This window comes from Sinohyriopsis cumingii, chromosome 15, assembly GCF_028554795.1.
Source record: "Sinohyriopsis cumingii isolate HCF-2022 chromosome 15, ASM2855479v2, whole genome shotgun sequence".
NCBI classification, from domain to species: Eukaryota; Metazoa; Mollusca; class Bivalvia; order Unionida; family Unionidae; genus Sinohyriopsis; species Sinohyriopsis cumingii.
In genome coordinates this window covers 46,974,461-47,210,099 of record NC_142975.1, presented here as the reverse complement: position 1 = coordinate 47,210,099, position 235,639 = coordinate 46,974,461, and the positions used below count along the sequence as shown (strand labels likewise).

Here is a 235,639-nt window from a genome sequence, read left to right as displayed (position 1 = left end):
TCTTGTTTGTTTTACTTATTACACCTTTCAAATGGCATAGACTCAGATCCACAAGCGCATTATGTGACAGCAGATCTGGGTCTATATAGTTTGCTATTGGATCAGACTCATACATCATCTTAAATGATATAGAGTTGAGTGTATCTGGCATAGAGTTTACGGTTGAATCGGACTTGTACATGACTATAGGGTTGAGTGTATATGGTATAGAATTAAGTGTATCTGGTATAGAGTTTATGGTAGGATCGGACTTGTACATGGCTATAGAGTTGAGTGTATATGGTGTAGAGTTGAGTGTATATAGTATAGAATGTATAGTTGGATCTGACTTGTACATGGCTATAGAGTTGAGTGTATATGGTGTAGAGTTGAGTGTATATAGTATAGAATGTATAGTTTTGGATCTGACTTGTACATGGCTATAGAGTTGAGTGTATATGGTGTAGAGTTGAGTGTATATAGTATAGAATGTATAGTTGGATCTGACTTGTATATGGTCTTAAATGATATTCACTTGAGTGTATATAGTTTTGAGTTGAGTGTATACGGTATAGAGTTGAGTGTACATGTTACAGAGTTTACGGTTTGAGTGTGATATGGATTTTTAACGTAGCATTAACAATTTTTCGGTCATATCGCTATGGTGTCTGCAGTGTGGCAGTTTATTGTGATGTCTAGCACTGGGGCATCATGTTGCAGACATGTATCATGGTGATCCACCTAGTCACATTATCCTTGAGCACCAAGCGAGGCAGCTGTTAGTACCGTTTTTGTAAGTCTTTGGTATGACTCGGCCAGGTATTGAACCCACAACCTCCTGCATCTGAGGCAGATGCTTTAACCACTAGGTCACCGGAGTGGTCCAGTTTACGGTTTGATCTGACTTATACATAAGAATAAATGGTATACAAAGAATTATGAACATAGTGGTGTAACTTGTGTCCAAGTACACACAGTCGAAGTTTACATTCAATTCATTATGCCAAACATTTGCACTATGGCAAGAATGGTTTACGACATAAAATCAAGTCTAAATTGTGAATGAGAGAGAAAAAATAGAAAAAGAACATTAATGGAAGAGAGTTCATGGGATATATTGAAAATAATCCTTTCTTGTGAGATGTAAAAGCATGGTTACCATGGTCACCTATTTTTGTAAACATAATAGTGTTTTAAAAATCAAGCATAAACATGGATGCAAATGTGACTTTTTTTAGAAAAGTCATTGGGCAAATTATTTTTTTTGTACATCTTGCCATGAATATTATGTTATGATGTTGTCCAGTCATCAATATGCTTGTTTCCAATTTAGTTTTGCACAATGACTCAGGTTGTCCAGCATTTTCTGTTACCAGCCTTTGTACATGTCTAGCACATGGGTAAGGAATAAGTCCATTGATTTTGGGGTCAAAAGTTCATGATCATTGCGACTGAAACAAAAACAATTGCACATTTAACACGAGTTCTGTATCAAAGGTTTGGTCTGGATTTTGTGCATGTCTTGCATTTGTTGTAAGGAAGATATACCTGTTGATGTTGGTGTTGGGATGAAAATGTCAAAAGGTTAACAACACTGTATCTTTATGAAGAATAATTCCTGCACAAAATTTCCTGTATCATAGGGGTCTATTAACATGGTGTGGGCATAAAATGTGGTGTTATCTGTGTTCTAGGTTTTCAATAAATTTATGTATGGTATCAAAAATCTGTGTGTGTAGGTGTGTGTGTAGGTGTGATTTTTAATGTCCTTTAAGAATTTTCCAGTGATATTGCTATGATATCTGTAGTGTGGCAGTGTATAGTGGTATCTTGCACTGGGGCCTCATGTTGCAGACATGTAGCATCGTGTCACACTGAGTCACATTATCCTGACACTAGGCTGACCATTCCTAACACTTACTTCTTAATGCTGAGTGCAAGCGATGCATCTGCAAGTACCATTTTCTATAAGTCTTTGGTATGACTCGGCAGGGGTTCGAACCTGTAACCTCATGCATCTGAGGCAGATGCTCTACCCACTTAGGCCACTGGAGTGGTCAAAAATATGAATATTAAGTTCATGTGATAACAAACAAACAGTCCCCAAAAAAGACAATATCTAGGTTTACTTCAGTTTTAGGGTTTGTAGCATCTCAAGATGTTGGCAGTAGTACACACAAGAGAAGAAAAAGTGTTTGTGTTTTTCTAAAAGACCACATCTACATAATGGTGAATCAATTACATTCATTTTAAATAACTCTTTTTTATGTTAGGTACAACTTCTCTGAAGTTTAGAGTGGAATATCCAGAGTTTTCTTATGCACCAGGGTTTAAGACCATATTGTTGTTATTCAGTAGTGCATTTTTTTTAAAAAGTTGTTAATGGTGTCGGTTTAATAAAGTTCAGCAGGTAGTAGTGTGTTCCATTCTGGAATAACTGAGAAGTTAATTGAAACAAAGGCTAGTTTTTGCATGTATTGTTGGGACATTGTTTGCCTTACATAAACTAGATAACACAATGTTACCTACGGCTGGAGGAATCATTGATAAAAGTTAGGAAGACTTATTTGTAGTTTTGTAAATGAAGGTATGTTTGTTCTTCCTTCACCTGGATTTAGGGGTTTCTTTTGAAATAGCACATACCTGGATTTAGGGATTTCTTTTAAAATAGCACATAGGTAGATACTAGTTTGGTTACTGGTTACAATTCTGACTGATTCATTTTATATTTTTGGGGGTATTTCCATAATGTGGACAGTTATCCTGAACCACATCTCTATATTTTGATTGCAAAATGGGCAAGATAAAAATAGATATTTTCAAGAGATCTAGATAAAATTTGAGTTTGTACATTTAAGTGTGATAACACATTTTTTCATGTAATCAGTACACTATATATAGTGTGCACATTGTAATATGTTTGATATTACAACATGTTAACATATCACTTTATCAATTTTTCTAACCTAGCCTTCTAGGATTTTTTTGTTAAACTATTCTTATTAACATTTTGGCAGCCATTTTTTGAATTGATTCCACGAAGGGAATTGGGAAACAAAAATGGTAATGTCTGTCTGAATATGGTTGTTTTACTCTACAGAGGCTTGGTATGCCATGTAAACATATCATGCACATAAAACCCCAAGACAAGAAGAACAACAAATAAAACTAAGGGTATTGGCCAATTGTTAGCAGACATGTGGGAGGGGTGGGCAGTATACCTTTAATATGGAATCCATTCTATATACAAGGATGGTTTAAATTTTAACTTATAGGAGTAAACAATTTTGCCCCTGTTCACCGAAGAGTGTGGACTGGTCTCCCAAATGACAAAAGTTATCCAACCACATGATTTTATGTGGTGAAATAGGTCATGTTTTTTTTTTATTATGTGATGGAATTCTGACTATATAAAATTTGTCTATGTCTACTATAGTGTATGGTTCCAAATCAAATAATGCAAATATCTGGTCATGAATTCATTACATTAAATCTGGAATTTCTGTATTTAGTAATCATCCCTTCACATAAATATCCAACAAATGAAATGTTTATGTACTCAGACTGACACAGTTTTTATTGTATGTCAAAGTTGTCAAGTAGGTGCATTTACTCATCTTACATGAAATATAAATTGTTGTTTCAAAATTTAATGCTAATTTTGTTAAGCTAAATCCATTAAATCCTGATTATTAAATGCTCTACACCTTAACTGTCATCAAAAAACTTCTAGACAAAAATTATTGATCACTATGGACTTTTACAATGGTGGCCATGTACTAAACTGGGTCAAGAAAAGAGTATGCCTAAAGTTTTCATCACAATATAGGACAGTATGAATTCGTTTATTAACATAATTTTTATTGTGAAATCACAGTGTGCAACATTCATTCTGGATGGTTCTGGATCACACCTTTAAGTTGATCTCATCCAAAAATGTCCATGTACTTTAACATTGATTTTGCCATATGTACTTCACAGGGCATGTAAAAAATGACTTTCCAAAAGAATATGGATGTATAAGGATCCAAATAAAGTGAGTACTTGCCATTTAAAAGTATATAGAATCAATTTCTAAAAAATTGCACCCATTACTGAAATAATGTCTTGAATGACTATATGACATGCATGACTTTTACTTTAGGAGTAATCAGTAGAACAAACAACATAGACCTTGTCTGCCATGGCACATTATTCGATGTTAGATATGAGTTTCTGTTGCTTGCTGTTAGACTTATACATGATTATATGTAGTAATTGCCCTAACTGGGAGTAGAAACAAAGTAGTAGCCATCATGAAGAGTTGTCGATGTGAATAGGTTTTGATAGGCAGTACCCGGAGTGTGATTTTGAAAATGAAGATCGAAGAAAGTGAGCATAGTACATGAAAATTTTTCAAGGCTGGAAATGGATGATCAGAATAAGAATTGCGATGTCATGATTAGAAAAAGTCTTTGAATGCTTGTTCAAAATTGTATATGGTGATGTTTCCTAGTTTTCATTGAAGGCAAGTCCATGTAGTGTATTTTGTTTTTGTCGAGCCTACTCTAGTGGGAAGTAAGACAGTGTTGGCAGAATCAACAGTATATTAGGGTTTTAGTTATATTTTTGATTTGCATAGATTTCCTGAATCCTGAGATAAATTTTCATAACTGTTACACTGTCCCCTTTTACCATGTGATCAAGGTCACATAGAAAATTGTAAAAAAATTGTTATAGTAAACTCCTTGATAGATTCTCATCACTGTTATGACTGTGGTCTTAAACTATTTAACAGAGAAGAGAGAGAACTAATCAGTTTTGTAAAATTCAAAAATAATTTATTTCCCTAGAATATAAAGTGAAAATTTAAAAAGTTCTTACAGTATTGTGAATTGTGAATTAAATCCCAAATAGTCCTAAACGTCTATCACAAATTCAAATGTACAAGTTCCAACTAAATTTTAGTGACTTTCTAAATATATTCCCAATATTGACTGTGTTGATGTACCTGTATAATCTTGAACATGCTAATGTGCCAGTGCCCTGGAATGTGGTGATGTATTATTTGTCTTTTGACGTATCACAATAATATAATCCAAAGTGTCCTTGACTGAATTTATTATAATTCCAAATTAATGTTTTAGTCCATTGAGAACTTTGTGATTCCAGCAAATAAGAATTTGATGTATTATCCACCCAAATTAAAAACTGAACACAACAATAAGACTGATTCTGCTTCAGATGTTATGGCAAGAATGAATTATCTTTAAGCAAACAAGTTTATATACCCCTCCACATGACTTAAGCCACATTTACCATTTTCTGGAAATACTTTATGAACTTAATTTACTTTCTTACTTACTTCATAAGGTTAGAATCAAGACTGTTCCTTTAACTCAAACTGAACTAAACATGTTTGCATTTATCAATAATCTGTATATTTAATCTCAACTCGCAGAGAAATACTAGCTTTGTGTTTTGTTTACAAAGATAAATGTCACTGGTCAGGTACACCCTTAACTTGATTTTGGATAAAGGTTATGGACACAGTTTGGATATACATAACATATATTCATGGAGAAAGCCAACAAATAATACATATTAAATATACATAACATCATACTTGGCATTGTTTGTAATGAAGCTAAGATAATTTCCTGTACATCATGCATACTTGTCCATATGTCATTGAGATGAAGATTACAATCATAGAAAAGTTACATTAAGATTTTGAGTTAAGTTTTTTCAATTGCTTACAGTTCCTAAACCACATTTTTAGATTTTTTCATCTTGAGAGAAATCATTGTCAAGTAAAGACAATTCATTTAGTGACATTTATAATCTCCCTTTTAACCTTGGTTCAAAAACAGTCATAGGATATTTGTGGGTTTATGTTCAAGTGTTTTTATTTGCTTATATTTCCATGACAAGTAGGTGGCATTTCTTCATACTTAAGACTAGTCATTATAAAGATAATACAATGCATGTTTAACATGCACTCTTGCCCCTTTGATATTTGGGTCAAGGTCACAGTTGTACAAGCTAGCAAAGTGTCATTTTAACATTTTTGGTCAAAATTTAACTGAGTTATTACCCCAGTTCACCCATACTTCATTAAGATAAGCTCTACACAAAACACAACATATATATAATTAAATTAAATTCGGGGGGGAGGGCATGATTTTCCCAGGCTTGACTGAAAGGTTTGCCATTACATCTCAAACCAAAGTTTTATTACTCTGTTGGAAGGGTCATATTTTTTAATGGATGTATTTCTAATTTGATGTTGTGATCTTCAGATGTATAGTTTATTCAGCACCATCAATCATTATTTTGCACATCATGATCATGAAAAAGACTAGTTGCAACAACATTAAAGCTGTAGCTATTTTTTCCCCATAAATCCAGGTCTTTGTAATTATCTACTTCAAGTTTGTTGTTGCTATTTCTCCTAATCTATTTGAATAACTACCATGAAACTTTACACACACATTCATTCAGTGGTCTAGTTTGTTCTAAATGCTGATGCAGCTGGTTGGCCATCTAAAATCTAAATTTTATTGCTACTCCTCTTGAATGGATGGTCTTATAAACATGGATTTACATGAAAAACTTATGATGTCCAATTGCTCACAGTGAATACTGTGTCAATCTGACATCCAGTGTTGCAAGCCTCCACAGCAGTCGACATATAAATCTTGTTATCACCACTCATCCTACATGAATCGTTAATGAAAATGGTGCCGATCTGATGTCCAATATGGCCATTAGAGCAGTAGTGTTGAAAATCATGATATTGCTATTCCTGAATGGAAAGTCCTATCTTGAAAGCATTGTTATGTCTACTTCTCTCCTAATTGATGACTATATCAAGATGTGGTTTGCACCAATAGACTTGTTATTATACCTAGTTGGTTCTGAATGAAACCGGTGCCAGTTTTACATTAAATGTGGCTGCCATGATGACTGTCTTAAAAATTTTGTTGTCACTAATCCCCCAGAATGGGAAGATCTTTATGATATGGGACTTTTACTTAGCAACTTTTAACAATGTCTGTATTGTCCTAAATGAAAATGATGCAAAGCAGATATCCAATATGTGGACCATATCGCTAAAGCAGTATCAGAGATGGATTCAGCATTCATCAGTTAAAAAGGAAGAAATGGTCTTATATTCAATTCATGCAAATTCTTTTCACCCAGTAGAGCATTCATCTCTTCAAATAACTCTTGTTCGAAAATGGGGGATATTAAATTAGGTCTGACAATCCATCTCTCCTTCCATCATTCCATCAGTTCTTGAATCCATCCAGCTATTTGACTCTTGTTTCTGTGCAGTTACTGGACTTCACTATAAAAATAACCTATAGGTAGCTTGATATTGATGAAGACCCGGCCCTAAGGCAAGATGAACGAATCGGCTGCCTTGGGCCCCGTGCTTTCAGTAAATCAATTCCGCAATGCAATTTTTTTGCTTGGGGCCCCATTCTCATCGCTTGTTGCCTTGGGCCCCACATGCTGCCTTGGGCCCTGCCACATCCTAGAGCTGGGCCTGCTCAACTGTGTTTGAATGTCAGTGTTCTACATCCTTATTTAGTGGAGTTCTGTTCCACACAACAACTACTTTATTTTTATGATTGGATTTCTATCAAATTGGTTGACAGCTTGATATTGTTAGGATTTTGGCCAAGTTTGATTATCAGTACTCTCTGTCATTATTTATTGGAATTTTAGCTGCTGGTTGTCTGAAGATTCTTTTCCATTTTTGCACAATAATTCAGTTAATCTGAATTTGATTTTAACTAAATTTATATGCAGCTTGGTGCAGTTGTGATAATAGAGTTCATTTGTCAGTATTTTACAGTATGTAACATACCTATGGCCCTTAATTTTTAGATCCACTTACTTTCATTTTTGCACAATGACTCCAGCTTATTGTTAACGAGACTTCAGCTTAATTTGATTGTCAGTGTTGCTTAGGTACATAGTCAGCGTGTAACATCTTTTATCATGGTTTTGGCCCTTGATTGTTGGACTTATTTTTAAACAATAATTATATTTTTAGTCAGTTTTGTCTTTTTGACACCTAGACTTGGTTTGATTTTTCAACAGCTGATCTGCATCTTCATTTAGCATAGTTGTGGCCCCTGATTGCTGGACCCTCTTTTATTTCCACATAATAATTCCCTTAAATATTCTTGGATTTGCAGTTCTATATTGGTACAAATTCAGTGTAATTTGTTTATCAGATTTCTGTGTCATTGTGTAGTGGACTTGTGTCTGCCGAATGTTCCACTAATATTTTTGACAGAAGCTTTATGTTGTGTTCTTTGTCGTTAATAATGTCTCCCTTTACAAATGAACCGTAATTCATTTACTATGTCACCAGTCCATTTCCTCTACAAAAGTAAACTCCAAATGAAAAGTGAAGGACATCACTTCCATGAATTTGCTTGCTATGAAAAGATTCATTGTCTTTTTCTAAGCAATCATTAATTCTGTTAGAATTTGGCCTCTATTGATTTATCACATGGATGAATATATTTCAAAAGTTGTTTAAATTTTAAAACTGCAGTGAAGTACACATCTGCCTGCTTATAGAAAGGATGTTTGTATTGCATTTCCATCATTTAAAGTATTTTTAGGGATACTTTTCAAAGTTACATACTAAATATGTGTACAGTAGTTAGCAATATTTATTATTTAATTTACAGTATTTAATATAGAGTTTCTTTGGCTGAAATACATGTTTGAAAGCCCCAGAACACTTAGTTAGAATGCAATCTAAATTGTTAAACTTGATGCAACAACAGTTGACATGGCAATTTGATAGATGTTGCCATGGAGACCCTAAAGCCCTCATTAAGCAGCTCAAAGGCAATCGTTGAATTCATGGACTCAAATACAGGCTGATGTAGATAATATCACAATTAGAACCTATGAGATTATGATGAAGAGAATTGATGAGAATTTTCTAGTGCAGCTGATTATGGGGTATTGGGCTTCTGGCTTGTATTAGTTGTAATAGACATAAAAGCATGAGTCTTCTTGTACACTGAATGGCTGATGAGAAATTATACCATACTGTTTGTTTTCTATGATGGCAATTAATAGATGTATTTTGGCAACTGAATTTTCCCACAAAAACTTACAAGTAATTTTCATATGATGTAAGAAGCCATTATATAAATGTCCCTTAAAACGAAGTATGATGTAAATCAGTCTTTCATGAAGTGCAGAGGAAAAACTGAATTTTGTGAAACACATACTGTATATACTCGCGTATAAGCCTGTTCACATATAAGCCGATCCCCCCCAAACTGAATTGGTAAAACTGTTATAAAGTGCATGACCCGCGCATAAGCCGACCCATAATTTCTAGACTACCAGTACATCACAAGATGCACAAAGTGAGTTCTGAATATGTTTATTTAGGCAAATCACATTATTAAATAAAATGAAAGTAAGAAAGCTAATTTATATGTTGAAATAAAAACAATTCTAAAGTGTTAAGTCTTAATGGAAATTTAATTAATCCTCATTCTAAAATCATGAATTATAAAAGTTCTATCACTTTTAGAATCCTTCAAAATCTGGCTCAGTATCAGACTCGCCAAACAGTTCATGAAACTCGGCTTCTATTACGGGCGTGCTTTCATCATATACGTCGTCATTGTCATCATGGTCATCTGATAGTGTGATTCAATTGATCAAAATATGATTGGTTTCAGCGTGGACATTATTCAAGTAATGTGACAGTTTATAACTTTGAGCAGAAACCATGTCCACTACCATATCTCATTAAACAATACATCTGAGAGTCCGCATGTATTAGTAAAGTCATTGGCATTGTGCAACAAAACAAACCTATTATCCCCGAGGCATTTACCACAGATTAAGCATATGGTAGCTATTGTACAACACTCAACCGCTAACAATTTGCTTTACAAACAACTAAACAATAGTAGTATATAAACTGTGGCTGCCGATTACTTCTAAAACACCTGTCAAAGAAATCCCACAAATTATATTGTTTTACAATTATTCACGCTGACTCGTATGTTGCCCTGTTATTTACCCTTCCTAAGCATGCGCGCAACAAACCCCTATGGAGCCTCTTGCTATTGTTCCTTTAAGACTATCGTACATGTATTTCTACTCTCGATCAAAATGTTTGTCGTATATACCTTCAGTATCATAATTTTATTTTTTTACGTAGATTCTTTTCATATTTACACTGAAATAAGCTAGCATGCATTTGTATGATACTGTAGAGTTTAATGATTACTGATTAGCTGAGGTTAAATACTTGACTGGAGATTACTAATATGGCGGTTTTTTTGGAAAATACACGTACCACTGTGGCTCAAATAACATGTATGGCTGCATTTTCTGGTGGATGGACATCTGTCAAATAGATGTCAAGTACGTTAAAACATGTTTTTCATTCATTATCCTACCACTTAAGTTAGAAAAAAAAAAATTTGTTTCACTTCACGACAGCACAAATCTTATGAGCCATGTGGCATCATTAGGCATGTGATCTCATCTTCAGCAATCAACAGAAACAATATATATTGGAAATTGAGGGAAAAAAGCATTAAAAACTAAAGACTTGGACCTTGGCCCACAGATAAGCCGACCCCCCTTCTTCCAGGCCTTATTTTTTTCCTAAATTTTTCGGCTTATACGCGAGTATATACGGTAATAATTTACAGCAAAACCACATGGATATGTCTGAAAAACAGAGAATAATGATTAAAAGTGAGCAACCATCTTTCCGTGTCTGACAAAGATAATATGTAGTTTATTGGAAGTGAATATTATTGATAACAGATCATACACTTTGCTTAGAGACCAGGTATATTATTGGAAGTGAATATTATTGATAACAGATGATACACTTTACTCAGAGACCATGTATATTATTGGAAGTGAATATTATTGATAACAGATCGTACACTTTGCTTAGAGACCAGGTATATTATTGGAAGTGAATATTATTGATAACAGATGATACACTTGACTCAGAGACCAGGTATATTATTGGAAGTGAATATTATTGATAACAGATTAAACACTTTACTCAGAGATCAGGTATATTATTGGAAGTGAATATTATTGATAACAGATCATGCACTTTGCAGGGGCCCCGAGTGGCCGAGTGGTCTAAAGCGCTCTTCGTTAAGGATCACTGCCATCTCACCTCTGTCTGCGGCGGTTCGAGTCGAAGATTCAGCCAATGTGGGTATGTGAGAAAGCTTGCCAGTAGCTTCTCGTGGGTTGGTGGTTCTTTCCAGGGTTTTCCCGGGTTCTTCCTCCACCATTAATACTGGCCGCCATATATAGTCTATCGTGTGCTGAATAAATGGCGTTAAACCCAACAACAACAACAACATGCACTTTGCTCAGAGACCAGGTATATTATTGGAAGTGAATATTATTGATAACAGATGATACGCTTTACTCAGAGACCATGTATATTATTGGAAGTGAATATTATTGATAACAGATGATACACTTTACTCAGAGACCATGTATATTATTGGAAGTGAATATTATTGATAGCAGATGATACACTTTACTCAGAGACCATGTATATTATTGGAAGTGAATATTATTGATGACAGATGATAAACTTTACTCAGAGACCAGGTAAATTATTGGAAGTGAATATTATTGATAACAGATGATACACTTTGCTCAGAGACCAGGTATATTATTGGAAGTGAATATTATTGATAACAGATGATATGCTTTACTCAGAGACCATGTATATTATTGGAAGTGAATATTATTGATAACAGATGATAAACTTTACTCAGAGACCAGGTAAATTATTGGAAGTGAATATTATTGATAACAGATGATACTTTGCTCAGAGACCAGGTAAATTATTGGAAGTGAATATTATTTATAACAGATGATACACTTTGCTCAGCGACCAGGTATATTATTGGAAGTGAATATTATTGATAACAGATGATACACTTTGCTCAGAGACCAGGTATATTATTGGAAGTGAATATTATTGATAACAGATCGTACACTTTGCTCAGGGACCAGGCATATTTCCTGAGCTGCTTCTTGTTGTAAAGGCAGTTGCTGTGCACACCTGAGAGCACACAGTATACCTATTTATATTCCAAAATGGACTTGTCTAATCTGTTTATTTGCATAATTTTAACCTTGTAGACCTGCATTCCATATGTGTGTTATGTACAATAGTCCCTGAGTAGAAGCCCACTAGACATAATGTCTCTTTGTTACATTGGTATGGTGTTGGAACACAGACACGTTCTGTCATTATAATGACAGTGTTGTGTAAAACAGACTTTTTATCACAAAAGCTTTTGATACACTCCTTGTTTACAGCAACCTCAAATGTTAGATTATGGCTCCCATAATGTTTGATTATGAAGAACAACATTTTGTATACAATATATTCATTTATCCTAATCAAAAGTTGATTTTTTTTTCTTCTTCTTTATTTTAAAGTATTATACAAAGGTTTTCCCTTAACCTAGCAGACAATTTTATGAATTTAGATAAAGCTAAATGAAAATAGAAACATCATTGGTTAAGTATGTTGCCACGGAAAATGTATTCTTTTTTTCTATAGTTTGTTTGGATGATCTCCCCTTATTAAAGTGAATCCATAACCATGGTCAGAGCTTATTAAATAGTTAACAAAAGATATTCTGTGTTAAAAAGATGCATGTTTATTTCAATCAAACTAGAGATTCTGTGTTAGAAAGATACATGTCTATTTCAGTCAAACAAGAGATTATATGTGTTAAAAACATGCATGTCTGTTTCAGTCAAACAAGAGATTCTATGTGTTAAAAACATGCATGTCAATTTTAGTCAAACAAGAGATTCTGTGTGTTAAAAAGATACATGTCTGTTTCAGTCAAACAAGAGATTCTGTGTTAAAAACATGCATGTCTGTTTCAGTGAAACAAGAGATTCTGTGTGTTAAAAACATGCATGTCTATTTCAGTCAAACAAGAGATTATACATATATATATATATATATATATATATATATATATATATATATATATATATATATATATATATATATATATATATATTTATTTAACACCCCAAAAGAGCTATCATATAATTTGCAGTATTATAGCCAGAAGTAATATGTCCAGACATTTAGGGATCTATTCAGTCATATTTGTCTGCCTAAGTCAGATATTTTAATCAGTAAATGGATCAGTTAAAAGTCATGTGAAAGGGTTCAATCTCGCAGTTAGGTTTGATAACTCAAGCATGTCTTTGAATGATGAATACATTTTTTTTAATGATGCTACTTTAGAGAATGTGGGTGTTTAAAGGTATTCAGCTAATGTTAAAAGGGCTATTAGCATTCATGCTGATAAACTCTTGAAGATAGGGCAGTTTATCAAGTCAATTTGCCTGCCGTCGTCAAAGGCAAGCTGCACATCAAGGCCTAATACATCAACAGAGTGGGAGATCAAACTGTAAAAATTTTTTTATATGGTGTGCAAGAAGGTGTGAAATCAAGTCTACTTAAAGAATGCAGGTTGACATTTGTAGAAGGCTTTCTGAGTAGATTATAAGTCTGATGCATAGGTGAAGAAACAAAAGTACGCAAGGATTAGAACCAAATCTTGCCAGCATCCATCAGAAGATGTGGTCCCCCACCTCGTTATCATTATCTAGGAGACATTCAACCACCATGTTGTTGCCCAGATTGAATGTGAAAACAAAGGATGGAATAACAGAGATCTGAGCAAAAGATATAGAATAGAACAATGTGAACCCTGTATGTAACGTATAGCAATTTAATTTGTTACATAAACAAATTGAAATTGAATATGACATTTGAATGATTAAAATTCTCTATAAAATAGGATTCCAAAATTTATGTGAAATGCAATTAGCCGTTCTGTGATACTGATAAAACAAATTCCGTCATAGAAATGAGTGATCAAACTCAAATTGCCAGCATCTCAGCAACCTGATTGTTTTGGTCCTTTTCAAATCACTGTTGGTGACAGGTCATCATTGCCATGTTTATTTTCCTTCTCTCTCTCTCTCTGCCCAACCTCCTCGTTGTCTTTTCCCACTATGTGGTACACATATGGAGCTTTTTTTTTTGTCTTTAAATAAATAAAATAAAACCCAAATATTTGTCAGGTTTTTCTTTTCTGGTGTTGAACAATATTCACGCTTTTGTTGTGTCAGATATCATAACTCAATAGACTAAGGCTAGGGTCAGTTTGCAACCTGATAGTGATACACAATCCTATTAACATAAATTAATGTATTTTCTTGCAGCTCCTCGCATTCCTAACTGGAACCACGATATAACTAGACTTCTTAGATCAACTATTACATCCTACTGTGCACTATAAATTACTAATTATGATGCAGTTGACAAACACCGATTTTCCTTGGCTAAGAGAATTTACAACTTAATTAATGGACTTCATGTCTTTTCATAACTACATTGCTTGCTAACTAGTGATTCATTGACATAGACATAGCAAAATCAATTCTTGGCACACAAGCTAGATATCCTGTAATACAGATAAATTAATTCTCACAACTTGTATCAGAGTAAAGCAAAAAATTCCTACAATGTTTGATTTCTGTTGCAACTGAATGAGGTAATTCAGAAAAATGTAATACATGAGTCATATAACATTTAAGACAAATACATGCAAACCTTTTGCTTTCAAGCTCATGGAAAATTGATATATAAATTTAAAATGAATAAATTCAACAAATAATTACAAACCTATGCCCAGGAACATATTGTATGTATTTGAGACATACCTTGTGCTTTCCTGAGACTTGTGCCCATTTGTATGAATCAGAATCTCTCTGTCCATGTCCCTCAACTTTCCAGATTCCTCTTGCTTTGATGATTTATTTAACAAGAAAAATTACCTGGTAATCTCCTTGGGGTTCCTCAGACTATCCCTCTGGAAGAAAAACTTGGACTGCCAAATTTCATATGGGAATTACTTAAAAACCCTTAAATTTCATCGGGGAAACACACCCTATCGTTTAGCTTAGTCAGTCAGGATTAACTTTCTCAAACCACCAAAATTCTAACATGCCCATCAGAGTCAGAATAATTCTCTCTAGTCTGCCTCTATTAATAACTATTGTGGAAAAAAACATTTTATTACCCATATTTCAAATTACCCAAGATTTACCCTAAATTTGTATCTGACTTGTCTCTATTTTGTCATTTCTTCTACATATCCCTACACTGACGTATCCATTGGACCATTATCCTAGCAGGTTCTAATAAAAATCCAATCATGCATGCCTCCAACAAGTGAGATTTATCATTGCAATCTACGAATTTATAGTGAGCCTAACCTATATGTCAATCTTATATTTTACATGTCACTCAGACCATGACAAAATGTGCTGTGACAGAACGTCTACACAAATTTTGCACAATTACACATATCAGGTCTATTTCAAATCTGTTTTACATACCTTAGTAAACACATCAGGTCTGTTTTACATCCCAAAGCAAATGCATAAGGTCTATTTTACATACATAAGTAAGCATATTAGGTCTGTTTTTCATCCTTAAGCAAGCAGATCAGGTCTGTTTTACATCTGTAAGCAAACACATCAGTTCTATTTTACATTGTGTCTGAATTACATCCCCATGCAAACATATCAGGTCTATATTACATCCCTAAGCAAACACATCAGGTCTTTTTTACATATGTAAGCAAACACATCAAGTCTATATTACATCCCTAAGCAAACACATCAGTTCTATTTTACATTGTGAGGAAGCACATCAGTTCTGTTTTACATCTGTAAGGAAAAACATCAGTTCTATTTTACATTTTGTCTGAATTACATCCCCATGCAAACATATCAGGTCTATATTACATCCCTAAGCAAGCACATCAGGTCTTTTTTACATTTGTAAGCAAACACATCAAGTCTGAATTACATCCCTATGCAAACACATCAGGTCTATATTACATCCCTAAGCAAGCACATCAGATCTATTTTACATCTGTAAGCAAGCATGTCAGGTTTATTTTACATCCCTAAGCAAACACATCAGTTCTATTTTAAATTGTGACCAAGCACATCAGTTCTATTTTTCATCTGTAAGCAAACACATCAAGTCTATATTACATCCCTAAGCAAACACATCAGTTCTATTTTACATTGTGAGGAAGCACATCAGTTCTGTTTTAGATCTGTAAGGAAAAACATCAGTTCTATTTTACATTTTGTCTGAATTACATCCCCATGCAAACATATCAGGTCTATATTACATCCCTAAGCAAGCACATCAGGTCTTTTTTACATTTGTAAGCAAACACATCAAGTCTATATTACATCCCTAAGCAAGCACATCAGTTCTGTGTTTCATCTGTAAGCAAACACATCAAGTCTGAATTACATCCCTATGCAAACACATCAGGTCTATTTTATATCTGTAAGCAAGCACATCAGTTTATTTTACATCTGTAAGCAAGCACATCAGGTTTATTTTACATTTGTAAGTATGCACATCGGGTCTATTTTACATCTGTAAGCAAGCACATCAGGTCTATTTTACATCTGTAAGCAAGCACATCAGGTCTATTTTACACCTGTAAGCATGCACATCAGGTCTATTTTATATCCCTAAGCAAACATAACAGGTCTATTTTACATCTGTAAGCAAGCACATCAGGTCTATTTTACATCTGTAAGCAAGCACATCAGTTTATTTTACATCTGTAAGCAAGCACATCAGGCCTATTTTACATCTGTAAGCAAGCACATCAGGTCTATTTTACATCTGTAAGCAAGCACATCAGGTCTATTTTATATCCCTAAGCAAACATATCAGGTCTATTTTACATCTGTAAGCAAGCATATCAGTTTATTTTACATCTGTAAGCAAGCACATCAGGTCTATTTTACATCTGTAAGCAAGCATGTCAGGTTTATTTTACATCCCTAAGCAAACACATCAGTTCTATTTTAAATTGTGACCAAGCACATCAGTTCTATTTTTCATCTGTAAGCAAACACATCAAGTCTGTATTGCATCCCTAAGCAAACACATCAGTTCTATTTTACATTGTTAGGAAGCACATCAGTTCTATTTTACATCTGCAAGCAAACACATCAGGTCTGTTTTACATCTGTAAGGAAACACATCAGTTCTATTTTACATTGTGTCTGAATTACATCCCCATGCAAACATATCAGGTCTATATTACATCCCTAAGCAAGCACATCAGGTCTTTTTTACATTTGTAAGCAAACACATCAAGTCTATATTACATCCCTAAGCAAGCACATCAGGTCTGTGTTTCATCTGTAAGCAAACACATCAAGTCTGAATTACATCCCTAAGCAAACACATCAGGTCTATTTTACATCTGTAAGCAAGCACATCAGGTGTATTTTACATCTGTAAGCAAGCACATCGGGTTTATTTTACATCTGTAAGCAAGCACATCAGTTTATTTTACATCTGTAAGCAAGCACATCAGGTCTATTTTACATCTCTAAGGAAACACATCAGGCCTATTTTACATCTGTAAGCAAGCACATCAGGTCTATTTTACATCTGTAAGCAAGCACATCAGGTCTATTTTACATCTGTAAGCAAGCACATCAGGTCTATTTTACACCTGTAAGCAAGCACATCAGGTCTATTTTATATCCCTAAGCAAACATATCAGGTCTATTTTACATCTGTAAGCAAGCACGTCAGGTCTATTTTACATCTGTAAGCAAGCACATCAGTTTATTTTACATCTGTAAGCAAGCACATCAGGTCTATTTTACATCTCTAAGGAAACACATCAGGCCTATTTTACATCTGTAAGCAAGCACATCAGGTCTATTTTACATCTGTAAGCAAGCACATCAGGTCCATTTTATATCCCTAAGCAAACACATCAGGTCTATTTTACATCTATAAGCAAGCACATCAGGTCTATTTTACATCTGTAAGCAAGCACATCAGGTCTATTTTATATCCCTAAGCAAACATATCAGGTCTATTTTACATCTGTAAGCAAGCACATCAGTTTATTTTACATCTGTAAGCAAGCACATCAGGTCTATTTTACATCTGTAAGCAAGCATGTCAGGTTTATTTTACATCTCTAAGCGAACACATCAGTTCTATTTTAAATTGTGACCAAGCACATCAGTTCTATTTTTCATCTGTAAGCAAACACATCAAGTCTGTATTGCATCCCTAAGCAAACACATCAGTTCTATTTTACATTGTTAGGAAGCACATCAGTTCTATATTACATATGTAAGCAAACACATCAGGTATGTTTTACATCTGTAAGGAAACATATCAGTTCTATTTGACATTGTGTCTGAATTACATCCCCATGCAAACATATCAGGTCTATATTACATCCCTAAGTAAGCACATCAGGTCTTTTTTACATTTGTAAGCAAACACATCAAGTCTATATTACATCCCTAAGCAAACACATCAGTTCTATTTTACATTGTGAGGAAGCACATCAGTTCTGTTTTACATCTGTAAGCAAACACATCAAGTCTGAATTACATCCATATGCAAACACATCAGGTCTATTTTATATCTGTAAGCAAGCATGTCAGGTTTGTTTTACATCCCTAAGCAAACGCATCAGGTCTGTTTTACATCTGTAAGCAAGCACATCAGGTTTATTTTACATTTGTAAGCATGCACATCAGGTCTATTTTACATCTGTAAGCAAGCACATCAGGTCTATTTTACATCTGTAAGCAAGCACATCAGGTCTATTTTATATCCCTAAGCAAGCACATCAGGTCTATTTTACATCTGTAAGCAAGCACATCAGGTCTATTTTACATCTGTAAGCAAGCACATCAGTTTATTTTACATCTGTAAGCAAGCACATCAGGTCTATTTTTCATCTGTAACCAAGCACATCAGGTCAATTTTAATCTGTAAGCAAGCACATCAGGTCTATTTTTCATCTGTAACCAAGCACATCAGGTCAATTTTAATCTGTAAGCAAACACATCAGGTCTATTTTACAGCTGTAAGCAAGCACATCAGGTCTATTTTATATCCCTAAGCCAGCACATCAGGTCTATTTTACATCTGTAAGCAAGCACATCAGGTCTATTTTACATCTGTAAGCAAGCACATCAGGTCTATTTTTCATCTGTAACCAAGCACATCAGGTCAATTGTAATCTGTAAGCAAGCACATCAGTTTATTTTACATCTGTAAGCAAGCACATCAGGTCTATTTTTCATCTGTAAGCAAACACATCAGGTCTATTTTACAGCTGTAAGCAAGCACATCAGGTCTGTTTTATATCCCTAAGCAAGCACATCAGGTCTATTTTTCATCTGTAAGCAAGCACATCAGGTCTATTTTACATCTGTAAGCAAGCACATCAGTTTATTTTACATCTGTAAGCAAGCACATCAGGTCTATTTTTCATCTGTAACCAAGCACATCAGGTCAATTTTAATCTGTAGGCAAGCACATCAGTTTATTTTACATCTGTAAGCAAGCACATCAGGTCTATTTTTCATCTGTAAGCAAACACATCAGGTCTATTTTACAGCTGTAAGCAAGCACATCAGGTCTATTTTACATCTGTAAGCAAGCACATCAGGTCTATTTTACATCTGTAAGCAAGCACATCAGGTCTATTTTACATCTGTAAGCAAGCACATCAGGTCTATTTTTCATCTGTAAGCAAGCACATCAGGTCTATTTTACATCTGTAAGCAAGCACATCAGGTCTATTTTACATCTGTAAGCAAGCACATCAGGTCTATTTTACATCTGTAAGCAAGCACATCAGGTCTATTTTTCATCTGTAAGCAAGCACAGCAGGTCTATTTTACATCTGTAAGCAAGCACATCAGGTCTATTTTACATCTGTAAGCAAGTACATCAGGTCTATTTTACATCTGTAAGCAAGCACAGCAGGTCTATTTTATATCCCTAAGCAAGCACATCAGGTCTATTTTACATCCGTAAGCAAGCACATCAGGTCTATTTTACATCTGTAAGCAAGCACATCAGGTCTATTTTTCATTTGTAAGCAAGCACATCAGGTCTATTTTACATCTGTAAGCAAGCACATCAGGTCTGTTTTACATCTGTAAGCAAGCACATCAGGTCTATTTTATATCCCTAAGCAAGTACATCAGGTCTATTTTACATTTGTAAGCAAGCATATCAGGTCTATTTTACATCTCAAAGGAAACACATCAGGCCTATTTTACATCAGTTAGTTAGCACATCAGGTTGATTTTACATTGTAAGCAAGCACATCAGGTCTATTTTACATCCCTAAGCAAGCACCTCAGGTTTATTTTAAATACCTACTGTGTATACTTGCTTATTAAACAAGTTTAACTGCAATCCAGATCTGTCACATAATATGATGGCAGATCTGGGTCTGTGAAGTTTGTTAGGAGTAATCAGTAGAACAAACAACATAGACCCTGATCTGCAGGCACATTATTCTGTAGCAAATTTGGATTTTTATTGTTTGCAGTTTGACTCAACTTCGGAGTGGGTATATATGGTAAGCAAGCAGTGAAGCAGGGCAATTTATGGGTCTTCTGGAAAATTCAATAACTTCAGAATGATTTTAACATATTAAGTGATTTATTAATTTTTTAAACTTGCTAATGGTTGCTGGTTATCATATACCTATGAGCAGCGTAAACATTTATATGTCTGCACATTTGTAAAGATACAGGCTAAATCATATGTTCGCATTATGTGATGGCAGATCTAGGTCCACACATTTTACATTGAATGCTTTTAGTACAAGGATAGATTGAAATATGGTACCTTTCAGGTAATCATAATTGTCAAACTGCTTCAATTAACTATACTATGAAAGATGATACCATATCTACTCACTTAAAAGTGTAGTCCAAATGCATATACACAGATGAATAAGGTTGGCACATTGAGATCAATGCATTTTGTTAGGTATAATCAATAGAACAAACAAGATAGACCCTGATCTGCTGACACAGTGTGCAGCATCAGGTCAGAGCCGATATTGTTTGATGTTGGACCCAACTTATATTGAGTGTATGGTTATCAGTTCTAGTTGTCTGATGGGCAAAGTGATCTCTCCCCTCCTAAAGTGAGGGACAGGCAGGAGTTCTAGGCATGTACATGTACAGCTGAACACCCCAGTGGACAAAACAGTCAGTTGGATTAATTCACAAGTGGACAGGATCCTCAGTTACTGAGTAATTTTAGTCCACACAACCAGGACTTGTATCTTAAGCAAGTTTAATTGTAGTTTGTTCTATTTTCATTTGGTTACTCTTGTGGACTTTAAGTTGAGCTTGTTTATTATTTACTGGTTTATTTTTGCATAAAACACATCCATATGGATACTACTACTACTACTATTACTACTACTACTACTACTAATAATAATAGTAATAATAATAATAGTAGTAGTAGTAGTAATAATAATAATAATAATAGTAGTAGCAATTATAATAATAATAATCATAATAATAGTAGTAGTAGTAGTAATAATAATAATAGTAATAATAATAATAGTTATAATAATAATAGTAGTAGCAATTATAATAATAATAATCATAATAATAGTAGTAGTAGTAGTAATAATAATAATAATAATAGTAGTAGCAATTATAATAATAATAATCATAATAATAGTAGTAGTAGTAGTAATAGTAATAATAATAATAGTAGTAGCAATTATAATAATAATAATCATAATAATAGTAGTAGTAGTAGTAATAATAATAATAGTAATAATAATAATAGTAATAATAATAATAGTAGTAGCAATTATAATAATAATAATCATAATAATAGTAGTAGTAGTAGTAATAATAATAATAGTAATAATAATAATAGTAATAATAATAATAGTAGTAGCAATTATAATAATAATAATCATAATAATAGTAGTAGTAGTAGTAATAATAATAATAGTAATAATAATAATAGTAGTAATAATAATAATAATAATAATAATAATAATAATAATAACAGTACTAATAATGTGACTCAATTTATTGATGGTGTGACAGTTAGTTTTGTGGAATTAATCTACCTTGTGGGCCTCAATTATTTACTTAGTGATGTACTGTCATATGCTCAGTTTCTAGTTTTAGAATGTTTAATAACCTTGTTTATTTTTACTCTTTTAGTTGCCTGTTAGAATAGTAGCAAATGTAACTTTTATTGTACAGATTATTGAAAGTAAAATGTAATAAATATCTTTGGTACTAGTTCCTACTCCCATCCCGCCACTATAATAATGACAGACATGAACTAATTAAGAACACTTAATTTTGTTTCATTATCCAGGATAGAATATCATGCAATAAATAATTATCAATTTTATCATATATCATCAAGCTGGTTTTAATTTAATGCAAAATCTAACTAAATTGTTTGCTGAACATGTAGGTCTCAGATGTGCTAAGTCTGCCTGCAGTTCAGAAGAAATACTACTCAGGGAAAACCCATTTTTAATTATCTTCTGACTTACCAGTAACCTGGGGGAACAGTTGTTTTATTCCAAATCTTAATAAATCCATTATTTATGAACTGTCTGTGGGGTCCAAGAACAAGAACAGTTTGCATTTCTGCATATCATTAGTCAGCTAATGGAGGCAACCATTTTGCCCTGGGATGCATTCTGTCTTGATGTTTCAGCTGATGAAGTCTTTGTAGATTTTAAAGAGTGTAGTTTATATACTGTATTTAGAAAATAACTGACAGTGTATTTTAAGTAATTTACCCTTTTATGCTTTATTATTCTTCTGCAAGCCATTTTTACAATACCCAAACTTACTTGGCACTGTATAGCCATGATATTGTTGATGAGTTGTTAATCCATACACACACATACACAGTAACTGTGAATTTCATGAGCATTGGGAAAGTCACGTTTATAATAAGAGTCGATTTGAATCATCAGGCCAGTAATGACACGGCTGAGAGGTAAAATGCCGATCTGGAAAAGGACAGTATTGGAAAAAAGGCAGTGCACCAGTTTGGTGAATGAAATAAAAACTTATATGATTCATTAATTATTCAGATTTTTCCTTATGTTACCTTTTTGACTCTTGATTAATTAATGAACATTGCCCATCAATACTGACAGGAATACATACCTCTGCATTGTTAGTGCAGGAACAGTATGTTACCAAGGACACGTTTGAGCCGATCAATAGATTGGATTATATTGACGAATGAACAAAACAAATTATTGAATACAGGATTAACACATTAAATGGAGCTTGAAAATAACTCTTCAAACTGGGTGGTAGCTGAGGACATCTTGACTCCAACAATTGTCTGGAATACACACCAGTATGTAGAACGAGAAAGTAAGCATAATGGAACTATGTTAGAGTTGGATGAAGTCATGCATGAACCATACGTAAACCCCATTGATAACCTCAAGATTCCGCAAGGATTTTTAATCAATAACCAATTCAACACTCCAACAGACTTCACTTCTACTGATGATTTATACAATAACATGGCAGTTCTATGTTTTGCTTTGCAGAAATTAACTTTGTGGCATTATAAAGAGAACAAAGTTTATGTAGATCAAAATAAATATTCTTAGAGTTTGCTAGTTGTTTCTTCTTGCTTTTTAATAGCCCCTCTTTAACTCATATATCTCAATGTATCCAAAACTTGGCAAGAAGACAATGGTTTATTTCGGAACCTGTATGCTGCAGTTATAAGTTGTGACAATAATAGTAACATTACCTTACAAGTAGCTATATCAGCTGCACCGGTGTCTCCGGCAACACCAGCAACAATAGGGTATATAAACCACACACTGACATGATACAGTGAACAGTTGAACAAACAAATCAATCATATTATTCCATTTGATGAGTTACAGTAGTAACGAAACCGATCAGGGACAGGGCGTGACTAGGACACCCCAGTAGATGGGAGGGTTTGCTTCCACATCCAAAGAGTTATCCTTTAGTCTTTGGCATGGGGCTATCCAGTTTGTTGTTGTTGTTGTTGTTGTTGTGGGGTTTAACGCCATTTTTCAGCACGATAGGCTATACATGGCGGCCAGTATTAATGGTGGAGGAAGAACCCGGAAAACCCCGGGAAGAACCACCGACCCACGAGAAGCTACTGGCAAGCTTTCTCACATGCTATCCAGTTTGTACAGCTTGTGGTAGTAGATGGCAGTACATATTATGAGTAATATTACTACATAATCATTTCTTGCTGATAACAGTTCTACAAATAATATAATCTTTTTTTGTGTGGAAAAAAATTCATTATTATTGAAAAAGCTGTGTGACGGATACTGGCTGCAGTAATGATGTACAGTACCATCAGGTTGCTAATATAAGTCCAAATGCAAACTTCACAGATTCAGATTTGCCAGAATGTAATGTTCTGGCAGATCAGGATTTCTGCAGAATCTTAGGATTCTTGAGTAGATCAAACAACATAGACTCTGATCTGCCAGTGCATTATGTGATGGTAGATTTGGATGCGTGTTGTTTGGAGTTGGACTGAACTTATAAGCAAGTATATATGGTAGGTCATCATCAGGTTCCAATATTGGATGGTTTGTGAATTTCATCCTTCTTAATAGCTTTAACCATACCATGCTCAATTAATTGAATAGGCACATATATTTCTTTCAGTAGCAGAGCTGGACATTAAAACTTGCTTGGTTACTGGGTTTAAATGAAGCTTCATTTCAGACAAGTAAGCTTTTCAAACTTTACAAATGTCTGATTAGATGGTTGGCTTGAAGGAGTAAGCTATACATGTTTAATGGGACAGTTGGCTTGAAGGAGTAAACTATACATGTTTGATGGGACAGTTGGCTTGAATGAGTAAACTATACATGTTTGATGGGACAGTTGGCTTGAAGGAGTAAACTATACATGTCTGATGGGACAGTTGGCTTGAAGGAGTAAACTATACATGTCTGATGGGACAGTTGGCTTGAAGAAGTAAACTATACATGTCTGATCGGAAAGTTGGCTTGAAGGAGTAAGCTATACATGTCTGATTGGACAGTTGGCTTGAAGTAGTAAGCTATACATGTTTAATTGGACAGTTGGCTTGAAGTAGTAAACTATACATGTCTGATTGGACAGTTGGCTTGAAGTAGTAAACTATACATGCTTGATTGGACAGTTGGTTTGAAGGAGTAAGTTAATCATGTATGGGCAGTTGGCTTGAAGGAGTAAGCTATTTATGATTGATTGGGTAACTGGCTTGAAGGAGTAAGCTATTTATGATTGATTGGGTAACTGGCTTGAAGGAGTAAGCTATTTATGATTGATTGGGTAATTGGCTTGAAGGAGTAGGCTATTTATGATTGATTGGGTGATTGGCATGAAGGAGTAAGCTATTTATGTCTGATGGGGCATTTGTATTGAAGAAGTAATCTGTACGTGTCTGACTGGGCAATTGGCTTGAAAGAATAAGCTTTACATTTATTTAATGTTTTCAAAACTTTTAAGTATCAAGAGGTGAACTACTATTTTACTGTTTTAGCACTAAGTATATATTAGAGCTTATCTTTACAGTTTTGTTGGAAAAGTGATAGTGACTTTTGTGGATGTGAATTACATTTTTTCAGACAAGTGCCAGTAACCGATGGGAAATTGTATTATATAGTGACAGCAATATTTGGGGAAGTGAGTTATGTATTGACAGTTTCTCTGGAGAAGTAACAGCAACTTTTGTCAGTGTAAATTTCACTATCCACATGCTCATAATGACAGGTCATGGTAAAAGTTCAAGTCCAGTCCCAAATAATGGTAAAAGTTCAAGTCCAGTCCCAAATAATGATAAAAGTTCAAATCCAGTCCCAAATAATGGTAAAAGTTAAGGTTCAGTCCCAAATAATGGTAAAAGTTCAAGACCAGTCCCAAATAATGGTAAAAGTTCAAGTCTAGTCCCAAATAATGGTAAAAGTTAAGGTCCAGTCCCAAATAATGGTAAAAGTTAAGGTTCAGTCCCAGATAATGGTAAAAGTTCAAGTCCAGTCCCAAATAATGGTAAAAGTTAAGGCTTAGTCCCAGCTGATGGTTAAAGTTAAGGTCCAGCCCTTTGTGGTTGTCTAGAGATATTTGGGATTCTCTGTATGGTATCATTTTTGTCCATATTATTATTATTATTATTATTATCTGGAGCAAATAAATGCTGCCCCAAAAAATTAGGATAACTTAATGATTTTCCATTGCAGATTTTCATGTTTTATTTATATAATACTGGTAAACCAATTCCCGTGATCTAGGGGTTACCAAACAAATTTATGACATATTGACTTGTTATGGTAAGGGGCCAAATCATACTCCATTCGCAGATAGGTTACCATATGGGAAACATGTTTATGAAGTTTGGTGAATTTCCAGTGAGTGGTTTTCCTGGAAATATTTATGGACAGGCAGTATGCTGTAAACAGCCCCAGATGATTTAACAGTCCCCCATGTATACAATATCTCTGATGAGTTAACAGTTCCCAAGTATACAGTATCCCTAATAAGTTAACAGTTCCCAAGGATACAATATCTCTAATAATAATAATAATAATGACCTTATTTAAAGAGGGTAACACAATTAGCTAAAAACTAATCTACCTTGAGGCCCTCATACAAAGGAATTTGTTTATTTAAGCTGCATCTCTGAAGCCACTGGATATATTGGGTTTGGAAGAAGGAAATAGAGTGGGCATTTCTAATCTCAACTGGAATACTATTCCAGAGCAGAGTTCCAGAGTATTGGAAACTTTTTTTAAATAACTCCTTATTTGGTTTGGGAATTTTATACTGTTTGGTAGACATGGATCGCAGGTGGGGAGTATTACCAGGTAGCCTATACTGGAATAGTGATTGTAAATATTCAGGAGCACTATTCTGAGATATCCTGTACATTAATTTGGCTTTTCTCAAACAGATTCGGTCTTTAATAGGTAATATTTTTAACCTACCAGCTAAACTTTCCTTGCTTTCTTTCTGGATTGATATTAGCCCAAATGCTCTTTTTTGAAGATGTGCCAGCTTTGCTATGTTTTTATCATTTGAATTACCCCATACTGTACTACAGTAGTCCAAATAGGGTTGTATGTAACTGTTATAAAATAGTTTCCTGTGCCTTTCAGGGAGAAAATGTCTTATCCTACTGAGAAGCCATAAACTTGAATTGACTTTTTTACTGGTATGTTTGATATGTTCAGTCCATGATAGGTTATTATCTACCAGAACACCAGGTAGCCTATCATGACAGACTATTTGCAGATTTGTATCCTTCCATGTCAGACATAGTTCATCACTATCAAGATTTGTCCTTCTTTGCCGTGTTGAGATAAGTAATATTTTAGTTTTACCAGTATTTACCATCATGCCATTACATGTGCACCAGTTTTCCAGTTTGTTTAGTGCATTCTGTAAAGAAATTTCGAGCTCATGCTTTGTGTTTTGGATGTCTGACAATGTTGTGTCATCTGCATAGAGATCTGTAGATGATATTGAGTCTCTTAGTAAAAGTGGTAGGTCATTAATAAATAAAACGAATAGTAGTGGACCTAGAATTGAGCCTTGTGGTACTCCATATCTAATTGTTTCAGGTTCAGACAGAACATTATTTATGTAAACATGTTGTGTTCTCTCATTTAAGTATGAAGTAAACCATCTAATTGTTCTTTCATCACACTGGTAGATTTTCAGTTTCTTCAAAAGGATTTCATGATCCACCATGTCAAAAGCTTTCCTGAAATCTACAAATACAGTTCCTATTATTCTACCTTGGTCAAGTGCTTGAAGCCATTTATCAGTTAGGGAGATCAAGGCAGTCTCACAGGAATGGTTCTGTCTAAAGCCTGATTGATTAGGGTGTAACAGCAAGTGTTTGGTTAAATATGACATGAATGAGTCATGGACATGTTTTTCAATCAATTTTGACAAGTTTGGTAGTATTAAAATTGGTCGGTAGTTATCAGCATCATCCTTAGAACCAGATTTGTGAATAGGAGTTACTTTTGCAGTTTTCCATATTTTGGGGACAGATGAGGTTGCAATACTTAAATTAATTATGAATGTTATGCTATCTACAATAGCAAAGGCAGAAGATTTAATGAGTCATGGACCAATCTGATCAAGTCCTGTAGCTTTCTTGGTATCAAGTTCACTGAGACATTTTTTAACAAAGTTTTTTGACACTGGTGGGATAGAGAAACATACCTCCTTTGAGATTTTACTGCTGCAGAACTTTTTCAGTTCATTAAAGTTGTTTTCTGTCACTGGCTCTTTTAACTTTGTGGTAATGTTGATGAAAAAATCATTGAAAACATTTGCAATGTCAGTTTCATCAGTGACTATGGTGTCATTTACCAGAAGTGAGGGAATTTTATTTGTCTGTTTTTTGTGCGTTCCTCCAGTGAGTTCATTGAAGACTTTCCAAATGGAGTTTGTGTTGCTCTTTTTGTTTTCAAGCAATGATTGATAATAAGTTTTTTTAGCTTTTTTGATCATACTTGTTATTTTATTTCTCCATACTTTATATTGTGCATGGTTTTCCATAGCCTTGAATTTGTCTCGTGTTTTCATAGCGTCTAGGATTTCAGTAGTAAGCCAATTAGGTTGAATATCAGTCTTTACTCGATGTACTTTCAGTGGTGCATGCTTAGATACTACATCCATAAATAAGTCAGTCCACACCCTTATGGCTTCATCTATGTCATCCAAATTTTGGATCATACTCCATGGAACTTTATAGAGGTCATTGAGAAATTGTTCTTCATTAAAAGTTTTGAACGATCTGTAAGTGATCGTTTTATGTGTATTTTTCTTATTTTTCTTGCATTTAACCTTTCGTGTCAAAAAAGTAGGATAGTGGTCACTAAGACAAAACATTTGGTACATTAACACAAGCCACATTGTCTGGTAGGTTAGTATAAATGTGATCAATAAGAGTGCTTGATTTTTCTGTTACCCTTGTAGGCTCATTTACCAGCTGGTCTAGCCTAATGATTCAATAAATTCCATCCAGTTGTTCCTTATTTGAGTATTGAGAAGGTCCTTATTTATATCTCCGAGTATATATGTTTCTTTCTCCTGTGCTAGAGCATTTTCTATTTGTTTCAAAAAGTTATCATTCCAAAATGCTTTGGAGGAAGGTGGTCTATAAATGAAACCAGCTAGGAAAGATTTTGCATTATTTTGAAAAATTTCCACCCAGATACTCTCAATTCTGGGTGGAAATTTTTCAAAATAATGCAAAATCTTTCCTAGCTGGTTTCATTTATAGACTGATGAGTTAACAGTTCCCATGTATACAATATCTCTGATGATTTAACAGTCCCCCATGTATACAATATCTCTGATGATTTAACAGTCCCCCATGTATACAATATCTCTGATGAGTTAACAGTTCCCATGTATACAATATCTCTGATGAGTTAACAGTCCCCCATGTATACAATATGTGTGTGATCCTAAAATATACATTTTGTGATACCATGTGGATTATTGTGTACTATTATTTGTGATATCATGTGTATTATTGTGTACTATTATTTGTGATATCATGTGGATTGTTGTGTACTATTATTTGTGATAACATGTGGATTATTGTGTACTATTATTTGTGATGTCATGTGGATTATTGTGTACTATTATTTGTGATAGCATGTGGATTATTGTGTACTATTATTTGTGATATCATGTGGATTATTGTGTACTATTATTTGTGATATCATGTGGACTATTGTGTACTATTATTTATGACTGGTGATGAAAGTCTCCAGATATGCTAGGAAGTCAGAATAGTTTTCTTTTTCCACCTGGAGTATGTGCATATCTATTTAGGAATGTAATTCTGTCTGTCTGTCTGTCTGTCTGTCTGTCTCTGTCTCTCTCTCTCTCTCTCTCTCTCTCTATATATATATATATATATATATATATATATATATATATATATATATATATATATATATATATATACATACATACATACATACATACAAGTGTTTGAAATACCAGAATAATGACTTTAAGATGGTATAATACGTTAGATTTGAGATTGTTTTACAAAAGTCAGCTAACCTATTGAGGTTACAAATATTTAGGAGTTATTTAGTACTAATAATTTGGAACATTTTTTTGTTGTTTCTAAAGGTTGAAATTGACCTGTAAATTCTTGCTTTAAGTATTGCTCTAAATTGTACCCTCACTCATACTGATAAAAAGATATTGTATGCAATGAGTGATCTAGTGAAAATTTAATGAACGTCTTAAATTGAACACTTCAAATTTAAAGTGAGAAAAAGCAAGCCACTTTGCATCAATTACCTCAACACTATAACTCCCATGTCTTGCATTTTTTTTCTTCTATTTTGCATAGCTTTTGTACCCATAGCAGTTTACCAAGATAATCAAAACAAACCAAGATTTGGTTTCTGGTGTTTTATGTGACAGCAAGACATGAAGCTTGTTAATGGCAACCAGATTAATGTGCCTTGTCCAGAAACAAACTACAGTAGTTTATTTAATGGTCTGGCAGTTGGAGTAGAATGACTTGTCCAGGAACAATCTGTAGTAGGTGAAACAGACTTGTCCTATGGTAGGAGCTGAACCCACATTCTTTTGTTACATGTCTGGCATGGTAACTACTATTCCACTGGCAATACGCAAGGATGAAATTAGTTCTCAATAAAATTTTTATCATTGAAGTGCTTTGACACTATGGCCTTAAACTAAGTTAAAGAACAGAGCAAAAATGAACAAGTTTTGTAAAATTCAACAAATAATTTATTTCCCTAGAATACAAAGTGAGAATCTTTTAAAAAGTTACAGTATTTTGAATTAATTCCCAAATAGTCTTCGAAGTTCTTTCACAAGTCCAGATGTATGAAATTCTAATCGAATTCCAGTGGCATTCCAAGTATATTTTTATATTGAATGTGTTGATGTACCTGTAGCCTTGAATATGCTAATGTGCCAGTGGCCTGGATTGTGATACTGTACTAACATTCTTTTGATGTATCACAATAATATAATCCAAAAAATAGCATTGTCTGAATTCACTATAATTCCAATACAATGTTTTCGCCCAAGAATATTATTGAGCACTTTGTAATTCAAGCGAATAGTAACTGAGCAAAGTAATCAACCCAAGTGAAAAACTGAACACAACATTAAGACTGATTCAGCTTCAGAATGTTAAGGCACACTTATTTTTTTAGATGAACAAGATTATATACTCCTGTTTGACCTAGGTCATAAAATAACATTTTTGAAAATACTCTGTTACTTAATGGAAACTTCCATTCTAGAAGTTTCAAGGGTCAGAATCAAGATTATGTTCAAATTCATGATCTAATTATTTAATCCACATTCATAGAGAAATATTAGCTATTTATTATGTTTACAAAATGAATGTCCCTGTTCATTTACACTGAACTTGATTTTGGACAAGGTCAAGTATTAGATACAAACATATATAATCATTAAGAACCTCAACAAATAATACGAATTAAATATACATGTACATAACATAAACAACTGCCATTTATCTGACAATTGGAAAGATTCAGTCAGATAGTTCATTGTCAGGAGTATGGTAATTCACAAAAGTTTCAGTTTTCATTGAAAATGAAAGTTTGTGGATTAAATGAAGCTAAATTGTTTTTTTCTCTTTCTAATGACACATCTTGTTCTTTAAGCTCTTATATTTCTGTTACATGAAGTTTAGCCACACTGCTACTTCTTTGCATGTGTTGCATTATGTAAGTCCATCAGTACTGGTAAATGACACATGTAAGTTTCTATTATTTGTACTAAATGATTAATTAATAAATTGATAAACAGGACTGTTTATAAAAATAACCTTTCATTTATGTTATAATCATCCCATAACTTAAATTGTGTGGCAGTGGAAAAGGTTTAAAGATTTTGTTTTTCGTTCCAAAGCATAACAAATTTGGAGCTGAAGAATATTGATCAACCTTGGAAAAATCATTAATTTAGGAATTAAATTTAAGGTAAACAGCCAATAATATCAATCTTCTGTACAATAAAACCTAAATAGAATGACCACTGTTTTGAGACACCTCTTTTAAATTGAGACCACTTGCCTGGAAACTTTTTTTATTCCAAAGGGTATGATCATTCATGGAAGATTCAGTTAAAGTATCCTTGGATGGGGGTCCATCTTCCATTCTAAGGAAAAATTAAGTCTGACTGACCAGAGTTATGACCACTCCAGTGGTCTAGTGGTTAGAGCGTTTGCCTCGGAAGTGGGAGGTCGCAGGTTTGAACCCTGGCCAAGTCATACCAAAGACTTATAAAAATGGTACTAACAGTTGCCTTGCTAGGTGCTCAGCATTGAGAGATTAGTGTTAGGACTGGTTGGCCTGGTGTCAGGATAATATGATTGGGTGGGACATCATGCTACATATATGTGGCATGATGCCCCAGTGCTAGACATTACTATAAACTGCCACACTGCAGACATCGTAGTGACATGATTGAAGAATTGTTAAAGCTTCGTTAAAAATCCAAATCACACTCACACAGAGTCTGACTCTAAAGGAAACCTGGATCCAGTAACAGTACATCATCTCCCAAATGTTAAGCTCAGCAGTGATGAGGACTGCACTAAAATAATGAAGTAATGATCCTGTAAAACATGCTTGTGGTAAATGTAACAACAGAATGAATATCAACATGTTACTATGAAAGGGCTGATTTGTTGAGATCATGTGCATATTTTGATATAAAAAAGTAAATTTGTTCAATAGATATAATTTTGATGAAAATCCTCCCTCTTATGAACTCCTGACCAAATCTTGGAAATTTCCTGATCTCTCCTGACTTGACCTGTTGGTAGAAAATGAAGTCCTTAAAGTTTGGTTTTGTTGACAGCATGATAAGAGAACTGTTAAGAAAGAGTTTTCAGTATGTCATTGGCATAAGTGCAATCCAGAAGTTTTAGGTGTTGTAAATTTGATCTCATTTTGATCGGACTAATTTTGAATTCTCTATCTGTAGTTGACAACCAAATGTATGCATACTCTTTAGTCCATAGGAGATAAAAAGTCATCAATGTGTAATAAGAGAGAGAAAGAGAGAGCTGCAGACAATTATGCACAAAACATTATTCATGTTAACATTGCTGAATACCATTCAACCCATTTAGATGCCAGTGTGATCTGTGAATAATTCTAATCATAAGGCACTGTAGAATCCTTTCACCTTACAGTGACACCGCACTACATTATCAATAGTTCAGTACAATCCAATCACATACATGTACGTTTCCCTATTAGATACCATGGCGATAAATGTCCATAAGCCATGGATTTAATACAAGCTTGTGGCAAACACATTGGGGAGCAGAATGAATGGTCTTACTCTGGTTATACAAGACTTTAGTTAGATTTAAACTTCAATAGGACTCGACTGATTGTGGATCACTTTGCAAATTTAACCCACCAATGCATTCAAGGACTTAGGCTGTGTCTGGTTACATAGTGTATCTGGGTACAAGTCTCTATATTGAGTCAAGTGAACCATCATTTTATCAGAGATGAATAAAACTGGATTTTCAGTATACTTTTAAACTGTCTTCTAATCCGTCTTGTCTTCAGTGTACTGCTAAACTGTCTTCTAATCCATCTTGTCTTCAGTAAACTGCTAAACTGTCTTCTAATCCATCTTGTCTTCAGTAAACTGCTAAACTGTCTTCAATCCATCTTGTCTTCAGTATACTGCTAAACTGTCTTCTAATCCATCTTGTCTTCAGTATACTGCTAAACTCTCTTCTAATCCATCTTGTCTTCAGTGAACTGCTAAACTGTCTTCTAATCCATCTTGTCTTCAGTAAACTGCTAAACTGTCTTCTAATCCATCTTGTCTTCAGCATACTGCTAAACTGTCTTCTAATCCATCTTGTCTTCAGTGAACTGCTAAACTGTCTTCTAATCCATCTTGTCTTCAGTATACTGCTAAACTGTCTTCTAATCCATCTTGTCTTCAGTATACTGCTGAATTGTTTTCTAATCCATCTCGTCTTCAGTATACTGCTGAATTGTTTTCTAATCCATCTTGTCTTCAGTATGCTGCTAATCTGTTTTCTAATTCATATTGTCTTCATTATACTACTGAACTATAATCCAGCTTGTCTTCAGTATACTGCTAAACTGTCTTCTAATCCATCTTGTCTTCAGTATACTGCTAAACTGTCTTCTAATCCATCTTGTCTTCAGTTTACTGCTAAACTGTCTTCCAATCCATCTTGTCTTCAGTATACTGCTGAATTGTTTTCTAATCCATCTTGTCTTCAGTATACTGCTGAATTGTTTTCTAATCCATCTTGTCTTCAGCATACTGCTAAACTGTCTTCTAATCCATCTTGTCTTCAGTAAACTGCTAAACTGTTTTCTAATCCATCTTGTCTTCAGTAAACGGCTAAACTGTCTTCTAATCCATCTTGCCTTCAGTAAACTGCTAAACTGTCTTCAAATCATCTTGTCTTCAGTATACTGCTAAACTGTCTTCTAATCCATCTTGTATTCAGTATACTGCTAAACTGTCTTCAAATCCATCATGTCTTCAGTATACTGCTGAATTGTTTTCTAATCCATCTTGTCTTCAGTATACTGCTAATCTGTTTTCTAATTCATATTGTCTTCATTATACTACTGAACTATCATCTAATCCAGCTTGTCTTCAGTATACTGCTAAACTGTCTTCTAATCCATCTTGTGTTCAGTATACTGCTAAACTGTCTTCTAATCCATCTTGTGTTCAGTATACTGCTGAATTGTTTTCTAATCCATCTTGTCTTCAGTATACTGCTGAATTGTTTTCTAATCCATCTTGTATTCACTATACTGCTGAATTGTTTTCTAATCCATCTTGTCTTCAGTAAACTGCTAAACTGTCTTCTAATCCATTTTGTCTTCAGTAAACTGCTAAACTGTCTTCTAATCCATCTCGTCTTCAGTAAACTGCTAAACTGTCTTCTAATCCATCTTGTCTTCAGTATACTGCTAAACTGTCTTCTAATCCATCTTGTCTTCATTATACTGCTAAACTGTCTTTTAATCCATCTTGTATTCAGTAAACTGCTAAACTGTCTTCTAATCCATCTTGTCTTCAGTGAACTGCTAAACTGTCTTCTAATCCATCATGTCTTCAGTATACTGCTGAATTGTTTTCTAATCCATCTTGTCTTCAGTATGCTGCTAATCTGTCTTCTAATTCATATTGTCTTCATTATACTACTGAACTATCATCTAATCCAGCTTGTCTTCAGTATACTGCTAAACTGTCTTCTAATCCATCTTGTCTTCAGTATACTGCTAAACTGTCTTCTAATCCATCTTGTCTTCAGTATACTGCTGAATTGTTTTCTAATCTATCTTGTCTTCAGTAAACTGCTAAACTGTCTTCAATCCATCTTGTCTTCAGTGTCCTGCTAAACTGTCTTCTAATCCATCTTGTATTCAGTATACTGCTAAACTGTCTTCTAATCCATCTTGTCTTCAGTATACTGCTGAATTGTTTTCTAATCCATCTTGTCTTCAGTATACTGCTAAACTGTCTTCTAATCCATCTTGTCTTCAGTATACTGCTAATCTGTTTTCTAATCCATATTGTCTTCAGTATGCTGCTAAACTGTCTTCAATCCATCTTGTCTTCAGTGTACTGCTAAACTGTCTTCTAATCCATCTTGTCTTCAGTATACTGCTAATCTGTCTCCTAATCCATATTGTCTTCAGTATACTGCTGAATTGTTTTCTAATCCATCTTGTCTTCAGTATAATGCTAAACTGTCTTCTAATCCATCTTGTCTTCAGTAAACTTCTAAACTGTCTTCTAATCCATCTTGTATTCACTATACTTCTGAATTGTTTTCTAATCCATCTTGTATTCACTATACTGCTGAATTGTTTTCTAATCCATCATGTCTTCATTATACAGCTAAATTGTCTTTTAATCCATCTTGTCTTCAGTATACTGCTAATCTGTCTTCTAATTCATATTGTCTTCAGTGAACTGCTAAACTGTCTTCTAATCCATCTTGTATTCAATATACTGCTGAATTGTCTTCTAATCCATCTTGTCTTCAGTATACTGCTAATCTGTCTTCTAATTCATATTGTCTTCATTATACCCCTGAACTGTTTTCTAATCCAGCTACTAATCTGTCTTCTACTCCATCTTATCATGCATATAATGTAGTCTTTAAGCCAAATATACAACCTTGTTAACTCACAAATCAAATCAAATTCCATATTTTGACATATGAAATCATCCTTCTTTAGAATCAGCAAAAATCAGTCCTGCCAGTAGTGCAAAATCCCATGTTCCCAAAGCCTTGGATATCGACTTCCCCCAAGTACTTTATCCTTGACAATTCAAAGGTGTAAAGAAAGTCCTCTAGTTTTTGCAAGTGAATTCAGCCAAATCAGAGCCTTCTTCTATGACCATGTATCCCTGTATACAGATGGTTTGAAAGTTGGAGACAAGGTTGAGCTGCTACGACAACATCTCTTGACACCATCTTGAGCCAATTACTGGATAAAGCCTCCATTTGCCACAGAAATGAAAGCCATACACAGATATTTGAACTTTCACATTGAAAGCTGCATGGAACTTTAAATTTGACAAGCCATCATTGTCACTGAGCTTACAAAAATATGAACTGCTTATACAGTTTGCCTTAAAGTACCATGTACTATTGGCTGCCTTGACACAATGGTATTTCGAGTAATAAAAGGCAGTTAATCCAGCCAAATTATGTGTAACTTTTCGGGATTAACCATCTTTAAATTAAGAATCATGACACAGCTTGCAGTAACCAGATTCCAGTGATTTTCAGCATTTAATTAAAAAATAGTTCTGCATATCCATTTTATAGATTTAAACTTTCTCTTTTGCTAAAGTTTTGCTTTATTTCCAGTAAGACTATTAATTTCAACATAGTTTCTTTCCACGATCAATACAAATGTCTCTTTTTCTATTGACTGATGTATTATTTTGAGAATAATAGCAATGTATGATAAAACTTCAACAGTAATAAATCTTGACCACAAGGATATGTAAAACAATGGTTGATAATCGCAAAAGGCAGCTCTTGACAGTCTGTCATTGTTGACATCCATCAAATACAGGACATTGTATTAATTCAGATTACCATGTTGCTTCTTCGTGCAAAATTTAACTGGTCTTATTATGTGTGTCTGAAAATTAGGATAAAAATAAAATTACCGACTGTGACTGTCTGAAAACTTGGAATAGATTAAATTTAGAGAATTTTTTTTAAGGTGGCCAAAAACTTCATATGTCTGAAGACTTTGGGTAAAGACATAATATGCATGTATGTATGTACTTGTGTATGTGTTTTATAAAGACATAATATGCATGTATGTATGTATGTATGTATGTACTTGTGTATGTGTTTTGTAAAGACTTAATATGCATGTATGTATGCACTTATGTATGTGTTTTGTAAAGATATAATATGCATGTATGTATATACTTGTGTATGTGTTTTGTAAAGAAATAATATGCATGTTTGTATGCACTTGTGTTTGTGTTTTGCAGACATAATATGCATCTATGTATGTACTTGTGTTTTGTATGTATGTATATATGTACTTGTGTATGTGTTTTGTATGTATGTTCTTGTGTATTTTGTGTATGTATATACATGTATATGTGTTTTGCAAAGACATACTATACATGTATGTACTTGTGTATGTGTTTTGTAAAGACATAATATGCATGTATGTACTTGTGTATGTGTTTTGTAAAGACATATGCATGTATGTATGTACTTGTGTGTTTTGTATGTATCTATGTATAAAAGTATGTACTTGTGTATGTTTTGTATGTATGTATTTGTGTATGTGTTTTGTATGTATCTACTTGTGTATGTTTTGTATGTATGTATTTACATGTGTATGTGTATGTATGTACTTCTGTATGTGTTTTGTAAAGCTAAAAGAATTATGCTTTAATTTGATGATGAAAACATGCACGTTTAAGTGACTGAAAATTTGATTTGTTTTTTAAAAAAGTGGTCATCTAAGATAGCTTGGAAAATATCTGCTCAGATTTGTCAAGAAAAAGAACTAATTCTTTCCATTAAATTTGCTGCTTAAAAACTGTCTTTAGATAAAAGAAAATAATTCCAAGAAAGAAAATCCTAGCTCCATTTCCCCTCCCTCACCACTGAAAATTACATGGCTGTTCTCAAATATAAGCAGCTTCAGGATATTGGATGAATTTAGATACTTCATTGCCAGGATTTCTGACTTGATCTGCCTCAAATATTGTAGCATAAGGCTTTATGGACAATAATACCAAAAGCCACATTTTAATATTTCATCATAGGCCTGGTGAACCTCAATTTTCCTGTAAGTGTTTGAACATTTTTACATTTCCAGGGCTATATATACTTTTAATTGCATGTTTTATAAAATGGTAGTACACAAAATTAGTCTTTTGGTATTAACTCTGTGATGTGATGCCTGCTGGCATTTATTATGCTGCTGACAACAGTACTAGTTATCTAAAACCATCATTAAAGCCATTTTTTTTTCAATGGATTTCTCTGAATAATTTGAATAAATATTTCAGTAAATTTGTATGTTGCAAGATACCATCAGAGGGATGTACATGTAATTGCATTCATTTTTTAATGCATGACTTATGAAGCCCTTTTTAGTTCCATGGTATATTTAAAACTTTCTCTGAAGTGATGATCAAACCAGACACTTATTGCTCAGCGACAGTGATAGCAGATGAGTGTTTCATAATCATACTGTACTCATTTTATTTCGATTACACAGAAATATAAAAAGCTCTGCCAAGGATTGAGGCCAGATGGAATTGGATGTTGTTGAAACACGAAACACAATTACGTGAAAGAGAGGTTTGTTTATAATGCATATGAGTAAGTGAATGACTCATATACCTTAAACATGTGCATAAATTCCATCAGTGGCTGTAACAAAATGATGCACATGAAGTTCAACAATTGATACAATAAATAATATTGTTCCTGAATAGAACTGATTAGGGTATGGAAGTTAAACAAATAAATTCAAATCCAATATTTGAATGGATATGATCAATGTTTGGAACTATCAACAAATATGGTTAATGTATGGAATTATAAATGAACATGGTTGATGTTTGGATTTATCAACAGGATATGTTCAGTTTGTGAAATTCATGTACAAGTGTGGTTTACCAACAAATATGATAGTTGTATAATTGCTTTTCACTGATGTAGTGACATTGAATTTGATTTTCACACATAGAGACACTGAACTAAATTATCACACATCTGGTTTTATTGAATTATAATTAAATTATTGCACATTTAGTAATACTGAATGTGATACTAAACTTAATTATCACATCTAGTGATATTGAATTATCACACATCTGGTGATATTGAATTATAATTAAATTATCGCACATTTAGTAATACTGAATGTGATACTAAACTTAATTATCACATCTAGTGATATTGAATTATCACACATCTGCTGATATTGAATTATAATTAAATTATCACACATTTTGTAATACTGAATGTGATACTAAACCTAATTATCACATCTAGTGATATTGAATTATCACACATCTGGTGATATTGAATTATAATTAAAATATCACACATTTAGTAATACTGAATGTGATACTAAACTTAATTATCACATCTAGTGATATTGAATTATCACACATCTGGTGATATTGAATTATAATTAAATTATCGCACATTTAGTAATACTGAATGTGATACTAAACTTAATTATCTCATCTAGTGATATTGAATTATCACACATCTGGTGATGTTGAATTATAATTAAATTATCACACATTTTGTAATACTGAATGTGATACTAAACTTAATTATCACATCTAGTGATATTGAATTATCACACATCTGGTGATATTGAATTATAATTAAAATATCACACATTTAGTAATACTAAATGTGATACTAAATTGAATTATCACATCTAGTGATATTGAATTATCACACATCTAGTGATATTGAAATAAAACTTCACCCTAGTGAAATTGAATGAAATTTTCACACATCTAGTAATACATGTATTGAATTAAATTTTTACTCATATAGCAATGTCGAATTAGATTAATTAAGAAATGGAACATAAGATGTTGTTCATCTTGAGGCATCCAGTCGACCATCATGAGAGATTTCTGATTCTGCAGTTTCCAAAGGTCAAAGATTAACCATATGTGGTTTACTCCTCCTGTGCTGCTAAAAGATCCCTCAAGAATCTCCTTATCTCAAACATCCTTTGGTCCATCACACAGAAAAAAAACAAGAACATCCTTTGAACCAACATCACCATTGATTGAAGCATCTAGTTTGTACAAAAACCCTCGAGTTGAGTGACTATCCGTGAACAGCTAAAAGTATATTGTCTGAGCCACATATTACATGAAACTTGGTTAACTCCGAATACAGTGATATACATTATGCATACACACACATTATGCATTAAATTATTTAAAAACAACTGTGTGTGTGTGTGTGTGTGATCTGGATTTTTAAGATAGCTTTAACAATTTTTCAGTCATATCGCTATGATGTCTGCAGTGTGACAGTTTATAGTGATGTCTAGCACTGGGGCATCATGCCACAGACATGTAGCATGAAGTCCCACCCAGTCACATTATCCTGACACCTGGCTGACCCAGTCCTAACACTGACCTCTTAATGCTGTATGCCAAGCAAGGCAGCTGTTAGTACCATTTTTGTAAGTCTTTGGTATGACTCGGCCAGGGATCAAACCCACAACCTACCACATCCAAGGTGGATGCTCTAACCACTAGGCCACCGGAGCAGTCTAAAAACAATTGTATAAAAGTATTATTATAATAACCATGTATGTATATGAATCTGTTTCTGGCAAGAATAATTGCATCAGACTTGAGAACTATTCATCACTGAATGCATGCAACATAAAATTGAATTCAACTTTTCTGTTCAGCTGTAATAAAAGGGCTAATGTGAAACAGACTAGATTCTACTCAGTAACATGGCATTATGTGACATGGGTCTGACATTTAGAGGTATACAATCGGGTTTCTCACTTCTGGCAGTTTTTACATGTGCCAGTGGGTGAATCGAACTTGGTGTTTTGAAGTAGCTACATCTGAATCTGTACACCCTGAAATTCATGTACATGTACATTTTCATTTATATATTATACAAAAGGTATTTTAGTAGTCCAAATTTCGTGACAGAATGTAGTGTGGTACCCTGATGTTTATGACTTGGAATTGAGCTACAAGTAGAATAAAGTTAAGGGTATCAGACTAGAAGTATTCTGAAAGGTATGTTGTCTTATGGAATATTGGGAAACTTGGTGTTCAGAAGAAAATGACTGAATGATATGAGTCTTCAAGGTTGTTAGGAGACTTGATCACCAGAAGAAAATGACTGAGGTGGCGCTCTACAGTTTTGTATTTTGCACAAGATTTTAAAGAAAAGGAATTTCCCTGGCTTTCCTCACTGGTTATACTGGCTATTTAAAAAAGACCTTGTATATCTTAGGTATAATTCAAAGAACCTTTAATTCCCTTTATTTTAGTATATGATTTGATGGATGTAATATGGGTTATAGAGTATACAGCTTGGCCTTACTACAGATGTGCACCTTTCAAAAAAGTGCTAGCTCCACTTGGTCATTTTCACTTCCTGAACTTCATAGGTAAATTGTATAAAAAAGAACCGATAACTTTTTTTTATATTTTATATATTTTGTAATTTATTCATTGCACTTTCAGAAGCTGGAAAAATTCAGTAAAAATGAAAAAATATGAACTTACGGTTTTATTGAATCAAATCCAAAAATAATCCATGAATAAAATTTTAGTAGTCCTAATAACAAAATGTTCTACTGATTTCAAGTTTGAATGCTGATGAAGAATCCAGGATGGAAGACGATGTATGCTATAATCTGTACTTTTTAAGTCTATAGTTCCTTGTAAAAACAAGAATTATCACTCTGGTTTTGGAAAGCTAAATAAATTTCTTACAAGAATTGTCTTTGATTAAGAATATCACATGGGCACATGTATTTTCCAGGAAAAAAGAAGTAATCCTTTTGAATCCAAGTAATTTGAAATAACTCTAATCCAAGTATTCTGAAATAACTCCAAACAGCACAACATACAACTTCCAGTGTAACAACCCACAACTTCTCCTGAGAATGATTTTCCAAAACAGAGGTTATATCATCTTCTAAATGTAAACAGGGGTCACATGATCATGTTCTGGAAGCTTGTAGAAATTAGGTGCTTGTTAAAGGTCATGTACACCCAGTGAGACCCTGATGAAAACCAATCATTTTACACTAAGAAATAAATGTAAAAAAGTTTTTTGCATCTTAAACACATAGTCCCATCATGACCTTGACAACAACCAATCATTTTAAAAACAAAAAAAGAACTTGTTTATGTGGTTGCTACAGATTTTGAATTAAGGTCAGGATCTTGATCAACACCTGGTTCTTTATAAAACAAACAGTCAGGGTCAAACTATTTTCTGAAAAAAAGTATCATCTCTAGAGAATACATTTACATTGCAATAGCATGTAATAATTTAAAAAAAAAATTAAACTGACAAACAATTGAATTGAAATATATATTAAATCAGATATAATTAAATCAAATATACATAACACTAAAACATGATATGTGTTGTTTTTGGTTTATTTTTCCTTGTTTTTTTTTTAAATCTGAAATTGTTCAAAAAATTGGATTTGGCCCAAGTATGTTTCACAACATTCCGTTTGGCCACCATGATGTCATATGTGATATGTGTCAAACATGTTATTAAAAGATCATAAATATATTTCTGTTTGTAATATTCGCCTTTAATTTGTGACAGATGAAACTGTTTTGTAAAAAGAAGATAATTTTTTGAAATATTGTCATAAATAATGCAAACATAATGTTAATCTCATGAAAGCCATAATAAGATTCCTCAGGAATTTTCACACATTCCTTTCTGATGGAAACTACCAATGTAACGGTACAGAGAAAAAGTATTGTGGTATGCACCACAGGAAAAAAAATGATATTTTTTAATTAGTATACTGGTAAAATATCATGTACCTCTACTACCCATCAATTTGGCACTAATTGCATAATGCATGTACACTGACAATAGACTTTCATGTGTATGAATAAGTGTTGGGGGTTATGGTGAAAAGATGTGAATATATTGTATATATATACTGTTATGTATATGTATGAATATGTGTTGTATGTAAATAAGTTCCCTTGTATGATGGCCTCATGGTAGATTGGTTTTTCAGCTATATGTGTTACCCTCTTTTAGAAGGTCATTATTATTCATTTTAGAAAATGGGTGGTATTAATATTATTTCTTTCATTTGAAAAACAATTGGAATAAGGATTGATAAGTGAAAACTCATCACTGATCTAGAAACCATAGAAAGCAAGAGTCAACTGTTGAACCATAAGTACCAGTGGTATATCAAATTGCTTTATTCCAACTACATGTATATCTGTCTATCACTGTCTTTCTCTTTCTCTGTCTGTCTGTCTCTGTCTGTCTGTCCCTCTCTCTTTATATATATATATATATATATATATATATATATGTATGTTTGTGTGTGTCAGTGTGTGTATGTTTACAGTTTTCCCTTTTAAGTAATTTTAATTTTCCCCTAAAGATCATGCTGTTAGACCCCCCACCTCCATCCCACTTTTCAACCTGAAATAGTTTTATAACTTACACTTGACCATTATGGGTCCCACCTGACAATATTTAGCAGGCAGAGGGGTAAATATGGGATGTTTGACTGAGTAGTTTATGTCTTTTGATCAGTGGTCTCTTTCATCCCTTGTCAAAAATCTCCCAGATTTATAGATAAACAAGTACCTGAGGAGTAAATTAAACAGTAACACTTGAATACATTAGATGAGATGTGGGGGGGGGGGGTAAATTTAGCTGCATCATAGGTAGCAAAGGCTCCTTTGGGATGTTAATGTCACTGGGATCTTAGATAAGTTATTTGGAATAAATGGTTTTAATTTTTGTACTTGTAAAAGAATGTAATTAATGTCTTGTAATGAATTCAGTGCAGAAATGCATTCTACTTGAAATTTGAAATCCAACCTGTCAGATAGTAAAGAAATATTTTTGAAAGATAAGTTGAGGTTTCCTATAGGGTGAATTGTGTTTTACAACATTATTGTTTTATTGCAGCACTATTTTATTTGGTACAAGTGCATTGCAAATAGAGTTGTCTGAACAGTATTAACATCATGCAATATGACTTGACTTAACAGGATTTGTGTGAGTGCTTTTGTACAGGGCTCAAGAGTAGTAGCATATTTGTACATGTTACGTAAACAAATTTATTAAAAAACACTTGATATTTTTAATGTGTTGAAAGCATGTAAATGAGTTTAAAACACTTGATATGTTTAATGTATTGAAAGCATGCAAAATAGTTTTAAATACTTGATAATTTTAGTAATTGCACATTTTTTGATATAAAAATCTTTATGTTCAGGACAAGTTGCCCATGTTCAAGGCACGTTTTAATGATAGTACTTAATCCCAGTGAATACTCTTGTTGAAATAAAGCAGTATAATTGAGCACACCTCAGGTGAGTTTTGGTAAAATGTGTTTCATGCTTTCTTAAAGGCATTTTTGGCACAGGCCCATTTTGCCCACAAATCAGTTTGCCCCTATTTGTTTCAACTGAGGCATTTCACTCCCAATCCATTGTGTAAACAGAGAGGTTAGGCATGTTTTCGATTTTCATCTTGTTGCCAGGTCTTGTTTACTGAGCGAATGATCATTTACACATACATGTAAAAACCGTTTAATTCTTGAATTATGTTGCTGGAGATGGTCGAGAACACACCAGAATTAAATCAAAATATGGATGTTTGTCTCTATTTAAACCAAAGTCCATAATAGAAGAAAATAATTGCAAAACAAAACCACAGGTAAAATTAATAGATAGAATGTACAAATCCTATGATGTATCTATTACATGTATTTACATTTGTAATTATTTAAAATTGATTTAAAATACAAATTTCAGACATTGGATTAGGGGGCACAAAAAGACTAGAGGATAGATGACTTAAGGGCAAAACAAGTTGGGTTTAAATGGGGCTGTGGGAAAATGTCATGGTTATTATTACATTTCAGTCATGGTTATTATTACATTTCAGTCTGGAATCGTAAGTTTATTTTATATTATGTTCATAATGCACCCTTTCAAAATTTAAAAAACAACACAACCAGAGAACAGAATATCCAGTTGATTAAATTCGTTTAAAAGAAGTGCAGCTGTGGTGGTACTCTACAGATATTATGTACTTCTGACAGAATGACAGGTGTAAGATGAAGTTGTTTGCATTTGCAAAATGCACAATGGAAAGAGTGTTGGCATATGTCTGTACTCCTATGTACTGTGGCTGAAATTTCTTCACGTGTTGTAGTTGTGGAAATCTTGCATGATCTAAGCACACAATCTTATCAAAATGGTTGTCCCATGTTCTCGAATAATCAGCATGAACTAGTCCAAAGTCCATTAACTTTAGCAGGTATTAAAATATGTAAAACAAATTTTGAAAGGGTTGTCATTATAACAGCTTCTGAAAGTGCAGTCAGAGAATTACATAATATATAAAAAGTGCAAAAATGTTGTAAAATGTAGTTTTACACTGAAGCCCAGAAAGTGAAAATGACCAAGGGGTTCTTGCATTAGATTTGATAGGTGCACATCTGAAGTAAGGCTGCATACTCTATAACCCAAAATACACCATTTAATTGTGCACTAGAATAGTGGGAGTTAAATAAAAACTTATGTTACAATATGTAAGGTCCTTTTCAAAAGCCAGTATTACCAGTGAGGAGAACTTGGGACATTCTTTTTCTTGAAAAATCAAACCCTATGCAAATTATGACAATGTAGAACATCATCCATGGGATTCATGCTAATGTTGTGCTGAAAACCTCCATTCTAGATTGCAAATATATATATATGTATATATATTTGCAGTGCCTACCTTTTTTTTACTTCACAAAATCTCCCATGTATTTAAACAATTCTGTTTCATTTTCTTATAATGGAACAGGGTCTGTTATATAATGTGCTATTGCAGAGTTCTTCCTACATATTTCAGCAAGTAGAAACGGTGTTTCTGCAACATTTCCACCCCTGGCATTTCAACAAAAAAATGGGTTAATTGCCAGTCCTAACATGAATGAAAAAAGCATTAAAAGAATTGGGATGAGTAAGCTTAAATTATAGCTTGAAGATAAAAATACAAAAAAGCTTAAAAAATTTGGGATGCCACCCCGAGTTAGGAACTTGCAACATCTTACTTGACAGCTCATGCTACATTGTTGCTAACTAACAATTTGTTGGCATAAAGCATCACATAAACCTACTAATCAATTTATAGCATGCATGCATCACGTATCATTTAAGACAAATAAATTGAAACAATCATCTTAAGATCATATTTAAGAAAACTTATATATGAAATTAAGACACAGTACCTTGCTTTGAGATTTGCTCTTTTCCCATTAGTGGATCCATCTCCTTACACCCCTGGTTACACGTCTCATGAAACTCTCAATTGCATGTCCCTTGGCCAAACTTTACAAGGGTTTTTCACTTCTCTCTGGATTCAAGACCTTTCACCTCACGCAGAAACTTAGACTGCCTAATTTTGTGGTGTAAGATATTTATAAAATACTTTGCATGAGAACACAACACAAACCTTTAACTTACCCAATCAGAATTCAGGTTACTAGCATAATTACATATGCCGCTACAGAGTTGGAGATTTTACTTCCTGCTTTCCTTAATATCCTGATCTCTGCAAAGTTTCAACTCATGACAAATATTTCAGCAAGTAGGAACAGTGTTCCTGAAACATTTGCACCCTTGGCATTTCAATAAACCAAACCCAGTCTACACCCTTGTCCAGTTTTGCCTGACATAGTTATCAAATGGAACCTAATTAGAATCTATCAGGACCCTAAGATATGTATTCCAATGACAGCAAAATTTAGTTATGTAACTCAGATCTTGTGTGTGGGGTACTTAAACATGAATACTAGGGGTCATACAAGGAAAGTATGAAGGTATAAAAATACTTGACAATTCTCTTAGATTCTGTTTGAAATTGTTGGACAGTGTTTAATGTCTTCCTATCCGTCTTGAGTGATTGCAAGGAGTGACCCATTACTAACAAAGATAAACTGTATTTTGAGATGCTGTACCTATTGTATGGTTCCTGCATTTTCTCATTCACGGCATGAACAATTTTTATTTATTGACGAATGATTTCTGAATAGACCATCATTTAGTAAGCCCCAATTTAGACAAAGTCTTAAATATAAAATTTGTGCTAATCTCTCACCCTAATAGGTTGGGATTTTAGCGTTAAGCGTTACTGGAATACAATGAAGGAATGGTCCTATGCTCCAAAGGGAGAAGATTCCAGTCAATAATAGACTTTGGTAACAATGAATTTTGATATTGATATAAGTTAGTAATGGCAAAAGGAATGTGGAGGTTAGATTTATGACAAAGTCATCTATTGCCTGCAAGATGATGTTATTTAATAGTTATCGTTACACATTTTTGTTGCTGATCTGTTTGATTCAAACAGTTGGGATGGTAGGAGGTATTCTACTCATCTTCAACACACACACACACACACACACACACACACACACACACACTTTGGTATAAGATGTATATGTTGGAGCTTATTATCAGTGTGTGTGTGTGCATATGTGTGTGTGTGTGTGTGTACATGTGTGTGTGTGAATATGCACTTAACTGAGGGCTTCAAGGAGGATTAATTCCATGCACTTGTGTCATCTTCTTTAAATAGTTATTATTAACAGTCACTATTGCAAACATGAGATATCCTGGATTTTATGGGAACTTTCCAGAAAATAGGTTAAACTTTGGTCTTTTTGTGAATTTGTACAAAGTAAAAGAAGAATTGCTGGTGAAAAGTTCTTCCAAATGCTGAATACACATTGGATTTATTAATGCATTGTTTGTTTCACCACTGTTTACCCAACTGTCAGCTCAAGCTGAAGAACAGCAAACAATGTCCACAATTGTCTACTCATTGATCAATATATCGATATACTAGGTATTCAATTTGGCATATAGTCATTGGCAAAGCAAATTCTATTTTGAAACTTGCCTTCAACTGTGTACTTCAAGTGCCAGAGGGAATCATATTATATCTCATATTTGGTTTCATCTCCAGATATATTTAGGGCAAAATACACAGGGTAGTGACACCCACAGTTGCTTGAGAACCCAAAACTATGAAGTAGACAAGTATTATTTGTTTGATATCACTGAACTAGTTATAGAGGTCACCTGCCAAACAGGTGGAGCAAGAGAGGTACTGTTTAAAATTAAATGTGTTAGATAAATATAATGTAGGTGTTGTGTGTAATAATCTACAACTTGTAGATTCATCATAGTTTTGTACATTATAAATCTCACTATATGATCTGAACAGTTTTCATGTACAGGTTACCTTATCTAAAATTTCATCTTTTATTGGGCATGCTGATGCAGTACCATGATTAAAATACAATGAAGTTTAGTTGCATGTATTTTAGAGCTAAATCGAATACAAAATTTTCCTATTCATATATTCAATTAATGTATTCAGTTTGAATATTTGTTGATGTTAATACATGTAAAGCTATTAAATCTATGGTCTACGGTTCAGTTTTGTTGACTTCCCAATCTAAATATTCACTATAGGTAAATAAGGGCAGTAACCCATGAGTTCTTGTTTAGTTAAATATTGGGACTCTCTTGAAACATTATGTGAAACATTTTTGTCAACAAGGAAAATCACATGGACATATGATAACTGTAATTTAATGTAATTCAATTTGGTATGTTACATACGTTCTTTGTTGAGTTTAATATGTATGATCTGGGTTTTTTTTACCATGTTCTTCATCAGCTTGCTGGAGACCATTACATGTTATCTTATCAAGAGCAAATTGAATGATAGCAAGTATAAATAGCAGTGTTGTGGGCAAGGTGACTATTCAGTTTTATGACATTATGATTACTTGTGAGTAGGAGTTTTTTATAATTTAGTAGGTGTGAAGTTGTTCCCATGTGAATTAATTAAGCTTTGCTTAGAAAATGCTACCAAATGCACTATGTAAACAAATGAATATTCTATACCAATTTTCTGTTATAATATTTGCTAAAATTATTCTGTGATGATTGTTTGATTATTTGGAAGTATATTGCCTTCAAAGATATCCATGGGAAATTTTTATCATTATAAGTTCAATGTAGTCTAACATGTAGTCATGTGTTAAATCAAGTGAAGACTTAACTGAATACTTTGTACACTGGGGACTAGACAAGGTTATGTTTTGAGCCCACTATTGTTTTCTTTGTTTATTAATGATTTGATTCGATTAATGAGAGAAAATTGTGACAGGAATCTTTATTTCAGATAATGTCCCTGGTCTTTTTGCATTCTTAATTTGGATGATGGCTAAAGGAATATTAATAACTCACAGTATCAAATCTGTTATGGCTATCTTTAATTCCAAAAGGAATTTGAGGAATTTGGTTGTGTAGATGCCTTTGAAATATTTACAACTCTTATTTTATTACAGCTTTGAAATTTGGAGAAACATGAATTTAAAATGTATTGAAAGTGTTTGAAGCTTTTATTGTAAACAATATACGTCTCATGTAATAAGAATAATTATGTTGCTCTTGGAGAACGTTGCAGACTACCATATTTACTGTTTGTTTTTGGACACATTAACTTTTTTTGAAAAATATTTAAATTCTTTGCAACTTTTGGATGTTTCTCAAACATAATTTATTTCTCAAAGGTATGTTTTCAGACACAATCTAATAAGATCCATCACAATTATTTTCATTACTAACAATATTAGGTTTCAAAATGATAGTTATCCAGTATATAACTTTGAATAACTTATGATAGTGATAGGTATCCTATTTATACTTTATTGTAGTTTTTCCAGGGGTGGTTGGTTGTCAAAATGTGCTATACTGGATAATTATTTATCATTGTTTTTCTTTACTTGCTTCATGCTATTAACAAAAATATGATTGGTTGTCCGTTTAGACATCATTAAACATAAAACCACTTCAAGCAGGTGTGACATTAATGGCAAACCATGAACCCTGTATTTTCTCATTAACCCTTAATTTTCTCATTAAACATACCAAAGATTGTTTTGAATCGGCATGTTCTGCTTGGCATGTTTTGGAGCTACCTATGGCTAGTTTAAGAAAGAGAAGAGAAAGAACCACAACAAATAGATCACCTTTATTTGCGAATATAAACTACCAAATTTGTCATATTTATATTGATGTGAAGGTAAAAAATAAATCTACATGTCAACAGAAGCCATAGATCCCAAATTGAAGAGATCCTATAGTTTTTAATCATTTATGTCTACAAGCCACCATTTCTGACCCAGACTTTGTTCTACAATTATTTGATTTTGCTGCCGCAATAACAAATGGGTATTTGTTTAATCCTCCAGAGTTGGTGTTTTGCAACTTCAATAAAACATGCACCCATCATCAAACCAAGCCAACTGCAATCTTCAATAAAAACAATGCACTCTTCATCAAAGGAAGTCAGCACCAGACATGAATAAAAGCAATAGCATCTGATTGATTGTTACATTTTCTAAAGTGAATGGAACATGTTTATTGTGACATGAAAGTTTTCATTTTGTTGTAAAAAAGTAACTTTGTGCATTTTAATGGACTACTAACAGCAGCATAAAATGCAGATTTAATTAATAATCCTTTGAATCTCGATATATGGCTGTGGCATGATGGATTTTTATGCTGTCACTGTGGTAGCTGTGGGGTGGGGTGCTTCCAATTTAAAAAGAATTTATTATAAAAGTCCTACACAGGCTCGATTTTGGTTGGAAGTTAATTAGTGAAAGATATATGTAAAACTCCAAGCCCCCAGTCAGCATTGCCAATGGTTAAATGATTGAATATACAAAAATGTGAAATTCCACTAATAACAATTTAATGACAATTCAGTAATCAAATAATTAAAATTTCCCAAGTACTCTCCATCCGCTTGACCCTTTGATAGTCTGTTGCATCATTTGATTTGTAGTGTGAGATAGATTTAATCTGTCCTTGTATTCTACTCATCTGTGTATTCTTCTCTCCTATTCCTCCAATTCCTTCTTCTCTTCCTCCCGACTTTCTCCAAATTCCTTCTCTTCACTGACTCCTTGATACTCCTCCTCCTCCACTTTCTCCTCCTTGACTCCTTTTCCTCTTCCTCCTCGACTCTGTACTGACTAGACTTGTCGACTCCAACTGCTCTGCTAGTCTTACTTCTGTCTCCCCACTTAGAGACTCTGGACTTAACTGAACCAGAAGTTCTGTCTCCCAAAACGCTTCCAGTGAAAACACAAAGACGGTACAATATTTTCCTAAGCCCTTTCATCTCACACTACACCCAGCCTACCATCAGATAACAGCTATTAAATTTCTTTGGTCATGCATTCATTCACATATAAATAATCATACATCCTTGTATGGTAAAACAATGTCATAGTAAAACAACGTCATAATAAAAGCATGGTATCATTTAATTCTCATACATACATCATACAAAGTACACAAATATTCAAATATCCATGCTCTGATATAACCATACATCCATATTAACTAATCTTACACACTTCAACCATTTTCCAAATTCACAATTCAAGCATGTGCAAAATCTAATATATCACATGAATAAATGCACTAGTTTACTACGAAGTAATCTAATAGTGAATTACAAAATTAATTCTGACCACAAGCTAACAATCTACATAATTCTCTACATAATACTCAAGCTCATTTCTCAAATACATAAATTTAACCATACAGAGGTAATTCTATGTACTAAAAGATCCTATTAATTAAGTATACATACTACACATATTTAAGATTACAGTCCTGTAATATTCTGCAAAATGGAGCAAATAACTTAGTGACCTTTACGAAGCAATGTCTTTCCTTAGAATCTCCTCTCTAAGTTTTACTGCCAGATTACAAGTGGCTGTCTCAGAGTAACCCTATATTGTTCATCAATCTTCCTAGGCGAGACTACATTTTTGCTTGCTAGTTAGAAGCTATAATTCAAATCAAAATTTTCATCACACCCACAGTCTGAATTCCGATTGGATGTATCTTTGATTTGATCCAATCAAACTTAGCAGACAATGTCCTTCTTGCTGTCTGTCCACGTGGGGACAGATTTAGAACATGTCCTGGTCCTTTGCGGTTCCTCTGATCTTAGGACAAAGCTGTAACACCTAGGTGGGAAGTTGCGCTATCTAACGCCCGTGCCAATTCAAAATGCCGGATCTTCTCTATGGTCATGGTAACCTTGCGTAAGAGATTAACTCTAGCATGCGGCAATGTTTAGACAGCAATCATGGCTTGTACTAATACCTTAGTTTACACACGACTTATGAACTGGGCTGAGCAGACGTGACAATGGCCATCAAGTTAATTGAAGGTGGGATATCTTACAAAGATGTTTGTGAAATTTTTTGTTTTGTTTATTATGTTTACATGTTTTCATTTCACTATGGTAGCCTCAGCAATACAATAGTTTTCTCACACAGACCAAAATCTTGGCCATTTTAAGTATATGTACATGTAGCATGTAAACAACAACTATACATCCTTATGCTACTGGTGACAATGAATATTGTAGTGAATTATTTAGTGACAAGTGTTTGTTGACAGTTGGATATAGATTAAATGAGGATTACTAAAAAAAATTATGTGCATTATTTGTTTTTTAATAGTAAGTGACTTATTCATGAATTTTCCAACATGTGACCTATACTCGAATTCATGGATTTTTCATATACATGTAAAGTATTCAAAGCATTATGGATTGTACTACAGAAATGTAAGTTGTTAATATACGAGTATATGTCAGACTAGTTTTAAACTTTTGTCTTGATTTAATGAAAATTTCCCATAGTGTTAGAACAATTTACTTGTTTTACTTCATGGCAGCACATCATCATATGAGCTAATGGCAACCTCATTGTAATTGGGCTGGGTGGGACAGCAGGTACATTTTTCTTCCCCTGTTTGTTTTCAGATACCAAACTAAGGAATTTAATATGTTTTTGGACAACAAAAAAGTAACTGATTTTTGCCAGCTAAAAGTATACCATAAATATGGTACTGTTGTAAATATTTTTCTAGGTGTTTTAGATTTAAGTCAGGAAAAGTTGTGCAGTGTTGCCCTCACTCTCTTGTCGAAGCCTGTCACAATCCAGTGACACAACAGTGCAGAGATATGTAGAGATATATCTGGATGCAGTGGACAGCTACTGATTCCTACTGCATCTGAGCTGATACCCTGTGCTGTTCACACAGCTCTTACTATCTGCCTTCGTAGCCAGGGGATCAGCATATCTGTACATATGCCAGTGTACATATGCCATGCGAAGAAACTGAATCACGTTCACATGGGCTGCCTGAGGAAACTGATGAGGATAAGATGACAGGTCAGGGTCACACACAGCTGATGTTCTCACATAGGTATTCATTCCAAGAATCCAGACTCTGCTGATGACATCATAGTTGAGATGGGCAGGTCACATCATCAGGAATGGAGAATAAGTACCAACAAAGATCTTTTTTGGTACTGATGGAGGGAAAGTGATCTCAGGGTGGTCAGAAAAAACACTTGAAAGATTTCCCTCAAGTCATCTCTGAAACACTTCATCATTTACCCCGAGTATTGGGAAAATAATAATTGCACACAGTATCCTTCCACCTGGCAGATTATCATCCATACTGGAGCCATAGACTTGATAAGAAAGTACAAACAATGTTAAAAAACCCACTATGTGTGTGTGGGTTGGTGTGTGATTCAGGTGACAGATTTTTTCTTTGTAATATATATTACTGTATTATGGGTCAGTGGACTAGGCTACCAGTTAAAAAATCTGGAATCTTGAAAATTTATTCATTTATTATTTTTCCATATAAGCTGAAAGAAATCTTTTTTTTATTTTTTTATTCACTGGGACTAACATACTGAGGGGATTAAAAACACCAATGCACTTCAATATATCATCTGTTTCCATTTGAGATGTTAATGATGTTGCCTGTGGTCTGATCATCCCTTGGCTATCAATTCCAGGTGTACTTATTATCAAGGTTAGAGGTTAGCTGTAACACTGTCCTAAGGAAATAAACCTATTCCTTTTCCCGTTCTAAATCAAAGCCCTATGTTTTAATTAAATTTGTACAATGATACATGATTCTAAATCAAAGCCTTATATTTCTTTTCTTTCTGGTATATTTTGGTGTAATTTATGAATGATAGAAACTGAGATTTCATCACTGAAAGATTTATTATCATGTAAATAAATAATATACTTAATATTTTGAAGATAAAAGATTGCAGCATTGTATTTTAAGGCTGGGAATATGTTGAATTATTTTATCATTGATACAGATGTTGTAAATTGGTGTATCAAAAATTCATATCTAGAACAGAGTTTGTAATATATATATATATATATATATATATATATATATATATATATATATATATATATATATATATATATACACACACAGATTCCATGTCTACCTATCACTGTTTTTTTAAGTTACTCAAAAGATTAAATCAGTTTACAGTAAATCATTACTGTCTTTTTTGCAAATACAGTTGTGCATTTATCTTCTCAGTCACTCATGAAATAGTAAAGCAGTGTTGCTTACAAAACATGTACCATCAAACAAGTCTGTAATTTGCCTCTGAAAGCACTGAAATTCCTGTGGTTCCTTTGATCTCAGATGCTAAGTGTCCTCATTTGCATGTCAGAATTAAAACTGATGGTATTGGGTGGGCTAGATAAGAAATTCCGGTGGTTTCTTTGATCTCAGATGCTGAGTGTCCACATTTGCATATCAGAATTAAAACTGATGGTATTGGGTGGGCTAGATAAGGAGTTTGCATTCAGTGTGAATGTTAGTACCAGGTTAGTATTCAGTTGTAAACTGGTTTAGAAGTTTTGTTAAAAATGTTGTTGTTTTGAGCATTGGACAAGAATTTTTGATAAAATGATGTTTTTTGGGTATTGAACAACAGTTGACAAATCCCCACACTGCACTCCACCCACCACCCACCTTCAGCTGTGTCACTCAGCTATTTGTTTATTCAGCATTCTGGTAAGACTACAGAGCTGGTTGTTTGTGAAATGTTGTGTAATTATGCCTGAGGCGATAATGCATGAGCCCTGCTGCCACATGTTAAATTGATGGTGGGCAACCAAAGAATTTGTTTTAAATAACTTACATAGATTCCAATCAGTATATATGTATTTTTTTTGTGTCCTCTTTTCATGAGAATTTTACAATAAACTGAAAATGACATTTTTATAAAATGATACCATGTTAGGAGGAATATAATTGATTTTTAAGTTATTAATATGCAAATGAGTTGGAGTGGATCTCGTTTTCGTGGATTCAAAATTTTCTCAACATTGCACTGCCCTTTGGACTTGCTACATGCATACTGTTTGACTTGTCAGAGTGAATGGTGGTCCTTGTACTATGGTGGCAGGGGACAGTTTTCCTGGCAAATTTGTTAACTTAATGGTATGATGTGAGTCTTTTTGAGCTATTTTTGTGTAATAATTAAATATATGGATATATTTGTGACTTTGGTCTTTTCTGCTTGTGTTGTTCTTGACACAGATGTGAGGCATGTACACCTCATGTAAGTCAATGCACATTATGAAGCCAGTGAAATACCAATAGTCAGCTAGGAAGTGGAGTTAGTTACTTACAGTATTAGACATGTTGATTCAAGGCAAGTAAAAACTGATTGGATGGCAACTACTTTGAATATCATTAAGCTATTAAGTACATAATGTTTTTCAAAATTATCACCCAAGGAAAGGGCTTGTCTTTGCACTGTGAGCATCACATGTTCTCAACAGTGGCCTTCAGACATGAAAAATGCATGTAAAGATTTGGAGGTGGGGTGTATCAGCTTTTTATTTTATGAAGTTCCACTAACTTATCTGATCAAGTGAATGATATCTTATGTGTTGCTTTATTATACCTATCCAAAAATATGTGTCTTTTGGACCTCACTCATATGTTTTATTTTTTATGAATATTTATATTAGGCAGGTGTATGGACAATTAAATGTGTGCATAAAAACTTTACCTTGCACCCTAAACTGTTCAGGCTTGCTTATTTGTAACCAAAGCTTGTAGAAGATTCATATAGGGGATGCAAGTCTTGTTCTTTTGAAATCGTCTGTAGAAAATATGGTCTAGCACTTTAATTGTGTCTTTTAGTTTGATTTCTAAACATATAAAACTTAAATTAAATGACTTGAAAATATACAAATATTTGGAATATTTAAAATAAACATTTCTCAAATTTTTGAGGAAGAAAGAAGAAGAAAAGAAGAAAAATACTTTAAAAAATTATCCTCAATTGTTGCATTATGGAGTATATATAAGTTTGCGAAGAGAAGTTTAAATTTCTTTTACTTATGTGTTAAAAATATCTGGATTTCTTAACAAAAACCATGTAAACCAGTGTCTCTTCAATGCTATATAAATTTATATTATCACATTTTCGGAAGAAAAGTTGGGTATTTTATTGCACAGCTCTTCCTGTACCATTTAAAATAGACTAGATTGAGTGTGGTCTCTACATACATGCATGCATGTGTATATAAGTATGTATTTATGTACATATGTACATACATGCATACATCCATTGACATATCCATCCCAGCATGCATGCATGCATACATAGATAAATACATACATGGTACATATATACATAGATACATACATACATCGATACATACATACATACATACATACATGCATATGTACGTACATACATATTTACATCGAGAGAGAGAGATACACTAAGCAAAGCAACAAGTGCTATCCCTGAAGGATGCTTGATAATATTAATAGAATTTTTAAATACGAATAAATTAAAATATCATATAGGTTAGAGAATTTTTAATTCATACTCTAAGGAGATTCAAACTGAAGTCTGCTGGTCATGGCACCCATTGCCTTGCCAGCATGCAACACTCCTCTATACCATCTTAACCAAGCACGCATCATCATAACATATATATATATATATATATATATATATATATATATATATATGTGTGTGTGTATATATATATATATATGTGTGTGTGTGTGTATATATATATATATATATATATATATATATATATATATATATATATATATATATATATATATTCACCTTCATTGGGGGGATAGTGATATTGGAGGAAAGGATCGGGATAATTCTGCTTTGCTTTAAACTTTATATATATGTGCAGATGTATTATATGATATTAATGATAGCCAGGTTTGGAAAGCCTGTGGGGATTTAAAATACTGATAATTTGATTGAACACATTCTAACCTGTATAAGGCATTAACATTTAAATATTTTACACTTCCTAGTCCATAATAATTTACCACGATCAAAATTTTAGACTTCAGGTGTGCATGGTTTGAACAAACAGTTACCCATTTAGTCAATACCTGTAAAGGCATGCCTGTGTGTATGATAAGACTAACTTATTGGCACGAAAGAAGGGTGATAATCCCAGGGAAACTAAAATTCAAATATTCAGCCATCAGATAGTTGGTATTATAAGAAGGTAGGATGAAACGGTTTAAATTTGAGCACTTATAAAGTTTTCTATAGTTGAGGTTTTATAAATTGCATTTTTGGAAAATTTGGTGATCAAATTTTTAATTGATTGCAAAATGACTACAGCAAAATCACCCAAAAAAATCACCCCCACCCCCCCAGCTTAGAAACGTTTGAAATCAAATTTTCATGAAACTTTGTAAGTAGGCTAATATCAAGTTGGTGGAGGAGTTTTTGTTTTGAGTGAGACTTTTAATAGGCTTTTATCATCATGGTCTTAGACTGGTTCTGTAATAATCAAGATCTATGCACATTAATTATGTGATTATTTTTATCTGATTGACTGAGGTTTTTTTTCTGTCTTCATTATATTTTTCACCTGAGTTTGATAAAGCTTGGTAGGCAAATAGGTTTTTATCAGCAAGAACCTGGACGAGTTTGATTATGAGCAACATTTGTGTAGATTAATTATTCCAGTATGTGTGGAATTCATTTTATCAGACTATATTGAAGTAACTGAAATTGACATGATATACAAGTTTGAATATAAGTTATGAATGGTTGTGTTTGTATAATGCTACAAAAACATGCATAGTGAAATGGTCAAGTTATGGGAACCATGTGAGTGATATTAAGTCCACTTGGGTCACTTGTTTTAGAAGTTTCTGACCTGCTTATTAATAAAAATTTTTTTGCTTTCCCTGCCTAAGTCTTTTAAGTAAATGGCATAGCATACTTTGTGTTTGTTAAGATTTAAATAGTTATTTCATCTGCAAATCTATTTGCAGTGTCAAATTTGAGAAGTTATAGTAGATACCGGGTAGGTACATTCCCAACAGGTAATCTGTATCCAGGTATTTTCTTGCCATTGTAAAAATTTGTCCACAGGGAATATGGGAAATGTTACAATCCCAATGATAGAGAGATAAAATAAGAAGGGGTTAACCAAATAAATGAGAAGAAAAAAAGGTACAGTTAAGTGACCTGTACAGTGTAATTACTCTGTACAGATAATAACCAAAGAGCATGATAAACGTTTGCCACAATTGGACAATACAAATACACTTAAAAGAGAAGGTTTTGAGGTTTGGTATTGGGGTATACATGTATGCAAATAAATATGTATGTGAAGATTATTACTTCTTTTAACCGTCTTTGAATGATGTGTGGGAATGTTTGAGCAGATGCTAGAAAAGAGAGAATGAACCTCCCAGAGGAAAGGGAACTAACACCTATTACATGTAATGAAACACTGGTAAGGACATTGTCACTGTGCTCTAATTATAATTAAATAATATTTCGTTATGCACACAGTGCAAATATTATGTTGAGTACAGGACATAATAATCAGCAAGCTTTTGCATATTATGTCTTTTTGCATCTCTCAGTAGTTTAAATGACATACAAATAAAGAAGATAAATATTTCACTATATACTCAGAACATTAGCTTGTACTGTCTTTAGTCAGCTAGTACATAATTAGACATGTACCACAATACTTATATTTATTTTCCAAATAAATTTGCAAAGGAAAACAAAATACAGAAAACTTTGTGGAATTGGGAGTATTAGAAAGAAAAAGAAAGAAAAAAAAAAGAAAAAAAAATTAAACTTGACTAAAGGGAGCTAACTCTACTATAAAGACAGTACCTTATCAATTTGTATGGTTAGTCAAAGGGAGATAAATCTCATCCATTTTTTAAAAAATATTATTTGTATAAAACCATTTTTTAAATAACAAAATAAAGATTTAAAGAATTTGGAAGAGTATTTTTAATGAGTCAAAATGATAACAGTTATGAAGTCTAACTCAGTTTGAGGTTGCATGATTTTGCATGTAAAACCAATCAAGTGGGTAAATGTTTTGTAAGATAACTTTATGATTGTAATTTAATACCAGAATATGTCTTTACTGTGAAAAGGGTTGATATGCTTCATCCATTTGAAACTAAGATTCAGCAGGTGGAGGAATTGTGCCATTTATTCAATAATTTGTAGCAGATTAATGTAAAAATTATTATAAATATCAGCAACACCAACATTAAATTCACACAATCAGTAAGAAAACTTAGGTGTTACTCTGGACAGTACTCTCACATTGCACCAACATGTCATGAACATATGCAAGGCTGCATATCTTCAGCTGAGACACATCAGCTCAATTTGCAAATATCTTTCAATTGATGCCACTGAAACACTTGTGTGTTCACTAGTACTTTCAAGACTGGACTATTGTAACTCAATTCTGTCTGGTTCATCTCAATATCTGCTCCAGAAACTTCAAAAAGTTCAAAACACAGCTGCTTGGATTATACTTAGAGTACCACGATCAGAGCACACCTCCCCACTGCTCTGTACCCTACACTGGCTATCCATTCAATCCAGAATCAAACACAAAATTTGTTCTCTGTGCTATGTTTCGCTGTCAGACTCTAGTCCAACATACCTATCTGACCTCACCCATGTGTGCACACCAGCAAGATACTTATGCTCCTCTTCTGACAATCATATATTCATTATTCCCACTATGAAAACAAAGTCATATGGACAGCGTTCTTTTGCATACCAGGGCCCAGCAACGTGGAATGAATTGCCTACTGAACTTAGACACAAAGACACAGTGATCACATTCAAGAGTGCTCTCAAGACTCACTTATTTCGACTACAAGAACAAACTTAGAGGCCTAATAATGTTTCTTACCATAAATATTCTCAGCATATTTTTTTAATGTTTTCTAATTTAATCATGTTTGTTTTTGTAATCATATCATTATATGTTTTTTATCTTATAGGTATTGTCTAATGTTTTAAAGCGCTTAGAGCTTCTAAAGATTAGGTGCTATACAAAGTCCTCATTATTATTATTATTATTATTATTATTATTATTATTATTAACTAAATCAAGATAATGACTGCATTTTAGAGGAGAATTCTCAACTAGTAGAAAGCATTGAGCTTGAAATAATGTTCTTAGATCTTTTCAATTGACCACTGTAGAAAAAAAGAATGGGCCAAGTGGTCTAAGCCACTTGTCTTTACAAATCAATGAGGTCTCACCTTTGTTCAAGTCTTGACTAGGCCAGTGTGATATGTAAGAAAGCTTGTCAGTAAATTCCCATGGTTAGTGATTTTTAACAGGGTCTTCCAAGTTCTTTCTCTGCAAAATATACTGGCTGGCATCATTTGTTGAAAATGGCATTAAACCCATGCAGCTGACCAGCAGTCCCCAAAATCCCAGTTAATGTTCCTCCTGTTGATAAAGGTGTTTTTTTTTTTTTTAACACCATGTTTATATCTTTGGAAATATTTATCTCACTGACAGTGAGCTTCTGAGTAGTCTGTGAGAAATTTTTCAAAGCTAGATGGAAAATGTTGAAGTCATAAATATTTGAAACTATAATATAAAGTAAATTCTTGGTTGGGCAGCCAGTTCTTATTCGATCACCACAATTATGAAGTGACTGTCAGGTCATATTTCATTACAAAATGATTCACAGTATCTATACTTATGTATAGTAGGTTAGAGAATTTTTAATTCATACTCTAAGGAGATTCAAGCTGAAGTCTGCTGGACCCTGCTATAGCACACTCCGTTATAACACCGATTCGGATATAACACGGTTCAGGCGTGGCTCCCAAAATTTCACATACATGTATTTTCTTGTACACAAAAAAAGAAAATTATTATCGTTTTGGAGAAGAGGTCGCATATGAATAATACAAGATGATCATGGCATGGCTTCTGAAATTTTATATGCATTTTTCTTGTTCACAAAAAAGAAAGTAAGAAAAAAAACATGTAAAAAGTTTATTCAGAGATCGTGCAGGGCTTTGCCAATATTGCATATTGTTTTTTTTCCCTTATTGGTGGCAAAATATACCATCTGGCATATCTTTTTTTTGCGACATTGTTGTCTGTTTAAATTTGTATATACAACAATTGGTTTGGAGGGGAGAAATTCACAGGACCCATGAAAGGAAGCTGCAAACTTGATATAAAATGCACTGAAATTTATTTGTTGTTACATGGACAAATTCTTTGTCCATATTGACAAACCATCTTAACAGTGCAGTGTTATATCATAATTCACTGATGTTGGCATCTATCAAGAGTACTGTATGCTGTGAGATATCTGCTTTTTTTTGTTGTTGTTGATATTTTTGGTAGCAGAGATCAACTGGACGAGGCATTATCTCACAATCTATCTTTTGTTGGATTTTTGGCCACTCGCTAGTAATTAATATATTTACATAGACTGACATTTATATGTGGATGGTAAGTAAAATTCCTCTTCTTTTCAGTCAGAATTAAATCCTTCAGAACACCGACATTTTCTGTAGTAATCCCACTCATCAGACCAGAACACCTGTGCCTCTATCTACCGTTGGCTTTTTTTAAAACTTCTGACACATGTGAGGAAGGTAGCATCACTCCACTACCACAAATTTAGAAAACAAAACAAAAAAATAAAAAGATCTTCCTTGTTGGTCTATTTTATCGGCAGGGAGGAATAGTAACTACAGTTGACCAAACAATGGCCAATTCTTCTTTTTTAAAATGTACCCAGAGAAAATAGTTTGCTGAAATTTCAAAGAAAACAGATTACCTTTGAAGCACCAAATGTTATGAAAACTTAGTAGGCAAATGGGAAAAACAATCAGTCTCAGTCATGCAATACATTTATTTGATGTTGCTGCCACAATAAGAAATGGTCATTTGTTTGGTTCTCCAAAGCTGTCCTTTAGTGGTAACTTCAATAACGCATGCACCCTTCATCCAAGAAAGCCAACTACAGTCTTCAATAAAAACAAAGAACATTTCTTAAAGGAAGTCAATACCAAACTTTATAAAAAAAACAATGGAATCTGATGGATTGTTTCATTTTCCAACATGACTGGAACACATTTACTGTGCAGTGAAAGTTTCTTTTTTGCAGGAAAAATGTTTATGCTTACAAATGCTATTAACGGTGGCTTAAAATGCAAACTAACTTTTATCGACTTGGGATGTACTGAAAAGTAAATGTACTTCATCATTCGTTACATGGTTGTGCTTTTTTTCCACTGAATTCAGACCTATATGACCTGTGACAAAATTATTGAATATTTTAAATCTGTGTGTGCATATTTTTGATTGAATTACTTCTTATGTGGATTTATTGTATGTGACGAGATTTGCGGGTGAGAACATGGTGTTGATACTCTATTCATGCTACATGTTAGACATGTATACATGTATATAAACAGTATACATGTATATGTACCAATGCGTGGTTTTCTGAATAAAGTAAATTATTATATATTCCTGGTCTGTTTTCACTACAGGTGTATTTCTCATTTAATATGCATCGATTTAAGATGGTAACTGTGGCAATGAAGCTCGTACTTTTGTGCCCACATTTATTATCTCCTCTCCCCCCCCCAATAGAATTTTTTTTTGGGTACATGCATCATTTTCTTAAGCTAACTAGTCTGGTTGCTTATAACATGGTTCATTCTAAAACATGGTCCAGTTCTATGGCTCCCAACCACCATGTTACAGCAGGGTCACACTGTATGTATGTGTGTGTGTGTGTGTGTGTGTGTATATATATATATATATATATATATATATATATATATATATATATATATATATATATATATATATATAATTGAAAGAAGGAATGAAAACAATATGTATTCCCCAGAAGAACTAATTTGGAATAAATATTTTATTTAGTAAATAGTGGTGCATGCCTTTTGAGATGACCCTAAGGAAATAAGGTGGGATATAAAATGTGGGAACAACAGTTGCCACATGTATGTTAACTTGTGACTGCAGATTTGAACTACTAAATTAAGTCATCAGCATCATAAGTTACAACAAAAAAGGACATTGTTTATAAGGCATCGTTTATTTGCTAATCAATTGATGGTACTTACATATACACACACTGTTTGTTTGAAGTATGTCCGGGGGGGGGGGGGGGGGCAGTCCTTTTCACTAGATCAATGCAATGACAAGGATTAAGTGCTAATTAGTCACACTGGCTTCATTGCTTGTGTACTTAAGTCTAACCGTAACTATTGTGCAGTTCAGCCACATGAGCTAGGCAACATCCTTAAATTTAATGTCTGACCACTACATGTTTGCCCCCTCCCACTCAAAGTTTCTGCAGGTGTTCCTGGCACCTCCTTTGAGAATTTCATGCATATTGGACCTGGGAAGTACAGTCAATATTTATAGAAACTGTTGCTTAAAAATGCTGCATAAAAACCTTCCAACTTTAGGCCCCAATCTCCCTATTGTTTTATTCAATCTCTCTACTTGGCTTTTGAAAATGTATATACATGTATAAGGCAAAGTCAATAATTTTCATGTTTTGCATTACAGGCTGCTGAAATTTCCTTTGATGATGAGACCGCTTTCAATTGCTTAATTTAACTTAGTATCTGGAGTCTAAAATCTGTACTTTAACTTCTTCAGTTTGGAAGTAAGAGTACAGTTGTAATCTCCACCTTTTCCAGATGTCTGATAGAGTGCAAATAATTCATATCTTAATGAAAAGAAAATAATCCTAATTCTAACATCACCTATATAATAATTGATTCAAATGAGTACACTTAAACATTGAGAGCAAGAGACAGAGGGAGATACAGATGTATTAGACAAGACATTGATGAGGGAATACATATGATGGATATCTTTTCATATAATAAAAAAAATTTCTCAACTTTTAACATCCATTTGAAAATTACAGTCTGTGAATTTGAATACCAAAATGAGTGAAGAATTGGAACAAATAAAAGGAGTACCTGACAGCTTAATAAAAGGAATACCTGACAGATTAATGAAAGTAATACCTGACAGCCTAATGAAAGTAATACCTGACAGCCTAATGAAAGTAATACCTGACAGCCTAATGAAAGTAATACCTGACACTGCATTACACTGAATCATCCACTTATAAATATTTATATAAGACTGAGCTGCAAATAGCTAAATTGCTGATAAAGCTTCTTTATTTATGTTTACCAGGAGGAATAAAATGTAAATATCCAGACACCCTAAAAAAATCACACTAAATTGATAGCAGAAACTAGTACATCAAAAATGAATCCACTGAGTCTAGAACAACAAATGCTTGCATGTCTGTTCCGTCATCCCCTTAGGAATTCATGTACATATTCTATTGTTCCTTTAATTTATTGTGTATAAGTTTCTTCCTTCAGTCCTTTCCTTCTGTCCAAATACATGAGTTCTGTAATTCCATTGCTCCCTTTACTTTTGTCCATGGTGACATTGTTATGTTCTGCTGTTCTGTACTTTAGTAATATATTATACCCAACCTGACTTGTAATCTGGGTGACCAAATGGTCTAAATTGCTTGCCTTTATTGACACTACCATCTCACTTCTGTCCATGTGCGTTCGAGTCTCAGGCTTGGCCAAGGTGAGAAGCTTGCCAGTAACTTCCTGTGCGTTGGTAGTTCTTGCTGGGCTTTTCCCAGGTTTTTTGTCTTCCAATATTGCTTGCCGTTGTGTTTAGCCTATCATATGATGAAAAGGGGCGTTAAACTCCAAAACAACAACAGTTTATATAATTATTTCTTTTGTCAAACTCTCCTCTTAAACTGCTAGTTACTTGATGAGACAAGTCAAGTTTTGACATTGTATGATACACTGTAAGTATAAATAACATGAATATGTCTTCCTGGGAATTGGGTCAATGATTCTTTGAGTATCAGAGAAACAGTGCATATGTTGTACCAAAAGGTCAGCAGATTGGTATGCTGGATTACCATGTAGACATGTAGAAAAAGGTGGCAAAATTTTAAGCATAACATGGTTTTTTTATCTTAAAAACAAGAGCTCACTGGTAGAAAAATCATTGTAGAGATTCTACAGTTTTTGCTGATTGCAGACTTTAAATGAGAGTGTTCTTATGTATATGTTATGTTCTTTTTTTCAGTTATCTTTGGGGTATCTAATTTTTGTGATCTGTATTTAAAAAAGACATTTTTGTGGGTACTTAAATTCATGGTTTGCCTCCTCCAAAGTTTGCTTGAGTCAGTGTAGCTCATTTGGTAAAATGTTTAATTCATAATCCAAGAGTTGCAGTTCTGTGAATCCCACAGAGTCTATTTTTAAGGAGATTTTTAAGGAGTTTATTAAAGGGACTTCCAAAACCTTTCAAGGAGTATAGTTCTTATGGAAAATGGACTTTTTCAAAGTTACTTTATCACCGAATAAATATGCCCAAAACATAAAAGGAAAAAGAGAACTAACTGCACCACAACTGCAGGGGGATGCTACACCGTCTGGTAACTATCATGTTGTGTCATTTGATCCAATCAGTTTTATCCCATTTTATTTATTGATTTATTTTTTTCTTTATTCCATTTATTTGGGAAAATATGTAAATAACAAATATCCTGAATTAAGAAAGTTCTGTACTTCATTCATTTTTAATGTTCCATAAGATATATTCAAGGAATTTGGGAAATTTGAAGTACCGGTAGTTCTTAAAAAATTCATGGACTTGTAAAGGATAAAACCAAATTTGTAATTTCAATGAGTTTTCAAGGTAACCCTTCAAAAGTCAAAGAATTTTCAAGATTATATGAACCATGGAAACCAGTGTATACTGCATATTTACATCCTGAATTTACAGTAATGCAGTTGACTTGTCAAATGGATCAGCCTAGTTACTGCTAAGATTTTATCAGGAAGAAAATAAGGGGTGCGGGGGGAGGGTGCTTTCTGAGGCTAATTTTTCATTGGCATATTTAAATCTTGGTTTGGAGACACCGCACATTTAAAAACAAATGGTACCACACAAATGAGTTAAACCACAGTAACAAACACTTGTCTGACATTTCAAGAAAACTAACTTTTCTTTTCATTTTTCAAATTACAATTGGAGGACATCAAATTGTGACCATGGTAACTGTAAACTTTACTAAAGAGATTCTTACTCACTTGTGTACTTTTTCATTTCTATGCTTACATTACTGAAAGGTTTGTTTATGTATGTTTTGGCATACAAAAATAGGTTTGACCAAAATAATGAATAATTTAACAATGTGAACACATTTTTAATAGATCACTCTTTTATAATTTGTCTGGATTATTTTGTCTGTTTACTTTGACTTTGTTTGCAAAAGAAAAAATGTTGTTTTTGAGATTCAGTTGTCATCTGATTTCTGTTTATGTGCAGTATGAAATATGTACTGCACATAAATCAGTAAAGTATGCCACATATATGTCATACTGATGACATACATTAGTAAAGTATGCCACATATATGTCATACTGATCATAAAATAAATATGCTTATTACTGTATTCTCCCTAACTTCATAAGAAATTGATCCAAGTTATGACCAGGTAAACAGATTCTCATATGAAGAAAACACAATTTTTTAAAATAGATTTTAGTTCCCTTGTCTGATTTTGCACTCCTTTTCTTCTCCAATTTGACACCCCTCTGAAAATGGCTCCCTGTGGAAGTACATTGCTTGCACTGGCCCTGATGATAAACGAGATGTGGTAGTTCAGTTGGTGCAGCATTGCACTCATAATCTAAACATTGCAGCTTGTGATACCCATCCAGGCCAATCCAAGTAAGTTACACTGCAACCATTCTCTTGACACGATAATGCCAACAATTTGTTAAAAGTGCCATAAAACACCTCAAACCCCACTGATCAAAAACAACCATACTCAAAAGTAAGCCAGCCATCATGTTTTTAGAAACTTCTTGCAGCTGGATTCCACAAAAAGTAAGGCCACCTGTACTTTTGGTTATGAGTAAACAAAGATTTTGCCAAGATGGCTAACTTAGTGTGGTACTCAGACTTAAGTAAAATTACCTTCCTTGCATTTTTTGTGTGTGTAGTCCACATGAAATTGCGAAATACATGTATCATAAATTTCATCAGTCATTGAAACACTTTTATTGAAACAAAAAAAATATTTATGTAAAATAGATTAGATTATATACAAAGCACATAGAGGAACCAGATTTTATAGATGTTTTGTTTCTATATCAAGGAAGGTAGACAGACTGTGAAAATTTCAAAGGTCACTGTCAGTGTCACATCAATGCGCAGAAGGAAATAATGGTTTCAAGAAAACTTATCCTACACAGCATCTGTTTTCACAAAGTTCATGAATGGTTTGCCTTAAAAAAATGAAGAGAGACACCGTATTGCTTTTGAGATTAGAGGGTCAAGATTTGAGTGACCTATCAGTTCTGTCTGGAATTCAGGGAACCACAGTAGTTCAGTTGGTAGAGATTGGACTTGTAATCCAAGGGTTGTGGGTTTGATACCTGGCCAGGTTAGCTTCCTCAGTGTATTTTTAGAAAAGGCAGTCTAATCCCATTTCCTCAATACAATATTGTCATTAAATGATGAGTGCCAGTGAAACCCTGACAACCAACCAACCACCCAGTTGGAGTTGGGCATGCATGCCCAGCAGGTGCCTATATTCAGTACAATTAAAGACAAGGCAGGTATATAATGTAACTAAAACAGGTAAGAATATTTTTGTCACCAAGTATGGTCTGCAGGAATTTCTCAAGAATATGAGAGATGGTTGCAATACACAGCAGTTGAAAAGAAGAAACTGTCTTATCTTGGACCCCTGGTAAATGTATTTGGCCTGAGAGCATTATTCCCTTCAAGGATTTCTTGTTGCTGGATTGCTATGAAACTTGGTAATGTTATAATCATCCCCTAAATATGCACATATTAACAAGTTATGTTGGTCTCGCAGTTTTTATTGGTTTTATTCCCAGTGTTGTGTTTGTGCATTGAATGACACAGTCTCATTAGTGTATATATTCTTGCAGCTCTTGATGGGTTTGCAGAAAACTTAGTAAATGTTAAGATCATTACTTGAAGATGCACTTTATCAGTGAATCACTTTCCTGTTGCTTTTTTTGTAGAGTTATTGCCTTTTCTTTCCAGAGACTTAATGCATTGAAAGACATAATCTTATGAATACAACTTGCTATGGTCATCATATAAAAATGGACATATTAACTTAGATTGCTGTGAAACTTGGTACATGTTATGGTCATCATTTTAAAATGGACATATTGACTTGGATCCCTCTGAAACTTGGTACATGTTATGGTCACCATTTTAAAATGGACATATTGACTTGGATCGCTCTGAAACTTGGTACATGTTATGGTCTCCATTTTGAAATCAACATATTGACTTGGATTGCTCTGAAACTTGCACCATATTATGGTCATCATTTTAAAATGTGCAAATATATATCGCAAGGCTTTGATTTTTGTAAGAGTGCAATGTCTGGCAGAATTTTGTGAATGGAAACTTACTCTTGCATTTCTTAGTTGCCTGCTTAGAAATTTAGTATGTAATTAATAATGATGATCAGAATAATTATTCACATTGACCAGTCATTGTTTGCACACTATTTTCACACAAGCTTGACCCATTGTTTAAAATTAGAGACTCATCTTTATGATTTGTACTGGATTTCTTGCTACAAACCTGGAGTCACAGTCCAGTGGGTGGATCAGTTTATTGGGCAGGGAAAGCAGACGGTAAAATGGTTGCATTTATTTGGATGGATCATTTTCCTAAATTTTGTGCAGTTCAGTTTGACATTTTGATAACTTTACTTTTTGATTGGTACCATATTTTCTTGTTTTGCACTCGTGTGTCTTAAAAGTCTACTACCTAAACATGCATAATAGAATAATCAAGCAGTGTGTAAAAGGCATCGTGAATTGTTTAAATGGTGAGCCATCAGATATACTCTAGTGATTATTTTGAATAAATATGGTAATAAATGTCTGGTATTTCATGAATTAAATGGAGCACAATTTCACAAGCGATGCATCCCCTATTTTCCAAATAATTTTAATATTTGGGAGATTGCATCAAATTGGAGCACAGTTTAGTGACATAGCTCTTTTTCAATATACTTGTTATTCATATGAGATTGCTTGGGTTTTTAAAAAGACTAGCATATCATGTGCCAGTACTGGTAGTTATAGCTGCATATTGTACCTTGGATAGGTTCACTTGATGTACAACAGCAGCACTAATTTTGACACAGCTCAGTGGTTAAGGAATTTTTCATCATTCCCAACAGACTGCATAAGTACAAACGTTGAGTGTGCTATAGTTTTTACTGTGTTTAACTGAATTTGTCTCAGTGCATACATGCCAAAAGGATGAAGTTGTCACTTATTTCACTTGGTTTATTTTTCACTCAAGTTAATATTGGAGAGTTGATGGGAAAACCTATTAAAAAAACATATGCAAGCCTTTATAGCACTGGCTCAGGCAAAAGTGTTCAAACTTCAAGAAGTCTTCTTGACTGTCTACTTAGCAAGAATTTTCTGTGCAGTAAGGAGAATAAAAATGAAGAAATCAGAGTTCTTCGTAAACTCGCTCACCAGGAGACCATGGAACATTTGAATAAGGAATCAGGCGATGCTAAAAACAATGAATTGCTGCGAAAAACTACAAAGAGGAAAATATATGCAAATGCAAATATCTATACTGTGGATGTTGACAATGACGTGAACTGGAATTCTAATCCAAAGGAAGCCATGGTGGTGGAAGGTAAGCTGATTCAGTATGTTGGCACCAATGCAGAAGCTGAAAAATACTACAGGGAAGGTGTGGATGAATGGGTTGACGTTAAGGGTTATACAGTCATCCCTGGTATTCATGATGTCCATGCACATCCCTTGGAGGCAAGCTCATCGGTTGGTGGAACATGCCGTCTGAGTGGAGATGATGACTTGGAAACCATTGGTCGGAAAATTAAAAGCAGTGGATGTGCAGTTAAGCAAGTTGGTACAGACTGGGTCCTAGGTCATGGTCATTCTATTACCCAAGTATTACATTATATGAATGACTCAAGTAACAGATCTCCAAAAGCAATTCTTGATGAAGTCATTCCAAACAAACCTGCCATTATGATGGAGCAGACGTCGCATTCAGTCTGGGTAAACTCTAAAGCACTGCAACTAGCAGGGATCAATAGGGATACCCTAAATGAACCTGGAGGGATCATTTGGAAAGATTCAAATGGAGAACCTAATGGAATTCTCTTGGAAAATGCTGGAATTTCCATCATGGAACTAGCCATGGAACCAAATGCAGAACTGGATCATTACAATTATGAAGGGTTGAAGAAAGGAATGGCGGCATTGAGCATGAATGGCATAACATCAGTTTGTGATGCCAGATCTTTCTGGAAATGGGGACATGACAAAATCTGGGAAACGTTGTTGCAAGAGGAACCTGATAAGTTCAATGTGAGAGCCATTCTTAGTCTGTGGGCTTCCCCTGAAGAACTGGATGATCAGAAGCAAATTAGAGAGTTGAAAAAACTGTATACAAATAATCATAACAGCAGACTAAGGAAGTGCCAAATCAAGTTTTACTCAGATGGTCTACTGCAAACTACAACTGCTGCTGTTTTAGGAAAATACAAGGTTAATTTCCATTTACAGGGGCTGGAAGCCAATATTGGGATGAATTACTTCACTCAAGATCGTCTGGCTAAGTACATCAGCCAACTCCAGAATTTTGACATTGACAAGGGTTTTGATTTTCACATCCACACTATTGGGGATCGTGGTGTTCGAGAAACACTTAATGCTATTGAGCAGAATTATGATGCTCAGAACCCTTTGAGACATCCCCGTCACAGGCTTACCCATGTTGAGCTGGTTAGCAAAAATGACATCCCAAGATTTCGGGACCTAGATGTGATTGCTGATTTTCAAGTTGCTGGTGACTTCACTCTTCCGGACTCAAAATCTGAAATTGCTGAACTGGTTGGCTGGGAGAAGGCTGACCAAAATATTCCTGTCAAAAGCCTTGTGGAATCTGGAGCCACTGTGACTCTCAGTAGCGACTGGGATGTCAGCGAGCTCAACCCATTCATTGGAATCCAGCATGCCCTTATGCGACGGGACAGATGGAGTGATCAGTCTATTAGTGTAAAGACTGCTCTTGAGCTTTACACCATCAATCCAGCTTATGTCATGCGACAGGAGGACAAGGTTGGATCCCTGGTTGCAGGCAAGGAGGCTGACTTTGTTGTCATCAGTATGGATATTTTAGATCCACAAATGGAGCACAATATTACTGACACTAAAGTTTTTGAAACGGTTTTTCAGGGTCGCACAGTGTACAGAAACTATAATTAGCATGCCTAAGTATTATGTATGGTCTATACCTACTATTGGAATATAACCTTATACATGTGTACTTCTCCATGAACCAAAGACAGTTTAATGTCTGAATGTTTTCAAAAGTAATGATGATAATTATGCTGTGCCACTTCAAATCCTAATTATAACTGTACTTGCATTATTTAAAATTAAAAGTTTGTACTGTTATACCATGCAAAAACTTCAGTTGAAGTGCCAAAATGAGAGAAACTTTAATTTAAGTGAAACTTCAGTTGAAGTGCCAAAGGTGATAGAAACTTCAATTACGGTAGAGCTAAAATTATAGAAACTTAAGTTGAAGTGCCAAAGATGATAGAAACTTAAGTTGAAGAGCTAAAATTATAGAAAATTCAATTTAAGTGCCAAAATGATTTTTCTCCAAAGTGACATTTTTACCTTATTTAAATTGACATTTAAATTGCTGTTTTACCTTTTCAGTGTGAGTAATTATTTGTCTTCAATCCAATGCATCAAATTGGAGTTTTCAGGCTAAATCATGCAAGCATCATCAAATATTTTGAACTTAAAAAGTTCTTTAACAAGCTGTATTTGTAGAGAGTTGAAGTGTAAAAGTTCTATAATAATACTTAAGATTGAATTTTATGTTAAGTTTTATTAGAAAAGAAAATATCCCTCCAAAACAAGATTATTCATTTATGTTTCTTTATTGCTTACAGTTCCTTATAATGATACTTGTAAAAATAACGTAATTGGTATTTCTTTGAATTTTTATAATTAACATTGTTTAAAAATTAAAATTGACAAAATATGTATGTCTCTTCTGTCTATCTTTTGATTAATGTGTTCTTATTTACAAAACAAATATGTCCAGATTCTAGTTGTTTTTTATCACTTTATTCCTGCTTTATGCAGTGGTATAACCTTGGCAGTTTTCCATGTTTGTGGAAATTTAATCAACCTAATACTTTCATTGTAAATGAAATCTATACTCTCTACAATTGCAAGTGCAGCTACCTTTAGTAGCTTGGTCCAATCATATCAAGTCCTGTAGCTTTACAATCATCCATTTTTAAAATATATTTCAACACAAATTCTGGACTCATTTCGGGAATTTCACTTTATATTGTTTGGTAGTTTCTTAGCACAAATATGTTGGAGTTCCAGATGATCAGATAAGTTCTGGGTTCTTTAAGTTTTTCAGCAATTTGAACGAAAAAGTCATTAAAAATGAACCTTAATCCATCATCTCTACACATCAGTACATGAGCACACTGGCTGTATCCTACCTTTCTTCTCCAATCATAGATTAAAATTAAATTAAAACAAAGGATAAAAAAGCATACTATAAATGGTTGCTCAGGTATATTGTGATATGTGAGGCATGATACATTGTAACGTCTTCATCCCCATGCCCCATCTCTGCAATTAATGAATTCATGTTTTTTCTTTTTTTTTCCTAACAATTATTAGGTAAAATCTTAACATTCTGTACTAATTCCAGCATATTGGAAAGATTGCAGAAGATGTAATAAGAATTGAGTGTGATGCCATTATTAACACATAGTTTTCTCCAGGTGGAATTTTATCACTAAGTTCAGAATGTATTTCCTTCCAAAGGTCGATAGCCCACTGTGAGGAGTATAGCAATGCCCCAAAATAAAAGCCAAACAAGAAGAAACTTTTTCAGTATGCTGGTATTATCTCCCTTTAAAACTGTGCTGGAGGACAGAAGTAAATTTGTCAGCCAATATTAACAGTCGCTAAATTTTCTAACCAGAAAATTAACCAAAGAGATTAATTCATCTGATATTTGTGATTTTTGTGGTGTAGCTTTTATTATGATTTCAACTTGAAATTACTCTAACTCATAAATAAGACAAATTCTGCCAATTAGCAAGGCTTTGAAATAAGGCAGCACAAAATGAAGTCAGCAGACATCTTTTTTTTAAAGGTCAAGGTCTTGAACACTTTAGGCAAGGAAACCAACTCTTACCTTAAATTACCAGTCAGGCAAAAGATATATAGTATAAGATACAATGTATTAGTTTTTATATTTCCTCTGAAAGAAGACGTGCATAAAAATAAAGGTTTCTGGCATTCAAAGGGGTAAATCTACTACGGTAGATATTACAAACTGTATAACGGTTAATTGGTCATTTGTTTCAAGTTGATATATTGTAGTTTAAATGGTACTAATTTAGAGTAATAACTTATATGTTAATGTTCAATTATTACACATTAAATTAGGTGGCATATAAATTTTTAATTAGCTTAAAATAAGAATATGAAAGCCAAGATGAACATCGTTTTAAATCAACACAAATCTTTATACACCTTGCAGTAATTTTCAGTGCAATCTGATAGGAGGTTTTGATCCTTAAAAACACACTAATGTAAACTTTAATGCAAGTACATGTAATGTATTTAATACCCTTTAGGTTCACAAAAGTCTGTTTAATTTTAATACATTTAATGAGTTCTAATTTGATTTAATTGCCCTTAATATTGATTTATTAAATAAAATATTTTTTTGTCTAACTTCTCAATTGAATCTCATTCAGTTTCATTTGGTTAGTTTATCATATGTAATTTAATTTCTCTGTCTATATATTGTTGTAGACTGTATAATTAGAATCATTACAGTATCAGAATTGTACTATAGTTATTTTATCTGCCCTTTGACAGTTTGATTCAATACACTGGAAATAACTTTAGTCTCCAAGGGTAAGGTAGACGATATAATAGATCGGCTTGAGACCAATGTATGCCAAGCTGATAGCTGTGTACTAATATCAGGCAGGAGCTCTTCACGGCCTGTGAACACAATTGTCAAGCATTTACTGCTGTTAGATCTACCTGTTGGGAGTCACATCGGATATTAGCCTCGTTGCCAGTTATGCTCAATGTAGACATTATCAGCAATGAAAAGCAACAGTTATGAAGGTAAGGGGACAGTTTTTGGTACTTTTTGCCTTATATTAATTTATTAAGTGTTTGCAGGAGGGTGTTTACAGGATTATGATTCTTAACAGGTAGCTGCATAAGGATGTATTAATTTACATGTATGGTTGCGCACAGGTTATTCAGTGTTGCTTAGGAGGCCATTTGTAAACAACCATTATACGGCTCACCTTGACTGGTGTCATTTACACTTGTTTGCTTTCAATAAAGAAGTGTTAATAGGATTAATTACACATCTTAACTTAGATATTTACACAGAACATTAAAATACTGTCAGTTCCTTAATCATTTTTTTGAAATATTTTTTTTTTGTTCTCCAATTCGAAAGCCTTTACCATTAAGATATTGTACACTTACAATATCAGGATTAAGGAGGGGGTAGGTGGAGAAGAAATGGGAAGTTATACAGGTGTGTATACCTGCATTATTTAACCTGCCAGAATCACCACAAATAAGCTATTTAATGACTAGCTGTAAACGCCAGGTAAAAATATAAACTGGCATATTTATTGCAGGGAAACATTGCCAAAAGTAAATAATCCAGCAGTTGATATGGATCTATGATCATTTGTCAAGACCCTGATTGTATCAACACAGTCTAGATCAATACTTTAGAACCTTGCTATTTTCTCTTTCAATCACACCTGATGTGTGTTTCATTTACAATATTCAAGATAGTAGATCTCTCTCTCTCTCTCTGTCTCTTTCTGTCTCTGTCTCTCTCTCTCTCTCTCTCTCTCACACACACACACACGCACACTGACACTCTTCACTAAAACCTGTCTGATCCAGACACTGTTGGGACCAAACTATTTTGGCAGTTTTATAGACATAGCCATTATAAAAATGGTTAATGTTTTTAGAATATGCCCAGTTACCAATTAGCTGAGGAAGCCAGGTTATAAAGAAGCCGGTTTGGTAAAGTTTCACTCTGTTGATAATGAGATTTTTTTTCTTAGGTGATCAGGTGTAGACATGAGCCAGTTATTTTAAGAAAATTTTGATCTTTGATTCCACTAAATTGGGGCAATTTTATTGCTAAGGTACTGTATATACTTGCTTACATTAGTTGAGTCCAACTGCTAACTTCATAGACCAACACATGTTGTTGCACCATATCCTGGCAGATCTGTGTTTATGCAGTTTGTTAGGAGTAATCAGTACAACAAACAATATAGACTCTGACCTGCCAACCCATTATGCACTGACTGATTAAGGTCTATATTGTTTGCAATTTGACCTGACTTACCAGTGGGTATATATTGTATATTGTATTTGATTTATTTCAATTAAATTTAGTCCAGTAATGATTATGCAAAGTTTGTTTCCTTTGATGTGCATGCCTTTGCTTGGTAGATGTTGAACAGTGTGTCCTTAACAAATTAATATCAGTTACTTCCAATATGCTTACTTCCTTTAATGCTGACTGGATGTGGTGACTCTGCCATACTTAATGATAGAAAAGCTATACATTTTAACTCCCTCCCAAACACACATACAAATTCTACTGTCAGTTATTGTTTATGCAAATGTATTCCTTCCCTTGAAATTTTTTCATAAATTCAATATGGGGAATTTGTTTTGGCAGGACATAAACGTCTTTGCGGATTTGGCAGTCTGACCTTGAGTTTTGTGTCTCTTATTCTGTGACATGGCAGGTATGTAAAGTATTACTAATATGCTGTAAATCATATATCATCTTTAATTTTAATGAATCGTTAATTTTAGTGAATTGCTAATTTCAGCACATTAGTTACTTAAGGTTTTAGTGAAATGTCACTAAGCAAATATATAAAGTGTTGGTGTTCGTCTTAACCTATTTAAAGAAAACCAATTTGTGCTGTTATGTGCAAAGTCATGACCAGTATCTCTATTATGTACATGTACAAGCAAGAAGAGTTAGCTCTCTTTATGTATTTTCTTAGCTCTCCACTGAGGAGGTTCATTTTCTCTCCCAATATTAAGTCCTGGTGCTTAAGGTGGCGCTCACCAGATAATATGTACTTTTGAGAGAGTGACATATGTAAGTTGAAGTAGTTCGCTTTTAAAACATGCACAGTGGAGAGAATGTTGGCATATCTCTATGCTACATTAATGTAATGTGGATGATATTTCTTTTGGATATTGTACTTTTGGAAATTTTACATGATTTAAGTACACTGCTAACTAAAATGACTGCTCCCTTGTGTTAAAAAATCAGTCTGAATTAGTCTAAAGTGCACTATACATAGCAGCTATTAAAATAGGGAAAATGAATTTTGCCAGACTAGACAATACCAGCTTCTGAAAGCGCAATGAATGAATTACCAAATATATAAAATGTAAAAAAAGTTATTGGCTCTTTTTTATACAATTGACCTCTGAAGTTCAGGAAGTGAAAATGACCAAGTAGAGCTAGCACTTTTTTCAAAGGTGCACATTTGAAGTAAGGCCAAGCTGTATACTCTATAACCCATAGTACACCCATCAATCATACACCAAAATAAAGGGAATTAAAGGTTCTTTGCATTATACCTAAGATATACAAGGTCTTTTTTAAATAGCCAGTATAACCAGTGAGGAGAGCTGGGGAAATTCTTTTTCTTTAAAATCCTAACCCTATGCAAAATGCGAAACTGTATAGCGCCACCTAAAACATATGCAATACAGAATTATGAGAGTGGTTAAACCAGCAAAGTTAAGTGGTACTAGAGACATTACAAATATATGATGGCAAGTTTCATGAATAAAATGATGTTCTAGGTAGGTTTTAGTTGACATTTTCCTCCCACACTTTAGACATGTTGAGATCAAGATGTGTGGTTGGCGCTAGATATATTTTTGCAAGTTTTGTCAAAAAAGAAGAGTGTACACTTACTTATTAAGGCATGTTTGTGTATTATATCAAATATGGTGGCACTAAGTTATGGTAGAGGAATATTTTTCAATACAGTATTGTAGTAAATCATGGATAAACCATATTGTCATTTGTTTACTTTACTACAGATTCGTATTATGCATAAATGGCATTAATTATTAAAGGCCTGTGAAATATAAATTATTCTATCAGAAACTTAATTTCACAATGTTTGTCATTTGCATAACAATATAACTTATGGAACCATGATGAAAAATCATTTTTTGACATGCATTTGAATCCTTAGGTTAATGGAGTTTGATTTACAATGTAGATTTGAATAATAAACACAGTGTCTTTCAACAATGTTGGTATCAGGAAATGTATCTCATTATTTCATCTGTTCTCAAGTAACACATGTCTTTTAGCTTTTGAATGGATCTATTTTGGCACCAGTATATCAGTTTTATTTTTTATTATATTTACTATGCATGAACAGGGCTCTAAGTGGTCGATTGGTCTAAAGCGCTCACTGTTAATGGATCACTGCCATCTCACCTCTGTCTGCATGGGTTCAAGTCTCTGGCTCGGCCAATGTGGGTACATGAGAAAGCTTGCCAGTAGCTTCTCATGGGTCGGTGGTTCTTTCTGTGGTTTTTCCGGGTTCTTCCTCCACCATTGATGCTGGCTGCCATGTATAGCCTATCATATGCTGAAAAGTAGCATTAAACCCTGCAACAAAAAACAACAACAACTGTGCATGAACATGTAATGCACTGGTGATGATAGAATTGTATGACTTAGATCGTGGCTTCTGTACTGTATTTCTTTAAATAACAAATGGTACACCTCATGAATTACATTAAGGAAGGCTTCATGCTGTCTACAGGGAATATAACTCATGAATGTTATTTAGAAAGACTCAAGGCTGTCTACAGGGATTATAACTTCTACTTCTAGGATTTCTAATTTTTTTTATGTTCTAGAACACAACAATTTGCTTTCATTCAAATAGATAAAAACTGCTTTGGTTACCAATCAATTATTGATTGCAGTTCATTGGTTCATTATTATTGACCTGACATTGATGTAAAAGAAGGAGTAAGTTTATAATGTTGTCAGTGGCATCAGGATGGTTAATAGCAGCATCTATACTCACTTGTAAGTTGGTTCCAAGTGCAGACAACATAGACCCAGATCTGCCAGTACACTAATGTTATGGCAGGTCTTGGTCTGGCAGTTTACACTTGTATCCAACTTATGACATACATACATACATGCATATATATATATATATATATATATATATATATATATATATATATATATATATATATACATACATACATGCATGTTGTATAACATTGTTACTGACATTGAGAATACATATGATACTGTAAATCATTATGGTGGTACACATGCATTTTGATGTAATACTCAAGGAACCATAAAGGTGTTGTGGCACTAAGGATGGTATTGTATGCTTCAATGTGTTTTATGATGTCATCATGGTAATTATTAATGAGAAAAGATTTTATGAAGGGGGGGTTATTGGTGAAAATAGTTTAAAATCAATGCAGAATCTTGAGAAAGTTAATGAAACTAGTCAACTTTATTGATAGATTTTGAACATTTTTCACTGTTGAATTTTTGGAAAATGATTTAAAATATTTTAGTTTACAAGACTCCTTGTGTCAGTGGTTTAGAGTATTTTTCAACAAATCCAAGAGCAGAGTAATGATCATCATTCTTCTTGTTGTTAAATGTAGAGAGAGTATATTGATCAGGAGACCCTTTTGTTTTGTGTTTATTTATAATAGGCATTGAACATCTTGCCATGGATCTGAAAAGATTGAAAATATTGTGTGTATTGTTTAAAAAATGAAATGGAATTTAGTTTTAGTTCAGTATGCCTTTCTGTTATTGAATTGTTTGCTACAGTCATTTAGGTTCACAAGTGCCACAGTCTAAGGTTAACAGTGTAAGGTCTTGAAATAAATTTAAAAAATCATGTGGTTAGAAGATACAGAATTATCAAATGATATAAAATATGTTCAGGAATTATTATATCTTGGTCAGTCTTTGCATTATGATTACTTGGAATGCACACATTTGAATTGTACTTATTCTATCTTGGTCAGCATCTACATTATTAATACTAGGGATACGCACATTTAAATTGTACTCAGTATATCTTGGTCAGTCTTTACATTATGATTACTAGGGATACACACATTCAAATTGTACTCAGTACATCTTGGTTGGTATCTACATTATGATTATTAGGGATACGCACATTTAAATTGTACTCAGTGTATCTTGGTCAGCATCTACATTATGAATACTAGGGATACACACATTTAAATTGTACTCAGTGTATCTTGGTCAGTCATTACATTATGATTACTAGGGATACGCACATTTAAATTGTACTCAGTACATCTTGGTTGGTATCTACATTATGATTATTAGGGATACGCACATTTAAATTGTACTCAGTGTATCTTGGTCAGCATCTACATTATGAATACTAGGGATACACACATTCAAATTGTACTCAGTGTATCTTGGTCAGTCTTTACATTATGATTACTAGGGATACGCACATTTAAATTGTACTCAGTACATCTTGGTTGGTATCTACATTATGATTATTAGGGATACGCACATTTAAATTGTACTCAGTGTATCTTGGTTGGCATCTACATTATGAATACTAGGGATACACACATTTAAATTGTACTCAGTGTATCTTGGTCAGTCTTTACATTATGATTACTAGGGATACACATTCAAATTGTACTCAGTATATCTTGGTTGGTATCTACATTATGATTATTAGGGATACACACATTCAAATTGTACTCATTATATCTTGGTTGGTATCTACATTATGATTATTAGGGATACACACATTCGAATTGTACTCATTGTATCTTGGTCAGTATCTACATTATGAATACTAGGGATACACACATTTAAATTGTACTCAGTGTATCTTGGTCAGTCTTTACATTATGATTACTAGGGATACACATTCAAATTGTACTCAGTATATCTTGGTTGGTATCTACATTATGATTATTAGGGATACACACATTCAAATTGTACTCAGTATATCTTGGTTGGTATCTACATTATGATTATTAGGGATACACACATTCGAATTGTACTCATTGTATCTTGGTCAGTATCTACATTATGAATACTAGGGATACACACATTTAAATTGTACTCAGTGTATCTTGGTCAGTCTTTACATTATGATTACTAGGGATACACACATTCAAATTGTACTCAGTATATCTTGGTTGGTATCTACATTATGATTATTAGGGATATTTGGGGTCGTAACTAAACTGATAGAGATAGAGGCCTAAATATGATTAATTTACAATCATTTATTCATTATATACAAATTTTCTTCCAAAATAAGAAATGTGTTCTTTTGCCCTAATTCATCTTATTCACTCAGAGTGATAGAATTAATGAATGCAAACCAGTGTACATAGAATCTTCTCTGCTTTTCAATCAAAATACAGTTTGGGATCAATGTATTTTAATGTAATTACTTACCAACCAGAATAGTTGCATTTTTCTCAGAAATAACAGGTATGATATGAAAGATTTTATACAAGTTGTTGTTTCGTAATAGAAATTCCTTTAAGCTAGCTCTCTTCTGAGTTTGTATACATTAACTGTTTTGAATCAGGAACAAGCACCACCTGCAGAAAATGAATGAATAAAGCAAATGTACCAGATTGGCATGATCAGTAGGGAAAAGTTAAATTGTATTTTAAATTTCAACGTTTTAGTTTAATTTGTATGTAAGAATAGCAACATACATGTATGTTCTGGTATTGGCGTCGGCTAGATCTCTCAGGTTTTGTTAGTTTGGGCTTACCCCCACCCCTTTCGGAAAAATGTGTATGTTTCTTGTATTATTGGGGTATACATTTCTTAACCCTTAAACATATGGGTAGAATAGTGACATTAGATGTACTTTTTGAGTTGCTTAGATATAGTAAAATTTGTGGATACAGGAAGAATTATAAATTTTAAAAAGGTACTTTGTGAGTACTTTTTGAAGAGAGAAGATTTGCAGGTATACAAAAGGTATTGCAAATGTAGAAAAAAAATTATGTGAGGGCCACATTTAATTTCTTCTGTGCTTACTGAAAGCAGATTCCAACTGAAATCTATAGTTTTGCTAATTTGCTACATGTTTATGAGGCTAGTGTACTACAGTGAAAGATATGCTACCCTGTTATGTGGTTAATTTGCTACTATTGAAGATTTGCTACCTTGTTACATAACTAATGTGCTACATTGAAATGCAGCTGATGTGCTATAGTGAAAATTTGCTACCTTTTTATGCAGTTAATATACTTTAGGGAAAGATTTGATACCTTGTTATGTAACTAAAGTGCTACGTTGAAAGATTTTGCTACCTTTTTATGCAACTAATATGCTACAGTGAATGATTTGCTTCCTTTTCATACAGCTAATATGCTATAGTGAATGATTTGCTACCTTTTCATACAGCTAATGTGCTACAGTGAATGATTTGCTACCTTTTTTATGCAGCTAATGTGCTATAGTGAATGATTTGCTGCTTTCTTATTTGGTTAATGTACTACAGCGAAAGATTTGCTACATTTTTATGTGGCAAATGTGCTATAATTAAAAATATGCTAAAACTGAAGGAAGCTAAATTACATGTACCTATCTGTGCATTCTGTCAAACAAGAAGTGAACAACTGATAGAATAAATTCTGAAAACTGTCATAATTTTAGAATGAACCCCTTTTATCAATGAATATTTAATAGATAGTGTCAAATGCAAAGGTGTTTACCTGAATCGAGAATATGAATAGTTTTCTCATATTGGTGCTGCTCAATTACAGCAATAGTATACAATGTAGAATATTTACTCATCAGACCCAGTATTGAATACGTCAAACACTTATCAATTCAGTTCTGAAGGTCATATCATTGCTGCTTTAAGAATGGATAATTGCCATAAGGGTTTGACAATAGTTACAGGTTGTTTGGTGGTATTCACTAAGTACACACTGGCTCAAAACAGAGATCAATAATGTATTGCCTGGGCCCATATCCATGGAAGCAATGATTTCTTAATCAGGTATCATATCTTTTTAGTTCACATGGTTAAAGAATGTGGAAGATATAGATTAGTTGTTTGGTGTTCTAAAAAATTGAATGCAGTATATTGTTCCCCACCTTTTCAAAAATACAAACGGATGGGACAGAGTCTTCACATTTCCATCCATCCATTACATTTCCATCCATCCATCACATTTCCATCCATCCATTACATTTCCATCCATCCATCACATTTCCATCCATCCATTACACTTTCATTTCCACTTTACAATTTGATAGTCATTTGAGGTCAAGTGATGAACCCTAGTATAAATATACAACATCACAAGAAGTGTGTTGCTTGCCACATTTGGGGCCCTATCTTTAAGGTCCAGATCATGACTCAGCATACATGTGACAGAACAGGATCTCACACCAGTAAATTTAAAAATTTTAATCAGTCAATTGGCTTCTAAACTAGTAGATTTTTTTTATAGCCATACATTTTACATTCTTCAAGGGCATACATGCCATATATCGCCATGTAACATGAAAAACACAATTTTTGACACCCAACCCCTCCAGTCTCATGTGAGTGTGAAGATGAACACTAATGACATTTGCATTTACCATCAGACCCGCTATTTAGATATTTAATCCAGCAAAGACTGAATCACATTAAGCATATATTTTGCCATCCAATGAATTGTAAGATAGAAACTTGATGTATATTTTTATTTAATATCAGTTGTGATTTTTATGTGTATGATGTTAATATTCAACAAGCTACCAACTTTATCTTCCTTGTAAGTGTATTAAATGCTTTAAGTTAATTTTTTTAATTCAGATTTGACGGTCCAATAATTTTCTAAAGGATTATATGAAAGATAGGTTATTCTCAATTGGACAACATAATTTGTTGTTTTGTTTGCATGTACTGACCCCGTCTTGGGACCTGAAAACACTTTTTGAGTTTCAAAAAGCCCCCAGCACTGTCTGTGAATATGGCAGGTATGCAAGTAAAAAAGTGCCTTGAATTGTTCCTATAATATGTATTCTCTTCATAGTATAATAAAATAAGAATTGGATTTAAATTCTGATGTTACAGTGATTAATGAGTTAGTACCTATATGGTCAATTAATGAAAAAAGAATACTTCTTTATTTTATAGTTTACTGCAAAGACTGTTTAATGGCATCCAACAGAACTTTTAGTTTCCATCACAAGACTGATGACCTGTGATCACTGACTTTGTGATCACAAGAATGATGACTTGTGATCACTGACTTGTGATCACAAGAATGATGACTTGTGATCATTGACTTGTGATCACAAGAATGATGACTTGTGATCACTGATGACATTTGCTGTAATTATTAATATTAAGCTACTCATTTATCAGGCTTTTTATAATTTTATGGTCCAGATTTTCCAAGAATCACTTTGCTAAGAATGGATAATGTCTTTTCTGTATCAGCTTTATAATGTAATGACAAGAAAACTATGCTCAACATGACAAGTTCTTAGAACTTCAGTTTCCTGTTGCTGGGTTTTTAAGGTTGCTGACAGATATCCAATATTTGTAACTCCAAGTTATGTTCATTCCACAGAGGAAGTCCCTGATTTGGACTTAAGATGTATTCCTGTCTCATCCTCAAGGAGTTATTTTCCTTGATGACTCAGATCCAAAAATCTGTTGGCAGGTTTTAACACTGTATTATTTTAAAAAATAAACTTTTAAACTTTAAATAAACAATGAAAAAGGTATGATGTATTTATACTTTTATGAATAATTTATGCCAACTTTAAAATTAATTATCTTGTAATATACTGTGAAATGATGTATGTTATCTTGGGATTCAACTGAATTTATGTTGATGAAATATAGAAGATGAATACCTTTTGAAACACACAATGCTTGCACATGCCTAAAACTCATAAATATATGCGCGGTTGAATTTGTAATATTTCTTAGTGGCTTCTCAGCATTCAGAGGAAGCACACATTTAAGTAGTTTGCCATGAATAAACAAAAAATGCAAGAGCTGCTATAAAACATTCCTCTTAAAACATCTTGACAGTTGTTTAAGATAAATGGATAATGCTTGTTATATATTTATATTGTCACTAGAAGATGTGTTGCATTGCCTGTTTGAAGCCTTTTCCACAGAATCAAAGTTATAGGTTATTATTTTATGGATTTGTTTGTTCCAGTTTTATATGTAAAAGCTGCTTTGAGGTTCAGGCATGGACCATTGTACACTTATACCTAACAGTTTAATGGCATATTTTATATCATAGTCAAGTTTTTGTTTCCCTATTCAAAGTTGATTATCCATGCCCCCCACCCATTTCTGCTCTTCTTGTGTAATGCCCTTTAAGGGTGGCTACTTTCTGCCCAGTAACTTTAAAGCTCAGTCATAAAAGTCTTTTTTAAATTTCATTTTTTTGTTAACTTTTGTGATCTCACCATTACTGAATTTGCTCGTGGTAGCAATTTTTCGGGTCATCAGTCCAGCTCAGTTTAAAATGACAAGCATAAAATTACATTAATTACACATGCTGTCTCTGAAGGAAGAATATAACTTGACATGAAAAGTTTTACTATTCTTGAGTGCAAAAGTTAACCTGCTAAAATTGTCCTGCATGGTACACAGTGTCACCGATATATGTTTAACCTAGTTACATATGTAATTACAAACCTAAGGTGAATTCCATTTTCCACCTTGGTTTGTTTTTGCAACCTGTTGGTTTCCAGGATAAGGTCAACAATAAAAAAGGTATGATAAGAACCAAGATACTGTGTATATCAATGACAGCCAATGATGTTAAAAATTGACTGCTTCTCAGAGGTCAACAATAAAAAAAGGTATGATAGTAACCAAGATACTGTGTATATCAATGACAGCCAATGATGTTAAAAATTGACTGATTCTCATTGAAAATGACAGTAAACTTGCAAATTATTACCGTATATACCCATAGGTAAGTCTGGTCCAACTGCAAGCTACATAGACCCTGATCTGACATCACAGAGTGTGTTAACAGATCAGGGTCAGTGTTATTTATTCTATTTATTAATTTTAACAAACCATATAAACCCTAATCTTCTGGCACATTATGCAACAGCAGATCTGGATTGATGCAGGTGGATCTGATTTGTGAGTATCTATGGTAAGCAGAATGTATTACCTGATTTTTTTTATCCACAAGCTTTTTTAATACATGTTGGTGATATTGTTACAGCCTCCATCTGTCCATTTCCACAAAAATAAAAAATCCTAAACCACTGGATAGAATTTTGCAAAACTTTGTAGTTAATGTTTCCCCTGTGGTCACCATTGCCAACAGAGTTGGCATTTTTCAGTTCCTACTCCTGGAGTCCCAGAAAGGTTGTCAAAAGCGAGATGTATGTAATTGTCAAATAGTTTTTTACCAAACATTATATATGAGGGTCACAGCCTGATATATTAGATGGATTTTGCATTATCATCCTGGGGCGGCCGAGTGGTCTAAAGCGCACTCCTTTACGGATCACTGCCATCTCACCTGTCTGCATGGGTTCGAGTCACAGATTCGGACAATGTGGGTATGTGAGAAAGCCTGCCAGTAGCTTCTCGTGGGTCAGTGGTTCTTTCCGGGGGTTTTCCTGGGTTCTTCCTCCACCATCAATACTGGCCGCCATGTATAGCCTATCTTGTGCTGAAAAATGGCGTTAAACCCTACAACAACAACAACAACAACATTATCATCCTAGGTTCACTGGGAGTAGGTGGGTGGGTGGGTGGTGAAATAAGCAATGGAAAGCATAGGTATTTGTGAATGTAAGTCATTATCCAGTTGATCTTTACTTTTTAATTAATTTAAATTTCAAAAGCATGCATAGTTAAAAGTCTCAAAGCAAGAAAGCCAATTTTTTAAAATTTACTCAGTAAAGCTGAGACATGCCACTGCGAGAACCCACTTAATCATAGATCTATAAACACCTAGCCTTTTGATGTTTTTGTCATCTTGATTTATCTAAAAATGTTCATAGTGGCATTGGTATTAGTAAGAAGTAGATGTGATTTAAGGTCAATCCAGACCATTGTACCATAAGTGGGTTTCACCATACTTGAAGACTACCTGAATTAAAACAAATCAGGTAAAGGTATTAAATTTCAGAATTTAATAACCACTCCCTACTCTGAGGTAGGCAGTGCAGTTTAAAATCAGTCTTTTTTAGTTCAAAGTTCTCCTGGGCAAGTTAAGTTGTTATATATATTTAATTTGTATTATTTGTTGGCTTTTTCTTAATTGTTTTATGTTATATACATTTGTATTTTGTACTTGACCATGTCCAAAATCAAGTTCACTGTGTATCTGAGAGGGCCTTTGATTTTATAAAGGACATAATACATAGCTAATATTTCTCTTTGAGAATAGATTTAATATTAGAATCATTATTAATGGAAATTAACATGTTTATCTTAACCTGAGTCTAGGACATTGCTATTCCCCCATGGAAATACCTGGTTTACCTGATGTTTCCCATGTTCTTTATTTTAATTTTATTAATAGATCTTGTCTTGTTGACAGCTTAAAATTGTATAAAAATTAACTTTTGGCCCTCATTCTGGTTCTACTATTGTGTCTTACTTTTTATATAATGGTGTTTACTTGAGACATTACTCATTCTTGCATTGACACCTTTAGCAGAATCATGAGTTTTATTGTTGTGTTTGGTATTTCAGTTTGGATGGAATTATTTGTTCAAATAAGGGGTCCCTTAGTGGCCGAGTAGTCTGAAGCGCTCACTGTTCTGGATCAGCACCTTCCCACCTCTGTCTGCATTGGTTCGAATCTCAGGCTCAGCTAACGTGGGTACTTGAGAAAGCTTGTCAATAGCTTTTTGTGGGTCAGTGGTTAATTTAGGGGTTTTCCAGGGTTCTTCCTCCACCAATTATACTGGCCCCCATGTATAGCCCATCATGTGCTGAAAAATGGCATTAAAACCTACAACAACAACATTTATTCAAATTATTATTCACTGAAAATGCAAAGTGCTCATCAATAATATTTTTGGACTAGAACATTAATTTGAATTATAGTGATTTCAGAAAAGATCATTTTTGTATTATATTACTATGATATATCAAAAGACTGTTAGCACATCATACTTCAGGCCATTGTCACATTACCATGTTTGAGAGTACAGGCACATCAACACAATCAAGATTGGAATATATTTGGAATAGCACTGAAGTTAATTTGGAACTATACATTTGTTTTTGTGATAAAACTTTTTTTGACTATTTGGGATTGATTCACAATAGTTCTTTTTCAATTTTCACTTTGTATTCATGGAAATAAATTATTTGTTGAATTTTACAAAATCTTTTGGTTTTTGCTGTTTTCTGTTACTTAGTTTAAGCCCATATAGTCATAACAAAGTTTTTTGCCACTTGTTTTTCAGAATTTAATTTGAAATGTTAAGGAATATCTGTGCATTTTCTTATAAATCTCCTAGATGATCATTGCCCAAAAAGGCATTTTAGGATTTCTCAGCTCTAAGAATGCCACAGAAATGTAATTGAGTAGGAAGACTTGTAGCTTGAGGGTCTAATTTTCAGTCCAAGTGATTTTTGTCATTAGGAATCCCAGACAAAAACTATTGGCACATTCTTGCCACATCTACAGTGAAATGCAGATTCTCATCAAAATTACACAGCACTCTTTATACCCTTATTACATTATATTCAGATAAGTGGGCCAGGTCATAAAGTCGAAGTTGAAATGGTATTGAACCATCAGTGCCTGATGCAGTCACAATACTTAATCAAGCTGGGAAATTAAAAAAACATCACCAGCTGTTCACATACTACAGTTAAAACTCAGTGCCATCCCAACACTGCAAACATCTGATTAATGGACATCATTTGCCTCCTAGCACTTCTGTATTTTGACTGCATTAGACATTGATTGTTTATTTACTTTGCCTGTACTATTTACTGTATTGTTATAGTTTTTCACCTCAGTACTTTGTCTTTACTTTTTTCTTTCATTCTAAATGGAAAAAGATAAAATATTTTAAGATCAATGATATTCAAACAATGTCATTTAAATTTTGACTTTGTAATACCCAAGATCAAGACACTGCATTGACATGGGAAAGATTGTATCTGTTCTTTTTCTTTCGAATTGGGATTCAAATAGTCTCTTAATGTGAAACAGTCTGAAAATCACAAATGCCCACAAGCATGAATTTGAGGGAAAAAAATCCATAAATAATGTTGTTTGCTTAATTATCTGACAGTACCTCTGTTGACATTATTGAAATTTTGTCTTTAGCAGTGCTACCTCCCAATTTTATATTGCTTAAAATTGGCTGTTAAATATATTGAAAAGAATAAATGATCAATGATATGAAACTGTTTTGATTTTATCTCACTTTTTCTCTTCATTTTTGACAACAAACATAACAAATGATCAGTACATATCTTCAGTTCCCCATGTGTGTTTGTGTGTGTGATTTGGATTTTTAATGTAGCTTTAACAATTTATCAGTCATGTCGCTACGATGTCTGCAGTGTGGTAGTTTATAGTGATGTCTAGCACTGGGACATTATACATGCCGCAGACATGTGCCATGATGTCCCACCCAGTCACATTATCCAGACACCAGGCTGACTAGTCGCTGACTAGCACTGGAGCATCATGCCACGGACTTGTAGCATGATGTCCCACCCAATCACATTATCCTGACACCAGGCCGACCAGTCCTAACACTAACCTTTTAATGCTGAGCGCCAAGCGAGGCAGCTGTTAGTACCATTTTTGTAGGTTTTCGGTATGACACGGTTGGGGTTCGAACCCATGACCTCCTGCATCTGAGGCGGACACTCTAACCACTAGGCCACCAGAGCATTTCAGCTCCCCAGTATCACCCTCAAGCATTTCTCAGTTTTTCATTTCTGCCCTTGTGGCCTTTCTTTTTCACTTTCAACCCTTTCTCGATCCCATTATTCCAACCTGCTTGCTTAGCCCCTTGGAGAAGTGTCCAGAAGAGCCACTTGGGGAAGTTTCCAGATTTCTAAACGTTGACTGTTATGCACATGCACAAACCATCAAAGATCACAGTGTATAGTGCATTTATTTGCTGTGGTTTTATTTTCTCTATCTTTGAGTAAAAATAATCTGTCACCAAACTTAAAGGCTGCTGCCACAGTATTAAATAATTTGCTAAAAAGTTATTTTAATTAAGTTCTACTTGTCATAGATTGGAAGAGCTTATTGGGCAGCCTGTTGTCCATCATCTCTCCAACATTCATCCATCCATCGATTAGTAGACAGTTGTGTTGTCACCTGTCCTCATATTGTAGTGAAACTTTACAAACATTTTATAACAAAGTCTAGTTGGTCCTAAATGATAAATAGTGTTGCAGAGACATAAAGTATGGCTGCCACAGCACCATCTTAAAATCTTGTGATGTCTATGACAATGTTGCCAATCTGATGTCTAATATGGCCACCAGGGTAACCCTCTTGAAAATATACTCCTTAAGGTGTCTGAGTGGTCTTAAATAAAAAAACTGTGGCAACCTCCCATCCACTATGGCCATCACAGTTGCCATCTTGAAAATCTGATTGCTACTCCTCCAGAAAGAAAGTCACATTGACATTGGTTTTCTCCAGAAGACTTCTTATGACATCTGATTGGTACCGAATGAAAATGTTTCACTCTGACAGCCAGTATGGCCACCTGGCAACCATCTTGAAAATCTTGTTATTGCTACATGGGCTTCTAAATGAAAGTCATGTCTGCATGGGATTAACATGAGAAGACAAGTATTGATATCTAAATCCTGAATGAAAACAGTGCTGACATGACCACAAATGGATGTCACAATGAACATATTGAAAATCTTGTATCTAATTCTCCTGAAAGCATGATCATATCAACATTGCATTTCACCAAAAAATTTCAAATGCTGCCTTGTTTGCCCTTAAATGAAAATGGTGCTGATTTTACATGCAATATAGTTGTCATAAAATGGCTAATTTGAAAATCATATTGAACTCAAGAACATCAGAGGTGGTCTCAAAACACAGGTTTTAAATATAAAAAAAATGGTAGAAATTTTCAGGACAGTGGAGCATTAATCCTATCAGCATGGGACTCTTCTTCATTATTAAACCAAAAATGTGTTAAAAATAATCTCTATAAATGATTCCATTTTAGAAAAGTGCAACATTTTACTTTTATGCTCATAATATGTTCTGCTGCAGTGATTTCAGTAGGATTTTCACAGAGGGAAGAAAATTTGCCCTCTGGCATTGTTGTAAGTAGTGTGGGTCAGGAAATGAGTGAGTTTGGGTTCCTATTTATATGAACAGTATCTATGAATGAATAGTATGTTTCAACAAATGTGTGATAAATAACTTGTGGTCAAATAATGATTAATCAGCAGTTTATCTTCATTATCAGCACAGTCATGCAGTGATCATGTGTTACGACAATCCCATTGTACCATCTGCATTAGAACTGCACATAGCAGCAGAGACATTCCCACCAATTACAGAAAATAGCATGTTTGCCATTGTACATTCTTACCAAGTTCAGTTGGTAAAATGTGTTTAAAATTAGATATTCAGTGTAAGCATCTGAATGCACGGTTGCCAAAAGTCAACACTTTTTATGGCAATTGATCTAGAAGTCAGATGTTAATATTAATAAGTGTTACATGTGTGATTGGACTCAAGTCAACTGTGTGATTTTCATATGCTCACTTACTGATATACGGGTGGGATTCACAGTAGCTGCAGTTTACTTTTTATCTGGTTCATCTCAGTATCTACTACAGAAACTTCAAAACATTCAAACACATCTGTTTGGATCATCCTTAGAGCATGAAGAACTGAGCACACCTTCCCCCTGCTATGTAACCTTTACTGGCTTCCCATTCAAAACAGAATCAAATACAATCAGTGACACACTAAAATATCTCTCTCTCTCTATCTGATCAGTTTGACTTTAAACTCGCTCTCCTTCTCTCACTCTCTCTCATCCTTTGTTTGGTTTGACTCAACTTTTACCATCATTCAAAAGTCCAGAGATATCATGGAATGACACAAACAAAAATACGCAATGTTCATCATTTAATAGATTTGAGTCCATCTCTTGCTACAATGGGAGAGAGAGAGGCCTTTGGACATTTTCATATTTAATTAATAATAATCGATTGTTAGAACATTATATTATGTTTAAGAAACAACAGCAAAAACAAAACATTAAATACATCCAAGTATGTGTACCACATAACCGAGGAATTTTGCTTATAATGTCAACATGGTTTGCATCTTTGTATCATTTGTAAACACTATAGATAAATCCCAAGGAAAGTGCACACGTATCGTTACTATGAACCATATTCTTGTAGGTTACTTTTTGTAATTTCCATTTCAAGGTTTTAATCCAGCCTAAATTCCTTTTCTCTCTCACTCCTCATTTGTTTGTAGTTTGTCCTTTGTGCATGAGAAGGGAGGAGGGAACAGAAATTAGAAAGGATTGTGATGAAAATGTGTACCATATTAAATTAATTTAGAAAATGAGGATTATTGGTACTTTTTATTGTTATTTTCATACGTCACTAATGATTAATGTGTGGGAATTCATCATTGGTCTTGAATCAACTGCAGATGAATGTTTATATATGCATATTATTGCACCATGGGCGAATCACAATTTGATATACCAGTAGTACTGGTATATCAAATTGCTTTATACCAACATGTTAAATGCCATGTTATTTTTAATGTATGTGGCATATATATATCTATATATATATATATATATATATATATATATATATATATATATATATATATATATATATATATATATAGATAGATAGATGACTTGCCCACCCTAGTTTTACTATTAGCGCAATAGGAAATACATTTTTTTTAGGTTGACTTAAAGAACTTGAAAAAATAATTTGCAAAGTCAGTTTTAAAATTTCACAAAAGACAGCAAAGTAAAATATGATAGACATCTGGGAGCAGCAGTTTGTTAAAATTCTATTCCTTCAGTTAAAATGTAATGATCAATACTTGCTACCTGTTTATGATTTACTTGTAATCTATCAACATTGTGAAGGTCAATAATTAATTTTTTCAAGATTTGACACTTTCATTTTGGTAGGAAGCACAGAGTCTATGAGTTGACATTATCATTTTCAAAGAAAGCACAGTGTCTATGATTAAACATTATCAGTTTCATAGAAAGCACAGAGTCTGATTTGATATTATCATTTTCTTAGAAAGCATATATTCTGTGATTTGACATTATCATTTTCACAGAAAGCATATAGACTGTGATTTGACATTATCATTTTCACAGAAAGCATATAGTCTGTGATTTGACATTATCATTTTCACAGAAAGCATATAGTCTGTGATTTGACATTATCATTTTCTTAGAAAGCATATAATCTGTGATTTGACATTATCATTTTCACAGAAAGCATATAGTCTGTGATTTGACATTATCATTTTCACAGAAAGCATATAGTCTGTGATTTGACATTATCATTTTCTTAGAAAGCATATAGTCTGTGATTTGACATTATCATTTTCACAGAAAGCATATAGTCTGTGATTTGACATTATCATTTTCACAGAAAGCATATAGTCTGTGATTTGACATTATCATTTTCACAGAAAGCATATAGTCTGTGATTTGACATTATCATTTTCTTAGAAAGCATAGTCTGTGATTTGACATTATCATTTTCACAGAAAGCATATAGTCTGTGATTTGACATTATCATTAGAAATACAGAAAGCATATAGTCTGTGATTTGACATTATCATTAGAAATACAGAAAAATGAGAATATCAGCTCTCTAGTTTGCATATTTATGTTTACAATGCTGTATGCCAACAGAACATGTCACTTACTTCGACTGCAAGAACAAACTTAAAGCCTAATAATGTTTCCTACCTTAAATATTTTCAGCATGTTTTTTTATGTTTTCTAATTTAATGGTGCTTTTTTTGTAATCATATCATTATATATGTTTTTTATCTTATATGTGTTGTCTAATGATGTAAAGCGCTTAGAGCTTCTAAAGATTAGGCGCTATACAAAGTTCTCATTATTATTATTATTACTTATATTGGACATTGATGCACTCCTTATGACAGCTGTTAATAACATGGTCATCACTTTGAATTAAATGCACAGTAAAGACTGTTGCTCGTGTATTAGATTTATTTGGAAAGAAAATATTAAAATCTAATTTAGGCCTAATTTTAGTCAAGAGTATTCCTAGTCCTTTGTAGTTGTGGCTACACTGTCACTGTATGTAGTTCACATATTGTCTTGAAAAACTGATGACAGTGGTAACAAATTATAGATGAATAATGGAAATAATGACTATTACCCCCCCCCCCAATTTTTATCTTCAGAAGCTGAGCTAGAAAATCCTTCTAATACTGGTGATGACAGTGGAGAGGATACTCCTGTCAAGAGTGGAAAGAAGGGCAACGGCAAGAAATCTCCAGGAGGCAAGACAGCTAAACCTCCCAGCTACAGTCTCCCAACCAACATGATACCAACTTTCTATGTGGGTGGAGGAAATGGTACTGCACTGTAAGTATTTAATGGACTTAAAATCAGATTCTTTTCTGAATAAAATGCAATAGCTAGCTTAACAGTGAAGGAGAGTTAATCATCATGCCAGTTACAGTGTGCAACTTTGTACATATAGTACATAGTCATTATGATGAGGTCCATTGAGTTTTGTATCCTATACTGACATCAGTCTGATTTAAATCAGATCTCTACAGCCATATGTGGAGATCTGACAGATACCAATAAAAGTTCATGTTCTGGTGATCTTCACTATTTCCAGTCCACTTATTTTTTTGTATCCTTTCATATAAAGTTTTGGAAATTGTGTCAGGGAGATTTATTTTAATGATGTTCTGAATGATATGTGTCATTTGAAGAAATTTGAAAGTTATGATTTGATTGGTGAACCACAAGGTCAGCAGAATATGACCTCCTTTTATTGGTGCCCATCAGATTACCATCTAGGACTGTGCAAATCAGATTTTAATCAGATTGATAGTGAGATGGTCTTATAATGAAATACATAATTTTTACTGCCACATAATGAAGTGGGATCCATGACCATACTTGCTTTGCCACAGGACCCATGTCATATGGAAGGGCCTTGCCACAGGACCCATGTCATATGGAAGGGCCTTGCCACAGGACCCATATCATATGGAAGGGCCTTGTCACAGGACCCATGTCATATGGAAGGGCCTTGTGACAGGAAACCATGTCATAATAAAGGGCCTTGTGACAGGACCCATGTCATAATGAAGGGCCTTGTGACAGGACCCATGTCATAATGAAGGGCCTTGTGACAGGACCCATGTCATAATGAAGGGCCTTGTGACAGCACCCATGTCATAATGAAGGGCCTTGTGACAGCACCCATGTCATAATGAAGGGCTTTGTAACAGGACCCATGTCATAATAAAGGGCCATGTAACAGGACCTATGTCATAATGAAGGGCCATGTAACAGGACCCATGTCATAATGAAGGGCCATGTAACAGGACTCATGCCTTAGTCAAGGGCCTTGTAACAGGACTCATGTCATAATGAAGGGCCATGTAACAGGACCAATATCATAATGAAGGGCCTTGTAACAGGACCCATGTCATAATGGAGGGCCTCAGAACAGGACCCATGTAATAATGAAGGGCATTGTAACAGAACCCATGTCATATTGAAAGGTCTTATAACAGAATCCATGTCATAATGAACTGCCTTAGAACAGGACCAATGTCATAATTTAGGGCCTTATAACATAACTCATGTCATAATGAAAGGCCTTGAAATTGTCATAATGAAGGGCCTTGTAACAGGACCCATGTCATAATGAAGCACCTTGTAACAGGATCCATGTCATAATGAAAGGTCTTATAACCGGATCTATGTCATGATGAAGGGCCTTGCAACATGAACCATATCATAATGAAGGGTCCTCATAACAGGACCCATGTCATAATGAAAGGCCTTGTAACACGAACCATGTCATAGTGAAGGGTCTTGGAACAGGACCCATGTTATAATGAAGGGCATTATAAAAGGAACTGTGTTATAATGAAGGACTTTTTAACAGAAATCTTCTTATAGTAAAGGGCTTTCTGGTGAGGGAGTCATGTATTGGGATTGCGGAAAAACTAAAGCAAGAAAATAGGCATCAAATATGACCAACCTTTATGAAGCCTGTTACTCTTTAAGATCACTGGATACATGAAGTTTGAGAACCATTGAAATTATTTTGGCAGACCAACATTGATTTTTTTTTTTATTGGAAGTGTAAAGTAAAAATTCAAATGGGATGTAAGGCCAAAAGTATGGAATTGTTTCATACTTTTCCAAACAGATGTTGACCTCCATAATTACATTTAAATCAGACTAATATTTGCAGCCTTTCTTTGCTTTTTCAGCACAAAATTTTCATGTAAAAAATTCATGTCTGTCTGGAAAAACTACTGGAATGACCGGTAATCATGTAGGATGATAGGTTAAGTTTGGTCATATTTATTGCTCAATATCTTGTAAATTTTTTATTGCAGTCCTAAAATCAATACAAATCTATAATGAATCAGTACATATCTATAATGAAATACATATCTATAATGATACAATACATATATATAAAGAAACATTTGGGCTATATACAGAGATGCTAACCTTCTTGACTTTGGCAGAATTATTCCTGTTTGAAGCCATGATCACATCTATCAGATTCTGATTGTCTGGTCAGATAAGATTTTATCAAACTGCCATTTAGACACAAGTGTGTGTGTGTATATATATATATATATGAAAGAAACCTTTATAATGTTTGATTTTAATTAATTAGTGAAAGTGTACATTAAATGCTTGTATCACAAAAGCAATGTTTCAACTAAAAATCACTTTAAATTATTAGGGTTTAATACTTAAAATAGATTATTGGATAAAAATGTGAAGTATTTGTATATTTTGTATGTACAGATTTCAATTTTTTGATATGCCTTAACTCCTATTTAACATTGTTAGAGGTTGTCATCTGTGTACATGCATTAATTAGTGATCATCACATCTTTGACAGTAATATATGAACACTGAACAACTCCCAATTACGCACACCATTTAGACTGCGGTAAGGTTGTCTTAATTCAGAAGTGGTCTGATTCCAAGGATAAAGCTAAGTTACATATATGCTTGGTAGCGTGGTTGTACTTAGGGAATTAGCGTTATTTCAAGGGTGTTGATAAGGAGGTGTATTGCCATATTTAAGGTATTGACTTTGGTATCTATCATTGTGTGGGTCATTTCTTTTCATCATGCTTTACAGGGTTTAGTCTGGAAATTAGTGATATGAGGACAATGCAGTGCCAGTGTTGCTGTCGTTCCAAATCAAAATACTTGTACATGCAGATTGAAATAGTCATATATAATTCATTCAGTTTTATCATCAACAATTAATGTTTTCTGGTGCCCTAAGCATGTGCTTATTGTGTTGAAATCCAGCACTAGGTTAATGGCCCTGTGATACTGTATTTATAAAAAGCCAGGTCGGATTGAGCTAATTTTTAGTGTGATTTTTACATTCAAAATCTGATTGAATATCAGTAATTGATTTTGCTTTTTTTATTCTGGCAGAGTTGAAGGCCCACTCGTTGCCCTTGGCTGGAGAAGAACTGTAGATAAATTTGATGAGAGGTACCGTCTAAAGTGGGTTGAGTGTAAAAGTAAAATCAACTACACCACATTCAAGGAAGGTAAGCTCACCATATTGATAAACTTTTTGTGTGATACAGGGTTCATGAATTTTAGTTTGCCTTGTCAAAATCGAGAAGAGCTAGCTAATGTGTTGCCTCCAGTGACAGCATTATTGCTGTCACCAGTGCATGTAAGTCCATATACATATGTGTACAGCCTCACTGCATATCAGTCATGCATTCTTCCTAGATTCTGTGAAAAAAGTGGTTTGGAGTGGATTTCATGGCACCCACCCCCAGGAGAAGAGGCCAAGTGGCAAACTTTGTACATGTACATTATGATTGCATTGTTGGTCAAGTTTTTGTGTTTGACCACACATGTTTTTACATCCCGTGTACAAACTATTATGCCAGGAATTATGAAAATTTGTTAGGGAAAGCATCTTAATATGTACACCACTCCCTCGATAACTCGTCCCCTGATAACTCGTGAACCCACTTATAACGCTGTGTCAGGCATGGATCCCATTTTTTTAACCCAAAAATATCCCAAAAATGTATCCCTATTTGTTGAACTTGAAAAAAATTGTGATCAAAATTGGTAACGGGAAACTTTGATGTATCGCTCGTTTTATCGTTGAAAATGGTAGATAGGACCTGGAAATTTTAATCAGCACTATGAAATATCAAATTTAAAAATAGCTCATACAATTTTTTACATTTTCTTTCCAAATGACGTTCCTAGTACACCGCAATTAACGATATGTAAGGAAATTTCAATCAATGAAAATGTCACTTACGCCAAGTGGAAGCAGTACTTAATAAATAAATACAAATTAAATCATTTTTTTATCAGTTGAAATTTGTGCTCTAGTTCCATCTTTCAGTTCCTTTTAAGTGTAATCGTCATAAATGCAATGTGTCCTTTTGTAATTAAACGTAAAATGCGTCAATCTACCTTAACAGCTATGTCTGCGAGCATTTCTCTGAGAACCTAATTAAGTGCCGACCGTGTTTTGTTAACTGAATTGCGAAAGTATTTGTGGTATTGTTGCACTGAATTAAAAGCTGGCCTCCTTTGTATTATCACGTTAATTATGTCTTTTGAATTGAAAAAAAGGAGGTGGAATAAAAGAAAAGCTAAAAGGCACAAAAATCAGACTAACTTAAAATCTAGCGGCCTCGGTCGCATGTCGGGTGAACTCACTTCATTTGATCAGTCGGACACTGTAATAAACGTTATTGTGTATGTAACAGAAATTACCTTAAATTAACCGACTCTTTCATAACTATGATCAAAGATAACAAGGCAGCCAAGTGAAATGAATACTTCATAAAATAGAGAGCTTGATTTCATAGATACGGACCATTGTGGGCAAGCGAGGTTCAGAGAATTCTTGAACTGGCATTTAGAGATATCCTCAGGGATGATAAGTAATTTCATTATTACTTCCATTGAAATCACGACATTAACATTGTACTAATTGAACAATAAAAAAATTGAGTTTCGACGTAGACGTGTCACGAAATAAATGTTGCGTGTTTTTGAAAAAAAGGAATCTTGTTTGGTGGTGTATCAACAGTTAGTCTAGTTCCCAAATAATGGATTACCAATTTGGCAAGATACTATTAAACACCACTACGGGAACCAGACTCATCAAGAAAACAAAAAGCAGTGACATAATACACAGATTTTTCGCATACACATGATGGTTGTTCAAACCAGTTGGAACGATCTTTCTTATGTTGGTTGTTTTGAAAAAAATGTTATTTAAACAGAATAACGAACAACTTCATTAGAAAAAGCGCATTATTAAAAATTATTATCGATGTGATTGTAAAATGAGGATTCAGTCATTAAACAGCCCAGTTCCCTAACGCCACTCCCCCAACTGTTTTCTCGATGTCAAAGTGATTTTTTTTTCAATTTTTGGAGGTCCCTCGGTAACTCAAGCCTCTCATAGTGCAGTCTATGTTTGTGGACCCCGTTGTGCGCAAGTTATCGATGGAGAGGCGTACACTGTACTATACCCTTATCACAAAAATAGATCACTTTGACAAACATTTCATCCTTCATTGACTTTGTTTTAATTTTACGTTATTTTCCAAGCACTGTTTATGCTAGAATCAGTAAACTAAATGATTGTATGTATCTCTGTAAGTACCACACCCTTATGACAAATGAAGGTCACTGTGACTTATATTTCATGCTATTTTGCATGAGGTAAAGCATTTTGATGAGTAATACATTCACATTGCATAAATTTATCACTGTGGTCCATAATTAATACTTCACTATCTGTGAGAAATTGATGATCTGTTGGTACCATGTTAATTACAACAAAAGAAACCCATTGTAACCTATATTTTAATATCATTAAATAATACGTAACCTGTTACTATCTCAAAGATGGTACTTTTCTGGGTGGAAAGTATCGTGACCATCTCACGACAATTTTTACTCACATTAGGGTGAACCAGAAGATTCTAAATCACAAAATTGCACCTACTCCACCCTGCGGATACCTTGCCCATGTGCCCATGTCCATCATTCTTTATCAGGTTGCAGCCATTATGAGACGGTTAAGTTTGATGTAAGAGAGCAATTGCCACCATTGCGTTTTTTTGTCACAGTTTTCTCATTATGTGTATCATTCTTTATTGTGTGGAATTACCTCTGATCAATAATTTATTATGTTTGAATTGAGCTCTCTTTAGTTATTTGCATTGTTTCTGGTTATGTTTGGTATAACCTTTAATTTAGGTTTTTATATCACAGGTGTATGAGTGTAACCATTATTCTTGAGAATTTATTTCCTGCTTGGGAAGGTATTTAGTAAATGTTCCTATCCTTGCTGAATTTGGTCTGTGGACTTGTATTGATTCTTTTTTTGTTTTATTACAGTAACGAATCTTCATATTTCACATTTTCATTTAATGCATCTTGTGTTATTGAACACAAATTCATTTTTCTTGAATACTTTAATTTGCAGTCACACCAGTAATGAATTTTGCTAATTTAGTTGTTACATGTTTTTGAAAATAGCTATTAGGCTTCATTTTTTTAATTATCTTAAATATTATTTGGTTGTTGTTATTGCCTTATCATAAGTAAATTTTGTTTTTGAACTTGTATTAATTTTGTTTATTGCTTTATTACTGTAACAGTAATAATTTATCACATTTCATATTTTCATCTAATTTGACTTTTGCTACTTTAATCTCAGAAAGGCAGGTCACACACTAGTTTTCAATTTTTGTTGTGTGTTTAGTTGTTGAAATTCAATTCAATATTTATCATGGTATACCAATTATCATGGATTTTGTTATGCTACACATCACAGATTTAGCACCTCAACAAAGACAGTTCCAGCTTTGGAAACAATCAGACCCTCTCCCAGTCTTGTAACTTAAGTACTATCATCTATACTTGCTTATTATAAGTTGAATCCAACTGCAGATTTCACAGACCCAGATCTGCCAGTAGATCTGCATCTGTGTGGTTTGTTAGAACTAATCTGTGGAACAAACAAACATTGAACCTAATCTGCCAGCACATTATGTGAGGCAGATCAGGTTCTGTGTTGTTTGCCTTTAGATTCAACTTATAAGCAAGTAGATACAGTAGCAACAAAAATGTCATTTTATATTTGTTGCCAAATCGTAAAAATATACATGAAGTCATGTTTGTTAATTTATCACAGCATACCTTGTACCTCTTTTCTATTTCAGGTGAACAACTAGTTAACCATGTGCCAAATGCCCATCTGCTGACCAACAAGCTGGGTCTTCTCAACAGTCTACAGGAATATGAACGGGTGACCATTAGCACCAAGGGTAGACCACCCAGGTTGAAAATGTCAGAATTCATTCCAGAAACATACAAACTGGATGAGAAAAATGACAGGGAAACATTTTTGGAGCTCTATAAAGGTGAGATTATTAATAAATGACAACTGTTAACCATTCTGCTCTTTTGTTTTGTCAGAATTATCGATGATCAGCACCATTCTTAAAGTAACTTTTGAAAGAAGGAAAGAAAGATAGAAGCTTAGGAATTGGCTACTTGTGGCACATTTCTGCAAATAACTTTTTATTTTTAGATTTCCAAATGTGTCAGCTAATCTGAAAATAAAGTAGAGATATTGGAGACTTTGGTACACATTAAACAACAATAATACAATTCTCCATTTCATAGGAAAAGTAAGAAACAAATTACAAAGAGTGTGACTGTATGTTATGGCAAAATGTTGAAAACTAAGAATGATATTTTCTCAGTCAGTGAGAAAATACATTACATTCACAACTGTATTAGAATGACATATTCTGAGTTGGTGAGAAAGTGCATTACATTCACAACTGTATTAGAATGACATATTCTGAGTTAGCATATGTTTAAGAAGAATATCAGTATTGATAAAGAATTCAGTCTTGTTTCTTTTATTTATGTCCCTTTAGACAATGAGGTTTGGATATGCAAGCCAACAGGGATGAACCAAGGGAAAGGAATCTTCCTGATTCGATCGAGAGAAGAGATTTTGAAACTTATAGAAGAGAGGGACCAGAAGAAACAGCAGCCGCAAAAACCAGGAAAGCCTCTGATGACAAGAATAGTGCAGAGGTATGGCACCAAGTTCTTTTTAGTATTGTAAATCAACATTTTTTCACAAACCTACAATTTAGGGCAAATTTAAGAAGACAATAAGATATGTAAAAATATATTTTCATGTAAGCATCCACATGACTATTATATGAACACTGCAGGTGAGCTGTCAAATGTTTTTTTTTATATGATTAGATGCTGACTACTGCATTGATGAAAACTTAATGTAAAAATGTTAGGATCTGCAGTATCATCAAAAATGGTCTTTTTAAAAGCAGTAATACATTACTTGCTATTATAATTTTGTTGTCTCCTTTCCTGGTGTCAGTCATACTGAGTATTCCCCCTTTAAAGTCTTACAGCAAAAAAGAAGATCACAGTTAGTTACTTTTTGTCATTATTGTCCTTCTTTTCCTTGAACTTTGTGTGGTTCTCGTTGGTCTTTGGGTGCTCAATGCTTTTCGTCATTCACATTGTTTTTTTGGGCACAATTGGTGTCATTTGTTTATAATTATTTATTTTGAATGTTAGATTTTCTCCCCAGTTGTTTTCCTGTATCTATTTCACTTTTGTTAATTTTGTGGGTTTTGTACACATGCTACAGCTGTTCTTCTTTGTTACTCATCCATTCATCAATAACTGTTCGGGTGATTAGCACTTACCCAAAAATGTATTCCTGTTTTTTGCTTGTTTGTATTTTTATAGCTTTTTAGCATCCCACAATGAGTTTGCAAATGCAGCCATTAACTATTTACCATCTGCAAGTACTAAGTGCTCTCCCAACAAAGCTTGCTAAGCTGCCCGCCTTCTAGCAGCTGTTTGTAGGATAAACCCCAGAACATCATAATGGCTACCTGAGTGAAAGCTACTTCAGTTAGCACACATATTGTCCACATTTTTTATATCAGGCTTGTCCCATCCAAACTAAGTAATTTAATGAGAAATAACATTTTAAACATTCACCAAAGTTTATTCAGGAATATGCATTATAATGAAGATGACATGTATGCCATGAAATGCCATCATTTATGCAACCAAAGCACGCGGCCACTTTGGATCAGGCTCCTGACTACTTTGTTTTTCAGCATATCTGTTTGTTTCAGCTACCAATGACTGGAATATTTCTTGGGAAAAAATCTAAAATGAAATCTGTCAACCTTGCATTTTTGTTGAAGTGAAATTTTGTCCCTGAATCTGCTGTAAAGTCATCACCATTTACTGACCCCACATATACCGACGAAACAATATCGTCATGTGTTTCATCCATAGATTCAGATAAATTGGAAATGTCTGGTGTCGAAACAGGACTTATACCAATGTCTGATCCTTTGTCTTGAATCTGATTGTTAAGTATAATTTGCAATGTCATCACTTTCAAATCCTTCAAAACTTTTGTTGGAATTGTCTGAATACATGAATGTTGCCATTTTCTTTCACTTTCACAACTGACCTTGTTTTCATTGGAAATTCCTTCTTACAGGCTGTAAAACTACTAATTGAACACTTTCATCATTTTATGTAAGAACTTTTTTCATTGGCTAAATATTGTTAACAAGACTGGATGTTTGCAATTTAACCCAATGCAAAGCTTTGATATGAAATGTTTATTTGAATCTCTGGGGTTTCCCAGCCCTTGGCCAGAAATGCATGTACAAGTCAACAGGGAAAGAGAGTATTTGTTAGCATCTTGTTTATGCATTTCGGGGGATACAGGGCTATTTTTAGCATCACATATATCCATTAGCAGAAGGTAAAGAGTTAAACAGCTGCTTTGTACACTCACGCCACCTACTTTGCATGCTGCCTGTATGCTCTCATGCACAGATGTCCTTTCTGTGCCATATGGTCAGATGAACTACCATACCTACATAAGCAGGAAGAATTCTTTATCTTATTACAGGAAGCTACTCTATATCCCAATATAGAGTGGGCATGGGCACTTTCTAGGCTAGTGAAGTTGCCAGCCCCCATAAACAATGGATCCATGGCACATTCCGATGCCCTGACACTTCCTGATCGTAGGAAGTCATCAGCTTCCATTAGGGAGGAATCAGTGGCACTAGTATGGAGAAGTTGCCAACACATGAGTGTGAGTCCTGCCTTCCAGGTGCAAGGGAATTTTAGTCTTCTTGCTAAGGAAGACCTATGTTCAAACTGAGATCTCATCATTTGGTTTCAAGTTGAAGACACCTTGATCAGGATGTGCAATTTCCAGATCACAGTCTTTGGCTTATATAGTTACCAATCACTGGGTGCTGGGTACCAGGTAAGGCAGTAAGTACAAGTCACCATGTAAAACATTAAATACCAATCACCTGGTATCAATCAGTGGGCACTGAGGTTCACTCACCAGTGTAGGGACAGGGATCAGGTTAAAAATATGCCTTTAATTTATATTTCTGGTCAATCCCTTTGCTGATTGGACACTGGATTTGATCTTTCATCTTAGGAAATGGATTTGTTTGACCCCCTCCCCTTTTTCTCACATGTTCTCATTGTACCTCTATGGGACATGGTTACTCCCACCACCCAATGGTGGATCTGCACTGTCTTCCATTGCTACCATGACATTAAAATGATGTGAGCTAACTATTTTCCTTGTGCATCAAGAAGGGATTGTCAGTCCAATTTGCCAAGGAGAGTGAGAGAATATGATGGATCTGTTTCTCCCTATGTATGGAATCAAGACAATTGAACTCACAAAATCCATTTCTACAAGAAGGAAGTTTAGAAGGGATAGTCCTACTTCGCCTCAAGAGTGAAGATGTGACAGTTTTAGTGGACCCAGCCCTGGATAAATTAGAGAACTTACTGGAGCAGAGTGAAAACCTTTTGAGGGCAGCACTTCTTGATGTAAGATGCTATTCAATGGTGTTATAAACCTCACAGTGGCCTTGCAGGATCTGAGGTATCAACAGCACTGGTCCATGGCCTGGCCAAACACAGAAAAAAGTTCCCATCTTGAGAGTTTTGTATGGGCTTGAAGTTTTGTATGGGCCTGGAGATATTTCAGTTTTAGGCTCATCTCTTCAGCCAAGTTTCTCCATCTGGAGCTTTACCCAGGTATTGGGTGTTATAGCAAATCAACAGCACTTCAAAGGTACACAAGACCATCAGATATGCCCTTTTGAAGGACCTATCACACTGTTGGGAGACACTAACTTGTCTAAGCCTAATTAACAACTAGTAGAAGCAAATATTCTGGCAGACAGCCTGTCTTTACAGGGATCAGCAGTCCTCATGGAATGATCATCTGCATTAATCAGTAGCAGAGACACTTTTTCAGCTGTGGGGAATGTCACTGGTAGATTTCTTTATAATGAACTTGAAAAATACATGTTAACTTTATATCTCTCCAGTTCCAGAGAGGAAATCACGTGTAAATATCTTCAGTCTAGAATGGAATCAACTACCATCCTGCACCTTCCCACCTTTCAGAATAATCCGTCAGATTTTTCACTGACTTAGGTTCACTAAATCATGGTCTTCCTGATAGCCCCCACCCCCACCTACCATTGCCCCAACAGTTACGATTTAGCAGCCTGCTGGTGGATACCCAAAGGTTTTACTACTGGGATTCAGGGATCTGACATTGTAGCACCGAGGGTTCCTCTTGTACAACAATCCACAAATTGTCCACCTTCATGCCTGACCAATATCAAATGATTAATCTGGCAAGAACAGTTTCCTAGGTTTATGATGCCAGGTGAGAATATTTTGTAGATGGTGCTAAACGAAATGCATTGATTGTATCTGCCCCCTTTTCTTCTTTTTCTCTTTGAGGAAGAAGACTGTTCACTATGCACTATCAAATGCCAAAGAACAGCCCTTTCCAGCACCCTTTAGTTCTGTATGGGCCCCAGCACAGGATTGGACATCCATCTTTCAGAACTGATCAGCATACTTTGAGCTTCAGAGGCTGGTCTCATGTTTAGTGCTTAGGTAGAACCTTTCATATTTGGTCATTATCCAGACATGGTGTGGTCTTTTTCTCAAACTTCATGTGTAGCTTATCCATGGATAAAGGCAGCAGCATATCATTGTTGGTGCTGCTATAACCAAGGTCAAGTTTAGTCAAGTTTTATATCCAAAGTCAGGTTTAGTCAAGTTTGTATCCAATATCAAGTTCAGTCATTTTTTATATCCATTATCAAGTTCGCTCAAGTTTTATATCCAAGATCAAGTTTAGTCAAGTTTTATATCCAAGGTCAAATTTAGTCCAGTTTTATATCCATTATCAAGTTCAGTCAAGTTTTATATCCAAGATCAAATTTAGTCAAGTTTTATATCCAAGATCAAATTCAGTTAAGTTTTTTTTTATCCACGGTCAAGTTCAGTCAAGTTTTATATATTCCAAGGTCAAATTTAGTCAAGTTTCATATCCAGTATCAAGTTCAGTCAACTTTTATATCCAATATCAAGTTCGTCAACTTTTATCTCCAAGATCAAGTTCAGTCAAGGTTTTTTTATCCAAGGTCAAGTTAAGTCGAGTTTTATATCTAAGGTCAAATTTAGTCAAGTTTTATGTCCAATATCAAGTTTAGTCAATATTTATATCCAGTATCAAGTTCACTCAGGTTTTATATCCAAGGTCAAGTTCAGTAAACTTTTATATCCAAGATCAAGTACATCACGTTTTCTTCACCTAATGTTCATCAAACTTCACAGGCAGGCTATACTTGGGCAGGGACAATGCCATATTGAGTCCTTGTTTGAGATAAAGGTCAAGGGTACCAGAGCCAACATGCTAATGCTTTTAGGGTTTCCATTGGATGTCAAGATTCTTGGTTTTGTTTTCATTAATCTTCAACTGCTCCAGTGGCCTAGTGGTTAGAGTGTCTGCCTTGGATCAGGAAGGTCGTAGGTTCAATCCTCGACTGAGTCATACCAAAGACTTACAAAAATGGTACCTACAGCTGTCTCGCTTGGCACTCAGCGTTAAGAGGTTAGTGTTAGGACTGGTCAGCCTGGTGTCAGGATAATGTGACTGGGTGGGACATCATGCTACATGTCTGGCATGATACTCCAGTGCTAGACATCACTGTAAACTGCCTCATTGCAAACATCATAGCGATATGACTGAAAAATTGTTAAAACTATGTTAAAAATCCAAATCACACACACACTCATCAATCTTGGTAAGAAGTCTGTACTTGGGCAAAGGAACCTCCCTATTGACTGTTAGCTCAAAGGTACACCTCCGCCCAAGTACAGACTTCCTATGAAGATTGTTGAAAAGCAACCAGGTCATGGTTACAGGAGGTAATCTTGTTGTTTTGAGTTCTGCATGACACGTCTGTTGACTTCATGGTTGCATTACATTGAGATCCTTGCTGAGTCTGTGCTCAGCAGAACAAAGCTCAATGGCACTGGATATAAACTTGCAAAATGATTTTAATTTACGTTTGTAATAGCTATGGTCAGGTTGCAGTGCCAGGAGTCATCCAGTCTTCTCATGACTTTCTTTTTACTTTCTTTAAAAAAAATGATATTTGTGTGCTATAAATCGGCTTATTTTCTTGGGTGATTGGGAAACAAGTGTGTGCCCATTATTGTGGTGGCATAATTTGATCAAATAAGAATAAAAATGTCGTGGGTAAATTACAAGAATTTGGAATTCTGCATGATTCTGAAATGCAATACATTAGAGATCAGGCCTATTTTTAGCACATTATAAACCTTTACAATGTTTTTTTTTTTGTTTTTTTTGACATTGTGAGAAATAATTGGCAGAATTGTTGACAGCTGAGAGTTGTATATATTGTTAATATTTTTTTTGCCACAACCCTCCACACTATTTTATGGTTAGACAAACAGAAATTAAAATGAGCTTATCGTTTTAGCTTGATTAGATGGAGTAAAAATGTAGCTGCTTGTAAACTTTTGCTAATTTACTTTTCCTTCACACACGGTACCAATTTTTGCAGATTCCATGGTTGCTGCTAACCATGATTGTCAGAATTAAATGTTAATGTCACAATTTTGTTACTGGTTAGGATCCATAAATTTAGGCCCTGATATTATTATATTTTTTTTTTAAATCAGGAAAAACGATGTTCACCCATTTATATTGAAGACTTTTTGAGTAGATATAAGGAAGTATTTCATGAATGAAATGGAAGGGGCCCTGAATGGCCGAGTGGTCTAAGGTGCTCACCATTATGGATCACTGCCATCTCACCTCTGTCTGCGTTGGTTCGAGTCTCAGATTCAGCTAATGTGGGTATGTGAGAAAGCTTGACAGTAGCTTCTCGTGGGTCGGTGGTTCTTTCCAGGGTTTTCCCGGGTTCTTCCTCCACCATTTATACTGGCCACCATGTATAGCCTATCTTGTGCTGAAAAATGGCGTTAAACTCTACAGCAACAACAGCAATGAAGTGGAAACATTGTATTTTCAAGAGTAGCAAAGCCATGAATGATAATACAAAATGTTTCCTCTTGAGGAGGTTTTACGGAATCAAAAAACTTTATATTCATCTCAACTAAGGTCTATAATTGTTCTACTGTGAAAGCTGATTTGACATTCGATGACTTAATTTCATATAGTTTTAGATAAGCCATAATATCACATGTTCATGATGTCAGTGATATGTGCATGACAGTCATAATTGACATTAAGTTTGTGACATGATGGATCCGAGGTACATATTTGTGCTTCTATACAACAAATTAAACTGCCATTTGTATACTATACATGAGGTAATAAAACTATATATTGAGGTTTGTTGGTCAGAATGAGGTTTACAGGTTCATAATACTCATCTTGACAGAGGTCTATTATTGAACATCACCTGTAATTCTTTGTGTATTTTTAATGTTTTCAGATGTACTAATAATTGTTGGTTAAATATTTACTATAACATTCGGCTCAGATTTATGTCAGATTATTGCACATTTTGGCTTAAGAAAAGACTTTTGCGAAAAATTGAAGATCATAAGATAATAATTTATTTGATGGTTTATTAATTACAGACAACATGATATAGTTTTCTAATTGTATGTCAGCAAATGTTTTCTAATTTTTATGAATATCATTTAATAATACATTTTTCCTTCTTTTTGATCTAGGTATATTTCCAATCCACTTTTGCTGGATTCAAGGAAGTTTGATATTCGTGCCTACATGCTTATTGCCAGCACTGTGCCATATTTAATCCTGTACCATAAGGGTTATATTCGCCTTTCCTGTCAGAAGTATGATGCACATGACCTTAATCTTACCACACATTTGACAAATCAGGTAAGTTTGGTAATAAGTAATAAGTTTCAAGTATAGAACATAAATACATTTTCCTAGAATAGATTTGAGTTACAGTCCTTTATAAATGGTTGAGGAAGAACCCAGGAAAACCCCAAAAATAACCACCAACCCACGAGAAGCTACTGGTAAGCTTTCTCACATACCCACATTGGCTGAATGCAAGACTCAAACCGACATAGATAGAGGTGAGATGGCAGTGATCTGTAATCATGAGCGCATGAATTTGGTCTCAACATCTGATGTATTCTGCCTAATAGTTGACCGCTCTGGTGGTCTAGTGGTTAGTGCATCTGTCTTGGATGCAGGAGGTCGTGGGTTCGATCCCTGGCTGAGTCATACCAAAGACTTATAAAAATGGTACTAATGGCTGCCTTGCTAGGCTGTCAACATTAAGAGGTTAGTGTTAGGACTGGTCAGCTCTCAGCATTAAGAGGTTAGTGTTAGGACTGGTCAGCTCTCAGCATTAAGAGGTTAGTGTCAGGATAATGTGACTGGGTGGGACATCATGCTACATGTCTTCAACATGATCCCCCAGTGCTAGACATCACTATAAACTGCCACTTCACAGACATCATAGCGATATGACTGAAAAATTGTTAAAGCTACATTAAAAATTCTAATCACACACACACACTGCCTAGTAGTTGCATTGTCTTCTAGAAAGACCGCTGACATGAAGTTTTTCATTGTGTGAAAAACAAAATGAAGGTGAATTGCCTTTGAACTGATAGACTTAAAGGTTGAAGGTCATTCTGTTTTTTAGCAAGATTATTTTTCACTTCATGCAAGATTCTGATTTTATTTCAGATTTTGTTTCTAGCTACTTTCATAAAAATCAATGATCATTTTCAAGACAGGTTATTTTTATTATTTAATGAAATCAATTTTTGCAGCACAGTTAACTTGTTTCAAGAGAATTATTGTTAAGAGTGTGTATTGTTCAGAGGAAGCATCTGTTGTACAAGGATGTATAACTGACTAGTCTACATTATGCTGATGTGTTATTTGATTTGAAGTTCATTCAGTTCAGTCTCTTTACAGTATATTCAGAAGAAAGATCCATCGTACAAGGATGTGAAAGAAGACACTGCCTGGTCCATGGACAAATTTAATGAGTACATCAATGAACACTACATGCAGGAGAAGGGCTTGGAAAAGGACTGGGCCTACAACACACTAACTGTTAGTATACACAACCATGCTAAGGCTCAGCATTTGTAATCACCAGCAATCTAGTGGAATATCAGCATTTACTTGAGTATGTTAGTCATTATCAAGCCTGCAGGATCCAAATTTTCTATTTGATTTCAACCATATTTTCTGTAAAGTTTCACCTCTGGAACGATCATGACTAGATCAATGGGCATTCTAAATTCTGCTTGCAGATTGCATAACTTTGTTAATTTTGAATTTATTCTTATACTGTTTTGCAGTCATTTTTCCCAGGCCCAGATTGGCTAGTGCATTATTGCCTTATTGAGTGGCAGGCCAAACTTGGCTTGTGACCCTTCGGAAATTATTGGATTTCACATCAACAGTTTTGTCATCTTCAAGCTTATTAGCAACTATATGAGGATCAGAAAAAGTTTTATAAAATATCTAATGTTGCTTAGAGCTGAAACATTAGACATGTACAATCTATACTTACTTATAAGTTGAGTCTAGCTGCAAACTACAAAGAACAGATCTCCACTGCATAATCTGCTTGCAGATCTTTATCAATGCTAGGACTAATTGGTAGAAAAAACAACAAAGACCCTGATCTGCTCATGCATTAGGTGACGACAGATCAGGGTCTGTGTTATTTGCAGTTGGACTATGTGAAAATGTATAGTACCTAATGAGGAACATTGGCCAGTTGTCTTCCCCCTCAGAATTTGTAGATTGTATTGCAGGCAGTTAGGTCCATCGGCCAGAATGAGTTTTGATTATATCTCATATCATGGGTCTGCTGTTGTGCAGTAAGCATTTGACATTTGAATAACAAAAGTATTCATTCCTGAAATGACATGTGTTGTGCCAAACCATTCATAGAAGGGTGGGCATATCTTTCCTAAAAATGAGGAACATTGGATTGCGTGGATACACGCCATAAGGCATGGCAGGGCAGGATTTAAAAAGTGGTCACCACCAAGCAAATGTAGCTACTTTTGCAAGCAACAGTTTACTGAAGACAACTACAAAACTGTAACCTATCATGGTAGTTTTATTCATTTCTATTTTAATGTTAAATTTTTTTATCATGGTATTTGCATTCTAACAGCAGTTATCATCATGAACATAAAGTGGTGACCGTAAATAATAATAATAATAATAATAGCAACAACAAGCATAAAAAAAGCAAAAACAAACATTAACACGGGAAGTTGTGACAAATATACCTATATTATTTGTGATAATAATAATAATAATAATATTATTATTATTATTATTATTATTATTATTATTATTATACCATCCTTTTAACTTGCATAATTCAAGAACCATTCACTCCTTTCTGCTGTACAGGGTTATGCCCATTATCAAATTAATTTTATCTCCTGGCAACATGGAATGTTGCTTGTAGTCTTAACTCCAGAACCATTTAACATACAATGATGCAAATTGTTAGGAACAGTGTCTTTTACACCCAGGTGTACCCTTATGGGTTTTGCCAGTTTATATAGAGTTATGGCCCTTATCAATCAGTTTCATATCTCTGCTTGGGGAAAGTGTTTGTAATCAGCATAGCTGAAGCACCATTTAACATATTTTTATGCAGTTTTGATGTAAATATTGTTTCATAGATCCTAATGTCTCTTTTATGGAATTTTTCCTCATCCATTTCATTTTGGACAGAGTTATTGCCCTTGCAATCAACTTCATGTACTTGAAAGAGTTGGATTTGAAGTATTTCACATCATTTAGGGGAGTTATTTCCCCTGATCTCTGCTGACTTTTGGTTTTCCTACTGTTTGTACATTTTAGCAATCCATTAATTACTACAAGCTCAAATTTTGCCTGAAAAGCTCTTTATTTTTATTTTACAGAAAACAATGCAGAAAATAATGATCCATTGTTTCAACAGTGTCAAACACAAGCTTCAGTGTAAGATTGGCTTCTTTGACCTTTTTGGACTGGACTTTATGGTGGACAATGATATGAAGGTATGTTAATCTAGCAGTCTGACTGTAACTACCTACCTGTCTTTTGAGATATGTATATATCTAATATCCAGTTGAATAGCCAATATCACTATGTTTGAATAACTTGCTGGGAGCAGCATTATGGTAGAACAACAGTTATTTACAACTGACCTGATAATATGAAGAAAAGCCATTATTTGTATGTGGCAAAGATAAATTATAGCATGTCTTATGTATTTATTAGAAAAGCAAATTGGTACTTCAAAAAGAACTCCAATATATTGTCAACTGGTTAGTTTTATTCAAAATAAAGACCAGATTTTTATTTTTGCAACTTACATGTCTGTTGAGGAGGGTATATAGTTGTTATGCATTTATAAATTTAAACATTTATATCTATTGGTCACTTTTTCTGTTTCAGTTAGCAACTTAACTTATACATGATGGATGTTAATTGAACTTTTCATACGTAGTTTCAATTACAAACAGAAGAACAAACTGAGCCAGTATAAAGGTTATTACATTTTGGCTGTCTAGGTAAATGATTGGATGATGCATTCATTTTATCAGTGTGCAGAGTTTGCATTTTTGTTTTAGTATTTTAATCAGGTTTTTTGCACCCTATATATAACAAGGTTCAGTGTTCTAAGAAAGAATTTTGTAAAATGTCCAACAAAACCACATAGATGACATGACTGAAGATTTAAGGTTGACTTTGACACTTCGAACATCAAAATCGGCCATGACAACATAAATAACCTGTTCACAGATATGTGGTATTGTGAATGTATGTATTATGAGGTAGAATTCCACTAGAAAGAGTGAGCTTAAACTTTGAATGCTTATAAAATGTATTAATTTCATGTATGAAACTGTTTGGCCATCCATTTTTCAGGTGACTTTAATTGAGGTTAATGTGAACCCAGCTCTCCACATCAACTGTGAAGCCTTGAAGGAGGTCATACCAGGAGTAGTTGAAGAGAGTTTGTGTAAGTTTTATTTGGATACCACACATCCATTGCACTTGAGATATTCTTGGCTCAGTCCCAAGAACTCTCATGTGCAAGGATTTATGATGACTCAATCTAAGATTATCCACTTATATCCCACTTGTACACAGTTTTGGCAGGTTTTGATATCTCCAGTGTTTGTTTTCATTCTCACTATCTGTCATTGATCTTTCCATTCTGAAAAGATTTTTAGCATGATTGTGCAAAGATAGACAAATGAAATCTGGTAGGCATAAAAAATGTTATGAGCACAATTAAGTAATAACTACTTTAGGTAGACCGATGAAATTTGGTAGGCATAAAAATGTTATGAGCACAATTAAGTAATAACTACCTTAGGTAGACCGATGAAATTTGGTAGGCATAAAAATGTTATGAGCACAATTAAGGAATAACTACTTTAGATAGACCGATGAAATTTGGTAGGCATAAAAATGTTATGAGCACAATTAAGGAATAACTACTTTAGGTAGACAAATCTGGTAGGCATAAAAAATGTTATGAGCACAATTAAGGAATAACTACTTTAGGTAGACAAATTAAATCTGGTAGGCATAAAAAATGTTATGAGCACTATTAAGTAATAACTACTTTAGGTAGACCAATGATATTTGGTAGGCATAAAAATGTTATGAGCACAATTAAGTAATAACTACTTTAGGTAGACAGTTGAAATCTGGTAGGCATAATAAATGTTATTAGCACAGTTAAGTAATAACTACTTTAGGTAGACCAATGAAATCTGGTAGACATAATAAATGTTATGAGCAGTTAAGTAATAGTATGCATACTTAGATGACCAGTAAGCATGTTTGTATGCATACCTAGATGGTCAGTAAGCATGTTTGTATGCACACCTAGATGACCAGTAAGCATGTTTGTAGCATAAATAGAGGATCAGTAAGGATGTTTGTATGCATACCTAGATGACCAGTAAGGATGTTTGTATGCATACCTAGATGACCAGGAAGGATATTTGTATGCATACATAGATGACCAGTAAGGATTTTTGTTTGTATACCAGTAAGCATGTTTGTATACATACCTAGGTGACCAGTAAGCATGTTTGTATGCATACCTAGATGACCAGTAAGCATGCTTTTATGCATACCTAGATGACCAGGAAGGATATTTGTATGCATAGGTAGATGACCATTAAGGATGTTTGTATGCATACCTAGATGGCCAGTAAGGATGTTTGTATGCACACCTAGATGACCAGTAAGCATGTCTGTAGCATACGTAGATGACCAGTAAGGATGTTTGTATGCATGCCTAGATGGCCGGTAAGCATGTTTGTATACATGCCTAGATGACAAGAAAGCATGTTTGTATGCATACCTAGATGACAAGAAAGCATGTTTGTATGCATACCTAGATGACAAATAAGGATGTTTTTATGCATACCTAGATGACTAGTTAGCATGTTTGTATGCATCCTTAGATGACCAGTAAGCATGTTTGTATGCATACCTAGATGACCAGTAAGCATCTTTGTATGCATACCTAGATGACCAGTAAGGATGTTTGTATGCATACTTAGATGACCAGTAAGCGTGTTTGTAGGCATACCTAGATCACCAGTAAGAATGTTTTTATGCATACCTAGATGACCAGTAAGGATGTTTGTAGCATACCTAGATCACCAGTAAGGATGTTTTTATGCATTCTTAGATGACCAGTAAGGATGTTTGTATGCATACCTAGATGCTGATCCACCATCAGATATGGTAGCTGTTACTAAAAATAAACAAAACTTGAAACAGCTTTTTTTTCAGAAACTGCTGAACAGAATTTAACCAGATTTGACAGAAAGCTTCCTTACACAAAACCTTTTAAGTGTATACAAACAATTCTGATCCACCTTGAAAGATGGTCACCGTTAGTAAAAATTAAAATCCCTTTTACACTTCTCAAAAATCACTCAGAAGAATTTAACCAAATTTGACATAAAGCATCCATGTTTGAAGATAGTTTTTAAAAATGATGCCAATCTGCACTCAGATATGACTGCTGTTACTAAGATAGAGAAACCACAATTTTTTCTCGAAAATTGGTGAAAAGTGTTTGACCAGATTTGACCTAAATCATTCATATTTTTGCTAATATTTCTGATATACCACCAGATATGTCTGCTATTACTAAAAATAGAAACAAACTTTAAAAACTTTTCTCCATAAACTGCTGAATAGCATTTGATCTAGATTTTTATATTTATTATATGAACATGTAACAAATCTTAATCAAATATAAAAGATGTATTTCTAAATATTTTTCAGTGTAAATTCTATATGTTCAAAAAACATCTATATCACAGGAAAAGAAAGATTATCACAAGTTAAAAAAATATATACCATGCTTATTTTGCCACTTTCATAGACTCAAAGTATGAGCGTTACATCAGATATTCATTGAGAATACAGGGACCTAGTGCATTGAGAATACAGGGACCTAGTGCATTTAGAGGCTTTTTCCATTTTAGGTGTAAGAATTATTTATATGAAATCTATATTTCACCATTTACATTTTAAAAATTGAACATTAATTTATTATTAAAAAATGTATTTGTAATTTGCTTCAGGTTTTGCTTTTATGGTTTCAAATTGAATGTTTTAATTGGTTGATTTACACTAAAAGGTTATTTTCATGTGTTTTATGACATAGATATTGTTTGTGGCCTTTTAATGTATTGCATCAAAAAAGATATACAATTATGTATTCTGTTTTTGCATAATTTTAGATTTGACCATTGAGTGTTTTGAAAAAAGCAGACGGAATCAAGCATTGCTGCCATTATCATCCCTAAAATCTTTCACAGTATTGTACTGTGGCAGTCGTCCAAATGTAATAATTTCTCGCCAGACTAGGAGTGTCTCACCGGTGAAAGATATCACTGCAGAAAAAACAAAAATGGCTGCAACAGGGGCTAATGTACGACGAGGCTCACCAACTCGACCCCCACATCATAGATCCTTAACACAAAGCACATCACTTTACACTTCACCAAATGCACAAAGCATAAAGAAAGACAAGACAGAAACTGTACCAGAAGCTCAGGAGAATCATCCAACAAAATACAGTTTCCAAAGAGAGCCAACTCTATCTACACACTCAGCAAATGCATATTCGGTTCCAACCATAACAGCAGCAACATTCACTCAGACAGACAATAGTGTTAAAGACACTGATGAAAACAAAAATTCAAATAATGCCGGGGATGAACTAGGGATCACTACTGCAACTCCTTTGACTTCAATCACCACTTTACCAAGACCAGCAGACACCAGTCAGGCATCACAGAGAAAAACCATGGATCTAAATTTGGTTCATGACAATTCTCCAGCATCTAGGATTTCTCTTACAGATTCATTGCTAGAAGAAGTTAAACTCAAAATGACTCATGCTCGTGGCACACCTTCTGCAAAAAGAGATAGAGACAATCTAGAACGGGGAAATTAGTGCCAGAAAAACCTGCTTTACACTGAAACTGTCACTTAGAGTAGTCTTTAACCGAAATTACTGGCGATAGAATATTCCAAGTGTCAACTGAAGACAAAGACATGTGGAACAATCATTATGGCTATTGCTTGAAATCATCAAAGAAAAGTAGAGGAGAAATAAACCAGTACAGAAAATCAAGAAATTTATAGTTGCATACAATTTGTTTCTGTAGCTTGTTTGCCATTCAGGATGTAAACAGCAAAAATATAACAGAAAGTGGTGGCCAAACAAAGCATTTGTATTCCCATTGTCATATATGATACATCTTTGAGAATAATTTTACTGAGAAAACATCGCCAGTCTGTTAGAAGAGAAGAAAAAAAAACATAGTCTGAACAAATGGTCAGGTGGCCTTATCAAACATTTGCAAAGCATCAGTGGTTAAAAAAATTGGAAGTCAAAGTGAAACCATTTTTGTTTACTCCATTAAGCATTAGGTGATATGTAACTTGAACTATCTGACTTGGTAAAAGTTCCATGTAATACCCTCAGTTGTCAGGCTGATATCTGACTTGGTAAAAGTTCATGTAACACACTCAGTTGTCAGTCTGATATCTGACTTGGTAAAAGTTCCATGTAATAGTACCCTCAGTTGTCAGGCTGATATCTGACTTGGTAAAAGTTCCATGTAACACACTCAGTTGTCAGTCTGATATCTGACTTGGTAAAAGTTCCATGTAATACTCTCAGTTGTCAGGCTGATATCTGACTTAGTAAAGATTCCCTTAACACTTTCAGTTGTCAGGCTGATATCTGACTTGGTAAGGGTTCCCTCTAAAACCCTCATCTGTCAGGTTGATATCTGAGTGGTAAAGGTTTCCTGTAATACCCTCAGTTTTCAGGCTGACATCTGAGTGGTAAAGGTTTCCTGTTATACCCTCAGTTGTCAGGCTGATATCTGAGTGGAAAAGGTTTCCTGTAATACCATCAGTTGTCAGGCTGACATCTGACTGAGTAAAGATTCCCTGTAACACCCTCAGTTGTCAGGCTGACATCTGACCAGGTAGGGGTTCCCTCTAAGACCCTCGGTTGTCAGGCTGACATCAGACCAGGTAAGGGTTCCCTCTAAGACCCTCAGTTGTCACCATATCTGACTTGCTACAGGTTAAGACAAACCTTTTTTTAGAAAAGAAATTGACAATAATAATTTACAAACTGTACAAAAAGGAATTTTACAGAGGAAAAAATTTTATGAAACACCTAATCTTATATAGCAATCAGGTACATTCATTAGGCCTATGTCTAGTAGCTTCAGTAATCTTTATAAGAAATATGTGTTTATGTTGGCACCTACATACACTGTTGCCTGCTTATGTACATGTATGTATGGGAGAAACATTGGGTCAGGCAACAAACTTAATAATAAGCATGATTAAACTTTCCTGTGGAAAGAAATGACTGATTCATACTTCTTCATGTCAGCAGTTCAGTTTAATTATCCATTTTTCATGTTTAGAGATGAATGTAGCTATGCAAACAGAATTCCTCTAAAAACTGCCCTGACACTATAAATTTCTGGTCATTAAACTATAAAGTTTAAAAATTGTTTAATTTAAATTAAAATGGCCACAAAATACAATTTTGGATTGGTTGAACTTTAAGTTCATTATTTTGTGATTTCAAGCCAGAATGTCAATGATCCCTCACCACCTAATGTAAGCTGAATACTTGCCATTGCCTATCTTACTGCACTAATATTGGTATGCTTATCAGATGATTTCTCACCTTGAAACACTGTATATACCTCCATATAAGTTGGGTCCAACTGCAGACAACATAGGCCCTGATCTGCCAATGCATGATGTTTGTTCTACTGAGTAATCATAACAAGCTGAATAGACCAAGATCTGACAGTTTATTATGCAATGGCAAGTCTGGGTTTATGCAGTTTGCAGTTGGACCTGTCTTGTAAGCAAGTACAGATGGTGTCCTTTTTTCCAAAATTTTGGAGAGGAATGTCAAGGCAATCTCTGCTTATGATTGATCTGGGCATGATCTTAACTCGATTTTACATTATTTTGGGAAAATAAATCTATAGCACTTAAACATCTTTGAAGTTATTTAATAATATATTTGGATAATAAAAATATTAGTTGACTTTTGTAGATTTAAATATCTGATCACAGTCATTGCCAAAAAATATAATGTTATTTGTGACATGCTTTGCAAATTTATGATAATGTCGATTTGCCTGAAAAATTCACGCATTCTACAACATTAAGAAATTGTATTTACTGTAATGGCAGAATAAACGGGTAAAGAAAGTTGCTATGAAGAAAGTATAAAGTTTTAATTTGGAATATACATGGAGGTCAGCAATGTTTGTTTTAGTACCAATCTGCCCGCCAAAAGAAATTCGCTCTTCAGTGTTGATTATAGAGAGAAGATATAATTTTATCAGTCGGTAGTGGATTGAATTTGCACTTGGACTCTCCAGTGGTATATGAATACATCAGTGACATTTTAGTTCAAGAAAGATTTGCTTCTCTGTATTAGGACACAATAGAAATTTAAGAAAAGGTATTAAAAAAAAAATGAATTGTCTTTGTATCACACTGAACCTGCAATGGTTGCCAGGGTGATGTTCTTGATTTGGTTATATGTGCATGGTGTTTATTGATTGTAATCGGTTGTTGTTCGTGTCCTTTGATGCATGATCTCAGTAATCAAATGGCAGTATGCCAGTTTTGAATACTCCAACAACCACTTGAAATGTTTTAAACCAAGTTTTAACTTGGGCCTGTAGTGTTTGACTAAGCACAGGACACTAGAAGAATTAGCATGCCCAAAGTTTGGTTTCCATGTTATTTTTTGGATGCATTTATGGAGTTTCCTTAAGCTGTTACTTGGAGTATTATTAATAAGACAGTTTGTAATGGCATTATATCCTGCTAATAATTATTGTATAATTCTTTATTCCAATCTGTGATGTATTTATGTTTACATTGTGATGAGTTCTTACAATGGCTGCAACATTTTCAATTATTTTAAAACATGTTTACATGTACAGCAGGCTTGTGCAACCTTTGGCCTGCTTAATATACATCATCGGGTGTGGCTTTAAAAGTCACATGACCAGCCTGGAGGAAGATGCACATGCATGATGTACATGTTATGCAACATTCAAACAATGCTGTTTAACAAATCAATTATAATCTAAACCTTTCTCATGATTGATATGTTTAGGCTTACAGCTGACAGCTTTTTATATGTAAGACACTGACAATGTCCATGTTGTACCATTGCTTAACTTGTGATTGTTTCTTTGGCTGTATGTATTTTTATACTTTTTTATGACAGGATTCAGTTCCTAGGACACATTTTTTGCTGAATATATCTAAAAAATGTTAGGTCAAACAGCCTTAGGGTCATTGTGATATGGTTTTGTACTGCTGTATACATTTACATGCTGAAGAAAAAAATTTAACCAGATATACTGCCTAAATATGCACATGTACTGCATGAATGTTTACACGGTTACTGATTTTGCCAAACACGTACAAATAGTAATGTAAACTAAGCTGTTTACACATAAAAATGTTGTAGCCTTATAGTCTCCACAAGATGTATCAGTATGGATAGGACTAGAATTTTTTTCTGTTTTGGAGAATACTAACAGATCACTTGTCATACATTTCACTGTCAATAAAGCAGGCATTTTGCATTAACATTTCACAGCGAAAATTTTCAGGGTGCATTACAATTTCTAATTTGCAAAATAATCCTAATATTTTTTTCACAAGTTTTTATCTTGAGTTGTTATTTCTACATTTCTCAATTTTTCTTCCATTTTTTTCTAATTTCTGTTTGATTGTTTAGAAGGATATGATTTCAGAACACAAAGTATGGGGACAGTTACACAAGTCCATCTTAATAAACTTTTGGTTATAATTTCCCCCCATATTTTATTCAGGGTTATTAGTAGAATAAGTCTATTTTGACCCATGGCTTTTTTGTTGTACTTAATCAGCAACTGATCTCTGCATTGCTTTTTATTTTGTTCATTGGTCAAATGTGGAAAAAGATGGGAAATACAGCTGGTATGGTCTCAGTCCGGCAATAAGTACTTTGAAGATGTTTGCTGGAAAGTGAACATAAATTTGTACACAACATACCAAGCATTATCTGCATAAGTCGATGGGAACAGACAGAGCCCTTTGCTATGTCACTGCCAGTCAGTACAAAAGTTTCTTTATTTACTAGCTTGTGTACAGGGGTCTTGAAAATATTGCTATGTTAAAAAAAAATATCGTGAATTCAACAAGAAAACCATATTCACTAGTCATTGATCATTAATCTGCTTGATTCTGCATTGAGCAGTGGCATAAGTGGCCAGCTGAAACTACCTACATGTGGATGAAAGGGTTATAAACTTGAGCGAGCAAAATCATTGGACAAGGAACTCATCATGTGACCTGTTAGGTGTCCAGTATGGTGACTTCTGTGATGTATGCATGCCTCAGTTCTAAAGAATTCCTTGTGTATGAACAGTATAAACTGAAGAGACTTGCATGCAGCGTGTGTCGGTGTCTCGGAGTAAATATGATTATTTCCAATGATCTTCCCAAGTAAGTGTAACAAGTCATCTGATTGGGTCAGATTCTCTAAGCTGAATCCAACTGGATGATAGTGGAGCATTTAATACTGTTTTGCATAATTAATATATGCCATAAGTCTATGTGAAACAAAGTGGATAGACAGTCTTCATCTAGTGCAGATGAAGAAAACAGGTCTCGGCTCATTAGTGGTCTTAGTGAGGAAAAAATGTGTAATATTAATTTTCCATGTTATGTTACAGAGGAATTTGTAGATGAAAATGAATGAGAATTCCCTATTACCTATGTATAATTTACACTGAAATTTGCAGATGAAAATGCCTCTCAGAGCTACTTGCACACTATACATGGTTAAACAGGGAATTGAGTCAGTGCCTCTCAAAGCTAGTTGCATGTCATACACGGTTCATTAGGGAATTCAGTCAATGCCTCTCAGAACTAGCAGCAAAGCATCATTTCCATAAACATTTCATGACATCTGCTGTTTTATTTTAACCTTCAGATTTTGGATCTATTATAGAACTTAAATGCGGGGGTAATTGCCCATCTAGCTGAAAAAGGGGATAATTTTTTAAAATATTTTTTACATTCAGTTGATTATTTTTGGCTGGGTTTAAAAAAAAATTAGATATAAGTTCAAACACCTGCAAATGTACATACAGTAATAGACCCTGATAATGTATGTAATAATGATTTAAAAGAAAGCAGTGACAGATACCTAATATTGCCCCAATGGTCTATAGAATTACAAAATCTGTGGAATGACCCCATGTATTCTAAAAGAGTATTTTAAAAAAGGTATGGGCATTAATTTATAGATTGTCGATAGTCAAATTAATTTTGGCATTATTTTCATTACATCTTCTCTTGCCTACAGTTTTACCTAGATACATAGCAACATAATTGTCATGTGCATTTGCCGGCTGCAGCTTAAAACACTTTCAAAGGAAAGAAATTTTGTAAAATGAAGCAAAACAATTCATAATAATTTTATTCATGTAAGTGCATAATTGCTTTTAGACTATATCATCCTGCTGATCCAATAACAAACATTTTTGTGCTGAATATACCATATACCACATATGTGTGTGTGTATATGTGTGTGTGTGTGTATGTATATGTATATATATATATATATATATATATATATATATATATATATATATATATATATATATATATATATATTTGCTTATAAGTCATTAATATACCATATATATTGCATCAGTTCAACTACCAACTGCACAGATCCATCACATAACGTACTGACAGATCTGGGTCTGTTCAGTTTGTTCAGAGTAATCAATAGAACAAACCTAAAAAGTCTTGATCTGCCAGTGCATTATACGATTGAAAATCAGGGTCTATGTTGTTTGCAGTTGGACTCGACATTTAAGTGAGTACATGTATATGCAGTATTAAAAGGAAAAGTCCATGAATGTTTTCAGTTATTTGAGATATTAAATTCTTCAATGAGGAAAACATAAATGTTCAGAAATATTTTACCCCAGACTCGTAAAATTCTAGTGCATATCTACTGTGGATATGGCACTACCATATTGCAGAGGTATAATGTATGAATGATATGAAAAAATTGGAGGATCTCCAAATGGTTTTTTGCATCATAAGGCCTGTTGTGTTCCCTTCAGCGTTGTCATTACTACAGTTAAGAATGTTGTTCAGGTGAAATATATTTTGCCCAGAAAATGTAAACACATTAAACCTCAAGTTACGTTTGTGTTAATTGAACTTTACCTTTTTATTTGTTGGTGGGGTCTTGAGTGTATTATGATACAAGTTAAAGTAAAAGACATTGGAGAACTATAACTTGAAAGGAGACAGATAATGTTTATCTGGGCTGAAAATTAAAAGCATTGGCTCCATGATCATGTATTACACTGCATAGCAGTGCTGTCCAACCTGTAGCCCCTGGGCTGATTTTAAATGGTTCGCCAGAGCTCGAGCAGCTATATAGTCATTGCTTTTCAGTTTTCTGCTGCAGGCCTCAGCTTCAAGAAAAACATTTTTCAGTGGCCCATGGTGTCAAAAAGGTTGGACAGCACTGGCATAGCACATGTAGCTGTTGTGAACACAAACTGACATTAGGACATCATGGGCAGTTTCTAAAAGTCGCTAACAATGAGAGTGATAATATGATGCATCCAAGCAATTAATTTTGTAGAAACACAAAATGTTTTCTATTCTGGTGTGGAGATATATAAAACAGTTCTCCTACATAGCATGTGTAATAAATAAAATGTAACACGGACTTTCACTTTAAATAATTTGAGTAAGTGTATATACTCTAAAATATTGTGATTTAAAGTACCTTATTACATAACTAGTGTTTGAATCTTTAATAGAAGGGATGCAGAAAAAAAAAAAGAGTTGTATAAATGCAGATAGTTGTCTAAGCTGTATGCATTTTTTTCAAATGTGTGTATGTATTTTGTGATGGATGAATGCTGATAAATTGCTGAATGTAGTCTGCATGTTAACCAACAACACTTAGTCAAGACTGCATAGCCTGAGTGTTCTTGTGTCCAACCATGGGTTACCAGTATTTAGAACTTGGAAAGATCTGGTCAGATTTACTGCCATCTTACAGTTATGTTAAGAGAGAGTGGATATGTATTAGATGACAAGAGGGTTTTTACAAATTGTAGTCTTTAATTAGATACAATGCTGTTGTCCAAACAAAATGGATTAATATTGTACATAAAGTACCAGGTCAGAGTCTGCATTTGAGATCAAGTAAAATGAATAATGTCAATTCTAATCTTATGAAGTACATGCTCTGTCACTCCTCTGATATAACATGGATATGGTCATGGATTTCATTAGACTGTCAAGCAACTCTTTAAAACATGGCTTCTGATATAACATGGGTATAGACATGGATTTCACTAGACTATCAAGCAACTCAGTATAACATGGCCTCTGATATAACACAGATTTGGTTATGAATTTTACTAGACTATCAAGCAACTCAGTATAACATGGCCTCTGATATAACACAGATTTGGTTATGAATTTTACTAGACTATCAAGCAACTCAGTATAACATGGCCTCTGATATAACACAGATTTGGTTATGAATTTTACTAGACTGTCAAGAAACTCAGTATAACATGGCCTCTGATATAACATGGATATGGTCATGGATTTCATTAGACTGTCAAGCAACTCTTTAAAACATGGCTTCTGATATAACATGGGTATGGACATGGATTTCACTAGACTATCAAGCAACTCAGTATAACATGGCCTCTGATATAACACAGATTTGGTTATGAATTTTACTAGACTATCAAGCAACTCAGTATAACATGGCCTCTGATATAACACAGATTTGGTTATGAATTTTACTAGACTATCAAGCAACTCAGTATAACATGGCCTCTGATATAACACAGATTTGGTTATGAATTTTACTAGACTGTCAAGAAACTCAGTATAACAAGGCCTCTTATATAACATGGATATGGTCATGGATTTCACTAGACTGTCAAGCAACTCGGTATAACATGGCCTCTGATATAACTATATACTGGCTGAAATTAACACTGAACCACAGTATAGTGAGAATAATACAAAATATATGGCAGGGATAGGCAGGAAGTAAATGAAATGCTAGTCAAATATATTGTAATAAGTTTACTACCTGTCAATTTATATAGCAGTCCAGATTTGGATAGCCCCATGCTGATCCTGAATAAACATTGGTGTGTATGAACATGAATTATGATGTTGAAGCTATAGGTTTATAAAACTGAACTAAAAGAATTTTTTGTCAGCTTGTTTATTATGTTTTGAGTAGTGTCAGGGAGTAATGGCAGAATGCCTGGAGGCAAGATATGACCATGTTGTGTAAGAATTCATGTTATAATGAAGCATCTAATACCAGGGTGTGCTATGATGACAAATCTGGGTCTAAGGTGATTGCTGTTAGGATACGTGTTACACACCAGCATCAACAAGAATGTTTAAAGAGCAGGGATTGCATTTTTTGTCAGGAATTCAAAAATAACTAGGACTGGACTGAATACTTTTCTATATACAGCACTCAGCATTGAAATGTTGTAATTGATTTTTATTTTTTTAAAATTTACTTAGCCATACAGAAATAACATACAAGTACAATACCTCCTCATTAGGGTATACCGCAGTCAAGGGAGACCACTTACAATGAAAAACAAGATCCATATAATTTTACTAACAGTTAATGAAATGGAATGTCTGACCCTACTCGCCTTATAACAGGAACAATGTTATAAAGAAGTGTCTAACAGGAACCATGTTAAAAGAAGGGTCTAACAGGAACCATGTTATAATAAAGGGTCTTAAAATGGGAACCATGTTATAATGAAGGGCCTTATAAAAGAAACCATGTTATAGTAAGGGGCCTTATAATGGGAACCATGTTAGAGTCAACAGGACCCGTGTTTTGATGAAGGGTCTTAAAACTGGACTTATAACAGGAACCATAAACTGAGGGGCCTTGTAGTGAGGGAGTGGTGTATTTGATTGGATGTTGGATACATACTTTTAGTAATGGTTTTCATTGGTGCTTTGCTGTCATATTTAATATACAAATTGTCAAAGGTATTTTTGACATCTTTTGCACTAGTTATTCTATATTAAATGACTTCATAACTAACACATGTAAATATTGTTACTAATTAAAAAATATATTTAACTTCAAGTATATGTTAATTTACTAATCTGCAAAGACAAAACCTTGATAAAGTGCTTGAAGAGAGATAATGATGACAGTTGTATAAACACTAAAACCTCCCAGTTAAGACCTCTGATTAGACTGAGGAAAGTGGTCTTAATTGGGATGTGGTCTCATTTCAGAGAAAAATTCTTACTCTCTTACATAGTAAACAAGACTTACCAAATCTGGTATCTATTGGGGAGTGGTCTTTATTCAAAGGTGGTTACAATTGGAGGTTTTACTGTGAATGTGTACATATATATATCTTAATTATGCTAATCCAATGAAAACTACATAACTAGATTTGTTATTGAATAGCATTTATATGTCAAATTATCTAGGTCAGATAAAGCCACTTTCTATAATGTCTGAACAAAAGATACAGAACTTGTCTCTTTTTGGGATGCATATCAGACTTGTTCATAATGTTTTATTACATATACCATTGAGGGAGAAAAAAATGTAGCTGAAATTAACTTTATCCTGCATTACCAGATTTACACACATAAGCTCAAGACTTGTTGGAGTTTACTGTAAACTTCTAAATTTCTTGGCACAGTGATTCTTCACAATAACATTGTCCCTGGGAGTCAGAAGCAGTGGTGATTTAGTGGTTAACAAATTGGACTTGTGGGCAAAAGGGTGCAGGTTCTATTCTCACCATTGAACAAGCCTAGGTTGGCTACCTTGGTGTTCCTTTGGGCAAAGCACTTTATTCTCCTTGCAGGAACTGGATATAGGCATCACTGTTCCCTAAACCACACAAATTTAAATAAAAACAAGAGAGCCTTAAAGGTGTACTGTGTAATATGTAAGGTTGCCATACACTGGAGTGCATTATTCAAAGTATTACTACAACATAATGTAATAGAATCCTTGTCTATAACCACCTTATAAAAGAAACCATGTTGTAATGAGATATTTTAATAAAAGGAACCCTGTTGTAACGAGATACTTTAATAAAAGGAACCATGTTGTAATGAGATACTGTAACAAAGGGAACCATGTTGTAACGAGATACTTTAATAAAAGGAACCATGTTGTAATGAGATACTGTAACAAAGGGAACCATGTTGTAATGAGATACTTTAATAAAAAGGAACCATGTTGTAATGAGATACTGTAACATAGGGAACCATGTTGTAATAAGATTCTCTGCAGAGTGCAAGTATTAGACATTTCAGTTCATTCTGCTGTATCTGTGATCATTACTTGTGATAATGAACAAGCTTTCCATGTGATATATATAAATTATATATGTATATACTATCAACATTCTTAAGAGTGCAAGTATTAAACATTTCAATTCATTCTGTGATCATTAGATGTTTGTGATAATGAACAAGTGAATGAATATGTATGTATGTGTATATATATATATATATATATATATATATATATATATATATATATATATATATACATACATACATACATGCATACTCATAAGACAAGACTAAATGGAAACTGCACAGATGCAGATGTCATTACATAATGTGACTGCAGATCTGGGTCTGTGCAGTTTGTGAAGACTATTCACTATAATAAACAACAGACCCTGATCTACAGCAGCAATATGCTACAGCATAGCAGGATCATTGTTGTTAGCAGTTTGACTCAACTTATAAGCGAGTACATGTGTATATATTGTACTGGTATTGCATCTAGGGTTTAAGAAGAAAAGGTTTGTTGCAGTAGTGGGGAATCAAAGCAAGCTGATTCCCCAACATCCTGATATTAGTTGTTCATAATATGTTGATGAGCAGAGGAAAAATGATAGCATGTTTTCCATCCCTATGGTGTACACCAAACTACAATCAGTGTTATCCCAGATGTAGCATCTCATATGATGTACTATGATAGATCATGATTTGTTTTTATTGACATATGAATCACTTTTATGTGGTAGAAGCTTGGATTTGTATTCCAACAACATGGGTTTGATACCCATGCAAGCAACCTCAGTGTGTCCTTTGGAAAGGCATCTGTCTCCCATTTCCTTTTAGCCTGAGACTTTAAGGAAAAAACTTAGACCTAATCTTCCAAGCATTATGGCATGGAAGCTTAGGGTTTAATGTATTGTTATTGGATGCATTTTACACACATGTAAAATTGGTAATTCTTTTTTATGTTTAACTATGTGTATATCAGTTCTGAAAATACAAGTACTAACAAATTATTACTAAGTGGCCTGTCATTTGATTTTTCACACACACACACACCTGTAATTTGCACTGACTGCTTAGATAAATGGTATTGTTTTAAAAGTTGTTTGTTTCTTAATTTCATTTACACTGGCATTTAATGAACATTGCTTAATTGCCAATTGTTTGTTGTGGAGGAAATTCTAAATTAGAACTATAGTTAATTTCATTTTTTCAAGTTTTCTAAGTTGTTTTAGAACTTGTTTCTGATTGCTATATTTGTATTATTGACCAGTATATTTAATAAAGAATTAATTACAAGGAGGACTTTGACTTTTTCATGGCATAGATATGCAGAGGATGTTGTGAATGTTTATTTCCTGTTAAATTTATCAAATAAGCTAGGTTTCTTTCTTCTTTCATTAAGTTGATTATCTTTTTTTTTTATGTTTTATCAATTTTAACTCGTATAACAATGAAATTAGAGGCTTGTGTCAGATAACTAAAACGACTGCATCACTGAATAACATTACTGTTTCATGTTACTAGATGTTACAGCGTAAGTTATTTATAACACTTGATAAGGTTGCTAGTAAACTTGCGTTTTATGTGTAATAAATTGTCTACTAGATTGATACATAAAATTACTGACCACAGGTCATGAAAGTAAGGGCTGTTCCAGTAAAACATATACCCCCCGGGGGGAAGGCACTTTCAAATTCAACCAACCCACAACAGAAGCAATTTAAAAAAATTATGATCCACCGTCAGATGTGTTTTAATCGAGAATCACTGCCCCCTACAGAAGTATATTTTTTAACATAATTTCTGGCTATGGGTTAGTGGGCGGTAGAAGCGATTTTAATATTGGGTTGGGGACAGAAGTGATTTAAATGACAGCTGGCTGGAGGTAATCTACTGAATTCATATACATCATATAATCTACTGCATATTTTTATTTATATTCATTCATTATAATCAGTCTTTTGTCCTTTTGTTTGTTTTTCTGTCAGCAAAGTATGTCTCTGATACTGTGAAATCACAGATTTTCATGGTGGCTTATTATTTGTAGATGTCATTGATCAGTCCCTTAATACCTACTAATTTAACATCCATGAATACAGATTTTATAATAGATATTTCTGTTCTAATACAGAAATCATGAATTTGTATCCTTACTAAACTCTGTGTTTCCTAAAGTGATCAATATGTCTTGCTATTTTTCTTTGTTCACAGGCATGCTGCTTTTGATTAGAATAATAGTTAAATCTTGTATTGCTTTAAATGTGTGGTCACATTCTATGATTCATTGTTATTATTTTTTCCAATAAATGTTTTGGTAAACTTTTATGATTTGTCAGAGAAAAAAAAAACAATGACGCCCGTGGAAGTGATGTTGCATTATTTGTCTACTTTTACACTATATCATTTCTTGTAAGATCATCTTTTTCAGTTACCAATGTCTTATTTTTACGCCTTGTTGCAAGACTAATATAAAGTTATAACAAAATATATCAAGTCAAACATTTTTATATCATAGATTTAAAAAAATGGATGAAAGTCAAGGAATCATTTTTCCCCAGAGCACTCATAAAATCAATGTCATTGCAGTTAACTGCATTGTCAACAGCATCATCATCACTGATGGCCTATCAGTAACATTATGCACTTTCAATCCAGTTGTCACAGGTTCTATCTCCCACTTCTAGTCTTTCATAGGAGACTTACACCTATGGCCTGAGGGGCTTTCATGGCAGAGTAGTATAAGATGCTTGTCTTGTGATACAGATCTGAGGGGCTTCCATGGCAGTGGTACAAGATGCTTGTCATGTGATTACTTGGCTCCAATGTGCTAATGAGAATGTTGCCTGGTTACTTGTGGAAGGTCAGTGGTTCTACATAAGTGGTGTTTGGTGTCTCAAAAGGACTTGGATTTTCTTCAGCAGTAAAACTGGCTGCCATATAATGATTTTCTTCATCTGAAAATGGTGTAAGGCCATACTGATCTACTTGAACCCCGAGAGCTCATGTCTAAATGACTTCAGCTGTTGGAGATAAACATCAAATCAACAGAGGCTCCATGTGCCCAAGTGTACTAAGGTGCCTGCGTTTACATCACTTAAAAATCTCACAGAATGAGTTGGTGTCACAGATCAACCAATTTACGTTGGTGGTCTTTCGGGGTCCTTCCTCCACCTAATATATTGTAAAAAAAATCACCAAAAAACCCAAAATCAAACCACACTGAATCAACCAACTAATCAACTGTAGCAACAGCAGCAAAGGTAATAGTCAATCATTTTTGCCACAGCTGTACAAGTTTACAAATTCTGACTCAAGTAATTTTTGTAAACTATAGAATATCGTCAATTATGTCTTTCTGACAGTTACCTGAAAGTCATCATCAGTTGGTGCAAATGGATTTTTCATGGTGAGCATATGAGATGGAAAAGTCTTGAGCAATCCTGCATCACACACTGCCGAAAAGTTTACATTTTAGCTCACTTAAATTTTCTCTTAACAATGTTCATTGTTCCAACTAGAATTGTTATAACTTATTCAAGCTATATTCACCAATATCTGATGATATGCATCTGTAATAAATATTTGTAACAAAGTATGAGAATGCATCAGTGTTTTTCAATTATGCATTTGAATTGAGCAACAACTACAATAAACAAACCAAGAAATAAAATTATTCACATCTCTCAGGCAGAAGTAGGGTAATCATAATCTGCCAAAAGACCATACTGATTCAGTGGACATATCACCAGAATGGACAGAAACAGACCAGAAGGTTAAAATCAATTTGATACAGCTTTTAAGTAACTAAATTCATATTGGTTTAGTTAACTGTACACCCTTTATTGTCTTCCTTTTGATGAAATTTCTTACTGAAGCTAAGAAAATAATGCTGCACACATAAAAAAGGAGGCACACTTCTACTCATTATTGTTTTTATTATACTTCTCCATTCCAGCCTGTTCTAATGATCTTCTCCCCCCACATACTGTTGGTCTTGTTTATGATATGTATCTAAATTTTTCACTTACTTTTCTTACTACTATACAGATGTTCTGTGAATATGCATATCAGTGTGAAACACAATGGGGAGACTAAATTCAAGATTGAAAAACCTCTACATTTCTGGATATATTCTGCTTTGATTCCATATTTCTGCACAAAACTGAAGAGTTCAGGACTCTGCACTAATTCAGTTCCCACTGTAAATTTGTGCAAACACCACGATATTAAAATTTAGTAACTTAAAATTTTGAGTGCTCATGATCAAATTTATATCAGTATAGACACATCTATGATGACAGCTTTTGTGAAGAAAAATATCCATAACAGCCGCACCATTTTCTGGATCTATACAAATTTGAAATGTGTGCTTTCAATACTGCACCAAAGAATCAGCTGCTGATTTCAGTAATGAGTCATCCAAAGTCGGGTCTGTAAAGGGATGGAAATTATGTTAATAAAACAATGTCCCTCACTTTTTTCAGTTACAAGTAGGACAAGCTCTCAAAAGATCGTTTTTACTAAAATCTTACTTTCATTATCAACCAATCAGGGACAGTCAAACACATATATACTCTATTTTATCTTCACTGATTTATAGTATGGTTCTCGTTCTTTCACATCTGTAGTAATGGGAGTCCTTGAACAACTCAATGGTTGTAAGCCTTTTTCGACCATGCTGAATGGACACACTGTAAGATAATGTTCAAGTAACAGAAATACCATGGGATAACCAGAGAACAATAAAATTGAATAGTCAAGTTATCTCCTCTGCAGGGATGCTGCCAGGATTTCAGGATGTACTCTAAGTTTTGTGTGTGTGTGATCTCCAATGAGGAAGTGGTGGTGGTGGGAATAGCCATTGTTAAATATCTCCTTAACACTTAAATATCCGTCACTCTTTCTTACTGTTCCACTCTGTTACAGCTCTACTGAAATCAAAATTCTCTAAGAGATGTCATCTCTAGTTGTATAGTGATTATTACTGTGAGGTCATTGGGCATGGTCACGTGGTTGTGGTGGGGTCATGGCTGGGATGGCATGAAGACTATAGGCTTACTCCATATTTGACAGCTAATTATGATGTTGTCAAAAGAATTAAAAAATTTCTAGCAATTCTGTTGGACTCGGATACTTGATTCTTAGTCAATGAACAGGTTCTAATATTGATGTGTTTATTTTGGAGCTATTTTCCTCCATCACATTCAATATTTGTATATACCAAAGGTGAAATTGGTACAGTTGCATCCTAAACTACTATCGTGGCTACTTCAAATGTTATTTAATGTGAGACTTTAATGCAAAAACTTGTAGCTTCAGTGATTTTTGGGTTAAAAAAATTAATTTCTTCTCAAACAACTCAATTTGGTGCAGATTACATTGTTTTTTAATGATACGGTGAGAAGTCTTGATGTGTAAAAATTGCACAAGAAATGAACATCAGATCAGAAAATTACTACCACTGGGAAAATACTGATAGGACTATACAGAAATAATGATATAATTATTTAAGTAGAATAGGTGGTGACAATACGAGCGCTAGCTCTACAACTTTGTACAAAATACATCTTGTACAACTATTCTGTTGTTTCTAACAGCACTGTAATATGGCAATAACTTCTGTCCACTTTTTACTTTAATCCCTTGCTAATTAATAGTTTTAGATTTTACAACACTAAGCATATTTTACCTTTTGACAATAACACATCATTATAAATATTTAGATTGCAAGAAAATAGAAGTTACAATTTTATTAAAAGCACCGGTACCAGTAAGACTAAAGGATTTGGTAAAAAAAAAGAAAAGAATCAGGATAAACAGATTAGTAGTGTAGTAAAAAAATCCATATATCAGAATGACATCAAGTATTTTTTCATCAATTTCATCATCAGTTAATGATACTGCTTAAAAATGTATTATAATAGATAATATACTTTTTTAGTTATCCATTTTGCAATACAAATACCAAATGATGGCTTGGAACCAAGTGCCAAAAGGTCTGCAGAAAATACCACCATGATCTATATATATGGAAGAAGCGAACATAAACAGGTCAAATTTTATCCATCTTGCTTTGGGTTTACACAGATCAGTCAGTCTCTTACGTTTAATGTCATTTAATTTTTGCACATAGAGAGCATGTACATCATTTGGTCATACATATGCATATCATACAAAAGTTTGTCTTTTTATTCTTTTGTTGCTCAGTGGTTCTGCCAACTTGAGATCTACACACACTTAATTATGTTGTATGGGGATTCTCTGATATTCCTTATGAGCATTAATCTGTTAATTGTTTCTGAATTTAATATGATCCTCCTCCTCGATGTACAAAATATTATTCTGTGCTGTGAACTCCTTTCATTGCCTGCTGTCTGAAACGCATATGCATAACTAGCTTGAACAAGTTACTGTTCTTTATTGTTGTGTAATTTTCAACATCTCACATGTATGGCCCCATGGGTATTCTCTCTTGGATATCTCTGTCCCAGAAAGAAAAGTTTTGAATCAGAGGTCTCGTTAGGATTTTAAAACTAAGAGTCCATGGCTCCCATTTTGGTAAAAATATGAGTCCCATCAGGAAAAGTTGCAGTCCCCTCTCAGAAAACTATGCCAATTATAGTAACTACTGGTTGCCATAGAGTTTAATTTCTTCATTCTTTATAACACTGATATATTTATAACACTGACGTAGCTCTTGCTTGTCCATCAGAGTGAGTCTGAATTTTTCCGATCCAAGGAAGGTCTTATTCAAAGTACTAAGCTAGGCATCACACACTTTCATACACTTGGCTAATGTCCCTTTCAAATTATCAGTTCTAGCAACTGTAGCCCTCTCATGAATCTCACAATCTTCGTCAGTTTGCCGTTGAACCCCAAAATACTCATTCAAGTCTATGTCTCAACATGTCATGATTCCGAGGTCACGTTCACTGCTTATTCCGTTACACTAGGAAATGAACACAAGAATGAAAGCTAAAGTTGTTTATTTGATGTACTGTTATAAATGACCACATGTACATCTCTGGGTATATCTGCCTCTAAATTCAAGCACTGTAAATATCAGTAGATTTTCCCACCCAGCTGCCAGTCAAAGCCTTTGATCTCGCCGCTTAGCTATTGCAGCATGTTCTTTTGATGTACTCTTATAATGGTGACGACGGGGGGGGGGGGGGGGGGCTTTCAACCACTAAATTCTGTCATTGTAAATATCATCACAGTTAACTGATCAACACATTTTCCCACTGTGCAGGTGACCGAAGCAGGACTGGCAAGTATTTGAATTTTACCGCCCGCCTGAATAAAAAAAATTGGCGTCCAGATACGCGTGATTTTAAGCGTTTCCGAGACCTCTGTCAGTTTTCACTAACATGAACCCTGCCAAAGATTCACTTCCTTGAATCAGTGTTTTGCTGCCTCTTATGCCAGATTTTTGACTTCCATAATGCTGTATTGGGGTTTTAAGTCCAACATTCCCATAGTATGCTTGTTTAGACATGGGTATATTTAATAAATATAACCGGTATATTGTCCATCCAACACATACATCGGACTCGCACTCAACATCAATTTTGGGCTCAATATCACACACTGGTATTTCCAGTAACATTTTTCCAATGTCCAACAGTCCGATATACATGAAATTCATTGTCATCATAGCTATCACCAGCCAGTATTTGCCGACTGAAAAACGTCGTCTGAAGACATACCGTGTTGTGATTCAACCATTTTGGTTTCCTGTGTGGCCCTTATTGGAAACACGCATTTGTAAAACTTCCACGATGAAAGTAAGGCTAAATCTCCAAAAAATGCCTGTTCCAGGGCCAATGAACGAATCAAATTTCGTTTAACAGCCATTCATGTCGAACCGAAGTATCAAGATATCTGGATGTCGCATCAGTCGTTGTGAGACAGCTGCGGAAGCGTGAATTACGTCGCGAAATGCACTTTTTAAGTTAAAGTTAAAAGTTTAATAAAAATTGCATACTGCGCAAAGAACATTTTTTATATCCGCGGCGTTGACGTAATTTACCGAACGCGTATCACTGCTTTAAATGTACGCGAATTCGTACAAAGTACGTGCACTCGCGTGTACTGGCATCATTTTCTGACCCAATGTTTTATTCACGTTAGACCGCCAGGAGGAGGGGTAGATGCGATTTTAAATATATATTCGGTTTTTTTTTTTTTTCTTTCTGACAAACCCACCAGCGATTTCTCATTTTGTTAGCACAACCCACAACAGAAGTGATTTTCCTAACCAACCTTCCACTGTCAGAATTAAAATAGTTCGAAACAACCTCCTACAGAAGTTTTTTTGAAGTGCCGTCCCCGGGGGGGGGGGGGGGGGATATATGTTTTACTGGAACAGCCCTAATGTATATAGTATAATGGTAAGTAGACAAATTGGTCCCTTTCATCAAAGCCACCCAATCAGCTTAGAATGCAGGCATGATTTTCAATCTCATTCAGTTAGTTTAACTATTTTATTTAGTTTTGTGCCTGATAGGAAACATGCATGATATGGTTATCATCACTAACTAACCTGCTTTGTGTTGTTGTACAGTATTATGATACAGTCTTATTAGTTTTTAAAATAGTCACTTATTGATAAGTTACAGGATTAGGAAACAAGCTTAGCTGTCTTGTGTTAATCTGATTCAAAATAAGAACTTGCATGAGGATTACATCAGAAAAATCAAGTTTTAAGCAAATTATTGTAAATTATCTGGTTTTACAAATGTTAAAACCACTATATTTTTATATAGGAGTATAGCTTTGCAAAAATGAAATCCATCATGTTGGAATTATAGTTGAAAAATAAAGGTTACATGTATACACAATAGATCCTTGGTAAAGACTGAAAACTTGTCAAATATAATTTGAATTTTGTATGATGCAGTAGTTTGCCTAAAATCGTTTGGCCTAATTGTTGTAGTAAAGGAAATCATTTATTATGTTTTTTTATAGTCTTCCATGAGAGCACTGAAGATTATATTTGTTTTAAAATTCTTCTTAGAATTTCTGTATTATCCAATTTTTCATGGTTATTGGGCACTGTAACTGAATATTTCTTGTATATGTATTCTATATGGGCATTGAAAGAAACAATATCCAACAGGTGCTACAGTTGCTTTAGGATCGGATACAATATTTCTGTTGAATAGACAAGTTTAGAATGTGATACTTTGGTGGGTTTTTTTGCCATTTGGGATATCTGATCAGCTGTCATTTAATAGACTTTTTAACTGATGCACAGAAATTATTTGTCTAAAGTTAATTGGGAAGCAGATTCCAGCAACTGATGGCAGAAATTTAAAAGAATTCTTGATGGTTTAGTTCTGACTTAAGCATTAGGTATGGACTGTGTTATGGAGATTATATATTTTGCAAGACTTGTTTCTTGAAGGATGTTTGGATGCATCTAGCTGTGTTTTATGGGGACACTACACAGTTGTGTCTATATGGTGCCAACGAAAGGAAAAGTTTAAAATATGTAAAGTTAGTTGTACACAAATTTAGGAAGATAAACCCTTTCAAATGTAACGGGTAATCACAAAACACAAGAAGAATAAATATAAAACGTAAATATGGTAAATCTGTATAAAATGTAAATAAAATAAAGGATAGAGAAGACATGGAAAATTCATAAAAACTTATGTCAAAATTCATTTTATAAGCCACAAAAATCCAAGATCTTCTAGGGTGGTTCTTACAGTTTCTTCATGTGGTTCATGTCAAAATACATCGGTCTCAAATGGTAGAAATCAATGTGACTGCTGAGAATGTGCTCCACTGTCAGTGGATGCTGTAATGGGATGCACTCCAGTCGAGGTCCACCCTTTAGAATATATGGTACATGAGTATGTGAAATATGTAATGGTTACCTTTAAATATTCAGAGTATATATATATTATGTTGTGTAACCCCCACTCCTTATGGTTTTATGTTATTGTTATCTAGCAGATGACGGACCATGTTGTTATTGTCTAGATGAAGTAACGATCTTATCTGCGCAGAGATATAAAATAAAACAATATACATCAACAAAATGAAATTGAACATGACATGGGATTGATCCACTTTCTCCCAGAAATAGAGTTAAAAAATTTAATTGAAATTAGCATTCTGTTATACAGATAAAACAAATTTCATCAAATAATCGAGTGACTGATTGAATTAAAATTGCTGGCATGTCAGTATCACCTGGTTGCTCCTGGTCTTTTCCAACTCACTGCTGGTGATAGGTAGGCATTCCATATTCTATCTCTCTCTCTCTCTCTCTCTCTCTCTCTCTCTCTCTCTCTCTCTCCCAAACCAAAATGCATGCTTAGGACAAGCTAGCTGAGGTTGTGCAAGTTAGTAAGGGTGCTTGTACATGCTGGCAAAAGGAATTTTTCCAAGTCTGCAAGCATGCAAAATCTAAAATATTTTTGATGTAAGCTCATGCATGCTTGCAATAATCAGTCTTGAAAGTTTACAGTTCTGCATGAAATCAGTACTTCCTGAAATGTTGCAGAATATATGTTGTGACTAGATCATGCTCAGTATAAGAAACTACACTGTCAAACTAAAAGATGTTACCGGTAATCTAGTTTTTATTTATAGCATCTGATAATGTGATTGAGTTAAATAATATACATTTTCAGTGATGCAAAATGCTAAGAACTTGAATTACTTGTACTTAGCTGATACATAAATAAAATGATTCCAACATTTTTCTATGTTTAAATTAGCTATGAAAATTATTAATATATTCCAGGGATTTCCCAGGTTCTTCCTCCATTATAAATACTGGCCGCCATGCATAGCCTATTGTGTGCTAAAAAATGGTGTTAAACCCCACAACAGCAACAACTTTGTTTGGCACAGCATGAATGCTTTGAAAACATCTTATTACCAATTTCATGTCTCACTTAAACTTGGAAGACAATTACGATGATATTCAAAACAGAAGAAATAAAGCAATTTCCTTGTGCTAAGAAAATCTCAGCTAGAACAAATCTGGGCATGGGAATGAGGATGAATACCGACAAAATCTATCATACTGTACTTCCTGCAGATGCAAAAGAATAATCTTGCCACAGGTACTTGTATTTGTTAGTGAAGAAGGAAAACAACTGAGAACACCCAGTCTTATTCTATAATTTTGTTAACAATTTTACACAAAGTGATAAACTTTAGTGGTTTGAAATCTGATCCCTTGCTGTGGTAATTTTATTTAATCCGTCAGCAACATCATTCACTGGTTAAATATCTCTGCATTAAAAGAGAAATTCCAAATTTGTTTCACATGTACAATTTAAGGGCCAATTAAATTTTGTTCAAGAACCATTCTTGTCATACTTGAAGAACCCATATGTGTAAACAGTTGCCTACCCAAAAAAGATGCCACAACAAGAACAGTTAAATAAAACTTGTATACTCCACCAGGCACATTTTCATTTGCGGAATTTTCAACTAATTTGCCGGAGTTCTTGTGCATCACTGTTCTCCAAGTGTGTAAATTCGTAAAAATTTTGCATGATTCATGAAATCACACACCCTGACTGCATCTCTGTTTAAGAACTTTATATATATATCAATGACTTTTGCATGAAGTTTCTCAGTTGGTTTGCTAATACTTCCTGTTTGTCACACATGTAATAAGCTACACTAATTCCTGATTGGTAGTTAGTAAAACTGGACCAGACCAATACAAAACCACCAAGAATATTTGAATGTAACATATTTCACCATGTGACACACCGGTAGTGTAGCTTTCAAATGACCAAAGTAGACAAGATAGAATTAAACGCAGAAACTTCTCATAAAAGTGGTTATTAAATGATGAGTAAAGTACTTCATTATGCATGTGGAACATGTTTGGAAAGTATCCTTTACGCTGAACATGTCAATGGGTTAAGATAATTAACATGGAGGGGAGGGGGCAGATTATGAACCATGTCACTTTTTCATTTTCACCTTGTTTCATATTAATAAAAATGAGTGCCTAGGACTGCAAATGCTGTTTCAGATGAATTCTGTATTTAAAGAATAACAAGGCAAAGTATGAATATTAATTATTCATGACTGCTGAAGACCAAAGTAACGGCAAGTCTCATTTTATATCGATTCTCCTTTTTTATTGATATGTGTTTCGTTACAGCAAAAGTAGTGATGCATCAATATATAAATGAATTGTTTCACCCATAGATTTAATGGACTTCACTCCTTGTCCCTACTACATTACTTTTATAATTAGAAATTCATTGATATAGATTTCCAGACATAGGAAGATTTTAATTAGAGTCCATTTGATTACGGTCCGACAGATATGTCATTGTAAGGTCAGATACTAGAAGATGGCTGAGTTGAGACAAGCCAGAGGAAATTTTCAGAAAATCTTGGGACATTTGACACATGTCATAAAATGGTATTTTTCATCTTTGGTTGTCCATTTTGTCCAATGATGACTCTAGTTATGCAGCCAATGGTGACTATACATGTGGCTCCTGAGTCCAAAGCTGGATGCACACGTTATAGGATGGGCATGGGTATTATTATTATTATTATTATTTTCCATAATAGTTATTAATAAGGGCAGACTAGAGATGATTATTCTGACTTCAATGGGAGTGTTAACATCTTTCGGTGGTTAGTGAAAGTAACCCTGATTGGCTTCGCTAAACAAGGAAGTGCATTTCCCAGATGAAATTCAAAATTTTAAGAAATTCTCTTAATAGTCAGTCTGAGTTTTTCTGCCAAAGGGGAAACCGGCTCTGAGATCAGTACAAAGTACTTTTCTCGTTAAATAAATCATCCAAAGGACAGGAGTTCTGGAAATTTGAGAGATCCAGATCCAAAGAAGAGGCAGGGAATTCTATGATGATAAGTGAGTGAGGGCTTTTGAAGGCACAAAGGTATTGTCCCATTTTGTATGCACTATGTTTCTTGATGTAAGTCAATAATTATTTGTTGCATTTATTCGTTTTAAATTCATACTTTAATTTGTCCTCGAGTTAAAAAAGTGTCTGGAATGTTATGTGTAAGATCAATGGGCAATTCTTTCCCCATAGCTGGACCCTGGTACACAAAGGAACATTATTTGTACAACTTTGTTTTAACAGTGGGAAAAATGAGAATATGTGTCAGAAGAGGAGCATAAGTTTCTAGATGGGGTATGCACATGGTTGAGGTCAGGTGGGTATGTTGGGCTGGAGCCAGCCAATGAAATGTAGCATATTGAAAAGATTTTGTTTCATTCTGGATTGAACAGGTAGCCTGTGTGGGTTTACAATGTGGGATACTGGTAGCCTGTGTGGGTTTACAATGTGGGATACTGGTGTGCCCAGTTCTTCATACTCTTAGGATAATCTGAGCTTTCCAAGTATATATGGTGCAGTGTATTATAAGAAATACCATATATAGGAAATAACTGAAAAGGGAAGTGAATTTTAGGAATTTCACCTAAATTTTAAAGGCGGCTTGATATTAATGAAGCAGGATTCATCAGTTCCTGAAAATAGTGTAGTTTTGAAAATGTTATTTTAATATCATTATGTATATGTGCGCTTATTTGAGAAATGGTGTTCTTAATATTAGGTGTGAATTGGAGAAATGGCTTTGTTAATATTATTATGTACTAATTTATTTAAATTATTCATATTTGCTCTCCACTTACAGGTCATATCTAATGTATGTCATTGCACAACTTATTAGCTTAAAATAGCCTGAAAGCTTCAAGTACATGACTAAAATGTAACTAAGAGCAATGGAAAAATTACCTATTGTTCCTAATATAATACTGTATAAACTTACCTATTGTCCCTAAAATAATACTATATAAACTTACCTATTGTCCCTAAAATAATACTAATATAAACTTACCTACTGTCCCTAAGATAATACTATATAAACTTACCTATTGTCCTAAAATAATACTATATAAACTTACCTATTGTCCCTAAAATAATACTAATATAAACTTACCTATTGTCACTAAAATAATACTGTATAAAATTACCTATTGTCCCTAAAATAATACTGTATAAACTTACCTATTGTCCCTAAAATAATACTAATATAAACTTACCTATTGTCACTAAAATAATACTGTATAAAATTACCTATTGTCCCTAAAATAATACTGTATAAACTTACCTATTGTTCCTAAAATAATACTATATAAACTTACCTACTGTCCCTCAAATAATACTATCTAAACTTACCTATTGTCCCTAAAATAATACTATATAAACTTACCTATTGTCCCTAAAATAATACTATATAAAATTACCTATTGTCCCTAAAATAATACTATATAAACTTACTTTTAAGGACAAGTAAAACTGAAAGCTGCATAGAACCTGGTCTGTCATTGCATAATGCACTGGTTTTATGTAGTTTGCTTGCAGTAATCAGTAGAATAAACAACATAGAGTGAGGTCTGCTGTCAGATCAGGGACTATGCTGTTTGCAGTTGGACTAGACTTAAATGCAGGGAAATATGGTAGGTGAATGTGTATTTATTAAATTGGCACAGGTTGAAAATCATAAACTTTGTTTATAAAATACACAAAAAAGTGAGCTTTTGTGAGATTATTTTATTTCCAGCATGACAATATTTGAGATTACATTAGTTTTCCACATCTGAAAGCCTGCAACTGACAAATTATTGTAAATTGCTAAAGATATCCACAGGTCAAACATACTTTTCATTTACTTTATTATTTTCTGTCTACAGAATGTTATTGCAAGTATTCAAATTGAATAATAATTTTCCTCTCTCATTAATTAATATGAGATAGAAGTCACAACCATGCCATTTTACAATCATTAATTCACTCTGCAAAAAGTGGACTCCCTTAAAGTAAGAAGCATTGTAGTAAAAAAAATATAAATGCAAAGGCCTACAACCATACAACTTCATTATAACACAGTCTCACTATAAGGTGGTACACTGTCACTCCCATGGACAGCATTATAATATTGTATCATGTATTACATTATAAGGCAGTCTCATTATAGAGTTGTATATTCTATGGCTTACATGGACAGCATTATAATGAGGGAATACTGTATCATCTACTTCATTATAACACAGCCTCACTATAAGGTGGTAAACTCTGTCACACCCATGGGCAGTGTTATCATGAGGAAGTACTTGTTCCTGTATGCTATTTCTGACTGGTGAGTATAAAAAAAAAGAATCAAAACTTGTATTCAATTTTGTTTAAACATTCAGACTATTTATAAGATCGGATTCAGACTGACTGAAAGACAATGTATCTGCACCCAATGGTATTACTTAATTTCAAAGAAAATTGCACTTCTTACTTGAAGATTGCATCAACAAAACGTTTACCATGAAATTCTTCACATATGAATATCTGACCTAGCTAAGAGAAAATCATTCATAACTCCAGGACAAAACTGAAAAGTGCAATGTATTATGTGTGTAGTTCACTTTTTTGTAAACCATTCACAAGAACACTAAATTAAACTTCTCTGTTACTACTGGACCACTCCGGTGGCCCAGTGGTTAGAGCATCTGCCTTGGATGCAGAAGGTTGTGGGTTCGATCCCTGGACAAGTCGTACCAAAGACTTATAAAAATGGTACTAACAGGTGCCTCGCTTGGCGCTCAGCATTAAGAGGATAGTGTTAGGACTGGTCGGCCTGGTGTCAGGATAATGTGACTGGGTGGGACATGATGATATATGTCTTCGGCATGATGCCCCAGTGCTAGACATCACTATAAACTGCCACACTGCAGACATTGTAGCGATATGACTGAATTTGTTTTAAAGCTATGTCTTGAGATCTATTTACTAAGTTCAAAAGAAAAAAGTTCATGGTATGGTGAGTCTCCTTTGGATTATTACCAGTGGGAAGTTATGTGTCCAGGACTCATAGCTGTGATTGATGTTTAGTGTCCATGCGACAGAATTACACCAACAAATTTATAAATTTTGATTTGTACAGAATTTTCAGAAAGATTCCAAAAACCAGTTCTGGCTCCTAGACATGTAAAACCAGAATCTCAATTATTGAACTTTGGCATGGATATGACCTAATACCCAGGTTTGTCTTGTCTGTATCCAACTATAAGTCAACCATTTTTATGGCAAATGAAACTCCAATCAAAGAGGATTAATTTGTAAATCATCACATACATGTGCCTGGAGAGTTAATTTTTGTCCGACTTTCTGGCAGCATGATTCTTCTCAGTTTTTATTATACAACACAAATTAAAAATATCAAGGATTTCTTTTTTTTTTTTCACATCAAACAAATCAATTTTGATTAATTAATGAGTAATAACTTTTGTAGGAAAATTTTGATTTTAGAAAATGATACACGAGTGAATAGACATGATTAACCAGCTTGGGCGGTTGGTTAAATGGCAATAAATATAAATCAAACAAGATAATAAAATGAAGTAGTTCAGGAAGGTCCACTGATAATTTCCAGTACTCCAAAAATCGGTGAGCTTGATTCAAATCTAGATTGGGCTCTCATTTATTTTGAGAGAATTGCCACTCTGAATTATCAAATAAAAGTTATGGTGTTGATCTATACTGGAGTAAATTTTGAATGACAAAATGTGGCATGTTTATTTAGAACTTCCTGAGATGATTATTGGCTAGCAATCTGCTCATCCATTGTTAGGTTCCCACCCTTAGAAGCCACCATACTTGCATAAAAACCTATAAACTTTGTGTACAAAGCAAAGCATTTGACTTATAAATAGGTATCAGTAATATTTCAGTGCTCCATATTTCACTGAATAATACTAATAACTTGTCCTTCTTAAATAGTAATCAGCTGTTTTCATTTAAGTTGCTCACACTTAAAATGTAAGACTTCTGTGTTTAAATGCAGCAACCAATACTTGTGCAACTGGTTGATAATTAGACTAACGGAATTAGCAACTTGTCAAAATATCCACGATAATATATTTTACTTAGAAAGAAGAGATCATTATTCTGGTTCACAGATTTACTATTGACTCATTGCACTAATATAGGTAACTGCCCACTGTGCTATGAGTTGAACTAACAACAAAACTTATTCCTATTGTTTCTAATTGACGAAAAACAGTACTGATTGAAATAAAAATGAATACAAAAGATAAACAACAACAAAAATTTTGGTAAGCAATTTCATCACAAAATTACTGATGTACAATGTAAAGTCTGTTCTATTTTGGTACCGAGTTCTGGCTGACATAAGGAGTTGAATAAGCACTGCTTTAAATAAAACGAACTCCAAATCAAAATGAGCAAGTAGCACATCATTAACTATTTCACTGAGTACTGACCAACATAAAGACCTAGATAACAATATTTATCAAGTACAGATTGACATTAAGCCCTTTATGCAATTATTTTATTCACTGAATACTGGGCTGACTTTAATATCTGGATAAAACATTATATTTATTGAGTACTTGCTGACATAAAGATCTGAATACAACATTTTATCTGAGTACTTGCTGACATTAAGACCTAAATAAAACATTATATTTATTAAGTACTTGCTGACATTAAGACCTGAACAAAACATTTTATCTGAGTACTTGCTGACATGAAGACCTAAATAAAACTTTATATTTATTAAGTACTTGCTGACATTAAGACCTGAATAAAACATTTTACATGAGTACTTGCTGACATTAAGACCTAAATAAAACTTTATATTTATTAAGTACTTGCTGACATTAAGACCTGAATAAAACATTTTATCTGAGTATTTGCTGACATTAAGACCTAAACAAAACAGTTTATCTGAGTACTTACTGACACTAAGACCTAAATAAAACATTATATTTATTGAGTACTTGCTGATATTAAAATCTAAATAAAACATTTTATCTGAGCACTTGCTGACATTAAGACCTGAATAAAACATTTTATTTATTGAGTACTTGCTGACAATAAAACCTGGTTTATTGATTACTAGCTGAAATTATGACTTGGTTTATTGAGTACTGACTGGAATTATGACCTGGATAAAAACACTGCTTTAAATTAAATGGAATTGAAAATGCAAAGTAAACAAAGTCACGTAAGTTTTGCTAAAATGCATTGTAATGTATAAAATGTTTGGGACCCACACAAATGTAGAAAAGATGTCAAGAAACCTATTTTTGTGTATTTCTTTTAAGATTAAATCAACTCGTTAAAACATGTCAAAATAATATCTAAAAATATGTCCATTTAGGGCAAGTGCAGTGCGAGTCAGGGCAAGTGATTTTTGTTAGAGCCACTTCTTGAAGCCTGTCTAATAAAAAACATAGTTGGGGACCCCTTATCTGCATAGGTTCCACTGTAATGTTTTACACTTTGAGTAGGTTTTGATTTTAAAGAAAAGCAATTTTCCACATTTCCTTCACTGGTAGTCATAGTTATCTGACCAAAAAACAACAACACTGTATATCAATTATATTGTTGAAAGAACTTTTACTTCCCTTTAATTTGGTGTAAGATTAATATATATATATATATATATATATATATATATATATATATATATATATATATAAGTTTAAATTGGGTTAAAGATAAATCCAGCATGGCCTTACTTCAGATGTGCATCTCTCAAATGAATGCTAGCTCTGCATGGTCATCATTTTCGCTTCTTGGACTTCAGATGAAAATTGGAAGAAAAAAGAACTAGTACATAATGGTTTGGGCTTTTTATGTTTAATAATTCATTTATCACACTTTCAGAAGCTAACATTTCATACTATGACAATACTAATTTTGCCTACTTTAATAACTGCTAAAGTCAGTGTACTTTGGACTTGTTTAAGTTTATTTCTCAGGTACATGGAAGAAGCTGCTTTAATCTGCTGTCTGCTTCAGACAGCCCGTTGGCTCCCCAATACCACATATAAAGGCATGTTACAGTACATGAAAGTAGAATAAAGTTATGCTAACATTCTTTCCATTGTGCTTGTTACAAATACACACTACTTCACTTTATACCTGTCCCTGTTTCAGAAATACATAATAACTGTGGAGCAGAATCATAAGGAATGGACAACCTCCTAATTAAGGACATTCAATGTATCACCAACACTGTCTTTTATGGACAAAATGCACTTTATACAAAATTAAAATTACATAGAAATTGACATCATGAGCAACTTGTTCTTTACTAGAGTTTTCTTGTATACAAAGACGTCCATTAGAAATGGTTTTATTGAACTTAAAGATTTTGGAAACATGCAATAAAAAAGTCTAATTTATTAAATACTTGCAGATATAACACTGGAGTGTAAATGATAAAGTAGTACACATCAATTGCATTTGATCACACAGATATAACACTGGAGTGTAAATGATAAAGTAGTACACATCAATTGCATTTGATCACACAGATATAACACTGGAGTGTAAATGATCAAGTAGTATACACATCAATTGCATTTGATCACACAGATATAATAGTGGAGTGTAAATGATCAAGTAGTACACATCAATAAGGATGTGCATCGTGGCATTGTCCTCAAACTGCATTTTCAGCTTGTAAAGTGCAAGACCCCTAATGACTTCATTTGTAGAAAATTTGTAAAACAGGATTCCAAGCACAGCTTTCAGATTCTTAACAAAAAATACAGTTTAAAGTCAGTTATGTGTATTTCCTAATTATATGGACTCTCCAATTATGTGGACTCCTTAATTAAGTGGACTCTGGTTTGTTTCCCTCCAATAAATGATTACTGAGATAAATTATTATTAATAAAAACATAAAATTATAAGTCCACAGAATTTCCATTAGTTCAGAATGATATAAAAGTCCCAATAACAGATAATAGATGTACAGAAGCTGTCATCATGAAAAATTTAACCATCATTACCTGGGTTTGTTTTATTATGTTATTGACAGCTTTTAAAATTATTGGGAATATACATAATTATTGGTATTTTTATTGAAGAACCATTATGCAATAGCAACAGAGACATAAAAATATTGATCTATGAACTAAAATGTATCTAAATACAAATATGTTTAGTATAAAACTACAAACAAAATATGCCCTTTGAAATGGCTATGTTGCAATGACAGTTTAAAATGTTTTTGTACATTGTCATGGATGCTTTGTTAGACACAAAAGATATCAGTTTCATTAATTTTGGCACTAAAGTTTCAAATAACACATATAAACTAATTGCATCATATGCACAGATATATTTGACTAGAGTATAATACCTTTTAGAAAGAAAATGGTTAAAATATTTACAAGACTACATCACACATGAGATATGCATATCACTGTAAATACAAAAATTAATACAATGTATCATTTTCTAAAGAAAATATTACATTTAATTTAAATGAAAACAATACAAATCACACTAATGTCCAAGTAGAATGAGTAGATACACACAAATAATGATGTGTAATTAAGCTGGGAAAAACCCATTAAAATGTTATGTTCCTAAACTAAACAATTTCTATAACCATCCTGGGACATTGGGAAACTACGTGTAATCTATCTGTAATACACTCAGATGTTGGAATTTCCTGTTCTAATAAACTATTATGACAACCAAAACATTTTATCAGTCCCAAGATTGCAAAGTACTAGTAAAAACATCACTACTTGTATTCAAGTACAATGAGATATTCTGTGAACACGACACTTTTAATTCAGTGAGGTTTGAAGTGTTAAGATAAACAAGATAAACAAAATATACTATTGATATGATGTTTAAGTCATAATATCTTTATATAAAAGCCTGTGTGCTAAATACATCTAAATTCTTGTAAATTTTCTTCTGTATCTTTTTAGATTAAAAACTGAATATCTGCGTCAACTCACAATTCAAAATATCATTATCAACAACCTGAAATGTGTCCATTTGGAATTAATGCCCCTGCTAATGTAATATAATAGAAAAGTCAAACAGAGGCAATAAATCCATTGAATTTGGTGAAAAAATAGTGAAAACTTAACTTGATACAGGTTTCCTTAACTTAAAGCATCTTACGAAATTAAGTTTTAACCCATTAAGTTCTTCAAATGTTATTGAGCAGAAATTAAATCTGTGATGGGCATGATGTGAAAAACATGATGGATGTACACTGTACTGCCCTTCATTAATAAACATTTTTGTAAAAATCATTGAACTTCCCAATTTTCTATTTATTTCAAACTTTTACCATAGTTCTTTTAAGCAACGTCTTTTATTCATATTCAATTATTGGGAAAGGAAAATATTCTACATATAAAACTTTGATTCCTTCATACCTATTCCACGATTGTCTACATCTCAATTTTCCCTCAAGTCTAGACAATGAAATAATAGAAATAAATTGATATTTCAATATTCAAACACTTTGGAAAAGTATGTCCCAAGTATTGCAAATTGGCTCAAACACTGCAACTGGATTTTTCATGGACTACTTCTTCTTAATGTTGACATGCATGACAAAATATTGAACACCAAGCTTTTTGTTTCACTTGCTGAATTTTGTCAAATCTTTCAAGACATACATGTACCTAAGTCACTACTTAGAGAACAATCAGCAGAAACTCAACTTTTCCATCTTCTGATAGGCTCAAACTTTTCTGTATATCCTTAATGAAATACAGTAAAACTGTTACCAATTAAAAACCTTAATTTGCATAATGTTTGTGTTCCGTATGTCTGTGCTAGCAAGTGTTTGAAGATAAAATTCTGAAAATTTAACTTTGATATTGACTGGCTCAAAGTTTCCTTTGGGATCTTTAAAGAAATACTTGTCCCAAAATGTCTGTGATGAAATACTTGTCCCAAAATATTCTAGTGCTGAGCTGTTCTTCCTCATGTCTTGAATAAGTCTAACCTTTGTTGTATCTTCTGATAGGCTCAAATTTTCCACTGGAATCTTGAATATAATACTTGTCCCAAATGTCTGAGTGCTGAGCTGTTCGACCCCAGGGCTTGAATGTCCCACTCCAGTGTATCAACTTGGCTTCTTTCAGAAATGATTTGGTGTAGGAAGTTCCAGGTGTTAAACCTTAAAAATGAAAAACAAAAAATAGAAATGTGCTCTCACCAATATGGTGTTATTGTGGTCCAGTATGGAAGTGCAAAGTTGTCAGTAAAAGAACAACTTCACCTAATGCGTGTCCCTCTTTCAAAAGAACTTAACACAGAGTGACCCCGCTATAGCACGCTCCGTTATAACACAAATTCAGATATAACACGGTCGTGGTGTTGATGCCGAAATTTCATATACATGTATTTTTCTTGCACATGAAAAATAAAAAAAAAATCTTTTAACAGTACGGAAAAAAACAAAAAGTTTATTATGATTTTGGGGAAGAGATCACATGGAATCATGTGGAAGAGAGTGCGTGGAATCTTGTGGAAGAGATGAATAATACAAGACGACCGTGGCGTGGCTTCTGAAATTCTATATATATTTTTCTCGTACACAAGAAAGTAGTTTTTTCTTCTTAAAAGTAAAAAAAATAACGCGTAAAAAGTTTATTCTGGGATCACGTAGGGCTTTGCCAATGTCGCAAACTTGGATTTGTTTCCTTATTTGGTGGCAAAATATACCATCTGGCGATTTTTTTATTGGCGACATTGTTGGCTGTTTAAACTTGCATATACAACCATTGGTCTGGAGTGGAGAAATTCAGAGGCCCCATGAAAGGAAGCCAAAAACTTGATATAAAATGCACTGAAATTTATCTATTGTTACATAAACAAATTCTTTGTCCATATTGACAAACCATCTAAACAGTGCACTGTTATATCATAATCTGCTTATCTTGACATCTAGGGTTTAACGCCATTTTTCAGCACACGATAGGTTATACATGAAGGCTAGTATTAATGGTGGAGAAAAAACCCGGGAAATCCCTGGAAAGAACCACCGACCATCGAGAAGCTACTGGCAAGCTTTCTCACATACCCACATTGGCCGAATCCAAGACTCGAACCGACGCAGACAGAGGTGACATGGCAGTGATCCGTAACAGAGAGCGCTTTAGACCACTCGGCCACTCAAGGCCCCATGTTTTTTTTTTGATTTTGACATTTATGGTAACTGAGATCAACCGGACGAGGCATTATCTCGTAATCTATCTTTCGTCGGATTCCCGGCTGCTTGCAAGTAATTAATATATTACATAGACTGACATTTGTATATGGATGGTAAGTAAAATTCCTCTTCTTTTCACTCAGAATTAAATTGTTCAGAACACTCACATTTTCTGTAATAATCCCTGTCATCAGACCAGAACACCTGCATCTCTATCGTCCGCTGACCCTTTGTTATATTTCTGATGCATGCGTGAAGGCAGCATCATGCTGCTACCACAAATGTAAAAAAAAAAAACACATCTAACTTATAGGTTTATTCTATAGACATTGAGGAACAATTCCTAGAATAGAACAAAATGACGGCCAATTCCTTTTGAAATAGTTTGCTGAAATTTCAAAGGAAACAGATTACCTATGAAAACGTACTCAGCAAATGGAAAAAAAATCAGTCTCAATCATGTAATACAATTATTTGATGTTGCGCCACAATAAGAAATGGGCATTTGTTTGGTTCTCCAAAGCTGTCCTTTAGTGGTGACTTCAATAAAGCATGTACCCTTCATCAAAGAAAGCCGACTACAGTCTTCAATAAAAACAAAGAACTTTTCTTCAAAGGAAGACAGTACCAAACTTAAATAAAAGTAATGGAATCTGATGGATTCTTGCATTTTCTAATGTGACTGGAACACGTTAACTGTTTTCTGAAAGATTCTAAGTTTTTTTAGCAATATTCTTTTATAAAAGAATACAAACATACACACCTTTGGGGGATACAAACACACATAAAACACTTTTATTTTTTTCAGGAAAAGTGGGGGGGGGATCAGTCTGGTGCTTCCCCCCCACCCAGTGAAAGATTAATTTTTGCAGGAAAAAAGTTTATGCTTATGAACGCTAAAAAAGGCAGCTTAAAACACAAACTAACTTTTACCGACTTGGTATGTACTGAAAAATAAATGCTTTTTGTCATTCATTATGTGATTGTGCGATGTTTTTCCAATGAATTCAGACCAATATGACCTGTGACAAAATTATTGAATATTTTAAATGTGTGTGTGTGCACATTTTTGATGGAATCGCTTGTATTGTGGATTCAATATATACGACGAGATTCGTGGGTGAGTACACGGTGTTGATACTCTATTCATGCTATACATTAGACATGTATATATAAACAGTATTCATATATATGTACCAATTCGCGGTTCTCTAAATAAAGTAAACTATTAGATATGCCTTCTATGTTTTCACTACAGGTGTATTTCTCATTTAATATGGCCGAGTGGTCTAAAGCGCTCACCGTTCCGGATCACTGCCATCTCACCTCTGTCTGTGTGGGTTCGAGTCCAAGGCTCGGCTAACGTGGGTATGTGGGAAAGCCTGCCCGTAGCTTCTCGTGGGTCGGTGGTTCTTCCCTGGGTTTTCCAGGGTTCTTCCTCCACCAGTTATACTGGCCGCCATGTATAGCCTATCTTGTGCTGAAAAATGGCGTTAAACCCTAGAACAACAACAACAACAACAACATTTAATATGGTATCTACACCGATGAGGCATGTAATTTACCGCCGCATTTATTACCTACCTTCCCTGCAATTTTTTTTGGGTATATACATCATTTTCTTCAGCTAAATGATCTGGTTGCTTATAACATGGTTCAGTCTATAACATGGTTGGGTTCTATGGCTCCCAACTACCGTGTTATAGTGGGGTCACACTGTAATTGTGTAACAGAACCAATACTTGCCTGATCTTAATACCTTAGGAGAAAATGTGTGGAATGTTACATCCCCTTACTCTGGAGAAGGTCTCTTCTCTGATCTCTTAAAGTATGCGAAGAATCTTAAAAATCTTGTGAAATATGGGCTCGAGGAATGACTCCATATATGGGCTTGATATGTGATTCCATATATGGGCTTAAGGACGGACTCTAAATAAGGGCTTGAGGAGGAACTCCAAATATGGGTATGAATGACTCCATACATGGGCTTGAAGGGTGGCTCATATAATGGGAGTGTTGGATTTGCAAGCCAGTGGTCATATTCCTATGATATTATCATATAGTAGCATACTGAAAAAAAAGCTTGCCTATATCCAGGGTTCGAAATGAAAACAAAATACACTTTCATAGTCATCGTAATGTCAAGAATATATTATTCAGTCTTCAGACCCATTTTCTCATGTCTTCTAACAGAAAGCATGTAATAACAAAGGACCATATTTGGGTGTGTCTTGCAGTTCTGTTTGCTCAACATCTTGTTGGGGATTTAATAATATATTTTATTCAGTATTTATGTGTACGATATCACTTTCCTTAACATTCTTCATCTGCACAATTATGATTTTCTCCTGCCTCCTGCTTGACTTGTAAGAATTGTTCCACAAGAAATATAGTTTTGTATTGGTCCACTTGCAACACAAGTGATTTAAAAACTGACTTATGCAAGCATGCTTCAATTTATCAAGTACTCTTACAAAAATATTTAATGATAATAATTTGAAAATTGTCTCTTCTGTCTCAAGCGGGAACTCATCATTACCAACAATTAGTAGGAATTTTTTTGCTTCCATGACTTGGATCAAAAAATAAGGTCCATGAATATTTTTTTCCTCTTTTTCGAAGCATTTATGGTGTGAGAATTCTGGATTACGCTTAAAAGAGTAAGCTATACTAACATTGAAACTGTAGATAAATCAGCACTAAGATGGTATAAAACAGAAAAACTATTTTGCATATTTTGGTGTACAGTATATATTCTCTTATAGGCCAAGTCCAACTGCAAACTGCACTGAATGTTTTGACCTCTAGAGATCTAACTATCTAAAAACATTACCTAGATATCTTATATTCCAGTTTGGTTCAAGATGTGTGTAGTTTCTGTAGAAAACCAGCATCATTGGGGGTTGTGAACCACCTCCTCCTATTTCATTACCATATACCTCTTCCCTGTAACATTAGAAAAAAAATATCCTAAACTCATAGTTTTAATTGCATATAAATATTGCAAATTCAAACAAGACAAAAACTCATGAAAATTTCATTTATGTTAATACAGCACACTATTACATACAAAAGACATCTTGCCTATGAGTATGCACAAATCACAAAATGTTTAGTTCAGGATCATGTTCAACTTTCTGAATGTAGAAAAAAAAAACAATAATAATATTATATTTAAAATAGCATCCATGTTTTGCTACAGTCATTTTACAACTCAAAGGAGTCATTTAGCAAAAGGATGAAACATTGTTTGCCTCTAAGTTTTGTGACTGATCATTGTGTGTTTTACCCAAGGCAACTGGCTGAGGGTATAACAGCATGAAAGCTGCATCAACATTTCCTTTCCTTGTCCTCATACAGATGTTACCTCCCCTTGTGATTCTCTACTAAGGAACATATAATGATCAACAATAATTTGGCTTTGAAAAATATTTAATATTGCTCCCACCAGACTTTTGTATCATATTTTTGTTGTGGTTACTGTAGTAGTCACAAACTTCCCAAATAAGTTGGTATATTTTACTGTATTGACAAGTTTGAGAAGCCATCTCTGTTTTTCATCAGGTGTACTCATGTAATGAGGCAAAGACATGTATTGTTACCTATGCATTTGATCAGTAAACCAAACATTGTAAACTTAGAAATCCTCATGAGAAACACTGATACTTTTGAACTACAGTCAAACCTGTCGATACCAGCCACCCATTGGAAAAAGAAAAGCTGGCCTTTGTATACAGGTGACCCCAGAATACACATTGTTTTTTTAACAAATACCATCCACAAAATATAATAATAATAATAATAATAATAATAATAATAATAATAATAATAATATTACATGAACACTATTCATCGATGTCTGACATAAAATATGCATATATGTTGTTCTCTGACAAATTTATGTTCCACACAAAGATTACTGTATCCTCCTCACTTTAATCATTCCCATAAATTAAATTATCACTGATCTTAGTTTGTTTTGTGCACCAAGACAAAACCATAATTTCACTATTCTTCGACAGATTACATGTTGCCGTAAAACAGGATTGACTCTGGTCATCCAATTTCTTATTTACGCTCTGAAACAGCTGTTCAAATTTTAAAAATAATATCTGGATAAGCAAGTTACTGACATCAACGGAATTTCATCTTACATGAGATGCCTGAGATGAATATGGCTATTGTGAGATGCCTGAGATGAATATGGCTATTGTGATATGCCTGATATGAATATGGCTATTGTGAGATGCCTGAGATGAATTTGGCTATTGTGCGATGCCTGAGATGAATATGGCTATTGTGAGATGCCTGGGATGAATATGGCTATTGTGAGATGCCTGAGATGAATATGGCTATTGTGAGATGCCTGAGATGAATATGGCTATTGTGAGATGCCTGAGATGAATATGGCTATTGTGAGATGCCTGAGATGAATATGGCTATTGTGAGATGCCTGAGATGAATATGGCTATTGTGCGATGCCTGAGATGAATATGGCTATTGTGAGATGCCTGAGATGAATATAGCTATTGTGAGATGCCTGAGATGAATATAGCTATTGTGAGATGCCTGAGATGAATATGGCTATTGTGAGATGCCTGAGATGAATATAGCTATTGTGAGATGCCTGAGATGAATATAGCTATTGTGAGATGCCTGAGATGAATATGGCTATTGTGAGATGCCTGAGATGAATATAGCTATTGTGAGATGCCTGAGATGAATATAGCTATTGTGAGATGCCTGAGGTGAATATGGCTATTGTGAGATGCCTGAGATGAATAGCAATCTTAGGAAGAAGATGAATATGGCTCTTGTTTCTGACCCATGAACCAAAACCTCATCTGCTATTACAGACAAGTTTAAAAAATAAATGACCTTTGACTCTAGTCAAAACAGATGTAACTTGTATCTTTTCTTAAAGGCAAATTTTTTTTCATCAGAGAAGGCTTTAATTTACATGTAAATAGATGAAGATAATAATAATAATAATAATAATGAGGACTTTGTATAGCGCCTATCTTTAGAAGCTCTAAGCGCTTTACAACATTATACAACACCTATAAGATAAAAAACATAATGCTATGATTACAAAAACAAACACCATGAAATTAGAAAACATTAAAAAACATGCTGAGAATATTTAAGGTAGGAAACATTGTTAGGTCTTTAAGTTTGTTCTTGCAGTCGAAATAAGTGAGTTTTAAGAGCCCTGGCCTTACTGTAGCTACCGTATATATGTACAAGAAGCACACAGCTTCGAGCTCAATGAATGATCATATTGCGAGAATAGATACAGACACTACTGACCTTTATGTAATCATTTGTCGCTTGAATAGTACTGTAGATTGTTCTGTTCAAAAACACGCATTAAAAAAAAGCATTCCAGATGGTACAGTCTGTAAACCAGGCTAATGTACATGTCACATGTTCCCACTGTGGTGCCGAAATTAAGGTAGTGGTCATGTACATTGTTTGGCTTTAGAGTTAATCCGTATTGCCTGGGGGTGAATAAAGTCTTTCTCTATTAAACCAGCACTGTTTGCAGCATTCAATTGATAGTTTTAAGGCTTGTAATGTTTGTTGTTTTGCCCCCCCCCCCCACTTACAGTGATTACATCACAATAACCAAGCTGTCATCTATTCAAGTTGGTGCAACCAGGTTACACACTTTGTTTATAGAGTTAATCCCTGTATGTCTTCTTTAAATTAAGCCATCGACTTTTGTCTCTTAGTAAATGATTCTGTTTCTGGATGAGATGGTTGTTTTTTAAATTTCATTAATTGTTAGATATGCAATGCACATGTAAAGATTTTTCATATTTTCCCAAAGCTTAATCAAAACCGTCTTTACAGCCGATACTACAACTGAGCACTAATAATGTTAACACCTAATACCTTAATAACAATGGAAGAACCTCCAACTAAAACAAGACAAATTTTAATTTTAATGCTGGGGAAAATAATTATTGTAACTGAAAGAAGTGAAAAAGAGCAGACTGCTCTGCTCTTTAGGGTGTTATTAAGGAAAAGGAGTAAACCAGAAATTATTTAGATGTTAATACATGTACATGTACTCTTCAAATGTAAATGTGATTTATTTATTGCTATATAATTCCAATTTTTATAAATGAAACAGGTTTTCTGCAATATGATTGGCTGTAAACGGTTACGTGATATTGATCTGGAATTTTTACACATCGATAAATTCTGGGACTACTTTTGGTTTTTGTACTGTTGACAATATTAATAAACATTGCAGACACATCATTGTGAAATGACTGTTTCATCTTTTAGATTTTTATTCAGCAAATAAGTATATATTATACTCTTTTTATACTTTTTAAAATATTCTTTGATTGAAATGCATAATTCACAATTTGGGATTCATCTGCTACATAGCGCGCAAAATGGCCAATTATGAGACTGATACATTCCCTCACACAGCACCCCATGACCTCAGTCACCTTAGCCATACACAACAACAACAATAACAGTGTGGGAACTGGGCCAGTAAATTTTAAGGCCGCTGAGGGATATACAACAAGATTCACGAAATTATCCGAGGAGGTCTTAAAAGCTATTGAAATAATCAATAGTCTGAGTCTACTAAACGAAACCCAAAATAGGGCATTGGTGTTTTCAATGGTAATTTTATATATATATATTAAATTTGTTTGCTTATTTAAAAAAAAACATCTGTGGGTGTTGGTGGTATGGTGAATACTACCACTTACACAAAAATAAAAACAAATATTTATGAGACCATTTTTCAAAGAATGGATACAGTTTTTAAATGGTAAAACTGCTATCTCTACCAATGTGATTTAACACCATTGAAAAATGTATATAATAATCCATAAAGGTACACCACTCCCTTGATAACTCGCGCCCTGATAACTTGCGAACCCGCTTATAATGCGGTGTCAGGCATGAAACCCATTTTATAAACCCGAAAATACCCCAAAAAATGTATCCCTATTTGTTGAACTTGAATCGCGTTCAAAATTGGTAATGGAAACTTTGATGTATCGCTTGTTTTATCGTTGAAAACGGTAGATAGGACCTGGAAATGTTAATCAACACTATGAAATATCAAATTTAAAAATAACTCATACAATTTTTTACATTTTCTTTCCAAATGACATTCCTAGTACACCGTAATTAACGATATGTAAGGAAATTTCGATCAATGAAAATGTCACTTATGCCAAGTGGAGCAGTACTTTAATAAATAAATACAAATTAAATAATTTTTTTATCAAGTGAAATTTGTGTTCTAGTTCCATCTGTTAGTTATTATAAGTGTAACTGTCATAAGTGCAATGTGTCCTTTTGTAATTAAACATAAAATGCGTCAATCTACTTTAACAGCTATGTCTGCGAGCGTTTCTCTGAGAACCTAATTAAGTGACAACCATGTTTTGATAACTGACTTGCTGAAGTATTTGTTGCATTGTTGCACTGAATTAAAATCTGGCCTCCTTTATATTATCACGTTAATTATGTCTTTTGAATATAAAAAAAACAAAGATGGAATAAAAGAAAAGTTAAAAGGCACAAAAATCTTAAAATCTAGCGGCCTCGGTCATATGTCAGGTGAACTCACTTCATTTGATCAATCGAACACTGTAATAAACGTTACTGTGTATGTAACAGAAACTACCTTAAATTAACCACTCTTTCATAACTGTGATCAATGATAACAACGCAGCAAAGCGAAAAGAATATTTTGTAAAATAAAGAGCTTAATTTCACATATATGGACCATTGTGGGCAAGCGAGTTTCAGTGACTTTTTGAACTGGCATTTAGAGATATCCTCACGGATGATAAGAAATTGTCATTATTACTTCCAATAAAATCACGACATTAACAATGTACTAAATGAACAATAAAAAGTTGAGTTTCGACGTAGACATGTCACGAAATAAATGTAGCATATTTTTTTTAAAAAAAGGAATCTTGTTTGGTGGTGTATCAACAGTTAGTCTAGTTCCCAAATTGTGGACTACCGATTTGGCAAGATACTATTATATACCACTACGGGAACCAGACTAATAAAGAAAACAAAAAGCAGTAACGTAATACACAGATTTTTCGCATACACGTGATGGTTGTTCAAACCAGTTGGAACGATCTTTCATATGTTGGATATTTTGAGAGACAAAAATGTTATTTAAACAGAATAATGAACAACTTCATTAGAAAAGCGCATTATTAAACATTATTACCAAAGTGACTGTAAAATGAGGATTCAGTCATTAAACAGCCCAGTTCCCTAACGCCGCACCCCCCACGGTTTTCTCGATGTAAAATTGATTTTTTTTCTTCAATTTTTGGAGGTCCCTCGGTAACTCACGCTTCGCTTATAGTGTGGTCTATATTTGTGGACCCCATTGTGCAGGAGTTATCAAGGGAGAGGTGTAATTGTTTTGCTAATCTAAATTATTTTGGATATGTAGTCATTAATTCCTTCCAGCATTCAACTATGCAACCAAACAATACATAAGGCCGGTATTGCGAGCAACTCTACATTTAACAACTGCACATTTAATTTCAGATTAGATAACTAAAGGGTGTTGTTAAGTATCAACGCTGATAAAAATGATACAAAATGTTATTCCTGTATAGGACATATTACAATTTTACAAAAAGAATGTCCTTTTTATGAAAAGAAATGTGCTGACACCACAGGAGGCCACTGCCTAAGATGTGAAGTATGAAGTTGCTGAATAAACGTGACTGAAAGTAGTTACATCTCATTTGACATAAGATCACTGAACAGGTCTTCATAAGTATTAACGCTGTTGAGAATGACATAAAATATTATTCCTGTACACAATTTATTTAGTTGTTACCTTTATGTTAGTAAGGGATAGCATCAGCTTGTTCATATTTCCATGTTGTTCACTGATAAAATCCATTATTACTTAAGGTTTTATTGGAAATTTAATCTAGCACACTTGTTTAATCCGTATCAGCTGTTATTATGTAAGGTCATGGTCATCTGATGTAGCAGATGGGACTGACTAAAATGAACAAGAATGTTGTAAATAAACTAAATGTGTTGAAACCACCAGTAGCCATTGCCTAATATGTAAAAGTATAAAGTTTCTGAATAAACGTAAATGTGACTGTACGTGTGATTCTGTACAGGTTATGTACTATGGGGCGATGTAAAGCGGCGAATGAAAGGAAAGTATGCGCTACTTAAATTGGAATGCATTGTTGATGGAATAAGTGGATTTGACGAAAGAATGAATGAAACTGGAATTATAAGGATTAAATGATCATGGTTGGGTATTTATCACTGTGTAAATTTTACACATTGATAAATACCCAACCATGATCATTTAATGCTATAATAATTTTGTTTTCAGATGAATGCATACAGTATTTTAAGAACTATTAATCGAGAATAGAATATATGTACAGTGATTGTAGTTATTTTACTTTAAATTGTTCTGAAACTGGACCTGGGAAACGGATAATTTTCCACAAACCTGTTATGAGAGACAACCTGTCTTGATATACCATTTTTGGTTGGCAGATGGGGCAGTCTCTCATAACAGCTTTTACTGTATTTATCATTAGTTGGAAAATTTGCATGCAATATTGATTTCATATCTTATTTGCATTAGACATAAAAACTATGTTGCAGACAATATTGATTTTTATACATTTATTTGTGATTGTAAGGAAAAGTATGTTGAAAACAATATTGGTATTTATATGTTATTTGTCATTAGATGGAAAACTATTTTGCTGGGAATACTGATTTTTACAGCATGAACTCTATGGAACCATGAATCCTACCTGGTATTCAATTCCAGCCAATATTCCAACTTCTGTGTGATGTTTTCTTTCCTCCAGAGGTCAAAGTCTGTTACAAAGACACCTGTGTTGAAAGAACACTCTGTGGGACTGATGTTCTGCTCTTTAACTTTCTTATTCTTGAAGTCAATGTAATCAGCATAGATATTCTGAATGAGAAAAGATTCCACAGATGTCAAAATTGAAACCTGAGAAGAAAGCCATCGCAAATATAAACTTTTAAAATTATAATACTTTTTTTTAAAAAACACTCTAAACCTGTGTTACAAATTGGCTCCAACCACAGCTGTTGTTCTTGTGAAACACCACAGCAAATACAATTCTCTGTCTAAATTGATGTGGACAGAGTTCAGGTTACCAAAACAAGAGTCTATTTAAACTAAATGTGACTTTTTGAACCTCAAACATCACTTCTTAATGTATACAGTATCTGAAATTTTTACTGTCATCTAAAAATCCCCATGAAACAACATACCAAATATCATAAATCTCAAGTGGAGAAGAGTTCATATTACCACTGATGAATGTATGCATGCACAGACATATGGATTACAACTGATGAATGAACACATGTACAGATATATGGATTGAAACTGATAAATGGACACATTCATGGGCATGTATTACAACTGATGAATGGATACATACACGGACGTATGGATTACAACTAATGAATGGACATGTGCATAGATATATGGACAGACATGTCCAACTGAAAGCAAAAGTTTTATGTTTCTGCCAGAAAATTTACCGTACCACATTAACATTAGGAAAGAAGCTTCAATGATTCTCGAATCCAGCTACTGTGAGAAGATGCTACCATATTTGGCGGCCTGTAAGTCAATGCGGAGTATAAGCTGAATCAGCAAATTTGGCAAATTTTCCATTCCTCATCCTTATATAAGTCAATGTTGAGTATAAGACAAGGCCAGATCAACACCTCGGGTTGTGTTTATCACTTAATTCCACAAAGCATCATAAATTTTATCCTACCTGTAACTCAGTCACCTTTCCATTCAGGATCATCAAATGTAACTAAAAGTACCTAACTTGTTTCACAAGAAGTATTTTAAATGTATTGTGTACTTTTAACTACATATAATGATTCTGACATGAAAAACAGACAGGATAAAATTTGCGATGATGTGTGGAATTAAATTATAATTCCGGTTTCATAAATATCAAAAGTATCACTTTATGCTGTTTCAGATTACCAGCAATAGGGAAATATCATTGTTAATACTTAAATGCATTTTCGGGGGAGGGGGGAGGGAGAGAGATAGAGAGAGAAGGATGCATATGTATTCCATCGCATTTTTCTTTTCGCACCTTGTGATCAAAATCAAATATGGTCTAATATATGTGTGAGAGAGAGAGAGAGAATAAGAGAGAGCTCTTCATGGATTTTTTTATTTTTAATCTTATTATCCCTGTGTTGTTGAAGCTTTTGTCAAAGAGAGAAAACATTAATAAATTAAACAATAAATGTAAACTATGAAAATACATACCATACTCCTTCAGGGTTTAATTATTCACAATAGTTATATCCATATAGTCTCCATTAGGTCAAATCCCAAGAACGACCATTTTGTATGTTGTCTGATTTTCCTTGCAAGTATAACAACCTCTCCATTAACAACAATTAAGATTTTGTTTAAAGTGCATGTACTCTTCCTGTACTTAGACGGCAATTGTTTTTTATCTTTACTCATGCTAGATGTACTTTAAATTGCTGTCAGTTCCGTCGGCAAGTTAAAAAATTTCACTGGCTGAGAAATTTACAATAGTAACCATCTGGCATTTTCTTTAACTATATGGTACGGTATTCATAATACCCATGGGCAGCCTCATTTTCCTATTTGTAGCCTCACTAATCTGATCTGGTCTGCAGAATCTTGACCTCAAACAGGTATTATCTTGGAATGACTGAATACAGCCGCAGCTTTTTTAAAAATACCACTACAAAACCATGTGATTCTTTTAATAATAGAAGTGGAAACAAAAATTACAAGGAATCGCTTAACTAGTGGTATTAACTGATAATGGAATGTGGTACTGCACTTGTATACAAGTAAAATCAGTCATCAGGTATGTGAACAATACAGATTTACAATCGTGAAGACATCTGTCTCTCTGTCTGTCTGTCTCTCAATGGGGCAAACAGATTATTTGATCATTAGGTGCAAGACGAAAATTGTGATGGAATATGTCTTTGTCATGGTTATTCATCTTCCAACTTGTAAATTCTAATGTACATATATGTAATTAAATTTAAAAAACATATGTTACAAACAACGTACATTATTGGTACATGCTGCTTTAGCGCAATTACATCTGATCTATGTTAATTTTTATTACTGATGATCATGTAATTGTTTAAAATTCCATGCCCAAGTGGAGAAAAATGCTGGAATGGACTTTAGTCTGGCTTCTGCCAATATGTCTTGAGAGGGACAGAAGGTAATTCCTGATCCTCTCCAATGATATTGTGTTTACAGACGATGTCAACATGATATGCCAGTCACTTGAATGGGACAGAAGGTAATTTCTGCCCTTCACCAATGATACCATGTGCTTGTGGGGGATGTCAACCAGATATGCCATGGTCACTGTTGACGAGGTTTGACCAGTGTGATGACACAGTTGATAACCTTGATGAAGTCCCATGGGTTAATGTTTGGACCAAATGGGACAGCTGGTATGTAGTTCCTTGGAATTGGAATGACATGTATACAGGGACAGGAAAGTATGCACTGGTGAGATCTAAACTGACCACAAATTTGTCCCTTTTTACGGACAGTTTGATTGACATTGCCATTTGCATTTTAAATCTCAGCACTGCTATGTACTTGTTGAATCTGCTGAGATTTTCATTGACCATGACATTAGAAACAGCCTGGTTGTTGTTGTTGTTGTTGTGGGGTTTAACGTCATTTCTCAGCACACAATAGGCTATGCATGGCGGCCAGTATTAATGATGGAGGAAGAACCCAGGAAAACCCCCGGGAAGAACCACTGATCCACGAGAAGCTACTGGCAGGCTTTCTCACGCACCCACATTGGCCGAATCCTAGACTCGAATCCACGCAGACAGAGGTGAGATGGCAGTGATCCGTTACGGAGAGTGCTTTAGACCACTCGGCCACTCGGGGCCCTGAAACAGCCTGGAGTAATACCCCTGAGAGTTCAGCTTGCAAACTATCTCTATTGCCAACTTTTTAAGTAATAAATAGATCTCCTGCTACAAAATTCCAGGGGCCCCGAGTGGCTGAGTGGTCTAAAGCGCTCTCTGTCGCGGATCACTGCCATCTCACCTCTGTCTGCATGGGTTCGAGTCTCGGGCTTGGCCAATGTGGATATGTGAGAAAGCTTGCCGGTAGCTTCTTGTGGGTCAGTGGTTCTTTCCAGGGTTTTCTCGGGTTCTTCCTCCACCATAAATACTGGCTGCCCTGAATAGCCTATCTTGTGCTAAAAAATTGTTAATCCCTTTTAAACACAACAACAACAACAACAACAACATTCCAACCATCTCCCACCTTGGACTTTTAGTTCAACATGAAAAGAATGTTGAAAGGGGAGGGGGTAGGAAGACTGTAATCTGAAGCTCCTATGAAACAATGTGAATTAATCATTGATTTTTCTCAAAACAGATCAATGGGCATGCCATCGAAATAAAGGAATCTGGTACCAACTGTCTGTGAGATGTTAGGGTAGCAAGCCAGTAACAGCTGTTGGGACACTTGGGGAAGGATACATCTTGTTTCCTACCTCCTTTATTAAGATGCCTTTGGAACTGAGGGGCCTGTTGCTGCCTGAAGTTGGACTGAGGTTGAAATTGTTGCCTTTGTGCAGCATTTTGGCTCATCTTTTTGCCAAAGATTGTCTCTTCATTACAGTAGAGACTTCTTCAACCTGAAACAGGTGTATGCAGCAAGGCAAGTTGGCAAGGCAGTTCTTGATATGTCAGGTTCTGCCTGGCTTCTATTCTATTGCCAACAACATTGGCGCACCAAATTGTACATAACAGAACCCAAGAACAATGCAGCTTTAGGGTGGATTTGCACAGACTGGCATTTTGTATTACTTGATCTAGACTGGCTGAGGCTGTCAGGTCATTAGGCATTATGTGGCATGTAGAACTGCTAATACCAGGACAATTCTAGCCATTTACTTCCACTCATGGCCCCTACCTGACTTTTCAGCCAGTCAAAAAAAATCACTAGAGATGCCAGGCCTAGCAAAGGGAAAGTAGTAGCCATGTTTTGCACTAACTTGGTGATAGTATGTAAAACATTTGTATCCATCTTATAAAACTGTTCATATTAACCACTACAATGTTCTTATCCAATGATGGAAGCTCAGTGCTAAACATCAATGAGTGCAAACAATACCAGTATGACAAAAATGATGCTGTTAGCAGGCTTTCAGAAAAGAAAACCTTGCAGTTGCTCAGACCCCATACTGTTCCTGTCATGTGATTGGATTTCCTTGATCATCAACAACCGAGTCAGTTGACTGAAAGTGGGCTAACTTTCATCTTCCATGTTTACTAAGACCATCGCCTTATGGGCTTGGTTTGCAACTGATGGGAGAAGGCATGTGGAAATCAGCAGGACTCTATAAATATACAGTTGCCTTAAAGCTAAACTCCATCTGCTCCACTGTGTGGTTGGAGTATGCAATGTCCTTGAGGTTATCCTTGTACTCACTGTGCGGTTGGAGTATGCCATGTCCATGAGGTTATCCTTGTACTCACTGTGTGGTTGGAGTATGCTAAGTTCTTGAGGTTATCCTTGTACTCACTGTGTTTGGAGTATGCCATGTCCTTTAGGTTATGCTTGTACTCACTGTGTTTGGAGTATGCCATGTCCTTTAGGTTATCCTTGTACTCATTGTGTGTTTGGAGTATGCAACGTCCTTGAGGTTATCCTTGTATTCACTGTGTGTTTGGAGTATGCTAAGTCCTTGAGGTTATCCCTGTACTCAGTTAAAGGGTAGTAGTTTCCTCCCTTTGTATACATGGTCTATAAAGTGGAAAGACCCAATTTTTATGCTTTTTGTAATTTTGAGAGTTAGCAGAGCTCCTTTCCTAACATTAATGTGACTGTGGAATCTGTTCAATGTATTCAACATTAATGTGACTGTGGAATCTATTCAATGTATTCAACATTAATGTGACTGGGGAATCTATTTAATGTATTCAACATTAATGTGACTGGGGAATCTATTTAATGTATTCAACATTGATGTGACTGGGAGATCTATGAAATCTATTCAATGTATTCAACATTAATGTGACATTTTTCTCAGTACCATTCTCTTTGAACCTCCAGTACAATGTAACACCTTTCTCTGTGTGAGTCTCTTTTAACCTCCATTACAATGTAACATCTTTCTCCATGTCAGTTTCTTTGAACCTTCAGTACAATGTAACACATTTCTCATTGTCAGTCTCTTTCAACCTCTAGTAGAATGTAACACTTTTCTCAGTGTCAGTCTCTTTGAACCTCCAGTACAATATAACACCTTTCTCTGTGTCAGTCTCTTTGAAACTCCAGTATAATGTAACAACTACCTTTCTCACTGTCAGTCTCTTTGAACCTCCAGGACAATGTAACACCTACCTTTCTCAATGTCAGCCTCTTTGAACCTCTAGTACAATGTAACACATACCTTTCTCATTGTCAGTCTCTTTGAGCCTCCAGTACAATCACTGGAAAATGCTGCAATGTGGCCATGACTGAGTTTCACCTGGGACAGCTCATACACATCAGCTGAAATAAATATATAATATGTTCATGGAGGCCAGTATAACTGGTGGAGGATAAACCAGGGATGATCCAAGAAAAAAAAACATCAATCCATCGTAGCTACTGGCAATTTTTCTCACATATCCATATTAGTCAAGCCAAGACAAAAACCTATGCAGACGGAGGCAAGATGTGCAATTTGTGAAAAGTGATCGACTTAGCACCCGCTCATACGAGCTTGAACAAAGACACAATGCCTAAGAATTGTTGTTGTTGTTGTGTGGTTTAAAGCCATTTTTCAGCACGATAGGCTATACATGGCGGCCAGTATTAATGGTGGAGGAAGAACCCGGAAAACCCCGGAAAGAACCACCGACCCACGAGAAGCTACTGGCAAGCTTTCTCACATGCCCACATTGGCTGAATCTTAGACTCAAACCGCCGCAGACAGAGGTGAGATGGCAGTGATCCGTAACGAAGAGCGCTTTAGACCACTCGGCCACTCGGGGCCCCCAATGTCTAAGAAAACGAACGCTTTATCAAATATATGTGATATCAGACAACTATATTTCGTACAAACTTGCTTAATAATTTCACCTGATGAATTAAAGAAAATAATTTTTGGGGTAATTTTTGTTTCAAATTGACTTCTGTTCTGTCATTAGCTACAATGACACAGCGTCTGGGCTATTTATGTACATCATCTACACTGGTAGTAAACTTTATTATGCAATTTGGCATTTCATGCATAACATTTTATCTCAATAGGATTTTATTTTTCATGTAAGCACTTCATTCATGATAAAATTATATCTAGACAGGACTTTATTATGCAACGTGGCACTTCATGCATACCATTTTATTTTAACGATAAACAGCAACCCCAAATTATGTCCAGCAACCAAGATTTTCTCTTAAACATTTATCTCATTACGAGTCATATAGCAAGGTTACCCAGTGCAGTGCGCTATAAATAGAACACCTGTTACCTATTTGACTCCATACGCACAGGCCTGCCTGTTAACTCTTAACTATTGTGTGGAAAAATTTAAGAGTAAAGTTTGATTGTTATAGCTGTGTAATTATTTTTCATGGAAGAACAGTAGATCTGTAATGCCTGGGGTTAAACAATAAATCAATATCATTTTCCAGATTTGATTGTCACTTTTTTGTGTTGTTTAATTTTTTTTATGTTACCATTTTTAAATCCCAATTAATTTGTCAACCTTTGTGTCAACTATCCAAGAAATACCTCTGTGCATTGCATTAATCAATGCCCAGTCAGTAGGACCACCGGAAAAGCACACAGAAATAGTTAATTTTATCAACGACCACAATGTTGACATATTTTTCGTGACAGAAACATGGCTAAAAACATCAGGCGATGAGCCCAAGTGTGTGGATCTAACACCCACTGGTTACTCCATCAAGTCGTTCCCACGTAATTCTCGCGGAGGTGGAATTGCTGTCATCAGAAAGAACTCCATGATAAAACGTCTTAACTACATCACAACATTCAATTTTGACCACACATCGTTTGAACTAGTCCAAACCAAACTCACACTGGAGCAAAGGTCAGTCCATTTTTGTCTGCCTATACTGCCCTCCTCCTAGTAGAAAAAACAAGCTGGCTGAATCTCTCTTTTTGGAGCAGTTTCCAAATCTCCTGGACTATGGAAATTCGATAGGTGGCAACCTGATTATTCTTGGAGATTTCAACTTTCACTTTGACTGTCCCGGAAACTCAAATACATCAAAACTCATAGATTCCATTAATGTTTTCAACCTCAAACAGTCAGTTAACCAACCCACCCATAAACATGGTCACATTTTAGACTGGATTCTTCATAGACCTGATGATAACATTCTATGGTCCTCTCTGGTATCCCATGACCTTGCATCAGATCACCTCTGCATTATATGCCATCTTGACGTATCAGTCCCTAACCCTCCACCTTTATCTGCTACTAAGAGAAACCTCCGTATGATAAACAGAACCAAACTAATGCACGACATCCAAGCTAACCTAACAACTTTTTGACCTCCTACCGCAGAACAACTCGATAACTGTCTGCGTTCATTACTTGACAAACATGTCCCAGCTACCAAGTGCAGAGTATCAATTCAAAAGTGTTCTCCATGGTATAGCAGTGTTAGGGACCAGCTTCGCACTGCTAAAAGAGACCGCCGTAAAGCTGAGAGGCTCTGGCTTTCCACCAGACTCACTATTCATAAGCAAATCTATGAAGTCGCTAAGAAGAATGTCACAAATATAGTCCATGCAGTGAAATCAGCCCACTACACTACTAAGATCATGGAAAGTCCCAGCTGCAAAGAGCTCTTCGAAATTACTAACAAGCTAATGTCAAGGAACAAATCAACACCACTTCCAACTACCTTCTCTCCAGTTGACCTTCCGGACATGTTTGCAAATTTCTTCCGTGACTAAGTAAAAACCATTAGAGATAAGCTTGACACCACAATTTCAATTGACTCATCATCACCATACAGTTGGGACACAGAATTTGAGCGGCAAAAATTAGCAGCATCTGAACCTGTCTCTATGGATTTCGTACGTACAATCGTAATGAAGAGTGCACCAAAGTCACGTGAACTTGATCCAATTCCAACATCACTGCTGCTTGAGTGCTTAGATCCAGTATTGCCTTCACTAACTGATGTTATTAATAGATCTCTCTCATCAGGGGAATTCCCATAATTTTTCAAAACTGCCATTGTCAAGCCTCTGCTGAAGAAACCAACACTAGACCATAATGATTTAAAGAACTACCGCCCAGTTTCTAATCTCCCATTCATATCAAAAATGTTAGAAAAGGTTGTTCTATCCCAGCTTGTATCTCATCTAAATTCAAACAGTCTTTTTAGCAATGTACAATCTGCATATCGCCCTTGCCACAGTACTGAAACTACTCTTCTAAAAGTAGTTAATGACATTCTCTCTGCGTTGGATGGCGGAAAGATTACAGTCCTCACCCTCCTTGATTTGTCTGCAGCATTTGACACAAAAGACCATGATATATTACTTCACCGTCTCCAGCATGTATTTGGCATTCATGATACAGCCTTACTGTGGTTCAAGTCCTACTTGGTCAACAGGACACAAATTGTATCTGTAAATGGAATACACTCCAGCCCAGTTGATGTATGTTGTGGTGTTCCACAGGGGTCTGTTCTTGGACCTGTTCTCTTCATTCTGTACACAGTCACTCTCAAGTGTCATAGATGATCATCCAGTGTCTCACCAATTGTACACTGATGACACCCAAATATACAAATGTAGCCACCCAACTGAAGTTGATGCTACCATCCAAGGTGTAGAGAGGTGCATTTCTGATGTGAAATCATGGATGACTTGTAACAAGCTGCAAATGAATGATGATAAAACTGAGGCCATTCTGATCACAAAGACTTTCTCATTCACATCCTTTACCTCAAACAATAAATATCAGCAACGCCAACATTAAATTCACACAATCAGTACGAAACCTACGTGTTACTCTGGACAGTACTCTCACATTGCACCAACATGTCATGAACATATGCAAGGCTACGTATCTTGAGCTGAGACGCATCAGCTCAATTCGCAAATATCTTTCAGTTGATGCCACTAAAACACTTGTGTGTTTATTAGTACTTTCAAGACTGGACTATTGTAACTCAATTCTGTCTGGTTCATCTCAATATCTACTCCAGAAACTTCAAAAAGTTCAAAACACAGCTGCTCAGATGATACTTGGAGTACCACGATCAGAGCACACCTCCCTGCTGCTCTTTACCCTACACTGGCTATCCATTCGATCCAGAATCAAACACAAAATTTGTTCTCTGTGCTACATTTCACTGTCGGACTCTAGTCCAACATACCTATCTGACCTCACCCATGTGTACACACCAGCAAGATATTTATGCTCCTCTTCTGACAATCGCATACTCATTATTCCCACTATGAAAACAAAGTGATACGGACAGCGTTCTTTTGCATACCAGGGCTCAGCAACATGGAATGAATTGCCCACTGAATGTAGACACAAAGACACAGTGATCACATTCAAGAGGGCTCTCAATACTCACTTATTTCAATTGCAAGAACAAACTTAAAGTCCTAATAATGTTTCCTACCTGAAATATTCTCAGCATGTTTTTTATTTTTTAATGTTTTTCTAATTTCATGTTGTTTGTTTTTGTAATAATATTATTATGTTTCTTATCTTATAGGTGTTGTCTAATGTTGTAAAGCGCTTAGAGCTTCTAAAGATTAGGCGCTATCCAAAGTCCTCATTATTATTATTATTATTATCAAAACCCACACCTAATCTTTATCTGTTCACTGTTGTGCAATCCTGTTACACCCTTTGTTTATAAAGTTATCTTTTTATGTCCTCGGTAAATGAGGCATTTTGGTTTTGTCTTTAAATAAATGTATTTTGTTTCTGGATGGGTTAATTCTGTCATTTGATTTCATTCATTGGTACAGTATTTATTCCATATTTACCAAAAGCCTGATCCAAGGAATAATTCATACACAGGATGAGTAGATGAGTCAGTGCTTTTATTGCTAACTGTACAGTTCTTAAGCTACATTTGAATTTAGTCTGAAATGTATGGACATGTCTAATGGACACACTAAATAAATATTACCTTACTAATTTTGCAATAAATATGCTAACCTACATGAATACATTATCTTAACATATAATTGTAAATGTATATGATAGATGTAATTCAAAGAACCTTTAATTCCCTTTATTTTGATGTATGATTGATGGGTGTAATATGGGTTATAGAGTATACAGCTTGGCCTTACTCCAGATGTGCACCTTTCAAAACAGTGCTAGCTCTACTTGGTCATTTTTAATTCCTGAGCTTCAGAGGTAAATTGTATAAAAAAGAGCCAATAACTTTTTTACATTTTATATATTTGGTAATTCATTCATTGCACCTTCAGGAGCTGGTATTGTCTAGTCTGGCAAAATTCATGTTCCCTATTTTAATAGCTTCTATGGATAGTGTACTTTTATACTAATTCAGGCAGATTTTTTAGCACAAGGGAGCAGTCATTTTAGTTAGCAGTGTGCTTAAATCATGTACAATTTACAAAAGTACAATATCCAAAGAAATATCATCCACATTACATTAACATAGCATAGAGTGAGGCCAACATTCTCTCCACTGTGCATGTTTAAAATGCGAACAACTTCTCCTTACATACATCACTCTCTCAAAAGTACATAATAACTGTTTCTCTTCTTTTATCCATATTGTAACTATAAAAAGTCCAAGAATATTGAACATTCTGGCATAAAAATTACTCACCTTGCACTATTGAATCATCATCAATAAAGACAACTTTTCCATTTAAATCTGGAAAGAGCTGTGGTAAGTAGAACCGTGCATAGTTAAGCTAAAAAGAAAAAATTTAATTAAATATTAGTCACACTATATGTATAATAGAATCTAAAAAGCCCAGATTTAATCTTAAAAAGTATATAAGTTTTCTGTCATTATCTTTAATGAATCCTGTTGAACTTGGTCTACAAATTTCGACTTTAAATGTATTCCTCAATTCTTATACCACTATATATATACATACCATCAATAAGCCTCCCCTTATTAGAGTGATGAAAATTCAAGCTAAAGGTTGAAAGGTAGATTTAATTTACCAAGAAAAATATCGCAATATTTGTGTAACAAAAAAATTAAGAAAAAAGTCCAAAATGTCTCCAACATTATGTGAGCTGATATGACTTGACCCTGCAGTTAACAATAATGCGTTTCACCTTAATGAATTATGAAAGTGTTTACACTATTGTACTGCATGCCTTTGAGTTTTAAAAGCATATTACCACAAAATGTTTCTGCATATCAAAGTATTATGCAAAAATAATCACTTCAACTGAAGGTAGCAAGAAAAGGATACATTTTAATGCAGATTCATGACATGAGTTGCACACAGCAATGTTCTATTAATATGGCCCTAATGCTTCAATTGATATAGCCCTAGTGTTTCCATTACAATGGCCCTAAAGCTTCCATTAATATAGCCCTAGTGTCTCTATTAAATATGGACCTAATGCTTCCATTAATATAGCCCTAGTGTTTCCATTATAATGGCCCTAGTGTTTCTATTAATATGGACCTAATGCTTCCATTAATATAGCCCTAGTGTTTCCATTACTATGGCCCTAGTGTTTCTATTAATATGGACCTAATGCTTCCATTAATATAGCCCTAGTGTTTCCATTACAATGGCCCTAGTGCTTCTATTAATATGAACCTAATGCTTCCATTAATATAGCCCAAGTGTTTCCATTACAATATCCCTCGTATTTCTAATAATATGGCCCTAATGCTTCCATTAATATAGCCCTAGTGTTTCCATTACCATAGTCCTAGTGTTTCAATTAATATTGACCTAATGCTTCCATTAATATAGCCCAAGTGTTTCCATTACAATGGCCCTAGTATTTCTATTAACATGGCCCTAATGCTTCCATTAATATAGCCCTAGTGTTTCCATTACAGTGGCCCTAGTATTTCTATTAATATGGCCCTAATGCTTCCATTAATATAGTCCAAGTGTTTCCATTACAATAATCCTAGTGTTTCAATTAATATTGACCTAATGCTTCCATTAATGTAGCCCTAGTGTTTACATTACAATAGTCCTAGTGTTTCAATTAATATCGACCTAATGCTTCCATTAATATATTCGTAGTGTTTCCATTACAATAGTCCTAGTGTTTCTATTAATATCGACCTAATGCTTCCATTAATGTAGCCCTAGTGTTTACATTACAATAGTCCTAGTGTTTCAAAATCGATCTAATGCTTCCATTAATATATTTCTAGTGTTTCCATTACAATCGTCCTAGTGTTTCTATTAATATGGACCTAATGTTTCCATTAATATAGCCCTAGTGTTTCCATTACAATGGTCCTAGTGTTGCAATTAATATGGCCCTAATGCTTCCATTAATATAGTACAAGTGTTTCCATTACACTAGACCTAGTGTTCCTATTAATATGGCCCTAATGCTTCCAATAATATAGCCCTAGTGTTTCTAATACAATGGCCCTAGTGTTTCAATTAATATGGCCCTAATGCTTCCATTAAAATATCCCTAGCATTTCCATTACAGTAGTCCTAGTGTTTCTATTAATATGGACCTAATGTTTCCATTAATATAGCCCTAATGTTTCCATTACAATGGTCCTAGTGTTACAATTAATATGGCCCTAATCCTTCCATTAATATAGCCATAGAATTTCAATTACAATGGTCCTAGTGTTCCTATTAATATGGCCCTAATGTTTCCATTACAATAGTTATAGTGTTTCAATTAAGGACCCTAGTGTTTCCATTTCTGCACTCCTAGTGTTTCCACTACAATGATCCTAGTGTTTCTATTAATATGGACCTAATGCTTCCATTAATATAACCCTAGTGTTTCCATTACAATGGTCCTAGTGTTGCAATTAATATGGTCCTAATGATTCCATTGATATAGCACTAGTGTTTCTATTAATATGGACATAATGCTTCCATTAATATAGCCCTAGTGTTTATATTAATATGGACTTATTGTTTCCATGAATATAGCCCAAGTGTTTCTATTACAACAGTCCTAGTGTTTCAATGACCCTAGTGTTTCCATTACTACAGTCCTAGTGTTTCCATTACAATGGTCCTAGTGTTTCAATTAATATGACCATAGTGTTTCCATTACTATAGTCCTAATGTTTCAATTACAATGGTCCAAGTGTTTCTATTAATATGGACATATTGTTTCCATGAATATAGCCCAAGTGTTTCTATTACAACAGTCCTAGTGTTTCCATTACTACAGTCCTAGTGTTTCCATTACAATGGTCCTAGTGTTTCAAATTAATATGCCCCTAATGCTTCCATTAATATAGCCCTAGTGTTTCAATTACAATGGTCCTAGTGTTCCTATTAATATGGCCCTAATGTTTCCATTACAATAGTTAAAGTGTTTCAATTAAGGACCCTTGTGTTTCCATTACTAAACTCCTAGTGTTTCAATTAATATGGCCCTAATGCTTCCATTAATATAGCCCTTGTGTTTCCATTACAATGGTCCTAGTGTTTCAATTAATATGACCATAATGTTTCCATTACTATGGTCCTAATGTTTCAATTACTATGGCCATAGTGCTTCTAATCGTATGGCCCTAGTGTTTCCATTAACACTGCCCTAGTGCAGTGGTTCCCATCCTGTTTAGGCCCCAGTTTCAAATTTTTTAAAGTTTTGCCACCCTCAAAACAAAATTCTGGCAACATATCCAGAATGTCCTAACGAACCTGATTTGGGTCATGACCTGGAGATTGGGAACCTCTGCCCTGGTAGTTCCATTAATAGGGCTGTAGTGTTTCCATTAATATGACCCTAGTGTTTCTATTAATATTGCTTTAGTGTTTCCATTAACATAACCTTAGTGTTTCCATTAATATGGCACAAAATTATGCTGTAATTATATATAACCTGATTCTCCAGATTTAATATGCATCATGTTAAATATATGAACCCTAGCAATAAAAATGCTTCAGTGACAAGATTCAGAACTTTTATGATAATAATGTCTGAACTCTGATTAGTAGGTCAAAGTGATCTGGTTTTCATGCATTAAACTTTTATTTCAACATGTACCAAACTGGCAAAATATTGGAAATAAAGGCCAAATGTGATTTATAAACAATGCTGATTTAAATGCCCCAAAAAGTAGGCCACAGTGACCTGGTTTAGGAATGCAGAAAAAGCTTCATTCCATGATGCACCCTCACAGCAACACTAATTTTAATAAGTGTATGAAAACCCATAAAGGGAGGCCAGATATATGTATTGCTATATATTTTTTGTAACTCCTGGTGGATGATTTTATCTAATTTTTATAATTTTGATTCGTGGCTGTAAATTCTACTGAATATCTTTAGTTGTTGTTGTTGTTGTGGTGTTTAACGCCATTTTTCAGCACACGATAGGCTATGCATGGCAGCCAGTATTAATGGTGGAGGAAGAACCCAGGAGAACCCCAAAAAGAACCACCGACCCACGAGAAGCTACTGGCAAGCTTTCTCACATGCTTTTAGTAGAATTTTGCATATGTGACCAGAGTATCTTAAGAGTTTAGTATTACATAAGACCTATAAATAGATGCTTACCTACTTGATGATGATTATTAATAAGTCTTAATAATAAAACTCAAATGGTGTTTATGGCTTAATTTATCAGTGGCTAATGGGGTTTCGACATTTTGAGAATAATTATGTAACTTTCCATTGGATGGGCTAAGTCACACGAATAGACCAATTTGATGCTAAATCAGTAGTGTATTCTGTCATGTGGGGTCTATTGCTAAGTTCAGTCACAACAGACAGTATATATCAAGAGAAGACTTAGAAATCAGTTTAATTCCAATTAATGGAGTCATTCACATTTCTTGTGTTCCTGTTTAAGTCTGCAGGCATGTTTTATGTTGTACTTAGATATTATACGAGAGGAAAAACATTTGTTTGTACTGTTCATTGGAAATAGTAAGTGCTCATTATTTGGACTGTAACATTATTCTGGTTGTTGTTGTTGTGGGGTTTAATGCCATTTTTCAGCACATGATAGGCTATGCATGGCAGCCAGTATTAATGTTGGAGGAAGAACCCGGGAAAACCCCAGAAAGAACCACCAACCGACGAGAAGCTACTGGCAAGCTTTCTCACATACCCACATTGGCCAAATCCGAAATATTATTCTGGAACTTATAAATTATTAGAAGGAATTCTTGACAACATCATGGTTCTTGGAGGATGAGGACATTTCCAGTTTTGAAATTTATAATGAACTTTTCATTCATTTAAGACTTTCACAGACCTATATAACGATTGATTTGGATTCACTTCATAATATTGTAAGTTCCTCTCATATTTTCATTTATAACTTTGATAATTAAATTGTTAAGTTTTACAAACTTGTTGGTTTAGCTTTTTTCTTCTGTTACTTAGTTTATGACAATAGATTTGTAACAGACCAAGTGAACCTTTAAAACTTCCTGCTTCTCAAAGTGTGATATATATTTTTAGCACATTATAAGAAACTTCAGCAATACAAAAATTTTGGAAAAGAACAGAAATGAAAGAAATTTTACTGGTTCTCCCAATTCTGGTCGACCTCCTCTCAGCTTTATTTTTCCTTCTACCCACTTTGAGGGGAAGGCCTTCAACTCATATATGATATCATGAAGCTTGGTCTCCTTGATCCAGGTCCTGTATAAAAAAATACAAACATTATTAAATAATCCAGTTGATTGATTTGAGGTTTGTGCTTTTGTGCCATTAGTACTTTTTCATGTCAAACTGACATGTAATATTGGAGGACAGTTTGTTGTTTTGCAAATGCTCATTCAAGGTTTTCACAAAAAGTGAAGAAAATCTATGTAAATGAATGTAATCAATATAAACAATTCAATCCAGACTGAGTTATGCATGCTCCTTGCATGTTAGGAATTCTAGTTTTTGATAGCTGAGAGAAATCTCACTCAAACAGAGCCATATATCTGAAGGCACCATGACATATTTGGTCACTAAGTCATTTGACAGATTTGAAAAATGATTAAAATCTTTATGGCCAAAACTCAGTCTGATATTGTAAGTTTGCGCTTAGCAGTAATAAGAAAATACAGCATTCATTTTTTAAAAATGACCCAATTTAATGCAATTAGTTTCGAACCAGGGAGTAAAATACCCAATTTAACACCATTAGTTCCAAACCAGGGAGTAAAATACCCAATTTAACACCATTAGTTCCAAACCAGGGAGTAAAATACCCAATTTAACACCATTAGTTCCAAACCAGGGAGTAAAATTAGTTCCAAACCAGCAAGTAAATTACTTAAGTTAATGCAATTAGTTCGAAACCAGCAAGTAAATTACTGAATTTATTGCAATCAGTTCCAAAGCAGGAAGCAAAATGCCCAATTTAATGCAATTAGTTTCAAATCAGGAAGTAACATACCCAATTCTTAAATTTGTATCTAAAGCACTGTATTGCAGTTTTCTGCCATCAATATTTATTAGTTAATAACACACATTAAACTGCTCATAGCTTGACCAACGTCCGGTCACATAATGAATCAGCAAACCTGGGTCTATACTGTAAGCTTCAAATTATGCAGGGAATGGACCATCAAATGCTGAACTGCTGGTACATATTGCAATGGCATACCTGGATGTTTCAAGACGGGTAAACTTTACACACAGATAACATGATAAATTATAATTACTACAGAAAGTGCTAAAAAGTCTAATACCAGCATATTTCTGTTATAATACTTTATATGAGTTATTCTGGTTTAGTAATAAACAAAGCATACCTAAATAGCATTGGTTGTATGATCCATCAAAAATCTATGCTGGGTAGGATTATACTATGTTATTTTTATACTTTATGAAGAAAACAATGTTGCATCAATGTTGGACTGTTGGTTTTCTAGTTGCGTGCAAGGACAAGTTCTTGGTCTTACCACCAACTGGGAAAAAACATAGAACCAGAAATAACTCTCCGAACTGGCCACCATTTTTGTGCCAGTATCTATGGAAATCTTTGACAAAAATCAACTGCAGAATGGACTTTTTTAATTACTGGTATGATCTCTTAAAGTGCTTATTACATTGGAAAATACTCAGTTTAAAGGTATGTGCAATTTATATATTTTTTTTTACCAAACTGGAATTATGGTTTTCAATATGAATGGAAAAAACACTTACATTAGCTTTTATTGCTCACTGCAACCATGTGGGTATTTTCAACCATGTGGGTATTTGCAACCATGTGGGTATTTGCAACCATGTGGGTATTTACAACCATGTGGGTATTTACAATCATGTGGGTATTTACAACCATGTGGGTATTTACAATCATGTGGGTATTTGCAATCATGTGGGTATTTACAATCATGTGGGTATTTACAACCATGTGGGTATTTTCAATCATGTGGGTATTTGCAATTATGTGGGTGTTTGCAATCATGTGGGTATTTTCAATCATGTGGGTATTTGCAATCATGTGGGTATTTACAACCATGTGGGTATTTACAATCATGTGGGTATTTGCAATCATGTGGGTATTTACAATCATGTGGGTGTTTGCAATCATGTGGGTATTTTCAATCATGTGTGTGTTTGCAATCATGTGGGTATTTGCAATCATGTGGGTATTTACAATGATGTAGGTATTTTCAACCATGTGGATATTTACAATCATGTGGGTATTTTCAACCATGTGGGTATTTACAATCATGTGGGCATTTTCAACCATGTGGGTATTTACAATCATGTGGGTATTTACAACCATGTGGGTATTTTCAATCATGTGGGTATTTGCAATCATGTGGGTGTTTGCAATCATGTGGGTATTTTCAACCATGTAGATATTTGCAATCATGTGGATATTTGCAATCATGTGGGTATTTACAAACGTGTGGGTATTTTCAACCATGTGGGTATTTACAATCATGGGTATTTTCAACCATGTGGGTATTTACAATCATGGGTATTTTCAACCATGTGGGTTTTTGCAATCACGTGGATATTTTCAACCATGTAGGTATTTTCAACCATGTGAGTTAATGCAATCATGTGGATATTTTCAGCCATGTGGGTATCTGCAATCATTTGGGTACTTTCAACCATGCTACATTCAATACTGCTGCATCAATAAATAATAATAATAATCAATAATTATTATTCAATGCAGCTTTTCAATTTTCAACAAGTAACATTAGCTGCTATCAGTTGTTTTGGGCACAAATAAACACACCTAGCAAGCATTGCTGAGATAAGATACCTTGTCCAAAGATAATACAACAGACTGTCTGTTCACCTGTCTCCCCTGTTACAAGTTTGATGCTCTTCTAACTTCCAGTTCTACAATAACACCAAGACTAAAAAAAGAATCCAGACTGATCCAGTTACTACATTGCTTGTGTAGTAATAATAAAAAAAAACAACTCTGTTGCATTGACTTTCAGTATACTAGCAAATGATTTTTATTGGATGGGGAATAAAGTGGAAGCAGGCAAGGTGACCTTAGTTACAACACTACCTTTTTCCTTCATAACAGTTTCTATTAAAGATGTAAGAATAAAGAAAATGAAGAACGTTAAATCTTTAGATTTAACAAAAATCAGAGACTGGACCACCTTAGTTTTACCTAACATGCTCAACACTCTGTTCATCAGTGACAAGATGGAAGAAAACAGGGTGCTTGCTGTGGGTGTAAATGCTGTTGATCAACGCAATCATTCCTCCAATGGTGTCTTTGTCGGATGTAATGCAGACATGGACGGCATCTGTTACATTGGACACATTCAGGCGCATCATTTGGAACAACTCTGCTCTGTATATTCCTGCAAAGAGAATGTCAATTTAGATTTTTAGTTTGAAGCCAACAAGGATATACGTGCAGGGAAAAACGATTCCTAAGCCCAAATAACCTGAACCACTGAAAATCATTGTTGATAAGTAAACTTTCATGCAGCTAAACCAATTTTCATATGTGCATGTGAGCTGCTTTTCATGACACTGCACTTAGCTTTCAGACTGCAGACTGAAGACTGAGAGAAGAACACAGATAAATTTCAATGAAATTACCCTGCAGGTAGATATAAATACCAGTAATTTATTTTTCCAGCTATCAAAATGGAAGCTTAAGACCAGAAGTGTGACGACCTCTCTCCTATTTAGTGCATCCCACTAGGCCCTGTTGTACCTAAACACAAAAAGCCTTCCAGCGACCTTTAAGGGTCATCATGAGCCAAATAAGGTGGTAAGAATACTCAGGGTTCAATCTCAGTGTAAAATATTTCAAAATCATACAGAATCCTAATTTAAGCATTTACTAAAAAAACTTTCATTAGCAACTGATCAAAATTGTCCACAAAATAAGTGACCCACACTCTATTCCCAACCGGTGAAGAGAAATCAGGACCCATGGGAAGAATTGCATTATGCATTAATAACCCTGGATGACAAGAACATCTTCAGACTTTCCAAGTGGAATCACCCTAAATACATTACACAGTGGTAATCCAGTTTTATTGCCAAAGGCATAGGATTTAACTATATACAATGGCTCACTAAGCACTAACCATTCCTAAAGTAATCTGAGGGTCTTGTGAAATAATCAGCTCAACAAAACTGGACCTGATGCTTTCTCTACCAGGTTAATATTGTACGGAGACAATAATTAATATTCTGGGTGGAGAAAACTCTTCTTAATTAGCAAGTCAGAGCAATCATTTAGTAAATTATTTACATGAAGTAATTAAATTTTCTCCAATTGTAATCACACTGATATCATTCATTTAATCATGTACAACAAGTTTCTTAAGTACAAGTATTTCTAAGGCTTTCCTCGGGCTGATGAATTAAAAGCATTCAAGTTTCATTATGTATTGATTGTTTCAAGATCAATTATAACATAAAATGAACTTTAGGGTCCAGTACCCACTCTAAAAGTATGACTGCATAAACCATCAAAATAACATCCCTTTATAAAATAATTTATTTATTACTTTCTATTTTCTCAGCTATTTTCTTTAGCTATTACACAATACCAACAAACAATAAACAACAGACAAATGACTACCAGCTTCTCGTGGGTTGGTGGTTCTTTCCAGGGTTTTCCCGGGTTCTTCCTCCACCATTAATACTGGCCACCATCTATAGCCTATCGTGTGCTGAAAAATGGCGTTAAACCCTACAACAACAACAACAACAACAACAACAAATGACTACCTTATAATAATTCAGGAATCACACTGGACTTTGTGACATTTTGTTATATCATAATCTGCATATACTGACATCTAACCCGAGTACTGTATGCTGTGATACACTCAAATTGTCATGCTACCGGAAAATGCTACAATCTACAAACCTCTGAAAGTTGGAACAGGAAACTGACCAAACAAGGCATAACCTTTTTTATTTTCAAAAAATGTACCAGAAAAAAGATTAAATTTGTTTTATAAAAAAAAAAAACTGATTATCTTTAAAGCACCAATTGTTCTGTAAAAACACCAAGCAAATGAAAAAAAGTTCAGTCTCAATCAGAACTATATACTTGTAATAGTACAAAACTGTCATGGGTAAACGTAAGTTAGATGTTGTGTGTTCATCATGTCATCCTAAGAGTAACTTGCAGTGATCAAATAATTTGATTGCCCGATGCTTGGGGCCCCTCTAATATCAGAATCTGGCCCCTCCTGTATTCCAAGTGGGATGCCCGTCAGACTTGTCAAGAAAAATCCAATTTACCTGAGGAAACTTTGATCACACTGAAGAAATGTGGAAATTTATTTTTAAGATGGTGACATATCTGCCATCACACAATCTTTCAAGCTAAAAATGTGATTTTTTAATACAAAAACATCTGACACTCTCATGTTTAGAAAAACATGATTTTCAGTAATCTTTAAAAATAAAGAAACAAAAACAACAACAAAAATGACTTCTGTATATGCCTCCTACATGTAGCATTTATAAAAAGTAAACAGTCATGATTAGAGCTGATGTGAAACTATCCTTTGGGCTGTAAAATAGCAGCAAATATAGGGCAAAGAAGTCAGGTATAAATCTCCTTCTGACATATTAATTAATTGGCTAACAATAGATATTCTGAGGTGTTCGAAGACTGCAGTGGGTGATCCAATTGTGCTAATTTGCATAGGTAAAGACAATGAAGTAGAACAACCCAATACAGGTAAATCAATGTGTTGCTAGATGTGTGTAGTTTTTACGCATCAATGACTCCAATAAGACTGTTTAAGCCATCTGTACTAAAGATTATTACCCAGCAAAAGTAAATTTCAGAACTCACAGTTGATGGAGTTTTACTTTGTGAAGCACACCAGCAAGCAGGGAGATCGGCATTTAATTCTTTGCATATATGCCAGGCAAGATATCAACATACGTCATTCATGTGTGTATTATGTCTGTCAAAATAGGAGCACCAGTTAGTAATATATTTGACCGTAATGAACCCTAGTAAATTCACATTTGAAATGTAGCAACTGCAATGCTGTGTGACGAAAAAATATTAAAAAAGGGATAATTCTGAGCAGATGGAAACTGGATCATGGGCTTATCAAATTTGAAGATCATGATTTTCTTAGTCACCAACCCTGGGCCTGTGTCATAAAATTGTCTTCTTTGAGTACTTGTATGTTGCATCAGACAACACAGCCATTGAACATGGTGTTATACCTGACAGTCCAACATAATCTACTTGCAGTGCTGTTAATAATGCTTTATGTGCAATGCCACATCATGATGAACAGGGCACAAGTTCCTGGCCATTTCTTGACAGGTGGAAACTTGGGTGTCCATGGCTGAAATATGATACACATTAAAACAGAGTATCACATGTAATAAATATCAAATCTTTTTTAAGTTTCATTGCCTACTACAGTTAGGCATGGAAAAATAGACTCCTTGCTTGCCAACATATTTTGAAAATTGGCGACAAAATATTGAGGTTGGTAATTCTTTAGGTGACAACTTTTTTAAAGCCAGCACCATCCCTGCTTATTAAATGGTAGTATAGCTGTACTTCCACTACAAGATGAGAGCCATTGTGGCTGTTTTGGCATTAGACAAGGTCGATTCCCAGAGAAGATCAGTCCAGATCTGCTACTCTACCCGCAACAGCGTGATACAAACTAGTGATGCTGTACTGCAAAACATCAAAACTAAACCTTCCCATTGCAAAAGATGAAAAAGAGTATCCCATAATGGAACAAAACATGAGAAAAAGTATCACATAATACAGCTAAACATGACAAAGAGTATCTCACATTAGAGCAAAATGTGAAAAATAATGTCTCATAATACAGAAAAATGTTAAAAATATTTCATGACACAGCAAAACATTAGAGTATCTCATACAACAAAACTTGAGCCTCTCACAATAGAACAAAATGTAAGAAAGAGTAAAGTGAGAAAGAGGATCTCAAAATTCAACAAAATGTGAGAAATAGTATCTCAAAATTAAACAAATGTGATGAATATCTCATAATACTGACAAATGTGAGAAAGAGTATCTCACAATACAGAAAAACATAAGAAAGAGTACCTCAATCCAGCAAAATGTGAGACTGTGTCACATAAGAAAGTAAAACTTTAGCAACTTAAGTATTTTTCACTTGTATTTACCTTCAAATTATTTGCTCAGTGGACATAAAAAGCATTCTCAATGCAAATGTACAATAAAATAAAATATAAACAAAATACAAAAATCTTAAAAACTCGAACAAAAGATTTCAGTTCAAATGTTTAACATTTTGATGTTACTTTTTCATAATCCTCTCATACATCCACCATGGCTTGATATGCCCAGCAAACATTCTTACAAAATCCAGAGAGGCTTTTATATAAGAAACATTGTACCAATGATAAGCCACACACATTTCTCAAATATTTACAAAAGGGACTAGCTGGGCTTATTGTGAGATAATTACAATATATAGCATCTTACCTTTGTCTACATTCTTGCTTTTGCTGGCAAAGGCTGGCAGGAGATTTGGAAACCACAGGTACACCATGATCCCCAGCCATACAAGAGCCAACACAATGCCAACTACTCAACATAAAAAGAGAACAATTTAGAAGTACAGTGCATACAATTAATTCATGAATCTGTAATAATTTCAGTTTCTGAATGATGCTAAATGCCAAGCGAGAAATAGGAAGAGAGAGAAACAAGCATGGATTAAATTCTGTGAATTCTGTGTTAAAAATACAAGTATCTCTTTGCTTGCCATTTTTGACTAACACTCCCATTCTTTGCCTCCCCGGAGTTCAGGTCTCTTGGGCAAGCCCTTGATGTTGTTGTTGTTGTAGTGGGTTTTAATGTCATTTTTCAGCACAAGATAGGCTATACATGGTGGCCAGTATTAATGGTGGTAGAACCCAGGAAAACCCTGGAAAGAACCACCTACCCACAAGAAGCTACCAGCAAGCTTTCTCACATACCCACATTAGCCAAGCCCGAGACTCAAACACAGGCAGGCGGAGTGAAAATGGCAGTGATCTGTAACTGTGAGTGCTTTAGACCACTTGGCCACTCGGCCACTCGGGGCCCCAGCAAGCCCTTGAGTATAAGGACCATCACAGAAGCAAAAGTAAGTTGGGTATATTTGCATTTGTCTTTTCATGCTCAAGTATTTATATGGTAATATGTCAGCAGATAAATTTTAACCCTAGAGTAACAATTAGTTTAGGAAAAAAGAAATTTAGTTTTGTCATTGCATTTATACCATCCTTACATGGCAGTTACCTAGATATCATGTGAAAACACGAACAATATATGCATGAAGTCATATGTTGATAATATGTCAAACCTATCAACATTGATCAAACTGTAACAAATGTAATCTTTTTTAAAACAAGATACTTGTATACTTTACCAACAGTAACAGTCTATTGTAATAATCACATAAAGCATGAATGATTGAATGATAAACACTGCTGATGGGTGCTAGATTTAAATTTTGGATTTAGGCAGAATCTATAGTTTCATGTATGTACTAAGGCACACCTGTACCACTAGTTTAATGTATGTACTAAGGCACACCTGTACCACTAGTTTAATGCATGTACTAAGGCACACCTGTACCACTAGTTTAATGTATGTGCTAAGGCACACCTGTACCACTACTTTAATGCATTTGATAAGGCACACCTGTACCACTAGTTTAATGTATGTACTAAGGCACAACTGTACCACTAGTTTAATGCATGTACTAAGGCACACCTGTACCACTAGTTTAATGCATGTACTAATGCACACCTGTACCACTACTTTAATGCATGTGCTAAGGCACACCTGTACCACTACTTTAATGCATTTGATAAGGCACACCTGTACCACTAGTTTAATGCATGTACTAAGGCACACCTGTACCACTAGTTTTATGTATGTAATAAGGCACAACTGTACCACTAGTTTAATGCATGTACTAATGCACAACTGTACCACTACTTTAATGCATGTACTAATGCACAACTGTACCACTAGTTTAATGCATGTACTAAGGCACACCTGTACTAGTTTAATGTATGTACTAAGGCACAACTGTACCACTAGTGTAATATATGTCCTAAGGCACGTGTGAGTGTGATTTGGATTTTTAAAGTAGCTTCAACAATTTTTCAGTCATACCGTTACGATGTCTGCAGTGTGGCAGTTTATAGTGATGTCTAGCACTGAGGCACCATGCCGCAGACATGTAGCATGATGTCCCACGCAGTCACATTATCCTGACACAAGGCCAATCAGTCCTAACACTAACCTCTTAATGTTGAGCACCAAGTGAGGCAGCTGTTAGTACCATTTCTGTAAGTCTTTGGTATGACTCGGCTGGGGATTGAACCCACGACCTCCTGCATCCAAGGTGGACGCTCTAACCACTAGGCCACCGGAGCAGTAAGGCATACCTGGACCACTAGTTGAATTTCCATTAGAGACATTTGCCTTTTATTTCCATGTACGAGAGTCAGAGACTGATATTATTAACAATTATCACAAAGTCACTTTGAAATCAGCAGCATGCATCAAATCAATCTCTGACAAGCCTATTGATCAGGGCTTGCAATATTGGTACATTTAGTACTCACAAACTGCATGTGGCTAAGCTAGAACTTGAAAGTCTGTAGATCCCATATAAATACAGATATTAAAATTAAAATATAAATGAGTAAAATTTTAAATATTTTTTCTTCTATTTTTCAAAACGTGCTTAAAATAAAGTATTCACATTATTATATGAAATAAAGGACAGACAGAGGATAAAACCTGGTGATCATTATATGAAATAAAGGACAGACAGGATAAAACCTGCTGAACATCAAGTATTATAAACTGTACAATCTATTCTGGAACTTGCCCACTGGCAAGTACCTTGCAAACTTTACACTCTATTTTGGAACTTGCCCACTGGCTAGTACCTTGCAAACTTTACACTCTATTTTGGAACTTGCCCACTGGCAAGTACCTTGCAAACGTGAGCTTGCCCATGCTGAATTTGAGCTTATCTCTGACTTCAGGCAAGTGGACTTTTAAAGCCCTGGATAAAGCCCCTTTCATTATGGTCTATTCTGATGACAATACAAAATGCAAAAGCAAGAGAAAGATGCAAAATGTGAAAGTTAGTAGCCTGGGTAACATAAAAACACTAGCTCAAGATGAGTAATTTTATCAACACTGCATACAAGAAATACCACATATTCCAGTGGAGAGGCACACAGATAGTATATACAGTAAAACCTATTTTGAGAAAACACCTGTCTTGACAGACCTGGTTCCCCACGCACAGATTTATTGATTATATTATAGTTTTATGACCTGTTATGAGAGACCACCTGCCATGAGAGACCTAGAAATTTTGGCACAAGGGGTGGTCGTTCAAGCCAGGTTCCACTGTATTTACAATAAGACAATACAGATAGAAACATTATTATGTTGCTATTGTAGCAGTCTATGTATACGAGGCAACTTACTAACCAGCTGAGCTGGTCCAGACCTTTTAGTACAGAGGTAAGTGCACGCAACTGTGAGACTGACAAAGAGGTTTCAACTCCTGACCAAGATACTTAGCCTTTGACTCACCTCCTGTTACACCAGTAACAGCAGCTTAACAGACACAACAATATAGAGCTAGTGTATGTTTTATTTTTTTTAATGTGTGTACATATATGACATATCATAGAAAACATACATTTGAGCAATTCTGATATGAAATAAGAAAAGTTTATTATTAAAATGCATGCATAAATGGTTCATTTATTAAGATATGACAAAAAAATCAGGATGCCAAATGTTTAAATTTAAGTTTAAAGCTAAGTAAATTAATAGTTCAAACAAGAAGTAAAGGAAAAACAGGATTTAAAACCAAAAACCATTAAAAAATTGGAAACCTTAAAGCTGATTAGCCACTAAATAAAATGATACAAAGTACATTTACACTGACCAGTGTAAAACGCTATTGGTGAGCCAAATCTCCACAGCCAATGGTAAAACAACTCTGAAAACAACTCTTGGAACAAAAACTTTGATAGCCAAGAAGATTCCAGGCTCATAACATGACAATAGTGAACCAAAAATGTTTCTCTGAAAAAGTTTTGGGTCATATTATTGAGTCAAAGCAACAAAGTATATTTCAATGATCCCTTTACCTCATAGAGCAAAGTTATCCAGTGCAGTGCACATAAATAGAACACCAGTTACCTATTCGACTCCATACGCATAGGCCTGCCTGTTAACTGTTAAGCAATGTAGTGTATGTTACGTTTAACAGCAATTTTAACCATTTTATATTTTTGGTACACATTATGTGTGGAAAAATTTAAGAGTAAAGTCCAATTGTTACAGCTGTGTAATTATTTTTCACGGAAGAATTTTTTAAATGCTTTAAAATCATGAGAGAACTTGTTCACCATCAAATCAGTGAAGCCTTGTGACCAAACGTAGCTGCAATTTCTCATACTCGAAATTTACAAGTTTTTTGTCCGCGTCTACATAACTATGTCATCTGAGTTTGATAATTTATAATAACTAATTGCTGCCTACATCAATATCAGAGCCTTTACCTAAGTTATTCAAGCTTTCACAGTTGTGATTATAATTGTGAAAACTTCATAAGTACTGAATGAAATCCGCGATCTCCATTTTGGAGAGTGAAGATTACGACCCAGTTACTTTAAATAGAGGATTTCAACCAGAACATAAACAGTGACCACGTGATCTGACGTAATTGTCATTCTCAGAAATGAATGTAGTATCTAATAGAGGGTTTTCCCTGAAGGTGGTGCTACGAAAACTGCTTAAAATGGCTTATGTTTACAGCAGGCATTAAACGGCGCTTGCTTGCGAATGGAGTAGAGGTGTCAAAAGGCACTTCCATGCAAATGAAGTACAGGCATCCAAAGGCACTTGCATGAGGTAAAGGGTTAAAGTAAACTGGAAATCAACTTTAAAATATCAACTACAGTATCTGCACACCCATCCTATTTTTGTACCCCTCAACCAATTTTAAAACCAAAAGGCACAAAACTTGGTCATTTAATTCATCAATTTATAATTTCAAATCTGACTGTCACCAGGGGGTAGACAAACACTGTCAACCTGTTTGTGTTTCAAATCAAATGGAGTTTCTTTAGTAATGTGGTCACCATAATTGTGTGGGTGAGTACGTTTTTAAACAACAAATGTAATGTAGCTAACAGTCTTTGTTAATGTCAATGCTTCCATAAATTCTGGAGTCACACCTCTCTGAACAGTGGCATAAAAGAGTTCCTCCTTTTCATTTATTCAGTTTGTTTTAGAAATATTAAAATCAGAAATTGCAAATACTGGACACAGGCAAGTTTTTATTAAAATGAACTGTTCTAGAGCCATAAAAGGATAGTGAACAGTGTGTTAGTCCTACAATGTACAACACAGAACGTTATTTTTATTTTAGTGCTATCCGAAACATAAATCAGCGTCAAGGTCTTACATGTAGGACTAAGCAGTCTGTCTGGTTGTTTACATCGAGAGGTTCTGTTTGGTTTGAAACACAGGGGCTTGTATCACTGCTTAAAATTGACCCGTCACACATGTACCATATCATAACTAGAAGGGAGGACACTTCTCTCCTTTCTCGCGCGACCCATTTAAGAATAAACGCTGTTTTTTCCAGCCACATTTCGCATGTAACTTATTTTCAGTTGGCCAACGAGACGGTCGTATTCCATTCAGGGCATTGTTTTTGCATATTAAGCGGGCGCGTTCAGGTACATGTCCAGCGGTACCGTGGGAAAATGATTTGGCACTCCTTAAAGGTATGATATTAAGTCAAACTTTTGATAGCGATACACAGTCGAAGGACTAAGTCGAATGCCTGAGCTAAACATCGGTACCAAATTTATTACGCTACGCGAAATGTGGCTTGAAATAACAGCGTCTATTCTTAAATTGGTCGTGCGAGGAAGGAGACAAGTGTCCTCTCTGGTAGTTATTATATAGTACATGTATGACAGGTGAATTTTAAGCAACGATACGAGCCCCTGTGGTTTGAAACGCCAATAAGTGTACACTGCAGCAAGAAACCATTTCAAACGTAAGAACAGAAGAAAGAAAAAACTATTGCTGTGTTACTTCTCTTGGTTGACAGTACTCCCATTTTTAAATACTTTAATGCATATAAACATCAGCTACTGCGCACAAATTTCGTAATTCATTGCTCTCCGACGGGAGAGTGACACGTATTTACTTGGGCGCTGACATATTGAAAGTCCCCGGATGTTGAGAAAATTGAAGGTAGAAATGGTCAAACAGAGACCAGACACCGTTCCACACTCACATCCTTTTGAAATTAAATCACAAAATAAAATATCGAATACAAAGAAATATGTTTTTAAAATATGTAAAAAAAAATGCAAGCATGAATTATCACATTGCCTCCATTACAGTATAATCACGTCTTCAAAAAAATATTTTAAATTATTTATATTGAAATATGCAAACTACTGTACTCTTTTAATGTAAAAATACTGAAGTGATATTATTCAGTTTAATATTTCACAAGAGATTTAAATGTTTAAACATAATCTTTTGGCAGAATCTAGAATCCAGAATGAAACTTTATATTGTAAGATATTATAATTTATTTAATAGTGATGTATTTCTAAATGTAGAATATTAATCAGATTGTCATGATCATTAATTTCAGTTTAGTTTATATTCATCTGATTTGATTGGATCCATTCCCTGATGACAAAGGCCAAAAATTAATTAAATGGGGAGGGAAACGGGTTAGCATTTTAGGTGTGACCCATGTCAGAACATTTGCATTCTTCAAATATATTATTATTCCATGTATAGTTAATTATTATATGCAATTGTTGATAAGTTTAGATGTTTGGTTTTATTTAGTAGGAGGGGACATGATGGTGGAAGAGTGCAGGTCAGACATTATTTGAGAAAGGCAAAATTTTAGCAAAACTGTTACTCTAGTTTAATTATATGATCAATTCATGCAAAATTTTATTGTCTGAGCTTATAAATTACAGCTCATATCTAAAATTGTAAAAATGTGTAATTTTTATTATTAATATATGTAATTCATGATAAAGATTTATAATAAATGTAATTTAACATAAGGAGTTATAATAATGTAGTTTATCAATAATATTCTTGGACAGAAACATTAAATTGGAATTATAGTGAATTCAGACAAGATTATTTTTGGATTATAATATTGTGATATATCAAAATACTCTTAGCACATTGCCACAATCCAGACCACTGGCACACATGCACAGCAACATATTCAATATTGGAACTTATTTGGAATGCCACTGGAATTCAGTTGGAACTTTATACATTTGGACTTTTGATACAACGTTTCTACTCTTTAGGATTTAATTCACAATAATCTAAGTTCTTTTTAAATTGTCACTTTTTATTCTAAGGATATAAATTTATTGTTGAACTTTACAAAACCTGTTGGTTTTCTCTCTTTTCTGTTACTTTGCTTAAGACAATAGAGTCATAACACAACATAAAGATATAATACATGTAGTTCAACATGAAGATTTATGTTACAAGTAATTCAGAATAAATTGTTGTTGTTGTTGTTCTAGGGTTTAACGCCATTTTTCAGCACAAGATAGGCTATACATGGCGGCCAGTATTAATGGTGGAGGAAGAACCCTGGAAAACCCAGGTAAGAACCACCGACCCACGAGAAGCTACTGGCAGGCTTTCCCACGTACCCACGCTAGCCGAGCTTTGGACTTAAACCCACGCAGACAGAGGTGAGATGGCAGTGATCTGGAACAGTGAGCGCTTTAGACCAGTTGGCCACTCGGGGCCCCCTCAGAATAAATATATATATATATATATATATATATATATATATATATATATATATATATATATATATATATATATATATATATATATATATATATATATATATATATATATATGTATATATGTATATATGTATATATATGTATATATATATACATACATACATACATATATATATATATATATATATATATATATATATATATATATATATATATATATATATATATATATATATACATATATATATACATATATATATACATATATATATATATATATATATATATATATATATATATATATACATATATATATATATGTATATATATGTATATATATATATATATATATATATATATATATATATATATATATATATATATATATATATATATATATATATATATATATATATATATATATATATATATATATATATATATATATATATATATATATAATTCAATATAAAATTTATTATACATGACATTCAACATAAAAATTTATTATACATGTCATTGTGGATTACCACAGGGCTCTATCCTTGGATCTCTCTTATTCATTCTATTTATCAACAACTTACCTCTTAAGATTGCAACTTCAGTTCCTTCCACTGATCTCAGTGCAGATGATACTAGACTGTCTGAGATGGGTAAAACCAAAACAGTACTTGAAAATAACTTACAAGATGCTCTCAACAGATTTCAAGTATGGTGCAAGGAAAGCAGTATGATCATAAATACAATGTCTCAAATGGATGAAATTTTTCAACAATTGAACAGTTCTAGTACAATAAATCCTGTCTGCTTTTATGTAATTTTGCATCCATTTCACAGTTGAATTTTTTTAATGCAGGATGATATTTTATATTTTATATATGTTTATGTGTTCAGAGATGCCTGTGCATGTGTTCCAGGCTTGATACTTTGAATTTTAAAATTACTTAATTATTTAATGTCAAGCCAGACTCTTCACATCATGTTGTGTATACTGTATATATTGTACATAACAGATAGAAGGCCTCAAGGTAGATTAGTCCTGTAACTAACTGAGTTACCTTCTCTAAAAAAAGTGTTTATTATTATTTTATTATTATTATTATTCAACATATGATTAATTGTACATGTCATTCAACATATGATTTATTGTACATGTCATTCATCATATGATTTATTGTATATGTCATTCAACATATGATTTATTGTACATGTCATTCAGCATATGATTTATTGTACATGTCATTCAACATATGATTTATTATACATGTCATTCAACATATGATTTATTGTACATGTCATTCAACATATGATTTATTATACATGTCATTCAACATATGATTTATTGTACATGTCATTCAACATATGATTTATTATACATTTCAATCAACAAAAAGATTTATATTTTAAATACATTAATTAACTGAAGCATATCTGACACTGTGGCACACTTACATTTCTAGCCACATCCTGAAAAAAATATTTAGAAATGGGCATGTTAAGTCAGCAAAACATTCCTAAAAACAATATATAGTTATGAGTATGATGAATATAATAAAATATGATCCTTTAACATTTTTAAAATTTATAAACTATTAACTATGTGTGAAGAGAACTTCTTTGAGTCCATAACATTGATTACCTAGTAATTTTGTTGAAGAAGCATGACAATACTTGATGGGAAGTTTTATTTATACCCTGTTTTACAGTATATATAACATAATTAATACCTTACATTCACATTTTATGATGTAAATATTGCTATACAGTAGATCATTATCTTTAACCTGCCAATACAGTAAAACCTGTCTTGTGAGACCACTGCTTTGAAAGACCACCTGTTTTGAGAGACCAGGTTCTCCATGTACATATTTATTGATTACATAGTGGTTTGACATGTCATGAGAGACCACCTGTCTTGAGAGATCATTATTTGTTGGCAGAAAGGGTGGTCTTTCAAGACAGGTTCTACTGTACTGAACTTTTGTCCGTTACTCGATTTTGACAATATCGATTTCGGCATCGGATATGACAAATTATACTGACACAAACTTTCAGGGGCGGTAATCAGTCAACCACATGTGTTTCTGTAGATGGGAACGTTACATGTTTCCAGTGCAATATGTTTTTGTACGCAGAAGCAGCCAGAATAATCAATCAAGTTCTGAACAAGAAGTCCAGCATCAAGAACTTGGTATTCTCATCAACATATGAGGTAGACCAACTCATTATGTGATATTCTTGCCTGTTTTAGAATAATATTCTACGATATTATATGCCGGTATCCTGCAACGAACACAGTGTGTCGACGCGAGCTTGATATTGAAAAAAAAAAACAACGAATAATCTGAAGGACAAAATCATACAGTAACAAAAATACGTCAGATTATCCCCATGACCCGTTCTGACATAGGACCCTCTCGATCATACAATATAAGAGAGAAAGTACGTAACTTCCAAATACACTGCTCTCGGGCATTTCTGCGCACCTAAGGTTTTCGTTTCCAATATTGACGCAAAACGCATATCGAATTCGAGCGATTGACAAAAATAAAATACAGCAATGCTTACCATTTGAAAAGATGCCATACTCTACAGAATATTCTGTTCAGAATAATATTAATTTTGGACACGGGATACCACCCCTCTATTTTCCTGACTCGCGATATGTCGGCCTATTCAGCGCATAGCTTTGAAAAGATGTAATGTTTATCCATCTTGTTATAGAAATGAAATATATTACTCTGGACTGTTTCTGTCACCAGTTCAGTCGAGTAATTAGGTCAGGTTTATAGCTAGTTTTATAAAATTCAACATACAAATGCCAATAAATGGCAAGAGATATTAAGCAAACTAAACCGATCTTGTAAAAAAACTTAGTAAAGTTGAACATTTTATGAAAAATAAGCTATTATGTGGAAGAGAAACAACAATGAATAGGATGTAATGTGTTTACAACGCCTTGTTAATGGGGAAAAATTACAACAGAATTTAGAAACGGACTATATGCTAGGGAATCTGTTTAGAATTTATGTTGTAATGGCAAGTAGACACGTTGGGTAGCAGACGATTTTGTACGTGTGGGACAACTTTTCACAAAATTGGAAAGTTAGATTAAAATAGTTTTGTTTTAAGGTACACATTTCCATCTTTTATATAATGTATTTATTTGTATGATTCTAAAAGATGCATAGTAAATCGAATTTTCTGGGTTACAGGTTCAAGAAGGTCATGGAGTGGGTCTTCATGTTTCCATTTAGAAATAACATTTTTATGTGCATTTTGAGTCAGAATGTATGATATTTATGTAAACTTTATGAATATGACTTTTCTTAATTAATGTACGATTCTTCCTTCTGGATGCAAAATGGATTTTTGACCCAAAATAGCATGTGATAAAATGTTTACAGAAATGACGTATTGTTGCGCAGAGTTACCCGACGCGCCGAATAGGCCGACATGAAGGTACTTGGTTCCACCCATGACCCTCGATTTCTTTCTGCTATTTCGGTCTTTAAAGGCACATGACCACACTCTATGGCTTGTTTTACTCCTGAGATATTTTTCTATTCATCAAGCCATCATTTACTTTTCTGCATTATACCAAACAGAAGTTACAGGCTCCAAAACATGCGATTTTTGTGAATTTTAATTGCTAAGACAAGTCCGAGCTCTAGGATTTGGCCAATGTGGGTATGTGAGAAAGCTTGCCATTAGCTTCTCGTGGGTCAGTGGTTCTTGACGGGTTCTTCCTAAACCATTAATACTGGCCGCCATGTATAGCCTATTGTGTGCTGAAAAATGGCATTAAACCCCACAACAACAACAACATGTGACAAACGGTGAAAAGAGCTACATGTACCATGTTTGCAACTCTACGATACATCCCTTCTTTAATTACAGAACAGTGGTAGATGCAAAAGTAAGTTTTTGCTTACCATTAACTCGATTCAACTTTAGGAATCCTGTTCCATGGAAGAATTAGACATTGTCTTTTCCACTGCGTACATCGTAAACAAGCGACTCTATTTTCATAACGGGTAAACTATGCGGCAGACACGTCAATACCGAAATATGATTGGCTCAAAAGGTTATACTTAAATAACATCCATGCATCAGAGAAATAAATAATTGGTGATGGTGCATGGATGTTATTTAAGTATAACCTTTTGGTTGTGTGCTTTAAAGATGGAAACAGAAGAAGGAAATTGAGGGTCATGGGTGGAACCAAGTATTTGGAAGTTATGTACCTTCTCTCTTATATAGTATGATAGAGAGGGTCCCATGTCAGAACGGGTCAATGGTGGGGTATCTAAGATATTGTTGTCACTCTGTATGATTTTTTTTCTTTAAGATTATTATGTTTTTTCTCAACATCAAGTTCGCATCGAGCACCTTTGGAAACACAATATTATCACGGTAGCCTGGAACGCTATATTATTGCGGTAATTAATGTTCATATTAGTACATATTAAAACAGTTTTGTTATTGCTGCTTACTAATAATTTATAAAGAGTCATCGAGTTTCCCTCTTTAAATTCCTATTAAAAAAATGTTTGTCAATCATAGTCCAATAGAGTAAGACACATCACCTGATATGTTTGTTCTGGGGGGGTAATGGGTCTTACTGCCTAACTAACGGTGCTGTGTAGAGTGTTTTGATGTCGACTAACAGTGTAAGAAAAGTCAAATTTTCAGGAATATCACATACAACGGGCAACCAATAATGATACTTTTCCACAAAGTAAAGTTATAATGTTATCCCCCACCTGAACATACTTAAACATACTTCGGCATACCTTGACTGCCATCACATTGCATCAAATTCAAATGTATGTCAACGGAACATTAAAATGCATCCATTTGCTAGTGTCGTATTTTCGTTCCGCCAGGATAAAGACAGCACAGTAAGTATATTAGTTACACATAAATTAGTGGAGGAGTGTTGATATAGGCTGCCAAGTGTGTGAGATATTCCTGAAACTTTGACTACTCATTCCAGTGTCAACTGACATCGGAACATGCTATGCAAGGCCATTATTTGGGTAATAAGACACAGCACTAAAACAAAAACAACGTGTGCTATGTCTTACATTGTAGGACTATGTCAGTCAAAGCTCATAAATGTAAAATGCTGTCAGGCATTTATGCACACCTAAGGTTTCTGTCACCAGTATTGAAGCAAAATGCATACCGAATTCGACCGATTAATGAAAAGAAAATACTGCAATGCTTACCGTTTCCATTTGAAAAGAAGCAATTGTCACCAGAAAATTCTGTTCAAAATAATATTAATTTTGGACACAGAGGATACCACCCATACGCACACCTTTGAATAGATATGTTTATCCATTGGGCTATAGAAATGAAATACATTACTTTGGACTGTTTCTGTCAGCAGTTAGTCAAGTAATTAGGTTGGGTTTATAGCTAGTTTACAAAATTCAACATAGTGCCAATAAATGGCAAGAGATATTAAGCAAACTGAATCGAACATTTTTAGTAAAGTTCAATATTTTAGAAAAATAAGCTATTATGTCAAAGAGAAACAACAATGAATACAATGTAATGAGTTTACAATATCTTGTTTATGGGAAAAATTACTAAAGAATTCAGAAACAGGCTATACGCTGGGGAATTTCTTGAGAATCTGTTCTTGTGGCAAGTTGACACGTTGGGTAGCATATGATTTTGTACATGTGGGACAACTTGCAAAGTTGGAAACTTGGATTAGGATGCAGAATTTTTTTAAGGTAAACATTCCACATTTTAAATAATGTATTTATTTGTATGATTCTAAAAGATACACGGTAAATAGGATTTTCTGGGCTACAGGTTAAAGAAGGTCTTTAAGTGGGTCTTCATTTTAACATTTAGAAATCATATTTTCATGTGCATTTTGAGTTGAAATGTTGGATATTTTTGTACACTTTACGAATATCACTTTTCTTAAAGTACGATCATTCTTTCTTGATACAAAATGGATTTTTGACCCAAAATAACGTTAGCCAATGTTTACAGAAATGACATATCGTTGCATAGAATTATCCTATGTGTAGAATTGGCCGACATGGTTGTATAGCAAAGTGATGTTCATTCTTTGTCATTGTAAACTTAAAAAATGTTGACATTTTAGAAAAAATTGTGCTTTAAGATATTTGCGTCCTTACTAGCTACAGCTTTACATCTGTAAACAACCGCTAGACGTCATGTGTCCAAAATTAATCAGAAAGTCCCATTTGCCACGATAATATAGAGCGAGCAATAATACAGCGTTGGATTATACTTAATATTGTTGACTGTACATTTTAAAACCATTATGCTATTGCTGCATGTTACAAATTTTAAAGTTTCTGTGACTTTGACTGTATCTATTCCTAATAATAGTGTCTGTCAATTGAAGCATGTGAATATAAATAGAACTGCAAATGGTGGCTAATTTAGTCCTACAACATAAGATTTGTCATATGTTTTTGTTTTATTGCCTATTTAACGGCATTGTGTATCATCTTTCGATATTGACTGACATCGGAAGAATGTCTCACATACATGGTAGCATATATCAAAACTTTTACACAAATTAAAATCATTTTGACTTAGGTGGACTTTGATGTCTTTTATGGAATAAACTCAAGTTCTCACACAATTAAATGGACATGTTTTCAAATTCTGTTTACCTACATTTCATTTGGTTGGATTGCAGTAGAAACCAGTAGTGATGAAGTTGGTTATAGGATGATAAATAACTTTGAATGAAACAAAGCTATCTAAACACTTATTTTGCCATTGGTATATTTTGATTAACTTCATTAAGAAAACATTCTTCAACCTAATCTGATTTCTGCATTCCTGGCTTCCATCGAATTCTAACCAACTGAACAGAACATGAAAATGCATCCATCTGCTACTGTCAGATTTTGATCCCATCAGGATAAAGACAGCAAAGTATAATCAATTAGATATTCATAAATTATTGTAGATTTTAGTCCTACAATGTAAGATGCCTGAATTGATATATGTGTTTTTTAGTTTGGCGTTTTACTGCGTACATAACAGCATTGTAAAGGCTGAGCATGTTTCAAGGTGACTAACGTCAGATTTTCAGAATATCTCGCACATTTGGCAGCCCATATCAACATTTTTCTACAAACTTAAGCCATATTGCTTTAGTCAGACTTTACTTACTCTGATGTCTTTTATCTGATAAATTCAAATTCTGACAGAAGCAAAAAGCATGTTTTCAAGTTCCATTGACGTACAATTCATTTGGCTGGAATGTGATGAAAGCCAGGAGTGCTAAAATCAGTTAAAAGGATGATAAGTATCTTAAACAAAATGAAGCTATCTAAACACTTTATTCAGTGTTAGTATATTTTTATTCATTTCGTTAAACAAAAACATACTTCAAATCGACTTCATTTCTGAAGATGTCCTGAATGTGCACAGTAACAAATAGCAGATCAACTATCTGCTGTTATTTTGTAACTGATAAAGTTCTAAAACAAAGTGAATTGGAACTAACAGACTTAGTAAATGACTTCCATGTTTCCAGCCATGGCTTCCAAAAGGCAAAAAATTAATGGAATTACTGAAAATACACGATTAATTTAATAGCAAGTAACAGATTGGTAATGACTGTCTGTGTTCTTTTACATTATAAATAGAAACGTCGGGTAGAAATTGATGGCTATGTAGATATGAGACAACTTAGGATAATGAAATCAGGTAGAAATCGATTTCTATGTAGATATAATAATAATAATGATGAGGACTTTGTATAGCGCCTAATCTTTAGAAGCTATAAGCGCTTGACAACATTAGACAACACCTATAAGATAAAAAACATATAATAATATTATTACAAAAACAAACACCATGAAATTAGAAAAACATTAAAAAATAAAAAACCATGCTGAGAATATTTCAGGTAGGAAACATTATTAGGTTTTCAGGTTTGTTCTTGCAGTCGAAATAAGTGAGTTTTGAGAGCCCGCTTGAATGTGATCTCTGTGTCTTTGTGTCTAAGTTCAGTGGGCAATTCATTCCACATTGCTGGGCCTTGGTATGCAAAAGAACGCTGTCCATATGACTTTGTTTTCATAGTGGGAATAATGAGTATACGATTGTCAGAAGAGGAGCATAAGTATCTTGCTGGTGTGTACACATGGGTGAGAACGGATAGGTATGTTGGACTAGAGTCAGACAGTGAAACGTAGCACAGAGAACAAATTTTGTGTTTGATTCTGGATCGAATGGATAGCCAGTGTAGGGTACAGAGCAGCGGGGAGGTGTGCTCTGATTGTGGTACTCTAAATATGATCCAAGCAGCTGTGTTTTGAACTTTTTGAAGTTTCTGGAGTAGATATTGAAATGAACCAGACAGAATTGAGTTACAATAGTCCAGTCTTGAAAGTACTAATGAACGCACAAGTGTTTTAGTGGCGTCAGCTGAAAGATATTTGCGAATGGAGCTGATGCGTCTCAGCTCAAGATATGCAGACTTGCATATGTTCATGACATGTTGGTGCAGCGTGAGAGTACTGTCCAGAGTAACACGTAGGTTTCGTACTGATTGTGTGAATTTAATGTTGGTGTTGGTGATATTTATTGTTTGAGGTAAAGGATGTGAATGAGAAAGCCTTTGTGTTGTGATCAGAATGGCCTCAGTTTTATCATAATTCATCTGCAGCTTGTTCCATGTCATCCATGATTTCACATCAGAAATGCACCTCTCTACACCTTGGATGGTAACTACAGTTGGGTGGCTAGATTTGTATAGTTGGGTGTCATCAGCGTACAATTGGTGAGACACTGGATGATGATCTATGACACTTGAGAGCGGCTGAGTGTACAGAATGAAGAGAACAGGTCCAAGAACAGACCCCTGTAAAACAGAACATAGATCAACTGGGCTGGAGTGTATTCCATTTGCAGATACAATTTGTGTCCTGTTGACTAAGTAAGACTTGAACCACAGTAAGGTTGTATCATGAATGCCAAATACATGCTGGAGACCGTGAAGTAATATATCATGGTCTTTTGTGTCAAATGCTGCAGACAACTCAAGGAAGGTGAGGACTGTAATCTTTCTGCTATCCAATGCTGAGAGAATGTCATTAACTACTTTTAGAAGAGTAGTTTCAGTACTGTGGCAAGGATGATATGCAGATTGTACATTGCTAAAAACACTGTTTGAATTTAGATCAGATACAAGCTGGGATAGAACAACCTTTTCTAAGATTTTTGATATGAATGGGAGATCAGAAACTGGGCAGTAGTTCTTTAAATTGTTATGATCTAGTGTTGGTTTCTTCAGCAGAGGCTTTACAATGGCAGTTTTGAAAAATGATGGGAATTCCCTGGATGAGAGAGATCTATTAATAACATCAGTTAGTGAAGGCAATACTGGATCTAAGCACTCAGGCAGCAGTGATGTTGGAATTGGATCCAGTTCACATGACTTTGGTGCATTCTTCATCACGATTGTACGTACACAATCCATAGAGACAGGTTCAGATGCTGCTAATGGTTGCCACTCAAATTCTGTATCCCATCTGTATGGTGACGACGAGTCAATTGCAATTGTGGTGTCAAGCTTATCTCTAATGGTTTGTACTTTGTCATGGAAGAAATTTGCAAAAATGTCTGGAAGGACGACTGGAGAGAAGGTAGTTGAAAGTGGTGTTGATTTGTTCCTTGACATTAGCTTGTTAGATCTCAAAGAGCTCTTTGCAGCTGGAACTTTCCATGATCTTAGTAGTGTAGTGGGCTGATTTCGCTGCATGGACTATATTTGTGACATTCTTCTTAGCAACTTCATAGATTTGCTTATGAAAAGTGAGTCTGGTGGAAAGCCAGAGCCTGTCAGCTTTATGGCGGTCTCTTTTAGCAGTGCGAAGCTGGTCCCTAACACTTCTATACCATGGAGAACACTTTTGAATTAATACTCTGCACTTGGTAGCTGGGGCATGTTTGTCAAGCAATGAACGCAGACAATTATCGAGTTGTTCTGTGGTAGGAGATAAGCAAGTTGTTAGGTTGGATGTCGTGCATTAGTTTGGTTCTATTTATCATACGGAGGTTTCTCTTAGTAGCAGATAAAGGTGGAGGGTTAGGGACTGATGCGTCAAGATGGCATATAATGCAGAGGTGATCTTATGCAAGGTCATGGGATACCAGGGAGGACCATAGAATGTTATCATCAGGTCTATGAAGAATCCAGTCTAAAATGTGACCATGTTTATGGGTGGGTTGGTTAACTGACTATTTCAGGTTGAAAACATTAATGGAATCTATTAAGTTTTGCTGTATTTGAGTTTCCGGGACAGTCAGAGTGAAAGTTGAAATCTCCAAGAATAATCAGGTTGCCACCTATCGGATTTCCATTGTCCAGAAGATTCGGAAACTGCTCCAAGAAGAGAGATTCAGCCAGCTTGTTTTTTCAACTAGGAGGAGGGTGGTATAGGCAGAAAAAATGGACTGATCTTTGCTCCAGTGTGAGTGTGGTTTGGACAAGTTCAAACGATGTGTGGTCAAATTTGAATGTTGTGGTGCAGTTAAGACATTTTATCATGGAGTTCTTTGAGATGACAGCAATTCCACCTCCGTGAGAATTACGGGGGAACGACTTGATGGAGTAACCAGTGGGTGCTAGATCCGCACACTTGGGTTCATCGCCTGATGTTTTTAGCCATGTTTCTGTCAGGAAAAATATGTCAACATTTTGGTCATTGATAAAATTAACTATTTCTGTGTGCTTTTCCGGTGGTCCTACTGACTGGGCATTGAATAACGCAATGCGTAGAGGTATTTCTTGGATAGTTGACACAAAGGTTGACGAATTAATAGGGATTTGAATTAGGTTATCTAAATTAACGTCGACATTTTTTTAAATTGTTGAGCCGATATAGGGGAGGTAACTGGGATTCTTCTTCCTGTTCTACGCTGGCCAGCTTTGAAACAACGTTTCTTTTTTTGCTTCTGTTTACATTTAGATAATGATGATTGTAGTCCCAGTTCAGTTAGTCTAGAGCACAATGTAGAATGGAGAGTCAAGGAGTGATCATTTAAAGCAATTAATGAGGGTCCATCATAGCAAAAAGGGGTTGACTGGCAAGTATCAAGTGATGGCGGTTTGTTCAGAAACAGTGGAGCAAGACAGCTGAGAAAAAGTCTAATTGTTCTCATTTCCAAAACAAGGAGATGAAGAAACACACACGAATTTAACAGCCAATACATAATGAGCACAATAATGAAGATGAAAACAGGCAACAAGCACAAATATCATGAAAACGGCACTAAAAAACGGAACAGCTGCTTCAAGCCGGTTAAGCGATAGTGGCCATCTTGTATATGAGACAACTTAAGATAATGAAATCGGGTAGAAATTGATGGCTATGTAGATATGAGACAACTTAGGATAATGACATCGGGTAGAAATTGATGGCTATGTAGATATGAGACAACTAAGGATAATGACATCGGGTAGAAATTGATGGCTATGTAGATATGAGACAACTAAGAATAATGACATCAGGTAGAAATTGATGGCTATGTAGATATGAGACAACTAAGGATAATGAAATCGGGTAGAAATTGATGGCTATTTAGATATGAGACAACTAAGGATAATGAAATCATGTAGAAATTGATGGCTATGTAGATATGATACAACTAAGGATAATGAAAAATCAGGTAGAAATTGATGGCTACATACATGTGAGACAGCTGAGGATAATGAATATTTATAGACTATAAAACTATATTTTTAGCATTTTCTCTGATATACGAAAGTTGATATTGATAATTTATTAGAAATAATAGTACCATTTTGGAATTTCCCTTGATGTACTTTGAAACTGATAATGCTTGTAAAAACATTTGCTACCAGATTTACAAGTAGTTAGCAAAACTTTGCATTTACAGTTTCAACCCCATATTCCAGTGCATCACACTTAATTTGTTTATATGAAATGCTGATGGTGCACATCATCATGCATAGCAGGAAATGGAGGAATTTACACTTGAACAATAACAAGAACAAAGGTTAATATCCAGCTGGTACAGGCAGGGGTTAGTGCCAAAAATAATTTAGTGCAGACACACTTCCTGGGTAAGAGAGTAATGACTGTAAGATGTGAAGGCGTACCGTACCATTAGCTAGGGGAATCTAGTTACGCTGAATCCCTGAACAGTTCGTTACTATTGTAAGTCATCGGAGGGAATTGATGTGGTTGATAAATTTGTTCAGCTAATTACTTTATCTTGTCATTGAGAGGTTCATGTACCCATTCAATGCCATTATGTAGCCATTTGATGCCAGTGTCACCCAGCTAGTATTGCTACATGTTAGGTCATGTGACAGTTGTATGGATGAGACCTATTATTGCATCATCCAAGTTTGAATGATACCATTGTCTTTCAGTGTGGATATGGCTAAATGGTCACTCAAACATTTATTAAAAACTGTTTTAAGTAGTGTATAAACAAAGAAATGTTTTAAATAGGGTATAAGCAAAGAAATGACTAGAAAACTCTCTTAAATTTTTACTTATATTACAAATGTTTTGTTTTTTATATTGTAGATAAACAAAACTTGTGTAACACTAAGCATAAGACTACAGAAGAGATTTTGCCAAGTGTTTGGAATAATGTAAACATTCGGATGTAATTGGATTGGATCATAAATTCTATCTGTCTCCAGTAGCTCTAATTTTGGGTCCAATAAAGGGCATCAGTTATATTTTGGTATATTTTTGGAAGATTTTATTACAATGTTGTGTATAAATATTTTTGCTGCACACAAGACCCATCAGTATTCAATTTGATGTATAGCAGTCATGATGCAAAAGGACCAGGTCATAGTTTATGATGTAATCAGTAAAATGCAAGGGCAGTCATTGGAGGAAAATGTTTGTTAGTTGAACAAATGTATCAACCACATCACTTCCCTCTGATGAGTTACAATAGTATTGAAACTGGTCAGGGACTTCGGGTGACTAGAACGCTTCCAGCACATGGGAGAGTATACCACTACTTTCTTCCAGTCGTCACTTTCTACGAATATTTAATAGGAAGTGAAGGCGACCCTCTGTGGGATATCAAACTGACATCGCAAAACCAAGGAGAACCTGATGAATCTCTGCTCCTTCATGACTACATTGATTAGAAGAAATGTTAACGCTAACAAAACGAGAAAACTGGACATTCCGTTTCTTCTAATCTAATACAAAGATATTTGTCTGAGATATAGATTTTTATTCGATTTACCAATTACCTACTCCACAGCTGGTAGGGATCAGCATCTGGGTTTAAATGGGAGTCTAGGCATTTTTAACTTAACACATCCTGGGTACGCCTTAGACCAAAGTTCAATCAATGTTGTCTACACATTAAGGGGTACTTATACATTGAAGTGGTCATTCATCCAAGGTGTGTGTTGTTCTCTAAGTTGTATGGCCTGATTCCACCATTAACCAATCAGAAACAAGCTTTTGCAAAATAATGTTGTTTGAGATGGGTTGCAACAAAATGTGAAGCTATTTATGATTTCCAATCTTGGTTTCATCCACTTCGGGCATTACCATGAAAGAATGTAACATAAATTGTTAGAAATTATGACTAATACATTACCATGAAGAATGTCATATGAATATTTAGACATTTTGGATAATACATTACTGTGAAGAAGAACGTAAATTGCTAGACATTATGGATAATGCATTAAAGCGAAGAATGTAATATAAATTGGTAGACATTGTGGATAATACATTAAAGTGAAGAATGTAATATAAATTGGTAGACATTGTGGATAAATACATTACCATGAAGTATGTTGTTGTTATGTGGTTTAACGCCATTTTTCAGCACTTGATAGGCTATGCATGGTGGCTGGTATTAATGGTGGAGGAAGAAGCTGGGAAAAGTCCGGAAAGAACCACTGACCCACAAGAAGCTACTGGCAAGCTTTCTCACATACCCACATTGGCCGAATCCGAGACTCAAACCCACGCAGAGCAGAGGTGAGATGGAAGTGATCTGTAATGGAGAGCACTTTAGACCACTCAGCCACTCAGGGCCCCCATGAAATATGTAATATAAATTGTTATACGCTATGTATAGTACATTGTCATGAAGAATGTAATGTTAATTGTTAGACATTATGTTTGCAGAATAAGAAGCAGCTGTATGCATTGACATGTGAGTGTCTGAAGTTCAGTGATGTATTAGATGAGATCATGGAAGGAGCTGGTCTGCTTGAGAAAGAAAAGGAATGCCTTCAGGGTGATAGAATCCTGGCCAGAGTTCTACTGTACGAGTTCCTTCTTGGGAAAGGAGTTCAGCATGCTGGAAAATACAAGGTAAATTAGAACAAAGACAAGAGGGTTTTTCATCGTGTTAAAATGGGAATGTAACATATGAAATCATCATAGGTTCCCAAAATAAGGAGGTGTCACTTCTCTCAGGGTAGGACAGGGTGAAATGAAAGACCATTACAGAAACTTCAAATGTTTTGATGATAATATTGAAATATAGATTGTAGTTTTTAATAACAGTAATAGGGTTCTCAACAGGATTTGGAAAGTTGCAGTCCAGGGCTCCTTCCTTGGAAGAAGATGCAGTCTCAGCCCTAAAAGAAGTCTGAATAACAATACTTTTATCTATACAGTAATTGAAAACATTAAGTGTGCATTGTTGTGCCACAATTATAATTGCCACTAGATTCTTAAATGTTCATCTATGTGTGAAATATTTAGTATTAAAATAAATCACTTAATAATTAGGCCAGTTTGTAACCAATATGATTCTCATTATATAACAATTATCAAAGCCTCACCATTTTATTTTGTGTAAGCTGGAAGAAATCAAGGAGATTACACTGTTGTTTCTAAATTAGATTATTTAATTAGGTTGATTCCATTTCAGACCAATAGATTTTCCAAGATACTGCAAGAATAAATAAATGACCATACTCCATGTTCTTTTAGCAACACAGTATAGTAGATTAAGATATTTTAAAACAAGCTTTAATTTCGCCTCAGCAGGTTTGGGATCATATATCATAAGTTGTAGACCTAGTATTTTGGGGGTTCCCTTTGCATTTTTTTCTTTGACATTCTTGTCACCGTGTGCATAAAAAGCTAGAATGTTCCATTGTTGTTTTTTTTTTCGCCCATGGGAATTTTTTATTCTATGAATTTTTCAGTCGCAATGGCATTGTTTTCCTTATAAAAATTCATGCATCTACTAATTTCTTTCAACCATTCTCTTGATAATCATGATCATCAGGCGCCTTCAGTTTGGCACTGAAGAAATTCTGTAAAGTTGCAATCAGAAAAGTACACCTATTATGATCACTCAGAACCAAACATATGTCGGAACATGGTGCTGAGATATAGCTGATTTTATGACAGTATATGATGAATAACAGGGGAGTTCTTATTCCTAAGACAAAAAAAATGTGTCCTTAAACCTTGGCAGTGTTTATCTATATACATTATACAATAACAATCAAGTGCTGCAAACAGATCTATAATACAGTAATGATGTACTCGTAATTGTCTTTTGATTAAAACTGAACTGACAAGCATCTTAATCTCCATGTCTGCTAAAATTTAAACTAAATATAAAATACTAAATATGATACATTTAAAGAAATATAATGCATTCAAAACATCTGACAGAATGACATCACCATTTTTTAAACAGGTATTATCTAGCATTTTAATGTTGTTTTTGAAAAGATATCTTCCCTTTCACAGCTTGATTCAGTACATTGTAAAATCAGGAACAAGGATGATATCATTCCTTTCATTACTGAGTATAATCCAAGTTTACCTAATATTGGAATCATTTGCAATTATCTTGTAAAGTAGATATTAAGTCACTTCACAAAAGCAGACATACACTTGCTTATGAAAAAACTAAGAATTTTAAAGATTTTTTGTGAAGGGTAATCAACTTAATGAAACAGATTCAGATGTTCACACTTTTTTCTTTAGTGAAAATACTTAAATCAGTAGCAGCAGCACCAAAGAAAAATTTAGGATGCATTATGGTACTAATTTAGGATGCATTATGGTACTAACTGTGCAACATCTAATGTTATTAATTTTGATGACCTGTAAAAAAGTGTGGCATACAGTAAATGTAACTGAGCCATTGGTCACTATCAAAATATATGAAAAATAGATTTGACATCAAAAGCTTTATCAGGGATGGTCCTGGCATTTAAAAAGCTGTCGCCAAAAAAATCGCCAACCTCAATATTTTGTCGCCAATTTTCAAAAATTGTTGCCAGAACAAGTAGTGTACATTTTTTGAAGTGTTAATTTAGTCTATTAATGTAACAGGCAATGAAAATTACAAAAGATGGGTTAGTTAATACTCTAATTACAATAAGCATTAACAAAATGTTACAAAGTGTTATATGAAGATCCGTCGGGATTTTAGGGCTGCCAACTTGTTGAATGCAGTTTCAAAGTCTCATTTTTCACATCTGTACATGCTGATTCTCATTAAATTCTCGAGAGATGAGATGCAGAGTTTATTTCTGATGTCAGTTTTTATGAGGTTCATCTTACTGAATCCACGTTCACAGTCTACAGTGCTGACAGGTGACACCAGTAGTCTCTCGGCAGCCCCCCCCCCCCTTATGGCTAGCTTCACAAAGCTTGAAGTGAATTGCTTCCTAAATCCCAAGAATAATCACTGATTGCTGTATAAATTTTCTCGACAAGCAAAATAGGATCTCCATTCCCACGAATGAAACTTACACGAGTCAACACCTGGCAATATTGGACTGTATATATAAGCATAAATTCACACCCAATTTAGGGATTCTTCGCTCCTGTATTTTGAGAAATAAATAATTATTATTAATTATGCAAAACTGTTTTATTTTTATTTTTTTTGCTATTTCTTGTTGCAGAGTTTAAGTCTCTGCAGCCATACCATGGATTGATGGCAAAAGGAAAAGATTAATGAGTAAAATGCTGCACTGGTGACAGATATAATTGTGATTGAGATTTTTTCCATTTGCTTTGTATTTATACGCAATAGTCGGTACTTCAAAGGTTATCAGTTTTCTATGAAGGTTCAGCAAAACTAATGTATTTGTATATGTAAAAAAAAAAAAAAAACAACAGAAGGATTAGCCATTCGATTAATTGTATCTGTTCTATTCGCGTCTTCAGAAGTCGGTCAGTTGTAGGTATAGTTCGGTAGCATGATTGACTGTATCACAGTATACAGTACTCAGCCTAGATGTCAGCATAAGCAGATTATGATGTAACAATGCACTGTAAAGATGGGGTTGTCAATACGAACAAAGGATTGTTTGTGTAACAGATTGCATTGCTTAGTCAAGTTTGTGGCCTCCTTTCATTCTCCCTTTTAATTTATCCAGTCAAAATCCATGATTGTATGTACAAATTAAATAACCAAAAAGTCTGTCACCAAAAAAATCGCCAGATGGGATATTTTTGTCGCCAATAAGGAAAAAAAATCGCAATTTGCGACATAGGCGAAGCCCAGGACGATCCCTGCTTTATAGATTCATCTCATAGTGCCATACACTTTAATGACGGCTTTCATACTTTACATGATTTTTCAGTTGCGTCATATATGTTCTAATATAATATCCAATGTATGCAGCTTAACACAATCTCAGTACAGTGGCTGAAATGAAAGAAAATAGCGTGTAAAAAAACAACTTGTGTACTGAGGACTGAGCTACTGGAATTTTCACACATTAAAAAATGAAAAGTATGCTTACTTTTACAAGGATTTTAGCATTCCCTAGAACACCTAATAGTATAGGTAATAATTTTGGTAGTACACCTTTCCCTCAATAACTCGTGCACATCAGGATCCAAAAACACAGACCGCACTATAAGCAAAGGCACGAGCTACCAAGGGACCTCCAAAAAGCCCGCTACACAGACATAAAACTGCTGGGGGGGGGGGCATGCTGTTTAATGGCTGAATCTTCTCGTTTTATTATTGAGTCGAGAAAAATTGTCAGTAAGCGCTTTTTCAGATGAAGTTCGTTATGCTTTATAAATTGTTTTTATTCCTTCAAAATGTCCATCATCTGAAAGATCAATAACATGATTGCAACTGGTTTCAACAACCAAACACATTTCATTCATGTATTAGGTAGTGGCTTTTTGTTTTGATGGTTAGTCTGCTTCCTGGAGTGATGCACAGTAGTATTTTGTGAAAGTAGAAGTCTGTGAAGCAGGTCACAATAACCAAACTAACTGTTGACACAGTAGCAAAGTAGGGTTCCTTTTTGTCAAAAACATACAAGATTTATTTCATGAGACAATCAGCTACATCAAAACTATATTTTTGTACACTTCAATTAGTAAAATAATGATGCCATGATTTCCTTGCAAGGAATAGTGAACTTCTTATCATCCTTGAGGATATCTCTACTCGGGAATTCTCTAAAACTCACTTTCCCACAATGATCCATATCTGAAACGAAGCTCTTATTTTTACATACGAAGTACTCATTTTGCTTGGCTGTTGTGCTATCTTTAATCACAATTATGATTGAGTAGGTTAATTTAAGGTAGTTAATTAGATTATGGACACAATAAAATTTGTCACATTGTTCGATTGATCAAATGAAATGAGTTACCCAACATACGACCGGGGCCGCTGGTTCTTAAGCTTGTAGAATTTGTATGTCTTTAACTTTTTTTTTATTCCACCTTTTTGTATGATTTCCAAGGGTAAGATTACTGTTTTACAGCTCACATTTTAAAGCCAGTTATCTGGACACCAGAGAAACAATTATTTTGTCCAGAAAATCAGTTGTCATCAGAATAATTGATTTTAATTTGGAACTTCGTGTTGGGGAGACCATATAAGTGAACAACCAGATTTTGTATCTACATAATGGACATGCTGCTGTCAAAGCTGCGGCCAAAGGTGGCTGTTGTCAGGTGTATTTGGAAAGATTTTTTGCCATATTTTTCTTGTGGTACCTGTGCATGTTAAAACGGTCATTAAATGGGTCCCAAAAAAAATCCTGAAATAAATTAACACTGTATATTCTCTTTGTCAGATGTGCATCATGGGACACAGAAAGGAAATCAATTCTGAGATGAGGAAGATTTTGGAGAAGCAAGGTGTGCGCAGTCTGAGAGACATTGTCTATAACCAGTCTCAAGACAGCGCTACATCAGGTGATTGAATGAAATGTTTTCTAATATTTAATTTAATTTAATTTGCAATATTCTGTCAGTATTTGTAATAAGTACATTTAAATTTAATTTGATTGTATGACGAAGCCTGCAGTAAAATGCAGCTCATTACAAAGCATATTTATTCCTAACAAAATAACTTTAAGAAAGTAATTTTATGGACTCACTATCAGTTTTAGCACATATTACCCCCCCCCCCCCATTTCTCTCTCCCCCAGTTTTATTTGCAGAAATAGGTTATGGAGGGACAAGTGGTCCCTATGAAGCCAAAAATTGGATTCATTTATAAGAAGAAAAGAAAACAAATATCCTTACCCGTTCTTTCATTTATTCAGAAGGTTCAAACATATCATTTTCACATGTGCCCATGTCATGAATTTTTAGTTTCTGCATTTCAATATTCTCTTTTCCAGCATTATATGCATTACATTGGTCATTGTATATGCCAAAAAGGGCAGGGGCTGGTAGTTTCCTTGTCCACTAAGAAAACTGTGTCCCTATTATAGGGCACTGTTGTTTTAGTGGAGAAAGAATATTTAGCAAAAATAACAGATTGCTTCTCATGCAATAAATAATCAGAAAATGTCAAAACATGAAAGGCTTGTAGGAGTGTCCATAGATAATAATTTATGATGGAATGACCATATTGATAAGCTTTGTAAAACACTGTCATCCAAAATTGCCGTTCTCAGCAGAATCAAGAAATATTTACCTATGGAAACTCGCAATCTATACTACAAGTCATATATTCTTCCAACAATGGACTATTGTTCTAATGTATGGGGAAACTGTGCTAAATCTGAGCTTGACAGGATTAATAAACTTCAGAAACGAGCAGCACACATAATTGTAGATGCATCTGTTGATCATCCCTCAAAGGCATTGTTTACAGAGCTCAAATGGTTCACAGTATATGACAGGATAGATTTTCACAATTCGGTTCTTTTATATAAATGTCTATATGGAACTGCACCAGAGTATCTTCAGGACTTATTCAGGCCTTTTTCAACACAATACCAGTTGAGATCAATATCACATGGAAACCTTCTAGCACCAAAACCAAGAACAGAGCAATTTAAAAAGAGTTTTCAATACTCTGGTACAGTTCTGTGGAATAAACTTCCACTACATGTAAAATCTGCTGAACATATTAGAGTATTTAAGAAGAGATATCATAAGCAAGTATGTGTTTCTAATATATAATGGAATTTAGTATTTTAATACTAAACATGTTAAAATAAACACTAATTATTGCTAACTTCATATAATGTGCATTGTTATACTCTCCTTAAGAGGGCCTCAAGGGAGAATAGTCCTTGACTAATGAGTCACCCTATATAAATAAAGCATTATTATTATTATTATTATTAAAAGCATATAATGCTGGAAAGGTTTGTTAACAATTTGATCAGCTGAGTGCCTATGATCATTTTCATCCCCCTCCATGTAACTATTCCTCACTGGCATTTCTCTTGGACATTTGAGTGTCAACTTTTTTTCTCCCTGCACACTATATTTTGGTAATAATGCAGTGCTCTGTATACTGGGGATTTTATTGTCTCTTCTTTTGCTTTTCTGTCAGTAATCATTGACCATGTGCTCTTGTTTGATGTTAATTAAAATCAGTAAGACTGTCAGTCAGTGAAATTATTTGTCATTTGCTTATTTGGTGCACTCTGTTTGGTATGCTTCACATATGCCTCATTGAGTCAGTCTAAAATCAACCTTTAGCCATATCTTTTTATTGCTTTTTTTCATGGGATTTTTATGTACCCTATGGGTGCCATGATGGGAACTTTCTTGCACCAGTGGTAAAAAAAAATTTAATGGTCATTGATACTAGGACACAGCCTCAAATTAACTCAGCTTCTACCCTATGACAGTGGCACGGGGATAAAACTTAGTCTGTCTCCTGTAGTATCTCTTCCTGCTATGAATGCATGTATAAAGGTAGAGAAATATATTTGAAAATTTTGTACATTTGACCTGTGACCTACCAGGAAAAGCAGGGGAAGGAGACAAGAATAATATTGTCATGCACATGGTTATTTTTTTTAAATTTCCCCAACAGCAGATGAGGTGGAGTTATGATAAACCTGTTCATTGTGGACTGTGGACAGAAACTCCCCCTACCCCAACATACATGCATGAACATTTGAGCACACATACCATGCTTTTGCTTCAAGCACTGAAAGGACATTTTCTTTGTCAGAAATTAGAACTTTAAAGTTTATACTTTTAATTTTTGTTTGTACATTTTTGGTATAAGCCTGTTGAATCATTTTATTTCAGGTTGCACACTTCCAAAGTATGTGAGGGTCAATCTGATCAAGACAGACACCAATACAGTTATAGAAAACTTCAAAAAGAATGGATGGAAGTTATTGAAATATCAAACAAGCAAGTAAGATCTCTCTGTTGATGTGTTTTATCAAGTATAGAGGTCTGTCCACATCCTGTCCTATCATGTTTCCCCACATCCTGCCCTATCATGTTTGTCTATATCCAGCACTATCAGATTTGCCCACATCCTGTCCTATCATGTTTGTCTATATCCAGCACTATCATGTTTGTCTGTATCCATCACTATCATGTTTGTCTATATCAAGCACAATCATGTTTGCCCATATCCTGTCCTATCATATTTGTCTGTATCCATCACTATCATATTCGTCTGTATCCATCACTATCATGTTTGTCTATATCCAGCACTATCATGTTTGCCCATATCCTGTCCTATCATATTTGTCTGTATCCATCACTATCATGTTTGCCCACATCATGCCCCGCATGTTTGTCTATATCCAGCACTATCATGTTTGTCTATATCTAGCACTATAATGTTTGTCTATATCCAGCACTATCATATTTTCCCACATCCTGCCCTATCATGTTTGTCTGTATCCAACACAATCATGTTTGCCCACTTCCTGCCCTATCATGTTTGTCTATATCCAGCACTATCATGTTTTCCCACATCCTGCCCTATCATGTTTGTCTGTATCCAGCACTATCAGGTTTGCCCACATCCAGTCCTATCATGTTTGTCTGTATCCAGCACAATCATGTTTGCCCACTTCCTGCCCTATCCTGATTGTCTATATGCAGCACTATCATGTTTGCCCACATCATGCCCTATCATGTTTGCCCACATCATGTCCTATCATGTTTCCCCACATCCTGCCATATCATGTTTGCCCACATCCTGTCCTATCATGTTTGCCCACATCCTGTCCTATCATGTTTGCCCACATCCTGTCCTATCATGTTTGCCCACATCATGTCCTATCATGTGTGTCCACATCCTGTCCTATCATGTTTGCCCACTTCCTGTCCTATCATGTTTGTATCCAGCACAATCATGTTTGCCCACTTCCTGTCCTATCATGTTTGTCTATATCCAGCACAATCATGTTTGCCCACATCATGTCCTATCATGTTTGTCCACATCCAGTCCTATCATGCCATCTTATATCCATTGCAAATTTTTTTGCACTCTATGACTCCATTTTGATGTGTGCCATTTTCTGGTAGATGTTTACAAACTTATTGCTCCTGTTTGACTTTTTGGTTCACTGCAGTTGTTTCATGGTCTACAGAGGATTTAGTTTAGTATCATTCATTTTTATGGCATGCCTTTTTTTCATTTATTTCTTTGTTGTCCTTAGCAACTATACTTAAAGACTCAACAAAATGTCAGCCACATGTGATCAAGAAGCCCTCCCCCCATTTTCTTACAATGATCCATTTCTAGACATCAACAAAGCTGTTTGATAGATCAACATCATGTCTAATAAGATATTAGCTTTTACACGTCATTATTTTTGTTTTTTTTAACCCTTTAAGAAAGAACTATAAACTATATGGTATTGTTTCAATGCAGACATACCTATAAGGTCTCCAGTTGATGTAATTTACACTTACTGCCTTAAATCTATATGTTGGCACATAAGTAAGGATAAAGAGAAATGAAAGAGGCATTAGGTATTCAAACAGTAGTATTACAGAAGTCTCCTGGTCAATGCTGAGATGCTACATGTCTGTCATGCTTGGAAAACCATTTCCCAAGTAATAAATGGATGATCCAGATAGCTTTGGGTTTCATTTATCCAACCCTCTCTCCTTTCTGTTCCCCTCCTATGGTGGAAATTGCAACAGATCACATAAAGATTTTAATGTAGGAGATCACTGTGTTACTGTCCAAGTGGGTGTTGGAGTAAGCTCACAATTCAGATTTCCCTGATTTTATTAAAGGCTTTTCCTGGTACCAGAAGTCAGTGGTATAAACAGGCCAGTGATATACAAGATTCATATTAGCTCCAAAATTTAAGATGGGAACATGATCAGCTATCCATCTATCAAAAGGGATCAGTTTTGTGATCTGTCTTGATCTGACCAGTGTCATTCCCCCATCCATCCATCGTCAGTTAGATTCTTCAGTTTACATTCCAAGAAACAGTTTGAGCTGTCAGTCAGACTAAATCTCAGCTCACGGGAATTAATAAAACAAAACTATTCAATGTCGTTGCCTTGTTCAGGACCACCTCCTTGACAGTGACTTAGCACACCTTGATGACAACCTTTAGACAGACTTGGTAAGTATTGTTTTGCTGCAGGAAATGAACAGCCTTAGCTCATTTTCCACCTGTGCTTTTTAGTGAACATGTTCACAAAGTCAATATCTGACTAGAAGTATATTTCTTCAGGAGTTTATTAAATAGAATAGCATATTTGATTCCTCTTGGCTGCCTTTCTATGAACCCGCTACTGAATGCATTGCTTGCTAAGTGGGGTCCATTTTCTGGTATTCTAAATCAGCACATATCAGTTTTGACTGAGATGAAATAATTTCTTTGTATTAATTTGTCAGGTGGCTATATTTTTTCTGGCTTGTCAAGGAGCAAATGTTGGCTCAGGTTACAATCGGGTGATATTGCTCCATGATGTCAGATTTTATGACAAGGCTCAGTCAGACTTGCTAGCAAACTTTGACCTGGCTCAGCCTAAATCACTCATCTTCTTTCATAAATAGAATATTTCATGTGTTTCAACTTGGCTCTACTCAGAGAAGTTCAAACCCTTAGCTTAGACCTCTTTGAAGTTGCCACTTATTAGATAAGCTATCTGATATCACTAGACTTGATACGTGCAGGAGGGTGCTCAAGTTGCACACCCTTAAATGAACCTGAATTGTCTCCAGTTCAGTTTGGATGGTTTCATGGTTTCTTCAAAAATACATTGCCCAATCATAATACCTTGAGAGAACTACTACCTGGCAAATCCGTCCCTCCAAGATTAAAATTTGTTAGCTAACATTGACATATCAAGAGAGGCAATTAAGCAGTGGCTTTCCTTCCATGCTCTCAAACTTTTCTTGAAACACCTGGAAAAGATCCATAGGTCTATAAAGCATTTTTTTCCCTGCTTTCTCTTTTAAATACATTTACAGACCACATTTAAGGTTATGTATGAGGAAAAATGATTCACTAAGGCTCATAAAAGTAGAAATCATTCAACATCTATCATTGGTTTCTTATTAAGTGAACATTCATGTAAAGTCCTTTATGCCTTCCATTAAATTGTTTAATATTACTGATTTTGTAATGTAGTTTCAGAGGGACAGTGAAAAACCTAAAAGAAGGGGAGTTCATGCAAGATGCACATTTTCCAGATTTACTGGTGTTTCCTGGAGGAACAGATTTGCATGACAATGAAATGTGTATCACAGGGGAGATAATCCAGCAGGATAAGGTGTGTACTACCAAGGACTCTTTGGTATGGTGGCTCTCTACAGTTTCGTATTTTGCATAGTTTGGATTTTAAAGAAAAAGAATTTCCCTGTCTTTCCTCACTGGTTATACTGGCTATTTAAAAAATACCCTATATATCTTAGGTATAATTCAAAGAACCTTTAATTCCCTTTATTTTGGTGTATGATTGATGGGTGTAATATGGGTTATAGAGTATACAGCTTGGCCTTACTCCAGATGTGCACCTTTCAAAAAAGTGCTAGCTCTACTTGGTCATTTTCACTTCCTGAACTTCAGAGGTAATTGTATAAAAATTCATTCATTGCACTTTCAGAAGCTGGTATTGTCTAGTCTGGCAAAATTCATTTTCCCTATTTGAATAGCTGCTATGGATAGTATAGTTTAGACTAATTCAGGCTGATTTTTTAGCACAAGGGAGCAGTCATTTTAGTTAGCAGTGTGCTTAAATCATGTACAATTTCCAAAAGTGCAATATCTAAAGAAATATCATCCACATTACATTAATGTAGCATAGAGGTATGGCACCATTCTCTCCATTGTGCATATTTTAAATGCAAATAGCGTTGCTCTCTCAAAAGTGCATAATAACTGGTGAGCACCCCCATATGTATCTTCACATGTTTTTTGCTGACCTGAACACAAGGTCAGTTGAGTTTATGGTAAGGCACTTTGTGTGTCACCTGACCACAGGGCCATTTGAATTTATGGTAAGGTACTTTGTGTGTCACGGGGGGGGGGGTTCACCAGTTATTATGTACTTTTTAGAGAGTGACATATGTAAGGTGAAGTTGTTTGCATTTAAGTGCAACGTGTGACATTCCCTGAGCTCTTCTGGTCTGTTACCTATTTTACTTGGCCTGTCTTCCATATATCTGTTAGTACCAGTTATTGTTGCTCCACCTAAACTACATGTAGGGTTTGTCTTGAAACTTTACACATGTTCATCCTAATATCTAGTTGATCTTTAATGAATTTGTTGATGCTCACAATACATTTGGTGGCCATATTGAATGTTGAGAATGGGGCCAAATCTGTTGTGTTCACCACACGGTCCACCTTGAAATTTTTAAAATTCTTTTTGCTACTACTCCTGAATGGATGGTTACATCAAGATTGAGTTTTCATGAAAAGGCCTTTTATGATGGATGGTTTGTTTTTAAAAAATGGTGGTGATCTGGAATTCATTATAGGCATTTTTTAAATACTGTAGCTTCTTTTCGTAAGTGGAAAGTTGATTTGACAGGACTTCATATGAGATCTGTTTGGTTTTAAATTGTTCTGTTCATACATCCAATATGTCTGCCAAAGTGGCCATCTTGAAAATCTTGTTATTGTTTCTTCTCCTGAATCGATGGTTATATCAGCATACAGTGTTTCACTTAAAGACTTTGTGATGGGTCTGTTTGAAAATGGTGCAGATCTGTTTTTCAGTTTGGCCGCTATTGTAGTTATCTTGAAAATCTTGTTATTGCTACTTCTTCTGAACAGAAAAAAATATCAACATAAGTTTTTCACCAGAAAACTTCTTGCATGGTTCCTATGCAGGTCTGGAAATCTGGAAAAGGAGTAAAATTCAAAAATTGATTTTACAGGTCTGGAAAATTTCTGGAAATTGTTTTGAATGTTTAAAAAGTCCTAAAAGCCTTATTTCATTTAAATGCACTTTTGCATCTGGGAGAAGTTTTATTAGATGAATAAAATCTTGTAGTTTAGATTATATTTCTCCATCTCTTCACATTTTACTTGCAATTTTTAAGTATTTTACCCCCAATAAAGCCACATGGGTGGCTAGCTTGAAAGTCTTGTTGTTGCTATTTCTCCTGAAGGGAAAGTCACATCAGCATGGAGTTTTGGCTAAAAGACTTTTACTTAGTCTTCAGTGAGAATGGTGCCAATCTGACATCCAGTATGTACAACACGGCATCATTCTTGAATATTTTTGTTATTGCTGCTTCAAATGAACAGAAGGACATATCAACATAGGGTTTCACTTGAAGATTTCTTTTAGCATTGTCATAAATAAAAATCATGCTGATCTGATATTCAATATGGCCACCAGCAACCATCTTGAAAATCACTACAATTTTAGATGGAAAGTCATATCAACATTGGATTTTCACTTTAAAGACCTTTTTATTTTCTATCTCATTGGTACTAAACGAAAATGGTACCAGTCTGACATTCAAGTATGGCCACAATGGCAGCCATGAAGAAAATCTTGTATTCCTACTCTTTCAAGTTGAAAGGTCATATTGACATGCTGATATATCATCCTTTCCGTCTTTCCCAGAAGTCTGATTTTGGTATCATGTTGTTTCTGAATGATCTGACCTCAAATATAGCTGGTACAAATGATGTATTAAAAGTCATGTCACTATTTCTCCTTAATGGGGGTGGGGTCATATCAACATGTGGTTTTTCACCAAAAATCCTCTAATTGTGTTTAGTGTATCCTGAATGAAAATGTTGCCAATCTTTCATTCAATATGGCTTCGAAGCGCCTAAATTGAAAATGTTATTGCTGAAGAATATCAGATGGTTTCAGTGCTCAGCAGTTGAAAAGAAGAAATGGTCTCATCTTGAATTCCTGGATATTATTTATGGACTATAGAATCTCAATCTCTTCAAGGAGCTCTTGCATGTCAGAATTTTCTATTAATTATGTGCATCCCTTTGTGTGTCTCGTTCTTTTACTTTTAACCTGAGCCTCGTCTATACTAATTGATGCAGAATAGTCGTATTTGATATGATTTATTTAGGCAATGAGAAATGATAATCATGGTTTCTGATCATGGATGCAGTCCACAGGATGAAGATGAGGGTGAAATGTGGAAGGGGTTTTTATCTGAATTTTTCATGCAGTTCATTTTTACGTCTCCTTTGATAGTTTACCTGATCATTGTATCTTAAGAGAATTATATTTTCCTCACAAATCTAGCCCTTCCAGGCTAAAAAGCTAAAAGTTGTCTGCCCATCTAGGTGGCAGTTAGAGTGATCTCCTCTGAGACAAAGATAGGCACCATATTTCCTTAAAAAGTTAGCTTACTACTTCCACTTGTGCTAGGATACATACAGGTAAGTTTTCTGTATTGATTTAGCCTTGGCACCCACTTTGTAGTTACATGTCACTTTACTGATTTTACCAGGGCCCCGAGTGGCCGAGTGGTCTAAAGCGCTCTCCGTTATGGATCACTGCCATCTCACCTATGTCTGTGTGGGTTCGAGTCTCGGATTCGGCCAATGTGGGTATATGAGAAAGCTTGCCAGTAGCTTCTCGTTGGTCGGTGGTTCTTTCCGGGGTTCTTCCTCCACCATTAATACTGGCTGTCATGTATAGCCTATCGTTTGCTGAAAAATGGCATTAAACCCAACAACAACAACTGATTTTACCTGTATAGGCAATTGTTTGACCTCTTCTAAGTTCTGACAGGATGGGTTTCATGATGGCCCCTGATTTCATTGCCAAGAACAGACTACCATTCATGGGGAATCAGTCTCTGGTAATGAAATTCCTGTCTGCTCTGGACACTTCTTTGCAAGGTCATCTAAATTGGTTGAGGTCATCAGTGGAGATTATGCCTCTTCCTACCTCTCAAAGACATATACAGTTTTGTCCTGGATAAAGGGGGTTCTTCATTCTGCATACTGGAATATAACCCCAGACCAAATGAATTTACTTTGCATCTCAGGCAGTCCCTAGAAATAATGCATTTGAGTGACACATCTGTTATCATCTCTACCATGGAGTGGAGGTCCGAGTCCACTTTTCTTGCTTTTAACTCAGAGATCTTTCATCCTAAAAAGTTCAACTTGAGCTGGTATGACCTATTGCTGTGGTACAAGTTGCTTACCCAGATTATTCACCATAAAATTGGGTTTGCATGTGGGAAATTATTGCATTTCGAAGCCCCTCCCCAGGATGTGGCGTCTGTTATAAGAAGTTATCTAGTTGACCAGTTATCTAGAAGCTGTCTCATATACAAAAGGGGACAGGAGATTGTCTCATTTGGAGTAAGAGCTTTTACTGGTTCTCCTGACTTATTATGATCAGGTAATATATTTGAAGAAGAAACTAGTTTTTTTCTTCTTTCAAGTAAAATGTTTCTTTGATAATTATTACCCGATCATAATATGCATGCACCCTCCAGCCTCTCCAGTTACATCTTCATATAGAATGTCCCTTCTGCTACGGTAGCAACTGAAATGCACAGAATTTGGTACCAATCCTAATACAAGGGGAGATCACTCTAACTGCTTCATAAGTGGACAGATAACTATTAGCATTTAAGCTAAGAACTTTGAGCCTGCGACGGCTGGATTTGTGAGGTAGCAGTTGTTCTTCTAAGGTATTATTATCCAGTGAGTATTATTTAATTTAGTTGTTTGATTTTTACCTTTAGTTGGCACTGCATAGCTATTTTGTTGAGGTGCCGTAGAATGCTATTACATTCAAATCCACCTACTCTGTTTATGGTGGGCAATCATATTGAAGATTATATTACAAGGGAATGAGTACATGGTAACAAGTTTTGAATCCTGATTGTAGTCAGAGGTTGGTGGTGCATGGTAGCAAAACATTCATGTGGATAATTGTCATTGCTTCATCTCTATTAGTGATTCTTTTTCCATTGTTTTTCTCTTGTGGCTGCCACCAACCTGTTTAAAATGACTCCACAATGTAAAAATGGTCATGATCATTTTTTTCTATCAAGGTACATGATTTAAAAGTTGGAATAATTTATCCTGAACAAACTCGGATGTAAACATTTCTTGCTAGATTATAAACAAAATAAGTTACTGTTGAAAACATGAATATGGCATATCTATGGGCAAAATTAAGTCTTATATAATTTATGAAAATAAATAACATTCAGATATTTGTGGCATTTAAAATTTTATTTTGAATTAGGCCAGCTGTATTCCTGCCCATGTGCTAAACCCAGAGGAGGGTGCTGAGGTGATCGACTGTTGTGCCGCCCCAGGAAACAAGACAAGCCATGTAGCCAGCCTTATCAGGAACAAGGGGTAATTTGTATGCACATAGTAACGTCGGAGTAATTTTTGTGTAAATAGCAGCTGAGTATTTGGTGTGTACATGGCAGTCTGAGTTTTGTTTGTACATAGCACAGTCTTGAGTAATTTTTGTGTACTGTGTAATGAGGACTATGTATAGCGCCTAATCTTTAGAAGCTCTAAGCACTTTACAATATTAGACAACACCTATAAGATAAAAAAACATAATAATATTATTACAAAAACAAACACCATGAAATTACAAAAACATTAAAAAATTAAAAAAACATGCTGAGAATAGTTCAGGTAGGAAACATTATTAGGTCTTTAAGTTTATTCTTGCAGTCGAAATAAGTGAGTTTTGAGAGCCCTCTTGAATGTGATTACATTGTGTCTAAGTTCAGTGGGCACATACATATCACAAATTGTTTGCATGTAGCATAGTCTTGAGTATTTTGTGTGTACATAACTCAGTCCGAGTAATTTGTTTGTACATAGCACAGTCAGTAATGTTTGTGTACATAGCAGTCAGAGAAATTTGTACATAGCACAGTCTGAGTAAATTATGTGTACATAGCATAGTCAGCAATTTGTGGGGCCCCGAGTGGTTTAAAGCACTTTCCGTTATGGATCACTGCCATCTCACCTCTGTCTGCATGGGTTTGAGTCTCGGATTCAGCCAATGTGGGTATGTGAGAAAGCATGTCAGTAGCTTCTCGTGGGTCGGTGGTTCTTTCCTGGGTTTTCCTGGGTTCTTCCTCCACCATTAATACTGGCCGCCATGTATAGCCTATCATGTGCTGAAAAATGTCATTAAACCCTACAACAACAACAACAGTAATTTGTGTGTACATAGCACAGTCTGAGTAAATTTTGTGTACGTAGCATAGTCAGTCATTTGTGTGTACATAGCACAGTCAGAGCAATTTTTGTGTCTGAGCAAACTACAGTTGCACTGTGTTGATATGCGATGAATTGTATGAGGACAAATTATTTTTGTAAGCATTGTAACATTCAGTATATTAAGCATATCTTTTGGCATATATTTTGTGTGATTTTTCTCATTTACAATACACATTTAAAGGGACTGTGTTGGTAGTTTTTCTCACTCAGTGAGGCTGAAATTCTGATGTCAAATGTGTACCATATATACTCATAAGTTGAGTCCAACTGCAAGCTGTATAGACCCAGATATGCTGTCTTCTGTGCAATTTGTCAGTAATAAGTAGAACAAACAACATAGATTTTGATCTGATGTTGCATTAGACCAACAAGTATATATGCTAAATGAGAATACAGATTCAGGTCCTGATATCAATTGCAGACAGAAATTTAATTCTAAGACAATGATTTTAATGTTGAATATTATATTCCCTTTGTCAGCTTAATCCTAATACAGACAAATGACCTCATAATATGAAGTCATATTCCGCTTGGGATTCACCCATGACAAGTCATATTCCTCATGGGATTCACCTATGGCATGTCATATTCTTCTTGGGATTCACCCATGACAAGTCAACTACCTTTTGGGCTTCAACCTGTGGGATACGACTTGCCTTGGGTGAACAAATCTTCATATAGCCTCTCTAAAATCTTCATATAGCCGCTCTAACAGTGGCAATCAGTTTGTAAAATTTAATCATCTATATTGCTACTAAACATTTAATTATCAGTATTTATCATTAAATACAAACTGTGATAAATCCTTTTGTATGATAACACTGCCATTTAAGACAGCATAGACTCTTCTATACTAAGGTTATGTTTATGTTATGTATTTCACCCACTTCAAATATTTGGTGTAACGTCAAACCCACATTAATGCAGAGAGAAAGTTCATAGACTTTCCAACAACTGCTACATGTTGGCCATGGTTCAATGATCAAAGGTTTTAGCTCTGCTGGTCATAAACCAGAAAAGCTTATGTGATGGTCTGTTGTCTGTTGTCAGATAGAATAATGTCTGTAAGCACAAGTTTATCGCTGCCCCTGGAATCTTTACACACACATTAATCCCAACATTTAGTTGGTCCTACATGAAAATGGTGCCTTTTTTATTATGATGTCTAGTTGATACTGAATGAGACGTAACACCATGGCAACTGTAATAAAAAACTTGATCTAAATGGAATGTTGTATCAACATGGGGTTTTCATCGGAAGATTAACTATGGTATTCAGTTGGTCCTGATAAATAATTGGACTGATCTGACCTTAGATATGGTTGCCTCTATAAAGTTTGAATGGATGGCTTTCACCAAAAGTCTTGTAATAGTGTCTAGTAAATGAAAACTCTGCTGATCTTTCATCCAGTATGGCTGCAGCAGTGATTAATTTCATAATCTAATCATTGAAGAATATTCAAGACGATTTCAACACTGCAGTTAAAAAGAAGAAATGGTTCATTTTAAATTTCAGGAATGCTTTTCAGTTATTATATGTATATAAGGAATATTTTTTATAGTTGTATATTCAGGGTAATACTCTGCATTTGGGGGATGCTTCAGTCTTGCTCTGCACTGTGTAGCTAGTAGTTTACAGGTATGCCATTAAACCCTACACAATCATACATGCATATAGTCATGTGCTAGGTAGGCCATACCATTCACACACACACACACACACACACACACACACACACACTCTATATCTGGCAATATTTTATGCTTTATGATGTACTGTTAACATTGCAAATTTTTGGGATAAATTTACCCTTTTGGTTGAATATTACCATAAAGCATGAAAAAATGCTGAAGATAGAGTCATCAGAGGGTTGTATGGTAGGTCTACCTAACCCATGGACTAATATGTAATTTGTATATATACTGTTTATTCTCTATTAAAATACCACCCACCCACCCCAGTTTAAGGCTGCATAAGTCTAAATTGACTCATATACAAATGGGGAAGGGTATTTTGCACATTAGGTCCTTTTGAAGGTGTGACTTGTCATCATTTCAGAGTTGCACTTTGGAAAAATAAACAAGCCATGCTGGATAGAAAGATAAATCAATAGATTGGAAAAATAAAGACAATACCAGCTTAAAATACAGTTATATTTTTGAGTGGAATATGTCACAAAATAATTTAACAGCTTGCATTTTGTCCACCTTGATGTCATTAAATCCATGAATTCTATTTTAGGTCACATACAGTTATAACGATATAAAGATAGTAGCCCAGAATGATTTACTGCACAGTATCCTTTAATGTGCTGATTCTACACATCTTACAGATAAACAGTGAAAGTCAAGTCCACACTTATGTGATTTGGCTCATTCTTGGTGAGCAAAAAGCAGAAAGGGCAACAATTATATTTATTGGACATCATTTGTTTATTGGAACGTCTCTTGGCAATAGACATGATTGCCATTTCCTCATGAAATTGACATCAAATGCCAAGGACTATGTCAAGTGAAAGATTTAAAGAAGCCATTGAGCTCCGTAGGGTTTGGTAGTTTGTGAAAATGTAATTGAGGTAATTAGGGTCTAAGTGTTCTTTACAAACTTTTTAGTTGAATACAATGTTTACCATCAGACTCAAATCACACTTCTGAACTTTTAAATGCATGTTTTCCAATTTGACAATTGCAGTACATGATATTTTGTTACACCTTACTGAAAACTGGTGCAGCTTATGGGAAAAAAATTCAGGTCTACATATATACACTTTGGAATGGAAATAGTGGAATTAAAATGTAAAATTATTTTAATTGGCAGTTTTGCAAACATCTAGAGTTTCCATTATCACCCTAAAATTATTCACACTTTTGTGTGTGCCATGCCTCTACTCTGCATGAATTGAATTTTCACTAAAATAAAAACATTGACTTATAAGCAAGTATATATGGTACTCACTCAAATGACGGCCTGAAATGTTTTCAACAGTTTCTTGATTGAAAACTGTGTATTTTGAAATGTGATAGCGTCATCCTAAATGTGTGCCCATTTATTTGAAATGTGATAACATTATCCTAAATGTGTTCCCATTTCATTAGATATGTGATAACATCATCCTAAACATGTGCCTATTCAATTTGAAATGTGATATCATCCTAACCTGGTGCCATTTCATTTTAATTGTCATGACATCATCCTAAATGGGTGCCCATTTCATTTGAAATGTTGTAACATTATCCTAAATTTGTGCCCATTTCATTTGAAATGTGATGATGTCGTGCTAAACAGATGCCCATTTCATTTGGAATGTGGTAAAATAAAAGAGTAATCTCATCAAGGTTTACATGCATGGAAATCATTTTGTGATGAAATAAGCAGTTGGATGTAACTCTTTTGATGAGCACAATTTCTTTTTCAGGAGAATCTTTGCTTTTGACAAAGATGCGAAAAGAATGTCCACTATGAAGAAGTTGATTGGTACTGCAGGAGTGAGCTGTGTGGAGTGCTTATGTCAGGACTTTTTGACAGTGGTCCCAACTGATCCGAAATATTCTATGGTTGAATATGTACTGGTTGACCCATCATGTAGTGGCTCAGGTTAGAAGCTTAATTAATTAGCTTTGTACATTTTATTGCAGTTTTAGCTCATTGGAGATACAGATATGAAATTTCGTTTTTTAGTGGGGGTTTTCAACGCTGATGCTGAATAGATAACTGCTGAGATTGGTGTAAATCTGAGGTGATAATATGGGAGGGGAGGTAAGTACATAGCTTATAAATAGTGACATAAAAAATTATGAGTTTCTTGCAAATATTTCATAGAACTTTGTTGACAAAGTTAGCAGAGAAAAATGTTGCATGCTTGTTGATTGGTTGAAATACTTGAAATGGTGCAACTGAATCTGCCTTAATAAAAGTTTCTTTGCTTTCTTAAAGAATTCATTCCATTGGATAATATTTATTAATCAGCTGTTTTATTTATCTAATGATATATATGTAGTGCTAGAAGAAATGGTTCTAAAGAGTAGATTGTGACTTGATTGCAAATTAATTAAGACTGCAGATTTTTTTTAAATTGGGCTGGTTAGAGTGAAGAGTTACAGTTACTACAGCCTATTATTGTACTTGAAAAATGGATATTATAGGATAACTATTTGTATTTGAAAAATGGAAATGATGGGATGACTATTTGTATTTGAAAAATGGAAATTATGGGATGACTATTTGTATTTGAAAAATGGATATTATGTGATAACTATTTATATCTGAAAAATGGATATTATGGGATAACCATTTTTATTTAAAAAATGGATAATATAGGATAACTATTTGCATTTGAAAAATGGATAGTATTGGACAACTATTTTTGCATCTTTGCAACTATGGTTTTTTATATTACAAAGTGAGAGATGGAAATGACAAATAAGTCTAAAAAAGCTTCATTTCATGTTACATATAATTAATTTATATTTGATTTAATTTAATTGTGTGTCTGTAAGTTTTTTATTTTTTATTTCATTCATGTCAAAGTAATGTAATCTTGTTTACTTGATTTGGCATTTTTTTCTTCTTCAGAAAAATCATTTTGATCTGACTCTTTTCATAAACAGCTAATAATAGAAACACTGTTTCTAATTTTGACTTAGTTCCTGACCTTGATTCTCGGAGTAAACTAATTAGTTTTTATCAAGTCGTACTGTGAGTACATGTTTTTAGATGTAAACAGCCTCTTTTTTTACAATTCTGCATTTTCCATAATTGCGCAGTAGTTAGATTTAATGGTGATGTTTAGAGAGATATTTTTCAATTTTGGGCTTTTACCTTGGACACTGGAAAAGTGTTTGTGACCAGTTTGGAGTTATATTTTAATTTTTATTCAAATTATTTGGATTCTACAAGATTAATTCTTTCTCCTGGAAATATTTGAGTGCTCATACAGAATTCTTGGACAAAGACATTTCTTTAAATTTAATTCAGAAATTCAAACACCAGAATTTTGTTTTTGAATCAACAAAGAACTGTAGATCCGTAATATAAAGGCTACATACAGTATACATCATTGCCTTCCATCTTGGATTTTTTGTTGGGACTTGAACTCGAATTCATTAGAACATTTCATTACTTGGACTTCTAAAATATAATTTGTGGATTGTTCTTGGATTTTTTCTGGATTTGATTCTTAAAACCAAAAGTTCTTATTTATTTTTTTTCATTTTTGCATTGTTTTTCTATGGAAATAAATTATTTGTTAAATTTTTCAAAGCTTGTTGTTTTAATTCTTTCTTTTGTTACTGTTTACTAGAGCCCAAACACTTAACATAAGAACCAGATTTCAGATTTAAGATTCATTTTCATCCACTGGAACCACAACATGGTCTCACCCCTGGACCCCAGTAGTGTCATGTGGCCCCCAGAGCCCCCCAATCCATTTTCACTTGTTTCTTACTTCCTGTTTTTAACATCTAGTAAATCATGACAGTCATGTTTTCTTTATCAGGGTCCCGAGGTGGAAAAGTGGTCTAAGGTGCTTGCCTTTACAGCTCACTCACATAGTCCTACCTCCCAAGAGATAATGCAGGATGAAGATGTCTTTTTCCTCCTTGTTGATGATGAGTTTGACTTGAGCAGACAATGTGGTATCCCCTCCTTCGGGTTCCCTACCCTCTCTCAGCCTTTGTTTAAGGAGGAAGATGAGGAATCCTTGTCATTTGATAGAGCAGTAAATGATGCTTACCACCTCTTGCCTTAATATCTCAAACCTTCAGTTCTGGTGACTCCAAAATACTTTATTATTTACGGAAATTTCTGGGTATAACTCTAGACCAGATCTCTTGCTCCTTTCTCTCAAATGTTTAGCAAGGGCTAAGCATTTGCTAGACAACATGGTGGTGGGTGGTCTGTCCCTCCCTCAGTGTTACAATCCTTGGTAGCTGCTTCTTGCTATAAGGTTCATACTCGTTCCTGGCACACTGAAGTTCCCACTTTGGATGCTGAAGCAGCTCCGGCAGGTATTTCTACAGGGACCAGGGCCTACCTTCCAGTGAAAACACTGGAATCATTAGAACAAAAGACTAGGTCATTAATGACCATAGTTCAGATGCTGACCTCTTTTGAGCAGCTTTGTTCACCCATCTGAAGGAAGAATTTCTGTCACCAGTGCTTTCCATTTGTTGTAAGCAGTGTTATAAACTTTACACATGTTAGGAGAACACCTCCACAGGGATGTGACACCTCCAAGGTCTTACTAGAAGAGCACATTAAGAACCTTTTGAAGGCTGCCCACATCGAGCTTGAAACTCTCTTTGGAGGGCTTATCCCTTCTGTGGCTGCTGAGGATTTGAGAGACAGTCATCACTAGTCCCTTGCATCCACTTCTGGCTCTTCAAAACCAGCCAAGAAATGGAATCATCAGGACCCACTGGCTCATAAAGCTGTACAGACCCAATCAAAGCAGCAGCCCCTTTTCAGAGCTCTCCCTCAGCAAGTTGGTGCAACAAGGGTGCACTGCAAAGACACAGAGAAGTAGTTCAGTGGGTCATTGCCCTTTCCTAAGGACAGGGGTTAACAGCACTTGGAGTTTGTGCCGTTTGGTTCCTGTTGGCACCAGACTTAATCTCATTTTGCAGGCTTTGTCAGGCATAATGGTCAGTGGTTGGGTTCTTTCTGTTATAAGAGATAGATACCAGTTTAAGAGATAGATACCAGCTTCAGTTCCTGGATTAACTTCCTCAAATAAAGTGCTCCATTTGCTTCCCCAGGTTAAGTCTGGCTCAGTTAAAGGACAAGGTCCATTTCATTTCCTTATTCAGAAGGGTGCAGTACAGCGGTTGTTAATGGCAAATCTTGGGCCTTCTATTCTGGCTCCCAAGAAAGAGGAAAAATCACTTCAAATTGTCAACCTTTCCTCCCTAAACAAATTTCTGTTGGAAGAATCATTCAAGATGGAGACTGCAACCTCTGTCATGAAAGCCATAATACCTGGCAATTGGATGTTCTCCATCATTCTTGCAACCGCTCCAGTGGCCTAGTGGTTAGAGCATCTGCCTCGACTGTGTAAGGTTGTGGATTCGATCCCCAGCCGAGTCATACCAAAGACTTACAAAAATGGTACTAACAGCTGCCTTGCTAGGCACTCAGCATTAAGAGGTCACTGTTAGTACTGGTCAGCCTGGTGTCAGAATAATGTAACTGGGTGTGACATCATGCCACATGTCTGCAACATTATGCCCAGTGCTAGGAATCACTATAAACTGCCACACTTCAGACATCATAGCGATATGGCTGAAAAATCGTTAAAGCTACGTGAAGAATCCAAATCACACACACACACTCCATCACTCTTCAGGATGAGGACCTCATATTTTGTTTGAACAGGGAGTTCTTCTGATTCCATGCTCTGCCATTTGGTCTAGCCTCTGCACACAGAGCTTTTACCTGGGTAATGTAAGTAGTTGCTGCCCATTTAAGGCCATTGGGTATCCCAAACTGCCAATGTTTTGATGATTGGTTGATCCACAATGGCAGTCTAGAGTCCCTCAGACAAGACCTGTGTCACTATTGATCCATAGTGTTCAGGCTTGGTATTCTACCAGTCTTATAGAAATCAGCTAAATCTATCGCAAAATTGTATCTCAATGAGGATGAATTTTCTAACAGGGTTTGTCTGGATTCCTCTGAATAGGACAGACAAGATCCTGTCCCTGTTGGAGATGCTGAGAGAAAGACTGAGTTGTCAGTTTGTCTTTTTCTCTCTCTACTGGGGACCTTGAACACCACAATTGAAATGGTGCCGCTAAGAAGGCTTCACTTGTGTATGCTAAAGTTTTGTACTTTTAGAAGCTTGGAAACCGCTCAGGGACCTCTTGAATGCTTCGATTTCTGCATTGGTATTTCCACCATCATCCAGACCACTTGGGTGGCCTAAGTGGTTAGAGCATCCACCTCAGATGCTGGAGGTTGCAGGTTCTAACCCTAGGCAAGTCATACCAAAGATTTATCAAAATTGTACTAGCAGCTGCCTCGCACTCAGTATTAGGAGGTTAGTGTTCAGACTAGTTGGCCTGGTGCCAGGATAATGTGACTGGGTCAGACATGATGCTACATGTCTGCAGCATGATACCCTAGTACCAGACTTCACTGTAAACTGCCACACTGCAGACATTGTAGCAATATGACTAACATTGTTAAAGCTACATTAAAAATTTAAGTCACACACACACACTCCACCACCAGCTAGATTGGTGGGTAAATCAGGGCTGGCTTTTAGCTGCAGTCCTCATCCACCACTACCCCAACCCAGTTCTTACCTGCTTGCAGTTGTGTCACATTCAGGATAGGGTGCTTATCTATAGCTGATTCTTCAAGATCATTCTTTAGGTCTTTCAGGTACTCTATGGTTCAACTCATTTTGATTGCCCCTCTCTGGCCTCAGCAGTCTTAGGTCTGCAATCTTTTCAGTCTTCTGGTGGAATATCCTAGGACCTTGCCTCAGAGAAGGGACCTACTGTTGCTCCAGACAGGCTCTTCTACACAGCTGTGATTCATTGAGCAGGGCTGTATCAGTTTCATTGGGAATGTTGAGCCAATTTCTCTCATTTTGCCAACCAGGTTTTTCAGCAAAGAAAAAAAAATTCCACGAGTGTTTCACTCACAGGAGAGATCCCCACTGTCAGCCTTATCTGTCCTGCCAATTTGACATGTACAATTTGTTCTGCCATCAAAAAGTGAACCCAAAATTTGTGGGAAAAAGTTGTAGATTTTGCAGTTTGTGAATTAACTAACTCAAAAGTCAGTCAACTTTCCTAAGTGAACTTCTCCAGTATGTCATCAAATCAATAAATTGTTGGTACAGCTCAAGAACAATACATGTGTAAACTGGATATTTTTGCAGTGCACTGGACATAATCTATGTATCTAGACAGTAATGATGCTTCTTTAATTGCTTGTCTTGTAGTGTCTCTGATTGCTGGTGTTAGCAAACTGAAATGCCAAAGTTAGCCTCATTCTTTGCAGTAGTTTTACAATATGATAAAGAAGACATAGTTGACAAGAAATGCTTTTGTTTCTTTTCAGGTATTGTGAACAGAATGAGCCAAATCACCGACAGCAAAGATTCAGTGTCTGACCAAAGATTACATCAGCTGTCAAGATTTCAGATTTCTATTTTAAAACATGCTCTCAGATTTCCAGGTGTTAAAAAAGTGGTGTATTCTACATGCTCCATCCATCCAGAAGAAAATGAGATGGTTGTGAATGAGGTCTACTCGCAAGTTTCTGACCAATTTGAATTAGTTGAAATAATGCCAAATGATTGGTTAGAAAGAGGGGCACCTGACTATGAGCATTCTCAGTGCTTTATCAGATTATCACCTGACCAGAGTTTGACCAATGGATTCTTTGTTTCCTGTTTTGAAAGAAGAAAGATTGCCTGTAGCTATGATAGCTTGAAAAAGACAAATGCTTGCAAAAACAAGAGGAAGAAATCCAAGGAAGAGACTTTTATTAGGAAATGTAGTGACATTGAAAGTGAGAGTACTGACAATTTTAATCAGTTTTATGATGTAGACAATGATAAAATGAGAAATGAAATCAGCAGTGCAGATCAAAATAGTTTTGTTGATTTATTCAGTATGAAAAATATTGGCAGCTCTGTTGAGAAAAGAAAAGATGAAAAGTATGACATTAATATTGGACGGTCTGTTGGAAGAAGTGAAAGTAGTATCAATGCAGCCAATAGAATGAAAAAAAAGAAAAAGAGAAAATCAGAGAAATGTTTCCATTGTACAGAAAATGGAAAGAATACTGATAGAAAAGAAGCAAATGTGGATTTGATAGACGAAAACGGTCAATTGGCAGAGCAATCAGATGTCCAAGAAAACAGTAAAGAATCAGAATCTGAACTTTGTAATAAGCAAACAAAAAAGGAGAAAAGATGGGAACAAGGCAAAGAAATTGAAAATGAGATCAGTACAAGTGAACAGTCAAATGATGTGGCAAACAAAGACTTGCAACAGTCGAATGACTTGCCAAAGAAAGACTCAAAACACGCAAAGAAAAGAAAAGATCTGCATATTATGGAGGATTATCCAAAGAAGAAAAAATTTGATACAACAATTTGTATAAATAGTCATTCAGAGAAAGAGAGGAAGAAACAAGAAAGAAAGCAAAAGAAATATGACACAGTTTTGAAAAGAAAAGAAAATGTAGATGATACAGAGGAGATTACATTGAATACTGCATCAGTGGCGAAACAAGATCTTGAGAAGAAAAAGAGGAAAAAGAAGAAGAAAAAGAAGAGTGTGGTCAGAGAATAATCATGAATGAAACACTGTATTTCCATCTTTGTAGCTTGTTAATATTCTTGCAATAAAAACTGTTATTATTACTTAAACTTCATTATTTTGGGACTACTGTATGTCATATTCTTATAAACCTACTGTAAATTCAATAAATTTATCATTTTGTAATGCATCAGTTTCTTTACCTCACTTTAAAAAAGGAATGGTCATTGGTGGGGAACAAGATTTAAATACCTGACAACATTTAGGATTGCCCCTCACATCCAGGATCATGTGGTGGACAAGTCTAATGTCCTTAGGACAACATCCAAAGACAAAGAGACAGCTGGTCCAGCTGAGAGACCTCACTGACAAGGTGTCTTAGCTTGTCTTTGATTCCTGTGTTACATATATTTGAACTCGAAATTTTTATTTATTAATGTGGACTATAAAGAAGCGATTTTGTTAAGATAAATAAAATCTTGTAGGTTAAATTATATTTTATCACTTCTGCATATTTTACTTGCAATTTTAAAAACTTTATCCTCATTGCGTCGATAAACTTTTCACGTTGTTAGGTCTGGAAATTTTTATTTTTTGGTCAGGAAAAGGTCTGTAAAGGTCTGGAATCTTTTCTACATTTGTGGCAGGAACCCTGTAACAATGACTTACGAAAATGGTACTAGCAGCTGCCTCGCTTGGTGCTCAGCATTAAGAGGTTAGTGTTAGCGAACCTCCTCTTGCAACTTATAGGTGGTGCCTGTTTAAATCTTATGAGCTATCGAGATATTGTTCACTTTGACTTATGAATCCAAGTGGATATTGTGCTATTTTCAATCCATCCTTTGAAGATTTTGTTATTTTTTAATGTATTAAAAATTATTCTACAGGTGGTATAAATTACTGTTTAACTTTTGACAGTAATTATGTGAATTTTTTCACCTATGCGGACTTAGTTTCTGTGTTCTCTGACTGCATGGCTCTATATCTCTGCATTATAATAGAACGTGTTTAAGTTCATGTTTGCACACACTGTCTGTTTATTGATCCCCCCTGGTATAGTGAGTGTCTCTGACATTTTAGCGGAGTTAACTATAAGATTCATTTAATGTCTGCATGTTTTTTAAGAAAAACAATTCAACATGAACACAGATGAGATTTTTACCAATGTATTCAACAGAAAAATGACAACAAACTTAAAAACTACCTATTTCAGAATTGTAATTCTGAAGGTATCTATAACATATGAATATACATTTCTTCTTTTCTCTCTTTCTTTCTTTGACTTTTCATAAATTAACCATGATGTCTAAGTATGCTAAATGCAAGAATGCAGCCAGCAGTCTCATGACTTTTGTCTCAAATATACAAGATTCACAGGCCCGGCACTAGGGCATGGCGAATGAGACAACCACCTTCGGCTACATGCTTTCAGGCAATGCAATTTTTTTGCTTGGGGGTCCCATGTTCATCGCTTGCTGCCTTGGGCCCTGCATATCCTAGGGCCGAGCCTGAACATGTACATTGGCAGCCACATATAGTATGTGCGCCAGTTGTTTGGAGAAAATATGTTCAACAGTTCTAAGGAGAACGGCAAGAAGCAGAGTGAAACAAGAAATGAAAGGACCAGACTGAAAAGAGAAATCAAAGTCCAGGTGCATTAGGTTTATGAATGACCATTTCTGTGTCCTTCCGTCTTCCTGTTTTAGGCGAGAGTTTTGACACTGAGGAGTTTCCACCAATTCTAGGCAACCCAGGTGGCATAAGTCTCACAATGTGTTTAAGCATGACCTTTGGGTCTATTAAGTCCTGGCGATTTGGGTTTATACTGACTTGAATGACTAGTTGAGCCTCAGTTATGATACTGTCTCAGCTACCTACTGTACCATCAGCTCTTGCTCCATACCATTCATTGGCCATATCTCGTCAGTTACGTATCATCCAATGCTTCATCAAGAAGAGCCATGGATAATTCACGTTACCAATGTTGGTAAATCCATCCATCCACCTAACATTAACATTACTCCGGCAGTGCAACCATATACAGTGCCATCCGTATACCCAACACCAATATTGGATGTTTGATTTTGACAAGCTGTCATATTGGATGTTTGATTTTGACAAGCTGTCCATATTGATTGGATGTTTGATTTTGACAAGCTGTCATATTGGATGTTTGATTTTGACAAGCTGTCCATATTGATTGGATGTTTGATTTTGACAAGCTGTCCATATTGATTAGATGTTTGATTTTGACAAGCTGTCCGTCTTGATTTGATGACTGTATCCTACAGATTCAGCGAGATGTTTACTCGCAGTTTACCCATTCAGGAATCTACTATCTTGATATTGATCTTGATGATAGTTCATACTCCGATTCCACTGTAAAGCATAATGAGCATAGCTATAAGGAAGCAGTAGAGGAATTTATGGGGTATTGCGGAACTGTGAGTTGTCTACCACCCTATCTTCTACACCAGCGTAAAGGCAATGCATTGTGTGGCTATTACAATGGCAAAGTCAGCCCTTCCTTCCATATTTCTCCGCAGTCATGAAATTTCCCCACAGTTGAAGAGAAAAAACCCCATTGATGAGTCAACTTCCAGCATTCTTTGAAATCTTGCTGGTATAATAATAAATACCCATTTCAATGCCTTCTTCGCAGATCTTGTGGCATTAGGCAAGAACTACAGTGTGTCAGTCTGACTTCATCTGCTTCTACGATGGGAAAAAACATTCTACACGCCACATTGAAGCTTGTCCTCAATATAGTGGCCATGTCTTCATTGTTGGACTTGGAGTCTATGGCAAATTTTTTTCCAACTTGCAGTCGAGGCCAGCAATGCACATCTTGCCCTGGCTCTGCGACCCTCCCTTGGGATCACCTTTGCTGTTTGGTGCCGAGTTGAAGGAATTGTGGAGGCAGACAGTGCAAGGACTGCTCGTCCGTTTGACTGCTGTAACCATTGTCTTCCAATCATCTCAATGACAAAAAAGTGATGATCGGAGACAAGATACAAGGTCATTCGTAGCTCAACGCAAAAGCCAGCTAAGATTTTGATCCTGTGCATGAAGACAGTCTGCTATCAGTCTCAGACACAGTCGTATTAGTAGGATAGGAAACATAGTTTATCTACCCCCATGCCTCTATTCTCTTATCGTTGGCTCGTGTTTCCGACCGCCCACAGACAGCTATGCAGTCGGTGCTCGAGTCTTATTTAGTTTTGTTCAAACAACATTTGATCAGTCTCTTTCCACCAAGCGAGTGGGCAATCCACAAATTGTTCATAAGGGCTTTGGTTCT

The 235,639-nt window shown here is 34.6% G+C and overlaps 3 protein-coding genes across 5 annotated transcripts; 2 read left to right on the top strand and 1 right to left on the bottom strand.

Moving 5' to 3' along the window:
• Positions 1-72,911: 72,911 nt before the first annotated feature.
• On the top strand, positions 72,912-128,889 carry LOC149781742 (protein polyglycylase TTLL10-like). 2 transcript variants are annotated; one of them, XM_089935854.1, is made up of 11 exons: positions 72,912-74,911; positions 76,518-76,587; positions 94,322-94,505; positions 97,590-97,708; positions 101,381-101,581; positions 102,107-102,269; positions 109,320-109,491; positions 110,554-110,694; positions 112,542-112,658; positions 113,533-113,626; positions 116,388-128,889. In XM_089935854.1, the coding sequence occupies exons 2-11, from the start codon at positions 76,581-76,583 to the stop codon at positions 117,104-117,106; spliced, it is 1,917 nt and encodes a 638-aa protein (XP_089791980.1). In that variant the 5' UTR covers positions 72,912-74,911; positions 76,518-76,580; the 3' UTR covers positions 117,107-128,889. The 2 variants fall into 2 exon arrangements, with proteins under 2 accessions (XP_089791980.1, XP_089791979.1); XM_089935853.1 differs by lacking the exon at positions 76,518-76,587.
• Positions 128,890-142,163: 13,274 nt separating this feature from the next.
• On the bottom strand, positions 142,164-189,574 carry LOC149781741 (glycosyltransferase 8 domain-containing protein 1-like). Of its 2 annotated transcripts, none has more exons than XM_089935850.1 (9): positions 189,439-189,574; positions 183,778-183,879; positions 179,452-179,647; positions 176,390-176,507; positions 171,545-171,632; positions 166,134-166,234; positions 160,443-160,609; positions 153,458-153,570; positions 142,164-149,589 (listed from the first exon to the last, which is right to left on the bottom strand). In XM_089935850.1, exons 1-9 carry the CDS (start codon positions 189,461-189,463, stop codon positions 149,411-149,413), a joined length of 1,089 nt encoding a protein of 362 aa, XP_089791976.1. In that variant the 5' UTR covers positions 189,464-189,574; the 3' UTR covers positions 142,164-149,410. The 2 variants fall into 2 exon arrangements, with proteins under 2 accessions (XP_089791976.1, XP_089791977.1); XM_089935851.1 differs by lacking the exon at positions 189,439-189,574 and adding an exon at positions 188,798-188,928.
• Positions 189,575-193,223: 3,649 nt separating this feature from the next.
• Positions 193,224-232,442, top strand: LOC149781740 (28S rRNA (cytosine-C(5))-methyltransferase-like). Its single transcript, XM_089935849.1, has 8 exons — positions 193,224-193,371; positions 205,328-205,516; positions 210,235-210,355; positions 212,666-212,777; positions 215,983-216,124; positions 221,054-221,169; positions 225,477-225,655; positions 231,131-232,442. The coding sequence occupies exons 1-8, from the start codon at positions 193,279-193,281 to the stop codon at positions 232,369-232,371; spliced, it is 2,193 nt and encodes a 730-aa protein (XP_089791975.1). The 5' UTR covers positions 193,224-193,278; the 3' UTR covers positions 232,372-232,442.
• Positions 232,443-235,639: the final 3,197 nt, after the last annotated feature.

What these genes read in the sequence shown, in the direction of transcription:
- LOC149781741 (XM_089935850.1), bottom strand. Translation starts at nt 189,463, where the DNA reads ATGGGAGTACTGTCAACCAAGAGAA. An exon ending in AGAGACTGACAATGAGAAAG is followed by an intron (nt 160,610 to 166,133) that starts GTATGTGTTACA and finishes TTTCTCATTCAG; the next exon opens with AATATCTATGCTGATTACAT. An exon ending in TGGCTGGAATTGAATACCAG is followed by an intron (nt 153,571 to 160,442) that starts GTAGGATTCATG and finishes CTAATGTTACAG; the next exon opens with GGAAGAGGTATATGGTAATG.
- LOC149781740 (XM_089935849.1), top strand. Translation starts at nt 193,279, where the DNA reads ATGTTTTTGTACGCAGAAGCAGCCAGAATAATCAATCAAGTTCTGAAC. An exon ending in AGATAATCCAGCAGGATAAG is followed by an intron (nt 216,125 to 221,053) that starts GTGTGTACTACC and finishes ATTTTGAATTAG; the next exon opens with GCCAGCTGTATTCCTGCCCA. An exon ending in CCCATCATGTAGTGGCTCAG is followed by an intron (nt 225,656 to 231,130) that starts GTTAGAAGCTTA and finishes GTTTCTTTTCAG; the next exon opens with GTATTGTGAACAGAATGAGC.
- LOC149781742 (XM_089935853.1), top strand. Translation starts at nt 74,890, where the DNA reads ATGAAAAGCAACAGTTATGAAG. An exon ending in CTACACCACATTCAAGGAAG is followed by an intron (nt 97,709 to 101,380) that starts GTAAGCTCACCA and finishes TTTCTATTTCAG; the next exon opens with GTGAACAACTAGTTAACCAT. An exon ending in TGGTGGACAATGATATGAAG is followed by an intron (nt 112,659 to 113,532) that starts GTATGTTAATCT and finishes TCCATTTTTCAG; the next exon opens with GTGACTTTAATTGAGGTTAA.